General features: G+C 34.0%; 21 protein-coding genes, 1 long non-coding RNA gene and 2 pseudogenes across 34 annotated transcripts in view; 11 read left to right on the top strand and 13 right to left on the bottom strand.

Moving 5' to 3' along the window:
- The window catches only part of LOC125836507 (vesicle transport protein GOT1-like), a 3,401-nt gene extending 711 nt beyond the window's left edge, over positions 1-2,690 (top strand). For both annotated transcript variants that reach the window (XM_049515674.1, XM_049515675.1), the window contains exons 2-7: positions 69-137; positions 515-606; positions 731-811; positions 954-1,051; positions 1,130-1,211; positions 2,334-2,690. In XM_049515674.1, coding sequence (XP_049371631.1) covers positions 107-137; positions 515-606; positions 731-811; positions 954-1,051; positions 1,130-1,211; positions 2,334-2,372 — 423 coding nt within the window. In that variant the 5' untranslated portion in view covers positions 69-106 and the 3' untranslated portion in view covers positions 2,373-2,690. The remainder of the gene's footprint in view (positions 1-68; positions 138-514; positions 607-730; positions 812-953; positions 1,052-1,129; positions 1,212-2,333) is intronic.
- A 47-nt stretch (positions 2,691-2,737) lies between these two features.
- On the bottom strand, positions 2,738-5,449 carry LOC125836506 (probable ribose-5-phosphate isomerase 4, chloroplastic). Its single transcript, XM_049515673.1, has 9 exons — positions 5,260-5,449; positions 4,981-5,108; positions 4,448-4,517; positions 3,972-4,076; positions 3,694-3,789; positions 3,543-3,599; positions 3,321-3,438; positions 3,164-3,230; positions 2,738-3,047 (listed from the first exon to the last, which is right to left on the bottom strand). Exons 1-9 carry the CDS (start codon positions 5,425-5,427, stop codon positions 2,969-2,971), a joined length of 888 nt encoding a protein of 295 aa, XP_049371630.1. The 5' UTR covers positions 5,428-5,449; the 3' UTR covers positions 2,738-2,968.
- A 3,953-nt stretch (positions 5,450-9,402) lies between these two features.
- LOC125836289 (subtilisin-like protease SBT2.3) lies at positions 9,403-16,860 on the top strand. The gene is made up of 10 exons (XM_049515463.1): positions 9,403-9,990; positions 10,601-10,754; positions 10,915-11,312; positions 12,311-12,406; positions 13,276-13,348; positions 13,492-13,774; positions 14,481-14,800; positions 15,113-15,383; positions 15,516-15,797; positions 16,297-16,860. The coding sequence occupies exons 1-10, from the start codon at positions 9,725-9,727 to the stop codon at positions 16,716-16,718; spliced, it is 2,565 nt and encodes an 854-aa protein (XP_049371420.1). The 5' UTR covers positions 9,403-9,724; the 3' UTR covers positions 16,719-16,860.
- Positions 16,861-17,205: 345 nt separating this feature from the next.
- LOC125836287 (gamma-soluble NSF attachment protein) lies at positions 17,206-25,077 on the bottom strand. Its single transcript, XM_049515460.1, has 9 exons — positions 24,927-25,077; positions 24,065-24,132; positions 23,884-23,968; positions 23,632-23,790; positions 22,213-22,350; positions 21,355-21,433; positions 19,847-19,926; positions 18,282-18,411; positions 17,206-17,552 (listed from the first exon to the last, which is right to left on the bottom strand). The coding sequence occupies exons 1-9, from the start codon at positions 24,968-24,970 to the stop codon at positions 17,448-17,450; spliced, it is 888 nt and encodes a 295-aa protein (XP_049371417.1). The 5' UTR covers positions 24,971-25,077; the 3' UTR covers positions 17,206-17,447.
- Positions 25,078-25,913: 836 nt separating this feature from the next.
- On the bottom strand, positions 25,914-56,001 carry LOC125836142 (vacuolar protein sorting-associated protein 54, chloroplastic-like). The gene is made up of 20 exons (XM_049515228.1): positions 55,060-56,001; positions 51,042-51,104; positions 50,594-50,673; positions 49,751-49,868; positions 48,158-48,232; positions 47,105-47,261; positions 46,782-46,870; positions 41,301-41,557; positions 35,976-36,147; positions 35,791-35,874; positions 35,434-35,700; positions 35,280-35,365; positions 34,740-34,893; positions 33,914-33,995; positions 32,292-32,371; positions 30,773-30,934; positions 29,803-29,870; positions 27,577-27,657; positions 26,434-26,658; positions 25,914-25,995 (listed from the first exon to the last, which is right to left on the bottom strand). Exons 1-19 carry the CDS (start codon positions 55,846-55,848, stop codon positions 26,526-26,528), a joined length of 2,997 nt encoding a protein of 998 aa, XP_049371185.1. The 5' UTR covers positions 55,849-56,001; the 3' UTR covers positions 25,914-25,995; positions 26,434-26,525.
- A 6,358-nt stretch (positions 56,002-62,359) lies between these two features.
- Positions 62,360-66,159, bottom strand: LOC125836396 (alpha-glucosidase-like). The gene is made up of 4 exons (XM_049515570.1): positions 65,892-66,159; positions 64,333-64,563; positions 63,566-64,212; positions 62,360-63,238 (listed from the first exon to the last, which is right to left on the bottom strand). The coding sequence occupies exons 1-4, from the start codon at positions 66,007-66,009 to the stop codon at positions 62,360-62,362; spliced, it is 1,875 nt and encodes a 624-aa protein (XP_049371527.1). The 5' UTR covers positions 66,010-66,159.
- A 1,091-nt stretch (positions 66,160-67,250) lies between these two features.
- On the top strand, positions 67,251-71,996 carry LOC125836766 (vacuolar protein sorting-associated protein 2 homolog 2). The gene is made up of 11 exons (XM_049515967.1): positions 67,251-67,498; positions 67,592-67,636; positions 69,045-69,079; positions 69,262-69,312; positions 70,351-70,455; positions 70,545-70,616; positions 70,808-70,879; positions 71,046-71,126; positions 71,213-71,248; positions 71,347-71,408; positions 71,817-71,996. Exons 1-11 carry the CDS (start codon positions 67,453-67,455, stop codon positions 71,878-71,880), a joined length of 669 nt encoding a protein of 222 aa, XP_049371924.1. The 5' UTR covers positions 67,251-67,452; the 3' UTR covers positions 71,881-71,996.
- Positions 71,997-72,262: 266 nt separating this feature from the next.
- LOC125836765 (berberine bridge enzyme-like 15) lies at positions 72,263-74,058 on the bottom strand. Its single transcript, XM_049515966.1, has one exon. It carries the CDS (start codon positions 74,044-74,046, stop codon positions 72,403-72,405), a length of 1,644 nt encoding a protein of 547 aa, XP_049371923.1. The 5' UTR covers positions 74,047-74,058; the 3' UTR covers positions 72,263-72,402.
- A 9,559-nt stretch (positions 74,059-83,617) lies between these two features.
- LOC125836764 (cation/calcium exchanger 4-like) lies at positions 83,618-86,273 on the bottom strand. The gene has a single exon (XM_049515965.1). The coding sequence runs from the start codon at positions 85,874-85,876 to the stop codon at positions 83,936-83,938; it is 1,941 nt and encodes a 646-aa protein (XP_049371922.1). The 5' UTR covers positions 85,877-86,273; the 3' UTR covers positions 83,618-83,935.
- A 5,288-nt stretch (positions 86,274-91,561) lies between these two features.
- LOC125836767 (protein LSD1) lies at positions 91,562-96,662 on the top strand. Its single transcript, XM_049515968.1, has 8 exons — positions 91,562-91,786; positions 92,276-92,354; positions 92,527-92,640; positions 93,017-93,127; positions 94,526-94,638; positions 95,945-96,022; positions 96,116-96,187; positions 96,292-96,662. Exons 3-8 carry the CDS (start codon positions 92,529-92,531, stop codon positions 96,328-96,330), a joined length of 525 nt encoding a protein of 174 aa, XP_049371925.1. The 5' UTR covers positions 91,562-91,786; positions 92,276-92,354; positions 92,527-92,528; the 3' UTR covers positions 96,331-96,662.
- Positions 96,663-97,565: 903 nt separating this feature from the next.
- LOC125836317 (CASP-like protein 1B2) lies at positions 97,566-99,593 on the top strand. Its single transcript, XM_049515501.1, has 3 exons — positions 97,566-97,806; positions 98,996-99,119; positions 99,213-99,593. The coding sequence occupies exons 1-3, from the start codon at positions 97,583-97,585 to the stop codon at positions 99,462-99,464; spliced, it is 600 nt and encodes a 199-aa protein (XP_049371458.1). The 5' UTR covers positions 97,566-97,582; the 3' UTR covers positions 99,465-99,593.
- A 9,585-nt stretch (positions 99,594-109,178) lies between these two features.
- On the top strand, positions 109,179-111,852 carry LOC125836405 (uncharacterized). The gene is made up of 4 exons (XR_007443455.1): positions 109,179-109,446; positions 109,614-109,692; positions 110,930-111,073; positions 111,824-111,852. It is a non-coding gene; the product is annotated as an uncharacterized LOC125836405 (long non-coding RNA).
- Positions 111,853-111,905: 53 nt separating this feature from the next.
- LOC125836623 (lysine-specific demethylase JMJ18-like) lies at positions 111,906-120,384 on the top strand. The gene is made up of 11 exons (XM_049515816.1): positions 111,906-111,968; positions 114,404-114,475; positions 114,892-114,969; positions 115,055-115,534; positions 115,636-115,860; positions 116,196-116,357; positions 116,834-117,202; positions 117,920-118,625; positions 118,735-118,838; positions 119,334-119,534; positions 119,946-120,384. Exons 1-11 carry the CDS (start codon positions 111,963-111,965, stop codon positions 120,306-120,308), a joined length of 2,766 nt encoding a protein of 921 aa, XP_049371773.1. The 5' UTR covers positions 111,906-111,962; the 3' UTR covers positions 120,309-120,384.
- Positions 120,385-121,188: 804 nt separating this feature from the next.
- LOC125836251 (probable choline kinase 2) lies at positions 121,189-131,196 on the bottom strand. 10 transcript variants are annotated; one of them, XM_049515424.1, is made up of 10 exons: positions 130,949-131,113; positions 128,915-128,996; positions 126,251-126,626; positions 123,380-123,501; positions 123,080-123,275; positions 122,455-122,572; positions 122,282-122,329; positions 121,989-122,089; positions 121,630-121,738; positions 121,440-121,533 (listed from the first exon to the last, which is right to left on the bottom strand). In XM_049515424.1, the coding sequence occupies exons 1-9, from the start codon at positions 130,974-130,976 to the stop codon at positions 121,631-121,633; spliced, it is 1,179 nt and encodes a 392-aa protein (XP_049371381.1). In that variant the 5' UTR covers positions 130,977-131,113; the 3' UTR covers positions 121,440-121,533; position 121,630. The 10 variants fall into 10 exon arrangements, with proteins under 10 accessions (XP_049371380.1, XP_049371381.1, XP_049371379.1 ...); XM_049515423.1 differs by lacking the exon at positions 130,949-131,113 and having other exon boundaries at positions 121,189-121,533; positions 128,915-129,071; XM_049515422.1 differs by lacking the exon at positions 128,915-128,996 and having other exon boundaries at positions 130,949-131,178.
- A 32,265-nt stretch (positions 131,197-163,461) lies between these two features.
- LOC125836387 (protein unc-13 homolog) lies at positions 163,462-181,904 on the bottom strand (annotated as a pseudogene).
- An 11,517-nt stretch (positions 181,905-193,421) lies between these two features.
- LOC125836562 (U3 snoRNP-associated protein-like YAO) lies at positions 193,422-201,749 on the top strand. Its single transcript, XM_049515745.1, has 7 exons — positions 193,422-194,028; positions 194,848-195,184; positions 195,447-195,671; positions 197,757-197,979; positions 198,126-198,301; positions 200,451-200,516; positions 201,426-201,749. Exons 1-7 carry the CDS (start codon positions 193,577-193,579, stop codon positions 201,501-201,503), a joined length of 1,557 nt encoding a protein of 518 aa, XP_049371702.1. The 5' UTR covers positions 193,422-193,576; the 3' UTR covers positions 201,504-201,749.
- A 1,670-nt stretch (positions 201,750-203,419) lies between these two features.
- On the top strand, positions 203,420-230,200 carry LOC125836156 (uncharacterized). The gene is made up of 19 exons (XM_049515253.1): positions 203,420-203,713; positions 207,595-207,698; positions 210,966-211,052; positions 211,196-211,271; positions 211,376-211,450; positions 211,935-211,988; positions 212,410-212,469; positions 212,554-212,670; positions 213,041-213,135; positions 213,255-213,457; positions 214,624-214,721; positions 217,150-217,253; positions 217,367-217,532; positions 217,641-217,763; positions 219,570-219,652; positions 220,812-220,953; positions 226,985-227,014; positions 228,818-228,888; positions 228,978-230,200. The coding sequence occupies exons 1-19, from the start codon at positions 203,669-203,671 to the stop codon at positions 229,606-229,608; spliced, it is 2,364 nt and encodes a 787-aa protein (XP_049371210.1). The 5' UTR covers positions 203,420-203,668; the 3' UTR covers positions 229,609-230,200.
- A 2,122-nt stretch (positions 230,201-232,322) lies between these two features.
- On the top strand, positions 232,323-236,542 carry LOC125836359 (DNA-damage-repair/toleration protein DRT111, chloroplastic). The gene is made up of 2 exons (XM_049515535.1): positions 232,323-233,222; positions 236,001-236,542. The coding sequence occupies exons 1-2, from the start codon at positions 232,368-232,370 to the stop codon at positions 236,292-236,294; spliced, it is 1,149 nt and encodes a 382-aa protein (XP_049371492.1). The 5' UTR covers positions 232,323-232,367; the 3' UTR covers positions 236,295-236,542.
- A 2,090-nt stretch (positions 236,543-238,632) lies between these two features.
- Positions 238,633-239,906, bottom strand: LOC125836564 (probable carboxylesterase 15). Its single transcript, XM_049515748.1, has one exon. The coding sequence runs from the start codon at positions 239,859-239,861 to the stop codon at positions 238,854-238,856; it is 1,008 nt and encodes a 335-aa protein (XP_049371705.1). The 5' UTR covers positions 239,862-239,906; the 3' UTR covers positions 238,633-238,853.
- Positions 239,907-242,698: 2,792 nt separating this feature from the next.
- LOC125836682 (protein ANTI-SILENCING 1-like) lies at positions 242,699-253,513 on the bottom strand. Its single transcript, XM_049515892.1, has 15 exons — positions 253,374-253,513; positions 252,415-252,807; positions 252,156-252,324; positions 250,489-250,629; positions 250,300-250,407; positions 250,070-250,195; positions 249,909-249,985; positions 249,460-249,486; positions 249,179-249,271; positions 246,913-246,991; positions 246,722-246,812; positions 243,524-243,632; positions 243,316-243,432; positions 243,139-243,212; positions 242,699-242,789 (listed from the first exon to the last, which is right to left on the bottom strand). Exons 1-14 carry the CDS (start codon positions 253,440-253,442, stop codon positions 243,147-243,149), a joined length of 1,665 nt encoding a protein of 554 aa, XP_049371849.1. The 5' UTR covers positions 253,443-253,513; the 3' UTR covers positions 242,699-242,789; positions 243,139-243,146.
- Positions 253,514-262,052: 8,539 nt separating this feature from the next.
- LOC125836386 (zinc finger protein ZAT10-like) lies at positions 262,053-263,125 on the bottom strand (annotated as a pseudogene).
- A 4,556-nt stretch (positions 263,126-267,681) lies between these two features.
- Positions 267,682-272,005, bottom strand: LOC125836219 (uncharacterized). Its single transcript, XM_049515336.1, has 3 exons — positions 271,809-272,005; positions 268,651-268,803; positions 267,682-268,140 (listed from the first exon to the last, which is right to left on the bottom strand). Exons 1-3 carry the CDS (start codon positions 271,922-271,924, stop codon positions 268,038-268,040), a joined length of 372 nt encoding a protein of 123 aa, XP_049371293.1. The 5' UTR covers positions 271,925-272,005; the 3' UTR covers positions 267,682-268,037.
- Positions 272,006-272,944: 939 nt separating this feature from the next.
- LOC125836244 (homeobox-leucine zipper protein ATHB-14) lies at positions 272,945-280,769 on the bottom strand. 3 transcript variants are annotated; one of them, XM_049515408.1, is made up of 19 exons: positions 280,625-280,769; positions 280,022-280,204; positions 278,046-278,205; positions 277,603-277,721; positions 277,420-277,510; positions 277,233-277,328; positions 277,006-277,119; positions 276,822-276,905; positions 276,541-276,696; positions 276,385-276,459; positions 276,202-276,308; positions 275,708-275,897; positions 275,416-275,604; positions 275,227-275,307; positions 275,010-275,144; positions 274,412-274,737; positions 274,003-274,117; positions 273,734-273,883; positions 272,945-273,510 (listed from the first exon to the last, which is right to left on the bottom strand). In XM_049515408.1, exons 2-19 carry the CDS (start codon positions 280,192-280,194, stop codon positions 273,364-273,366), a joined length of 2,508 nt encoding a protein of 835 aa, XP_049371365.1. In that variant the 5' UTR covers positions 280,195-280,204; positions 280,625-280,769; the 3' UTR covers positions 272,945-273,363. The 3 variants fall into 3 exon arrangements, with proteins under 3 accessions (XP_049371365.1, XP_049371364.1, XP_049371366.1); XM_049515407.1 differs by lacking the exon at positions 280,625-280,769 and having other exon boundaries at positions 280,022-280,458; XM_049515409.1 differs by lacking the exon at positions 280,625-280,769 and having other exon boundaries at positions 277,603-277,718; positions 280,022-280,458.
- Positions 280,770-284,151: 3,382 nt separating this feature from the next.
- Positions 284,152-287,988, top strand: LOC125836237 (uncharacterized). Its single transcript, XM_049515398.1, has 2 exons — positions 284,152-284,425; positions 287,635-287,988. The coding sequence occupies exons 1-2, from the start codon at positions 284,240-284,242 to the stop codon at positions 287,824-287,826; spliced, it is 378 nt and encodes a 125-aa protein (XP_049371355.1). The 5' UTR covers positions 284,152-284,239; the 3' UTR covers positions 287,827-287,988.
- The last annotated feature ends 370 nt before the right edge of the window (positions 287,989-288,358 follow it).

Here is a 288,358-nt window from a genome sequence, read left to right as displayed (position 1 = left end):
GTGGTGTTGCTGGATTCTTTGGTTATGATTGAGAACTGATTGTATTTATGATGGATTTTGTGTTGTAGGTTTTGAATTGTGTTTGGGTTGAATAGAAGCTGCCAAAATGCTTTCCTTCGAAATGAATGATCGCAAAAGTAAGTCGATTGGACCTAAATTATTTACTTTGGCTTGTATATTTAGCACTGCTTTGGGAATGTAGAGTATGTCTGTTACTGCTTGCAGGAAGCATGCAAATTCATATTGTGCATCTAGTTTTACCTAATTGTCATAAACTGCTATAGAAATTGCATCTTAGGCTTGTAGCTTAGTGTTCCAAACAACTGGAGCAAAACAATCTCCTATTTTTGGGGTGCAAGAGTCTGCATTCTTTCATTTGTTTTACCAATATGATGTTTGCTCTCCTCAGTTAAGACTCAATACCTAGCTAGAGATGGTAAGATTAAAAAAAGAAGCATGCTGTACTGCTATTTGAAATGTTATGTCTGCTAAGCTTGGATGCTTGTTGTAACAGAGATAGGGCTAGGATTGACTGGATTTGGAGTGTTTTTCTCATTCTTGGGGATCATATTCTTCTTTGATAAGGGACTAATTGCCATGGGAAATGTAAGTAAAAAGTCTTGCCATTATCATCACATCTCATAAGTTTTCTCTGACCTGTCATTTACCACTTTCCTTTGTTTTCTGACTCCTGCCTGCCATTTGACGTAGTGTTATTTTACTGAATCAGATCCTCTTCTTCTCAGGGGTGGCACTGACCATTGGTCTCAAGTCATCACTGCAGTTCTTTAGTAAACGTAGTAATTTCAAGGTTTAGTTTGCTTTTGGGCCTTTTTTTCTTTCCCGTTCATCTCAACACTTCCTCTTGCTCTCTCTAGAATTGTTTGTTTAGTGTTACATCTTTTCTATTTCTGTTATTTATTATGTATATCTTTCTTTCTTTTTTTGCACAGGGAACAATATCATTTGGTGTTGGCTTTTTCTTGGTTATTATTGGTTGGCCTATACTGGGTATGATTCTTGAGGCATATGGATTTGTCGTACTTTTCAGGTAAATTAGTTATATGGTTCCTGACTGCCCTAATAATCTTTTAGTTGTTATTGGGTACTGATGTATAATTTTGCACAGTGGTTTCTGGCCAACATTGGCAGTTTTTCTTCAGAAGATACCTATTCTAGGTTGGATCTTCCAGCAGCCCTATATCAGATCGGTATGTTTGGTTGTATCATTCATACTTTTTTCTTGCATTTCTTTCAGTTTGGGGGAATCATTTAGTTTTTAAGAAAACGTTTTATTACTTCAATTGTGTTATGTGTATAGTCCTTTCGTTCTGACCTTAATAGATTGGTTGGACAATGATATGCTTGTGGTAGAAGGAACCAATGGCTGATATATGGTGTAGGAGATCATCCATAGATTTTACAGAGAAAAATCTGAAGTAGTCTTACGTGCCCTGTATTTTGCTTATATTATGACTAAGCTATACACTAATCACAAGGATCATAGAAGGAACAGAATCAAATTGCCAATTTTTCACCCCGTCACTAGAAATTGCTTTAAAATTAGTTGTTGCTTATTATTCTTTTATTTTCTTATCCTCTCATCACAAACCACCATATGATTATCCTAATGGCATTCCCTAAACATTTACAGAATATGACCAGTCTCTTTATATTTTGCCTGAATGATATTGGGAAGCTATAGGGGGGCTCTCTCTTCATTGAGTATGCTATTAAGTATCAAGTCATGTATTTGTGTTTAAATGCTGCATGTATGTATCACTCCATTGCTACCCTGATAAATGAACCAAAAAAATCTGTTTGGTTGTTAGATGTCTGATGATAATGTGATTTGAGTCTGGAAATGCCTTACTCTAGGAAGGGATCTTATAAATTATCGAGTATCAAGATGCCTAATCATGAAGTAATTGTCCGACATTCTGGTCCTCATGCATCTGTCTGTAGATGTTGAGATACTGCATTAAAGTCGGTCCCACAGAAAGGAAAATCCTTCTGTGATGCAATTTTACGAACTTCAATTTCCATCCAAACCCCTATTGCCATGGTTAGCAACCTTCCCGCCTCACTGTAATATCTCCACAAAGTATTTCAGAAGAAGATAAAAACTTCAACTTATAAAATTGAATCATAGTTTTTCTCATACAAACCGACAAGTATCTCTTCAGTGGCATTAGATACCAAACTGTTGAATTGTTCTTATATAATTCTTCTGTTGCACTAATATACTGTTACTCAATCGAACCTAACATTATGCATTCTTGTGGGTTCCTGTTTTGTTTCCTTGGTCTGAGATTATTTTTTTCTCTCTGCAGTTCTTTGACCGCTACCGTGGAAAACGTGTCCCTGTGTAGTATCATTTTCAAAGATACAAAGCAAGCGAGATTGATTAGCCCACATGCACGAATTTGTAAAGCACTGTATTTTGTAAGATTTTTATATCTAGAACAGTGATGATAGTAATAGTTTGTTCCTAGTTGGTTGTATCGGCCTTTCTGTGCTGCAATAATGCAGTTCTTTCTTTGGCCTTTCTATACTACAAGTGATCAGTCCAAAAAGCAAAAAATCAGATCATGTACCTAGTTACTAATATTATCCTTTTGTTTTCTAGATGAAAGTGGAGAAAAAAACTTGATCTCCAGATCTTTAATCAATGGTAGAAAGCAAGTGTTAACTCTATTTACATTCTTGCATATTGATGAAAGCAAGACATGGTATCAATTGAAAATTCTCCACACTTTTCTTCTCTTCCTACTTTGAGATCAAATTGTTAAAACATATTATTGTTTCAACAAGTATCCCCTATAATAAGAACGTAAAATACAACTCAAAGATCTCAACCTTCCTCCGCTTTAAAAATGCTACAGAACACTTGAAATAGAAAAATAGTAGATAGTGATAAGACTCAGAAGTTACGGCATCCACAATTGCATAGCTAATCTTTTCTCCATTAGAGGTTGCTTGATTCTATCTGAAATGTATTATCAACAATTTGCAGCTCATTTTCTGAGGCAATGATTGCTGTGCACCTGAAATTAATCCAGTGAAAGTAGAAACAAATTTAACATTTCATGTGTCAAGCATAACGATAGCAAAAACATGAAAATAGATGAGACCACTAGACTTAAGTGATTGCAGAACTAACGGTTTCCTGAAGATAACACCATGTTCCACAACACCATCGATTTGATCAAGGATTTTAGCCACTTCAACTTTCATATGAGCAATGGGCGGTAAACAGTTAGCATCAAACAAGTTCAACAAGAGAGTGGCAAAGAAATAATTCAGAGATGGAGATATACCAAGGCTTTCCATTGGAGATGTAAATATGACATCAAGGATGTTGTGCCCTTCTTTAGTAACTAAAGGGAAATCACCTCCAAGAGGACCTGCATACCCTATTGCTGGCCTCCTCCAAACCTGCATAGAGAAAACAAAATTATCTGGTTATGAAATGTATCCTATCTTGGTCCTTTGCAAATATCGAAGTTTGGCAAGGAGAGACCACACTTTTATGGCCTCACCTCTGCATCCCCGAGGAAGAGGTCATCTATTTCTTCGGCTGTTTCAAGCCAGTTAACCTGAGAAGTGAGCAAGCTATATGAGAATAGTTCTCGTCTTATGAACTAACACTTATTCATCAGCATTCAGTAGAATATTTGGTATGGAGCTTACAGATTTGATTAGTACTGGAATTGAACCTTCTACACCGCCCTTGAATTGTTTTTCCTTAATAATAAATATTAGTTGATCAGCTGCTTCCAAAATAGTCTGCATCCACATTAGCCAATGCAACCACATAACAAGTCAGTGGTTAATATGGAAGATAACAAAAGATAAAGGAACTTCAAGCTGAAAACACAAAATGAAGCAATAATATGTTACAAAATCAAGATAAGAAATACAAAAGAGAGACAAATAGTGTTGAATACATCACATGATATATGACAGACCTTCTCTTTAATTATAGAATCATCTCCCTGCAGTTTTCGTCGACCAACAATTGCAGCAAGTGTTTCTTCTTCCATAATGTCAGCTTCATCAAATGCTAGATTAATCTATGTAAGAAACATAGACATGTTTGCACAAAACATTTCAGCTTCAATGAAATGATTCAGTAAGTGATAAAATAGAGCAAAATCGCAGGTTACTAGAACTTTTAAAGATTCACTACTTCAATTAGTAACAATGAAAGATCATGTGGAACTTTACTTCCATAGGCCTTTCTCTCTCTTTCACGAAGGTAATTCAATTTTACGCTCCTGACCAAAGATCTTCTATCTGCTAACTCCATTAATTGCATTATGGGTATGAGACTAAACCAAAGTAGCTACATTGGCTTTGAGTGCAATCTGAATGCATATGCAGGTCCAAGATGTGACTAAATGCAATTTTCTAAAGGAAGAATCTTAGTAGTAGCGGTGCGCACCTTAAAACTATCATCATACTGTTCCATAGGAATTCCTGCCTTTGCTGCTTCACTTGCACTGCTAACACATCTGCATCAGAGTGTTCCTGATTACTCCTAATGGAAAAACAAACAAACTCAATAACAAGGCTTCTCATCTGTCATCACACTAAAATCAGGAAACCTGTATAAAGATCTAATGGAGAAGAAACTAACAAGTAAAAATTATGAAAATACATTATCATCGTGCCCAATCTTCCACTTTGTACTGTTTCATGTGTCAACTATCTATCTAACGAACACTTGAAATGATCCAGAAATTGATATTCCAAGGTAAAATCATTTCTCAACACACACTCTAAAAGGGAAGTTGAAGTGGGAACAGGACGAGTAAAACAACATAACATGGAGTGTGTCTATTCAACACACAAGTTAATCAGCACTATGAACTACAACAACCAAAACACGCAACCAATACAAGCCAAAATCAGTTTCTACGATTGTATCATATTTTCCTTGTTTATGTATAACCAAGATCAATACATTCAACTTACGTAGGTATGGCAGTGACATCTTTTATAGTACCAGCTCGTAGTTTCTGACCTAGATACTGTATAGCCAATGTAGAAGCATGACCTGAACCCAATCCAACAACCATACCATTCTTCACATATGAATCCACCTACATTTCAACAATCCCACAAGATTCAACACCCAAACACAAACCAAAAGCTTTAAAGTTGTAATCTTTTAACAAAATCCTAAAAAGGGCAAACAAAGAAAGTGTCTAACCAAACAAAATCCCAAAAAGGGCAAAGAAGAAAGAGTCTTACAGTGTGTTTGGCGGCTTGGAAGAGATCATCAGAGAGAGTAGAACGAATAACAAAGCGATGGAGGGATTTTCTTGATGAGGTGAAATTATAAGCTTGTTTTTTAGTAGAAGAAGAAGAAGAAAGAAATGGTGATTTTGAAGAAGGCAAAGCCATAGCCATGTTCCTCATTTCTGTTTCACCTTAATCCCATCACTATCAACTGCTATTAACTGTTTTCTATCTGTTTTGAAAGAGATAAGAGGGCGACATGGCCATCCATACAATTTTTTTTTTTTTTCTTTTTACTCCATTTTTCTATTTTCCCTATCAATTCTCTATAAAATTATTTTTTACATATATATACTATTCTGAATAACTTTAGATACTCAGTACTGAGGTTCTACTTCAGTCATATGTGCATGAATTTCAGTAAAAAAAATAAAATTTGTAGTTTAGACAAAAATTGTTTGAAATCATGTTAAAATGACTGAATTTTTGCCAGATAAAACAAAAATAGCTACAATTTGATCATATAAAACTTCAAACGTGCCATGTTTAGAGGTGCTCCAAGGTGATAAATGTGCAAAAAAATATAATGTACTTTGGGGAATAACATTAATAAAACTGTGACACCAAAATTAGATATTTGTGCACTTTCCCCTCAATGGCGGAGCCAGAGTATTGACTAAGAGGTGTCAATATATAAAGACGTGAAATTGTGTAAAAGCCAAGAAGCGTTAATATGTGATATATATACATATAAAAAAATATTTTTATCTAGCTACACAATGTAATTTTCCGGCGAAGGGGATCTCAAGCGTATGTGGCTCCACCACTGCTTCCCCTTTATATTGCAGCCTATTTTTTTCAATGATCATAATATTTGAGTCCAACTTTTGTAAAATTCAATTAATTTTGTGAAATATCTATTATCTCCCTCACTCCCACCAACAATAGATAACAGGTAACTCACCGGAATATTGCACCCTATTGTGTTGGGTTCAGACCCGAAATTGGTTAATTTTCTCAAGTGATGGAATGGCCCATTTGTTTTGGGCCAGAATAGAAGCTGAAGAGTGTATAGGAAAGTTTAGTGATTGGACAAGATACCCAATTGACAAATCGAGCCACAAGGAAACAGATCGGATGATAACGCAAACAAACTCATCTTTACTTATTCAGTATCAACTTGACATAATATTTTAGTATAGTAAACAAATTTAAGTTGACGAAGAAATATTTACCATTGACTACTCAACTAATAATGATGAAAATCAACTTTGAAAAAGTGTTGATAATTAAAAATCAGACAGGAAAGAGATATTGTCATAATGATGGAATCGGGTTCCCTCTTTCAAACGAAATATTACAAAAACACAATGAATTAATTTTTACATGGTCCCTCCACTTTAAAATTAACATGAAACCCCAAACTCACTTTTCCAAAACAAAGTTTTTTTTTTCTTTAGAGTAACGGCCTTAAAATTTGCCAGAATCCTATGTCAAAATTAGAACTAATTGAGAACAAAAAAATAAAATAAAATAAGCATAGGCTACTTATAATCAATTAATTTAATTATTACAAGATGTTGTTAATTTATGTTTATTTCTATACAAAATTCTATTACAAATCCACTAAGGAAACAAACCTAACTATCCACTCTGTACTCTGTACAATGACTAATAATATTTGGTGCCCTTCACATGTACAATGCACCACCGCCCCCTAAATACCTTCCAATTCATTTATTCAAAGTGTTAAGATTTAATATATATATTTATTAAAAAAACAATTTTTGATATATATATGATATGATTTTTAACGATAGATGTTTAATTGACAAACTTTAAATACAATGTTACTCGTTGTATTGTATTGTTAGTTTAAATATAATATTTATTTTGATGGTTAGTTAACGACGAAAAGACTTATTTTATGTAACAACCGATTTGGTATGATCACATCATAACCTTAATATTTTTGTCTTATTTTGTCTTTGTTTATTATTTAATAATCATATTTAATCTTTTATCCTACATTTTCATAGTAGTTCCATCCCGTATCATACGTTTCTTGTATGTTTATTATTCAAATTGTGGATATGTGACATTATGTAACTACATAAAATGATACAATCTATCTATACGCTGTATTTATTAAAACAATACAGTACGATACAATACAACATAACATAACACAATACAATAACAAACCATTAGATATACCTACGCTACTGTGTGTATTTGGTTAGTAAAACTTTTGCTCTGGGGTCGATTAATGTGGGAGTGGGATTTTTTTCCCCTCCTTTTGTGTTTCAGTGTGCAATGACGCCATCAATTTACACAATTAGAATACTTATAAAATGTTTTAAAGATAATTTATTTTATAAATATTAGCTATCGTTAATATAACAAAAATGATTACCAATTAAGTAGTCATTAATACTAATATAATAAGTATTGTATTATCAAGTCGGTTATCACTTATCAGTATAACTCAAATACATATTCACTCATTTCATTTTACTTGACTTATATTAATTTGACAGTACATTGTATTTATTTATTAGAGGTTTGTTTTATAAACTAACCTTACTAATTATAAAACATAATTTCTCTTAATTTTTTAAATTGAACATCTAATTTTAATATGATGCGGTCAAATAAAAATAGAAGAATAGAATGTACTATCCTTCTAATGTTAAAATGTCAACTTGCAATTTTGAGTATTTATGTACGAGCGCACGCACAATTATTTGTGCATCGAACTTACATGTATATACACACACTAAGTACACAATAATTATGCATAATAAACATTTGCTAATTTAATCATCCCAATTCATCATTAAAAAAAGGGATTCGCAAATAATATATGTGACAATAAATGCGATACAATTATCATGCTCCAATTTTATAAAAACTTGCACTTTTATAATACTTTTCCGTATATCTTTTGAATATAGAAATTTTATTTATTAAGTGTTGAGTTAACCCCATTCAATTTAACTTGAAAATTAGTTAAATTAACTTTTGAAAAACAAAAAAATGACAACTAATTGAAAACTAAGCAAGTAATATCTCTTTGAGTAAATACATATCCTAACTTTAAGTAAATCTTTTTATCTATTTATAAATTTCGAAGATTATTGAACAGTATTATGCATTAATGATGTAAAAGATTAAAAGTATGTTTCTTTATAAATAGATGTAATCATTTATACTAGTGACTGTGTTAGTAGAATGAGCACGAGCAAAAAGAAGAATTAATCTTTTACTCATAACTATCTCTTTTTGAATAAAATAAAATAAAAAAGTAACAAATTTTAACGTTCTACCACTAAAAGAAAAGAAAAAAAAAGAAGGCAGAGCCATCATCTTCTAATTTTGGCCCACCAAATCATGTTTACCAACTTTTTCCTTTGAAGAATGATTTAGTCTATAATTATGCCAACTTTTATAAGTCTGTAGTTTTTTTTTTCTTTTATCTACTTAATAATTATAGTTAAGTTTTATATTATTCCATGTATAAATCCACTATTTGAAATCGAGAAAAATTTAGATATTTTGAAAGGTTTTCGTTAAAAAAAGCTAGGTGAAATAAATTGAAATTCAAAACATAAGGGCCTAAATCATCATAAAATGTTTACTAGACATGTGATTTATAGTAAATCAATAATGATTTAATTGAATCTCAGTCGGTCAATCCAGATATTAGATGAGAAAAAAAAAGGACTTATTGAGACTAATGAAATAAATATCACTTTGAAAATAAGAAAATACTAAAGAGCAATGAAAACACTTGCAATAACTCACAAATTACAATTATAGAAATAAAGTATCTTAATAAGCTTCGTGTCACGAGCTGAACCCACAAGCTAACCCCTAGGAAGAAAACACAAAAGATTCTTAAAATACCGTTTAATACCAATAGGAATTTATGATGTAATCACATGATACCAAAGTCCAAAACTAAGAACTGATTCAGAAGACTATTGATAAAAATGCCCGTTAAAGAAAGAAGACAATATGCATAAATTCAGACACCACAAAAGAACAAAAGCAAAACAAGAAAATGTTTCAATTTTTGTTTCATCAGTATAAGAACAAAAAAAGCAAAAAGATAAAATAGAAATTCCATTACTATAGATTTTTTTTTTATAATTATGAATAAATAAAACCTTCACATGCACAGCATCCAAGAAAGTTTCACAGATTCTCCTCTGCTTATTATTTAATGCAGGTGTATTCATTCTCCTTCTAATTCTTGGTGGTGGCAATAGCAAGAGGGTTCCCATTAATGTAAAGCACAAATAAAGTTTCTATCAGTGCCCACATACTGCAAAAAGGGTTGCTTTATTTGTGAACTTCACTTCTAGTGGTACTTGGAAAAAGAAAGAGTTTTTAAGCTTGGAAATTGCCAATGGAACAAATGGGTAGTTTTTTTTTGGTGAAAAAAGAGTAGCTTTGTTGTGATTTTGCTATAATGGGAGCTTATAGGATGTGGGTTGAGCTCAAAATGGAAAAAGATTTCACCTTTAAGTTGTTGTTTGTAGTGCTATTGTTGGGGGTATTTGTGACTTGTGGGTTTTGTCTGGATGATGCAGATTCAGATGCTGTTGTGTATATTGTTACTCTGAAACAAGCTCCTGTTTCTCATTTATATGGTGAGGAGTTTAGAGTGAAGGGTCACCATCACCACAATTCCAAGAATCATGGTTCAGGAAATGTTAGTAGGCTGGATAAACCAAGGTATTGTTTGTTAACTAGCTGTCTTATTTCCATGCTTCTTGAAAAGAACTGTCTCTTTCTTGTTAGTTTGTTTTGTTCAATGAAATGATGGAGGGTTTTTGCTGTGACTTGGGAATCTATAAATGCAAGTCTTTTACTGCCTTGAAATTAGCTTTTATAATGCCCAAAGTTTCTGAAGTTTTCGATTGTGTATGCTAAAAGAGGGAATTCTTGTAATTGACGAGTTACACGGTGCAATGAATTGTTAGGTTAAGATTTTCAGATAGCTAAATTGTTTGAACTGTCCAGTTGTAATGGAGAAGTTTTAATCTTTAGCAGTTCTTCTCTCATAGCTAAATTGTGTGAGCTGTCCAGTTGTAATGGAGAAGTTTTAATCTTTAACACTTCCTCTCTCATAGCTAAATTGTTTAAGTTGTTCAGTTGTAATGGAGAAGTTTTAATCTTACTCAATTATCACATTGTGGTCTTGTCCTTAGCTGACAATTTTGTATTTCTTGCATTAATGGACTAGTGTGTTTGCTCATCATCTGTCTTCTTATTTTATATATCTGTGAAAGTGAGAAGCTTTACTATTTTCTAGCATATCATTGATCAGCTTTATTTGAATCAGCCATATTTCACACAAACATGCCCACAATGCTTCCTCCACATCAAGGATGCACAATTCTTTATTGAGGAAGGTATTGAGAGGAGAAAAGTATTTGAAACTTTACAGCTACCACTACTTGATCAATGGATTTGCTGTGCTTGTTACTCCCCAGCAGGTATGTTATCATTGAGTGGTATTGAAATTTTGTTTCATTAACAGCTGTCATTGCCTTTTTTGTTGCTAGGTTTTCATGACACTCTAGATAGTTAAGCAATTATGTGGTCTTGTGTTTTTTGATTCTTATATCAACTCATGCATATGTTTATATTTTCAAGGCTTTCAAGCTTGCAAATAGGAGAGAAGTGGAGAATGTGGCTTTGGATTTCTCAGTCAGAACTGCAACCACACATACACCACAGTTCCTAGGTCTTCCTCTTGGGGCATGGGCTCAAGAGGGTGGATATGAAACTGCTGGGGAAGGCATTGTGATTGGTTTCATCGACACTGGAATTGATCCAACGCACCCCAGCTTCTCTGATAATACACCTGAGAGGCATTATCCTGTTCCACAGCATTTTTCAGGCATTTGTGAGGTCACTCGGGATTTCCCATCTGGATCCTGCAACAGGAAGCTTGTTGGTGCCCGCCATTTTGCAGCCTCTGCTATAACCAGGGGGATATTTAACACTTCTCAGGACTATGCTTCTCCTTTTGACGGTGACGGTCATGGGACGTAAGTCTTATCTTCCTTATTGGACCATTTCTCTGTAGGTTTTTGTCCTTAAGCACTCTTTGCAGAGCACAGCAATTTCTAGAGAACTAAGTCCTATCAATTAGTGCCAACAAAGTGGCTGGGGTCTAACTAGTATTTCATTCCAATCTCGATTTTTGTTGGAATTGGTCTCGAAGAAGCAATTGCCCTTGGTTGACATGCTTATTTTATAATCTACACGCCTGGTTTTAATTTATTTGTTTGCTATCTCTTATAAAAGTGGAAGTTCTTTCGATAGAAGTAAATCTTTGGAAGTTCTTTCGATAGAAGTAAGTCTTTCTCCACTCGGTTGACTTGAGCACAAGTAACCATTGGGAATTCGGAATAACCAAATACATTCATACCAAATATATTCATTCTTCATTAAATGATAGGCACATGAAACCTTCTAAGCCTACCACAAATATCATGTTTTTTCTGAAAATTCATTTATGCTTCCTGTTTTGAGATATCTAATGATCCATTTTTGTTTCTTATGATAGAACTTTTTCATGTAACCTGCAAAACATGCAATTTCATAAATTCAAAATCTGGTACAGAGTAGGATAACTTACCAAACCTGCAGTATAGACTGATATGGGAAAGAAGCAAAAGTAAGTTGATTCGAATTTTCTAATAGACCATCTTCCCTCTGTATAGCTGAAAAGATTGTTTTATCTTATGGGGGTTACTTTATTTAGACTTTGGTGATATTAAAGTACTTCCGTTGGACTACAATTAGTATGCTTACAGCCATGGACGTACCCTTGAGGATCCCAAAGAGTTAAACCCACACAATATATAGACAACACACACACATAGTTACACTCACGAAAGAAAGGAAATGGATGATGGTTTAGACCTTCTTGATATAATTGGCATGCTTTCTCCAAGTAGGTAGTTGCTTATTTCATTGAATTTTTAGTTTACTAAAAGTAATATCTACTACAAGTGGCTTGAATTTTCTTAACCACGTGCAGACATACAGCTTCAGTTGCAGCAGGGAACCATGGGATCTCTGTTGTTGTAGCTGGACATCACTTTGGAGATGCTAGTGGAATGGCTCCTCGTGCACAGTAAGGACCCTCAAAAGTTGAATCTTTTCCCTTTTTGATTTACGAATAACTATGGTGATTGTGATGCTCAACATGTAGTTATAGTCTGTTATTTGGAAACAACCTTGCTACTGTGAGGTAGGGTTAAGGTCTGCATACACTGTATACTCCCAAGACCCCACTAGTCATGGGGTATGTTGTTGTTTATTTGGAAGAGATCCTGAAAAAGATGCCGATGATGTTGCCTGTGCTTTGTATTGATGTGTATGCCTACTCTAGATTACAAACAACTTACATGCTTATTCTCTCTTCCACAACTTCTCTCTCTTTGTGATGTTTGTTAGTGGTCTGTATGGGCATGCTATTCTTTTGAAATATGTGATGCAGTGACTGCTAAAGCAGCACCTTTTTTACAGCTATAGCTCCTGATTATAAGTTTAGCCTAAGTACTTTTTTTATACAAAAATAACTGAAGTTAAAGTGTCTTTAACAGTTTAGAACACTTCAAATGGCTTTTGAAAAGCCAGTTATTACTAGATTAGAGCTCAGCCTATAGGACTACTACTGCAGGAATTCGTCTTTACTGATATTTCTTCCTGGTGTTTATGAATCACTTAAGAACTCCTAAAATTATGGATGTGTTGTTTCCAATGGGAGTTAGATCCTGGAGAAGTTAGCAACTGCTTGAGTTGTGAGCCCTTTGTGAAACAAACAAAAAATCTACTACTTCTAATCTGCTCTGTCAACTTCCCATAGTGTGCATGTCTCAATCATTTGAGTTTTCCTGTATACTAGTCTTACATTTGGAATTATTTTCTAAGGTACAATATTTCTCTGGCTTCAAATCCTATAAATAGAATGAGATACTGATCACAGGTTCATATTTGCAGCGTTGCAGTTTATAAGGCATTATACAAGAGCTTTGGTGGCTTTGCTGCAGATGTTGTTGCTGCTATAGATCAGGTATCTTTTTATTTTTAGAGAGTAGAGAGGAAAGGGTTAAAGAAAGGAGTGTATTTTTGTTGTTTGGACTTCACAGAAACGAGAGAAGAAAGTAAAAGATCTTGATCCCTTAGCATTTTGATACTTATCTGTTTCATTTATAGGCAGCTCAGGATGGTGTGGACATTATCAATTTATCAATCACTCCAAACAGGCGTCCTCCTGGTGTTGCGACTTTCTTTAATCCTATAGACATGGCCTTGCTATCAGCAGTTAAGGCTGGCATCTTTGTAGTACAAGCAGCAGGCAATACTGGACCTTCACCTAAAAGTGTTTCTTCCTTCAGTCCTTGGATCTTCACTGTTGGTGCTTCAACCCATGACAGGGTGTATAGTAACTCTATAGTGCTGGGAAATAATATCACAATACCTGGAGTTGGACTTGCACGTAAGTCATCTTGTAGATTGATTCAGTAATTATTCTTTATAATTTTTTGTCAAAAAAAAGCTCCAGAAGTTTGTCTTAATTAAAAATCGTGGAGAATGAAAGATGACTTTTGTGGGGTTGTTTTCGTGTTTGATCAAGCAATAATCACCTAGAAATGTTAAAGAATGTGGACAAACAGCCTATATATTTTTCCATTAAGGGATATTTTTCTTGTCAATTTTGAACCAAATATGTTCTCCTATCTCAATTAGTCAAAAAAGTACTCCAGGTTAAGTAATATTTCTGGAAAAGATGAATGACACTATAAAAATCACTTGATATAAAAATCCCCATGTTATTTTTTGGTCTATTCACATTTACCAAGCACGAGTGTTTCTAGTTCTCTCTTCTCTGATACATCCATCATCAACATATAATCATGATCTCAGTAAACTTACCATTTGCATGTTCCAAGACATTTTGGCTTGTAGAGGCTGCTTTTCTTTCCTAAGCCTAAATTGGTTAGTTTGCTTCTGGATACAACAATGAAATGAGGTAACCATCATTCTTTGGACGCAAAAGAAGTTGTTTGATTTTAGCTTGCACACCACTTCAGCAATTACTACAATTTAATGGCGGCTAGCCCGTTGCCTATTAAGGTTCTATGAAACTTTTAAAGAAGTTCCTGTCGCATGGTTGGCTTCAAAAGTTCTGTATTTTGCTGCAGCTGGAACAGATAGCATGTACACGCTAGTTATGGCAAGTCATGCTTTGAATGACACAGCTGCTAGTGATATGTATGTGGGTGAATGCCAAGATGCCAGTAGTTTCAATCAGACTCTTGTTCAAGGGAATCTGTTAGTTTGCAGCTACTCTGTCCGCTTTGTGCTTGGACTTTCTACCATCAAACAGGCCCTGGAAACTGCGAAGAACCTTAGTGCAGCTGGTGTTGTGTTCTGCATGGATCCCTTTGTCATTGGTTTTCAAATCAATCCGACTCCAATGAGATTGCCTGGCATCATAATTCCATCTGCAAATGATTCTAAGGTATGCCTAGAAATATGCTACTCCCTCCATTTGATTTATATGACTCTGTTTGATTGAACACGAATGTTAAGAAAGAAATAAAGACTTTTGCTTCATAGAGAATGCATTCTTGGAACTTATGGGTGGGACAGATGGGTCTGGGTCCATTTTACCACCCCTAGTTAAAACTTGAAATTTCATAGAAGTGTGATGAAATTCTTAAAGAAATGCATACATTTTCATCAGCCTGCTTCAAGTTAATTCAAAGCTTTGTTTCCATGCACCCAAGTATTTATTTGCAATTTGCATTTACTGATTCAAGTAATTTGGCAGATCTTACTTCAGTACTACAATTCTTCACTGGACCAAGACGAAGTTACTAAGAAAATCACAAGGTTTGGGGCAGTTGCAAGCATTTCAGGGGGTCTTAAAGCAAATTTCAGCTTATCTGCTCCGAATGTTATGTTTTATTCTGCTCGGGGACCAGATCCAGAAGATAGTTTTCTTGATGATGCAGACATACTGAAACCGAACCTAGTTGCCCCAGGAAATCTTATATGGGCAGCTTGGAGTTCTGGTGGCATGGACTCGGTTGAGTTTGAAGGTAGTTTAACTAAATAAAGCTTGTAGGTTCTGTAAAGCTACTTATCAAAAGAGGAAAAAGGGCTCTACTTGTACATCAATGAAAATAACATTATATATTTGCTTACCTATGTTTACTTGATCCAATATTTAGGTGAAGATTTTGCAATGATGTCTGGAACCAGCATGGCTGCCCCTCATGTTGCTGGTCTGGCAGCACTGATTAAGCAGAAATTTCCTAATCTTAGTACTGCTGCTATTGGATCTGCACTTTCTACCACGGCTTCTCTATCTGACAAATACGGTGGTCCCATATTGGCTCAGCGTTCATATGCTAATCCAGACTCAAACCAGTCTCCTGCGACACCTTTTGACATGGGAAGTGGATTTGTGAATGCTACTGCAGCACTGGATCCGGGTCTTATTTTTGATACAGGTACGCTACTCTTCTTTGCGGTCGAAGTTGAGGAGACTATTGGTTATAATATTAATTAACTAGTTATCAGATGCTATTAAAATATGAATGACAGATGCTGTGGTATATCACACTTGTGATTGTACTGGTGGTAGTGTTGGATAAATTAGTACATCTTAAACTAGTTTAAGCACGATGTCGTGGAAGTCTAGAACTTGGTTTACTTGAAAGGTCTATGTTGTTGACTTGTGCTGATAGAGCTCACTGCAGACCACTCAAAACTTCATGGAGAAAATGAATGCTACCAAGTCTTTAGTCAATTATTTTTAAGCTATTACAATGTATTTTATGTAAGATATTATTTATTTACTTTAGACATATACATTTCCGTGACTCGTGTACAAGTTTGAGTAATCACTAGTACTTTTTGGACAAGGAGAGGGGTTAGAATTGGTAGTTATTGTTGCATCACTTCATTTCTGCCAGTCTCTGATATGGCATTTGAAAAATTTCAATGTAGGCTATAGCGACTACATGTCATTCCTCTGTGGCATAAATGGTTCAGCACCTATGGTACGGAATTACACTGGTGAGAGCTGTGGAGAATCTACAATGAGTGGAACTGATCTGAACTTACCTTCAATCACGATATCGAAACTGAATCAATCCAGAACAGTTCAAAGAACATTGATAAACATTGCTGCCAATGAAACATATGTTGTTGGTTGGAGTGCGCCTTATGGTGCTTCTATAAAGGTCACACCAGCACGCTTTTTTATTGCGTGTGGGCAGCAACAGGTCTTGAATGTTGACTTTAATGCTACTATGAACAACTCTTCACCAAGCTTTGGAAGAATTGGACTATTTGGAAACCAGGGTCATGTTATAAATATTCCTTTGTCAGTCGTAGTAAAAATTTCATACAACACAACTAATAGCTGATTCGGCTGATAACACTTTTCTTTTTTCTTGTAATATTGTTGAGTGTCCAATTTTTTGATTTGTTAGGCTCTGTAAATGTGTTTTAAATGTAGATAACTTATTTGTTGATGATAAATAAGTATGATATGATTTTGTTCACGAACTTATTATTGTTGTTCTCACCTTTGAGGAAAAATAAATTCTGTTTCCATAGTGGCTGGAATATTTTTTTTACACTTATATGACAAGGCCGCCAAAAAAAGATATTGCTAAGTATTACACTTGTGTGTTTATGCATAGGCTTGATCTATCAAACCAAAACTTAGCAATATCTTTTTTTGGACAAACATATGGTCAAGCAAGAAGCATCATTTGATAGATCAAGCCTATGCACTTTCAAGTATTAGATGGACAAACACATTTTACACCATCATTATGGTCAATGCTGGAGGAATAATAGGAGCAGATGAATCTCCAGAATAAGTTCTATTAATTCACATAAATACAGTACAGAACCACACTGCTAAGATTGCCCAATAATAAATTATATTCATGAAAAAGCTCCCAATCTGCAAAGCAATCAACGGAAGGAGGGTTTGTGAGATTCTTCTGTACAGGGTTTTCCTCAGACAATTTGTCATGATATAGTTGACAAATCTAGCAGGATAGATAGTAAAAGCAAGACTCGATGTTCCAGACATAAACTCAGCACACATGAAGCTTCGACTCATTCCATCAACTAGTGAAAGTTTAGGTCAGATCATCCTCATCCAAAGGATCTTCATCGTCTTTCATGGCTTCATTCTTGAGTGCGCTAACATCCCCTGTAGGCAATTTCCTTGCAATCTTGATGATCTGGATTTATTGCAATTATGTTAATACAGCAAGGGGAAAAGAGAAAGCACATAGACATCACACAAATGATGCTTCTTGCTTGCACATCTTAATTTCCTTATTGTCCGAGTGAAAATTAAATATTCATGCTCAGTGTTAAGTATTAAGCATTGAAAATGAAACAGCCATGCAGACCAAACAAGATAAAATGATCGGCTTAAAATTAAGTTGAGATGAATGACTCTTTCACTTCTGGGAAGCAGTTCTAAAGCAAGCAGGGAAAATAGTATTTGAGTAAACAGCCTTAGGAGAATAAATATCAGGGGAATATACAAGTTATATTGTGTCGGGACGATTGATTTAGCTAGAACACTATGATTAAGGAATCTCTAATCTAGTTTAAATAGAAGCCTGGTGACCATCTTTACCAAAAAGCTGAGAGCTAACCTATAACTGCCCACCTATTTTAAATAAAGAAAATGCTACAAGCCTAAGCGCCAAACCCAGCCAAATAGTTGAAATTTTACACACATTTTTTTATAACCAAGAAATCCGTCTGCGACCCACCCTTTGAACCAATCACAGCCTTCTAAACTTGGTGGATAATGGGCCCGTCCCTCTACCCTTCTCCACTTAAATACTGAGCTTTATTGTCAAAAAGAGCTGCTCTCAGCAATGCGAAATTAGTAAGCGTACAACAGTAATTAGCACTCATCATCTTGACTCAAACTCTGATACTGCATGACTAACCGTGTGATCAAGATTTGATACAGTGCTTGATTGTGACACCTGTTTAATATCCTCAACATCGCCATCAGCATATGCAGAAAGAAGTTTACCAGCACAGCGACCTTGATCACTATTCAGGAAAACTTCAACCCTACAAAGAAGAGCCACCACCCGTGTTTTTAGTAAAATCACTTAACCTGATAAAATCATGAGTAAACTAAAAATATGAGAGAAATTATCAATTCCAGAAGAAAATATGATCTTGAAATATAAATTGTCCATATAGATTCATCAGTCTGAGAAAGATAAACACGAAAAGCTGAATAGGAAGGGTGTGCACAGATACCTACCAGATAAAATAAAAATAAGAGGATATTTTAGACCAAAATAGAAGGATGTTAGACAAAGGCAAGTTTCTGGAGGTCCATATTTCTCTGTTTCAGCTATCATTGTCTTAGTAGATATTCTAACAATTAATTCTTCCCACTTACGCACATACTAATTGTGTGATTTTCTAAAGCCTTACAGCAAGAATAGAGGAGGGAACTTGTACAATTAGCTTAAAGGGCATAAATTTACTGCTCTATAATAAAGGGAAAGAATTTTGAACCAGGGAACAAAAATTTGCAGCAACCACATTTATTTAGGTACTGAAAGAAATTCTATATTAACTAGGAGTAAACTAACCTCTTGGTACTGACCTTTTCAATAAAACTTGTGCTATGACACAAGAAAACATCATTTACCTTAACCATGCATGTGGAAGATGGGGGGATGATTTTAAAGAATGAATGAATGTTAAGTCCAATAAGAAAAATACAAGCTAAAGAGTATCTAAGCAGACGGACTCTGAGATTCTAGGGAAATGATGAGTATATTACAATCCAGAGATGCCTAGTTATTGACTAATTTCTTTCCAATAAAAATCACCAAGTTGGACTAACCCAGGTGATTGCAGTATAGGATCTGGCACTCTGACTTCATGATAAGGAAGTGGATTCAAGTAACCAGGTTAAACAAGGTTGAAGAAGTTGCTCGTCAAAGGGCAGTAGAGGAAATGCATTGAGATGGTAAAAACATAAATCACATCATTGTACGCCTCATCCTTGGATCACTTTGTTGGAAAAGTCAAAGAACACTTTGGAACTGCACATTCTTTGGGTTTTCCACATACAATACATTTTTTCTTCCGACAAGGTAAAATGTTTTTACCATATAAGACATATTCCTAAACCCCCAAGCACCATAAAGAAAGATGTGCAAATGAAAACAAGGATGCTAAACAGTGAACTTCACAAGATAAAGATTGTATTGCACTAGAAACTGTAATAGATTTAACGGGACTGATAACACATCAGAGAAGTGGTTTAAAATGCATATGTATTGGTAAAAGGTAGACATTTAGGTGTAGCAAAACTGAAAATAAACTAAACCAAATTTTATGCATAACGTTTCTGAAATGGACTCCATTAGCTCTCGACTTCCAACTTTGGCGATGAAAAAGTAAAACACAACATTACATGGAGAATTAAACAAAAATTCTTGTAGCTTAGTTGCTAAAAGTCATGAATACGTAAGTAACTTACTGACAACAATCATTGTAGCACTTCTCAGCTTGCTTAAAGTCGTGGGCATATAGGTACACAATGATTGCACTAAGATAAGCCTGCAAGGAATTGATTACTTTAGCAATTGCTGAAGGTTGAAACCTTCAAAAGTGGTAAGGATTTTCAAGCATTTTAACATTATATTTATCTTTACTGATAAAATTATTTTAACACTAAATTAAAAATTTATGCCACATGTATCTCGAAGAGACGAGTCAAGAATGGTGACCCAGATATGAGATCGACAGATTGTGACACAAAATCGGGGAGATCCACTCCGGCACAACATTCATTGCATGTGTTTACCAAGGACTAGATATTCTCTAGGAAAAAGAAAACCGAGAAAAAACAAAGGAAGAATACAAACAGGATGAATACAATAGGGCCCATATGAACTGAAACCATAATCACATCCTCCTGAGAAACTTTCTCCTCAGTAGCTTGAAGAATTGCATGAAATGAGAAGATCATGGTGACAAAGCCAAGAAAACAAAGTGAGAATTATTCAGCAAAAGGAGGAGACAAGGAAAAAGAAATAGGCTAAAAGGACAGGACAAAAAGCATACACAAAAATCTTAGTCTTAGCACTATATATGTGCACATAAGTTCAATTTTTTTATTATACCCATTGAGAATATAATTAAATAATAAAAGTGTGTTCTCTCTAGCAGCTTAAGCTTTTAGATGAGATGGTCACACACTTCAACATGGTATTGCCACCAATATTAAAATGAATTTTCACGTGCTTGGTCCATTAAAAATGAATCAGGCCCACACATGAGGGGACGTGTTGAGAATATAATTAAATAAGAAAAGTGTGTTCTCTTTAACAGCTTAAGCTTTTAGATGAGATGGTCGCACACTTCAACAATACCCATTGTTAATTGGAAACTCAGAAACCAAACCAAAAAAAATCAAAATTTCCTAAATTCTAAACTAAAACTAATCCAGAAACTGATTAGATCAGTCCAAATAACCCAAGGACTGCTATCAGTATATTTTGTTAAAACTGAATAATGCACTCCACTACAGATCACTCGTTAATAATGTCTAAGAAAAGAACATTCAAATATAAGCAGTAGATGTGACGTTTAGGCATAAAAGAGACAAGAGTAGAAGAACTACAAGAGAGGACACGTCAATATGGTTTTCATTGGCTCCATATGTAATGCACGAACAAAAAGATGGTGTGTGTGAGAGAGAGATCCTGTGATGGTTTGACAGGAAGCAAATAACTCCTATTTATATAGCTTGAACACAATGCAAATAGTTGTAGCTAATGAACAATTGCAGTATTAATTTTTTGAGAAGGAAATTAATAATTCTTTTTGAAGTGCAGAAACCACAGACTGAAATTTCTTAGTGTCAAAGGCTATGACATAAACAAACTTGGATTTTGCTATAAATTATTTTCTTCCAGTAAACAAACAAGATAACGTCAAAGTAGTGTTCAGCAGATGGAAAATGTGACTAAAGGGCTTTCGAACCTTGCACTGGCTATGTGTTGCGCTGCACTTGTCAGCAGCTAATGCCAAACTTATTAGGATAGTTGCAGCATCTTCATACCTGCATGTGGTGAAATCAAAGTCATCATCACTTACTAAAGGGAGAAGTGTACTGTGTAAACCACTTCACTTAAGCACATAAGACTATTAGAAACGAGACTTTTTATTTATTTACTTTAGGTTTGCGATACAACTCTCATGTGTGTGTCTAATACTCTTTAATCTTACAAACACATGAAAATATTTTTGATATCATGTTTGTATCTGAGGCTCAAAACCAGGACCTCTAGTAGATATATTAATGAATGGTGCAGACCCGCTCCATCTAAAAGTTAAGCATTTGAAGATGTGACACTTCTATTTATTTGTTTTAGGTTTGCAACAGGGAGGCCTATAACTTAACAAAATTCTTATATATAAAAAGCCAAATCACTCAACTTGGTTGTGACCTTTTTAGCTCGATACGTTATACTCCCTCCGTTTCAAAAAGAATGACCTCCTTTCCTTTTTAGTCTGTTTAAAAAAGAATGACCTCTTTCTTTTTTTGGTAACATTTTAATTTCACCTTTCTACGTGGCATGTTTAAGACCACAAGATTAAAGGACAATTTTGTACATTTGACCTAACTTTAATTTAGGACAACAGGATCAAAAGTCTTCTTTATTTTCTTAAACTCTGTGCCAAGTCAAACTAGACCATTCTTTGTGAAACGGAGGGAGTAACTTTTTTTCATCAGAAGGAAACAAAGAAAAGAAAAGAAAGACGTTGAAATGTACTAAATTAATACATTTCAATACACTAACTTCTAAAAGTAACATCTGCCTTGAGTGTAATTCTTACTTTTCAAGCTTCAGATAAACCCTTGCAGCATCACGATATAGATCAAAGGCCATTTGTTCCTTCCCGTCCTCTTCAAGAATGGCACAGGCTTCAGTATACAACTGAACAGCTACATCAGGTGCTCCATCTTCTAAAGCACTATAACATCAACAACTTGTTAATCATATACGATACAATGTTTCAATCTCAAGCGAAAGGAGAAAGTGTCAGACACATAGAAGGAATCTATAGTTAGAACATATAGAAAACTGTTAGATCCATCAAAACAACTCCCCTCTCTAACCGAGTTTCCCATCGAACAGGTTTTGTAAGGGAAACAGAAAGGCGTAGGGAACGTTAGGCATGGAATTTAGACTTATGTCAGACACAAAGCTGGCAGCCTGGCACTGTAGGATTGTGCCAGTGATTACCCGCCTTTTCCATTTCCTTGTTTCACAAATATGTAGCGTTATATTAACTTTGATTTATATATTGTTAATTTGATTTTTAATGATAGTTTAGCTTATATTTAGATTCAATTTTTTCGATGAACTCATTTGACATTACATTAAGCTTGTGTTTGGACATGCGATATGAAGTCAAGTAATCAAATAAGCATTTGGATATGCTATTTGGGATCATGATTTCAAATCCCAAATCCTCCAAAAACATATGATTTGGGATAACAAAGCTTGATTTCAATTTATTTTTTTAAATGTAAAACTTCACCCATAAATTTATATTTTGTAAAAAAAAGATCCATAATTTTAAATTTTGCATACAAAGACTCATGCTCGGCTTAAAGAGATTGTCCATACCATGTGAAAATATTATATTAAAGATAACTAGTTACTACTATTATTGACTAGTGGATCTTCATAAAATTATGTATATTTGGAAGATTGTAATCGCAAACATTTATCTTTTATATAAAAAAAAAGAAACACGGAGATATGCAATTTATCAATGCAGTGACTTAGGATACTTCGATATCTTGTTTATGAACTATGGTTTGCTCATTTGGTAAATTTTTATAAGAATTTGGAAATTTTTTGATAGTTTTCACAACTTGTGGTGTTTTCATGTTTATGAGAAAAAAATACAACTTAAGAAATCTAAATCGCATGTCCAAACAACTCCGCATAAACTCTATCGTAAGTAATGATCCGGTTTAATGACTAATAATGTATAGTCAGATTCAACAAATCTAGACCTCAATCTCGTACTAGTTAGTGCTACTATATTAATCCCATATATGTTCTGCTCCATTTAGGCCCGTTTTCCAGAACTAAACAAGGGGTTCTCTAGAAGTAGGGATTCTCTAAAACTGTAATCAGATAAGACTTAGAAAATCAACGATATTAGAAATTATAATTTATATAGCATAAAATACTACCGCTGCAATTTTGACAAATGCAGCCAAATAAGTCAGCAACATACCGCGCGCCTTTTCCAAGTGCGTCAGATGCAGGTTGGGCCCTCCCACATTCATTGTACAACTCAGAGGCCCTTCTATAAAAGTCAGCAACTTCTTTCCAGTTGCCTAGTTCCTTTGCCATGGTAGCAGCAGACTCCATATGCTTAGCAGCATCCCAAGGCCTGATTTACTAGTGAAGGATCCCAAAAGCCAAAACTGACTCAATCGAAGAACAAGAAGGAAGATCCAAAGAAACCAATTGGGGAAAAGGATACGAGGAAAGCATCTCTTGTCCTTTTGAAGCTTTTTCAAATGCTTCTTTTGCCTTCTCAAAACTTTTAGAAAGCCTAAATCCATTAGCTGTAATGAATGAACATAGTATCTGTCACGTAATTAACATGCTAAAAGTTTCCATATTTATGTAATATTTGTTTTATTCACGAACATTGTACATACCTGCCTGCTCATACAAACCAGTAGCACTTTTCCAATCAATACTCCACCTGGTAAAACTTAGTTTTGTCCTATATAGATAGGGAAACACATAATAGTTACATAAAACTTAAAAGGCGGAATGCCCCCAAGGCCTAACTCAAGTGGCAAAAGGTAAAAAAACTTTAAAGGCGGAACAGCACAAGTATTAAATTAACAAAGGCTTCTTTTTGTCTTCACATTAAAGGAACAGAACATTCTTCCAGCATTCAAAATCTCGGAGATGGTATTTTGCATCACTGTAACTACAGCTAATCTCTCAGAAGTCAGATCAAGCACATTAATGGAAATTTTATCATTCAAGTCCCTAATCTAGATATTGATACAGAAAAAGGAAATGTTAACATTAATAGAGACCACAGATAGTAATCAAGATCCTCCAATCTTTGATCAAAACACTATTTTTACTGCTTGGTGTATATAACTACTAAAAAATCAAATCTCACCAAGAAAATGGAAATTATCTTAGTTCAATCATCACACAAGGGGAACAAAGCAGACACATTCCATTACCACTTCCATTCAACAATTTCAAAAACTATACCAAAATATGGTCTTTATAGACAGCTTAAAAAATTACATGTACATAGATTGTGTATATGTGTTGTAATATACCATCTTCACACCAGCAACTCAAAGAAAGAGGAACCCCTCTTACACAGACTTGATCATACAACCATAACAATCTTTATATAACAAAAATTGTATCTTTATATAAAAACAATTGTATCTGACAAAATTGAATACAGAGCAAAAATTGTATCTTTAATGCAGAGTTTATAGAGATGGGTATTGGGGTCGGGTGGGGGGGGGGGGTTGTTCTTACAGTTTATCGGCTTTGCTGATCAACTTTTCAGGATCGGAACCCATGGCTGATGTGCTGTGAGTTCCTTTCTTGCTTCTCCGGTCAATCTGAGAATCCGGTTTTGTTCCGCATTTGCAGGGACCCCTATGAGGAAAATGCAACTTTTGATTAATTCCGCAGTTAGCCCCTCATGTTTGGTGTCTTAACTTTTGACCCAAATCAATATGATATTTACAATACACTCCTTTAAGTTTCTAAATTTATACTTTTCATCAACTTATTTATTTATGTTGTTTCGAGTAATTTACAATTTGCATTCCTACTAGCATTACTAACAATAAAATGAAGAAAGATAGCAGCTTCTACATCATCTCTCGTCCGCTCTAGAAAATACAAGCTGTAAATGAAACCTATGTGAAATTTGGAAAAAAAAAATAGCTTTACTTTTCAAAGTTAATAATAATATTTGGAAATTGGAGTTCAGATTGAAATTATTTTTGACAATTTGTGAGTAATTTAAAGTAAGAATGCACCTTATTTTTTTTCAAATTCTTGAAATTACTCTGTTGCAACTCTTTTTTTTTTATTAGTCATTACAATATGTATGTTTCGTATCGAATAATTACTTAGTCCTACTGAAGAGGTGCTAGATAAGGAATTTATACAATATTCAATATAAGATTAGTTAAAGATTCCTTTATGTTTGTATAATTATAGTAGTTCTATAAGATATTACAAGACATGAGATAATGGAAACAAAGTTTCACTCTTTATTTTGGATTAAAATGTCCAAAGATACCTCTTAAGGAAGGCCTTGCTACATACAGTTTGCTTTCACAAGTATACAATATACACTACCCACTGGTCTCTACTACAGAAAATTGTTTTACCCTTTTCGGAATACGATAATATGTGCTTTTTTCCTCTAAAAACACAAAGAGGGAAAAAGAAATTCTATTTTCCTGGGATAAAGAATACAATCATAATGAAGTTCAAGCATGTCTGATCAATTGTTGTTATGGACTCCTCCCCTCAAAACTTCATTCCGCTGTGGTAATAAACACCAACATCCTGTAAGAAGACTGTACATCTGCAAAATTGCAAGAATTAAAGAGAGTAACCAACAAGATAAAATTCCAAAAAGATATTTGCCTTGAGAAATTCGAGCGTAAGATTATACTGCTCAGTAACTTATTACGGAGTACATAGGAAGGTAAAACAAGAAAACTAGGACTACGTCTGAACTGTGAAGATAAAAAACAAGAATAATCGGAGCATATTTTTAAGAGAAGTCTGATCAATGAACTTCTGTAATTTCTAGCTTACTCCTTGATTTCTACATTTTAACAACAAAGTTCCCTAGACTTGTCTACCGTCATGGTCAAAGTTAGTCTAGTTATTAATAGAGATGAAATACCTCCATTGTATCACACAATGGTCGCAAGTTCCAAACTTGCATTATGTTATATCACTTGTGCCTGCAGCTTCAGTGTGATGCATATAAATAGATTAGAAAATCCAGGCATACCTCAAGTCAGTTATACAATGTTGCTGCATAGTCTTCACGCATTGTCAGATTGACCTATTTGATCTTTATGAAATACAGGCTACTTTACAAGGCTATTGACCAACTTCCTCACCAAAATTTTTTGCCACAAATTCATCAAGCTGTCCCCAATTAGGAGGATTAGATTTGCTATCTGAAGGCAATGATCTGATACATGCAAGAATATGCTGAACATCGCAATACATTCTGTTGCAAAAGAAAATAAGTTAATAGTCATTTTTGATGAAGAGAAAACAAGTTAATAGTCATAACAATCAACAGAGGAAGAAGTGAATGACAAACACAGGCAATAAGAAAAAGAACAAAAAGAAAAAAGAAACTTGTCAGCCTTCAACTCTAGGATATATTTGTGTTACTAGATGCCATCAAGTTGTTGCTTAAAGTGACGAGAGTAATGCAAATTGAGAGATTATCATATCATGTGTTAAGCAATGCTGTTCCATTTAATGTGCGCTTTTAAATAATGAGGCACAAAGTAATCTAACCAGACGCAATTGATTTTTTTGTGTGTGTTTGTTAACCAGAAGCAATTGACGCTTTGAAGGAGGTATAGAACACAACAAAAGAAAAGGAAGGACAAAGTGATTACTAGGAGTCTTCCTCAACACGTCCATTTCCAAATTTTCATTTTCTTCTTTTTTCATGCATCTTGAGTTTGTGATGCCTCTTCTTCTTCTACTTATGTTTAAATGCTTTCTTCAAATAAAGACTCCCCAAAGATATCTATATCGACTTATTGATTTTTAATCTATTGCATGTACACGCACACACATACAGAGTCTCTCTGGCCATTATCAGGATTCTAGCATTTTGTTAAGTTGATGCTCTGGTGCTCTTTCTTTCCCTCTTGTATCCTAGATTCAAAAGCCTTAGTACATTATGTAGGCATTATAGGAACTTCAAATAGGTATGGTATAGCATGGACCATATTTTTTATACTAGCATGGAACTATTGTTTTGACAAGAAAAGTAAGCACTCTAGGAAGTTGAAATGATGAATAAATTAGCTCTTGGGAAAAGAAAATAATAATTCATCCGACTACACAGCATTACATTGATGTATCTGAACAAAAAATCATTTTACACACTAAAATGAAGCCATACCTTTGTTTAGCATGTGGACTGCTGATATCCAAGTGCGAAAACGCTTCTGAAATTTGAGAATGGAAGATAATAACCACTTGCCTGCAAGTATGACATTCTTTTTAAGCAAGAATTGATATACTAAATGTCAATTAAAGCAACGGATATAGATGCAAAATTACTTCATGCCAGCACTGAATATATGAAAACAAGGAAAACCTTATGAAAAGAATGAACATATAATAATGAATAAACAACCACCAACAACAACAATGATAAGTGCTTCTAATGAAAAAATAGAATAGCTTTAGAGAGAGAGTCCTTGAAGGGGAGCCTTGGCGTAACTGGTAAACGGGTTCGAGCAGTGGAAACAACATCTTGCAGACATGCAGGGTAAGGTTGCGTACAATAGACCCTTGTGGTCCAAAGAGAGAGAGAGAGAGAGAGAGTGTGTGTTCTTCTCCCTAGAAGCAAGAAAATTCAACCTTACAAGGATGTTTTGACTTCGCCAATACTGATCCTAGATGGTGAATGAAGGAAGAAATGAGTACTTAGTGAAGATCTTGGTCGGGAGGGTCAAGAAGAAGGTCTAACCCCCAAAGCTGATTGTATGTTCGTCCATAAGTGTTAAAAATTTATCTTAGAAAATATTAACAAGATATGTCAAGATACCCCAGTACGGAGGTGTGAGAGGCTGGCTATGGATAGTTTCAGCAAAAGTAGAGGTATACCGAAGAAGTATTGGGGAGAGGTTATTAGACTGAACATAACACAGCTTCAGCTTACCAAGCACATGAACATAGATAGAAGGCCATGGAGGACACAAATTAGGGTAGGGGGCTAGTAGGTAGCAATGCATGTCTTGTCATCCGCCCTTACTAGTAGTTGTAGTATTGCATCTGTAGCATTTCAGAACATAGTTACTTTGTACTCTAATGATGGAAAAGGCTATAGCTTAGTAAACTGGGAAACTGCTCTACTTAGCAAAGACAGAGGGGGGCTGGGAATTAAGAACTTGAAACTACAGAATGAGAGCCTACTGAAGAAGTGGTTGTGGAGGTACACTGAAGAGAGAAATGCCCTCTGGTAAGAGGTGATCATAGCTAAATATGGTGAGTTAAACCCTTGGTGTACAGAGATCACAACAGAACCTTATGGTGTGGGTGCATGGAGATCAATTAGAAACTTGTGGTCACAAATGGAGACAAATTTATATATCAAGGTGGGAAGTGGCACTAAAACAAAATTTTGGAAGGATGTTTGGATAGATCAATCCCCTCTTAGGGATCTCTTTCCAGATCTTTTTCAAATTTGTGGAAATCCTGATGCCAATGTTGGTGATTGCTGGACTGAACAGGGCTGGGATCTAGTTTTTAGAAGACTTCTCAATGATTGGGAGGTGGAAAGGGTGTCTGAGATATTAGGGATGATGCTAGGCGGAGTGATCATCAACGCAAATGCTACAGACAGGATGTTGTGGAAGCACAGCAAAGATGGCCTTTTCTCAGTCAACAGTGCTTACAGAAGAGGTCTCCAGGTGATGGCAGGGAGACCAAAACACCTCTGGAACTATTTTTGGAAGGGGGATATTCCTACAAAAGTGAAATGCTTCACTTGGCTAGTGATAAAGAGAGTTTGTTTAACACAAGAAGTACTTCAGAAGAAGGGTAGACAGCTGGTCCCTAGGTGTTTTTTATGCAATTTGACAAGTGAAACTAACAGCCACCTCTTCTTGCACTGTAATTACACTGCTCAAATCTGGAATTTGTTCCTTAGCATCTCAAATCTGAATTGGACAATGCCAGAACGTACATCAAACGTGTTGAAGAGCTGGGTAAGGAGAGGAGGCACCAAGAGCTAGAAGAGATGGTGGAGGTTAATACCATCATGTATATGGTGGTCAGTTTGGAAGGAAAGGAATAGTAGATGTTTCGACAATAGATCCAATTCCATACACAAGGTCAAATGGAATTGTATAGTATCTCTACTTTTTTGGTGTAAACAGTTGTGTATAGTAGATACAGAACAGATTGTAGATTTGTTAAGAAGTTTGTAATTGACACTTTTTGGTGGTGGCCAGCATGCCCTCCTTAATGCTGAAGAATACAACCTTACCAGTTTCAGGAAAAAAAAAAAAAAGAACAATGCTGTGACAGCTGCCAATAAAAGATTATTCTGAGTCCCCCCAAAAGACTAAGGTTCTTTTGCTCTGCCCAGGACAAATTCAGGAAAAGTTTAAAAGTTCACCTGAAAATAGCTTGAACATCTAACTCATGCAGGGTTCTAGATAAGACACGTTGAAGAAGGCCAACTTCCTTCAAACAGATTAAGAAAACAAATCAGTTAGATACAAGTTCCTGTAGTAGTAACGTTTCACAAAATTTTAGAAGAAGAACATCATAAGAAGCAACATTAGAAAGTAACTTGCATGCAACAACTATACAGAGAATCAAAGTAAAACTGTAACCTCCAGGCTAAGATAAGAAACATCAAGGGTAGCAATTGAAAACGAGAGCAGACTTGCATAGTTTTACATTGCATCAAATATCAGAGAAATGTCATATTTGAAATTAGTTCACTAACTCAGCAATAGCCAATTGCCTGTAAATTTCAAACAGGGTTCGAACTTTTAGCCATTAATATTTCAGGTCAATTAGCTGTCACTTGACAAACCCAAATCCATTACAATTAAGAAGGGTTGGAGTAAAACATGGCAAGTTGCAATCCATTGTGTGTCTATGCCTTTTTCCTTCTTCTTTTTTAACAAGGTAAATAATTTTATTGAGAATAGGAAGAACTCCTGTATACAAGTGTTTCTCATATGGTTTATACATATGGAAGGAAAGAAAAAAGATAGCACTTAAAGAGAGAGCATGATACATAAGTTGGAAGAATTTGATAACTATTTTGGTCTTAGAGAAGTTATTGGTGCACACTGTTTTTGGTGTAGACAGTCTCACTCGGCAGAAACTGTTGAAATTCTAGATGTATTAAGCTCCCTATAGAAGACTAGAATAGCTCCAGTTTCTTAAGAGTCTTTTGATGTAAATATGGTGCAAGTACAACCAATGTACTGAATGATCTTAATCATAGATAGAAATACACAAAGTTACCAATTTAAAAAAAGTGGCTGCAAATTCACAAGGACACAAACATAAGGAAGGGGTGGAACAAAAATGGGGAGCAAGAATTGGGCTTACTACAGTATAACTTGTACCTTAGTGATAGAACGAGCAAACTGACTTGGCTGTGTATCAGTATTTTCTGGCCTATTCCAACTCTCAACAATCTGTGGCAGCCCACGGAGGTGGACCAGCAACCTTTCCCTCATTATTTGCACCAACTTTGAGTGTATCTCATCTCGGTGCACCTTATAGTCCTGAATTTCATGCAAAGATCTAGAGTTAAAATAATATTTCCCTACCAAAACCTTGGATTATGAGTCTGATAATCTCAGCAGTCAGCACAGAAAACTTTTTGATTGGGGCCCACGGCATAGTAGTGATTGATTTATACACAGAACTAGCAAACATATTCCTCTATGTTTATACAGTAGAAATGGAAACGGACAAAATGCAATTGTCATGTGAGAGATAAAAGAAATAAATTTCACAAAATAGGAGAAACTGGAAAATGCATGGTTGGGGATAAGCAGAACCCCGTGGTTATTAGAGGAAGAGTATTACAACATGAATTACTAACCTATTACAGAAGCAGGCTACCCCAAGAAGGTCGACGCTGAATTGTTTTACGCACTCTTTTTTTATCTTCCTTTTAGTTTGGCAATATATTGCAATATAAGGAAACATCTCGAGCCAAAAGATACTCCAAGCCTAAATTTTAATGGTAGAAAGGTCACATGAACTTTCATTTTATTCCAAAGTTTTTGCATTTATAAATAATTATAAGTCACTACAGCTAATAAGATGCATTCATGTGATAGATACAAAAGGAAGAAACTAATCACAGCCATCTCTCTCCACTTGGCGTACAAGTGCCAACGTACTGAAAATAGTCCAAGAGATCCTGAGATTCTGTTTTTGGCTCCCACTGAACCTTATAAACAGCTTTAACTCTCCATATGGTCAATTTATATTTTATTTTTTGAGAATAGTAACATTTCTATCCATCAGTACAAGATTGTACTGGCATCTGAAATCCAGAGAATATATTGTACTGGCATCTGAAATATCGAAGCATGGACTTCCTCATTTCCAGATAATCAGACCAAGCTTCTGAAGAAGAAATGTTTTCAGTAATATTGTACAATTTGTCTCCAGAGGTGAAGTAAATCTTGTTCTCCATGTTTTTGAACAATCACAGCGCGTGATTAGAGAAAAACACAGAACCTGTTGTTGCTGTAGTGCGGGAATCTCGGAGGAAGAGTCTCAGGGCCTTACCTGAAAATCGTGTCTGGGAGCACTTGCATATTTCTGGTGATATCGTCAATTAGGAGACATCAAAAAGTGATTTTCAAAAGATACGCCCCCCCCACACACACAATTGAATACATTTTCTCTTTTCTTCACAACACGTTTTGTGAGTACTGGCATAGAAAAATATTTATAGCATAAATATAGATGCACAGACAGGAAAGGAAAAACCCCTATTTCAAAAAGGAGAATGTTTCGCGGAATTTTTTATTGTATGAAATAGACCAAGAACAGAAATATATATTAAGTTAGAAGTGGATTTAAGCAAAATGCACCAACAATAACATATAAAGATTTCAATACCTGTGCTACACGATCAACCTCCAGAATCAGCAGTCCCTTGCGTGTCTCAGGCACTTTAAGTAACAGAATCCTCTTGAGTTCTTTGACAAATACAAAACTTGTCAGGAAAAAAAATTGAGTTCTTAAATCACAAGGTACTTAAATTAAGGTATTTCTGGCACATTTTCATTTATGAGTATGCTGAGACTTCTATGTAAAGCTGCTTATAGATCCATATTATGCCATGTATCGACCAACATTGCCTAAGGTAACTACTAAGTGAAGGTTTCTTATGCCAACGCTATATCAACAAATTGAGTTTATTAGTTAAACTGTTAAACATTCTTGGTCTTTACTTTCAGATAAAGAAAATTTATTGAGTGGTGGTAGTAGTAGTGATTTTAGTCCTATCAAAGATTTACATGTCATAGAAAATATAGAGACTTCTAATGCTTATTATAGTAATAGTACATAGTAACAACAACAACAACAACAACAACAACAATAATAATAATAATAAATATTAGAAGTTCTCTATATTTTCTACTGGCATATAAATCTCAGATAGAAACTAAAGACTCCTAGAAAACGTAAGACCTAAAGTAAGCATGGTAATGTGACTAATTCCAACTAATAGGTATTTGCCCATTATAGATCATTTTCATTTTATTGTGCCTTAATTTTGCTAGGACTAGGTGGACTGAACTCCAAGAGATTGTGTGTCCTTCAATATAACTTCTTTCCATGTGATTTTATGTCTGCCTCAGCTTTTTTTAAAACCTCCACTCACCATAATTTCATTTTCGCACCTACAGACCGGTGCATCTAGAGGTAACACAGGACATAACCAAACCATCTCAACCTATGTTCTCTCATTTTATCCTCGATATGTGCTACTTGTACCTCCTATTGAATGTGATCATTTCTAATCTTGTACGCATGCACTCAATCGTAGCATGCGCATCTCAGCAACATTCATCTTGTGGATCTGTTGCACACTTGCACTTCAGGCGGTCTAACATCCACTCCTATATAACATTGCATGTCTTATAAATGATCCATAGAACTTGCCTTTTCACTTCAGTAGATATTCTTTATATGTTGTAACATCTTTATATCATACTATTCTTTTTGATAATGAAAAAAAATGGATGTGTAATATCATACTATTCTCCTGAGACATCGAACCTAGATATCTAAATTATTTACATCTAGGCATAGCATTCCCATCGACCCCCGCCTTAATTTCACTCTATCTTTTGTTGACTAAACATGCAGTGCATCTATGCAGTCTTACTTCTACTCATCTTTTTTTTCTTATGAAGTAAGAAATCTTACTTCTACTTTTCTTAAAACCTGTACTCTCAGGAGTGCCTCTCATAACTCCAATTTTTGGTCAACGTCCTTGCTTGTTTCATCAATAAGCACAATACCGTTGAATCCTAACACCAGAACAGTAGATCGAAAACTACACAAAATAGTAACCTTAGCATGGTTTTACTTAAGAAAGAATGTCCAAGCATGAATTTTTGTCTCTTCAGACACCTACAGGATAAATGCACCTGTAGACTAGGAATTGGACAAAAGGTGGAACCAAATAATCAAGACACTTTGTAACTGACAACCTTATCATCATTACATACCGGGAATTATGGTGTATGTGAAACTGATGACTTGACTTGCCAAGGCCAAGTGTTTAGAAGTAATAGACTTCAAACCTGAAACCTGTAAAACTTATCCCAGTTAAGGCACAATGATATTGCATTCATATCAACTAGGGAAAAAATGTTGGGGGTAAATAGTCAGTAAGAAATGCACCCATAAAGTCAAGTAAAAATCAGTAGTGAACTACAATTACAGTTGCCTTCCAATCTTTGTCAATGTTCCAGGAATAAATCTTTTGATGCCCAAACATCTGCCACCATACATTTTCTGCCAATTTATAACCTTTTAAAAATCTTTTATTCCAACAATTCTAGTCCAAAGATGTGGAAATAAGAAACCCAATCCTCTTCAATAATTTTTATCACCTCCTTTCTCACCCCATTCTCCAGGGTAATTGGATGATGGCTAGTAAAAGGAGGGTCAGAATATATCAAGGGCAGGAGCGGCACCACTTTAGCTACGGGTTAGGCATAATCCAATAGCTTTGACTCAACCCCCATATTTGTTTTTTTGAGAAAAAATCAACCCCCATATTTGTGTTAAAAAATTCATTTGATATGTACAAATAATTTTTCCAGAATCCACAAGTTAAAAATTCTGGCACCGCCTCTAATTAAGGGATAAAGACAGTTAAACTTCTATATTGTGTCTAGTTCATGAGATAAAAGTGGGATTGAAATCAAGAACATATTTGGTGGCTTGAGTACCTTTGGCCTACTAGTTTTTTTTTTTTAAAAAAAATTACTGTCCACAAAAAAATCAACAATTAGCTAGAGAATATATAATCAAGAAACCAAAACAGACCTGCATTGCTCCAGCACCAAGGACAAGCTGACAAGTCCTTGTATTGAACAATTTCAGGATTTCGACAACACGGTGAACGACTTCTGAAGATAGGCCCGGCAAGCTATTATTCATCTCAATACACTCTGACAACATCTTTACCAAAATCAAGCCACTGAAACACAACAGGAGAATTGTCATCTTTGAAGGGTGAATTTATCGTACGAAAAAAAGAAAACTGTGAAGGGCGATCCAGCACTCTTGAATCGAAGTCCCAGTAAAAATCCCCAAAAAGGATTAAGAAGGCATGTTATCAGATAAGTTCTCTTTTCTGTTTCACACAGAAAAGAAAATGCAACATGCAGAGACAGACAAGAAAAAGTCACACAAGAAATAGCTCTAAACCAATAGTCTTAACTCTTAAGAACTTAGTGACCAAGACACCAAGGGCAGAGAAGAGAAGACATTGAGAGGGAAAAAAATGAAAAATGAAAAATCTGAGAGTACCAGCTCCACCAAAAAAGAACAGACGATTTCATCAAATCGAAAGGAATTACTAACCAGTTAACCATATGATACCCAACACCTCTGAAGAAAAGAAGTCTAGTAGAAGATTTTCCACGCTCTCTTGTGTTAGTTTCATTGCTCTGAGAAGAATTAGTTTCAAATCAGCATTAGTGCTTTCAGTTTGCCAGCTGCATCATGAAGTACTAACCTGTGCTGTACTCTCTACACGTGGAATAGAATCAGTGTGCTCTGCATTTTGTGATATCTTTTGAAGTCTAGCTTCTGCCGTAGGGGAACCATCACTGCCCAGGACCATCTTAGGGCTGCTTGGTTCAATATCAGCTGAAACCTCATCAGCAAGTTCACGGGTCTCAGATTCTGAGCAAAACAGTGATGTGATAATTGCCTGGAACTCATCAGGGACATCAATCTCAGCCCAATTTTCCTGGTCAAGAATGGCCCTCATCTTTGCCATCTGAATCAACCAACAACAGATTTAGTCTATAAACGCAAGAAGCAATGAGTCAATGACACAGATAAAGCTCAACTGAAGAAACAAACTAACCCTGGATTCGTGTTGGAAATCAATAAAGGCCTTGGCCTGTGACTGCAATGTTCCCCGAATACTATAACTCAATCTTCCACCAATCTGTATATATTGGCAAAACAGGCATCAATACAACTGAAATACATATATAGAACCAGTAAAGTATGTATTTTACAAAACAAAATAAAAATAGAGAATCTCACCTTCTCAGTAGCCGTTATAAATTCTTGAGTGATGTTATATATATTTAGAAACTCCTGTAACCTCAGTCTAGGGTGGATAGGAGAACGCACTCCAAGGATCTTTGCCCATCTGCCATGAGCAGCATCACAAGCTGCAAAAACGGCTTCTGCATTCTCTCTCAATACATCAGCTCTGTCAAAGAAAAAAGTCGTGGGATAAACATTTGGAAATTCTTTACATACAACTTATGCAGATGCTAAAAATAGAAGCCAACAACTGAAACACATGACGGGGCATTTTGCTATTACTGATTAGAATGTGAAACCTTTAGCCACTTTCAGTGAAGTTCTAATATGCCTAGAGTAACCTCTGATCATAGTCCTATCATTTTGGAGTGTGGTGACTGGGAACAACGGCACTCCTATTTTAAATTCGAGAATTGGTGGCTAAAAGTGGAGGGATTTAATGAGATGGTCCAGGAATGGTGGAATGGCTTCATAGTTGAAGGGTGTCCAGACTATAAACTGTGCACCAAATTGATTTTGCTGAAACAAAAATTGAAAGAGTGGAGTAGGAAGACCTTCTCTGAAATGGCTAACAGGAAAAACAGTCTTCTTGAGGAACTGGCTGTTTTGGACAGAACCCAGGAAGACAAAGAACTATCACAAGAAGAAATGATGGTTAGGGCAACAATACTTGTGGAACTTGAAGTACTGGCCAAATATGAAGAAGAATTTGTGGCTTAGGTCGCAGGTTCAAGCCCCACACCATGCAAAGCAAAGCCTGGTATTTAAGTGGAGAAGGGTAGAGGGGCGGGCCCATTATCCACCGAGTTTAGAAGGTTGTGATTGGTCCAAAGGGCGGGTCACAGACGGATTTCTCGGTTATCAAAAAAAAAATGGAGGCAAAAATCTAGAACACTATGGTTGAAACAAGGGGATAAGAACACCAGATTCTTCCAAAGATTGGCAACATCACATAGAAGTTACAACACAATAGATAGATTGGTGATAAGGGGCGAGGAAGTACAAGAACCAGAAGAAATAAAAAAAGCTATGATAGATTTCTACTCCAATTTATACACCGAGCCTGAGCCATGGAGACCTACTTTTGTTCTGACAGGATGACAGGATGTCCTATAGTTTCCATAGAGGAGAATGATTGGCTTCAGAAACCTTTCACAGAATCAGAAGTGATGCAAATTATCAAACAATGTGATGGAGACAAAGCCCTTGGTGATGGTTTCACTATGAGCTTTTTCAAGGTATGTTGGGATACATTGAAGGAAGATCTGATGCAGACTACTCATAATTTTCACCAAAGGGGAATCTTTGAAAAAAAATTCAATGCGACCCTTATAGCATTGATCCCAAAGAAACCTGGAGCTGTGGAACTAAAGGACTTCATACCTATTAGCTTGATTTGGGGGGTTTACAAAATTATCTCTAAACAACTGAAAGACTTAAAATAGTTATTGGGAAACTAGTAGATGGACACCAAATGGCATTCTTGAGAGGGAGACAAATTCTTTATGCATCCCTGTTGGCCAATGAACTGGTTGACTCAAGGGTTAAACAGAGGAAACCAGGGATCATATGCAAATTAGATGTTGAAAAGGCCTATGACCATGTCAATTGGAATTTTCTCCTCAAAATTTTGAAAGACATGGGTTTTGGTAGTAGGTGGATCAAATGGATCAGCTTTTGTATCTCTAGTGTGAAGTTTTCCCTTATAATAAATGGCAACACAGAAGGTTTCTTTCAATCTCACAGGGGTCTTAGGCAAGGGGACCCCATGTCACCTTTCCTATTCTTGCTAGCTATGGAAGGTCTAAATCACATGTTCAGGATTGCAAATGCAAATAGATGGGTGAAAGGTTTTAGTGCTGAGAGGGGAAGATCTGGAAGTATCGCACCTGTTATATGCAGATGATGCCTTAATTTTCTGTGAAGCAGAGTCAAGTCAGATCAGGCATCTTAGAGCCATCCTAACTATTTTTTAAGGAATCTTGGGTCTTCATGTAAACTGGTTGAAAAGCCACATCTTCCCTATCAACCAGGTTGGGAATTTGAAAGAGTTGGTTGCTATTTTGGGTTGTCAAGTGGACTCCTTACCAACTAAATATTTGGGGTTGCCATTAGGGGCTAAAAATAAAGAAATGGAAGTGTGGAGTGGGGTGATGGAAAGATGTGAGAAAAAATTGTCCAGGTGGAAAAGTCAATATCTATCATTAGGGGGCAGATTGACTCTCATCAAATCAGTACTGGATGGCCTCTCAACAATACATGATGGGCCTTTTCCCTATATCAAAGAGCATTGAGCAAAGATTTAACAGGGTGAGGAGGTCCTTTCTATGGCAAGGAAACAAGGAGAAGAGAGGTTACAATCTGGTGAAATGGGATGTTTTGACCCTTAACAGTCAGCAAGGGGGGCTTAGTTTGAAGAACCTCAGAAAACAGAACACTTCTCTTTTGCAAAAATGGCTTTGGAGGTTCTGGCTTCTGCTCAGAAGAGACTGAACAAGCCATCTGGAGAAGATTTATAGCAGGGAAATATGGTTTACTTAATGGACAACTGAGCACCATTGGGTGTAGTGTCTGGAAAACCATAAGAAGACTGTGGCCCCAGTTCAACAATAACATCTCAATAACTGTGGGTAATGGATTAAAAACTGACTTTTGGAATGAGGTGTGGATTGGAGAAGATAGTCTTAGAAATTCTTTTCCACACCTATATACCTCAAGTCTTCAGAGGAATGCCAAGGTAGCCCAAGTTTGGAGCCAACATGGTTGGGATCTCTTATTTAGAAGAGCATTTAATGACTGGGAAATTGGAGAAGTTGCCAATTTATTGGAAGGTCTAAACCCACATCCAGCTCTATCTGTGAGACATGACAAACCTAGATGGAAACTACACAGCAAGGGGTGTTTACAGTGAAATCATGTTATTGCAATCTTAACACACTACAGACAAACCTAGACAGATGGCCTTGGAAGCTAGTTTGGAAGACCAAATGCCCTCCAAAGGTGGCTTGTTTTACTTGGTTGGTATGTAGAAAGGCATGCCTAACTCATGAGGCTTTACAGAAAAGGGCTGGCAGATTTGCTCAAGATGTGTCATGTGTGAGCAGGAAGAAGAAACCAATGATCATCTATTCCTTCACTGTAAGGCAGCTTTGAGCCTATGGAACATGTTTTTTTGTTTGTTAGGAGTTAAGTGGGTGATGCCTAACACGACAATGGAACTCCTAAGCAGTTAGAAAGGTATTGGCAACAGAGGAAGAAAAGAATTCTGGTGGAGAACTATCCCAGCATGCATATGGTGGACTCTTTGGAAAGAAAGGAACTCAAGGTGCTTTGATGGACAAAAATTAACTTACAGAAAATTAGAATGAATTGTATAAGCCTTTTGTTTTTTTGGAGTAAACAAAATCTGATAGGGGAGATAATAGAATTAGTTGATTTTATAGGAAACTTGTAAAGAATACCCTATGTGGGATGTAAGTTTCCAATTCATCATTTTTTGGATGATGAATCTTTTGGTGTGAATACAAGGTTACCCTTTTCTCAAAAGATTCAAATATTATTAACAAAGAGCATTAACTAGCCCGTATACCAAAATGTAGAAAACCTTACAAAAATACATGATTTTCTACGACAGCCACCCATCATCATACAAAAAGCAACTTCATGGGTGCACAAAAAAGAAATAAAGGAAAAGAGGCTATTTCTCAAGTGTGAAATTTTTCTCTATTCCATCAAAAGCTTTCTTGTTCCTCTTTCTCCATATGGTTCACATCAGGGCTAAAGGTGCAACTTCACATGCTCTGCATCTCCTCCTCCATCATCTACGAGCCCAGCTAAACATCGTTTCTTTCATAGTTTTCGACTTTACCCACTCAAAACCAAGCCATCTCATCAGCTCCCTCTCCCCCATAACGAAGATGCTACCTGGCAATGTAAGAGTACGTGATCTATGTCTTCCCCTGATTCTTGTACATGAAGCACCAACTATCAGACGTAGTCTTTCTCTTCCTCAATCTCTCCGCAGTCAAGATCCCCCTCCCCCCTCATGGTTAATCGTGTGAAGAAGCACACTTTTCTCGGTACTCTCGGGATTCACATCAAGGTATGTGGGAAAACAATCTACTCTCTCACCAAAAGCTTCACATAATAGGACTTAACGAAAAAGACTCCATTTCCCCCTGTTCCCCATTTCCAAACATCCTGACAATCCATAGTAATTTTTTGTTGGTGGAGCAAGCCAGCAAAGTTTTCAAATTCTCCAAACTTCCCAGTCTTGTAAGTTTCTGCTAAACCTCAAATCCCAAAACACTTCACCCCCTTGTAAATTCCACAATTGTATAATCGACATCCTATTTTGGCAAGAAATCCTCTACATGTTAGGGGAAGTGAGACTCAAAATAGTGTTTCCACGCCACCAATGACCCCAAAAACTCACCCTACTCCCTTTACCCATTCGAAAAGAAGTACTCTCATTGAACTCTTCCCAGCCCTTTGAAATATTGCTCCATAGCCAACAACCGTAGGGGAGCGTTGAATTTTTAGTCCTCCAACCCCCCCCCCCCCTCCAAAAAGCATTTACCTCTACCCCAAATCTCCATAACTACTTTCCTAAAAGTGCCTAATTAAAGACCCTTAGATCTTTAAATCCAAGGCCACCTCAATATTTTGGTGTGGTAACAGACTTCCAATTCACCAAATGAAACTTCTTTTCCCCTCACGAGTCATTCCATAGAAAATCTCTCTGCCCTTTTTCCAACTTCTCTGTAACACTAGCAGAAGCTTGTGCTTCTTTAAGCCAACCACTTTAAAGAACTCAACCAACACAAAAAAGCTCCCAGTTCAGACAGTCTCTCATCAATCACCTAATTTGCTTTTCAGAATAGTCCTGACGTTTTACCAACATAGGCTTCTAAAATGTAACACTCAGTGAATTCGGGTCAAGTTTGAAATCATTTTATGTTTGTGGTTAGACCTGGACTATTGAATCTGTGAGATTTGGGGTAAATTACCTGTCCTATTTAAAGATAGTCATGTCTAGATTCCAACGTTACCCGTTCGTCAATCTGAGCACCATACAAAAAGTTATGTATGTTATACTAGAGTCGGGCATAGAAATCTAAGTGTTCGGGTGGGAATGGGAGGTGCGACACACTGGCCATCGCACTCAACCTCAAGGCGATGCCCATCGCACCCAAGTTGGCGCCGTGACCAAAGCGGTTGAGGAGGAAAAATTGTTGCAAGTGTTGGACACAAGATTTCTGGTAAATAAAGAGAAATCAAAAAGACAATATAAAAGAAGGGATTAGGAATGTGAATAACCTGAAATTTCTCGATAAAGTCGATGGCGTTATACCATCATTTCCATTCCCGTGAGCAGAAGAGACCTTGGCAGAGTTCCTTTGCACAGAAAGTTGCAGCAAGGAATTTACCTGATCGGCAGTTTCATGAGCTGTTTCTGAAGCCGCTGCTCCAAGTGCAATTGCAGCAGCAACTGAGTCAGCGGCATAATGGCCATCAAGATGGCACAAAATCCACTCAATGGCTCTTTTAACTTCAGATGCCTGTGCTAAGTGTGCCTGCATTCACTAAAAGAAAAATATCAAGTTATATCATACCAAATCAGATGGAACAAAAACAGGAATCGGTAAGACAATTGCACAAAGCACTTTTCCAGACAGCTGCATATGGGTAACCAATTATTCAAGACAAACCAGGAATCCAGATCAAAACTATCTCCATTTGGTTGTGTATGCAACATTTCTCAAGGAAAATATTTACCATGTGAAATTCTATGATCATTTCTCGTGCTTGGGAAAAACTATAATTTTGTGGCTTTGAAGCTAGTGGAAAGTTTTGGATTGTCATTATAGTGTTGGATGAGAACAGCAAGTACTGACACGTAGATATTCATAGAAGGAATCAGACATAAACAAAATGACTGGTGCCATTATGGCACGGACATTTGGCTTCTCATTTTTAGTTTAACACGTTTTATTTTATCTCAACTATTGAAGACCAACTAAACAGCTATAAATAGTGAACTATTAGTGCGCCACCAACAACAACAACATACCCAGTGAAATCCCACTAGGTGGGGTCTGGGGAGGGTAGAGTGTACGCAGACCTTGCCACTACCTCGTAGAGGTAGAGAGGCTGTTTCAGAGAGACCCTCAGCTCAAGTACATCAAATCCAAGTAAATGGCGAGGAAAACAGTGTATAAAACATAACATCCAATAAGAAAGTATATAATCAACAAAGGAGACAGTAACATCCATAAAACAATGCGATAAGTGAAACGCAGTAAACAACAAAAGGCTATAGGTATCACAGCCAGGAACTGCACGTGCAAGGCTAGGACTACTACAAACGCTAACAACCCATACCCTCGCAAGGGAGGACAACACACTAGCCCTACTAACCTTCAACTTTAATACGCGACCTCCACTCCTTCCTATCTAGAGTCATGTCTTCGGTAATGCGAAGCTGAGCCAAGTCCTGTCTAATCACCTCTCCCCAATACTTCTTAGGCCTACCTCTACCCCTCCGCGTACCATCTACAACCAGCTCCTCACACCTCCTCAATGGGGCGTCTGCGCACCGTCTCTTCACATGTCCAAACCATCTCAATCTCGCTTCCCTCAGCTTGTCCACCACAGAGGCCACTCCCACCTTCTCCCGGATAACTTCATTTCTAATCTTATCACTCCTAGTGTGCCCACACATCCATCTCAACATCCTCATCGCCGCAACATGCACTTTCTGGACATGTGAGTTCTTGATTGGCCAACACTCCGCTCCATACAACAAGGCCGGTCTAACTACCACTCTATAAAACTTACCTTTAAGTCTAGGTGGAATTTTCTTATCACACAAGCCTCCATTTCATCCAAGCAACCCCAATGCGATGTGTGACATCATCATCAATATCGCCACTCCCTTGGATTACAGACCCAAGATACTTAAAACTTTCTTTCTTAGGAATGATCTGTGTGGCAAGTCTCACATCCACATCTGCCTCATCCAACGCATCACTGAATTTGCACCCCAAATATTCTGTTTTGGTCCTACTCAACCTGAACCCTTTGGACTCCAGCGTTTGTCTCCACACCTCTAACCTCACATTAACTCTGTCCCGCGTCTCATCAATCAGTACTATGTCATCCGCAAATAACATACACCATGGGACCCTCTCCTGAATAGACCGCGTCAACTCGTCCATCACCAAAGCAAATAGAAAAGGGCTAAGGACTGATCCTTGGTGCAGCCCCATCTCAACTGGGAAATGTTCCGAGTCACCTCCAACCGTTCTAACCCAAGTCTTGGCTCATCCGTACATGTCCTTTATCGCCCTAATATAAATCATCGGGACACCTTTAGCCTCCAAGCACCTCCAGAGGACATTCCTCGGTACTTTGTCATAGGCCTTTTCCAGGTCAATGAACACCATATGTAGGTCTCTATTCCTTTCTCTATATTTTTCTACCAGTCTTCGCATAAGATGAATGGCTTCGGTAGTCGACCGTCCCGGCATGAATCCAAACTGATTCTCAGAAATGGACACCCCTCTTCTCACCCTCATCTCCACCACTCTCTCCCAAATCTTCATAGTATGGCTTAGCAATTTGATACCCCTGTAGTTGTTACAGTTCTGGATATCACCCTTGTTTTTATACAACGGAACCATTGTACTCCACCCCCATTCATCAGGCATCTTTGTTGTCTTAAAAATAACATTAAACAGCCCAGTCAACCACTCTATACCTGCCTTGTCCGTGCTCTTCCAAAAATCCACCGGAATCTCATCGGGTCCGGTCGCTCTTCCCCTACTCATCCTACTAATAGCACGTATAACCTCCTCGATCCTAAAACACCTGCAGTACCCAAAGTCCCGAAGACTTTCAGAGTGCGGCAAATCACCCAACACAATGTCTCCGCCCCTTTTTTCATTTAAAAGTTTGTGAAAGTATCTTCGCCATCTTTGCTTGATGGAGGTCTCATCCACCAATACTTTGCCTTCCTCATCCTTGATACACTTCACCTGGTCCAAGTCGCGAGCCTTCCTCTCTTTTGCTTTTGCGAGCCTATACAATTTCTTCTCCCCACCTTTGTCCCCCAGCTCGACATACAAGCGTTCGAAAGTTGCCGTCTTAGCCTTCGTAACTGCTAACTTAGCTTCTGTCTTTGTCGTCTTATAAACTTTCTTAAGCGACCGCTTCTCTTCCTCGTCTACGCACTCCACCAACTTTGTGTATGCAGCCTTCTTCGCTTCCACTTTGCCTTGGACTTCCCCATTCCACCACCTATCTCCTTTATGGCCTCCAAATTTACCCCTTGCTACCCCCAACACCTTTGAAGCAACTTCTCTAATGCAACTAGCTGCTTTATTCCACATGGTGTCCGCATCCCCACTACCACTCCAAGCCCCCATCCCACTCAACTTCTCACCCATCTCCCGAGAAAGGTCAGGGGTCAAGCCACCCCACTTAATCCTCGGTTGATCAAATACAATCTTCTTCCTCCTATCCCTCTTAATTACCAGGTCCATCACCAAAAGCTTGTGTTGGGTAGTAAGATTTTCACTTGGGATAACCTTGCAGTCCTTAAAGAGGCCTCTATCACCCTTCCTAAGGAGTAAGTAATCTATCTGGGTCTTAGCTACCGAGCTACGAAAGGTAACCATGTGGTTCTCCTTCTTCGGAAAGCATGAGTTAGCAATCACCAACTCAAATGCCTTAGCAAAATCCAGAAGCGAAGTTCCACCCCCATTTCTCTCCCCAAAACCAAAGCCTCCATGAACATCATCAAAGCCATTAGAAGTTGCCCCGATATGGCCATTAAAATATCCACCAATGACAATTTTCTCGGTGATTGGTATACCTCTAACTACCTCATCCAAACCCTCATAAAAGAGCCTTTTGGCCTCCTCGCCCAAGCCCACTTGAGGTGCATAAGCACTAATAACACTCAAAGTACATCCTCCAACGACTAGCTTAATCAACATCAACCTATCATTGATCCTCCTAACCTCCACCACTTGCTCCCTCAAATCCCCGTCTACTAAAATACCCACTCCATTTCTATCCCTAGATCCTCCTGAGTACCACAACTTAAACCCGTCGACATCCCGAGCTTTGTGAGCAAAAAGCAGAGACAATCAACCATCTGTTTTTACACTGTAAAGTGGTTAGCCAACTATGGAACCCGTTTACTAATTTCATAGGCATAAACTGTAGTTGATGTGCTAGATTGTTTATAGGCAGCAGTTTAGAAACTTTAGATTAAGACTGTCTTTCTCTGTAAATTGTTACACTTTTAAAGGGGAGCTACACTTTTGTTGTAGTATACCTGTGGATAATAGACTAAAGCTACCAGTTTCAAAAAAAATAATATGGCACTAAAATATGAAACGAGAAGCCATATACACTACAATGACCTACAGTGACTAGTAATATTTCGTCACTAAGATTATGAACCTTGTTCAATAAGTATGATAATCTCGTGGAATAATTACATGCAGAACCAACAGTAACAACTATTTAATTCATCTGGTAGACAACCCTATACCAGAAATAGTATTGCAGAACTTCAGCTTTTAATGGAAAGGAAAAAGATCTCGGAAAGCAGGTTATCAGCAGTTAGAGTAGCAGCACCCACAGAACGAAAACCTATCTGCCATGCAAATCAATTTATTGAAATTCAATAAAAAAAAAAAGGGGATTCAGGAAGCAACTGGGACCAAGATCTAAGCAATTTATACTCTATCGGAGCTTAAGGCTCATATCGAATGAGTCCCATCAAACAGCGCAGGTACATGATAAGGCTAAATCAGTTGACAAATATTAAGGCTCAACTAATTTGACATTAAAAGAGATATTTGTTTTCTACCAAAAAAAGAACAGAATATTCAATGAAGCAGAGTTGAGGCCTGTCTGGAATTTGAGATGGGAAAAAAAAATTAGATGAAGAATGGTCTGCAAAGATCATTTAATTAGAAAGAGGTTTTATTCATCACAAAAATAGTACATGTAAAAAAACCATTGACCAAAAATGATCACTTAACTTATAGCAAGACCTCACAGTTACCTACCTTTGAACATTTCTTCAAAGAGGAGAAGTATGAAAAGATCTTAAATGCCGCAACTTTGGCTCCATAGAAAAGGGGGTATGGGACTAAGAGATTTTAAACATCAACCTCTTTTTGGTTTGGGTAGGGGACCAAGAAAAGGTGTGTTTTATAAACTCTTTAAGACTTATCCAAAAAGGAGTAAATTTATTTTCAAATGAGCCTGAAGATATTTGGCTCAAACATTAAAAGCTCGTGAGCTTGGATCTCTTAATATATATTAACCTACGCCATATTGTCCTGTTGGGTGCTTAAGTTATCTAAACGAAGAGCATCTTAAGTGGTAGCGCAGACTCAAATGATTAGGTTTAATTGGGTTCTTGAATATGAACAATGAATCTGAAAGTGCATGAGCTTGGCCAGCTTATTTGATCATAACTTACTCCTTGCATACTGTGTGGCATCAATCAACCAATCAAATAGGCCTCAATCCCCTACAAGTTGAATCAACCATATGAATCCTCTATATCCTTTCCGCTCTATTCATGTCCATTTTATCCAATTTAATTAGGCATATTAGAGGTCATTCAAAAAGAAATCCCCTAGATCTTCCACTAATCCCTACATCGATATACAAATCCTTTTTTTAATTCTTCAAAGGAAAAAAGGGAAGTAACATATCATTATTGCAGCATAATCCCGATTGAACAAAAAGATACAGTGAGGTACACATTACCTGCACTATCAGGAAAACAGCCTTCAAAAGATGAACAAAACATTCAGGCGACAAGCTTCTCAATCTACTGGCAAGGGATGAGCTTCCACCTGAGTAAGCATATACATGATATCAGGAACTATAGCATGAAATCTACCAGCACACTCCTTTGCATGAATGATGAAGTTGCATCACTAATCCTTAGCCACATCTTTTACAGCACTCCATTTTCAAATTACAAGAAAAGGAAGAAGAAGAGAACCAATCTTTTGCACACCAAATTCATTTGCATCTGAAGCTCTTTCTTATAAAAATGAGATGTGAACCTAATAATATACACTCACCATCAGCATCAACTGCTCGTTCTCCTGCAACAAAATCTGAATCCATAGGTTGGGCACCAAGCACCCGTAGCAGTTCTTCAACTGCCATCTTAATGGCAGTTTTCATATCAGCCGTAAGAGTGTCACGGTATATTCTCAATACAGCAGGGAGTTTTGCCTGGATATTACAACAGTCAAACATAACCAAATATTTTTACCAAAAACATCATATAAATTCCAAACACTCTAAAAATGCTGACAGAAAACATATACGTAGACTTTACAACTACAAAACAACCCAGAATAAAATTTGTTTCATTTGGCATAAATTGCAGACGGATTGGAACCGATGCTTAGTCAAGTTGATAAGTTGATGACCAATAATTAGTCAATCACAAGGACACAGAAAATGGTACATAAGAGGGGTAAAGGGATTGTAGTCCTCTCTATTCACTAATCACTATTTCCTAGAATCTTCAGCTATGCTCCTCCTCCATTATTCTCTTCTAAACTGAAGTACATAAATAATAAACTAAGACAATCTTCACCAACACTTGTTACTTCCAGATAATACATATACTCCATTTAGTGTCGTATCACTGTTGCAAGTGATTAAACCATAGCCAGCCCATTACATCAGATCTTATACACACAAAAGTGAAGAATTTGGAATAAAATCAATGTCAAGAGGGAAAAAAAATTGAGAATATGATAAAATCAATGCCAAGCCAAATTTTCTCAACAAGATACTGCTCTATTTGGATAATGACACCTCTAACCTCGATTCAGCTCTGAAAATTATTCATTTCTTTATTTACACTTAAGGAGTATAATCCCATCCAAAGCTACACATATTTTGGCTCGAATAGTACCATTCACCTAACACTGAGAAAGAGTGATTCTGCATCTTTTCGAGGGTGTTTTGTTTTCTATACTTGACAGATAGCATGATTGTGATCATGTCATGGCATTCAACAATCACCATTTACCACCCAAAGAAAATCAATACGCCACCAACACTTTACAAAACAAGTTAATACCAATATTACTCAGTGAAAAAATAGAGATACTCACGGTTCTAAGCAACCCAATAACAAAAGGAAGTAGCCGGTCTCGCAAATTATAAGTGTCTTCTTCATCTAATTTAACCTGCAATACATAACGTCAACGTTCAGATGACTGGTCGTCAAGTAGCATGATGACTGGGTTCATAGATCCAGTTAAACTAAAGGATGATTAACAAGGAACAAGAAAGAAATTCCCTCAACAATTAGAACATTGAGCAACAGAAAAAACATAAATTACATTTAGAATCAAGCATGGAACGTATTAAATATATACTCCAAGGTCAACCAGAAAAAGATACAACTTGAAAGAGTCAGACACTTAAAATATCGTCTGTTATCTTCCTAGCCCCTCAAAACCTAGTTTCATGAACCAAATAGGACAGATACCACTAAGGCGCTAACAGGAGAACTTCCACACCAGATAAGTGCCACAACAGATCTATGCAAAGAAGATAGCACAGATTAATTTGTTACTTTAACATTTTTCATTAGACAATATGGTGGTAGAACTCAGAGCATTACTTAAGTGCATTAAAACACAAGCCTTTGATGGTAAGCAGGTTATCATGCATCAAAGCTGCTTTCTTAATTTTAGCTTTAGAGACATCATCCTTAGTTACTGATGACCTATCCACCTTCCTCCAAGTATATGGAAATGGGCTACTTAAAAGTAGTACAAGCCTCTTATCCCCTTCCTTCCTACTTCATAGCTCTCTTTTTTTCTTTTGTTTCAGGAGGGGAACTGAGGTTGAAAATAAGCATTAGTTTGAAGGATCCCGAAGATGAAGGAAACTAAACTCATCCAAAAGAAAGGAAATTTGCAGTAAAAGAGAATGCCTGAAGTTGGGTGCAACGTGGCAATAGTTAATGATACAGAAGCCGTGATTGAATTCTTGAGTTCATTACACAACTTGCAATGAGGCTTTCATCTATAAATAATTGCCAGCAGTTTTGCTGCTCTTTAGCACAATACCCTTTACCCATCCAAAAAAAGAGAATGACTGGAGTTGGGGTTGGCAAAGACAAATAGGGAACTATTACATTTGCAAATAATTATTTTGTAGTGTTGTAAGGTTATAATAGGTTTTCGCTTCTTACAGTGGACAAGGGCTTATAGAAGACATCTTGAAATATAGTTTAGGCAAGAACAGTAGCGTTTAGGCAAGAACAGTAGCGTGCAGGATAATTTAAACAAAACCACCAGCTATCTAAACGAAACAACGCCTACATCCCTTGACATTCTTTGTTTCATTTTTTTTTTCTGACAATCACATGCATCCCTTCACATTTCAAGAGCTTGCAAAGGTGCTTGCTACTTGGTAAATTAAAGCAGACATTTTCATTAAAAACGCCCTACTGCTAATAGAAAGAGAGTACAAGTACCAAGTACCCAGAAAAAAATTTCTTAAATGTTAAACTCAATATTGTGTTCAAATCATCTTTTCAACTGGTGATATACAGAGAGTAAAGCTGTTTTTCATCTAAACTGTCTAGTAACACTGTTTTCTCCAAAAGTGTAGCATTTTTTTCAATTTGATTTGTGCACTGAAAATATCTAAACCAAGTACATCAGTATACAAGTACATAAAAACATGCTTACTTCATGGCCTTCTCCATTCATGGAAATTGTCGTCTGCACTTTAAATTTTGATGTACTTAGAGCATCCACATTGCCAGCTCCGTGTATAGATATACGCATAAATTCGGCTGAAAGAATGCTACAAGACTGGATCCGGTAAGTTACAACATTGTACTAAAGATTACTTTGAAAATAGTGTGGTGTTATAGATTCTAAGTTCAAAAGATGTATTAAAGGAAATATAAAATAGTGGAGCACAGTAGAATGGTAACGTTTTGCTGCCAAAATGTGGAAATACAACTCGTAATCAATACACTGGAAGGAACTAGCAACAAACTAGTGCACTGGATGGTCATGCCCTAAGCATTGGTATTTTAGCTAATTAGATAAATCTAACATGTTAGTTGTTAGAAATTTTATCTAACTAACCCAAGAATGAAAACAGAAACATAAAATGAATTACTTCTTTATTTTGTATCAGAAAACGGTTTGTAACCCCCTATAAAACTTACAACATAATCATCCAAGAAACCCAAACAATATCTATGCAAACTGGACAATTTGGTTAATCCTTTGAGCGAAGAAAACAAAAAAAACAACTACTTTGGTCACTACATAATACACATGAGATAATAGTTTGTTATGGATGTTATCATTAATCAAACAGAATCAGAAACGGGTATTACTATCACAACTGCCTCAATAAAGATATTAGCAGACATTAGCCACCAAATTTTGCTACAGCAAATTGAAACAGTGTTTAAGCTTTATTCATTTAGCATTATCAAGAACTCAAACACCTTAAAAGGTATCTTCCAATAATGTGAGTGAACCTACACAAAAATCCAATCCGAATAGTCTAACCTGTTAATGGAATCAATTGAAGCGGCTAACTGGTCACGAACATGGCGGAAACAATGTAGACCAGCTAATTCATCTCCATCCTGCTAAACATAAATGAACATTGACACTGCAGTAAGTACAAAGGTTATAACAACTTCATCTTCTATAATAGCTTTTGCAACAGACAATCCACATAGTTGTGCCAAATATTTTGCATTGAAGCAAATAACAAAGCGTGAAGCCTATTAACCAAATAAATCTATCTATCCACAAGAAAAAATATTAACCAACTGGATCACAAAATAGTTCGCTATATTCCAACTTCAAGTTACAGAAAGGCATAGCAACCAATTTGGCCTCAATGAACACAGAGGTTGATCAAGGTAAAAACTAGTTAGGTAGTGTTCAACACCTAGAAGAAACTAAGAATTAAAAATGAGCAGAGAAACAAAAAGACTTCTGTACATACCAATAAATGTTGTAAATCATCTATAACATCTAAAGCTCCGGCACAATCTGCAGATGCAACAAGCTGCATAAAATATGTGAATATGTGTCAGATTATAACCATTCAATAGACCCGTATCTTTTAAATAAGAGATATTATTTTAATATAATAAAAACAAACACCAGAAGGTCTGGAAAATCAGTAACTTGTCAATATGGAGAATAAAACTGAAACATCAAATTTTTTGAGACAAAAAATGAGGAGGTGGGAACTTACAACCCACAGGGAGCAGAGAGCATCATCAATAACATCTACAAACTTGACATTTTTCCTGTATAGTCGACTAAAACTTCTACTTCCCCACCATATCTTGTTTACACTAATAATAAGAAAGGCTGAGGCAATTCATCTTAACTTTCTGGATGTTGCTGCTTTTACCTTCAAAACATTTTGCATTTCTTTCCTTCCATATTGACCACCATGTGCATTTTAGAATTTCAAAGGTATTCTTGGGCATTACCCAACTCACACCTAGTATACACAAGAACATATTCCACAAATTTACAATTGTTTTGCAGTGCAATAACAAATGGCCATTGATCTCTGCTTATTGGCCACATAGAGAACACCTTGAGCAAAAGGTGTAAACCTCTTCTTTGTAACACTTCATGAGTTAAACGGGCACTTCTAATCATCAACCATGTAAAACAAGAGACTTGTTGGCATTGAGGAAGTAGAATGGCCTTGGAAGATGATATGGAAAACCAAGATACCCTATAAAGTAAATTGTTTTACTTGGCTGTTAGCTAAGGAGACAGTTTTGACACATGAGAACCTGAACAAAAGAGGCATTCACCTGTGTTCCAGGTGCTTTTTGTGTGAAGAGCAAGGAGAGACAGTCAACCATCTCTTCTTACACTGCAAGTGGACAACCCAGCTGTGGCAAATGTTCACCAATATGAGAGAGATTAAATGGGTGAAACCAGGAAGGATCAACAAGGTTTTGAAGTGCTGGAATAGAGATGGAAATGCAGGAAGAAAGGAGGAGAGATGGAAGATGGTCCCATCATGTATATGGTGGACAGTATGGCTAGAGAGGAACCAGAGATGTCATGAAGGAAAGCAGAGCAACATACAAAGATTTAAGCTTAACTGTTTAGCTCTGTATTATTTTTGGTGTAAACAAGTAGTCTTAGATAGCTCAGAAGTAATCAGCACAACTATAGACTGGCTGTAACTTGGTAGGTATAGGAGCCTATGTAACTACAACACTTTTGGAGGGGAACTACACTTTTGAGGTAGTATACCTGTGGATAAATATAGACTAACTGTTACTTTTATCAAAAAAAAAAAAAAGACTTTACTATGAAGACTCCCTTGCAATGCAGATTCCAAATTGGTTTGTCTGGACCAATGGAAGTGCCTGAGAAAGTGTTCAGTACCGGAGCATACTTGCTACTCCATCAACTTCCCAATTATTTAGAGCCCTTTGGAAGATTAGGCCCCATCCTTGAGGGCTTCACATCTGAGAGACAGTGGCATCTTTTGTAGGGTTATGATGTGTAGGTCTTCTGAGAAAAAAGCTTTTAGATTGCCTTCTCCTATCCAGTGTTCATTCCAAAAATCTGTTTTCATACCATCTCCCACTTTGATGGACATGTTGGTATTGAAGTTGGGCCACATCCTTCTGATGGTTTTCAACACACTACAACCAAAAGTTCCCAAAACTTCCTCAGTGGTCCAAAGATTCAATAGTCCATATTTATGTGTAATGAATTTTCTTAAAGCCATATATTAATTGCAAAATCTCCAGAACCACTTCTTAAATAGACTAGCACTGTGTAGACCAAGGTTCTTTATGCCCAAACCTCCTTGATTTTTTCTAAGTGTTAAGACATCCCACTTCACCAGATTGTATCCTCTCTTCTCCTTGCCAGATGAAACCCTCCAGTCCTCAGTTTATTGATCTTCCATTCAATGCTCTTGGGTATAGGGAACAAGCTGATTATATATGTGGGGAGGGCATCCATCACTAATTTACAAGTGTTTACCTCCCAGAGATAGGTATTGACTCTTCCATTTCACTAGCTTCTTATCACATCTCTCCAGCACTTCACTCCAAATTTCTAGCTAATTGTTTTTTGCTCCCAATGGTATTCCAAGGTATTTTATAGGTAAGGAAGCTACTTGGCAGCCTAGGTTCTCAGCTAAGATCTGCATATCATCAACTTGATTGACTGGCAAGAGGAAACTCTGTGTCAGTTAACATGTAACCCAGAGATGCCTTCAAATATGGTTAGGATTGTCCTTAAATGTCAGATTTGTACCACTTCTGCGTCATAAAAACTAGAGAATCATCTGCATAGAAGAGGTGTGTAAATTCCATATCATTGCCCTGAATCCTGATTGTCTGGGCAGAGCAACCTTTCATCCACTCATATGCATTTGCTTTCCAGATCATGTAATTAAGGCCCTCCATGGCTAATATAAATGGAAAGGGTGACATAGGCTCACCCTATCTCGGTATGTCCATTTATGATTATAGGGAGAATTTCACACTGGATATGCAGAAGTTTATCCAGGTAGATCCATTTGCTGCCAAAACCCATGTCTCTTAGTATTTCAAGTAAGAAGGCCCAGTTGACATGGCCATAGGCCTTCTCAATGTCAAGTTTAATTCTTGGTGTTTTTTGCTTCACCTTAGACTTAGTGTCCCACCAATTCATTAGCCAATAAAGCTGCATCCCTGATTTGCCTGCATAGTCATTTGGTGGCATTGGTGCTCATCCACCAGTTTTCCCATAACAGTCTTTAGCCTTTCATTGATAAGTTTGGAGATGATTTTGTACACTCCTCCTATCAAACTTATTGGTCTGAAGTCTTTTAACTCCTTTGCTCCATACTTCTTTGGGATTAATGTAATAAAAGTATCATTTAAGGACTTCTCAAAAAATTCATTATGATGAGCACCTATAACTTTTCACAAACCAAAGAATACATTTTTAAGATCCTTTTACTTTATGTGTGCTCTTCCATCTATGAATTGCCTTTGCTCTCTAACCTTCTAATTGTTATGGACTGATCAAACATTTCTTTATAATCATAGAAGGGATGACCACCCATTTGATGCTTAATCAGTGTAACATTCTACCTCACTACTCAAATGAATTGTACTGAATGAGTTACGAAATAGGGCAGTATTCCTTTTGGTCTTAAAATAAGAGAGCAAAGGTTCTGTATAGTATATGCAATTTCCTTTAGAGAATTATATAGTATTATATGCCAATTGTGGACAGGATATCAAAATGAACTAAATGTGTCTGCCTAAATACTCTAATAGGCCATGGGTCAAAGTTATGAGATTGTATGTAAAAACGGATCTTTTGGATCTGCTCTCTTCCACATAAAACTTGATACACTTTCTCGAACCAAGGATGTCTAATTCAAATCTAGACTGAAGTATCACCATCATAAGAATTCAAGTTGCCACAAGAATAGTTAACTTTTCTACCAGGTGGTTACAGAAAAAATAAGACCTAATATCTTGCTTGCTGTAATTCCACTTCATCATCTCGGCTATATTTATAAAAACTGTGAATCCTATAATAGATTTACTTCCTTTCATGGATCCCAGTGTTTTTAACAACAAAGAAAAATAACAATTCTCTTCAATACCTATTTCTATCAGCCTTGTACAAGCAGCTACTTTTTTTTTTTTGAAAAAGGTAACTTGTATTATGAACAAAAGGAATACTCAGAAGTAGTCCACTAATACTTACAGCAAAATTACAGAGGGAGAGGTGACCCTACTAATGCTTCATAAATAGTCTAAAATGACGAGCAGCTGCTTTTATGACAAAGCATGAGTTGCAACAACTTCACTCTATATCAGCAGATAAAGGGTCTATTTGCATTCCTTAATTCATAGAAATCCCAACAATTGTTCCCAAGTTCTTATATCATTTTGTTCACAGAACTTAGACAAGAAACCAACATAAGATATACATAACGAAAAAATATTAAAGAAATCAGTACATACCAACTTGAGAGTTGAAAGAGCTTGATTAACATAAAGTATAAGGTTCAACTTGTCCTGGTGCGAAATCAATTCACTCCTCTGAACATTCAACTCTTGTACCTTTCTAGCAGACCCCACCAAATTGTCATCCAAGAGCTTTATAGTCTCCTTTAATTCCCTTATCCTATCACACCCCACAACAATCTTCGAATTTAAATCCTCTAACTGACCTTGTGCCTCAAAAAAGGAATTTGATCTCAAGGAAATCTCCCTAACCAAGTGCAATTCCACTACATCCAAATACTGTGATAGCTTCTCCTGTGTAACCAAATTTTCCGCAGTGGTCCTAAATGGGCAGGCAGCTTTAAAAGTAGCACCATCCTCTAACTCAAAATCCTCTTTGAAGTATAGCGCAGGGACTTCCTTCAAGCAAGCAACGAGGGCATTTTGGTCGTCTTGATCTTCCAGTGACTCAAACCTCGCGTGCTGTTGAATGTCGTGGAAACGAGCATATGGGTCGGAGATGGAAGAGAGATAGGATTGGAAATCAGGGACCCGGGTTTCGGATCCGGGTTTGGGTAGAGTTGATAGAGGTAGGAAGTCAGGTGTCGGGATAGATGATGAAGTGGACCACCACCAGAACCCATCGGATTTTCCCGCATGTGGGTTGTTGAGAATGGAGGCTAAGCTTTGGCTATGGGGGCTGCTGCTACTGGCATCGGAAATTGATTTGGTCAAGAATGGAGTATTGTTGATAGTAGAAGGACTACTTTCGAACCTTCCCGAAGAACGGGAAGGCTGAGAATCCATTTTTGTTACTCTCAAGAAGATCTCAGGACCATATATGTATGTAATTATAGTGTAAAAGTGTATGTGATCTCAAATGAAACTCAATTAGATAGAGAAAAAAAGGGATTCTTGGGTGTTTGAGTAGAAACTTCGAGACAAGATGGATCTGCGCTCTCTGCAATGGAGAGAGGAGTTAACGGAGGAAAGTGCCACCAAAAGGCAACAGCAAGGAGGGAACGGGTTGGGGGGAGAAGTGAGAATTACGAGAAGTTAGGGGGGCAAAAGGAGGCCAGAAAATGATAATGGTCCATAGGGGCCGTTTTGTTCACGGATAAAGTTATTTCGAGATTAATAAATTAGATAGAATAATATGTGATATTTAGGATTAAGATTGTGATTAAATTTATATTTTGTTTATTTACATAAATTTAGCGAGTGTTTAGCCATGCATATATTGGAGTTGTTTTTTACTACTTGTTGTTTTTTAAGTAATTTTAAATGAAAAAAGGTAAAAACACTTTTTTGTTGCTTTTCAAAATTTTGAAAACTTTAGAATTTAACTTTAAGATGAATTTCAAAATTTTATGGTCAAACATATTTTTCAGAGTTCAACTTCAGAAAAAACTAAAAAAAAAATCATGGTCATGTCTAATTTTAATCTCAAATATAATTTTAAATATCTCACTTTATTTCGCATGTTGACCAAACGACCCCTTAATCTTCTTCGTTTTAAACATAAATATAGTGAGATTTATCATACTGTAGCATCATTTTTTATTTATCATAATGTAGCATCATTTTCCTTTTAAAAATAGCAAAATATACTCAGTGCACGCATATAAAATCTCATTAATTGAAATCGTGTGATAGTTGAGTATTTGATTGTAAGTGTATGTATGACTAATTGCATATGTATATACTAGATGGTAAGGACCCGTGCTCATCACGGGACCGACATACTAACTTTCAATGAATCAATGTAATATATTTTTATAGTCGTTTTCATTATATTACGCATAACAACATATATAAAAGGTATTCTCTGAGAATCATGTGTCCGCTGTTCAATGTAATATATCTTTATCTGTGATATGAATCATTATCATTATATTATGCATTGTAATATAAAAGATATTTCTTTGTAGTTGTAATTAACTAAGGAGGAGTTTAGAATTAATATATCTTTTGACGATGAAAGTGCATATATAATTTGCAAAATTGAGACGATGGAAGTGCAAATTTAATTTGCAAAGACGATTTCAAATAACAAAAGGACTTAATTAGTTCCATCATCATATATGTTGGAGTTAAGATAACAAGAGTTTCAAGTCCTCATTGTTATCAGCTTTTCATCATCCTACTAACTGAAATGATATCAATTCCAATATAATTTGTCAAGTATGAAGTACAATAAGTTTCAAAGAAGATCGTCTGTTTGTTTAGAAAAAAGTTTGTCTCAACATATATTCTGATTGAAACAATTGCATATCATATTTTTTACTATTTCTCACATTTACAAAACAATTTCATTCATAACATAGTAATGCTATAGTAATGCTTGATGGCAAATTTAGTTGAATATCACCTCATTATCATTACCAACAGTTTCTAATAGTTCTTTTGTTGAAAGGACATTAACTAACTCTCAAATTTTCAGATAAATGGAAAACTATGGACTGCAACTTTCCTACAATGACACTTTCTTTGATCTACATTCTATGATTAAAAAAAAATTGCACTATTTCATTTTCGAAAACTTTTTAGGTTAAGGTATTTAATCATACACATCACAAGCACCACATATTTTTCCTATGCGGAGTTACTAGTGGATCAAATTCGTCAACTATTAAAGCTAAGATTGTGAAGTGTATATATATTTGATGAAAGTTGACAATAAGTACAAAAGACCTCATACCTTAAGGGCTCGTTTGGTGTGAGAGATAAACATAAATAGTTCTAGAATAAAATTTAGATATCTTGTTTGGTTGACATGGTTGGGATAACTTATCTCACTATTTATAGCATAGTGATGGAATAAGTTATCTCATATACATGGTGGAATAAGTTATCCCAAGATAGTTAATCCTGAGATAACTAGTTCTCAACCAAATGACCCCTAAAACTGCAAGTTAAGCACACAATCTAATATTCCCTCGGTTCCTATAAACATATCGTCCTTACTAAAAATAGATGTTCCTTAATACTTATCATTTCACAAAATCAATGCATAAATGACACTATTCTTCCTAATTTACCCTTATGAGTTATTAGCCTTGAAAGTATGAATTTGTCTGACATAGAAAAACTAAGTAATTTTTTCATGTTCATTGGTCCAATAAATTAATTCATATTCATTTAATTAAAATTTGATTCCAAGAGAACATTAAATAATGATACAATGGGTGAGTTTATGTAATTTGTTAAGAGGTGTAAAGCCTAAAATGAAGACAACTAAATAGGAACGGGGGAGTATTATGAGCATGGGCCAACACTGGTCAAAAACCTCACCCCACTCATTATAAGCTTTTCATTATGGAGTGAAACTCACCAATCTAAAACAAATAATTCATATTTCGCAATCTTAAAAACAAACACAAACGAGGCATTGTGTAAACTCGATTTAATATAACTAATATTTGTGTGCAGTCATTTAGAGTATTACATATGGTAGACCCTCTCCATAAATCTAGAATCTTCCCATGACTAGAACATGTATGCTTTCATATGGACAATTTTATGCCTAAGTACTATGACAAAGTGACAGTTCATGACACTCTCCCCACCCGATGTTGCGACGAGCGCGGCACATTGATGTTGCATGAACTCTTGCATTTTGTCTTTAAATTGCCACAAGTCTTCGTATTGTTCACTATCCTTTCCAATAGATGAGAAACATGGTGGTGGTTTGTTGCCCTTGTGCAACTCTGCAAACATCATATCTTTGTTCTCTTCTAGAACTTTTGCTATACATGATGGCAAAGTCCTTTTAGTACTATTATCTTTAATCACATGCATTGTCAATAGTGACTATGAACGTCGGCTCCCCCTTCTTAAGGCCTCTCACAAGTTGCATGGTCAATAGTTGAGTTTGTCCTTTTGTCTTTGGTACCTTAGCCAGAGGCACTATAAATAATCCTTTTTTGTTTCATAACCAAGAGTCATTACAGGTAGGGATCGATCATCGTGTGACATGTTTGAAAGAACTCTTATGCGAGAATTATGTCAAAGATGTCTAAAAGAGCAACAATAAAGTTGATTTTACCTTTCCACTTGCCTAGTACGATACTTACTATATGGGTGACTCCACACACGGGAGTCGGTGGTGCATTGACCGTCTTAAGGCAGGCGTTACTTGGATTGTAACTCAGCACCAATTTCGTTGTTGTTGTCTTGATCGTGATGTTGGCTTCTACACCGGAGTCTACCATAGCACTAACTAATATTTTATTGATGGAGATGTCAACATAATGCGTGTTATCTTCTTTTTGCTTCCACAACTTCTTGGCAATAGCTCTGCATAGTCCAACCATGCCTAACTATGTTGTACTCAAATCTTGTCCTTGTCCTTAATCTTGTTCCGTCTATGAAAGCCGAACGAAACAAAGTGAAAGAAAATCGCATATATAATATCTTGACCAAGATACTTGTACGCATGAGTGAAGAGCTGAAAATAAGATATCATTATTGGTGTGATCTAATCAATGAACCATACTTTATACATTCTCAGTCGAGCAGAACGAAATTACTCTGATGGTTCACCTTTAAGTCGAAAAACAAAAGTAGCAAACCTATCTTCTATAAGATAAGTTCCATCAATTTTGGGCTAGTAGTCCATAGTTCTTCGCCAAAAATTTTATTGCCCAAACTTGAGCTATTAGCTATCCATAGTAATTGTTGAGTTTATTGTCCGCCAAAAGCATCAACCCTAATGTTGTGGAATCCTTCCCTTAATACACATAAGTTCATTTCCATTTTATGTTTCCCATGAACTAACCCCAACCTCAACTCCATTATGAGTTCGTTGGGTTTAACCTATAATTAAAAGGAATTTATAGTGATAAATATCAATTTTACAGAGGATTATAAAGAAATTTACTATCTATTTTTAAAAAATCAAGAAACTTTTGATGCCAAATGGGTCCATCTGCAGTCTTTCATGAACTTACTTGTCAAAAAGAGTTGCAAATGTGACCTAATATTCAGAAATGAATCTTATTAGCACGCACAGGAATACAAGGGCCCAACAAAGTGAACCATGAAATTCTAGTTAATCTTGGTGATACGCTTGGTATTCTAAGTTGCGGTTGGATTTAAATTCGATTTACTGAATCGAAAGATAGATTGTTAAAGAGTGTAAAAGGCTATAGACTATTATGCCCTATCATCAAATCGACAGATTGATTAGATTTTCTTATAAAAGATACATGGGTAGTGGTTATTCAAGTATCGGGACATTGTAGCTGAGTATCCAAACTAAGGTTTGAGTTAAATTCATTATTTTTCCTTTTTCAATTTATGTAGCACACTTAAAGTTTCAAGATTCAATTTTTTAAACTTAGACTGTGAATGCAAAAATAATAGCTTTTGAAACAAAATTTATATATTTAAAAATTATATAAAAATAATATAACGCACAATAATTATCAATGTCATATAAATTGAAATGGAGAAAATAAATATAAAATAAATAATATGTAATGCCTCCTAAATAAGAAAGTTGAACTGCCAACCTCAACATTTCTTTTGAACGCCCTTTCCACTGCGCCAAAACATCTATTAATATTAAAAAGTTGTGCAAAATGAATTATATATTTGTATTTAATAAATTTTGACTTACGTACACAGTGTGATTTTCCGACAAAGGTTGTTCACGTGCACATCCTTATCAGGCTGTAGCTCCACCCCTACAGGTGGGGAGAGTGTCATGACCCGTTACTTTGCCATACTCCCCTCTGTCCCTAATTACGTGTCCACTTATGTGGCTTACTTATTAAGAAAACAATAATTGATATAGTGAGTTTACCATTTTACCCCTATTAATTATGAAGTGGAGGAACTAAAAACTTTAGATTTTCAAGAAGTTCTACATTTTTCAAAGTAATAAATTGAGGGTATAATAGAGAGAGAGAAATTGTCCTTTCGTCAAAATGAACAAGTAATTAGAGACAACTAAAAAAAGAAAACTGGACAAGTAATTAGGAACAGAGGGAGTACCAATTAGGCATAAAATTGTCCATGTGAAAGCATAAGTGTGCTAGTCTTAGTGGGAACATTTTAGATTTATGGAGAAGTTTTGAGAAGACTCTAAAATATCCTAGAAGAGTTCTTGGAACACCTTAAAATACTTTAGTCGTGTTGAGAATTCTAGAAGAATAGTCTATTTGTAAATATGTAGAGACTTGTGTAATAATTTGTATTTACATATTAGCCCTAAATGTGTAGTATATATAGATGGACATTCATTTGTAATGCAACCAAGCAAAATCAAACAATCTTCAAAGCAATATAAAAAGTTTTCTTAGAAATTCTACCACCCATCTTTGGATTCGGTAAACCCCATTTAAATCCTAACCACAACTAACTTAACCAAAAAATCATGGCTCACATTGTTGGACCCTTGTACTGTGCGGACTCGTAAGTATTCCTCTGATAAATCAAGTACTTCTTCATAAATGGGATGAAATGGGTGGGTTTACGACAACCAAAAGGGAGAATCAACATGCGTTTATTAGATGGATTCCACAAAATTAGGGTTATTTCTGCTTTATGGTACAAAATACACTAAAAGTATGATGATAGCTAATACTTCAACTTTCGTCTTGGGCAACGAAAATTCAGGCGGAAAGTTTAAGGAGTAATGGCCCAAATTTTCAGGCGGAAAGTTAGGAAGTAATGGCCCAAATTTGGGAGATGTTACTTTGAGAACATAGATTTTTCAGTTTTGTTTTTCGTCTGAACCACCCAATTTATGTTCTTTTCCGCCGATAATCCCTAAAATATGGTTCACTCATTATATAATTTCAATAACAAATATTTTAAATTGTTAACAAATTCAAAATTACTCACTTGTTATATAATTTGTTACTTAGCTTGTTATATGATTTGTTAAATTTGCATTATCAAATACCAAATGCATTCAAAAATTCAGTGTAAATGTGTCGGCCACTTCTACGACTTGATTTGTTTTTGTTAAAGCAAGTGTTGTTGCCGCCTCAAGCTCACTTTCAATAGAATTTTGTGCCATAAATGACGAGGAATATTGAATAAAGCCATTTAAGTATGTGAATAGCATCACACCAAATTTAGTCTGACACTATTCATCAACACCAAATCACTTTTGTTGCTTTTACCTTCAAAACATCTTGCATTTCGGATCATCCATATAATATACAAAAAGAAACAAGGTAATCACATGAATAAACGTTAATTGGTAAGTTGGTAAAAATAGGAAGAACATAATATCATAAATTAAACTGCATTGATAAATGAAAGAAAGTTTCATACAACAAGCGTATATAACTTAATTCATTTGTTAAGTAATGATGTATAGCTCCAATTTGAACTCTTTCCCTATCAATATTGACATCCCTGAGATTTCCATAGTAACAAACTGTCCACTCTGCTTAAGACTTTCCTTCATTGTTGTGTTCCCTTGCTGGTGTGATCCAACAAGCTCATAGCTCTTCAATCCTCTCACATTTTCCAATCCCAATAATGTCACCTTTTCAAGGACCAATCCTTGATCCAGCGCATATCGTCCATTCACAACCTCTGATTTAACCACAATTTTGTTGCCAATGATATTGCTGTTAAACTTAACTAACGTCCACCTCCCTCCCTCTCTTCCCATCTGCACCTCATCGTCATCGTCCACAAATAGTTCTCCTGTACTGTTTTCGCTGCTGCTCAGCACGACAAGGAGTTTGAATGCAGTCCTCTGAGCAGCTTGTGTTGTCATTGCTTCCCCTTGCATGACCAATATGTTCCCTTCACGAACATGTACATTTATATGATCTGGTGGTGCGTCAAGTGTCATATACGTTCCTTGATTCAAACTCAAGGAGCGAGAGTAATTGAAGAGGTCAAACCAGTTTCCAGCAGGGAAATATGCATCAACAGAGGTTGCTCCTTGCTTAAGTACAGGTGAGATCATGACACCTTTACCGAGAAGGAACTGTGTGCTGATATCAAATGTCTTGGCATCTTGAGGGAAAGAGAAGAAGAGGGGTCGTGCAATTGGAGTCCCTTTTGTATGTGCCTTGTTCATAAGCATATAAAAGTATGGAAGTAACTGATATCGGAGCCCAAGGACTTTCTTGGCTGCTGCAGCAACTGAATCCCAACTATAGAGCTCTTGGGGGGTTGTGTCCTTAGCAGAGTGGTCTCTTGCAAATGGATAGAATGCTCCAAGCTGCATAAAGCCAATCTCTCACATTACTAAGAAGTCAAGGCGAAGAGAGCTCCTAATATTATGATAAAATTCTGCTTCTACAGCATCAAACTAACGATTTGGTCACACTGAGAGATAGACACATGCTTTAACTTTTCTTAAACACAATTTTAAAGCATACTATTTAAGACAACAAATAACTTTGGTTCATTAAACTTTATCATGCAACAGTGTTCCTTGAAAAACTACATATTTCCTGGCTTTTAACATTGGTGAAAAGTTATAGCTTTAGGGGGAGAAAGAGAGATAGAGGCGGCATTGTTGACAAAACTCCAAGCATGAATTTACCTGGATCCAGCGGCAGCAAAGCTCTTCAGTAGTATTACTTGAAAAACCACATATATCAGCTCCAACCATTGGAATTCCAAACAATCCGAAGTTCAAGATAGTAGGAATGGAGTATGCCAAATCGTTCCAGGTAGCAGCATTGTCTCCAGTCCAATGTGACGTGTATCTGCCAGAGCCAAGAAAAGTTGATCTTGCAAGAATGAATGGCCTTTTACCAGTGACATTAACCAACACACTATAAGTGGCTCTAGATTCAAGTAATCCATAAAGGTTATGGACATTATACTCCATTGTATTACCAAAATGTGTAGAAGTGGCTGGAACTGTTCTATAATTGATGGGCAAGTGATCGCCAGAGTTGTTTATCTTGTAGGGAGGGTCATCAAAGGAAGATGATGGTGTAGGAGGGGAAGTTATGAAGTTCGACAATTCATTCATGTCAAGCCACAGGCCATCAAAAGGTACGAGATCCTGGAACTTCTCAATTTCATTTCTCCAAAAATTTTCAGTAGCTGGGTTTAGAAAATCAGGATAATAAACATTCCCTGGCCAAACAACCCCTTGGTAGGGCATATTATCGCGTTTTATGAAGACATCTGCTTCCATGCCTCTCCTATAGGTGTCATATGTATTGTTGATACTAATTCCTGCAGTAAAAAGAAAGACAAACAAAATAACACTTGTCACATGATGATGAGTCGTACTCGTATCTAATTTATCTTATGTAAATGGGAAATTGTTAAAACTTGATGACGGAGACAAGTTACCTGGATCTACTATTAGTACATATTTCTGATCACTCTGGTGAAGCTTCCTGAGAAACGATTTCACCCGTTCCAATGGGAAGTTAACTGGATCGAGTGTGAAGTCCTTAAAACCATCCATGTAATCAATATCAGTCCACATAACCTCCAGCGGTATCCTAGCCTTTGCATAACTATCCACTACCAGTTCAACATCATCAATATTCTTGTAACCCCACCGGCATTGGTGAAATCCTGCACCATATCAATACCATTACTTTGAAATGTGAGTATTTTCATGTGTAATAGTTGTTTCCTAAATAATGAAGGTAGAAGCTGAGAACCAAACAGAACAATTTCAACTTTGATCAGTATAGGAATGACAGGAGTGGAGGAATTTAGCATTCCTAAATTTCTTCTTGGCACACTTTCCACGTGTGAAGTTCAGCACAATGTTCAAAGCAACATCGTCTTTGAGAATGAGGCAACGTATAGTGAGCAATATGCCTTTATCTAAATGTATAATTTTACTTCATATTTAACAAATGATCCGACAAAACACTAGGTGATTTCTTCTTATATGTCCAAGTCTTGGTGGACAAAGTTACCCGGTATCTACCTTGGTGTGAGGTAGTACGGACTCTATGGAATTAGTCTAGGTATACACAAGCTGACCTAGCCGTAAAGATTAGCTCTGGTAGTTGGTAGTGCCGAGGAGATCTGGATGTATTGATCTTTGAATATGAGTTGGTTCTCCGGCGAAGTATCGAAAAGAGTATCCCTGGTGGAGCGCCGGCGGACGGTGAAGCTGAATGGGGTGGTGTTGTGAAGGGTGAACTCTAGGTCTGAGTTTGGGTTAGAGAGGGTAATTGGGGATTGGTTTTCTGATGGGGAGTTGGAGGTTGACGGTGGCGATGGCGGTGGTGGACGGTGGAGAATTTCTTCCGGCACTTCCCATCGTTGGTGGTTTGCGTCGGTTATTCGTATTCGGAGACGGTCGTTTGTTTCCAAACTGTAACGAGGGAGAAAGAAAACAAATTAAATAATTTTTTTAATAAAGTTAATTTATTTACATTAACTAAGCAAAATTATTGTTTAGATAATATTACTTGCATTTCCCCGACTAAAAAAATTGAGTTTATATATAGAGTTAATGATAAAAAAATTACGATTTTCATAACTATATAGTATATTATTTACTTACTTGAATTTTTATTTTATTTTTAAGTTTTATAATGTAATTCTTATTTTCTTTATATTAAAATACGCTCAATATTAAATTGATCTACACATATTTATTATCGATTTGAAAATATATAATAATATTTAATTAACTCAATATTGAATTGATATTTATATCTATCATTCTATCTTGTGACGGTATTCACAATAACAAGACTTTACCTTCTAATTTTTTGGCTAACAATTTTATCTTATGTTTCTGAAAGAGATTGCCTACATAGTATTAACCCGATGTTTTGATCATATAGTAATAACTTTATAATCTATATCAATTCTTTTTCAAAATGTAATAACAATTTTATCAGCTATGTCAGATTTATTTCCAAAATAAATAAAAAGACCTGGCAATGAGGATAAGATTGTGAATATCAGTCCCAAAAACAGAAGAATTGTTGATGAGTTGAAGATTAGCAAAAAGTGAATTTCCAGTGGTAGCCACAGATTTGATTGAGTAACCATAGCCAATTACTTGCTGCTGAGCTTCTTTCTGTTTAATGGATATGGCAGAATAGGGTGAAAATATTGATAAATGGATCAAAAAGAAGATTAAAAAGGTGTTTCTGTGTAAAGATGGAAATTGTGTTGCTTTCATTTTTCTTGATCTATGGAGGAACACAAATTAAAGTGGTCATTTTATGTTTGGTTTTTGTGGAAAACGTCACTTTCCTTTTTGTTTGTCTTCACTCCTATATGATTTTTATGCCTTTTAACTTTTTCTAAATATTTTAAATGGTTGAATATCGTGCCTTAAAATATTTTTTATATAGTTTTAAAATATGTAAATGTTTTTAAAAATAAAAATAAAAAATTTATGTTTGAATTCACGTTGAATAAAAGAATTAAAGATTTTATGGTCAAATTCATGTGGAGTATTAGATAGTTTGATTGAACAATGAGCACCCATAAAATAAATTATATATATTTTCTATAGAAATGAAGAGGAATAGTATAAAAATGAACAATGAGCAATCAATTGTTTGATTGGCACGGTTAAAATTTTTAAAACCAACTCTTCTCTCCTTTACTCCTTGTGACATGATATATGTTGATTGTTATTATATTCTCTTTCACTTGTCGTTTTGAAACTTTTCCTAAAATAAGTTAATACAAAATATATTTTTCCATTTTTCTTTATTCAAAATAATAATGTTCAAATATGATTGTTTTTTTTATGACAGTGTTAAATTTATGCATTTATATTTTTTAATTGGTAGCTAAATGAAATCGGAGTTTGGTAGACAACGAAAAAATTATATATATATATATATATATATATATGTGTGTGTGTGTGCGGGTTCAACCCCCTTTAACCTTTTCGTGTGTTTACATTTTATATATTGGAGTTTCATAGTAAAAATTTTGTCGCCATCCCCATAGTTAATAGAGCATGCACGATCTTAAAAATTTGAATTCGCCATTGACAAATAACATAAATAAACTTTTTCTAAAAATTCGATGGCGTATTTGAGTTGAAAAAAGTTTGATAAAACAAGACAATATAGTGCGGATATTTAAGTATTAGAGACCCAAAGTATTATACGTATTTTCCTCGTACCTTAAGCAACAAAACAAGGGCAATATTGTCTTTTGATCTTTGCGATATCAAACCTGAGAGGGGTAGCTTAGTCATTTCCTTTGTTCACAACGGCTACTTATTTGCTGTCCGTTAGATATAATCATCGTGGGAAATAAGAGAGTCCAGTTCACTGCACGCTCCCCTAGAAGTACAAGTCGGCCGCTAAAAAATTGCCACACACTGCTCAACTTTCTCACACAATTCCAAAAAACAAAGGTAAAAAACCCCATTTTCATGATTCAGGTTTTCTTCAAAAGCCATTAGGGTTTTTTCCCCTCTTCCATTTCAAGAAAATTCTAGGGTTCAAGAATCATTAACAAAAGAAGATGGAGAAGTTGAACAGCATTTTCAAGAAGAAGACTTCACCTAAAGGTAAGATTTTTGTCCCTTTTATTGTTTTTTTTTTCTTTTCATTTTGTGTTTTGAGTTATGATCTATGGCGAAATTTTTGTAATTGATTAACAGAAGCATTGAGGACCAGCAAAAGGGAAATGGCTGTTGCTACCAGAGGTACTGTTTACTGTCTTGGGGTTCTTTTGAAATGACTCACTAGCTGAGAATTTGATTTAGTTTTGTTTGATTAAAGAGTAGCTTTTTTTATTATTTGGATTATTAAAGGGATGTAACAAATTTAGAAATAATACACTCTAAGCTCATTTGGGATCTCAAATGCATAGGCATTAGGCTTGTCCTTGGGCATTTTGCCGTAACTCCCATTTTCCTTGTTATGCAGAAACGTCTTTCTTTTGGGATGCTATAATAGTGGTTGTATTCTTTTAGTTTGATTTTAAATGTACATCGAACGTTATGCTCTATTCCTTGTTAAGCAAGAGATGCTTAATTTGTTTGGACGTCTAGAAATATATGCACCAGCAAAGAGGAAAAAACAATCGCACTAGGCGGAAATTTCTGTCTTTGATATTTGGATTTAGCAATACTTAAGCTTATCAAAGGTAGAGACTAAACTCAAGCAATAGACTATTAGGTATATTAACTAAAGGAAACCCCTCGGAAATATTAGGTTAAGGTTGTGTTGTGCCTTTGTTCTTGGTAGTTTCTACTTTGCAATTAGAATAACAAAGTTGAGTGATTGTGAAAAGGTTCCATTTTTATGTGAAAGAGGTTATTGAGATATACTGGTTGAAGGTTCATTAGTAATTAGACAACAAAGTCATGTAATATCTGTAAAGGATTAGGTAAAAATAGGTGGATGGCTCGGCTCTATTACCTTCTGTTTCAATTCTCTATGGCACTGGTGCTTCATAACAGGATATGATATTAGGAAAAATGGTATAATTAGTTTTTGGGACTAAAAGGTAGTTCAGGTGCATTGCAAAACAATATAACCTGCTTTGCCTGGACAATTCACAGAGTTGGAAGAAGTGCTATGTTGGCTAAAAACTAGAAGTACTTGTTTCCTTTGCAAGTGACTAGCTGTCTGAACTCAAGTACTTAAAGGTTTTATTGACTCTTTTATTTACTTTCCGTGTCATGTTGAGTGTCATTCTTAATTTTGATAAAGCTATCATGGGGTCAGCTGTTTTGCTAAATGAGGAAACAAATTACATATTCCAGGTTTTATATTTTGAACTATCATCATTGTTACGCCATTCTAGTATATTTCACATCATTGTCATTTGCACAAGCAAGGAGTTGGAGAATGCAAAAAGCATTAAACAATTTTTGGAAAAAAAAAAAATCATTGTCCAGAATGTATCATAGTTGGATGTCATTCTTAATTTTTATTTAGATCATTATCATTTTGGTAAACAAGAAGACAAATTTTTATTCCAAGTTATCTTTTGTGTTGTTATATAATGGGTTGGAATATGATAACTTGCATTGTCTTCCTCGTTTCTTACTTGGTGTTTTTACGTTTCATTAATTCTTCTCTTTTTTTGTTCATGTATAACTTTAGGCATTGAACGGGAGATCTCATCCTTACAAATGGAGGTAAGTTATTAGGAAAATGTTCATAGACATGAGGCAAGTGTGTTTGTTCAGTAAGTTAAGAGTATTCTTGCGAAATTTAAGTCACGAAAAAAGTTCAGAGTATTCTTACAATAATCATCTTTTCATCTGTGTAAATCTACTTATTTGTGAAGTTATATAATTCTTATTTCACTATCTCGTAGGAGAAAAAGTTAGTTGCAGAGATCAAGCAAACAGCCAAAACAGGAAACGAGGCAAGTGTTTGCTCATTAATTCTTTTTTTCCTGACTACTTCACTTGGAATTGTGATCATTCTAATAGATAATGCCTTCTAGTGGGTGCTTATTTGCATTGGAAACTGCATACTTTTTGCATCCTGCTGTTTCTTTTGTTTATCAGAATTTGAAATACATACTCTTGAGAGATGAGCCATTCTCCGATTGCATAAATCATTGTCCTTCTGAAGAATTCATGCATAGTCACAACCTTAGAGAAAGAATATTTGATGGTAGTATCAGAATTTGAAAGACATTGATTTGCCTTTGTGATTTGTTCATTTTTCTTTAGAAAAAATGACCTGTGTTTGGGTAAGGTCTCCAATTTAATTGAATCGAGCCAAGTACCCACAGATATTGGCGTGATTCGAATATACTTGCCAAATGTGCGAAAGAATTAGAGCCCAACATAGCTTAACTAATTTCAAATTCTTAATGTTCATTCTCTCACCAACAAACAATTCACAAAATTTGTATATGTATTGGTTTATGTATTTACATAAATGCTTGTATGAGGGAGGGTGATCCATGTTAGCTGGAAGTGTTTCAAAATAGAAAGAGAGGCTGAAACGAAGCACTTAACTGAGTTGTTGAAAAAGAAAGGCAGTGCCCGAGGCACTTGCTAACGAGCAGGTAGGACTGACTTGAAAAAGAGGCTCTACTTGAAAGGAATGTAGTAACTCGATTTATGCTCGCTAAGACTCAAGTTTGAATCTAGGCTAATTAAAGGCTTACAAATTCATTGAAGACTCGATTCAGTTGGTCTTTAAAACACTGATTTTACTCTGTTTAATAAGACTCAAGTTTGAATCAAGGCTAATTAAAGGCTTGGATATTCATTGAAAACTTGATTCAGTTGAAGCTTTGGTGGTAAACATAGATAATTATCCTTGTGATCCAGGTGAGAAATGAATGGCTTTTTTAAAAAAAGGGTGAGGAAAGAACTCATCTCATCCGCTATAAGAAATTTCTTTTTCCTCAAAAAGTAAATCTTGCTCACACACTTTGACTTGTCAGGCCGCCACCAAAATTCTAGCTCGTCAACTTGTGAGATTGCGGCAACAAATTGTCAATTTGCAAGGTAGTCGTGCTCAAATTAGGGGTGTAGCAACTCATACACAGGTCAATCTTTTCTCCCGATTATTATTGTGTATGAAAAGTAATTGAAAATTTTAGTGGATCTTATATGTGACTTCCTTTCTCTTCTGTAGGCACTATATGCTAGCACCTCTATGTCTACTGGAATGAAAGGTGCAACTAAAGCTATGTCTGCCATGAACAAGGTACTGATTATTTGTTGGTTGTGAGTTTTTTTCCTCTTTTCCTTTTAATCCTCAGAACTTTTGAAAGTGAAATATTTGTTTCCTACAGCCTAGCCTTTAGCTCATCCATTTTGTTTGCGTTTGTGCTACCATTTAATTATTAAGGTGTAAATCCCTCCAATTGGTTTATTCTTTGTGTTTTTACTTCTCAGCAAATGGCACCTGCAAAACAAGTTAAAGTGATCAGAGAATTCCAGAAGCAGTCATCACAATTGGACATGACAGTAAGCACTTTCATCCTTCTAAGCGATGCTTCACATTATTGACTTACTTCATGCTATAAGTTCTCTGTACTTATGGACAAATGCAATGTCTTGAAGGCAACTAAACATTTCTGTTTGATGTGAAGTTCAGACTAAGCATACTAATGAAACTATCTGATTTTTCCAGATTGAGATGATGTCTGAATCCATTGATGAGACTTTGGATAAAGATGAAGCTGAAGAAGAAACTGAGGAGCTTACAAACCAGGTTCAATTATTATTCATCATGCAGTTGGTCTGTTTCCTAATTGTATTTTTCTGGTCATCTATTCTAATTTGTGTTTTCATGTTTAGGTGCTGGATGAGATTGGTGTGGACATTGCATCACAGGTAGGTTTTGGATTAAGGATAGTTGAGCGTATGATCAGTTGCTTTCCTCATCTTTAGTTTTCGAGTTGTTTATTTATTATTGATTTTTATTTTGGCAGTTATCTTCAGCTCCAAAAGGTCGGATTGCATCGAAGAAAGTCGAAAATGTTGCCCCCCCTAGGTATGTGGAACTGTTTTAAATCACACGTCATATATGGATTTTCTTATGTAGTTAAGTTGGATTTTTGTGCGTTTAGACGTGTTGAGCTACGTTTCTTCTGCATTTCCATATCAAACTGTCAGAGTCAATTCTCAACAATACTTCCTTTCTGCTCTCTGGTTATACTCTCCTTACTTTTCTGTTCATGACGGTTGTTTTACACTCCTTTTACCTAATGCTGACTATGAAATTTCATTGATTAATGTACTGAGCCCAATCTAGAATTCCTCTACATTCGTTTTTGGCGTGGTCAGAACAATCAGAAAATAGTATTTATGGTTAATATGAAATGGCTCCTAGTTCTTCTAGGGAACATTAAGTTTGCTACTATGTTAGTCTACCTAACAATTCTTCCCTATGTGAATGCAGTTCTGATACTGCTGCGGATGTCGAGGAACTTGAGAAGAGGTTGGCCTCTCTTCGAAGAATTTGATGAACGTGCATATTTGTGGACAATTTTTATATGTGATCCTTGTATAAATTTCGCTTTTAGAATTAAAAATATAGTATGTACCATGGTACCAATTTGTATTTCTCAACTATTTTGCTTTTAGAATTAAAAATATAGTATGTACCATGGTACCAATTTGTATTTCTCAACTATTTTGCTATAGCACCAAACATCAACATTTATGCTGTAAGAATGAAGTGGATCCTATTTGGGTTTTATGATCCTTCTCCATGTAATTTTTTGTATGTAGTTCCTTGAATTCATTGATATACCTTCACAAGGTAGAGGGAAGGTCGTCTACGTACACCCACCCTCTTCATGCCCCACTTGTGGAACTATACCGGGTTTGTTGTTGTTCCTCAAATTTGTTTCACATTTCATATCAATACAAACTTCTGCTACAATACGTTACAGGTTATGAAACCAAATGAAAAGCAGAACTTAAACTTATTTTTACTTTTTTCCTTAAATATTACAATATACCATCAAGCCAAAAGCAGTTCTTCAGTGAATCAAACTTTTCCCATCTTGACCAACTTTGAATGGAAGGATTGGTAGACTCTGTTCATGCCAGAAGAAGTTATCAGGATCAACCTCAGTCTTGACAAGCACAAGCCTGTCATAATTGTTCTTGTAGTACTTTTTCCCCCAGACACTAGCTTCCAAGAAATTTGAGTTGGCATTTCTGTTCATGCCCAAATCAAGATCTCTATAATTCACATAAGCTTCTCTAGGGAACTTGGAAACAAAAGTGCCCATGTACTCATAAAGTCCTCTGATCCAGTTGATATGTTTATCTGCAGTTTTCTTATCTCCATCTGTCCAGGCTGTTAAGTACTGTATCTTGCAGATAACCCCTTTTCTGTGTGGGAATGGGATTGAAGATTCTGATATCTTTCCCATCATTCCTCCATAGGGATTCCATATCATCATAGGTGAATCATCTTGTAAAAACTTCTCCCACATCCCTTGAAGTCCAGTTACTGGAACTGGTACACGGAGAAAATCCGATTTAGCCTTGAAGTTTACTGTTGGGAATAATGACTTCCCTTGAAGTAGGAACTCAGGTTTAATGTTACTTGGATAACCAGCAATGTAAATGACTGATTGAATCCAGCTCATTTCGATACAATCTTTTTGTGTCAATCCCAATTCAGGGAAGCTATGATTCATCACATCAAGAAGCCTATCAGTTTTTCCAAGAAACAAGGCTTGGTAAGCTGTTTGCACTGTTTTCTTCCCCTTTGTTGAATTGACTGTAGTTATGAGGATTCTGATGAAGAGATCTTCATCAATCTTGTGTGCAACATGTTGCCATTTGTTTAAGACTTTTGTTGCACCAGTTTCCAGTGTCTTTGGAACTGTGAAAACTGTGACAGTTGATGGAACAGGAACAAGTTTAACTTTCCAAGCCAAAATTATGCCAAAACTGCCTCCTCCACCCCCTCTGATTGCCCAAAACAAATCCTCTCCCATTAAGGCCCTGTCAAGAACTCTGCCACTGGCATCAACAATCCGAGCATCGACAACATTGTCTGCTCCAAGACCATATTTCCTCATCATAGGACCATAAGCTCCTCCAGTGATATGACCACCAATTCCTAAGCTGGTGCATAGGCCAGCAGGGTAACCATGTGTCTTGCTTTTTTCTGCAATCCTATAGTACACTTCACCAATCGTCGCACCAGCTTGAACCCATGCACTGTTGTCCTCAATGTCCACTTTAATCGCACGAAGTTTAGCTAAGTCAAGCAAGATAAAGGACACTGATCTTTTCATCTCTGATGTGTAAGATATGCCTTCATAATCATGACCTCCACTCCTAACTCTGAGCTGAACTTTTAGCTCTTTCGCGCAAATGACTGCTGCTTGGATATGGGATTCAATCAAAGCTGTGAAAATAAGCAGAGGTTTTTGTTGAGAAGGTGTCAAACACCTTAGATTTTGGGCAGTGGATTTAAGGACAGAGTTGAATGAAGTAGCATTGGAAGTAGGAGTGAAGAAAGCTGTGGAGAAAGGGATCGAACGATCCGAATGGAGTGTAATACATTGGTAGAATTGATCTTGAATTGTATATGAAACAACACATGAAGCTGAAAATAGTAATATGAATGAAAATAGAATATTCATAGAGATTGAAGAAGCCATGAGCCTCTCTTGTTTTCTTGCTTGTTCTGTTTTCAACAAGTGTAAATCAGAGGCCTTATATTCAAAATTTTCAAGACCTTTATCCCATGTTTGGAGGATGGGAAAGAGAATAAAAAATTTGGAGAGGAAATGGGGCAAGGAGAAAAATATCCCTTTTGTTTGGGTTGGAAGAGAATGGGGAGGAAATTATGACTCGACATAATTAACTTTCAATTAATGTGGCCTAGTGGTCAATCAAGTGATTGAGAGTCATGAGGTCTCACGTTCAGATTCTAGTGGAGAAAAAAAAAAGATTAGGTGATTTTTTTCATTTGTTTTAGCCTTGGTGGATAGAGTAACATGGTACCCGTTGTTGATAGCAGATGACATGTATCCCATGGAATTAGTCGAGGTAAGCAAAAGTTGACTCGGACACCATGATCATAAAAAAATGTGAGTTTGGTCCTTTTATTGAATAAATATGATATAGTTGAACTTTTTTTAGAATTATATTATCGTCAAATATGGAGTAACAATACAAGTTTAACATAACATGTGAGTAATTAAGTGGTGAAATGGTTAATAAGTATTGGTAAACTTGTGAATATGCACAAGCAAAGAAATCAAAAATGAACATTTCAATTAATTGAAAGTTAAATATATCAGATATCATAGAAACAATAGAATTTATCAATAACAAAAGCACCAAGAGTGTTTTTTTTTTAATTTCTCCCCTATTAACCTTTTCTTTTTTTCTTACTTTTGCTTTTTCCATTTTGCATTATTATATCAAATAAAAGAAGGAAAAGCTTCAAAATATTATCTTTTCCATTTCTTTCCTTTCTCTCCTTCCCAAAAAAAAAACAAGTTTTTGGTAGGTAACTTAATGAACAATCTCTTTTTAACAAAGGAAAAATTGGAGATTTGTGGAAATAAGTAGTGGCTAGTGGGGTTCATGGGAAACTAAAATTTAAAGACTTAAAAAAGAAAAGAAAAAAAAAGTCAACATCATATTATATGCTTTGTTTTTTGCCTAAATTTTAGGATGCATGAGAAGGCTTCTATTATAAGGGACTTGAAAGTTTATGAAAGAAAAATGGTAGTTTACTTGCCTTCTAATTGGGTTGAAAGACAAATTTGTCAGAAATCTTGCCTTAAAGAATTGCTAAGTAAGCATTTTCACTAATAAATATCTACTTGATATAGTTTTTTCAAAATCTAAGTAATAGTCTTCGTTTATTTTTACTTATCCATTATATTAGAAACAAATGTCTATTTTTACTTGTTCAGTTTGGAAAATCAAGAGATGATTTATCATTTTATCTTTATTATTAAGGACTATTTCATTTTCCAATATATTTTCCAAAATATTGAATTTATTATTTTCAGAAGATGATATAATAAACTTGTCGTGTTATTTATTGTTTCTTAAAAAAATGTGCCAAGTCAATATTGATCAAGTTAAAAAATGGACGGAGCAAGTATATAATAAAATGTTTTTAAAAATTAAATTTTCAAAAGAATTTTTTTTAGAAAAAATTAGAATGCATGAAATATCCAAAATAAACCCAAAAAAAACAATGGACCAACACATTTTTTTTTAATGAGAAACAACAAATTTTAATGAACTAGTAAAGAAAGCAACACTATCACCTTTTTAAAAAAAAGTGAAAGTGGTTTAGTTGTAAATGATGTCAATCAAATCTGAAATCTCTATTTTTGTTTCACATTGTATTTTTTATTTTATTTTTTGGTCTTCTATGAGATAGGAATTCTTTTCTCCTAAAATGATATGGAGCTATTTTATATTTCTTTATTTATTTAAAAAAATACACTTGAGAAGTCTCTAAGATTAAAACTAAAAGAAACTTGTAAAGCCAAGTCATATTGATGAAATAATTGAGTCAATGGTAGGTCTAACAACCATATAAACTTAAATTTTCCTTCTTAGTGTTTTTGCATTGGTGTTTTAACACACAATTCCTGTTTAATTGTTTTGTTATAACTATTTGTGTATATCAAATTTATTGATCCGATTAATAAGATTTGTTATAACTATTTCATATTTAAATCTTGAATTCGAGATCTTTAATTAAAAAAAGAATTCTCAAGTGTTCTTTTGGAGATATAAATCAAGTTTCTCTAACTTTTTATTTTGTTTTTTCAAAGATTTTGAAAGGAACAAGTTGCATTTTTATTTGGTGTTCTAATTATTTACATGTTCCAATCGACGTGCTATTTTTAAAATTAATTCCCTCTGTTCCTGTGCTTTATTATTCTTTCCTAAAATTATTTTATGGTTAAAACTTTTGAAAATAGTTAGCAGGTCTTAGTCCCATGAGGCTAGACAATCATACATCAACAGTTTAAGGATCCGTTTGGCCTAAAAAATATTTGAAAAAAAATTGAGAAAAACTTGAAAGTGGTGTTTGGTCATATAATTTGACAAATATATTTGTCAAGTATCCCAAGTTCCAAATACTAGAAAAAACTAGTATTTGGGCCAAGTTCTAATATTTGGAAATTTGAAAAAATTCAAAAATTACCCCAAACTTTATATTTTATAAAAAATACTCATTATTTATTAATTTCAACTAATATTTGTTACTACCTCCTCCGGAAAAGTTTGAGTTCTAATTTGAGTGATAAAATTGAGAAAACGGAACAATTTGTGTTTAATGAGTTATAATTGTAACTGAATCAGTGACAAGTTTGAGTATGCGATTAATATATTGTCTTGTTTATAATGTTATTTTGTTATTGTTGATTGTTATCAATTATATTATAAGATTATTTTTTAACGGAACATATTCAATACAAAATGATAATATAAATTTATGAATATTTTTAATAATTTTTAGAACTTATAGATATAAATCATATTTTTTGAAATAGTCAAATATTTTTGGGAAAATTTGGGGCCAAACACATGGTGAAACCCAAATATAGTTTGGCGAGAATATTTGAAAACTTGGAGCCAAACGCTAGCTAAATATGATATATTTTATAAAAATAAGGAGGAGATAATTATTCAGAAAGGCAGTCAATTTTTGGTGTGTGTGTGGGGTGAGGGAGGCCTCACGTACGATATTTATTTTGAAGTTCGATTAATTTAAATCAAAATTTTTTATTTATAGATAACATGCTTCCCATCTAGGTGTAACATGTATCCTTAATCCTTATATATATTCATAATTAAAAATAAAATAAAAATAGGATCATACGGAGGGGAGGGGGGTGGGGGTGATTTGGGGATTGGAGAAAGAAGAGGTTATGGCTAGGGAAGGGCTCTAATGAAAGTCAAATGGTTGAAATTTTTTGGTTTTCATTCGATGTTCAGTACTCACATTGGACTCCAATTATTTTGAAGTCATATTGTGTAGGTCCCCATTTGAGGGGAAACATGCCCTATCAAATTTTTTTTAATATTCAGATCGAATTCGAGACCTGTGAATAATGAAGGAACAACATCATTTGTTGCACGATATTCGGTGATGATAAATGGTTGACATTAATCGTATTAAAAGTTGTTTTTTGCCCTAAGAATGTGCAATTCTGGCCAAAAGATAACATTGATAAGTTAATTTTGTGGGAATTTATAAATGTGCAAATTGCATTAATAGAATGTGACTTATGCAACTAACGTAAATGGATACTCCAGGATAACGGTAATATATATCGAAAGAAAAAATAATTATATCTTTTAGTTTATTAAATGACTAATTAAAAGTAGAAAATATATTTTAAAATATGTTGAACAAGTAAAAGAAAAAAGGAGAAAATTTCTTGTATAGTTTTTTTTTTTTTCAAAAAAAAAAGAATAACAATTTTCGAAAGAGAGACTCCTTTAAACTTGAAAATATTAAAGGTCAAGACAAACCAACCAACAGCTTTCTAGAACACTTGACCACCAAACAAAATTATTAAAGAAAAACTTCGAATAAACCTAACTCATGTTTTTTTTTTTTAAAAAAGTCCCTTCTAACTTTCAAAAATTAATTTATTCCATGCCCTATACGTGACTGCTTAAGGATTATATTATATATACTTTACTATTATAAATAAATAAATAAATAAAGGAAAAATCACCTCATATATCTATTTAAGGCTTAATATTACAGCCTTTAGATGTACTTTTTTTATATTACTACTTATAACAGTTTAATTACAAATATTAACAAATTAGTTTTAATTTATAATTTAATTTATTTTATTTAATTAATTAGTTATTATTTTATAATTACATTATAATTAATAAGTAAGAGAAATAACATTAATATTAGAGAATCAATTGTCATTATCTCTTCCACCATTTTAGGGATAACATTAATATTAGAGACTCAATTGTCATTATCTCTTCCACTATTTTAGGGATTTTTTTCCAGATTTCACACAGCAACCCCCACATTCCTCTTTTACCCACACGTAAATCCCACACCCCCACCCCCACGTTTCTCTTTTACAGAGAACTAGCTTTTTCTCTCTCACCATCTTCAACTTTCGTCTTCTTCATTCAAAAAGAAAATTAGTAGAACTCCCACATTTATATGATTTAATGGTGGGATGAGAACTACACACGAAGAATGTTGGAAGGATCAAAAGAAGAAAAAAAACGAAGCAAAGAAAATGGTGAGTCCGGCAAATCAAAAGGGAAAGAAGATGGAGGGGAAAATTGTAGAAACCCCTTTTGATTCGAATTCTGATTTTGTTAGTGAAATAAAAAAGAAAAAAAGCAACAAATGTAGAAATTGCTCAATCTTCAAAACCATCAACAAGAAGAACAACAAAAAAGAAGGAATCAGAAATTCGAATATCCAAAAAAGGCAAAAAAAGTTGTTACGGTAAGTATTATATTTAATTTATTTTCACATTATTCAAATTAGTGATTTTTTTGCTAAAAATATCACATTATGCTTATTGTTGTTTCGAAACTTTTGTTTGGGTGAAACTTGTACGAAATGTGAATAATATTTATATGAATCTCACTTTAATATATGATTTTGGGATATTATATGAAATGTGATATAATATTGGTATGCAAATGGTATGAATTGTTAAATTACTCTGTTTTGTATGAATTATGACTAATATTGATATGAAATTGAGATTTTTTCTAATAGGAAGGTTTCTTTTCAATTTCTTCATCAATGTATTTAAATTTTTAACTTTGCTATGAAAATGGTATAAAATGATTTTTCTTTCAAATTTTTTTCAGTGATTATGGTTTGTACACGTGTCTATTTGCTGAATACATCAGTAATGGAGTTTTTGATATGCGTTCTGTTGATATCGATGCAAAGTACCATCGTCAAAGGTATGCCACAATCATATGGCATTATGGAAAAACAATGAATGATGATGGCGCGACCAGTGAGAGTGAAGTAACTGGCACTGTTGCTAGCAAATTTGATGGACCCCGCATAGCAAAAGAGCATGCTCCGAATACCATCAATTATCCCACACCAAGACCACTGAGATCAAATTTGAAATAGTTGATTGCACCTTAGACTTTTTAGAATTACAAGTTTTTTTTTTTTACATTTGGACGATATTTTTGTGTTTGTTACAACTTTAAGTATTTGATATATATAATATCCACTGTTTTATTTCAAAAAGATACCAATTACATATGAATTATTGACTATTGTAATCGCAGGATACTAGTTATATACAGACTGCATTCCAAATGGATACACCATTCTAAAGATAAATTACACATTGACTATAATAATGTCGGGATAACAGTTATATACACAATGCATACAAATTGGATTCAACATTTAGAGTTTATGATTTTACAATGTCTTATTAACTAGAAAGAAATCATACTACTAATTTAGAGTTCATGAACTAACTCTGACTTATAATTGGTATCCAAAATGTACACCTTTGGTATCCAAATTCATATTCTAAAAATAAAAAATAAATGAAGTTGGTATCCAACATGTATAAATACCTTGTATAAACGATTATGCCAATGTAAAATAGTGATAATTGTATTTTGTAACAACCTCAATTACATTTTTGTTTTACATTTTTTTCATCCTGGACAATTTACAACCTAATTGTAAATTATATTGTCTTAACAAGCATGGATTAAGTATTTTTAAAGATGTATGAAGTTGTATACAATCTGTATAAATACTGGAATAAACGAATCTTACAATTTAAAACAAAGATCATTAAATGTTGCACCAACATCAATTACATCTGGGTTTTTTTTTGTTTTTTTTTTTTGAAAATGGATAAAATAAGACTTTTTAATTAATTTTAACAGATTAGAGTGAATTAAGGAAAACAAATATTCCTAATTAGTTTGAATCTCCTAAATTTATGTTAATTAAAAATTATCATCAATCAATTCAAATTTAATTAATACATCTATTTCCATTTTTTCAGTTTTTTTCTTTATTATTTCTAATTCCGTTTTTTTTTTAAATTTTTGTTTATCTTTTTTAAAAAAAAAGTTTTTTCCAATTAATAAAAATATTTCTTTTTTTTTTAAATTTGTTATAACCTGAAATTTTTAATGCTATAGTTTGAAAGTCTAAATCTACTGTTATAGCTTGAAAATAGTACTATAATATATGTCATATATGAAATTTATAAATAAATAGTAAACCACTAGCCTTAGAAAACTACTACAAGAGATGAAGAGATATGGTTTTTGTTTTTATTTTAATTCAAATTATTATTAATGTTTATACTTCTAACTCTCATTATACCATTTTTTTCCCATTAAGCAGGGTAAGTTGAAAAAACAAATGGGATAGGAGGATCGATCCGTTCAAATAATTCGTAAGAAAGACTGTTGGCAGCACATAGGGAGATTAGAAAAGAGGTACAAGCACGATACATGTTGCTGTAACAGTCTGCCTTATAGTTTTGATTCATCGGAACCAAGTCCAGTATTTAAGTGGAGAAGGGTAAAAGAGCCGACCCATTATCCACAAATTTTGAAGCTGGAAACAGTAGATCTATCGATCATCATAAACTATATATGCCTAAAACTCATACTAGTGGAAAAAAATATATTCTATACCCTATGTTAGATACAAGGGCCAAGGCCAGTATATACTGCTCCAACAGTATCTGCAAAAAAAAAGACTAAAGCCACCATGCATAACGAACAACGACAAATCGAGTAGACTAACAACTCAACATAGAACCAGTAACTAAGGTGTCAAATATCGAATACTGTAACAACTCAACATAGAACTAGTAACTAAGGTGTCACTATTAGAACGGACCATCTCACACAGACAAATTATTTCGCAGAGGATTGAGAAAGTAAAAAAGATTTTACCTGATGTACTCGAGATGAAAAGAGTAGATACCACTTGTCCAGCATTTGCAATCTAAAGGCAATAACATAAATCACAATGTACTATAATTTACTTGGATGCAAAGTTTTGGTCAATCTCCCAGAAATGACTCTAGTTTTTTTGCTCTTTTCCAGATCATATTTTATCCAAGTAAGCATACTACCAACCAAAGTTTAAGAAACTCAGAAACATGCAGGAGCTTTTCCTTTTATAATTGATCGATTGTCCATAAATGGAGACCAACTACTTCTACATGGACTTGGAACAGTCTTCACGCATCGTATCTAAAATGGCACTCTCTTTTCTCATCTATCTTGATGGTTTATCGAACAAACTAAAATAACATAACATGTGAAGCCTACATAAAACAGATGAGAGATGCTACACAGATAATGCATGCATGCTCCAAGACATGTACTGGTGTTATCAAAGGCAAAAGGCATAAAAAGGAGCCAAAATCTTCTGGAAATTGAGTGCAAAGCACAATTAAATCGTGAGCTTTAATGAAGAAATATGCATATGAAAAATAAGAAAAAAAACATAATTGTAATGTAAGAGAAAGCAACTATAGACACAAACAACAGTTACATGAAGTAAGTTGCGGAATATTTTTTACAACTGCTACTTGTAAGAGCACATAGAGGGTAGGCAAGCCAACTACGGCAGCATGGCAGATCATACCATACCTATGCCTGTTCTGCACACATGGCATCTAAGGAACAGAATATCATTTCTAGGAGTGTTCAAGTATGTAGGAATGTATCCAAATGTCTCATTTTCATGTGGTGGTTGAACAGGGCAGTATTGAAAATCATACCTTTGTGCTTTTTTTAGAATACATAGACTGAAATGATATTTCATAGTGGTTCAATAATTTTTGCTGTATCAAAATGTCCTTACTTTCATGTATCTTTTCGGTGTAATAAAGCAATCGCGTGTATATAGGCGATTGGGACAATTTATAGTAATGGTATTTAAGCCTCCACATAGTTGTACATATTTTTGACATTAACTTCGAGTAGTATCAAGCAAATGATCTCAACTTATCAAGAAAAAAATCAGTATTATGCTGCCAAATTGTGGTGGCTAGACCAGTTGGCAGAACAATTCTGGTCAATAAAGACAACGTCATAAATGAGACGAAAAAGAGACTGAACCAGAAAGTTGCCATCTACTTCAACATATTGCAACACTCCACTTGGAATAATTAATTAATAGCACAGAACATAGAGGTATTGCATGATTCAAAGTGGTATAAAATCTCCTTCACTGTGACATTAGGTTATAGTTTTTGTATAATCAGGAAGAACTGACATGCTATACAGAAGACACGTTGGAGCATGAAATCACTGGAGAGCAGAGACAGCCATGAAATTCCTCAAGAAACTACTAACGACATTTCACTGAAAGCACTCAAGACACAACATATTGTACTTTGCAAGCAACAATAGCACCAATGGGAAACCAAAGAACTCGAAACCAAACTTCACACTTCTTCAACTTATACATCCTGCAGTCACTAAGTGAACACCACGTTTACCACATGAGCCTGAAATAGAGCCATGCTCCCTTGATATGACAAGAAGAAGAGGGCCTCGTACAGCAATAGGATCCCACTGACACAACTACTGCACCAGCTTCATTGCCACTGGTAAAACCAATATGTACCACAGGACACCAAAAACCAGGATGGTACCACATAACTTTGGCTAGAAACCAAACCATTTTGGTTTGTTAATAAAACATGTTTTCCTAAAACAAAACTACAAGCCTTAATCCACATTTGTTTTGTAGTTCTGAAATGGGTGGATTCACTTGACCCCGACAATGTGACAATTTAGTCACTATTTGCTTGGACTCAGTTTCACTTTAGCCAGCTTTTTTCTATATCTTTAACTGAATTTAATTTTCTCACAAAACCCATTTCTTTGAAAATATGTTTAGCATCAAATAAATATTAAATGCTCATATAAAAATGTTCTAAAATGTTGAGTTTTAGTGGTATTATTTTCCAATAAAAGAAATCAAACAATAATTCTCCCAAAAGCAAACCCAAAGCTTATTAAACACTAAATCCAAACAGTCACATTAGTTCTACAGAAAACAAAACCAGTACCAATTCTCCCAAAACAAAATCATTTTCTAGTCCAACAGCGCTTATAATGTCTCCATAGGAAATGGTGATCAGCTTGTTCATTGTACAGCTTGTTTTGCCATCTTTTCAGTGAAACAGGCATCTAGCTGCTCATTGACCAAAACAGATACCATCAACTAATTAGTTTCAGATTTCATTGCACCGGGAGAAATTTTTGATTCTATGAAAAGAAATTTTATTACAGAAATACAAACAGTATGAAGATCATGCAACACAGAGAGAAGAAGGCTCAAGAAAGGAGTCGAAGAGCACCTACTTAATGAGTATTTGTACAGCAGAATACATCATTGATGGGAATAACAAGTTCCTCATATTGGAACTTTGTCCCATGCTGAAGATACAGATCAAGCTCACTAGTCAAGTCAAGTGGGACAAGCTGAATCTCAAGTCCCAGATGATTTCAATGCTAACCTTTCTGAACATGCAACAATTAGTCACTAAGCCCAAACAATGAAACAATTCCCATCGCACTACTCAGTCTAACAGACAGAAATACCAAATAGATGATGATAAGGCCTACACCAAGCATCTTGTTAGGGCGCATGTCGTTCTTGGGAAGAACAACGAGGGCCCATAGAAGACCAAACAAGAGGAAACATATGGTGTAAAACAAACTTCTGTCCCGTGGAAGTATGAATGAAGAAGGTTTCTCTGACCAGGCACCGAGGAATAATGAGACTCCTAACCCAATAAGTGTATTGAACATGGGACCTGCATAGCATCCAGATAAAGCAATCTGCACACCATCTCCCCCATTCATCGCCAAAGCAACATTTGAGACCAGATCACCCATTGAATTGCCCCAAGCCAAAACAGTGAGACCAAGAATCGAGGGATTAACCCCCAGTACAACACCCAATCCAACCAGCAGCGCCACCAATTCATTCGCAATCATATAAAACCAAACGATACTCATAATAAAACCCCCTAAAACCCATGGAAGCAAAAACATCTGTGGTGGACGGTCAGCTCTTGTATGCTTGTATGCAAGTATACCCAATGTGCAACCAACAGAAATGCCAAGAACTATAGCAACACTTCTTCCTAGGTAACTCACATTATCCTGAGTATTCCATAAAGCTGCAAGAAGAACAGGAGCTAAAGTAGCACTGCCTACAGCGTATGGTTTTGACCAAGTTTCTTCCTCAACTAATGGAATGGTTAATCGTCTTGGCACAGTCAATGGCAACTCTAGAAGTGAGCAGAGCTGAGAGCAGGAAAATGATGGGCTCTTGACTTCTACACCCTCGTCAATCCAACCCCACAAAGGCCTTTCCCCATCATGCACCCTCAATGACTGATTAGAATATATTGCCACATTGGATGCCCACATCCACTGAGGCAAGGAACCATGTGACTGTATGCTATTGTCCTCTGTCTCAACGTCAAGCAAAGAGCTATAAACAGAATCCTCCTCCTGAGTCCCTTCAGAAAATATACTTCCTCTTACAGGAAGCAAAGGGGTAACAACATCCAATCTCAATCTTCGCGCATGCTTCCTCAAAATCTCATTAGCAGCAACAACAAAGGCATAAACAACATATATCAATACAAATGCGATAGTTGCTATCACACTAACTTCACCAACAATCAAGATCAATAATAGTGACATCAGCGTTACAATGAAAAAGACAATATCCCTAACAAAGCATTTTTTGTCAACCTGAACATCCTGATCAGCTACACACAGAGAAACAGCACCCACAACAATGCAAGTAACAAACACAGCCCCACCTAAAACACTGTTAAGCCCAACATCACCAGCACCACTTCCTACAAACGCAGCAATACTCGCGAATACATCCGGAGCACCATTACCAAGCGGGAGCAAAACAACTCCAGCAACTGTAGGAGATAGCTTCAACAAGCTAGCCAGTTTCTCCAACGAACCACAAAAGTAATCAGCTGCAGTGTTACCCAAAAGATAGAACAATGCAGCAAGCCAGACACCAAATACTACAAACGCCCACGCACTTCCATTACAACCACAGTAATAGAACTTAAGGTAATCAAAGAACCCTCCAGACGAGCAATCCGGGTGAACTTTCAAGAAGTCACAACTACTTTTAAACCCCACATGATCAAACAATCCTGCACATAACTGAGACTCTTTTACCACCAAATCATCAGCATCCGACCCGTTTACTTCTAACATCCCTCGACGAACCACTCGTGTATGGGAAGAATAACCATCAAATCTACTACTTGGGTGCCACTGACTAGAAACTAAAGATGACTTCTTTAAAATTAAATTGCTCACAATATCTTCACGGTTGTAGAACATAAACATAAGGACTACGGAACACACAAGATTGAACACCCCACGAAGTCGTGGACTTTTTCTAATGAGAAACCCATCAGATTTCTCCATTTGTCAACAAATATTTCAAATTACCCAAGAACCATAATCCCTCAGTTTCAATTAAAAACTACTGAAACTCAGCAAAACGCATCGAAAACCCAAGAACCATAATCCTCAGTTTTCAATTAAAAACTACTGAAACTCAGCAAAACACATCGAAAAGTCTTGGAATTTCGTACAAGACAAGAACAAAAATAGCTCAAAAGCAGAAATGGGTACTTACCAGATTGATGGGGTTTGAAATTCGAAGCTGTTAGAGGTTTGAGGAAGTTATGGGGTTCATGAAAATCTTTGATCTTTCTGCGAAGCTTCCCGCAAAGGATCCTTTCACAAAAATCTCAATGTTACCTTTGGATGGTATTGGTAAACGTACAATTTCAAGATTATTTTTTTTCTCTAGAAACTAATTTGTATAGTTGGTAGTAATAATTTATTATGAAGATTGAATTTTAAAAAAAGGGATGCCTTCTGTTTTTTCAAATAATAACAAATTGTATGACTAAATAATATTTGTCAAAGTTTTTTCTAAAATCTATGATTCAAATCTAATGTATATCCTTATACTATTTTAGTGAGCAGAAAACATCCTTATACTATTCAAAAAATACAAGAATCATCCTTCAGTCTATTTTTGTTAAGAAACTGATTGAACCAATTTTTTTGATCATGTTTTAGTCACGACGAAAAGATCAAAGTTACCTAAAAAGAATAAGGATATGGATAGGAAATGAATCTTTCATTCTCATAATTTAAATTATGTGTGTTGTTAGCTTATATGTTTTTTGCATCATCAAGTAAATTGACCTGCAACAATACACAAGTCTTAAAATATTTATGCAGTAGGTTCCGATGGTTAGAAAAATTATGTAAAAAAATTCATTCTAAAAATATTACTCCCAACTATTTAGAGATTTTCTTTAAAAAAATATTTAGTACGTATATACGTTATATACAATGCAATTCACATTTTATAAAATGTACAGAAATGCTGGAAATTTAGTGAAATTTCGTAGGTGTTTAGTTATGAAGATAAAAAAATAAATACTTTATTTGAAATTTTTGAAGTTAGAGTTGTATTTGGCCATACTTATTACAAAGAATATTTAGAATTTTAATATATTTTGTCTAAATATGATTTAAACCCTCAATTTCTAAAATTTAGAAAAATCACCCAATTTGACTAACTTAACCATGTGTACATATATTTATTCGACTTGACACATTTTTTTGTTGGTGGTGTGACTTTCTTAGAAAAATAGTAAGGATGAATCTTGCAACTTTTTGGATAATGCAAGGATGTTTTTTGTTCACTTATATAACACAATGATGTATTTTAGGTTTAAGTCATATTTCAGGGATGATTTTAACCAAAAAATCTATTGAGAAAAGATAATTATCTTTTTATTTTATACTCAACATTAATTGAGGTGAGAAAGAAAGGCATAAAACGATTTCACGAATGTGATTTATGTGTAAGTTTCAGTCTCTTTCCATTTATTGTTGAAATTACGTTATTACTCCTTCCGTTTAATTTTATTAGTCTACTATTTTTAAAATATATTTATTTCTTTTATTTATTACTTTTATCATATCGAGAAAAGATTTTAAAAAAAACATTTTATACTCAACATTAATTGAGCTGAGAAAGAAAGACATAAAACGGTTTCAACGAATGCGATTTATGTGTAAATTTCAGTCTCTTCCTATTTATTGTTGAAATTACGTTATTACCCATTCCGTTTAATTTTATTTCTTTACTATTTTTTTAAATATATTTATTTCTTTTATTTATTACTTTTATCTTATCTAGAAAAGATAAAACAAAAAAATAATTTTATTGTCAACATTAATTGAGTTGAGAAAAAAGCATAAAACGCATTCAACAAATGCGATTTATGTGTAAGTTTCAGTCTCTTTCCATTTATTGTTGAAATTACATTTTTACCCCTTCCGTTTAATTTTATTTGTCCAATATTTTTAAAATATATTTATTACTTTTATCATATGAAAGATAAATTTTTTTTTCATTTTATACTCAACATTAATTGAACCGAGAAAGAAAGACATAAAAAGCACTCAACGAATGCGATTTATGTGTAAGTTTCGGTCTCTTACCATTTATTGTTGAAATTACGTTATTACCTCTTCTTTTTAATTTTATTTGTTTAATATTTTTAAATATATTTATTTCTTTTATCATATCGAGAAAATATAATTGTTTTTTCATTTTATACTCAACATTAATTGAGCTGAAAAAGAAAGGCATAAAACGCGTTCAACGAATGCGATTTATGTGTAAGTTTCAGACTCATCCCATTTATTGTTGAAATTACATTATTACCCCTTCCATTTAATTTTATTTGTTTACTATTTTCTATATATATTCATTACTTTTATTTATTACTTTATCATGTCGAGAAAAGATAATTATTTTTTTCATTTTATACTCAATATTAATTGAACTGATAAAAAATTACATAAAATGCATCAACGAATGCGATTTATGTGTAAGTTTCGATCTCTTTCCATTTATTGTTGAAATTACGTATTTACTCCTTTTGTATAATTTTATTAGTCCAATATTTTTATTTTTATTTTTATTTTTATTTTATTTATTTTATTTATTATTTTTATCATATCGAGAAAAAAAATCATTTTATTCTCAACATTAATTGAGCTGAGAAAGAAAGGCATCAAACGCATTCAACAAATGCGATTTATGTGTAAGTTTCGATGTCTTCCCATTTATTGTTGAAATTACATTATTATCCCTTCCGTTTGATTTTATTTGTCCAATATTTTTAAAATATATTTATTTCTTTTATTTATTACTTTTATCATATCGAGAAAATATAATTATTTTTTTAGTTTTATACTCAACACTAATTGACCTGAGAAAGAAGGACATAAAACGCATTCAACGAATACGATTTATGCATAGGTTTCGGTCTCTTCCTATTTATTGTTGAAATTACGTTATTACCCCTTCCGTTTACTTTTATTTTTTTACTATTTTCTAAATATATTTATTTCGTTTATTTATTACTTTTTTCATATCAAGAAAATATAATTATTTTTTATTATTTTATACTTAACATTAATTGAGCTGAGAAAGAAAGGCATAAAACGCATTCAATGAATGCGATTTATGTGTAAGTTTTAGTCTCCACCCATTTATCTTTGAAATTACGTTATTACCTCTTCCGTTTAATTTTATTTGTTTACTATTTTCTAATTATATTTATTTCTTTAATTTATTACTTTTATCATATCAATAAAAGATAATTATTTTTTTCATTTTATCCTCAAGATTAATTGAGCTAAGAATGAAAGGCATAAAACGCATTCAACGAATGCGATTTATGTGTAAATTTTGGTCTCTTCCCATTTAATTTTATTAGTCCAATATTTTTTAAATATATTTATTACTTTTATTATATCGAGAAAAAATAATTATTTTTTTATTTTATACTCAACATTAATTGAGCTGAGAAAGAAAGGCATAAAACGCATTCAACGAATGCGATTTGTGTGTAAGTTTCAGTCTCTTCCCATTTATTGTTAAAATTACGTTGTTACCCCTTTCGTTTAATTATATTTGTCTACTTTTTTGAAATATATTTATATCTTTTATTTATTACTTTTAGCATATCGAGAAAAAAATAATTATTCTTTTATTTTATACTCAACATTAATTGAGCTGAGAAAGAAAGGCATAAAACACATTCAATGATGCGATTTATGTGTAAGTTTCAGTCTCTTCCCATTTATTGTTGAAATTACTTTATTACCCCTTCCGTTTAATTTTATTAGTCTACTATTTTAAACATATTTATTTCTTTTATTTATTACTTTTATCATATCGAGAAAATATAATTATTTTTTCGTTATGCGATTTATGTGTAAATTTCAATCTCTTCCCATTTATTGTTGAAATTACGTTACTACCCCTTCCATTTAATCCTATTTGTCTATTATTTTTTAAATACATTTATTTCTTTTATCATATTGAGAAAATATAATTATTTTTTCATTTTATACTCAACATTAGTTGAGCTGAGAAAGAAAGACATAAAACGTATTCAACGAATGCAATTTATGTGTAGGTTTCAGTCTCTTCCTATTTATTGTTGAAATTATGTTAATACCCCTTCCGTTTAATTATGTTAGTCTACAATTTTTTAAATATATTTATTTCTTTAATTTATTACTTTTATCATATCGATAAAAGATAATTATTTTTTCATTTAATACTCAACATTAATTGAGCTGAGAAAGAAAGGTATAAAACGCATTCAATGAACGCGATTTATGTGTAAGTTTAAGTCTCTTTCCATTTATTGTTGAAATTGCGTTATTACCCCTTTTGTTTAACTTTATTGGTCTGTTATTTTTTAAATATATTTATTTCTTTTATTTATTACTTTAATCATATCGAGAAAAAATAATTATTTTTTCATTTTATACTCAACATTAATTGAGTTGACAAAGAAAGCCATAAAATGCTTTCAATGAATGCGATTTATGTGTAAGTTTCGGTCTCTTTTCGTTTATTGTTGAAATTACGTTATTACTCTTTCCGTTTAATTTTATTTGTTTACTATTTTAAAAAAAGGTAGAATTTGACATATATATATATATATATAACATAATTTTTCGACAAAGAGTATTTAATATGACTGTAGTTACGCCAGTGTGCACATATTTAGATGATAAATGAAATCTAGAATCAACTATTAAGAACTCTGATGGGATAACTAGAATACATATGATTAATGTTTAATAAAAAATTTGAATTTAAGTTTTAAAAATGAAAATCATTTTTTTATTTTGTAGAAATTAAAGATCTATCATTGTCATTTTTTTTTTATTAAATTAGTTTATCTTATTTATTTATTTTATATTAAAAAGATTTTGAATTTAAATTTTGCGTGAACAAGACCCGATGACATATCTTGTGATTAAACTAATCTATCGCCATTATTTTTCTCTGTGTTGACAAAATCTCCTCACTCGGTTCTATCTCTCTTTAATTTTTTAATTTTTATTTTTACGTAGAAATTTTTGGTGACAACAAAAGGAAACATTATTAGAAAATAAAAGTTAACGCGTTGAATTAAATTTATTGACAAATAAGTTTCAAAATTTAGAGCAATACTCTGTCTGTTCCTTTTTCAAAAGCCTTTTTCTTATTTTTATTTTAATAATAACTGTATTTTTAATTAATACTTATATCCTTTCGTTTCAATTTATTTGTTCTATTTTACTTTAACACAATTTAAAAAAAAAATAGTACTATCCTTTTTGAATTTTTTAATATAAAAACTAAAGATATACAAAATAATACTAAAATGTTTTCAATCTTACGTAGCAGTAGCAAAGTAAAGAATTTGACTAGCGATGAGCAAATTTTCTTCTAAGTTGTGTTAAGAGGGTACAAAATTAAATATATATATATATTTTTAATAGATTACACATCTAACATCTATACACCATATAAATTTCGGCAAAGCATATGTACGCATTATCCTTTGCCTAAAATAGTTTCACTCGTGATCTTGTAATTTTAAATATATCATATGAAAAATTATAACTAATTTTTTTTATATATATATAAAGTAAAAGAAATAAATTGAACGGGATGATTTGTTTTATTTTATTTCATTTGAAGACAGGTCAAAAGGCATTTATTCCCAAAATTTAACAAGAAGAATAAGGGGATGTAAGAAAAATATCCAAAAACCAATCTTTGGAAATCTTGAATTACCCAATTTCTGTCGGAATTTTCGCTCAGATTTCCATTTGAATTCCAACCCATTTTCAGACAATCTCAAGTACCCTTTACTGTATTATTTTTTTTCGTGTGTGGGGATATATATAATAGAGGGGTACCCTATCTTCCAGATTGTTCATTGACTGGTAAGAAAATTGTTTTTTTCTTTATCCGATTTCTTGGGGGTTTTCCCTTTTCATCTGGCAGTGTAAACATGACATATTTACTTTTATAATCCTGATTGTTTATGAATGTTTGTGATGGGTGTAATTGATTGTGGATAAATTTTGGTTTGTGGGTAGGAAGAATTTGGGGCAAGGGTGATTATTTTCCCTCTTTTTGGTTAGCTTAGGCTCAACTATCAAGAAATCACCTAGTTTTTTCTGCCTTTGCTGAGATTTGGACTTGGTTGATGAGCCACACTTATGGTTATGGGTGTTTGATTAAACAATTTTTTGTATGATTTGTGTTTGACCCGTCTTAGCACGAAAAACTCGATATAGGAATTTTTCTTGTGCATATAATCTGTGAATCCTGAGAAAAAAGATTGTAGCTTTAACCATTGGATGAATAATTACTGAAAGGAACTTTCTTGAAGAAAAGTATTTATTGTTCTCTTTCATTTTGTCAAGCAGGAAGAATAAATTTACCTCACGGATCGGCAGAAATTAGCTCTTCTAACTCAGTTGATTCGACATTCAAACAGATTGAAAGGTGAAACCTTTTTGTCTCAACACAGCTACCTTAATTGTTAAGACAAAGTTCATTGTTTCAGGATGGATCTTTTAGATTTATTACAATCTTGAGAACTGTAACTCAAAGATCAGTTTGCAATTTAGTTTGTGAGCTTGACATGGCTATTTGGTTAGTGTTTTTTGTTCTGCAGATATGCAGAGTCAGTTGATGTGCAGTGGGTGCAGGACAATGCTTCTTTATCCCAGAGGAGCTTCTAATGTCTGCTGTGCAGTGTGCAATGCACTCACCCCTGTCCCACCACCTGGTATCTGTGCTTTTCTTGATTCTGATATTGTTATAAGAACATTTTTTTTTCAAATTTGTGTGGCTGTTGTTTGGATTAAGGCCCCCTTCCATGTTGATGATAAGTGTTGTTGACTTGTTGCTAGAAGATTGTTGTTAGGAAAGAAAATTAGTGTACTTAAACATTTTAAGTATATCTAATAGTAATACTATGCTTGATGGTGACATGGTAAATAAAGCCATACGGAGGGCTAGGTTTTGGGGAGGCTTAGTGTATAGATCTGTTGGGATTGAGATGTAGTTATTGTTGTTGTTATTTTGCCTTGACTTGGATTGAAGCGTAGTTGTTGTTGTGTTCTGCTACTCGAAGGTGTTGCTTAAATTGTAACCTTTCTCAGGAATGGAAATGGCTCAATTGATATGTGGAGGCTGTCGTACATTACTTATGCATCCACGTGGAGCGAACAGTGTGAGATGCTCCTGCTGTCATACGGTGAACCTTGTCCCAGGTACAGTTTATAACTTCCCTTTCCTTGATTTTAGAGACTAATGTTTGTCTGGTTATGAAAATCTAGTGTCTCTTTGCTGGAATGCAATGCTTCCTTCATTTGAGCATAATATGAATCTATCTTTTGATGCTATCCACTTAAGCTTGAGCTTCGGTTGTTTCATTTATCATATGAGATCTTTTTCCTACATACTCTTCAAAAGTTTATCATATGAGATCTCAAATTGAGATATCGGCATTTTTATTCTTGTATTACATGAAAAAAATCTGTTGGAAGAGTTACATTACTTTGATGATCTAACTATGTAATACATAAGTGAACATTTCTGTATGGTTGTGTTTTTTGTTGAACTAAGTTATGACTTATGAGTTTAGAGTGTGGTGCCAGCTGAAATTCACAACTTTCGAGTTCTTCAAGCTTTTGCATGGGGGAAGGGAGCTGTATAAATTTATGTCTTTGTCAGACTTAGTGGCATATGATTATGGGATCACCAAAAAACTTCATTATTATATGTTTGTGTAATGTTTTTTCCTATTGAGGCTCAATTTAATCAGAAGTTTTGCCTGACAGATGGGTGTAACTCCAATTGATTTCTCGAGTTTGGTAGTTCCTCAAAAATAATGACCTATCTGGTGCTCTTTGTAAACTAGTAGCCAGTTCACATAAGATATATCTGATCTGCTGTTATATCTTCTCATCAGCTTTACTTTTTGGTCATATCTGCTTCATTTTGCAGCACACTTGTAATTTGCAAAGAGAACTTAGTTTATGACTGGTAATTGGTGGATTTAACTTGGTGTATGCATTTTTCTCCAAGCACACGTTCTTATATGTCACTGACTAGTCTGTTTATATGTGTCTATTTTGGTTTTAAGAAGATATTATTGGAATCTATACATGAGTAACCAGAGTGGGTGTATAGTGAATTGTGCTCTTTCCTTTCCAAACTCAAAAAGTTTTCTTCCCCCCTAGGTCTTCTATCTTGTTTATAGTGCTGGGAATATATTTTTTCATTTTTCCCTTGGTCAAAAGCTACGTGATTTGAAGTTGGATGGTAGTCCTGAAGGCAACAACATTTGTAGGTTGACCATGCCATTGCGTACTAATGTTATGTGCAAAATCAGGTGCCTTTTTACTAGAGCTAACCTGTAAAGAAAGATGTTTAGGATGAGAGAGTATTATCTAACTCATTGAATTTTAAGGGGATTATACCTAAATCGTTTGCCTTTGCCTGTCCTATCTTTCACTAGAATTTTTCAAGGTAAAGAGCTAGATGAGTTGTTTGTGTTTGAGGATTTGTACCTTAGAGCTTAGGTTTCTTGTTACCCTTTTTTTCTTCTGCCATTTTTGTTTTGAAGAACTCCATGGATGACATATAATTGTGCTGTCGATCTTCAGGTCCTAACCAGTTTGCTCATGTCTACTGCGGGAACTGCCGTATGATGCTGATGTATCCATGTGGAGCTCCATCGGTTAAATGTGCAGTATGCCATTACATTACCAATGTTAATGTGAGTATTATGATTCATTTTTCTTTTTGATCTTTGGTGAAAATTTTAGCTGATGCTTGGTCCATATAGTTAAAGAAGTAAAATAACAAAGAGGAATGATTGTGCTTTTGGTAATGAGAATTCTATTTGGTGAGTAGTATAATATTTACTTACCTTGTTAGGATCAGAGAATAACCAACTACCATATTGACTTAGTTTAATCACAATTTAAAGTGAGAATATATATTACTTGACTGTAAATAAGTGATAAAATATGTGTATGAAAGACTTGTCTTGCATGCATTGGTTGGTGTAAACACTAGTGTGGGTAAGTTTTTTTTATTTTGTTGTTTAGGGTGATGCAAATCAATTAAAATCATAATGTTAAGCCTTTTATGTAAATAGTAAGATTTATTGAGATTAGGATGATCGGAATTGAAGGAGATAAGGGAATAAATAACACAGTAAACATGTAATTGTTGATGCTTCAAAATAGCCAATTCTTGAGTCATTGAAACTCAGGGAGATTTGTTGGGTTCATCTCTGTTTAAGCTGCTCTTCTCTGGTTCTTCCTTCTCCACTTATAGTCTGAACCTATAGGAATCAGTAGATTATAGTGATTAACCTTACTTCATATCATGGATTGTAAAGCAAGTAGATTACATTGAAAATCTTCGGCACATTTTGAGGGCTTTCACATAAAGCAAAGTGTCCTTGTGGAAGTTTAATGTAGAAGTTTATGTTGGAAGGTAAGTTGATCTTGAGCTTGTGATATCAGCATCATCAGCCCACATAAATGCGAACTTATTTTGAACTTTTAGTTGCAAATTTTAGAAGTTATTGATATCACAGATTGTGGCAAAAAAAAGGGTAAGTGGGTGAGCAAGGAAGCAAAATCAGGTCTTTTTGGTTACTAGTCGATTGCTTAGGCTATTTGCATACATTCCTGATTACAACAAGAATATGCCCAGTGTAATCCCATAAGTGGGATCTGGGAAGGTTGGTGTATACGCAGCCTTACCCCTACATCTGCAGGTAGAGAGGTTGTTTTCGATAGACCTTGACTCAAGTAAAGCATATAAAAATCAGTAAGAAAAGGAAATGCAGTAGTGAAGAAGCCATGTAGAAAATAATGGAGAAAAGAACAGTAGCAACAACAAATAATATGATAACTAAAACAAAGGAAACTACAGGTACTAATAGAATCGAAGAATAAGATAGTAGGAGAGCAATAATAATAATATTGATTAGAGAGACTAGACAACATGCGTACATGAATATGATAAGGAATTTCAGTTTTCATGTGTTTATATGCATCTTTTTGCAGGCAGGAGATGGAAGAGCCCATGCACCTTTGAACCCTCCTAACGGCATTGCTACACCTGCTTCAGGATCCTCTTCAACTGTAAGTTGACAAGTCTGCCGCATGCTCCTTTCTTACTTACTAGTTTCTAATTTGACTAAAATTGATTTCTAAATGTGTTCATATCTGCTTTAGGCCAAGGCTCGTTCACAAAATCAAACTGTTGTCGTCCAAAACCCAATGTCTGTCGATGAGAGTGGCAAGTTGGTAAGTTTTTCGTAATGATTAACCTCCCTTCTATTTATATTTATTGGCTTCTTCAGTCTCAAGTCATCCACCTTATCATTAACGATACCATTTTACATTTCTAGGTGAGCAATGTAGTTGTTGGTGTAACGACAACATCATAGCTTGTCAGCTAAATTTGCTGTTCGTGGACAACAATTGAGAGTTTTGCTCGCAACAATTGGAAAGATGAGTATAAAGACAGCCGCTGCATATAAATATGGTAGTGTTTAGTGTTAATACTACAACCATACCCCTGTTTTTTTGTAACATTTTGAATTATGATTGTGGGGTGATTGAAGCTACAGCAAGTGTGGTGACTATTTGGAGTCTGTAATTGATAACTACGCGTTAGATTTGTGGCGTGAATATGCCCATAGTCATAAGTGAAGAATGTTATTATGTACCTTATATGCCATATTATTGTATATGACCATATACCATGAACCTTACTGCCATAATGCGTTGCTTTAAGAGGCGTATTCAGGATCTAGAGACTAGAGTTAGTGGGCTTTGAATGAGTGTGGTTTTATTAGATGTATGCATCTTTTCCCTTGTGCATGTGTGTAATAGCACCTGCAGACTTGTCTTGGATTTGTCTCCAATTAATATGAATATGATATGGTTTTCTTTGGGAGAAATTTCACTTTTTAAAAATCATAATCGTAAGAGGGCAAGAAATCTCATTTCCTTATTTCCCTCTGCCCTCTTGAAAGTAGTCTAAAACAAAAATAGTTAAAATATGAGAACGAAAAGGAGGGGGTAGGGGGGAGTGGTAATCTTTCTTTTTTAAAATTCCCCCCTCCTCCCCCCTATACCTGTCTTCCTTTTAGTCCCAACTACTCTGCCCTTTGGTATCTTCTTCAAGTTGAAAACTTGTGTAAGTTACTCAAAAAATATATATAATAGTATAATTTTGTTGAACAACAAAAGTAATAGGGTAATTAAAATATTTCTCACAAGTTCAAGTGTAACTTGATTTTGATATCAATTATCCTTTCATACTCACCTAACATATATACTTGGTGGGTGAGTTAGACTTTTTATCAAGCGGATTCAATACGAAAAAGTAAACACACGAAGTAGGAGTTTAACATTTACTTAATATACACAAAATAATAATAATTTAATCAATTATAAACAGTGTAATTTTATAAACAATGTAATTTTGGACGAACCCCTTATTCCTATCAGGCTCTGCCACTGCATAGATCTACTTGAAGATTATGTCTAAACTTGTTGCATACTTCATACAAAAGCCTCCTATTTTCCCACCAACTGATTAACCTAATTTGATGACAAAAAAAGGTCTAATTGCTCTTTCTATATAAACTAATAAGCTGTCAGTAGGATGATAAACAAAACATATAATACAAAATGGCTCAAGAAGGAAATGGACAAAAAACAGATGTGGCTAAGCCTAAGGATTACTGTAATTGGGTGATGCCATTGTTGAGGTTTTTGGCATTTGGTGCAACAATTTCAGCAACATTAGTTATGGCACTTAACAACCAAAAGAAAACTTTTGTTGTTGCCACTATTGGTACCACTCCTATTCAAGCTACTCTCAATGCTAAGTTCCAGCACACTCCAGCTTTTGTGTAAGCCCTTTCTACTAATTATCTTCTTTTTTATATATATAATTGTGGTGTCCAAGTAAGTTTACACGTATCTTGATTAATCTTATGAGGTACTTTGCTTTTTTTCACTAGCATAAGTATCGAGCAACTTTGTCCATTTAAGATTTGGACAGATGATAAGAAATGATCACCTAGTGTATACCAGGTCACCATATTACTAGAAACAAAGGTTTTTTTCCGCCACGAATTCAGTGAATAGATTGTGTTGTAGAACCTTATTTTCCTATTGATTTCTCATTGAACCAGCTCGTTGAAAAATGCATGATGGAAAACAGATTCTCGCTGAAATAGTGGGAAATTTCCTAATTTTTCCATATGAAAACATTACTTACTCCGTCTCATATTAGTTGATCATTTTACTAAATATAGTTGTCCTGTATTAGTTGTCATCTTACTAAATCTAGAAAGCATTACTCAATTTTTTCCTATATTACCCTTGCAATTACTTCTTTTTGAAAGTGTTCACATTTGTTTGTAAAATTCCCAAGAGGTTTTTGTAAGGGGTGAATTAGTAAAATTGTCTTCTTATTTATGATTTCTTAATATACTTGTAAAAAGGAAAATGATCAACTAATATGAGATGGAAGGAACAATGGCAAATTTAGAGGCAAAAAATAGGGCACCGGCACCCGTGGTCTCTTCGTAAAATTAGATATTTTATGTATATATTTTCTAAAATTTGTATAATATTATATTCTGGCACCCATACTACAAGAAGTCTAAATGGTCCACGTGGTTAACTGTTGAGCTTTTGACCTTGAGGATTAAGGATCAATTTCCACTTCAATACATTTTACTTGGTGCATCCATGTTAAAAAAATCCTAGATTCGCCTCTGAGAGGGAATACTATTTTTTCTTTCTCATCGATTCAGTCAATTATCTATGAAAATAGCCATTGTAGTAGTGCCAAGATTTAATCAGATGTACTGAAGTAATTATGTCCACTAGGACACATCATTGGGTGCGTGCAAAGAGAGAGGGCTATCTGTAATTCTCTAATCATATAAAATACGGAAAATGGGTAATACATGCCTTTACGTTTGTTATTTGTCTTATATATGTGCTTCGTTAATCTATCGATTAAAAAAAACGTTTAACGTTATCTTTTTTCTCAAATATACCCTTAAAACAATTTTGTTGTGGATGCAGGTTTTTTGTTATAGCAAACGGACTATGCAGTCTCCATAACCTCCTCATGCTAGCATTTTGTTTTATTGGAAGCAAATATGATTACAAGGGACTACGATTATATGTAATTGGAATCCTAGACATGGTAATTAATTAATCAATTATTTAATTACTCATTCTAATATATTTTTTAATTCTTCAATTAATGGATTAATATTATTAATCTCTTGTATGATAGATAAATGTGGCACTAATCTCTGGTGGAGCAACCTCAGCAGCTTTTATGGGACAACTTGGTAGAGATGGAAATTCTCATGCAAGATGGGATAAAATTTGCGATAAATTTTATACATTTTGTAGCCATGGTGAAGGAGCAATTATTGCTTCTTTTATTGGTTTGCTCTTAATGATAATTACTACTGCCATTAATATAATTAAGCTTAAAAACGTCAAGAATTATGGCAATAATTGTGCCATTAATATTCCTTAATCAAGAATATCCTAATTGTCATTTCATTTAAAAAAAAAAACAAAAAAACTTGTATGGTTTTCGAGTGTTGTATTGTAATGTTCTCTTAATGTAATGTTCATTTTAATGAAATTTTCGTATTGGCTTTAATGCATTAATTTACCCCCCACCCCGCCCATGCATACAAGTTTAATTTATATTATCGATATGTTAAAGAAATTCTTACGTTATCATGTTTCTTAAAAATGTTATATCTCTAATAAAAAGGAAAATTTAGAGAAAACGAATTTTTGATATTATTCATCGATCATCATACAATTTGTTATCTCGTCCTTTCTCCAAAATTACACATCGTCAAAATAAATTATACAAAACATAAAATGTCCTGGAGTAGTTAGAGGTTTGGGCTAACTATTTTTTCGAGTAATTTACATGAACTATCCATCAGAAATAATATTTTTTAGAAAAATAATAAATTACTAACTTATTTATTAAAATTTAAATTAATGAAAAATATTTTTTAATACTTTTTTTCTCATTTGCAAATGAGAAAAAATACATATCTAAAATATAACTCTATTGTTTATTGTAACAGTTTTTAGAAAAATTGACTCGCTAATAATGATATAAAAATTAAAATATCAAAATTAAGCTTAAATTTTATTTATTGTACATAGTATTTTTCTTCTTCAATTGGAATGAACTTCTTCTTTAGAATATAATGTCAGTGTATTAAATACATCATATAAGTATTAGAAAGAACTTAATTTTTAAAAAAGGAGTTAATCAATCCTTTGTGATATATACCATGAGGGTATCATATCTTTTAAGAAATGTATTAGTCTCTATGATACTCTTCGAATATATAAATATATGTCATGTGGGTACGTATCATAAGCGGCTGAGTTCTTTTTTTTTTGAAGAATGAATCAGTCCTTTATGATATCTTCTTGTTAGTATATAATATATCAAATGAGGCAATCATTTTTGATACTTTGTTGGTATACGATGTATACCTTATAGGTGTCATAAAGAATTGATATCTTAATTTACTAAGTAAATCTTGAAATGGGTGTATTTCTAAATTTCTAAAATAATTTCCATCATTTTTCAATTGTTTACGGTAACTATTTTGATTCACCATAGTTGGATGTTTAAGTTTCAGAAATGGTGGCTCAAATGAGAAAGAAGAAAAAAATATTAATTAAAAAGTCAACTAAATAGGTTTTTCACGCGCGGTCAACGAGTGTATTACACTCACTAAGCCATGTAAGCAAAAAGTGTCAAAATGACACAACGATTCCCTACATGAGGTGTCTAATATGAACACTGCCTAATTAAGATATCTAAGTGAAACTTTGTGCCAACTTCAAGGGGCTACCGATGGGTTAGGCCTATACTAGGTATAAGAATATGATACGTCATAAAGGAATGAGTAGTATATCCTAAACAAATGAACAAATCGCCTATGATAGTTTGTTAGTATACGTTAATATATACTTCATAGGTATCATATTATATTATTCTACCAACAATATACCAGAATTGCTATTGATTTGATATGCCATTTGCTAAAATCAACTAGTTTTTTGATAGTTGATATAGAAAAAAAAATGGTACTTTATAAGTTATTGTTGTTAATATAGAATAAAATAGATTAGTTAAAAGGTGTGTATAATTAAATTATGAAAAAATAAAAAAAATAAAAAATGAAAGAAGAAAACAAGAGAAAAATTCGGTAATGATACTGACATCATGTTGACGTCACGTTGATGTAATATGAACGTCATGTCGCGCTAAAAAATATTAGAGATGGGCAGTTAGACAATTACTTTGGATGAACATCAAAGTAAATGAATCGACAAAAATAATTATTTTGCATTGAAAAAACAGTTATGAACAGAACCTCTTTATCTTTTAGTCAAATGTTCGAGCTAATTGTTTACACTTTTAAGTGTCTTTTACGAGGTAGAGTTATTATTTTTTTCACTTTTTAATTATAGAAAAAAAAAATTAGAGTTATTATTTTTTCACTTTTTAATTATAGAAAAAAAAAATTTAGTCGAAAAAAGACAGTTTCATGAAAAATATTGCACAAAGGTGTAACCGTTCTCATTCAACATGTCAATGCGTATTATTTCTCAAGTCTTAAATATTACATAGTTGTTTGATAGCTGGTTAGAAGCTATAATATTCATGTAGTAAATCATGCATAAGTAAAAAATATGTTTAGTTGAAGTCAACAAATTTAATATAGTGTTTGGTTTGCAATTCAGAAATCACTCATAATTAATAAATATATTAGTTATGAGGAAATTTATACATTATTTTGTGCAAGCTAAAATATAAAACATCGAATATATAAATAATTAAATTATATATAACTAATTTTTGCATAAAATATTTTTCTTATAACTAATTTTTGTATTACTAACTAATTAATACTTATATAATTCTGATAACCTATCAAATGGATTAAAATTGGCTCTATTTTTATTATAATAAATAAATATTGGCAACTTTTGTGATGTCAAATTAACACCATGGTACTCACTTTTTAATTTTTTGACTGACAACATTGTGCTTAAAATAGCTTCATTTTAAACTTGAATGTTAAGAAGGTTTTACTTGTATAGATATTTTACAATAATTTAGAAGTAAAAAATAATGCTTCAACTTTTAACATTGACAGATACCTTCTATGTCCAAAATTGAATGTTTTAGTTTTTTTTTTAAATATTGGATATTAATTTGGGTCATGAATTGTTTATGTGGACTGACTGAATTTGTTTAAGAGATAATATAAAAAATAAAAAAAAAGTTACCCAGGAATTCTAAAGAAAGCTACTATACAAAAGTAACAAAGTGGAAACACGTGTAAAGTTTTCCGATCACTAACTTTTTTAATTAACTCCGATCTTATATATATATATATATATGATTGTTCATGTAAACTGATTGAATTCCTTTGAAGAGATAATATCACAAAAAAGTTAACAAGAAATTCTAAAGAAAGTTACTATACAAAAATAAAAATAAAAATGAAAACACGTGCAAAGTTTTTCTATCAGTAACTTTTCTAATTAACTCTGCTCTTATATATATATATATATATATATTATATTAGAAGAGTAAAAGAAAGTGAAGAAAACAATTTCTCTTTTACTAAAATAGAAACACACAACAACAATACAACATCTAGTTCGTGAAATTAGAGTTTGTTTCAAAGAGATTCAAAGTGGATTTGGGTTGATTCATTTGATAGCAAGATCAATGATTTTGTTGTAATTTTAAGGTACACAATTCATTATTTTTATTCTTTGTCCATTCTTACAATTATAAAAAAAAATTAAAAAGAAAACCTAATAAGAGATTTGAATATCAAAATAATTTCTAAAAAGCACTATCGTGCAAAGATACAAAAGTGAACACGTGTTTTTTTTTTATCAGAAGTTTTTCTAACTAAATCTGCTCTTATATATGTCTTCTCTGTTAGAAGAGCAAAGAGATTTCTTCTTTTGCATCTCTTTGCTTAACAAAAACACACAATAACACTAGACCATCTAGTTTGTGAAATTAGAGCTTTGTTTCTAAGAGAATCAAAGCAAATTTGGGTCGATTCTTTTGATAGTAAGATCAACAATTTTGTTACGACTTTAAGGTACACATTCATCATTTTTATTCATTGTTTATTCTTACACCTATTGAAAATAATTTAAAACATAATATGAAATTTGACTATCAAAATAATTCCTAAAGAAAACTATTACACAAAAATAAAAAAGGAAAAAGGGGAAATGTTTTTCAATTGATAGTTTTTTTAGTTAAGTTCGCTCTTATATATATACCTCCATCAGAAGAGAAAAACAGGATAAAGGAGATAGTTTCTTTGTTTGCGAAATAGAAACACACAGTAACACAATTCTCATATTTCTCCTTTTGTTTTCAAGAGATTCAACAGATTTGTGGCGATTCTTTTGCTAGAAAGATCAACGATTTTCAATACGACTCTAAGGTACACAATTCGTTATCCTTGTTCCTTTGTTTGTCCTTACACTTATTAAAAAAATTATCGCACAAAGAAAGAAGTGAAAACGTGCAAAAAAAAATTGATCGATAGTTTTTCTAGTTAAGTCCGCTCGTAAGTCTTATCTTTTTCATTAGAAGAGAACAGGAGGGTGAAAAAGAAAAATTCTTCTTTTGCTTAACATAAACACATAATAACATCAAGATATCTAGTTTATTGAATTAAAGCTTTATTTTCAAGAGATTCAAACAAATTCAAAGCAATCATTTTGATAGCAAAATCAACATATGATATCTGTGTCGATTTTAAGATATACAATTCATTATTCTTACTCCTTATTTATTTTTATACTTATATATATTTTTTAAAAAAACTAATACTAAATTTCCTAAAATCAACTAGTTTTTTGATAGTTAATAAAGAAAAAAAAATGGTACTATAAGTTATTTTTTGTTAATATAGAATATAAAAGAATAAAACATATTAGTTAAAAGGTGTGTATAATGAAAAAAGATCAGAAAAGGAGGCAAAAATGAAAGAAGAAAATAAGAGGAAAATTTCTACAACAATAATGGCATCATGTTGACGTCACATCATATTAACGTCACGTTGATGTCATGTGAACACCATACAAATGTCACGCTAAAAAACATTTACAAAAATGAATCGACAAAGATAATTATTTTGCATTGCAAAACATTTACAAAAAGAACCTCTTTTTCTTTTGGTCAAATATTCGCTTTTTAATTTTACGAAAAAATAACTTTTAGTCAAAGAAAGAAAATTTCACAAAATATATTGCACAGAAATGTAACCGTTCCCATTCAACATGTGAATGCGTATTATTTCTCAAATCTTAAATATTACATAATCGTTTCATAGCTGGTTAGAAGCTATATTATTTGTGTAGTAAATCATGCATAAGTAAAAATATATTTAAGTTGAAGTCAACAAATTTAATATAGTGTTTAATTTGCAATTCAGAAATCTTGCATAATTAATAAATATATTAGTTATAAAGAAATTTATACATTATTTTGTGCAAGATAAAATATAGAACATCTAATATATGAATAATTAAATTATATTTAACTAATTTCTCTATAAAATAATATCTAAATTTTCTTATAACTATTTTTTATATTACTAATATTTACATAATTCTGACTATCTATCAAATGGTTTAAAATTGGCTCTATTTTTTTTTTTTATAATAAATAAATATTGAAATAAATATTGGCAAGTTTCTGTGATGTCAAATTAACACCATGGTACGCACTTTTTTATTTTTCGACAGACTAACATAGTACCTAAATTTAATTCTAGAAAAGAAAATAAAACAAAGCAGAAATAGAAAAAGTACTAGCCCTAGCACTTTAAATGGATTATAGAAGTGCCACGTCATCAGAATCAAGTTCCAAAAAGTGGGCCCCACTGGGAATAGTACTTTATTGGGCCCTACCTGATACTGACCCATTGGTTAATTCTTGTCACAAACCGTGTGCGTACGTGGGTTCACTTCCAATACTTAATTTATGGTTGGAAGTTTCTATTGATTTGGCTTTGTATCTATATAATTAATTAGAAAAATGTTATTTATAATGATCTTTTTTTGCTTAAAATGGCTTCATTTAAAACTTAAATGTTAAGGTGTTACTTCGTATATATATTTTACAATAATTTAGAAGTAAAAAATAATGCTTCAACTTTTAACATTAAAATATACCTTCTATGTCCAAAATTTAATGTTTTTTTTTATTTTTTATATTGGATATTAATTTGGGTCATGAATTGTTCATGTAGATTGATTGAATTCGTTTGAAGAGATAATATCAAAAAAAAGTTACCTAGGAATTCTAAAAAAAAAGTTATTGTACAAAAATAAAAAAGTGAAAACACGTGCAAAGTTTTTCGATGGGTAACTTTCTAATTAACTCCGCTCTTATATATATAATTGTTCAAGTGGACTGATTGAATTCGTTTGAAGAGATAATATCAAAAAAGTTACCTAGGAATTCTAAAAAAAGCTATTGTACAAAAAGAAAATGAAAACACGTGCAAAGTTTTTCGATCAATAACTTTTCTAATTAACTCCGCTCTTTTTTTTTTTATATATATATATATAGGGTAATGCTAATGGCTAGAAAATTGGGCCAGAAATTTAAAAAGTCTATAATATCCTTTTTATTTAAAAATAAACTGATCTGTTTTTCATTTTTTAATTAAAATGTATTAAAGTTAAAAAGGTAAAAATGTTCAAAAGGTAAATAACATATTTATTTTACCATTCTGGCCAAATTCTCTTTTACTAAAATAGAAACACACAATAACAATACAACATTTAGTTTGTAAACTCAGAGTTTGTTTCTAAGAGATTCAAAGTGGATTTGGGTTGATTCATTTGATAGCAAGATCAATGATTTTAACTGTAATTTTAAGGTATACAATTCATTATTTTTATTCTTTGTTTATTCTTATAATTATATATATTTTTTAAAAGAAAACCTAATAAGAGATTTGAAGATCAAAATAGTTTCTAAAAAAAACTACCGTGCAAAGATTCAAAAGTGAAAATGTGTTCTTTAATCGATAGTTTTTCTAATTAAGTCCGCTCTTATATATATCTTGTCTATTCGAAGAGCAAAAGAGGGTGAAGAAGAAATTTTTCTTCTTTTGCTAAACATAAACACACAATTACACTAGAACATCTAGTTTGTGAAATCAGAGCTTTTTTTCTAAGATAATCAAAGCAAATTTGGGGCGATTCTTTTAAGAGTAAGATCAACAATTTTGTTACGATTTTAAGATACACAATTCATCATTTTTATTCCTTTTTTATTCTTACACCTGTTAAAATAATTAAAAAATAATATGATATTTGACTATCAAAATAATTCCTAAAGAAAACTACCGCACAAAGATAAAAAAGGAAAAATGTGAAATATTTCTTGATTGATAGTTTTTCTAGTTAAGTGGCTCTTATATATATATATATCTCCGTTAGAAGAGACAAACAGGGTAAAGGAGAAACGTGCGATGTTTCTCTTGATAATTTTTCTAGTTAAGTCCGCTCTTATATATATATCTCCATTAAAGAGAAAAACAGGGTGAAGGAGAAAATTTCTACTTTTGCGAAACTGAAACACACCGTAACACAATTCTCATATCTCTCCTTTTGTTTTCAACAGATTCAATAGATTTGTGGCGATCCTTTTGCTAGAAAGATTAGTGATTTCCGGTGCGACTAGATCTAAGGTACACAATTCGTCATCCTTGTTTGCCCTTACACTTATGAAAAAAACTAACATAAAACTAATTCCTAAAAAAAATTATCGCACAAAAGATTAAAAAAAAAACGAAAACGTGCAAAAACAAGAATTGATCGATAGTTTTTCTAGTTAAGTCCGTTCTTAAGTCTTATCTTTTTCATTAGAAGAGAAAAGGAGGGTGAAGAAGAAAAATTCTTCTTTTACTAAACATAAACACATAATAACATCAAGACGTCTAGATTATGAAATTAAAACTTAATTTCTAAGAGATTCAAATAAATTTGAGGAGATTTTTTTTATAGCAAAATCAACTATTTGAATTTCGATCTTAAGATATATAATCCATTATTCTTACTCCTTATTTATTTTTATACTTATAAAAATAATTTTTAAAAATATTAATTTGAGATTTGACTATTAAAATAATTCATTATAATCATTTTGACAACTTTTATCAAGCTTGACTGAAAAGGTAATGAAATCTATTCAAAGAAAATTGTCACGGTCAAATGCTACTTGTCTTTTGGCTCTTTGCAGCAAAAAGATGTTCATCTAATAGGAATATTTTGTTCTAACTTTTCAAAAATACTATTTAAAATATTTATTGAAGAGTTAAATTATTTAAAATAAAGTTATTGTTAATTCTAATTTGATGAATACATCTTTTAATAGTTATTTCAATGTATAAGACTACTCTGGATATGTTCTTATTGTTATTGTACATTTTTTATAAAGTTAATCTTACCTTAAAAAAAGGATCAAATTCTCTTTTATATATACATTTAGAGAAGTTAGTTTTTTGAGCCTTTACTTCAAAGTTGAACAACTTTTATTTTTATTGTAATTACTTTTTTCACATTAAAAACGACAATAATAGACCTAATGTAGTTTATAAAGTGAAGTTTGAGAGGATATAATGCACAGTGTGTGCATGCACGCCTTACCTTACTGTAAAGGTAGAATTGTTATTTTTGATAAACCATTGATTCAAGAAAAACAATCCAAAACAGTTTAGAAAAAGAACAAACAGAAGCAAAAGTAATATATATATATATATATATATATATATATAGAGAGAGAGAGAGAGAGAGAGAGAGAGAGAGAGAGAGAGAGAGAAGTTAGTTTTTTGAGCTTTTACTTCAAAGCTGAACAACTTTTGTTTTTTTCGTAAATACTTTTTTCACATTAAAAACGACGATAATAGACTTAATGTAGTTTCATAAAGTGAAGATTGAGGAGGATATAAAGCACGGGGTACGCACGCACACCTTACTTTTACTGTAGAGGTAGAATTGTTATTTTTGAAAGACCATCGATTCAAGAAAAACAATCTAGAAAAAGGATAAACATAAGCAAAAGCAATTGAATAGTTTTTTGAGCTTTTACTTCAAAGCTGAACAATTTTGTCTTTTTCGTAAATAGCTTTGTCACATTAAAAACGACAATAATAGACTTAATGTAGGTTTATAAAAGTGAAGTTTGAGGAGGATATAATGCACAGTATACACACACACACCTTACCTTTACTTTAGAGGTATAATTGTCTTTTTTTTTATAGACAATTGATTCAAGAAAAACAATCCAAAACAGTCTAGAAAAAGGATAAAGAGAAGCAAAATAACATAAATAAACAAAATAAGAGTAGCAACAGTACTGCGACTACTAGTACAAATAAAAATTAAGACAACACACTATTACCAACTAACCTCCTATCCTATTCTCCACTCTTCACAATCTCTTATTTAAGATCATCTCTTCGATAAGTTAAAACTAACGCCACATATTTTTTAATACGAAGTTTGACCAACTCAACGCACAATTTCTCTTTCTCTGACTCACAAAAACAGAAACACGTTTTTAATAGTCTCTCTCTTTCAAGATCCAAATTACTCGTTTCTTTTTGTATATATTTTCTCATTCAAATATTATAATTTTTTTATTAAATTACTTTATTTAAATAAAATAATCTCAGATACTTTCTTGAACTGATAATATAGTATATATTCTATCATTATTTTTATTTAAGTAACAATATATTTCCTTTTCCAAACAAAACAAGAAATATAGTTGTTTCTTACTGTAAAATAATATTTTCCCAATTAAAGTATAAGTAGGATAGACATTTACTAATTACTATATATACTATAAACTATAAAAACTTGTGGTTTTAAAGTTAAATATGAAAAAAAAGAAGTCAAATACTCAATATTTTATTAACTCTATTAGAGGAATTAAGGAACTGTTATTTTTGAGGTAATTTTATTTATAATTTTTTGTTATTCTTTTCTTCAGTCTGGGGCTTTCTTGTTATGTAATGTACATCACGTAGTATGTGTTTAGTAGAAAAAACCATGAAGATATATATATATAAAAAAAAAATTGGTGTCTTTTTGGGGATTTCTTGATTCTATTGTAAATCTTTTTTTTTTGTTTAATTTAATTGAATTTGTTGAGTCTTTCCTATTCATATTATTTTTTTGGGTAATTTTGTAACTATTCCTTAAATTTACCCAGTTTTCCAAGATTTGATTTTTATCTATTGATTTTATCTCCTTATTAGATTTAAGTAAAAAAGATTTGATTTTTTTCTTTTTTTTTTGTTTGGAATTTAATTGGTGAAATTTGAGGTCTGAATAATTTGTTCTTGATTCTGTGAGTACAAGAATTTGCTTACGTGAATCATTGATTACAGAGAAGGTTTAATTTGGTATATAATTGCTTCTCTGTTTTTTTTTTTTTTTTTAAATTTTGGGGTTTTCTGTTTATATATTTATTCTCTGTTTATAGGTTTTTTTGCAGTTTGAATGATTAATGCATATTTATATTCAAGAATTCTGTCATAATGAATTTTGACTGAAATTGTTGTCTTTGCAGGTTTGGTTAATTTAGGGTTGAATTGGATTAAATCAGTGGTTAGAGTTTCAGTTAGCTGAATTTCTTTATGATCTTGGAGGTATAAAGCTTCAATCTTTTGTATTTAATCTGTGTTATTGCATTGTCTAATTGTCTCCATTTTGTTAATGCATTGTAATATTTGTGATTTAATTTGGTTCTTATCCCTTTTCCTGAAGTTTCCACAGAAAAGTTCTGTTTTTTTGTGGTGGGAGTGGGGGCGGGGTCAGGGGCGGAGTTCGGTAGGGCCGAGGGGGTTCGGCGGAAAATTTCACAGTTTATTCATGGTTAATTTTATTTTTTATGTATGATAAAAATTTTGTTTTTTATGTAGATGTTTGAACCCTCTTTTGGCTTCTTCGTATATGAGTTCTTCCATAGTGAAGCAAATGATCTAGTCAATCATTCTGCTACCGATTATCCAAGTTTAGTATTTTGTGAGTTCCTAGGTTGTATCGAATGACTCCATTGAGAGTAAAGATATGTTCGATATGTAAGTGGTATAGTCACCACCTATAAGGCATGCACCATTGATACCTTACTACTTTCTAAGCTTTCTCTCGTCTGGCCAATCTAGTATTGCCATATAAGAAAACTGCCTGTATGGGTAGAATATCTTTGCTTCTTTTGCAAACTGTATTTTGATGCATTTTGTGTCCTCTGAAGAATTTACTCGAGTTTATGGATTCTACCCTCAACAATCCCGATTAGGTCCACTTAGAATTAATGGTTTTGATGCAACGGTGTTGCCTGTCTATTCTAACTCCCTTCCCTAGGAACTCGAGGGCGGTGAGAGATTGCGAGTAGCTTAGTCAGAATTAGTTCATTAATCTTATTCGGCGCAGGAGGTGTAATCACTTATTAATGTAGCTAAACTGCACAAAGGTCTAAAGATTTGTATGATTGATTTGGAGGATTCAGAATTCAGTCTAAATGCATTGAGAGCATAGAATTTCCATTCTATAAGTCCGTGTTTCCATTGACTATTAAATCACCATTAAATTTTGAAAATACCTGGTCAATACATTGATATAAAGAGAACGGATAGGGTGGCGCACGGCTAAGGCACGCTACCTGCACGGCCAAGCATATTCCCTAAAAATGCAATATGAGAAATTTTCAGTATCTTGAATTAAGGGAAATGTAAACAATAGTTCATGCATTGAATAAAGTTGTTTTCTGTTCCACTACCTGTTTATTTAAGTCGGTGGTAATCCTTGGAAGTTTCTCATAAAATGGTCATTTATATCAATTTGCCTTCCGTTTTTTCTTACCTTGTCGTTTTACTGTGTTGGCAGTTGAAAATTGTTATCTGTATCATCAATACAAATTTCTGAAATCCAGAAACTGTGGATTTGTCATCTTCAGAGCTAGGCCTTCATAACTGAAGAGAGAGCGCACCAGTTCAATAAGCATCGATCATTTCTAAGATACCTGACAAGGTAAAGGTTATATTTTGTCCTTCAGGCATAAAATTAGGGGTATTCGTGCTCCAGGAGCATGAATGTTTGAAGCTTGACTTTTGATTTATAACTTGTTTATGTGTTTTTGATTGATTTTGAATAGTTACTTTCTTTCCCATATCTATCTTGTTTATACATTATGTAGCTTTAGTGTCTTTAATTTTTGAAACTATCTCGAGATATCGTTTTAAAAACAATTCCTGCCTTGAAATGTTGATAGATTTATAAAGGCCTTTATTGGCTATTACATTATTACAAAATTTTAATATAATTGGGTGCTAGGCATATTTAGGAAGATCACTATTAAATTTCGAAAATACTTGGTCGACACATTGATATAAAGAGCATGCACAGGGTAGACCCACACGGCCAATGCACCAACCCTGCACGGCTAGGCGTATTACCCCCGTGGCGCACGACCAATGCACCGACCCTGCACGGAATATTCCCGGAAAACCATATTGCATTTTGAGAATTTTTCGGGATCTTGAATTACTAAAGGGAAATGTAAATAATGGTTCATTCTTTGAATAAAGTTGTTTTCTGTTCCACTAACCACATATTTAAGTCAATTGTAATCCTTGGAAATTTCTCGTCAAATGGTCATTTATATCAATTTGCCTTCCATTCTTAAATAACTTGTTGTTTTCTTCATTGGCCGTTGAAAATTGTTATCTATCATCAATACAAATTTCTGAAATCCAGAAACTGTGGGTTTGTCATCTTCAGGGCGAGGCCTTTATAACTGAAGAGAACACAGTTCAATAAGCATCACTCAATTCAAAGATACCTGACAAAGTGAAGGTTATACTATCCTTCAGGCATAAAATTAGGTTTTGTGCTTCGGGGTGCAATCTGAAAAAGGAGCATGAAGGTTTGAAACTCGACTTTTGATTTTCAATTTGTTTATGTATTTTGATTGATTTTGAAAAACGTTAATTTCTTTCCTGTATCTATCTTCTTCTTGGATATATCATGTCGCCTTTACCCTATATGTGTAGTTTAGATATGTACTTGTTTAGATCTCGGATTATGTGATTGAGTGATTTGTAAAGAAATGCAAAAGGAAAAAAAAGAATTGGATATCTCGAGGACTAATTAAACTGCACGTAAGTAAAAAAAAAACATTTTGGGATGTAAGATGGCCCTAAACGCTTCGTCAGGATTGGCTCTTGAACTAGTGATGGTGTTGAAGATTCCTACATCGGATATAAAAGGGATTAGTGGTCTTTTTATATGATTTGGGTTGAGTTAGGGCCAAGATCCATTTTCATGGTGTCAGAGCAGGACCAATCTCAATTCATTACTTTAAAAAAAGGTAAAAGTCGACGGACTCCGTCTATTTTTCAATAAAAAAAATTAATTTTAATTTTTTAAATAAAACCAACAGATGTCCGTTCGTTTATTTTTCGCCCAAAACCGACGGAGTGCCTTGACTTTTATAAATAAAATTTACAAAAATTGAGGGATTGTCGATTTTTAAGTGCAAAATTGCAGTTGAGGAGTATAAATTATAAACAATAGAAGTATGTCATCAAAGAGCATGTGTGGTGTAGTGGTAAAATTGTTCTAATATATATATATATATATATATATATATATATATATATATATATATTTCCGATCAGTCATTTAAAAAAAAAAATTATATTGATTTTTAATTTAAGAAACCAATGGATGTCCTCGATTAAAAATCAAGTTGAGAAATTGTAGGAGTCAAGTCCGTCAGTTTTTGACCTATTTTTTGTAGTGATTCTTGCTTCTCGATGTTAGGCCCCCATATTAAATTGTCCACACTCCAGATGTGCAAGTCCTGGGCGTGGGGGGTGTTGAAGAGTCCAACATAGGATGAAAAAGGCATGGGTGGTCTCTTAAACCGACCCACCATTTCCCGACATAGTCAAGTCAGTCAGTTTTTGACCTGTTTTTTGTAGTGATTCCTGTTTCTCGATGTTAGGCCCCATATTAAATTGTCCACACTCCAGATGTGCAAGTCCTGTGCGTGAGGGGTGTTAAAGAGTCCAACATAGGATGAAAAAGGGATGGGTCGTCTCTTTACATAGCTTAGGTAGTCCTCACCTCTTGAGCTAACTTTTGAGGTTGAGTTGGACCCAAAATCCATTTCTTTAACATGGTATCAGAGCGGTATCAGAGCATGACCCGTCTCAATTCTTGTTTTCCGATGTTGGGCCCCCATATTAAATTACCCACGTTTCAGATTCCCAGTTTTGGCTGTGACGGGGTGTTGAAAAGTCCCACATCTGATGAACAAGGGATGGGTGATCTCTTTATATGGCTTGGGAAATCCTCACCTCTTGAGCTAGTTTTTGGGTTGAGTTAGGCCCAAGATCCATTTCGTTAATAAACTGTATTTCTCCTAAAAATTTTCAGTGCTTTGTCATATCTTGCAATGCTCAAATGCATAGCTGGTTGTCTGTTGCTTGTAGTAGTTCGTAGCTATATTTTATTAAGATTTTCTAGCAAGATTCAAATTTTGATGTTCATCAGTCTGCTGAATTTTCTTTTATCGATAAAAGGGAAAGTGACAATTCCTTTGTACTAACTGCCGGCTGTTCATTCCAACAGATCCTTATATCTGAAAGAGTTAGATCTGTTGAGCAATTCCTTGTCTGATTAGAAAATCATCCTGAGTGAAGATAATGCCCGCTGTTCATGTTTTCTTGTTCTTTTGATCCCTCAACTTGGGTGGAACTTATGGTAAGAACAGAAACCATGTGATTAGTCCCTTCAGAAGATTGGGGGGGGGGGGTTTCCGTACTTAGTTACTGGTGCAGATTAGGGAAAATCTTTGAAAAGGTCTCCCCTCCCAGCAAGCATAACCGGTATTAACTGATAAGAGGTTGTGTGATCAAATGATATCCCAGAAAGTGATGAATTGAGTGAACGTCATCGCAGCAAAAAGAAATTAAGGATACATACCCATACGTTACAAAAGGTTCCACCTTTTGCAGAATTTCCATTATTCTTTTGTTTGCCTTTACAAGACCCCATCATCGTTATCTCATGAATATTTTAGGCTGGGTGTCTGACTGATAACATGTACACTGGTATATCCATTATTATTCTTTTGCTCTCGTCCTACACAGTTTTATGCTGTATTCCGTACTGGCAAGATCTTACATGCTTCAAGGCATAGCTAAAGAAATTTTAAACAATTTATTTTTTAATGCTTTTTGACTAAAAGAAAATTTCTCTAGTAGAAATCACATTTGATTCTGCAGAAGAATTCATTTCAAGACTGAATTCATTCATCTGATTCAAATTTAATTCTTTTGCCTTCTCTTGCAGGGACATCCTTCTAGACAGGCTCCAAAAGGTGAAAATCACATTGAGAGTTCAGGAAGCCCTCGTAGGCGGAAGGTAGAAATGACACATCCATAAGTCCTTTTCAATTTGGTGTTCATCATTGCGTAGCTTGCAGAAATATGATTAGTAATGTACTGTGTGTAAAAACGTTCCCATTCTCCACATTTGATGTTGTAGGCAGCATAGTTGTGTATATGTTCTCATTTCTTGACATCTGCTGGATGTTGATAATTCACTTGGATAATTAACTCATCAAATTTTAGTTGAATTTCTAACCTCTATTTTAAGCATGATTCCGTTGCTGTCTAATGCATTTTTCCCTGAGAAGGGCGGGGTTGGGGATTGGGGATTGGGGAGTGGGTGGGTAAGTGTTAAGTTTTCAATAGCCTATTTCACCCTTATCCCTGGCAGTCATATGATCTCTCTCTCTCTCTTTCTCTCATAAATAGTTCTTTCTTGTTCTGGAACAGGAATCAGCAATATGGAGTCCTGGTGAAGCGCGTAGGCCCATCTTACAGGAAGCTCCTGTGTACTATCCAAATGATGAGGTAATCGTCACATTAAAAGAGTTATTATATTCCCTTTTGATCGCATAAATCCAGTGGTTAAGCTCATCCTGTGGTTAAATTATAGGAGTTCAAAGATCCACTTGGTTATATTGCAAGCATTCGCCACAACGCACAGCAATATGGCATATGCAGGATTGTACCACCTGCATCTTGGAGTCCACTCTGTCCACTTAGAGAGAAGAATGTGTGGGAATGTGCAAAGTTCTCGACTCGAATCCAGCAAGTTGATTTACTTCAGAATAGGGAGCCCATGAAAAAGAAAAAAACCAGGAAGAGGAAAAAACGATCGCACTCAAAGACGGGATCAACAAGGAGACAACCCAGATCTCTAGGTTCTGAATCAAATACTAATTCAGACAGTAGTGATGACAAGTTTGGGTTTCAGTCAGGGTCTGACTTCACATTTGCGGAATTTCAGACATTTGCCAAAGATTTTAAAGAGTTATATTTTAGGATGAAGGATACTGAGGTTTGGAAACCCTCCATTGAAGAAATTGAAGGTGAGTATTGGCGCATCGTTGAGAATCCAACAGATGAAGTTGAGGTAAGGGAATCTAGTTTGATATTTACTTTGTCTTTTGAGATATCTATTACATGCTCACTAGTTGGATAAGACTAAAATTTTGGCCTTCATCTGATGAATAGGTGTTATATGGAGCTGATCTGGAAACTGGAGTATTTGGCAGTGGATTCCCTCTAGAATCTTCATCTCCAAAAGCTAGTACTTTAGATCAGTATGCGACTTCTGGTTGGAACTTAAACAACTTATCACGCCTGCCATGTTCTGTATTGTGCTTTGAGGAAAGCAATATCTCAGGAGTTCTGGTCCCATGGCTGTATATTGGAATGTGCTTCTCATCATTTTGTTGGGTATGTCATGAAAACTTTTTTGTTTAAGCATTCAGCTTAATCTTAATATATAGTTGACCAATTGAACTTATCGAAGATAGCAAACTCTGTGCATTTATGAGTTCTTCCTTTGTTGCATCCTATACATATAAACCTGAATAGTATTGATCCTTTGTCTCCAAGTATTTACTGTTACTGACGACTGTTTTTTGAGGGAACATCTTGTGTCATAGGTCTATCTTTCTTTTCCCCCCTTTCTTTCTCTTTCTTTTCTTGGTTTCTTTCATTATTATTAGATCAAGTTATTTGCTTTATATTCGCTATATACTTATTTCCTTTTATCTGATTTCTTAAAGCATGTTGAGGACCACCATCTTTATTCTCTGAATTATATGCATTGGGGTGAGCCAAAGATTTGGTATGGAGTGCCAGGAAGTCATGCTGCAGCCCTGGAGGATGCAATGAGAAAGCATTTGCCAGATCTGTTTGAGGAACAACCAGATTTGCTTCACGAACTAGTAAGTATACAAGTTAAATCTTGATCAAGCACTAGTCATCCTTATTGTATTTGAGAAATAATCACATCTACATATAGTGTTTTATAGGTTCTAGTCAACTAAATCGGGCAATGATGAGCTGTGCAAGCTCCTTTTTCTGTTCATCAACCTCATCTAGTTACGAGTTACTGTTTTCAACTTACAAGTCCCTTTTCTTTATCAATAAACTTCACCTAATTTCCAAGTCTGCTCATCAACTTACAGATGTGAATATTGTAACATAATGTTTGGTTCATCACATGTGAAACACCTGACATTCTATTCTGACAATTTTTAACTGTAAATCGTACCAATTGCCATCAAGATTCTTTTCTTGTGTTAATCCTTCTTCCCTTCAGTTCTCTAATCTATTTCCAGTGCATTGGCACATTTCTTGATTGTTTGAGTGGTATAATTTGGGCCCGTGCTCCTGACTAACTTATTATTCTCTCTTTCAGGTGACTCAGTTGTCTCCTTCAGTTTTGAAGTCAGAGGGTGTACCAGTGTACCGCGCTGTTCAGAGCGCAGGGGAGTTTGTGCTCACATTCCCAAGAGCATATCATTCTGGATTTAACTGTGGGTTCAACTGCGCAGAGGCTGTTAATCTAGGCCCTGTTGATTGGTTAGAGCATGGACTAACTGCTGTGGAGCTCTACAGTAAACAATGTCGTAAAACCTCGCTTTCACATGATAAGTTGCTTATAGGAGCAGCTAGTGAAGCTATCCGAGCACTGTGGGAGCTCTCAGCTGTTAAGAATATTAACAGTATAAACTTGAGATGGAGAAGTTTCTGTGGGAAGGACGGCATGCTTACTAGAGCTATTAAGGTAAATTTCTGAGTATGTCTGTCAAAACATATGGTTGTGGATTTAAATTCATCTGTCATTGTGGTTTGACTCCGTAGATTAGGTATCTTCACACTTGAGGGATAATTTTACTTAGGTGTTGTAAGGTTCTGGCCTCCTGGTCCAAGTATGTACGGCATAAACTCCCTTATTAGATGTACGGCAAAAATTCCCTTAGATGTACTTTTAGTTTTCATTTGAAATTTTCTGTTGTCCTCCGAGCAAAAAAAATTATACTTTCCATTGTCAGGTACATGTAAACTTGTATTTGAGTTCTTTATCAAAATGAAATTCTGTTTGGGTTGAAGTATAGAATTCACCTCCGCTTTTGTGACTTACCAACAATAACATAGGATAAGAAAGGAGAGGTAGAAGTGTAGAACTGTGGTAACTGTTTTGTTTATTTTACAAGTAGAATAGTAACTTCAATCACTTCAATGAGATTTTTGGTAATTGTGGGCACATCCCTTAAAAAAACAACACATGTTAGGATATGACTATGTACCCTCGACTTTAAGAGTGCCATCCTCAAGGAATAAGAACTGACCAGTCAGCAAGGTGTCTGTTACATATTGATTTCTTTTCATAGAATTAAATTCTTAAGGATGTATGCAGATGCAATATAACAAAAATTCATATACTTAGAAGTGAAAAAGAAGCACATATTTTTTTAGTAATTTGTTTTTTTCTTACTTACAGGGAAGAATTGAAATAGAGGAGGAAAGACTGGAGCGTCTTTTACCTCTTGTACAACTTCAGACAATGGACAAAGATTTTGGCTTGAAAGATGAGCAGGAATGCTTTTCTTGCTTTTACGACTTGCATCTCTCTGCAGTTAAATGCCAATGTACCCCGGGACAGTTTTCATGCCTTAAACATTCTAACCTAATGTGTTCCTGTGAACCAGAGAACAAAACTGTTCTCGTCCGTTACAACAGAGATGAACTGAACACACTGGTACAAGCATTGGAGGGGAAATTGGTTGCTATTGAACAATGGACTTCCAAGGATCCTGATAATTTTTCTTTAAATAGGAGGCAGCATAACTCTGTGAAGCAGGATTCAGAGAGGGATGGATTGGAAATGGATCCCTCGATGAAAAATGATAGCTTATCAGGTTTGTTGAGAGAACAAAATCATAATCCAAAGAAGCAGTGCAGCTCATGCTCTGATGATGCGACCACCTCGTATGCTTCGAGTCACAGTAGTGGGAAGAAATTATTTGGGGTTGATCTTTCCAGAGGTTCTCCTGCTGTTCTACAAAACGGAACATTTGACTCAGAAAAAGATCTCCTGAGCACCAAGGTTTCTGAACAAACGCTTTTGTACCATGTTGACCCTCTAAGTTTAGGGTCAATTGCCTCAGGAAAGCTTTGGTGCAGTAAGCAGGCAATATTCCCCATAGGTTTGTTGAATATACTTTTCATACTAAGAAGACATTTTCATTTGATGCAACATTTTATTCAAATTTCAATGGCCTCACTATATATTTCAATATTGATGCTCTTTAACAGGATTTAGAAGTCGTGTTAAGTTCTTCGATGCCAGCAGTCCCGAGATAACTAGTAGCTATATATGCGAGATCCTGAATGGTGGGCTCATTGGACCTCTATTCAAGGTAAGATGCTATTCATAACTTTGCCCGATAAAATATGTGAGTTGAGAAAAAAATTGGATAATGAGGATTACTGTTATTTTATTCTAGTACTTGGAAGGAAATATGTGAGTTATTTCTCATTATTTTTGCATAGTGGTGTGTGTAAGGAAAAATTCATACTATTTTGTGTGCAGAGGAGGTACATTTACTTTATTTGTCGCAGCTAAGAATCTAGCACTTGATCTCCAAAACTTAGTCCACTACTCACCCTTTCTAAGTCTTCTCGTTAATAATTTTTCATGTTTATGAGCTCATAACAAAAGAACCTTTAGGCCTTTTATGCATGAGCTATTTGCAGTTGTGCTGCTTTTAAATTTTATTATTGCGGCTGTCGCCTTGCCTTCTGCCTTTTAATTTTTGTTATTGGCCTTGCAAAGGAAGATTGTCTACTTGAATTCTAGTTTTTATGAATTTGCTGGATGCTAATTATTGTCTACTTGGAGTTTCTGATTTCAGGTTAGCTTAGAAGAGTGTCCAGATACGAAGTTTGGGAGTTCATCAGCGCAGAAATGCTGGGAAATGGTCTCGCATAGAGTCTTTGAAGAACTAGCAACGAAGTTAAATCCAGGAAGGCAAGATTTGCCACCATTGCAACCTGACACAGAAAGCATCAACGGTCTCGGAATGTTTGGGTTACTCTCCCCACAGATAGTTCAGGTATACCTATATTATGTTGCTGTGTGCATGATTTTGCTCTTTCAAGTTTGTGATTAACTGGCTTTAGTTTGATCAACGAATAATCTGACATGCGATTTTGGATTAAACAAGGAAAGAATTCATAGTTGGATTTGTACAGTAGAAATGAGCAGGATTAATGCTACATTCCCAGACAAAACGGATCCCACTAAGGACAATAGGCTTCTATCTTGTGATCTTGTAATTGGTTTATTAGCGGAATCACCTTATTGTTATCAACTTTAAATTTAGATTCTTATGCACACTTCTCGTTTGAACCTAGGATCAGTTCTTCGATGTTGAGAGGAATCTCTTATTTCTGACTCTTTCAATAAGTAAAACTTCCTTCCAAAGTGAATTATTCCTACATTGTGCTAACTCTGGTGTATACAGTCCATTGAAGCTCTTGATACAAACCGTCAATGTCTGGAGTACTGGAACAACAAGCTAAAACTCAAGGACGAGTGTGTAACTGTCAAAGGGCCTTCAGGTTCATCGGAGAGTACTGTTGACATGGCAAGATCTGCTGTGATGGAAAGAGGTCAGTGTTCAGGAACCAAGGTGGCTACAGAGGAGGAGCATGCTAATTATAGTTCATCTAACACCGAGTTACAGTTAGTACTTAGGAGGCTTCTGAATAAAGCAGATCCAGAAGAACTGAGAATAATGCACAAGATCTTGTGCAGTGGATCAACAAGCCCTGAGTGGAGAATAGCATTTGCAACATTGAGTCAAGAGATCCAGAGGAAAGTGTAAATTTTGGGATCTCTCATTCTTTCGTCTTAGTTAGGCTGTCTTCATCAGCTTAATTCTTTTGAAATATTAACATAAGGAGGAGAAGGGGTCTCGGGTTGAGCCGCGTAGGAGATGTTAGTTGCGGTTGCTCATGGTATAGTTTTTGCTTTTGAATAGGCTGCAAAGAACAAATGCATTTTACTTTCCTTTGATATAACTAGAAAAAAAACGTTTAAAGTTAGAGTTTAGAGAGAAAAAAAAAAGTTCTAAGAAAAAATCTCAATATCCTGAAATAAGTTGTTATGTTGTTAGAAATGTTTCCTTTTCTTTTTCTGCTATAGTTTCGTACTAAAAAAGACCCAATGTTGGTACTCCCAGTGTCATGATAACTGATTTCATCTTATTTGAGACTGAGACGTATTTATTATTTTTGGTTTAATCGTCATTCAATACATAAACATTACTCCATGCCCAAGGCCTAGCTCGAGTGACAAAAGGTGGAGGATTTGTGACTTAGGTTGCAAGTTTAGACCCCACATCATGCAAAGCAAAGTCCGGTATTTAAGTGGAGAAGAGTAGAGGGGCTGATCCATTATTCATCGAGTTTACAAGGCTGTGATTGGACCAAAGGGCGGCGGGTCACAGGCGAGTTTCTCGGTTATAAAAAAAATGAAACTCGACTTACCCCAAACTGAGATCAATCTCGGTCTTTCTGACCCTACCCAGTCAAATACTCAGAGTTTCAAGGATCTATATAGTTAATTTTGATCACAATTTGCTGATGTAAAATATAATATTTCCAGAAAAGATAAAAAAGGGAATATAATGTTTGAATTGACTAAAAGTTACTGTGCAACGTTAAGTCTCCAATTAGTTACTATCTGTAACAAATTTCATCCAAGAAACAACCATTAGATCTTTATTTACTTCACTGTATAATCTTTCAAATAAACAAATAGACTTGCATATGCATTATTTCAGGAAAAAACAAAACCAAAATAAACCCAGCACCTCTGTAGAGATTTACACAAGAAAAGGAAGCAAAATTGACAGAAATGCTAATGCACTTGATGATCTAATCCTAGACTTAGCTGAAAAACTTCATCACCAGAAAAATTCCATCAAGACTCGATTTTCGGAAGCTAAAAAAAAAAAAGTATTTCTTCAAGCAAAACCCCAAGGGATAACAACTACTACTCTCTGTAAATCAACAAATGGATCAAGAAGTCATTGCTTTCATATTAACCTGCAAGACCAAAGTACTCAATTTAAGAAACCTCAAATTCAAAACTTCAAATAGACTCGTTTAAGGAAAAGGAATTGAACAAAATAATTGAAGTACCTTACTTGGAATCTGATGATCCCAATAGCTCAGATTTCTTTGACCAATATGGCTGGAACCTCTGCCTAGCATACCCCAAGTAATCGAAGTCTATCTTATTGACATGATGCTGAAAAACAGGAGGACATGAAGGATGTTAAGAAAAGCCTATGCAGCCGAATAACAACATTGTTGTCGAAGGCAAATAGGTAGAAAAGAGCCAAATCTGTTATGCCTTGGGCACAAACTGCGGCAAACCATATAATCTATTAATTGTTGACAGACTTCCAATATAAAGTTTTCTCTATTGACTGTTCTTTTGTGTACACAACTCATAACTACTTTTATCCTGACAGAATAGATAAGGTCAGGAGAAGTACCGATATTATTCCCCATAGACCCCAAAAAAGATGACTGGCAAGAGTATATTTCTCCACTTCTTGAACTAATTTCTCCAGTTCCTGTTCACTGGGAGAGCGACCTGTTTACCAGATTAACACATCTGAGATTCGTAATGAATAAAAGATAAATACTGATCGAAATCTTGAGATTAACTAAATGTATATAGTTGTTACTACTCTTGGTATACAGATATGAGCTTAAGAAAGCACCATCATGAAATATGAATGGTTCCACATATGATAAATGATAGAAGATGCAAGTTTTCATCTACCTGAACTAAAAAGATATGTACTCAAAAATCTTTTGCGCTCCTCCAGATCTGCCACATGTTGTAAGGGGTTTAATTAGATGTAACATAAATATCCAGAAAGTACTTGCTCGTGCCATTTCAGGGAATCAGATCAACAAAACAGATTTGCTTAAGATGATTTACCAGTGACTCACCAGGATATTTTCTGAAGTCCATAATATGAGGTGTTTCTGTATGGTAGTCAGCAACCATTTCACAAAAATGATTTGCTATATCAAATGCAACATGGTTGTAACCAGCATATTCATAGTCCTGTTAATAGGAAAGATTAAAGAAAATACCAGAAATTAAGTCCAAATAATAACTGTATGAACAGCACGAATTATTTGCAGAAATTAGACAATGTCCAACCCAGCAAGAAACAGAACTTTATCATTGAAAAGACAAGGCCTTCAATTTTTCTTGAAATGTTTAGGTTTTTCAAATATTTATCGTATCCTTTTGTTCCTTACCAAGTGGATGATCAATAACTGAAACAAAATACAAAGGAGAGAAACAAAAGTGCAGCTCCTAAATAAGTAAGAGCTTGAAGAAGTTTTTGAACCAGGACCCACCTACATCCTGCAGCAAACATGTCAGGATAAAGCACTGCCTAGTTATTGATCATGGAAGCCCAAATTAGATTTAGATGTAATCATCATACATGCAAACACTGCTATAGCTAAAATCTAGTGAGATATGCATCTCATTTAGTAAATTGTATTTGTCCTCTTAACTTTTCATCTGAACAGATCTATGAATAAAAAACTTAGTACTTACAATAAAGGTTATTGATCTCGTCTCTTCATCCATCATTATGTTCCCATACTGCAAGTCGTTGTGGCAGCATCCCGTGCTTAGATGATTGCCAGCAAGATTCCTTTCCAACAATACAATCTCGTCTTTTAGAAGGTCCAACCGAAAGTCCTTAGCTTCTTCAGTAGAAGCCAGACCTTTGGCCACATTAAGCCAATTTCTAGAGCATTACGAGAGCAAAAGGTTATTTAGACGTTTTGGTATAAGATAAACATAATTTAGCAGTTTTTATTCATCATATATACAGTAAAAAGAAGAGCATACTGCAGTCTATCCCAAAGGATGACAGTCTTAGGACCAGGCATATCAAGCACATGAAACTCTCTCATTTTGGCAGCTATCAAGGAAGATATCTCTGGATCGCGCAGATCAGGAGCTGATAATGTCTGAAATACCAATCATGGATATTGCATTACATTTAATGAATGTCCCCATTCTCCTGAAGTATCAGTAATTACAAGAGCATCACAGATAATAATAGATCACAGGTAAGTTAAGAATAGTGTCAATAAAGCATGAGATAAACCTAGGGAAATTAGGCAATCCTAGAGGAATCAGGCAAACTTTGAAGACCCCAGGAGCACTTACAAAGAAACTGCAATATGACAATAAGCTCTGAAGAACCTGAATCTGCTTGGCTTCATAATAATTAGGTTTAACAAAGGGAGGCCAGATGCTTTTGTCAAAGTATCACTATGAACTAACATGAAACATAAGTCTTTAAGCATCTAAGCCAGCCAGTCACATCAAGATTATCCAGAGGTGGCAAATCAAAACTTCAACAATAAACAAACCCAAATAGTGGGTTAACTTGAATGCATTATATAAGAAACCACTAGGATAGGGCTCAAAACCCTAAATTATTTGTTTTTTCTAAGGAGAGGTGGATAAGCTAACAGAAAACTTGGAGTTCTTAGTTTAATAAGCACTAACCTAATCATGATAGTAACATATAAGTGGATATTAGGCATTTAAGTGTTAATCTGGATCGCTTCTCATATCATTCAGCATTTACTCAACCCCTCTTCTGGTATCCTCAAACCCTGTAGCTCTTTCCCCAGGCAGCATAAGGTCACTTGGTTGTGACCTGAAAAGGCTGCCCTTGGCCCACTTCACATATACATCCTTCATCTCAACAGAAATACTTTTTATGTGTCCCAAATTGTTCATCTGTTTCGAATTTCTTCCTTCGAAATTCTTACCTGTCTTTCAGTTCATCACAGCAGTAATATTTCACCTTTAATTTCTTCTTTATCCTATGCTAATAAGCTTATTGATGGACATGAAACATGGAGACAGCAGTAACCAGTAGTGGGGGAGATACATTAGGAAACCCCTCTGCCGGTTTTTTAGGATAATGGGCAAGAAAGTCGAGATTATTATGTTTGATTAGACCTATTAGTTCAGCTTATACCAAACAAGAATTATATGAATAACAATGGCTAATTATGCATTGGCAGCTATTACTTGATCTAAATTTTTACCAACCCAATCATTCTTTCGAAATATTATGCAGAAACAGCAAACGGGTATACATTCCTTTCAGTAAAGGGAAAGGAAATTTGTGTAGTCTTTGTGAAGAGGTGGTATTGAAATAAAATCACCTGTGAAGACCCAGAAAACTTATCATTTAAGAAACTTGCTTCAAATTCGGATCAAGGTAAGCATACTGCAGAAATTTATGAAATTAACCAGTTGATTACGCTGACCATCTAGGAAACTATTCTTCTGGATCCTAGATGAGACTATCAGGATCTAGCAAAGCATCTTCCTAGAGAAAGATACTTTCAGATCAATGAAAACTATCAGAATCTTGTCAAAATTTTGAAATTCTAAATACCAAGAGAGAAATTCTATTAAATTTTCTATTGCACAAATGTTTATGTACGCAGATGTATATAAACAACAGGAAAAAATTACACAGCACTAGAAGGGAAGGATAAATATAGAGTACCAGTGAAACTTAACCTAAATTCTCCCTCATTTACATGTGAATTGTTAGCATTTAACATTACGAATTAGAGGAATGGAGAAGAAAATGATGGCCGAATTAGATACTTCTAAATTTTTTAGATACAGGGAGTATTAAACTCTAACTAAAACCTAAAAATCTTGTGCCTCAAATAACTATGATTGCAATTGAGTAACAAAGTTAACAACTAAACATCACACTGATAGGCCAAACCGCCAAAGGTAATACGCTGCCCCTCCGTCTCATAGAGTCATCAAGCAAGAACATATGTCAAACATAATCAAATCATACTAAGGTCTATTTTTGGGCATTAGACCTTACATTTACATCCAAAATGGGTTCTTTGTTTTTAACCGGAAAGTGGAGTAACAGCATGAAAACAAAAGCACATATACAACATTGAGGATTATACCGTATACCATATTATCAAATTGTACCCACCATTGCATGCCAGAAAAATCACTACTTAATCACAAAGTATCAGCTTAAAAGCACCATACGCCATTCTTGTAGCAGTCATAACAATAACAGAAACAATAGCAACAGCAGGCAGTAAAAAAAGAAAAAAATATTCACAAGGATGATGATGATCACCATCACATACTCCATCCATCCTAAAATTATCCATGTTAGAACCCAAGGGTGTGGGGCCTATTGGTCAATGCAGTGATTTGAGGACCATGAGGTCTCAGGTTCGAATTCCAACAGAGATGAAAACACTAGTGATCTCTTCTTATCTGTCCTAGACTTGGTGGATAGAGTTACCTAGAACCATCTGTAGTTGGGACTTGGGAGGTAGCATGTACCTCGTGGAATTAGTCAAATGTGCCAAAACCACTAATGATTTCTTCGTATCTATCCTATACTTGGTGATCAGAGTTACCTAGAATCACCTGTAGTTGGGAGGTGGCATGTACCCGTGGAATTAGTCAGATGTGCCAAAAACACTAGTGATTTCTTCCTATGTGTCCTAGACTTGGTGGATAGAATTACCTAGAACCGTTTGTAGTTGGGAGGTTAAACTAATGAAAATCAAACGAGAACTTCAGCTAAAATGCATATTTACACATCCATGCAGATAACGAAAATTGTATAAAGTCCATTTATAAACTTCAGCTCCAAAAAAAAAAAATGATTTACGGAAAGAAAAAGCAAAAACTGACCCGAGCTCGAATGAATTCCTCAATACGACCACTCTGAAATCGACCAAGTAAGCGAGGTCCTTGGCCTTGCTTAGACATAAACTCGAAAATCTTAATTTCATTCTGCCGATCAAAGAACACATCCACGCCTTTCCCATAGATCCTCACCAACACCTTCCTAGATCGCTGTTGTTCCGGGTTCCTACTGGGCCATTTGATTTGATACACCTCGTTCGTCATCGCGCCCTTCAATCTGAACACATCTAATGCATTCGGATCCACTATATCGTCCCATTCTGATGCCAATTTCTTCAATTTCACCTTCGCTTCTTCAGGGATCACGTCCTCCTTGTTCACTGATTTTGAATTTTCCATGGTATCACATTCAATCAAATGCCTGCGAAATGTTTGAAGTTATGTTTGTTTCCAAATGAGAGGTGCTAGGAATGTGCTGGTCTTATTTATTGCGTGGCACCTATAAGGAGTGTTTCGTAAAAGTTACCCCACAATATTTTTCATTTTTTATTCGAGACTTGACTCTAGCCCCAATCTAATTCGGAATCTAATGCCCAACTCGAGACCCGGACCCGATCCTAAATTATGACCCAACTCTCGACTCGACTTTGAATCAACATAGAACCAAATTCTCGACTAAAAACTTGACTAAATTACGGATTGGTGTCAGATTAAGGTCGTGTGATGTTAGTAAATATTTTTAAAATAATATTTTCTTTCTTACTAATTGAACATGAAAAAATAAGTTAAAAAATCATTTTTTTTTTCTGTGAAGAATTTAAATATAGATTTATACCTTCCTTGTTGATGATGAATCCTTCTCTCAATGAACAATGTATTATTATAACACGACTCACATACATGTGCAATGCTTGTGCACACAAACTGATGTAGAAGTTGTTGCTTGTGAAATGAACTTCAAAAAAAGGAAAATTGATATATATCACCAAATTACTAAGATGTAAATATTTTGTTACACAAAAAGATAAGATACGACCACTTCTTACATCATCATACTATCTCTTGAATAACAAATTCAACAATGCTCAACAACAAAATTATTCAAAATAACTGAATCCTGGTTCTATGGGCAACACCTAATTAATCAAATATTTCCATGATCAAACTTTACTAACCCTGTACTAACATCACCATTAGTCCTTTACTATCTCAGACTTGCCATTTTCCTTAGCACCATCACTCTCTGGTTTTTCCTTGACACTAGTAGTCTCCATCGACGCCCCATTTTCGTTCACATCATCAGCACTTTTCGCTTCTTCAGCAGCAGCAGCATCTTTCTTTTTCTTTTCGTTCTCGTTCTCTTCCTTCTCCTTCTCCTTCTCGGCCTTGGCCTTTTCTTCCTCAGCCTTCAATTTTGCTTCCACTTTTGCAGTTTCAATAGCTTTAATTAACCTCTCCAAGCAAGTGCTTGCATTTTCCTTAGAAGACTTGGGCATCAAACTCTCAGCAACGTCAGCAGGAGTTATATTAGTTTCCCCTAATAAACGACGAATCTCAGGAAAGTAATCATCATGAGACGTAACGTCTAGATAATTATTTGCAAGCACCTTGAAGGACTCAAAACAACAGTATGATAGCTCAATGTGTTTGTCCATTCTCCCCCTTCGAATTAAAGCAGGATCAAGCTTTTCGACAAAATTGGTTGTGAAAACAATAAGCCTTTCGCCACCAATAGCTGACCACAAACCATCAATAAAGTTCAAAAGCCCAGATAAAGTTACCTCACTTTGCTTTTTCTCCTCTCCTGCTTTTTTCAACTCCTCCTTGATGGGGTCTTTCTCAACTTTCTCGTCCTTCTCCTTCTCCTTCTTCGGCTTCCTTTGGCCAGTAAGATCGAGGGAGCAGTCAATGTCTTCAATCACAATGATAGACTTACTAGTAGTATCTATCAATAACTTTCTCAGCTCCGTGTTGTCCTTAACGGCTGTCAATTCAAGATCATAGACATCATATTGCAAAAAGTTAGCCATAGCAGCAATCATGCTAGACTTACCTGTTCCTGGAGGACCATAAAGAAGATAACCACGCTTCCACGCCTTACCAATCTTAGCATAGTAGTCTTTTGACTTAGAAAATGTTTCGAGATCATCCTTAATCTCTTGTTTCTTGTTTGGCTCCATAGCTAAAGTATCAAATGTTGACGGATGTTCAAACACTACTTGACTCCACATTCTCCTGTTATAACCACCAAATCCACCATCCGATCCCTTATTATTCGTGTACAATTTCCTCTGCCTTTCTCTAACAGAAATCGCCTTCCCTTCATCCAACACATATTTTAAGTATGAAATGGTTATGAGATCACGATTTTTCCTATGAAACTTAAGCTTGAAATACCTATTCTCATCCTCCTTCGCGTACAAAGCAATTGTCGGTCTATTAGCTTCTTTTAGGCTAGATATCCACCAAACCTTCGCCCCTTCATAATCATCTGTTACCTCCTCATGATCATCCATCGATAGCACAAGAGATTGACCATCTTTCACTACACTGGCTTTTAGACGCTTAGCTTGTATACTGGAGTTCTTACTTAAATACCTTTCGATAGCTACGTAAGCTTTACTACGCTCAAACCAACCATCAGTTTCATATTCATGAAATGTAATATGTATATAAGGATAGATATAGCTCACAAGTTTATCGGTATACCTTCGAAGATGGCCACGAAGTTCATGAGGGAAATAGTTCTGGTACATGGTCCAGGCAAACATGATTGTTGCAATGGCTGGACCTAACTGATTCCAAACATCTTGCATCATCATCATAATTCTTTCACTTTGGGATATAAATTAGAACTATAGTATATGTGATTGTTCACTAAATAATAGCCTTATATAGAAAAAAAACAGTATTATCTAAGTTTAATTTTTTCAAAGAAACTACAGAGTGGCTGCCTATGTTGCTTTTCCACCGGCCATATTATTAGAAAACAATTTTTTCAATATTAATTGTCTTTTTCCAAAGCATATCGTCATCTTTAGTCATTATAATTACGTAATATGTTGGTTAATCTCCATTATTGCCATTGTTTAAGTACATAAGAGTAGGAGCAGACTGAGGTAGGGCTGATTAGGCGAAAGATTACACCATTTATACATGATTAAAATTATTATATATATATGTGTGTGTTGTATAACCTAATGTATAATTTATACATACCTATTAGAAAAAAGTAAACGATAAATCTACTCGGCTATTCATGTTAAAGTATGAAACTAAATGTGAATGGTATAAATATAATTTACGGAAAAGGGTCAAAATTGCCCTCGAACTATATGAAATAGACCATTTATACCCTTCGTTACATTTTGGGATAAAAAATGCCCCTGCTGTTATCCTAAGAGACCACAAATACCCTCAAGAGTTAACACCCAAAATTTTTGTTGACGTGGCAAGCCACGTGGGACTAATCCTTCCACCTAAGCGTTGTCAACTAGGATTCACTACAAAAGAACTAGACCTTTAGCGACAACAACAGTCACCACAAAAGCCCAGAAAATCGTCACTAAAAGTTTTTAACATTAAATTCTAATTTTGTGTTTTTTTCTCCATTGTTTTTAAAAAACCAAATATGATATCGATTAAGTAGGAGTTTGAAGACACTATATGTTTTATTTTTATGTCATATGTAAATGTATAAAATGTACAATGATGCATTATATATATATATATATATATATATATATATATATAGTAGGAGATTTGAATCGAGAAGTAATTTTGATTATTTTTCGTAATAATATTGGATGTTTTTAATATGGATATTGCAAGTTATTTATTTTAGAAAATTAGGTCGCAATCGAAAATTAATTATCATATTTTTTTGTTGAAAAAATAGGTTTTACTAGCGAATGGTTGTTGGAGCCTTAGTCGCCACTAAAAATCACTCATAACCTTTAGTGGCAATATTTTGGGATTTTGTGGCGACTTTGTCGCCACTAAAAGTCAAGTTCTTTTGTAGTGAATCTTAGTTGGCAATGCTTAGGTGGAGGGATTAGTCCCATGTGGCTTGCCACGTCACTAAAAAATTTGAGTGTTAACTCTTAAGGGTATTTGTGGTCTCTTGGGATAACTGCGGGGGTATTTTTGATCCCAAAATGTAATGGAGGGTATAAGTGGTCTATTTCGCATAGTTCAGGGATAATTTTGACCCTTTTCCGTATAATTTATTGACTTACTATTGAGTGGTTAACCCGTTAAAAAAAAAACCTCAAATCGTTTAGAGCAAATAATCCAATATAAAAAATAAAATTATTACCGAAATCGCTAAATTAATAAGTTTTATTTAGTTCGGGGTTATTAATTTATTTTCGATTTTGAACAATCCTATCCGTACGAGTCAAAATTTTAGTTTTAGACCGCACAAGTTATGCCTTAAAAGATATTATTTTTTTCCTTTCAATACTTTAAGTAAAAAAATAGATGGTCAAAATGTCTCTCACACTTAAAATAACAAATAACTTTCGCTCACTCCACATAAATTTATATTTTCGTATCACAATATAACACGACTAACGTCGTAACTTGCCTAACTTAATTTCTATAGAAAATATATCACTAAAAGTAAAAAATTTAATTTTTGAGCTCATAAATTATATAAACTTTATGTTAAGTGAATTAATCATAAATAAAGGTTCTTCAATACAAGCACCTAATGCAATGAAAGTTGTACATTTGCTGTACCTGTTAAGAGCAGAAATGGCGACGACATCACCGGGCGAAAGGCCCAACTGAATTAGCCCATGGGCCAGGCCCAAATCTCCCCCGACAAATTTCATGCCGGTCTTCCTCCTCTCTCCGATTATCATCAACGTTGAGCTCCGGCGAGCCGTCGACAGCCAGCTCAAGCACTGGCAAATATGAGACTTGGAGTAATTAGCCATTCTTCTGGAGGATAAATTCGGAATTTCCTAATTTTCCTTCGTCGATAGTTCGTCTGAGCAAACAAAATAGCCAATTATTTTAGCTCTGTATTTCAGAGCAAACTATCGTTTGGTTGTAATTTAAGTAAAGTACTTGAATAACTATTTGTTTGAACAGGAAGACATTTTTGTCCAGAAATATTGGTCGATCCTTCGTTTATATCCCGTTATGTTAGGATAAGTTATGTGATTAGTTATAATGAGATTATTTTTTTATTGATTGTTGATTTGTCATGTACAAATAATATGCGTGACATAATTTTTGAGAAGGAGTTGTTTGCTTATAAAAATTCTTTTCATTTTATTTAGTTTTTTTATACTTTCTTTACAAACTTTAGTTATTTACTTTTAAAATTAAAAATTTCATCTTATTTAGCTTAAATATATTTGTGTGTACATTCTCGTAATTATACTGTGTGTTTTTTAATATAAAACATCCATCTTATTTAGCTTTAAGAAAAAAAAAATCATCTTGAGTTTGTTGAAGTAAAAAATATTTTATTGTTGGTGTCACTTTATTTAAGCGCATATATTTTATACAATTTTTCAAGTGATTAAAAGACTTTTTAATTACAAAATTGTAACGGAGTGAACAATTAAGAGAAATAAATATATAAATAACATAAGAATTAGTCAAATAAATTCAATGTATAATATATACATAAATAAAAACTATATTTATATCATGTAATTTTTTAGTAAAAAAATATGTAATCATAAAAATAACGAGTAGTGAAAATTGTGAATATTATTATAAATGTATTAAAATTTATTTTCATATAATATTATTGAATTCCCGCGCTAATTTTACTAGTAATCATATATATATATAAAAGAGAACCTTAGGTCCGCCTACGTGGCGCCATCACAAACCAGGATTCCCTTTTAATTTATTTATTTCCAAATATATATAAAAGAGAACCTTAGGCCAGCCTACGTGGCGCCACCACAAATCAGAATTCCCTTTTAATTTATTTATTTTCAAAACTAGCCTTCCCCTTTTATGAAGAGTTGCGACTTTTATGAAAAATTGTGACTTTTATGAAAAGTTACGACTTTAATGAAGAGTTGCGACTTTTATGAAGAGTTGAGACTTTTATGAAGAGTTGCGACTTTTATGAAAGGTTGTGACCTTTCCGAATGGTTGCAACTTTTCCAAATAGTTGTAACATTTCCGATAAGGCACAATAAACATTTGTTCATACTACCCTTTGTTGTCTATAAATAGAGGAATTTCCTCTTATTTTAACACAACGAAAATTCTGAACCTCCTCTTCTTTTTCACAATTAAATATTTGTGTATTTGCTCTTGTTGAGTGGCTAACTGACACCATTGCTTATGTTACAGATGCCGGTATGTATTTTAATAACCATTAATTTATGCTTATATTATTAACGATAAATGATAAGATGTAATATTTTTCATTTTCCTTTACATTATTAATATTTGTTACTACGTAATCTTGTATGTAAGACAATATAATGTTTTAGTTTTAATGAATGATAGATTTTAAGTATTATTTTATAAATTTTATGATATTAAATTCCCGTGCGAAGCGTGAATAATTTTACTAGTATATCATATATAAGAATTGCATATTGTGAATTGCCGAGGATTGCCACGTGGCACAATTGAAGGCGGCAACAGATAAAGAATTGATGCGGCACAGTTCAAGCAAAAATTGGATTCCTTTTTATTTTGAACTAGTGAATTTGTCCGCGTTTTGCGCGGCTATAAAAGACGATAAGATATCAAATATACGATAATAAAATATTCATATAAAATATAAAATAAAAATAAATCATCAAGAGAACGTACGAAATAAATAAATAATACTACATCATTCTTATGACCTTAATCATTAAAAAACAAACAAAAAAAATATGAAATTAATACATAATTATTCGATTTAATTTCGACGTGACGACGTACCCCCACAAGTTGTTCACCATACAAATAGCCTTCCTTTTGTACTTCAAATCAGCCAAAAACATGAATATAATAAGCACCAGAAACATAACTTAAAAAGGCAATAATGTGATATTTTTACTATGTCTTAGGTTATCTCAATTTATAACACTATAATATCAAATATCAAATTTTGTCATGAATATGACTGTTAATTATTTTAGGGATTATGAGGATAAAAAGTTATGGGAGTGATAAATATAAAGACCATTAAATTTTACATTAAATAATATGAATGAATGGTTAATTGGCATATTTATTTATTATATAATATACAAAATAAAGAGAAATCATAGAGAGAACATATGAAAAAATAAAATAATGTAATATTATTCCTATGGTCTTATTCATTAAAAAATAAAAGAAAAAATACACTCTCACAAGCCGATCACCATTCAATAGTTTTCATATTATACTTCAAATCAAATTAAAAACATGAATATAATAAACATAAAAAAACATAACAACTTAAAAAATTAATGTAATCATTTTTACAAAATTTTATAATATCTTCATCTTTAACTCTACAATATAAAATACCTAATAATATTTTTAAATATGGAGGAATACATTCAACACTACATAAATTAGATAGACATAACTATATTATTTCTTTAATCATCCTTTCTAAGTATACCATAACTGAATAAAACTCATAACAATAGATGAATAAATTATACAAAGAAAAAAAAACAGAAGATGGTTTTAATTTTCACAATTCTTTTAATTTTCTAAAGAAAGTTCATCAAATACGAAAAAATAATAGATAATTTAATTTAATTAGCTGCCAAATGAGTGACTATTCTACTAAAACTAAATAATTAAAAATAAATAAAATAACATATTTACACAACCTTCTACCATACATATATACTGATAGCAAACAAAAAGTTAGTGGAATACAAATTTTCAAGCATAATATGAAACTACAAAACTAAAAAGTCATAAACATAATTATGATTGCATCAAATTGGCAGAAGCATTGGCAGCTGAGTTTGGTGGAAAATGGTGTAGCCAACAAGGCTTAACTAATTTCACTCTTGAGCTAGATTCCATGATCATTGTAAATATGGTGAACAACAAGAGCAATAACAATCTCAAACTCAGGCAAATCATCGATAATATCGTTGAGATTGTGGATCAATTGAATGCCCAAGTGACTCACTGTTTTAGAGAAAGCAATCAACTTGCAGACTTTTTAGCGAAAAGGGCTGCTAGACTGAACCAAATGATGATTCTAACATCTTTCAGGCCACTTACCGAAATGGCTAAAGGTGCATACTTTTTGGATAAGTGTCAAATGCCTTGTATTAGAACAAAATTTGATAAGGCTATTTTTTTGTTAGTTGATTTGTATATATTTGAATCTGTCAGAAGATTTATATCCTCCTATGAGATTATGATCTTCTAGCTCCTGAGGTGACTAGCTCACTGTGGTGTTGTCATGGAGGTAAGGCTTCAGCCCCCCTCTTTTTTTTTGTATCTCATAAATACAACAGAACCCAGCTATACTGGGTAATTTTATTTTTTTAAAAAAGATTGCATCAAATTGAGAAAAAGTAAGAAGAATTACAATTTCGAAAAGAAATTAGGGAAAAAAAAGTAAAGATTTGGCCCCTGAATGTACTTTCATGTATAATTTTTGAGGAAATAAACACAGATTACTTTCTTTTCTTTTAGTTTTTACCGTGTTATCTTCAAAGTCTCCATATTGTCTCATGAACTACTCATATCAAGATATCTACTCAAGAAGAACAATTAATTCTTTGATTTATAGATGCAATAGATTAAACATACGTTAAATAGTGAAAAACTTAAAGACTGTTATGCAATCGAAAGGGCATATTGCAACTTAATGACCCATTATTTCAATTTAATTTTAACCACTTTAATGACCCATTATAATTTATAATGTAATAAATATAAATAATAATGAAAGAAATAATTCATTTTTTTAAAGGTTTGAAGAAAGAAAATAAGAAAAAAAATTCAAAATTATGAGAAAATAAATAAATAGTAATAGAGGCCAATGAGGCATGCCACATCAGCGGATTCATTTTCAGCTTTATTAATATATATAGATTTCTAATTTGTTTTGGACTTGGTTATTTTATTTAGGTTTTTCTAATAGTCCATAGAAATAAATATTTTGGAGGATATCAATCATAGGGCATCAAATTATAAAGTTGTCAATACTTTTTAGGGTTCGTTTTTTCTTCTTTCTTTTCTTAGAGATTAGTGGTTAAACGCCCTTGTTGTGTACGGATTGATTGTTGAATATTGAAGGTTTTGAATTAATTCTTGGTTATCATTATAAGTTACTTTTATATTCTTGTTTTAGTATTTCATGCTTTATCACCATAAAAATAAATCTATTGTCTATTCTTAAAATCGAGAGAGGAGAGGGTAGATAAACCAAAGAATATAGAAAGCTCAATCATCCATTGAGTTGATGTGTGTTCAGGAGTGACGCTCGGACGAACAACTTGCTTGGTTACAAAATAGAATGAAATATAAATGCTCGCTAGTAGGCATGTCTATGCCCGCTCAACGATATAGTAGGAACAACTAATTGGAGTGGGCGACTAGAGGTCGAGAGACCCAACTCATACAACCCTGTATATCAGTAACTTCATAACTGAAATTAGTTCATTGCCTGAGATACGATACATGAAGTCCAATGCATGTTGCAGCCCTAGAATTTTCCAACCATTGTAAGTAATCTTATTATTTTATTCATGCATTCTTTATTTTTGACACTCTTAAATAAATAATTAGACCAGTATAATTTAGTAAAAATAGTTAATTGACAAGTCCTAGGTTCGATAATCTGATTCTTTTAAGAGCCACTATATTACTTGCGCAACCGCGTACACTTGCATGTTGAGAGATATAAGAGATGAGAGGTATAATGAGAAATGAGAGAAATTAAGAGGGTGAGAGGTGAGAGGTGAGATGTGAGAGATGAACCTGGAGTTACTGGAAAAGGTGTACCTTATAGCATTTCCATTTGATTTTTAAGGTCCAAATTGATACTCCCTCAGTCCATAACAAGTGTCCTTATATTTAAGTAGTGTCGACTTTTTTAAGTTGTTGAACGTTATTAACGAAATTTCTTAGCTCTGCGTATTCAAGGTCTTAAAGCTAAGAATCAATCTCTTCTAGCATATAAAATTACATATCGCACAATTATTGGCATATATTTACACTTCCCTTTGAACTTCATACCACTATAATCTCTCCTAATATGATAAATTGGTATATGAAAAGAAGAATCTTTAACTTACTCTTTTACCTGGTTCTAGAAAGAGCCCGACTACCTCATTTTGTCTGATACCTTATTATAGACAAACATGTCACAAAAAATATCGTTTTTTTACTCCTTAACAACCCTCCACACGATTTTCCCTTTTCTATTTACCAAAAAAAGAAAAAGATAATTATCCAGGAATAGGACCACCACACAACTTGACAGAAACATTACAATAGTGCCAGCTCTGAGGACAATCAAGAATGTGTGATTTGCTTATAACTTTATATCTTAGGAATAGGACAGTCACTTTGCTAATGTATTCAGGTTAGACTGGAAATCTACTCTGAACACAGCGCCTTACATAGTGCGCCAGCTCCAGCCAATTTTCCACGAGAATTGACCTGCTGATGGAAGACGGTGCAGGGAGTCCATACCACTGATTCATTAAGATAGTTTTCTATCTTCTGGAACTGATAGGTGAGTGTGAGACTGCTGTTCTTGTCTTCTTCCAGAGTAGAAAGGAAGAAACACGGTGTTGTATTCCTCAAAGTTTATTAGTGATGGAACGGAGGATATCCCGGATGGCGTATAGATATTGACCAATTCAAGTAGTTTGATCACAATATGAGAAATTGATTGAATGATCTGAGGATTCAAATTCTGTCCAATTTCTGTTTCATCAGTCAAATATACCATAGGAGATAGTTAACTAATAATTAGACTGAATTTATTTCTACATATTTGGTTGAGTCACAAAGGAAGAAAACTTGTGATTTTATTCACTGTAATTCCACTGGTGGGGTCTGCCCGTCTTGGAGGATAGTATGTACGCAGAACTTACCCCGTACCTTGAAGGTAGAGATGTTGTTTCTGATAGATTCTCGGCTCAAAGAAAGATGTGAAATAAGGCAGTAGCAACAAGCAGAAAATACAACAAGATAATACAGTAATCGAGGCTAATGAAACAACATGTAGTAATAAAAATCTAAGATGAAAATAAATCTTGTATTTGGAGAGAAAAAGTTTGCTTTTCAAGGCCAAATATTTGTATCCTGGAGATTAATAAACATTAATCAGAAACAAATTTACTCCCCACACTCCTATATGCTTGTTGTTTATCTTTGTATTGTATATATATAAGTAGTAATATCCTTTAAACCAAAAAAATAAGTGCAAAGTTTAGTAAGTTTAAGGCAAAAAAAAAAAAAAAACATTTTTATGACTTTACTGTTATAGTGGATAAAGTTCAATCACTCTTGAAATAAATCCTATTTGTATAAATATATTGTTTTCAAATGCATTGATTTTAAATGAAGAAACCTGAGGAGGCACTACTAAGATGCTTCCCTTCACAAATTCAAGCAACAAAAGTAATGACAATTTTTGGATGTCTTATGAAACCATTCACCAGATGAAGAATATATTGGTGAAAAGATTGAGCCTTATTGGGCTAAGGACCCCGTAATTAACGCGGCATTCAAGGTGTTTTCGGGGAAATTGAAGGAGCTTGAAGGGATTATTGATGCTAGAAATAATGATAGTAAGTTGAATAATAGAAATGGAGCTGGAGTTATGCCTTATGAATTACAACAACAACAACATACCTAGTGAAATCCCACTAGGTGGGGTCTGGGGAGGGTAGAGTGTACGCAGACCTTGCCACTACCTCGTGGAGGTAGAGAGGCTGTTTCCGAAAGACCCTCAGCTCAAGTACATCAAATCCAAGTTAAAGGCGAGGAAAACAGTGTATAAAACATACCATCAATAAGAAAGATAGTGAATAATCAACAGAGGAGACATAACCTCAATAGAACAATGAGAAAAGTGAAACGTAATAAACAACATAAGGCTATAGGTATCACAGACAAGAACTGCAAGTGCAAGGCTAAGACTACTACACACGCTAACAACCCATACCCTCGCAAGAAAGGACAACACGCTAGCCCTACTAACCTTCAACCTTAATACGCGACCTCCACTCCTTCCTATCTAGAGTCATGTCTTCGGTAATGTGAAGCTGAGCCAAGTCCTGTCTAATCACCTCTCCCCCAATACTTCTTAGGCCTACCTCTACCCCTCCGGTACCCTCTACAACCAGCCCCTCACACCTCCTCACTGGGGCGTCTTCGCACCGTCTCTTCACATGTCCAAACCATCTCAGTCTCGCTTTCCTCAGCTTGTCCACCACAGAGGCCACTCCCACCTTCTCCCGGATAACTTCATTCCTAATCTTATCACTCCTAGTGTGCCACAATCCATCTCAACATCCTCATCTCCGCAACCTGCATTTTCTGAAATGTGAGTTATGCCTTATGAATTGTTGAAACCATATTCTAAACCTGGAGTTACTAGAAAAGGTTGTACCTTGTAAGCATTTCCATTTGATTTTATTTTTTGTGTGTGTAAAAGACATGAATTTTGTAATAAAGTTTCATGTGTAATAAAAATGACGCAATCTATCATATGTGCTAGCTCATTTTGCTTTTGCAAATGCCCGTTGATACAAATGATACAAATTGGTCACGTTTTGATGTTAACCTGAACCCAAGTACATTGAACTAGCAGAGTTATTCAAAAAACAGGATGTGTTGCATAAAAGAAGAAATGGATAGAACCGGCTGCTCGCTTTGCCCATCTGCTATCTGTGAAAACTGCAGCTTCTATGATCTATAGAATGCCTTTTTAAAAAAAATAATAAAACATTTGAGATTTATTAAGAAATAGGAATGCACAGAGAGCAGAGGCGACTAGATCAATATGTCTACAGATCAAAGTTGAGAAAAAAAGGTATATCTTTGATTCTTTTCACATTTAAACGTTTGAAATTCGACAAGTGTGATTTTCGACTAACAAAGGAGTGGTGACTTTTTTGGATTATATCTTAAGAGGCAAGTACATGTGCATGGTAAAGAATGAGGAGTTGAGTGTCTTCATGACGACTGCATTGTTTGCGCCTTTGCGTTTTATGGAAAGATAGGTTGTTTGGATATATGCTTCAAAGATGTTGAATGCAATGGTTAGCGAGATGGTTGGTTGTGGTTGATCTCTTTAGGGAGAGCTGGGCTACTACAGGAAGTGTACGACTTCAATAAGGAATGCCTTTTGAAGTTGATGCCACTGTCTGATGGGTGCTTGTAGACTTCATGGAGCTATTGAATTGGGAAAGTGAAGTAGCACAACTATTGGCTTGAGTCGTAACCGAATCATTTGTGCTGGCTTCAGAGAGGTGGGATTATGCTGATAACTGCTAAGTCATAGCTTGACAGATACATTTTTGTCTATCTTATTTTGGGCTTTGAACATTATTGCAGCTCTTTATGCAAGTTATTGTTTGGGGATGAGGTGTTGTTTGTTGTTGTATAACAGTGATGTCCAGGTCAACTTGTGTTCTATTGATTAATTTCAAGCAAGGTACCGGTCTACCTTCACCAATAGAGATATCGGGTAACTCTGTCATCTGAGACTTAGATGGGAAGAGTTGAAGGCTCTTTCTCCAACTCTTCACAAGAATGTAGATTCCAGTTGAAAAACATGATGTTGTCTATGTGAGGCTCAGGCAGTAGAGAATAATGCAATTTTTTTTCCCTAATGTTTCTTTTGATCTTTTGATGAAGGACCATCATGAGTCTGAAAAAAAAATATTTTCGAAACTCTGTAACTACATATTTTTATTTTTTTATGTTTTTGAACTTAAAGTCGAGTGTTCTATGTTTGTGTTATGATGTCATGGTGAAACAGTTGAGTGAAATACAATGTCTTTAGTGATGACACATATGGTCTGACTGATCAAAAGATTCAGCTTTGTCTGAACAGGAAGACATTTTTTGTCCAGAAATATTGGTCGATCCTTCGTTTATATCCCGTTATGTTAGGATAAGTTATGTGATTAGTTATAATGAGATTATTTTTTTATTGATTGTTGATTTGTCATGTTGAAATAATATGGGTGATATAATTTTTGAAAAGGAGTTGTTTGCTTATAAAAGTTCTTTTCATTTTATTTAGTTTTTTTATACTTTCTTTACAAACTTTAGTTATTTACTCTTAAAATTAAATATTTCATCTTATTTAGCTTAAATATATTTGTGTGTACATTCTCGTAATTATACCATGTGTTTTTTAATATAAAACATCCATCTTATTTAGCTTTAAGAAAAAAAAATCATTTTGAGTTTGTTGAAGTAAAAAATATTTTATTGTTGGTGTCACTTTATTTAAGCGCATATATTTTATACAATTTTTCAAGTGATTAAAAGACTTTTTTAATTACAAAATTGTAACGATGTGAACATTTAAGAGAAATAAATATATAAATAACATAAGAATTAGTCAATAAATTCAATGTATAATATATACATAAATAAAAACTATATTTATATCATGTAATTTTTTAGTAAAAAAATATGTAATCATAAAAATAAACGAGTAGTGAAAATTGTGAATATTATTATAAATGTATTAAAATTTATTTTCATATAATATTATTGAATTCCCGCGCTAATTTTACTAGTAATCATATATATATATAAAAGAGAACCTTAGGTCCGCCTACGTGGCCCATCACAAACCAGGATTCCCTTTTAATTTATTTATTTCCAAATATATATAAAAGAGAACCTTAGGCCAGCCTACGTGGCGCCACCACAAATCAGAAATTCCCTTTTAATTTATTTATTTTCAAAAACTAGCCTTCCCCTTTTTATGAAGAGTTTGCGACTTTTATGAAAAATTGTGACTTTTATGAAAAGTTACGACTTTAATGAAGAGTTGCGACTTTTATGAAGAGTTGAAAACTTTTATGAAGAGTTGCGACTTTTATGAAAGGTTTGTGACCTTTCCGAAATGGTTGCAACTTTTCCAAATAGTTGTAACATTTCCGATAAGGCACAATAAACATTTGTTCATACTACCCTTTGTTGTCTATAAATAGAGGAATTTCCTCTCATTTTAACACAACGAAAATTCTGAACCTCCTTTTCTTTTTCACAATTAAATATTTGTGTATTTTGCTTCTGTTGAGTGGCTAACTGACACCATTGCTTATGTTACAGATGCCGGTATGTATTTTAATAACCATTAATTTATGCTTATATTATTAACGATAAATGATAAGATGTAATATTTTTCATTTTCCTTTACATTATTAATATTTGTTACTACGTAATCTTGTATGTAAGACAATATAATGTTTTAGTTTTAATGAATGATAGATTTTAAGTATTATTTTATAAATTTTATGATATTAAATTCCCGTGCGAAGCGTGAATAATTTTACTAGTATATCATATATAAGAATTGCATATTGTGAATTGCCGAGGATTGCCACGTGGCACAATTGAAGGCGGCAACAGATAAAGAATTGATGCGGCACAGTTCAAGCAAAAATTGGATTCCTTTTTATTTTGAACTAGTGAATTTGTCCGCGTTTTGCGCGGCTATAAAAGACGATAAGATATCAAATATACGATAATAAAATATTCATATAAAATATAAAATAAAGATAAATCATCAAGAGAACGTACGAAATAAATAAATAATGCTACATCATTCTTATGACCTTAATCATTAAAAAACAACAAAAAAATATGAAATTAATACATAATTATTCGATTTCATTTCGACGTGACGACGTACCCCCACAAGTTGTTCACCATACAAATAGCCTTCCTTTTGTTCTTCAAATCAGCCAAAAACATGAATATAATAAGCACCAGAAACATAACTTAAAAAGGCAATAATGTGATATTTTTACTATGTCTTAGGTTATCTCAATTTATAACACTATAATATGAAATATCAAATTTGTCATGAATATGACTATTAATTATTTTAGGGATTATGAGGATAAAAAGTTATGGGAGTGATAAATATAAAGACCATTAAATTTTACATTAAATAATATGAATGAATGGTTAATTGCATATTTATTTATTATATAATATACAAAATAAAGAGAAATCATAGAGAGAACATATGAAAAAATAAAATAATGTAATATTATTCCTATGATCTTATTCATTAAAAAATAAAAGAAAAAATACACTCCACAAGCCGATCACCATTCAATAGTTTTCATATTATACTTCAAATCAAATTAAAACATGAAAAAAAAAACATAAAAAACATAACAATTAAAAAATTAATGTAATCATTTTTACAAAATTTTTTAATAATATCTTCATCTTTAACTCTACGAATATAAAATACCTAATAATATTTTTAAATATGGAGGAATACATTCAACACTACATAAATTAGATAGACATAACTATATTATTTCTTTAATCATCCTTTCTAAGTATACCATAACTGAATAAAACTCATAACAATAGATGAATAAATTATACAAAGAAAAAAAAACAGAAGATGGTTTTAATTTTCACAATTCTTTTAATTTTCTAAAGAAAGTTCATCAAATACGAAAAAATAATAGATAATTTAATTTAATTAGCTGCCAAATGAGTGACTATTCTACTAAAACTAAATAATTAAAAATAAATAAAATAACATATTTACACAACCTTCTACCATACATATATACTGATAGCAAACAAAAAGTTAGTGGAATACAAATTTTCAAGCATAATATGAAACTACAAAACTAAAAAGTCATAAACATAATTATGATTGCATCAAATTGGCAGAAGCATTGGCAGCTGAGTTTGGTGGAAAATGGTGTAGCCAACAAGGCTTAACTAATTTCACTCTTGAGCTAGATTCCATGATCATTGTAAATATGGTGAACAACAAGAGCAATAACAATCTCAAACTCAGGCAAATCATCGATAATATCGTTGAGATTGTGGATCAATTGAATGCCCAAGTGACTCACTGTTTTAGAGAAAGCAATCAACTTGCAGACTTTTTAGCGAAAAGGGCTGCTAGACTGAACCAAATGATGATTCTAACATCTTTCAGGCCACTTACCGAAATGGCTAAAGGTGCATACTTTTTGGATAAGTGTCAAATGCCTTGTATTAGAACAAAATTTGATAAGGCTATTTTTTTGTTAGTTGATTTGTATATATTTGAATCTGTCAGAAGATTTATATCCTCCTATGAGATTATGATCTTCTAGCTCCTGAGGTGACTAGCTCACTGTGGTGTTGTCATGGAGGTAAGGCTTCAGCCCCCCTCTTTTTTTTGTATCTCATAAATACAACAGAACCCAGCTATACTGGGTAATTTTATTTTTTTTAAAAAAGATTGCATCAAATTGAGAAAAAGTAAGAAGAATTACAATTTCGAAAAGAAATTAGGGAAAAAAAAGTAAAGATTTGGCCCCTGAATGTACTTTCATGTATAATTTTTGAGGAAATAAACACAGATTACTTTCTTTTCTTTTAGTTTTTACCGTGTTATCTTCAAAGTCTCCATATTGTCTCATGAACTACTCATATCAAGATATCTACTCAAGAAGAACAATTAATTCTTTGATTTATAGATGCAATAGATTAAACATACGTTAAATAGTGAAAAACTTAAAGACTGTTATGCAATCGAAAGGGCATATTGCAACTTAATGACCCATTATTTCAATTTAATTTTAACCACTTTAATGACCCATTATAATTTATAATGTAATAAATATAAATAATAATGAAAGAAATAATTCATTTTTTTAAAGGTTTGAAGAAAGAAAATAAGAAAAAAAATTCAAAATTATGAGAAAATAAATAAATAGTAATAGAGGCCAATGAGGCATGCCACATCAGCGGATTCATTTTCAGCTTTATTAATATATATAGATTTCTAATTTGTTTTGGACTTGGTTATTTTATTTAGGTTTTTCTAATAGTCCATAGAAATAAATATTTTGGAGGATATCAATCATAGGGCATCAAATTATAAAGTTGTCAATACTTTTTAGGGTTCGTTTTTTTCTTCTTTCTTTTCTTAGAGATTAGTGGTTAAACGCCCTTGTTGTGTACGGATTGATTGTTGAATATTGAAGGTTTTGAATTAATTCTTGGTTATCATTATAAGTTACTTTTATATTCTTGTTTTAGTATTTCATGCTTTATCACCATAAAAATAAATCTATTGTCTATTCTTAAAATCGAGAGAGGAGAGGGTAGATAAACCAAAGAATATAGAAAGCTCAATCATCCATTGAGTTGATGTGTGTTCAGGAGTGACGCTCGGACGAACAACTTGCTTGGTTACAAAATAGAATGAAATATAAATGCTCGCTAGTAGGCATGTCTATGCCCGCTCAACGATATAGTAGGAACAACTAATTGGAGTGGGCGACTAGAGGTCGAGAGACCCAACTCATACAACCCTGTATATCAGTAACTTCATAACTGAAATTAGTTCATTGCCTGAGATACGATACATGAAGTCCAATGCATGTTGCAGCCCTAGAATTTTCCAACCATTGTAAGTAATCTTATTATTTTATTCATGCATTCTTTATTTTTGACACTCTTAAATAAATAATTAGACCAGTATAATTTAGTAAAAATAGTTAATTGACAAGTCCTAGGTTCGATAATCTGATTCTTTTAAGAGCCACTATATTACTTGCGCAACCGCGTACACTTGCATGTTGAGAGATATAAGAGATGAGAGGTATAATGAGAAATGAGAGAAATTAAGAGGGTGAGAGGTGAGAGGTGAGATGTGAGAGATGAACCTGGAGTTACTGGAAAAGGTGTACCTTATAGCATTTCCATTTGATTTTTAAGGTCCAAATTGATACTCCCTCAGTCCATAACAAGTGTCCTTATATTTAAGTAGTGTCGACTTTTTTAAGTTGTTGAACGTTATTAACGAAATTTCTTAGCTCTGCGTATTCAAGGTCTTAAAGCTAAGAATCAATCTCTTCTAGCATATAAAATTACATATCGCACAATTATTGGCATATATTTACACTTCCCTTTGAACTTCATACCACTATAATCTCTCCTAATATGATAAATTGGTATATGAAAAGAAGAATCTTTAACTTACTCTTTTACCTGGTTCTAGAAAGAGCCCGACTACCTCATTTTGTCTGATACCTTATTATAGACAAACATGTCACAAAAAATATCGTTTTTTTACTCCTTAACAACCCTCCACACGATTTTCCCTTTTCTATTTACCAAAAAAAGAAAAAGATAATTATCCAGGAATAGGACCACCACACAACTTGACAGAAACATTACAATAGTGCCAGCTCTGAGGACAATCAAGAATGTGTGATTTGCTTATAACTTTATATCTTAGGAATAGGACAGTCACTTTGCTAATGTATTCAGGTTAGACTGGAAATCTACTCTGAACACAGCGCCTTACATAGTGCGCCAGCTCCAGCCAATTTTCCACGAGAATTGACCTGCTGATGGAAGACGGTGCAGGGAGTCCATACCACTGATTCATTAAGATAGTTTCTATCTTCTGGAACTGATAGGTGAGTGTGAGACTGCTGTTCTTGTCTTCTTCCAGAGTAGAAAGGAAGAAACACGGTGTTGTATTCCTCAAAGTTTATTAGTGATGGAACGGAGGATATCCCGGATGGCGTATAGATATTGACCAATTCAAGTAGTTTGATCACAATATGAGAAATTGATTGAATGATCTGAGGATTCAAATTCTGTCCAATTTCTGTTTCATCAGTCAAATATACCATAGGAGATAGTTAACTAATAATTAGACTGAATTTATTTCTACATATTTGGTTGAGTCACAAAGGAAGAAAACTTGTGATTTTATTCACTGTAATTCCACTGGTGGGGTCTGCCCGTCTTGGAGGATAGTATGTACGCAGAACTTACCCGTACCTTGAAGGTAGAGATGTTGTTTCTGATAGATTCTCGGCTCAAAGAAAGATGTGAAATAAGGCAGTAGCAACAAGCAGAAAATACAACAAGATAATACAGTAATCGAGGCTAATGAAACAACATGTAGTAATAAAAATCTAAGATGAAAATAAATCTTGTATTTGGAGAGAAAAAGTTTGCTTTTCAAGGCCAAATATTTGTATCCTGGAGATTAATAAACATTAATCAGAAACAAATTTACTCCCCACACTCCTATATGCTTGTTGTTTATCTTTGTATTGTATATATATAAGTAGTAATATCCTTTAAACCAAAAAAATAAGTGCAAAGTTTAGTAAGTTTAAGGCAAAAAAAAAAAAAAAACATTTTTATGACTTTACTGTTATAGTGGATAAAGTTCAATCACTCTTGAAATAAATCCTATTTGTATAAATATATTGTTTTCAAATGCATTGATTTTAAATGAAGAAACCTGAGGAGGCACTACTAAGATGCTTCCCTTCACAAATTCAAGCAACAAAAGTAATGACAATTTTGGATGTCTTATGAAACCATTCACCAGATGAAGAATATATTGGTGAAAAGATTGAGCCTTATTGGGCTAAGGACCCCGTAATTAACGCGGCATTCAAGGTGTTTTCGGGGAAATTGAAGGAGCTTGAAGGGATTATTGATGCTAGAAATAATGATAGTAAGTTGAATAATAGAAATGGAGCTGGAGTTATGCCTTATGAATTACAACAACAACAACATACCTAGTGAAATCCCACTAGGTGGGGTCTGGGGAGGGTAGAGTGTACGCAGACCTTGCCACTACCTCGTGGAGGTAGAGAGGCTGTTTCCGAAAGACCCTCAGCTCAAGTACATCAAATCCAAGTTAAAGGCGAGGAAAACAGTGTATAAAACATACCATCCAATAAGAAAGATAGTGAATAATCAACAGAGGAGACATAACCTCAATAGAACAATGAGAAAAGTGAAACGTAATAAACAACATAAGGCTATAGGTATCACAGACAAGAACTGCAAGTGCAAGGCTAAGACTACTACACACGCTAACAACCCATACCCTCGCAAGAAAGGACAACACGCTAGCCCTACTAACCTTCAACCTTAATACGCGACCTCCACTCCTTCCTATCTAGAGTCATGTCTTCGGTAATGTGAAGCTGAGCCAAGTCCTGTCTAATCACCTCTCCCCAATACTTCTTAGGCCTACCTCTACCCCTCCGCGTACCCTCTACAACCAGCCCCTCACACCTCCTCACTGGGGCGTCTTCGCACCGTCTCTTCACATGTCCAAACCATCTCAGTCTCGCTTCCCTCAGCTTGTCCACCACAGAGGCCACTCCCACCTTCTCCCGGATAACTTCATTCCTAATCTTATCACTCCTAGTGTGCCCACACATCCATCTCAACATCCTCATCTCCGCAACCTGCATTTTCTGAACATGTGAGTTATGCCTTATGAATTGTTGAAACCATATTCTAAACCTGGAGTTACTAGAAAAGGTGTACCTTGTAGCATTTCCATTTGATTTTATTTTTTGTGTGTGTAAAAGACATGAATTTTGTAATAAAGTTTCATGTGTAATAAAAATGACGCAATCTATCATATGTGCTAGCTCATTTTGCTTTTGCAAATGCCCGTTGATACAAATGATACAAATTGGTCACGTTTGATGTTAACCTGAACCCAAGTACATTGAACTAGCAGAGTTATTCAAAAAACAGGATGTGTTGCATAAAAGAAGAAATGGATAGAACCGGCTGCTCGCTTTGCCCATCTGCTATCTGTGAAAACTGCAGCTTCTATGATCTATAGAATGCCTTTTTAAAAAAATAATAAAACATTTGAGATTTATTAAGAAATAGGAATGCACAGAGAGCAGAGGCGACTAGATCAATATGTCTACAGATCAAAGTTGAGAAAAAAAAGGTATATCTTTGATTCTTTTCACATTTAAACGTTTGAAATTCGACAAGTGTGATTTTCGACTAACAAGGAGTGGTGACTTTTTTGGATTATATCTTAAGAGGCAAGTACATGTGCATGGTAAAGAATGAGGAGTTGAGTGTCTTCATGACGACTGCATTGTTTGCGCCTTTGCGTTTTATGGAAAGATAGGTTGTTTGATATATGCTTCAAAGATGTTTGATGCAATGGTTAGCGAGATGGTTGTGTGGTTGATCTCTTTAGGGAGAGCTGGGCTACTACAGGAAGTGTACGACTTCATAAGGAAGATGCCTTTTGAAGTTGATGCCACTGTCTGATGGGTGCTTGTAGACTTCATGGAGCTATTGAATTGGAAAGTGAAGTAGCACAACTATTGCTTGAGTCGTAACCGAATCATTTGTGCTGGCTCAGAGAGGTGGGATTATGCTGATAACTGCTAAGTCATAGCTTGACAGATACATTTTTGTCTATCTTATTTTGGGCTTTGAACATTATTGCAGCTCTTTATGCAAGTTATTGTTTGGGGATGAGGTGTTGTTTGTTGTTGTATAACAGTGATGTCCAGGTCAACTTGTGTTCTATTCGATTAATTCAAGCGGTACCGTCTACCTTCCACCAATAGAGATATCGGGTAACTCTGTCATCTGAGACTTAGATGGGAAGAGTTGAAGGCTCTTTCTCCAACTCTTCAAAGAATGTAGATTCCAGTTGAAAAACACATGATGTTGTCTATGTGAGGCTCAGGCAGTAGAGAATAATGCAATTTTTTTTCCTAATGTTTCTTTGATCTTTTGATGAAGGACCATCATGAGTCTGAAAAAAAATATTTTCGAACTCTGTAACTACATATTTTTATTTTTTTATGTTTTTGAACTTAAAGTCGAGTGTTCTATGTTTGTGTTATGATGTCATGTGAAACAGTTGAGTGAAATACAATGTCTTTAGTGATGACACATATGGTCTGACTGATCAAAAGATTCAGCTTTGTCTGAACAGGAAGACATTTTTGTCCAGAAATATTGGTCGATCCTTCGTTTATATCCCGTTATGTTAGGATAAGTTATGTGATTAGTTATAATGAGATTATTTTTTTATTGATTGTTGATTTGTCATGTTGAAATAATATGGGTGATATAATTTTTGAAAAGGAGTTGTTTGCTTATAAAAGTTCTTTTCATTTTATTTAGTTTTTTTATACTTTCTTTACAAACTTTAGTTATTTACTCTTAAAATTAAAATTTCATCTTATTTAGCTTAAATATATTTGTGTGTACATTCTCGTAATTATACCATGTGTTTTTTAATATAAAACATCCATCTTATTTAGCTTTAAGAAAAAAAAAATCATCTTGAGTTTGTTGAAGTAAAAAATATTTTATTGTTGGTGTCACTTTATTTAAGCGCATATATTTTATACAATTTTTCAAGTGATTAAAAGACTTTTTAATTACAAAATTGTAACGGAGTGAACATTTAAGAGAAATAAATATATAAATAACATAAGAATTAGTCAAATAAATTCAATGTATAATATATACATAAATAAAAACTATATTTATATCATGTAATTTTTTAGTAAAAAAATATGTAATCATAAAAATAACGAGTAGTGAAAATTGTGAATATTATTATAAATGTATTAAAATTTATTTTCATATAATATTATTGAATTCCCGCGCTAATTTTACTAGTAATCATATATATATATAAAAGAGAACCTTAGGTCCGCCTACGTGGCGCCATCACAAACCAGGATTCCCTTTTAATTTATTTATTTCCAAATATATATAAAAGAGAACCTTAGGCCAGCCTACGTGGCGCCACCACAAATCAGAATTCCCTTTTAATTTATTTATTTTCAAAACTAGCCTTCCCCTTTTATGAAGAGTTGCGACTTTTATGAAAAATTGTGACTTTTATGAAAAGTTACGACTTTAATGAAGAGTTGCGACTTTTATGAAGAGTTGAAACTTTTATGAAGAGTTGCGACTTTTATGAAAGGTTGTGACCTTTCCGAATGGTTGCAACTTTTCCAAATAGTTGTAACATTTCCGATAAGGCACAATAAACATTTGTTCATACTACCCTTTGTTGTCTATAAATAGAGGAATTTCCTCTCATTTTAACACAACGAAAATTCTGAACCTCCTTTTCTTTTTCACAATTAAATATTTGTGTATTTGCTTCTGTTGAGTGGCTAACTGACACCATTGCTTATGTTACAGATGCCGGTATGTATTTTAATAACCATTAATTTATGCTTATATTATTAACGATAAATGATAAGATGTAATATTTTTCATTTTCCTTTACATTATTAATATTTGTTACTACGTAATCTTGTATGTAAGACAATATAATGTTTTAGTTTTAATGAATGATAGATTTTAAGTATTATTTTATAAATTTTATGATATTAAATTCCCGTGCGAAGCGTGAATAATTTTACTAGTATATCATATATAAGAATTGCATATTGTGAATTGCCGAGGATTGCCACGTGGCACAATTGAAGGCGGCAACAGATAAAGAATTGATGCGGCACAGTTCAAGCAAAAATTGGATTCCTTTTTATTTTGAACTAGTGAATTTGTCCGCGTTTTGCGCGGCTATAAAAGACGATAAGATATCAAATATACGATAATAAAATATTCATATAAAATATAAAATAAAATAAATCATAAAGAGAACGTACGAAATAAATAAATAATGCTACATCATTCTTATGACCTTAATCATTAAAAACAAACAAAAAAAATATGAAATTAATACATAATTATTCGATTTATTTCGACGTGACGACGTACCCCCACAAGTTGTTCACCATACAAATAGCCTTCCTTTTGTTCTTCAAATCAGCCAAAAACATGAATATAATAAGCACCAGAAACATAACTTAAAAAGGCAATAATGTGATATTTTTACTATGTCTTAGGTTATCTCAATTTATAACACTATAATATGAAATATCAAATTGTCATGAATATGACTATTAATTATTTTAGGGATTATGAGGATAAAAAGTTATGGGAGTGATAAATATAAAGACCATTAAATTTTACATTAAATAATATGAATGAATGGTTAATTGACATATTTATTTATTATATAATATACAAAATAAAGAGAAATCATAGAGAGAACATATGAAAAAATAAAATAATGTAATATTATTCCTATGATCTTATTCATTAAAAAATAAAAGAAAAAATACACTCCACAAGCCGATCACCATTCAATAGTTTTCATATTATACTTCAAATCAAATTAAAACATGAATATAATAAACATAAAAAACATAACAACTTAAAAAGTTAATGTAATCATTTTTACAAAGTTTTAATATCTTCATTTTTAACTCTACAATATAAAATACCAATAATATTTTTAAATATGGAGGAATACATTCAACACTACATAAATTAGATAGACATAACTATATTATTTCTTTAATCATCCTTTCTAAGTATACCATAACTGAATAAAACTCATAACAATAGATGAATAAATTATACAAAGAAAAAAAAACAGAAGATGGTTTTAATTTTCACAATTCTTTTAATTTTCTAAAGAAAGTTCATCAAATACGAAAAAATAATAGATAATTTAATTTAATTAGCTGCCAAATGAGTGACTATTCTACTAAAACTAAATAATTAAAAATAAATAAAATAACATATTTACACAACCTTCTACCATACATATATACTGATAGCAAACAAAAAGTTAGTGGAATACAAATTTTCAAGCATAATATGAAACTACAAAACTAAAAAGTCATAAACATAATTATGATTGCATCAAATTGGCAGAAGCATTGGCAGCTGAGTTTGGTGGAAAATGGTGTAGCCAACAAGGCTTAACTAATTTCACTCTTGAGCTAGATTCCATGATCATTGTAAATATGGTGAACAACAAGAGCAATAACAATCTCAAACTCAGGCAAATCATCGATAATATCGTTGAGATTGTGGATCAATTGAATGCCCAAGTGACTCACTGTTTTAGAGAAAGCAATCAACTTGCAGACTTTTTAGCGAAAAGGGCTGCTAGACTGAACCAAATGATGATTCTAACATCTTTCAGGCCACTTACCGAAATGGCTAAAGGTGCATACTTTTTGGATAAGTGTCAAATGCCTTGTATTAGAACAAAATTTGATAAGGCTATTTTTTTGTTAGTTGATTTGTATATATTTGAATCTGTCAGAAGATTTATATCCTCCTATGAGATTATGATCTTCTAGCTCCTGAGGTGACTAGCTCACTGTGGTGTTGTCATGGAGGTAAGGCTTCAGCCCCCCTCTTTTTTTTGTATCTCATAAATACAACAGAACCCAGCTATACTGGGTAATTTTATTTTTTTTAAAAAAGATTGCATCAAATTGAGAAAAAGTAAGAAGAATTACAATTTCGAAAAGAAATTAGGGAAAAAAAAGTAAAGATTTGGCCCCTGAATGTACTTTCATGTATAATTTTTGAGGAAATAAACACAGATTACTTTCTTTTCTTTTAGTTTTTACCGTGTTATCTTCAAAGTCTCCATATTGTCTCATGAACTACTCATATCAAGATATCTACTCAAGAAGAACAATTAATTCTTTGATTTATAGATGCAATAGATTAAACATACGTTAAATAGTGAAAAACTTAAAGACTGTTATGCAATCGAAAGGGCATATTGCAACTTAATGACCCATTATTTCAATTTAATTTTAACCACTTTAATGACCCATTATAATTTATAATGTAATAAATATAAATAATAATGAAAGAAATAATTCATTTTTTTAAAGGTTTGAAGAAAGAAAATAAGAAAAAAAATTCAAAATTATGAGAAAATAAATAAATAGTAATAGAGGCCAATGAGGCATGCCACATCAGCGGATTCATTTTCAGCTTTATTAATATATATAGATTTCTAATTTGTTTTGGACTTGGTTATTTTATTTAGGTTTTTCTAATAGTCCATAGAAATAAATATTTTGGAGGATATCAATCATAGGGCATCAAATTATAAAGTTGTCAATACTTTTTAGGGTTCGTTTTTTCTTCTTTCTTTTCTTAGAGATTAGTGGTTAAACGCCCTTGTTGTGTACGGATTGATTGTTGAATATTGAAGGTTTTGAATTAATTCTTGGTTATCATTATAAGTTACTTTTATATTCTTGTTTTAGTATTTCATGCTTTATCACCATAAAAATAAATCTATTGTCTATTCTTAAAATCGAGAGAGGAGAGGGTAGATAAACCAAAGAATATAGAAAGCTCAATCATCCATTGAGTTGATGTGTGTTCAGGAGTGACGCTCGGACGAACAACTTGCTTGGTTACAAAATAGAATGAAATATAAATGCTCGCTAGTAGGCATGTCTATGCCCGCTCAACGATATAGTAGGAACAACTAATTGGAGTGGGCGACTAGAGGTCGAGAGACCCAACTCATACAACCCTGTATATCAGTAACTTCATAACTGAAATTAGTTCATTGCCTGAGATACGATACATGAAGTCCAATGCATGTTGCAGCCCTAGAATTTTCCAACCATTGTAAGTAATCTTATTATTTTATTCATGCATTCTTTATTTTTGACACTCTTAAATAAATAATTAGACCAGTATAATTTAGTAAAAATAGTTAATTGACAAGTCCTAGGTTCGATAATCTGATTCTTTTAAGAGCCACTATATTACTTGCGCAACCGCGTACACTTGCATGTTGAGAGATATAAGAGATGAGAGGTATAATGAGAAATGAGAGAAATTAAGAGGGTGAGAGGTGAGAGGTGAGATGTGAGAGATGAACCTGGAGTTACTGGAAAAGGTGTACCTTATAGCATTTCCATTTGATTTTTAAGGTCCAAATTGATACTCCCTCAGTCCATAACAAGTGTCCTTATATTTAAGTAGTGTCGACTTTTTTAAGTTGTTGAACGTTATTAACGAAATTTCTTAGCTCTGCGTATTCAAGGTCTTAAAGCTAAGAATCAATCTCTTCTAGCATATAAAATTACATATCGCACAATTATTGGCATATATTTACACTTCCCTTTGAACTTCATACCACTATAATCTCTCCTAATATGATAAATTGGTATATGAAAAGAAGAATCTTTAACTTACTCTTTTACCTGGTTCTAGAAAGAGCCCGACTACCTCATTTTGTCTGATACCTTATTATAGACAAACATGTCACAAAAAATATCGTTTTTTTACTCCTTAACAACCCTCCACACGATTTTCCCTTTTCTATTTACCAAAAAAAGAAAAAGATAATTATCCAGGAATAGGACCACCACACAACTTGACAGAAACATTACAATAGTGCCAGCTCTGAGGACAATCAAGAATGTGTGATTTGCTTATAACTTTATATCTTAGGAATAGGACAGTCACTTTGCTAATGTATTCAGGTTAGACTGGAAATCTACTCTGAACACAGCGCCTTACATAGTGCGCCAGCTCCAGCCAATTTTCCACGAGAATTGACCTGCTGATGGAAGACGGTGCAGGGAGTCCATACCACTGATTCATTAAGATAGTTTCTATCTTCTGGAACTGATAGGTGAGTGTGAGACTGCTGTTCTTGTCTTCTTCCAGAGTAGAAAGGAAGAAACACGGTGTTGTATTCCTCAAAGTTTATTAGTGATGGAACGGAGGATATCCCGGATGGCGTATAGATATTGACCAATTCAAGTAGTTTGATCACAATATGAGAAATTGATTGAATGATCTGAGGATTCAAATTCTGTCCAATTTCTGTTTCATCAGTCAAATATACCATAGGAGATAGTTAACTAATAATTAGACTGAATTTATTTCTACATATTTGGTTGAGTCACAAAGGAAGAAAACTTGTGATTTTATTCACTGTAATTCCACTGGTGGGGTCTGCCCGTCTTGGAGGATAGTATGTACGCAGAACTTACCCGTACCTTGAAGGTAGAGATGTTGTTTCTGATAGATTCTCGGCTCAAAGAAAGATGTGAAATAAGGCAGTAGCAACAAGCAGAAAATACAACAAGATAATACAGTAATCGAGGCTAATGAAACAACATGTAGTAATAAAAATCTAAGATGAAAATAAATCTTGTATTTGGAGAGAAAAAGTTTGCTTTTCAAGGCCAAATATTTGTATCCTGGAGATTAATAAACATTAATCAGAAACAAATTTACTCCCCACACTCCTATATGCTTGTTGTTTATCTTTGTATTGTATATATATAAGTAGTAATATCCTTTAAACCAAAAAAATAAGTGCAAAGTTTAGTAAGTTTAAGGCAAAAAAAAAAAAAAAAACATTTTTATGACTTTACTGTTATAGTGGATAAAGTTCAATCACTCTTGAAATAAATCCTATTTGTATAAATATATTGTTTTCAAATGCATTGATTTTAAATGAAGAAACCTGAGGAGGCACTACTAAGATGCTTCCCTTCACAAATTCAAGCAACAAAAGTAATGACAATTTTGGATGTCTTATGAAACCATTCACCAGATGAAGAATATATTGGTGAAAAGATTGAGCCTTATTGGGCTAAGGACCCCGTAATTAACGCGGCATTCAAGGTGTTTTCGGGGAAATTGAAGGAGCTTGAAGGGATTATTGATGCTAGAAATAATGATAGTAAGTTGAATAATAGAAATGGAGCTGGAGTTATGCCTTATGAATTACAACAACAACAACATACCTAGTGAAATCCCACTAGGTGGGGTCTGGGGAGGGTAGAGTGTACGCAGACCTTGCCACTACCTCGTGGAGGTAGAGAGGCTGTTTCCGAAAGACCCTCAGCTCAAGTACATCAAATCCAAGTTAAAGGCGAGGAAAACAGTGTATAAAACATACCATCCAATAAGAAAGATAGTGAATAATCAACAGAGGAGACATAACCTCAATAGAACAATGAGAAAAGTGAAACGTAATAAACAACATAAGGCTATAGGTATCACAGACAAGAACTGCAAGTGCAAGGCTAAGACTACTACACACGCTAACAACCCATACCCTCGCAAGAAAGGACAACACGCTAGCCCTACTAACCTTCAACCTTAATACGCGACCTCCACTCCTTCCTATCTAGAGTCATGTCTTCGGTAATGTGAAGCTGAGCCAAGTCCTGTCTAATCACCTCTCCCCAATACTTCTTAGGCCTACCTCTACCCCTCCGCGTACCCTCTACAACCAGCCCCTCACACCTCCTCACTGGGGCGTCTTCGCACCGTCTCTTCACATGTCCAAACCATCTCAGTCTCGCTTCCCTCAGCTTGTCCACCACAGAGGCCACTCCCACCTTCTCCCGGATAACTTCATTCCTAATCTTATCACTCCTAGTGTGCCCACACATCCATCTCAACATCCTCATCTCCGCAACCTGCATTTTCTGAACATGTGAGTTATGCCTTATGAATTGTTGAAACCATATTCTAAACCTGGAGTTACTAGAAAAGGTGTACCTTGTAGCATTTCCATTTGATTTTATTTTTTGTGTGTGTAAAAAGACATGAATTTTGTAATAAAGTTTCATGTGTAATAAAAATGACGCAATCTATCATATGTGCTAGCTCATTTTGCTTTTGCAAATGCCCGTTGATACAAATGATACAAATTGGTCACGTTTGATGTTAACCTGAACCCAAGTACATTGAACTAGCAGAGTTATTCAAAAAACAGGATGTGTTGCATAAAAGAAGAAATGGATAGAACCGGCTGCTCGCTTTGCCCATCTGCTATCTGTGAAAACTGCAGCTTCTATGATCTATAGAATGCCTTTTTAAAAAAATAATAAAACATTTGAGATTTATTAAGAAATAGGAATGCACAGAGAGCAGAGGCGACTAGATCAATATGTCTACAGATCAAAGTTGAGAAAAAAAGGTATATCTTTGATTCTTTTCACATTTAAACGTTTGAAATTCGACAAGTGTGATTTTCGACTAACAAGGAGTGGTGACTTTTTTGGATTATATCTTAAGAGGCAAGTACATGTGCATGGTAAAGAATGAGGAGTTGAGTGTCTTCATGACGACTGCATTGTTTGCGCCTTTGCGTTTTATGGAAAGATAGGTTGTTTGATATATGCTTCAAAGATGTTTGATGCAATGGTTAGCGAGATGGTTGTGTGGTTGATCTCTTTAGGGAGAGCTGGGCTACTACAGGAAGTGTACGACTTCATAAGGAAGATGCCTTTTGAAGTTGATGCCACTGTCTGATGGGTGCTTGTAGACTTCATGGAGCTATTGAATTGGAAAGTGAAGTAGCACAACTATTGCTTGAGTCGTAACCGAATCATTTGTGCTGGCTCAGAGAGGTGGGATTATGCTGATAACTGCTAAGTCATAGGCTTTGACAATACATTTTTTGTCTATCTTATTTTGGGCTTTGAACATTATTGCAGCTCTTTATGCAAGTTATTGTTTGGGGATGAGGTGTTGTTTGTTGTTGTATAACAGTGATGTCCAGGTCAACTTGTGTTCTATTCGATTAATTCAAGCGGTACCGTCTACCTTCCACCAATAGAGATATCGGGTAACTCTGTCATCTGAGACTTAGATGGGAAGAGTTGAAGGCTCTTTCTCCAACTCTTCAAAGAATGTAGATTCCAGTTGAAAACACATGATGTTGTCTATGTGAGGCTCAGGCAGTAGAGAATAATGCAATTTTTTTTCCTAATGTTTCTTTGATCTTTTGATGAAGGACCATCATGAGTCTGAAAAAAAATATTTTTCGAACTCTGTAACTACATATTTTTATTTTTTTATGTTTTTGAACTTAAAGTCGAGTGTTCTATGTTTGTGTTATGATGTCATGTGAAACAGTTGAGTGAAATACAATGTCTTTAGTGATGACACATATGGTCTGACTGATCAAAAGATTCAGCTTTGTCTGAACAGGAAGACATTTTTGTCCAGAAATATTGGTCGATCCTTCGTTTTATATCCCGTTATGTTAGGATAAGTTATGTGATTAGTTATAATGAGATTATTTTTTTATTGATTGTTGATTTGTCATGTTGAAATAATATGGGTGATATAATTTTTGAAAAGGAGTTGTTTGCTTATAAAAGTTCTTTTCATTTTATTTAGTTTTTTTATACTTCTTTACAAACTTTAGTTATTTACTCTTAAAATTAAATATTTCATCTTATTTAGCTTAAATATATTTGTGTGTACATTCTCGTAATTATACCATGTGTTTTTTAATATAAAACATCCATCTTATTTAGCTTTAAGAAAAAAAAAATCATCTTGAGTTTGTTGAAGTAAAAAATATTTTATTGTTGGTGTCACTTTATTTAAGCGCATATTTTTATACAATTTTTCAAGTGATTAAAAGACTTTTTAATTACAAAATTGTAACGGAGTGAACATTTAAGAGAAATAAATATATAAATAACATAAGAATTAGTCAAATAAATTCAATGTATAATATATACATAAATAAAAACTATATTTATATCATGTAATTTTTAGTAAAAAAATATGTAATCATAAAAATAACGAGTAGTGAAAATTGTGAATATTATTATAAATGTATTAAAATTTATTTTCATATAATATTATTGAATTCCCGCGCTAATTTTACTAGTAATCATATATATATATAAAAGAGAACCTTAGGTCCGCCTACGTGGCGCCATCACAAACCAGGATTCCCTTTTAATTTATTTATTTCCAAATATATATAAAAGAGAACCTTAGGCCAGCCTACGTGGCGCCACCACAAATCAGAATCCCCTTTTAATTTATTTATTTTCAAAACTAGCCTTCCCCTTTTATGAGAGTTGCGACTTTTATGAAAAATTGTGACTTTTATGAAAAGTTACGACTTTAATGAAGAGTTGCGACTTTTATGAAGAGTTGAAACTTTTATGAAGAGTTGCGACTTTTATGAAAGGTTGTGACCTTTCCGAATGGTTTGCAACTTTTCCAATAGTTGTAACATTTCCGATAAGGCACAATAAACATTTGTTCATACTACCCCTTTGTTGTCTATAAATAGAGGAATTTCCTCTCATTTTACACAACGAAAATTCTGAACCTCCTTTTCTTTTTCACAATTAAATATTTGTGTATTTGCTTCTGTTGAGTGGCTAACTGACACCATTGCTTATGTTACAGATGCCGGTATGTATTTTAATAACCATTAATTTATGCTTATATTATTAACGATAAATGATAAGATGTAATATTTTTCATTTTCCTTTACATTATTAATATTTGTTACTACGTAATCTTGTATGTAAGACAATATAATGTTTTAGTTTTAATGAATGATAGATTTTAAGTATTATTTTATAAATTTTATGATATTAAATTCCCGTGCGAAGCGTGAATAATTTTACTAGTATATCATATATAAGAATTGCATATTGTGAATTGCCGAGGATTGCCACGTGGCACAATTGAAGGCGGCAACAGATAAAGAATTGATGCGGCACAGTTCAAGCAAAAATTGGATTCCTTTTTATTTTGAACTAGTGAATTTGTCCGCGTTTTGCGCGGCTATAAAAGACGATAAGATATCAAATATACGATAATAAAATATTCATATAAAATATAAAATAAAAATAAATCATCAAGAGAACGTACGAAATAAATAAATAATACTACATCATTCTTATGACCTTAATCATTAAAAAACAAACAAAAAAAATATGAAATTAATACATAATTATTCGATTTAATTTCGACGTGACGACGTACCCCCACAAGTTGTTCACCATACAAATAGCCTTCCTTTTGTACTTCAAATCAGCCAAAAACATGAATATAATAAGCACCAGAAACATAACTTAAAAAGGCAATAATGTGATATTTTTACTATGTCTTAGGTTATCTCAATTTATAACACTATAATATCAAATATCAAATTTTGTCATGAATATGACTGTTAATTATTTTAGGGATTATGAGGATAAAAAGTTATGGGAGTGATAAATATAAAGACCATTAAATTTTACATTAAATAATATGAATGAATGGTTAATTGGCATATTTATTTATTATATAATATACAAAATAAAGAGAAATCATAGAGAGAACATATGAAAAAATAAAATAATGTAATATTATTCCTATGGTCTTATTCATTAAAAAATAAAAGAAAAAATACACTCTCACAAGCCGATCACCATTCAATAGTTTTCATATTATACTTCAAATCAAATTAAAACATGAATATAATAAACATAAAAAAACATAACAACTTAAAAAATTAATGTAATCATTTTTACAAAATTTTATAATATCTTCATCTTTAACTCTACAATATAAAATACCTAATAATATTTTTAAATATGGAGGAATACATTCAACACTACATAAATTAGATAGACATAACTATATTATTTCTTTAATCATCCTTTCTAAGTATACCATAACTGAATAAAACTCATAACAATAGATGAATAAATTATACAAAGAAAAAAAAACAGAAGATGGTTTTAATTTTCACAATTCTTTTAATTTTCTAAAGAAAGTTCATCAAATACGAAAAAATAATAGATAATTTAATTTAATTAGCTGCCAAATGAGTGACTATTCTACTAAAACTAAATAATTAAAAATAAATAAAATAACATATTTACACAACCTTCTACCATACATATATACTGATAGCAAACAAAAAGTTAGTGGAATACAAATTTTCAAGCATAATATGAAACTACAAAACTAAAAAGTCATAAACATAATTATGATTGCATCAAATTGGCAGAAGCATTGGCAGCTGAGTTTGGTGGAAAATGGTGTAGCCAACAAGGCTTAACTAATTTCACTCTTGAGCTAGATTCCATGATCATTGTAAATATGGTGAACAACAAGAGCAATAACAATCTCAAACTCAGGCAAATCATCGATAATATCGTTGAGATTGTGGATCAATTGAATGCCCAAGTGACTCACTGTTTTAGAGAAAGCAATCAACTTGCAGACTTTTTAGCGAAAAGGGCTGCTAGACTGAACCAAATGATGATTCTAACATCTTTCAGGCCACTTACCGAAATGGCTAAAGGTGCATACTTTTTGGATAAGTGTCAAATGCCTTGTATTAGAACAAAATTTGATAAGGCTATTTTTTTGTTAGTTGATTTGTATATATTTGAATCTGTCAGAAGATTTATATCCTCCTATGAGATTATGATCTTCTAGCTCCTGAGGTGACTAGCTCACTGTGGTGTTGTCATGGAGGTAAGGCTTCAGCCCCCCTCTTTTTTTTGTATCTCATAAATACAACAGAACCCAGCTATACTGGGTAATTTTATTTTTTTTAAAAAAGATTGCATCAAATTGAGAAAAAGTAAGAAGAATTACAATTTCGAAAAGAAATTAGGGAAAAAAAAGTAAAGATTTGGCCCCTGAATGTACTTTCATGTATAATTTTTGAGGAAATAAACACAGATTACTTTCTTTTCTTTTAGTTTTTACCGTGTTATCTTCAAAGTCTCCATATTGTCTCATGAACTACTCATATCAAGATATCTACTCAAGAAGAACAATTAATTCTTTGATTTATAGATGCAATAGATTAAACATACGTTAAATAGTGAAAAACTTAAAGACTGTTATGCAATCGAAAGGGCATATTGCAACTTAATGACCCATTATTTCAATTTAATTTTAACCACTTTAATGACCCATTATAATTTATAATGTAATAAATATAAATAATAATGAAAGAAATAATTCATTTTTTTAAAGGTTTGAAGAAAGAAAATAAGAAAAAAAATTCAAAATTATGAGAAAATAAATAAATAGTAATAGAGGCCAATGAGGCATGCCACATCAGCGGATTCATTTTCAGCTTTATTAATATATATAGATTTCTAATTTGTTTTGGACTTGGTTATTTTATTTAGGTTTTTCTAATAGTCCATAGAAATAAATATTTTGGAGGATATCAATCATAGGGCATCAAATTATAAAGTTGTCAATACTTTTTAGGGTTCGTTTTTTCTTCTTTCTTTTCTTAGAGATTAGTGGTTAAACGCCCTTGTTGTGTACGGATTGATTGTTGAATATTGAAGGTTTTGAATTAATTCTTGGTTATCATTATAAGTTACTTTTATATTCTTGTTTTAGTATTTCATGCTTTATCACCATAAAAATAAATCTATTGTCTATTCTTAAAATCGAGAGAGGAGAGGGTAGATAAACCAAAGAATATAGAAAGCTCAATCATCCATTGAGTTGATGTGTGTTCAGGAGTGACGCTCGGACGAACAACTTGCTTGGTTACAAAATAGAATGAAATATAAATGCTCGCTAGTAGGCATGTCTATGCCCGCTCAACGATATAGTAGGAACAACTAATTGGAGTGGGCGACTAGAGGTCGAGAGACCCAACTCATACAACCCTGTATATCAGTAACTTCATAACTGAAATTAGTTCATTGCCTGAGATACGATACATGAAGTCCAATGCATGTTGCAGCCCTAGAATTTTCCAACCATTGTAAGTAATCTTATTATTTTATTCATGCATTCTTTATTTTTGACACTCTTAAATAAATAATTAGACCAGTATAATTTAGTAAAAATAGTTAATTGACAAGTCCTAGGTTCGATAATCTGATTCTTTTAAGAGCCACTATATTACTTGCGCAACCGCGTACACTTGCATGTTGAGAGATATAAGAGATGAGAGGTATAATGAGAAATGAGAGAAATTAAGAGGGTGAGAGGTGAGAGGTGAGATGTGAGAGATGAACCTGGAGTTACTGGAAAAGGTGTACCTTATAGCATTTCCATTTGATTTTTAAGGTCCAAATTGATACTCCCTCAGTCCATAACAAGTGTCCTTATATTTAAGTAGTGTCGACTTTTTTAAGTTGTTGAACGTTATTAACGAAATTTCTTAGCTCTGCGTATTCAAGGTCTTAAAGCTAAGAATCAATCTCTTCTAGCATATAAAATTACATATCGCACAATTATTGGCATATATTTACACTTCCCTTTGAACTTCATACCACTATAATCTCTCCTAATATGATAAATTGGTATATGAAAAGAAGAATCTTTAACTTACTCTTTTACCTGGTTCTAGAAAGAGCCCGACTACCTCATTTTGTCTGATACCTTATTATAGACAAACATGTCACAAAAAATATCGTTTTTTTACTCCTTAACAACCCTCCACACGATTTTCCCTTTTCTATTTACCAAAAAAAGAAAAAGATAATTATCCAGGAATAGGACCACCACACAACTTGACAGAAACATTACAATAGTGCCAGCTCTGAGGACAATCAAGAATGTGTGATTTGCTTATAACTTTATATCTTAGGAATAGGACAGTCACTTTGCTAATGTATTCAGGTTAGACTGGAAATCTACTCTGAACACAGCGCCTTACATAGTGCGCCAGCTCCAGCCAATTTTCCACGAGAATTGACCTGCTGATGGAAGACGGTGCAGGGAGTCCATACCACTGATTCATTAAGATAGTTTCTATCTTCTGGAACTGATAGGTGAGTGTGAGACTGCTGTTCTTGTCTTCTTCCAGAGTAGAAAGGAAGAAACACGGTGTTGTATTCCTCAAAGTTTATTAGTGATGGAACGGAGGATATCCCGGATGGCGTATAGATATTGACCAATTCAAGTAGTTTGATCACAATATGAGAAATTGATTGAATGATCTGAGGATTCAAATTCTGTCCAATTTCTGTTTCATCAGTCAAATATACCATAGGAGATAGTTAACTAATAATTAGACTGAATTTATTTCTACATATTTGGTTGAGTCACAAAGGAAGAAAACTTGTGATTTTATTCACTGTAATTCCACTGGTGGGGTCTGCCCGTCTTGGAGGATAGTATGTACGCAGAACTTACCCGTACCTTGAAGGTAGAGATGTTGTTTCTGATAGATTCTCGGCTCAAAGAAAGATGTGAAATAAGGCAGTAGCAACAAGCAGAAAATACAACAAGATAATACAGTAATCGAGGCTAATGAAACAACATGTAGTAATAAAAATCTAAGATGAAAATAAATCTTGTATTTGGAGAGAAAAAGTTTGCTTTTCAAGGCCAAATATTTGTATCCTGGAGATTAATAAACATTAATCAGAAACAAATTTACTCCCCACACTCCTATATGCTTGTTGTTTATCTTTGTATTGTATATATATAAGTAGTAATATCCTTTAAACCAAAAAAATAAGTGCAAAGTTTAGTAAGTTTAAGGCAAAAAAAAAAAAAAACATTTTTATGACTTTACTGTTATAGTGGATAAAGTTCAATCACTCTTGAAATAAATCCTATTTGTATAAATATATTGTTTTCAAATGCATTGATTTTAAATGAAGAAACCTGAGGAGGCACTACTAAGATGCTTCCCTTCACAAATTCAAGCAACAAAAGTAATGACAATTTTGGATGTCTTATGAAACCATTCACCAGATGAAGAATATATTGGTGAAAAGATTGAGCCTTATTGGGCTAAGGACCCCGTAATTAACGCGGCATTCAAGGTGTTTTCGGGGAAATTGAAGGAGCTTGAAGGGATTATTGATGCTAGAAATAATGATAGTAAGTTGAATAATAGAAATGGAGCTGGAGTTATGCCTTATGAATTACAACAACAACAACATACCTAGTGAAATCCCACTAGGTGGGGTCTGGGGAGGGTAGAGTGTACGCAGACCTTGCCACTACCTCGTGGAGGTAGAGAGGCTGTTTCCGAAAGACCCTCAGCTCAAGTACATCAAATCCAAGTTAAAGGCGAGGAAAACAGTGTATAAAACATACCATCCAATAAGAAAGATAGTGAATAATCAACAGAGGAGACATAACCTCAATAGAACAATGAGAAAAGTGAAACGTAATAAACAACATAAGGCTATAGGTATCACAGACAAGAACTGCAAGTGCAAGGCTAAGACTACTACACACGCTAACAACCCATACCCTCGCAAGAAAGGACAACACGCTAGCCCTACTAACCTTCAACCTTAATACGCGACCTCCACTCCTTCCTATCTAGAGTCATGTCTTCGGTAATGTGAAGCTGAGCCAAGTCCTGTCTAATCACCTCTCCCCAATACTTCTTAGGCCTACCTCTACCCCTCCGCGTACCCTCTACAACCAGCCCCTCACACCTCCTCACTGGGGCGTCTTCGCACCGTCTCTTCACATGTCCAAACCATCTCAGTCTCGCTTCCCTCAGCTTGTCCACCACAGAGGCCACTCCCACCTTCTCCCGGATAACTTCATTCCTAATCTTATCACTCCTAGTGTGCCCACACATCCATCTCAACATCCTCATCTCCGCAACCTGCATTTTCTGAACATGTGAGTTATGCCTTATGAATTGTTGAAACCATATTCTAAACCTGGAGTTACTAGAAAAGGTGTACCTTGTAGCATTTCCATTTGATTTTATTTTTTGTGTGTGTAAAAGACATGAATTTTGTAATAAAGTTTCATGTGTAATAAAAATGACGCAATCTATCATATGTGCTAGCTCATTTTGCTTTTGCAAATGCCCGTTGATACAAATGATACAAATTGGTCACGTTTGATGTTAACCTGAACCCAAGTACATTGAACTAGCAGAGTTATTCAAAAAACAGGATGTGTTGCATAAAAGAAGAAATGGATAGAACCGGCTGCTCGCTTTGCCCATCTGCTATCTGTGAAAACTGCAGCTTCTATGATCTATAGAATGCCTTTTTAAAAAAATAATAAAACATTTGAGATTTATTAAGAAATAGGAATGCACAGAGAGCAGAGGCGACTAGATCAATATGTCTACAGATCAAAGTTGAGAAAAAAAGGTATATCTTTGATTCTTTTCACATTTAAACGTTTGAAATTCGACAAGTGTGATTTTCGACTAACAAGGAGTGGTGACTTTTTTGGATTATATCTTAAGAGGCAAGTACATGTGCATGGTAAAGAATGAGGAGTTGAGTGTCTTCATGACGACTGCATTGTTTGCGCCTTTGCGTTTTATGGAAAGATAGGTTGTTTGATATATGCTTCAAAGATGTTTGATGCAATGGTTAGCGAGATGGTTGTGTGGTTGATCTCTTTAGGGAGAGCTGGGCTACTACAGGAAGTGTACGACTTCATAAGGAAGATGCCTTTTGAAGTTGATGCCACTGTCTGATGGGTGCTTGTAGACTTCATGGAGCTATTGAATTGGAAAGTGAAGTAGCACAACTATTGCTTGAGTCGTAACCGAATCATTTGTGCTGGCTCAGAGAGGTGGGATTATGCTGATAACTGCTAAGTCATAGCTTGACAGATACATTTTTGTCTATCTTATTTTGGGCTTTGAACATTATTGCAGCTCTTTATGCAAGTTATTGTTTGGGGATGAGGTGTTGTTTGTTGTTGTATAACAGTGATGTCCAGGTCAACTTGTGTTCTATTCGATTAATTCAAGCGGTACCGTCTACCTTCCACCAATAGAGATATCGGGTAACTCTGTCATCTGAGACTTAGATGGGAAGAGTTGAAGGCTCTTTCTCCAACTCTTCAAAGAATGTAGATTCCAGTTGAAAACACATGATGTTGTCTATGTGAGGCTCAGGCAGTAGAGAATAATGCAATTTTTTTTCCTAATGTTTCTTTGATCTTTTGATGAAGGACCATCATGAGTCTGAAAAAAAATATTTTCGAACTCTGTAACTACATATTTTTATTTTTTTATGTTTTTGAACTTAAAGTCGAGTGTTCTATGTTTGTGTTATGATGTCATGTGAAACAGTTGAGTGAAATACAATGTCTTTAGTGATGACACATATGGTCTGACTGATCAAAAGATTCAGCTTTGTCTGAACAGGAAGACATTTTTGTCCAGAAATATTGGTCGATCCTTCGTTTATATCCCGTTATGTTAGGATAAGTTATGTGATTAGTTATAATGAGATTATTTTTTTATTGATTGTTGATTTGTCATGTTGAAATAATATGGGTGATATAATTTTTGAAAAGGAGTTGTTTGCTTATAAAAGTTCTTTTCATTTTATTTAGTTTTTTTATACTTTCTTTACAAACTTTAGTTATTTACTCTTAAAATTAAATATTTCATCTTATTTAGCTTAAATATATTTGTGTGTACATTCTCGTAATTATACCATGTGTTTTTTAATATAAAACATCCATCTTATTTAGCTTTAAGAAAAAAAAAATCATCTTGAGTTTGTTGAAGTAAAAAATATTTTATTGTTGGTGTCACTTTATTTAAGCGCATATATTTTATACAATTTTTCAAGTGATTAAAAGACTTTTTAATTACAAAATTGTAACGGAGTGAACATTTAAGAGAAATAAATATATAAATAACATAAGAATTAGTCAAATAAATTCAATGTATAATATATACATAAATAAAAACTATATTTATATCATGTAATTTTTTAGTAAAAAAATATGTAATCATAAAAATAACGAGTAGTGAAAATTGTGAATATTATTATAAATGTATTAAAATTTATTTTCATATAATATTATTGAATTCCCGCGCTAATTTTACTAGTAATCATATATATATATAAAAGAGAACCTTAGGTCCGCCTACGTGGCGCCATCACAAACCAGGATTCCCTTTTAATTTATTTATTTCCAAATATATATAAAAGAGAACCTTAGGCCAGCCTACGTGGCGCCACCACAAATCAGAATTCCCTTTTAATTTATTTATTTTCAAAACTAGCCTTCCCCTTTTATGAAGAGTTGCGACTTTTATGAAAAATTGTGACTTTTATGAAAAGTTACGACTTTAATGAAGAGTTGCGACTTTTATGAAGAGTTGAAACTTTTATGAAGAGTTGCGACTTTTATGAAAGGTTGTGACCTTTCCGAATGGTTGCAACTTTTCCAAATAGTTGTAACATTTCCGATAAGGCACAATAAACATTTGTTCATACTACCCTTTGTTGTCTATAAATAGAGGAATTTCCTCTCATTTTAACACAACGAAAATTCTGAACCTCCTTTTCTTTTTCACAATTAAATATTTGTGTATTTTGCTTCTGTTGAGTGGCTAACTGACACCATTGCTTATGTTACAGATGCCGGTATGTATTTTAATAACCATTAATTTATGCTTATATTATTAACGATAAATGATAAGATGTAATATTTTTCATTTTCCTTTACATTATTAATATTTGTTACTACGTAATCTTGTATGTAAGACAATATAATGTTTTAGTTTTAATGAATGATAGATTTTAAGTATTATTTTATAAATTTTATGATATTAAATTCCCGTGCGAAGCGTGAATAATTTTACTAGTATATCATATATAAGAATTGCATATTGTGAATTGCCGAGGATTGCCACGTGGCACAATTGAAGGCGGCAACAGATAAAGAATTGATGCGGCACAGTTCAAGCAAAAATTGGATTCCTTTTTATTTTGAACTAGTGAATTTGTCCGCGTTTTGCGCGGCTATAAAAGACGATAAGATATCAAATATACGATAATAAAATATTCATATAAAATATAAAATAAAAATAAATCATCAAGAGAACGTACGAAATAAATAAATAATACTACATCATTCTTATGACCTTAATCATTAAAAAACAAACAAAAAAAATATGAAATTAATACATAATTATTCGATTTAATTTCGACGTGACGACGTACCCCCACAAGTTGTTCACCATACAAATAGCCTTCCTTTTGTACTTCAAATCAGCCAAAAACATGAATATAATAAGCACCAGAAACATAACTTAAAAAGGCAATAATGTGATATTTTTACTATGTCTTAGGTTATCTCAATTTATAACACTATAATATCAAATATCAAATTTTGTCATGAATATGACTGTTAATTATTTTAGGGATTATGAGGATAAAAAGTTATGGGAGTGATAAATATAAAGACCATTAAATTTTACATTAAATAATATGAATGAATGGTTAATTGGCATATTTATTTATTATATAATATACAAAATAAAGAGAAATCATAGAGAGAACATATGAAAAAATAAAATAATGTAATATTATTCCTATGGTCTTATTCATTAAAAAATAAAAGAAAAAATACACTCTCACAAGCCGATCACCATTCAATAGTTTTCATATTATACTTCAAATCAAATTAAAACATGAATATAATAAACATAAAAAAACATAACAACTTAAAAAATTAATGTAATCATTTTTACAAAATTTTATAATATCTTCATCTTTAACTCTACAATATAAAATACCTAATAATATTTTTAAATATGGAGGAATACATTCAACACTACATAAATTAGATAGACATAACTATATTATTTCTTTAATCATCCTTTCTAAGTATACCATAACTGAATAAAACTCATAACAATAGATGAATAAATTATACAAAGAAAAAAAAACAGAAGATGGTTTTAATTTTCACAATTCTTTTAATTTTCTAAAGAAAGTTCATCAAATACGAAAAAATAATAGATAATTTAATTTAATTAGCTGCCAGATGAGTGACTATTCTACTAAAACTAAATAATTAAAAATAAATAAAATAACATATTTACACAACCTTCTACCATACATATATACTGATAGCAAACAAAAAGTTAGTGGAATACAAATTTTCAAGCATAATATGAAACTACAAAACTAAAAAGTCATAAACATAATTATGATTGCATCAAATTGGCAGAAGCATTGGCAGCTGAGTTTGGTGGAAAATGGTGTAGCCAACAAGGCTTAACTAATTTCACTCTTGAGCTAGATTCCATGATCATTGTAAATATGGTGAACAACAAGAGCAATAACAATCTCAAACTCAGGCACATCATCGATAATATCGTTGAGATAGTGGATCAATTGAATGCCCAAGTGACTCACTGTTTTAGAGAAAGCAATCAACTTGCAGACTTTTTAGCGAAAAGGGCTGCTAGACTGAACCAAATGATGATTCTAACATCTTTCAGGCCACTTACCGAAATGGCTAAAGGTGCATACTTTTTGGATAAGTGTCAAATGCCTTGTATTAGAACAAAATTTGATAAGGCTATTTTTTTGTTAGTTGATTTGTATATATTTGAATCTGTCAGAAGATTTATATCCTCCTATGAGATTATGATCTTCTAGCTCCTGAGGTGACTAGCTCACCGTGGTGTTGTCATGGAGGTAAGGCTTCAGCCCCCCTCTTTTTTTTGTATCTCATAAATACAACAGAACCCAGCTATACTGGGTAATTTTATTTTTTTTAAAAAGATTGCATCAAATTGAGAAAAAGTAAGAAGAATTACAATTTCGAAAAGAAATTAGGGAAAAAAAAGTAAAGATTTGGCCCCTGAATGTACTTTCATGTATAATTTTTGAGGAAATAAACACAAATTACTTTCTTTTCTTTTAGTTTTTACCGTGTTATCTTCAAAGTCTCCATATTGTCTCATGAACTACTCATATCAAGATATCTACTCAAGAAGAACAATTAATTCTTTGATTTATAGATGCAATAGATTAAACATACGTTAAATAGTGAAAAACTTAAAGACTGTTATGCAATCGAAAGGGCATATTGCAACTTAATGACCCATTATTTCAATATAATTCTAACCACTTTAATGACCCATTATAATTTATAATGTAATAAATATAAATAATAATGAAAGAAATAATTCATTTTTTTAAAGGTTTGAAGAAAGAAAATAAGAAAAAAAATTCAAAATTATGAGAAAATAAATAAATAGTAATAGAGGCCAATGAGGCATGCCATATCAGCGGATTCATTTTCAGCTTTATTAATATATATATAGATTTCTAATTTGTTTTGGACTTGGTTATTTTATTTAGGTTTTTCTAATAGTCCATAGAAATAAATATTTTGGAGGATATCAATCATAGGGCATCAAATTATAAAGTTGTCAATACTTTTTAGGGTTCGTTGTTTCTTCTTTCTTTTCTTAGAGATTAGTGGTTAAACGCCCTTGTTTTGTACGGATTGATTGTTGAATATTGAAGGTTTTGAATTAATTCTTGGTTATCATTATTAATTACTTTTATATTCTTGTTTTAGTATTTCATGCTTTATCACCATAAAAATAAATCTATTGTCTATTCTTAAAATCGAGAGAGGAGAGGGTAGATAAACCAAAGAATATAGAAAGCTCAATCATCCATTGAGTTGATGTGTGTTCAGGAGTGACGCTCGGACGAACAAGTTGTTTGGTTACAAAATAGAATGAAATATAAATGCTCGCTAGTTAGGCCTGTCTATCCCCGCTCAACGATATAGTAGGAACAACTAATTGGAGTGGGCAACTAGAGGTCGAGAGACCCAACTCATACAACCCTATATATCAGTAACTTCATAACTAAAATTAGTCCATTGCCTGAGATACGATACATCAATCCAATGCATGTTGCAGCCCTAGAATTTTCCAACCATTGTAAGTAATCTTATTATTTTATTCATGCATTCTTTATTTTTGACACTCTTAAATAAATAATTAGACCAGTATAATTTAGTAAAAATAGTTAATTGACAAGTCCTAGGTTCGATAATCTGATTCTTTTAAGAGCCACTATATTACTTGCGTAACCGCGTACACTTGCGTGTTGAGAGATATAAGAGATGAGAGGTATGATGAGAAATGAGATAAAGTAAGAGGGTGAGAGGTGAGATGTGAGAGATGAAAAATGAGAGATATGATGATTACGAGAGAGATGAGATATGAGATGAGAGATGAATGAGAGAGATGAGATTAGAGATAGGAGATATGACAGAAGAGAAGAGAGAGATGGGAGATATGAGAGTTCAGAGATGAAGATAAGAAAGATGAGAGATGAGAGTTCAGAGAGTAGAGAGAGATGAAGAGATATACGAGTTGAGAGATGGGAGAAGAGGGAGGAATGGGGGATAGGAGAGGAAAGAGGAGTGAGAGATAGGAGAGGAGAGATGCGAAAGAGATGTGAGATGATAGATGAGAGATATGTGAGATATGAAAGATGAGAGATACGAGAGAGATATATGAGGGATGAAGGTTGAGAGAGACAAGAGATGAGAGAGAAATTAAAGAGATATGAGTGTTGAGACATATAAGATGAGAGATTTGAGAGTTGAGATATGAGATGAGAGAGAAAGCTGAAAGATGAGACTTGAGAGATAAGATAAATGAGAGATATGAGATAAGAGAGAGAGAGATGAGAGAGATGATTAGACGAGATAGGAGTTGGGAAAGAAGAGATGAGATATGGGAGATGGGAGAAGAAAGATGAGAGATATATGAGAGATGAGAGATATGATGAGATGAGATAGGAGATGGGAGAAGAAAGAGGAGAGATATATGAGAGATGAGAGATATGATGAGATGAGATAGGAGATGGGAAAGAAGAGAGGAGATATGAGAGATGGGAAAAGAGGAAAGAGATATGAGAGATGGGAAAAAAGGAAGGAGAGAGATATGGGAGAAGAGAGATGTGAGAGAAGAGAGAGAGGAGAAAGATGTGAGATAAGAGAGATGAAAGATATGATCATGAGAGATGAGATATGAAATAAGAGTAAAGACAAAAGAGAGAGATGAGGAGATATGCGAGTTGAGATATAAGAGAGATAAGATGGGGAGATGGGAGATGGGAGATAGGAGAGGAGATAAAAGAGAGATGTGAAAGATGGGAGATAAAAGAGAGATGTGAAAGATGGGAGATATAAGAGAGATGTGAGAGATGAGAGATGAGAGATGAGAGGAGAGTTGAGAGATGTTAAATGAGAGAGATTAGAGTTAAAAGATATGAGATGAAAGAGATGAGAGTTGAGATATAATATGAGATGAAAGAGATGAGAGAAATAAGAGAGATAAGATACGAGCTTTTGAGAGGTGTGAGAGGAGAGATAAGAAAGAGAAGATATAAGATGAGAAAGAGAAGATATGAGACATGAGATGTGAGATGAGAAAGAGAAGATATGAGATATGAGATGAGAGATTGAGATGAGAAAAAGAAGATATGAGACATGAGATGTGAGATGAGAAATAGAAGATATGAAATACGAGAAAAAGAAGACATAAGATATGAGATGAGATATGAGATGTGATATGAGATGTGAGATAAGATATGAGATAAGATATGAGATGTGATATGAGATGAAATATGAGATATGGGATGTGAGATAAGATATGAGATATGAGATATAGGATGTGAGATGAGATATGAGATATGGGATGTGATATGTGAGATGAGATGAGATATGAGATGAGATGTGAGATGAGAAAGAGAAGATATGAGATGAGATATGAGATGTAGGATGAGATATGATATGTGAGATGAGATATGAAATGTGATATGAGATGAGAAAGAGATATGAGATGAGATATGAGATATGAGATGTGAGATGTGATATGAGATGAGATGTGAGATGTGAGATGAGATATGAGATGTGAGATGAGAAAGTGATGAGATACGAGAAATATGAGAATGAGATATGAGATGAGAGATGAGATGAGATATGAGATGAGCGATGAGATGAGATGAGATGAGATATGATATGAGAGATGAGATATATGATATGAGAGATGAGATATATGAGATAACGATGAGATAAGAGATATGAGAAGAAGATTCATTTTTAGAGAGTAAATAGAGCATTACCAACCTTATACTCTATTTTACTCTTTAAACATAGAGTTTTCTATTAGACAATCAACTCCAACCTAATTCTCTATTTTACTTTCTAAAAAAGAATTTTCTCATCTCTCACCAATATAATATTATTATTTCTATTTCATTCTTATTTTCTTATTTCATAGTAATATAAATCATTTTGCTTCTTTTTTCAAATAATCATTTATATAATATTCATGTGATATAATATTTTATTTTTTTCAAATTCTTTATTTAATATAAAATTATATTTTATTTCAAATTTTTAAGTAACATAAATTGCAAGCAAATATTATATAATATACAAATTAATGGACAATTCAAATAAAAGTGAAATCATTAATGATATACAATTACATAAATACTCAACTTTCAAGATTATTATGTTGCTCCTTTAAATGCTTTATTAATGCATTACGGAGTTAAAAATGATCATTTTTTATGTCTAGCTAAAAATTGTTCAAACCAGAGATTTCAAATTATGTTAGTGACAATTTTTTTTAAAGAAATTAACATATTGTTAATTCAGAACAAAAATAATTAATATTAAATAATCTATTTTTTAGAATATTATATTACATTTAAAAAGAATGACGAATATTAAATATTTAATTAATGGGATTATATGTAAAATAATATGTTCATTGCAACTAATACCAAAAGAATTAATACTAAAAAATTAATACTCATATCTCGCAATAGCAATAACATATTAGCAAATATTTCAATTCAAAAACTAGAAATAGATAATACTTACTTAGAACTTGAATGAGAAAAAAAAAGAACAAAAGTCAAAACAGTGAGAAAAAAACAGAGGTAGAAGACTCTGAAGTCTGAAGTAGAAGAAGGAAAAGGAATCAAAGGAAGAAGAAAATGAGGAAGATTAAAGAAATACGTATTGGTTGGACTTTGGAGTCGCCGGAAAAGTCTAGCTAGTAGCCTTAGGAGTCTAGCCGAAAATCCTAAAATTACCTTTCAACTTTTAAAACCCTAAATTGGTCGCCTTTTTTAAAGAAGATACAAAAGGCGACACCTTTCTCGCCTCTCACCTTTGTCTCCATGGCATCGTCTTTTGAAGATCGCCTCGCCACAAAGCTAAAAGGCAATGAAGGGTCGCCTCGCCTCTCGCCATTGGCGATGAGGCAATCGCCTTTCAGAACACTGGAAGAACCTAATTTAACTAGTCTTTGAACAAGCAATGTCCCAACATATAGAAAGATTTCAACAACAGTAATTATATTTTGCAACCAATTTAAGTTTCCTTTTCCAACAAGTAACAATTCTTTACCCTTGTAAATGCATTTTTGATTGAAGATGTCATGTAGAACTCTATCTGCTCTTTATCTGATATTGTTGCAGACTCCATTGCCTGCATAAACATCAAAGTCATATAATACAATAATATTATTTGTAAGTGTCCATGTATGTGAATCCTATGGTTTATAGTGAATGCACAAACAACACACATAACATATGATTTTTTTTCCTGTACTATTTTAAGTGAACAAACTTAAAATAGTTCACCAGAAAAGGTAGGTAGAAGAAGCCTTCGAACAAGCATAGCAACTGCCACAGTGTTTTCCATCATCACCAACCCCTAATCCAAAAACATCAACTAGTTTTTAGACACAACTTTCCTGTACTATTAACTTAAACTAAATAATATCCTAGATGGAATTAATGTCAACAGAAAAGGCAGAAAATTTGAAATATATTTTTGAAACAGAGAAAATTAGAACATTTGTAATATTGGCAACCATTATTCATGGGAAAGAGTAAATTTGGAAGTTAGTTTCTTAGTTTTAAATTGCTAAACAGAGTTCATAGTACAAGCTCTGAGTTGATCAGTGTCTGTATTACCACAAACAAAATTTTGAAACAGGAAAACACATGTAAATGTAAGTTTTATGACCTATCACGTGCACAAAATTTGCAATCGCCTAATCAAAGTAAAACAGAATTGTGCACAAACTATGAAGTAGAGCATCTAAAGTCCAGCTTCAAGCTAATGAAACTAGCCAGAGGCCAGAGCCATGATTTTCCAATCAAACCAGTGCAGAGAAATACACCCTTTAGATTCAATAATAAAGAGGAACATGAAACATACGAGAGCAAATGATTAACAGCTTGAGATCTTATCATACATAAAAAGAGGGAAAGTAGAAGTTAACTAACATGAAGGCTATTCAACTGCACACAAGGCGTTGATATTGCCGCTACGTCAATTTCAACAGACTTCAAGACATCTGTATCCTTGTATCCTTCAAGGCTATTCAACTGCACACAAAGTGTCTCGTCAAAATAGGCACAGGTGGAACAATATCTTCCTTATTAGCTGCATGCAAATGATAGCAAGTTCACCATGAAATATATAGGTTCAATTTAGCAGCAAACAGTTATGCAGAAACAAATGCAAGATATGCAAATGCAAAAAGATGAGCAGAGAAGTAGAAGAATACAAATAATTTACACGGTACAACTTTTCATAGCCATAAAAAGAGAGCCACTAAATAAAAACTTCAAAGCTATTTGAAAATTCAACATGCTAAATTCTGTCAATGGGAAACTGGGATGGCGATGAAGGGTCGTCAAATGGGTACATGGGCAATTCATCCATATCATTTGCAAGAAAAGAGTGAAATAATAAAACTAGGATATCCAATTATTGGTCACTCGGACAGAATATTTACAGTTCCAGTGGGAAGGATAACTTTGAAATTATGCTGTAAAGAGGTACCCTGCCCTTCCTACTGTGAAAGGGTTTTGTATACTGCAGAAAACAAATTCTAATCTAATAGTTTCTCCATCCATTACATTGATGTCATTCATCAAACCATAGTGCAAGACACAAAATGAACCAGGAGACGATTAAGCTAATAAATTGCAACAACAGGCATGTAAAATTTCAGTATGAAGGATTCTTCACTGTGAGGAAAAAAAAAGGAAATCTTTAAGATTGTGCAGAAAGAAACTATATACCAATCTTATCTAAAACGGTCTTTGCATATACTTGAAATGCATTATCAATGCCGCAAAAGAGGCTACCCAGTTCTCCTGGCCTCATTGGAACTTCCAAAGCAAAGAACTGATCGACCGTCTGCAGTGAGAAAATTGTTCAACTCATCACAAAATGTGGTATCGTATAAAAGCATTTGTAAATCACTGTCGGCATATCAGAATCAACAATGATAAAAGCAGAATGTTCAAAATCTGAGCCATAATTTAAAGTTCACTTCGTCTTTCTATTTTATTTCCCACCCACCCCACACCCCATGGGTAGGGAACTGAAGCTTTAGAAGCTTGTGAATCTTCAAGTGTATATGTTCCAAAAGCTAAGTATTTTTTCACTTAAGTTTCATGCACCAAAAGTAAAAGAAGCCAGGCTGCTATAGATAACATGGGCAGGAAGGACACACAAACTTAGCTCTCAAGCACAAAAGCTAGAATTTAGATTTGGCTTTTTTTTTTAGTGTAGCATTATGATTTCATAGGTTACTAATTTAAAGTCCAGTTCTCCCTCTGTACATAAAACAAATCAATAAAGAATAACTTTCCTTGTTGCTAACAAATTATCGCAACTCTTCTTCCATATTACTGTAATTCCATTACGAAACACAATAAACTTATGCCGCGGAAACTGAATAAACTGATTCTAGAAAACAGAGAAAATTGAGAAAAATAACTATGCAAAAGAACAGAGTATGATTTGTGAACCTCTTCCACAATCCTGTAGACTTCAACAATTGAACTTCTATGCGTTTGTTGAGGTGAAACCGGTACCCACCGCTGGAAAACCATAAAAAGGTAATTAACTTCATATGCTAAAAGACTGGTCTTTGGTTAGAAGGAGGATTTCAATTTACTCTCATTATCATAACCGTGAATATTGAAACCAGGAGATGCCTCAATTAACTTTATTTATATATATAAAAAAGGAGAGATAAGACATGAGATAGAAAATTTAAAATGATTAATGACAAATGGCATAGGGAATAGAAGTATAATGACAAAGGAACAACTAATTGATATAATTGTTAAATGAACTGCAATCAATGGATTTAGAAACTCCCTAAGTTAATACCTCCTGCTGAATAGGCCGGTCAACCCAATTCAAAATCCTTGCAAGTTGTGAATTCACCCATCATAGTACCAATATCCCAGACACAGTCTCAATCTATACTTAAAACAAGAAAAGGCTAAGAAAAACACCAGATTCACTACGTAAAAAATTGAGCATGACACATGGAAACTTTATTAGCAAAACCATCCCGCCTTTTACCCACTTTTCCAACCATCGCATTAAGGAGACCAAGTCTTGTCCTGACGTCCATGGCCTCATAAATCTGTACATATTAATCAAGTAAGAACCCAGTAAGCATGAAACTGTAAATTCCTAAATAACAGAGTCGGATCTTCAATATCTCTCTTCCCTCTTTATCTTCTAACATTTCCCTTTGGGAAATTTATCCCTTTTTGTTAGCTATCACTTCTATGATTTAATAATGAATGTTTAACTCAATTAATTCTCAAAAACATTGAATCTATAACTCCCTTTCTCTTGTCCAGCACTAGGAACACTATTTACATTATATACACACTACCAACTGGCTACTAGTGTTGACTAGCACCTCTGTACTTTGATAATATTTGAACACCTCTTGGCATAACATCTCAACCTTAACTAACAAACTGTAGCCTCCATCAGCCTTATGCCCTTTCATTAAGGAGAAAAAAATACTGCTTATTAAGTTATTTCATTTCCTAAATGATTTGCAATGAAACAACAGGCAACGACTTGTTGAGTTAAGGGCAAGAAACTAATAAGTTATTTCATTTCCTAATAGTCAAGAAAAAAATACTGCTTATTACGTTATTTCATTTCCCATGCCATTACTGGTGTGAATCGAACAACAGAAGCTAGAAGCAATCTGACATCTGACGAGGTAACAAGGTCATTCATTTTCCTACTCCATCTGGACACGCGTTATCTCCAACAAACTGACCAGTCCAGATAAATGTTGTGACTGGGTCATTACATTTTCACTCTTACTACGGCCCAGCTTCTTCATCAATCTAGATTTCTTCTCCTTCTTTTTGTCCTTTGATGGTACAATGAGGCCCCTGTGCATACAGAATGCATATTGAATGCATTAAATTAATCGGATGGGAGATGTTGCAAGCCAAGAAACAGAAAAGGCGGAAATACCCTGAAGCTCCAGCAGCAGCTAGAAGAATCTCATATGCTGTTTGACAGAGATCATCATCGCCAATAGCTAGGAAGAAATACAGCCTGAAGTATAAGTATCTCCCATCCATCCACGTAAAAACAAGAGAAGAATACATTTTGAAAGAAGATAGTGAAATCTACAAGTGAAGTAGTGTAACCGACCAGGAAATACTGGAAAAGAATATTATATTAAACTGTTTGCTCATCAAGTACTTGCTCCAGTACATGCCAACACATGTATTCAAGGCTTCAAACACTGTATAAAACCAAAGAATTCAAACATCAAAATGCAAAAAGAAGTATAGATTTAATATGAAGCTCCAAAACAAACTCTTGCACCCCACCAAAGGTTGTTTACGAAGTAGAGGCAAAATAAACTAGTTAACTGGATATGATGACCTCACTTCATTCAAGTTCACATTTAACATTTATCGAGATATTCCCCAAACAGACTTCAAACCAAGGAGGTGCCAGAAATAAGTGAGGATCAAATGACATCAACGTAGCACTGGTTTTCGTGCACAAGCACAAAACTTAACCTATCATTTGATTAGGGTTTATGAAAGATGGAATAAGCTTCAAAACAAACTGAATACTATTGCTACTAAGTACGAGAGAAGTTATCAGAGAAGATTAAGATATACTTGAATGTTCGTTGAAGAAAACATTAGTGGGAACTCTTTATGCTTAAAAAGCTCCAAATGAAAAAATTAGGGCCATTAAAGATCAAGAATAAAAGTTATATAACTATCTAAGTTTTTCTTTTATAAACATAAGCAAGTGAAAAGCTTATATAACTATCTAAGTTTTAATCAAGTGAATAGTGATTAGAGGAGAAAATAACAAAGAGCTATAACAAAATAAAATAAAAATTTAAGCACTAAAGAGAGTTGCATCAGAATATCTGAGAATTAATAATCTGACAACTAGTTTTGTTTATGATAGTCAAAGGTCAGAAAAACATTAAACAGGCATCAAGACAGTGCTAACTCTTTCTAATCTACAAAAAGTAAAAAAAACATATAGGATTACAGTTTTAAAAAATTAAATAATGCCTATCAGCTGGAAGAAATTAGAAATTCAAAAGAATCACACAAGTATGCTGGAGATTAAGGTGGATTCTTATGCTCCTAATAAAAAGGGGACGGATATTCTCCCAATACCAAGCTACTATAGAAGTATGTTATGTTCACGGCCTTGGTACATTGCTCGAACAGCAATTAACAAGGATGAGAATTGAAATCTATGTATCATTAGTATACAACGCTTGATAGTATAGTGGTTAAATTTCCTTATTAAAAAAATCCATTTATCATTGAGTGAAAATTGCCCAGAAACTAGAGCAGTTATACGATACATCTGCATCAATGTTGTTAATAGTTTCCTAGTCATGTGTCAGCATCCTAAGCACAAAGTAACCAGTAGTACAAATATAGAACCAGAGAAAAATCTCGAAGTACTCTTACTCTCTCGGTCTTTTTCTTTTTTTTTGAAATGGACTACTTTCCCCCCATCTTTTACTTTTCTGGTATAACCAGTACTATAGATATAGCACCTTAGAGCTAAAAAGCAAGCAAATTACAACCTAATACTGCCAAAATGAAATGGTCACACTTATGATAGCAGAAGTTACAGGTCCACCATACACACATATAATAAGCATGCTTACCAGTAGCAAATGACGGCAATCCAAGCACAAGATCAGCAGCAGCATTGTTAACTCTTGTTGTTGTGTGGAACTGAGAGACTAAGATTTGGATAAACTGGACAGCTCTTCAAAATGGTTCAGTATCAATTGATTCTGACGTTGAGAGTGTTGGCAAAATTGGTGATGGTGTGGAAATAGGGACAGGCGGGGGTAATATTCTTGGAGGCAAACCCGATAGTTCAGGATTTGTAGCTAGAAAGAAATCATCATTTGAACCTGCATTATTCTTACTACCAAAAGGAAACCGTTGAAGAATGAAAATAAACATTGATGTGCATAGAACATACTAAATAATGTTTTGGGATAGGAAAAAGTGCTACACAACAACCCCATATGGAAATAATTCTAAGCTGCAATAGATAAGCCTCGGTAAATGGAACATTCAAAAAATAGTAAATATTGAATAGAAATTGATGTATGTGCAATCCCGAACAAGAACATTCATAAATAATGACCATTGAACAGATAATAATGAATGTGCAAGTCCGAATTTACCATATGAAGGAACAGAGTGCTGTCAGATAGTTCAAGGAGTCCGCCTACCCCCCCAAAAAAAAGTCAATCCTGATTTGATGATTGCAATCCATTTTAAAGCAATTATGTAGATGCTATATTTTGTACTGGACATTCCCTACCTTTTCTTGCACAATTAAGGACAAAATCAACAAGTTGATCAAGATCCACATCATCCAAGGAAACAGCTCCGGGAGGCATTACCACTTTCTTGATTAAGCTTCCTGAAAGTATGAAATTCAACAGTATCCGCCTGTCTCTCCGAGATCTTTGTAGAAGCTCTAAAGAGTTCTCCCTGCAAACACAGACAGCACATTCAATTGGCGCCACCCACCCACCCACATTGTGTTCCCGTAAATTCTCTACCATCAAATTTCCTAAACATATCAAGAATCTTTCACCTTAACTACTTAAGAACATCAAGATTTACTTCAAACCAACTTCAAGATCTATTAGTCTTGTAAACTTAATCAAAACAAGGAAAGAACCCACTGGATTTTAAAGATTACTTACTCTTCCATTGCAACTTCAACGTAAACCCATTTGCTTAGCAAATCACACTTGCATTCACCAACTGAAAAAGAAAAGAAAAAAACAAGATTCTCGAGGTATATACCAAAATTGAATGAAATTTGAACAAGTCAAGAGGGAATAATTCTTAGAAGTAAATACCAAAATTGAATGAGTCAAGAATGAGTGATTCTTAGAAGTAAATACCAAAATGGGTTAATAAGAAGATCAAAGGGTGTTGAAAACTGAAAAGATCTCTCGGTAATTCAAGAAACTGAGGACAAAATCAACGCTAACTTGATCAAGATCCACATCATCCAAGGAAACAGCTCCGGGGGCATTACCACCTTCTTGATTAAGCTTCCTGAAAGTATGAAATTCAACAGTATCCGCCTCCATAAAAATATCTTTTCATGAAGAACTATCTCTCCGAAATCTTTGTAGAAGCTCCATAAAGTTCTCCCTGCAAACACAGACAACACATTCAATTGGAGCCACCCACCCACCCACATTGTGTTCCCGTAAATTCTCTACCATCAAATTTCCTTAACATATCAAGAATCTTTCACCTTAACTACTTAAGAACTTCAAGATTTACTTCAAACAAACTTCAAGATCCATCAGTCTTGTAAACTTAATCAAAACAAGGAAAGAACCCATTATGTTTTAAAGATTACTTACTCTTCCGTGGCAACTTCACCGTAAACCCCAGTTACTTAGCAACTCGCACTTGCATTCACCAACTGAAAAAAAAAAACAAGATTCTTGAAGTAAATACCAAAATTGAATGAGTCAAGAAGGAGTGATTCTTAGAAGTAAATACCAAAATTGAATGAGTCAAGAAAGAGTGATTCTTAGAAGTAAATACCAAAATGGGTAAATAAGAAGATCAAAGATCTCTCGGCAATTCAAGTAACTGAACTGAATCTTTCAATTAAGATGTGAATGTGAACTCTGAACTGACTGAAGAAGGAGAGTTGCTGATTTCAAATTTGTATAAAAAAAACTGGACACGAGAGAGATTTTTTTTTTTTTTATCTATGGTAAAGCATAGATAGTTTTTTTTTTTTTGGAAACATGGATAATAACTTTACTTAATATAAATAAAATTTAGATAAATGAAGTTAAATTGTCTAATATTTAGAGTTGATTAGAGAAAAATAGTATTAGATTGGTGCTAAGTTCTAATAAATTATTATTAAAAAAATTGCAAGTTGTAATAAGTAAATTTCAAATAAAAAAATTTGGAGGATGAGAGACAATTTTGAGATATGACCGTTTGAATTTGGTTATATTTATAGGTCAAATTATGCAGGGGTGTATGTAGAGGTGGGTGTCATGGGTTCACGTGAACTCATGTTCCTCTCTCTAGATCATATATAGTAGTGTTATATGTTAAAAATAATAATTAGATATAGATATGTGAACTCACGTTCAAAGTATCATATAATAATATGATGATGATATGAATTTAAATTTTATATCTATCTTTTGTTTTTGAGTAACACATCTCCAAGTGGTTATCGGTTACACTTTTGGCATTTCAACTAATTTTTCTTTTGCTTTTTTCTTAAATCTTTCAAAATTTTCCAGTGTGTTACATTGAAAATTCTTTAAAAAAAATTAGCACTATAAATTTTTTTATATAATTAAATCAAATGTGTATATTAAAATTTAAAACTAGTAGTATTATATATTTTGGACCTATAATTTTTAAAATTTAATAGTTCATATTAAGAACCTAAAAGTCAAACTGATCAAATTTATATTTAAGAAGCATTTTTTCGTAATTGTGCACCCATCTTACCGAAATTCTGGATACGCCTCTGAGATTATGCCGTGTAAATTTTACGCAACTTTCTTATTTTCAGCCGATGCGTGTAAATTTACGCAACTATATATATAGCTAATAACTTTACTTACCAATATCAGTGTTGGCTCTTGCTTGATAAATTTAAGGCACATGCCTTAGTTGGGGGCCTCAAATTTTCATCAAGAAAAAATTATGTGTTAATTTTTTTAATTAAAAAATAATTATTTTTACTTAAAAAGTATAATTTTAAACAAATATATATTATTTTATTATTTTTAACGCCAATCAAATAGAAGAAATTAAGAAAACATTATTTTGTATGTTTACATTCTCTTCGCTAACACTCGTATTATTTATCTTTTTAAAATTATTTTACACTTTCTTTTTAAATTTTTTTGATAAGTTAGAGTAATACACTGTCAAAAATATAAATTAATAGTCGAAAAAATTCAACAAAGTGACTTATAATTTTTCTTTTGTTTGTTTCTTCTTAAATATTCAAGTATTACATAAACATATTAAAGTAGGGTTATAACTTATACCAAGTTATCAATTTCTTGTATCAGATTTTATGGTTCTAATTCTTATCTTTATGTAAAGCTTGTCAACTTATTACTTATAGTATTATGTTAACAATTTATATAATGATTGCCTCAGCAAAAGAATATTTTTCAATGTTGAATTGATAAAATATTACTTAAAATTAATAATTAAAAACGATATTCGAAAAAAAATATTTTAAGAAAAGATATCAAGTAATAATTTGCACTTAAAAAGTTTTAAAAAAATAAAATACTATATTTGATATTTATATAGATTTTAGGCCTCAATTAAAATTTCGTTTAGGCCTCAAATTACGTTGAACCGCCCTTGACCAATATATATAAAATTTAGATAAATCAAAATAAATTACTATCTAATATTTAGATTAGAGAAAATTTGTATTAGATTGGTTCCAACAAATAGTTATTTTAAAAAAAAAAAAAAATGCAAGTTCTATACACAAGTAAATTTCAAAATAAAAGTTGTTAAAAGGTCTAAACATACTTTTTATTCATTTATTTTTTTCTAAAAAATATCTCTCTAGCTATATTTATTGCTTTTTTATATCTTTGACTAATGGTTAACACTAAATAAAACAAGAGATGATTTAAAAGTTCATGTGGCATTCTATTACTTGTTTAATTTTAAACTTTTACCTAAATTAAATGAATTCATTCACTCGAATTTTTCACTTATAAGTTTCAAGCTTTTACAAAACTTTTTTTTAATTATATTCTTCAAAATCATTTATCGTGAAAAAATATACCTTTAAAGGTTAATTTATGTAAACAAAAAAAATCAACTTTCGAAGTTCAATTTTATCAAAACATTAAATGATGTATTTATCTGATACAATAACCTCCAAACAAACTAAAAAATGCACCCATTTTTTTTTTATTATTATTATTTGACAAAATCGGCCTTCAAAGGTTGATTTTAATTTTTTTTTATAATTTAATTTATTAGTCAGAGTTTAACTTGAATCAATAACAAAATGCCACATGGATTAACTATTATTTTTTTAGAAAAATAGTATTGACCGTTAGTCAAAGGGCCTAAATGAGCCAAAAATATAACTAGAATAGTATCTTTAGCAAAATAAATAAACGAATAGTATATAACTATAAATAAACCTTTTGTAACAGTCCATGAACATTTTTTTTTTTTTACCATTTTCCGTATCTTTTATCATAAATGCAACAAATAAAAAATACATGTAGTAGGTACAATTTTAATACATAAATAAGTGGTGTAATAATATTTGTTATAATTACTAAAAATCACCCTCTTCATTCGTTGGTATTTCTCTTTTTAGGATTATTTTGAGTTATAAAATACATTTAGGTGAGAAAAAAATGCATACTTTCTTTGATTTCCACTTTCATAATCAAGAACTGAATACATAGCTTCATGAATACCAATGAATCATCTCTCTGTGCGGAACCAACTACAACCATCCATAGAAAGGATGTTATGAACCCAAAAAGCATGAAATTGAGTCCCAAAAACGTACTCGTAATGTCATAAATTGGTTAGTGTACCGTGTATCTATGACAAATATTATTCTAGAGCTAAAGCCACCTTGAGTCATACAGAAGCACTGAATTGCACTTCTTTGAGGTAAGGGGGGCTCTAGATCAACCACATGACCCTTATATTAACCAAGAAGAGAGTCATCGCAATTCCAAATGAAGAACTTTGTCAAAACAAAAGGCTATAATGATTGGTCCAGACACATCTCCAATAGCACATCCTGAAAACTGTAATTATTGTAAAGATGATGTTCGCCAGATATCAATGCCAACTTGCACAAACCATGATGCCAAAACTCCCAGAAAATGACCTGATTAGATAGTGAGGGTGAAGAATCAGAAATTTGAGGCTAGTCTAGGTAAACCACAAGAGAGGAAAAGTAATGAACAGATAATGTTAAACCTCTGCATGTTGTTTTTGTAACACTGCAAAAGTAGATCACACTAGACATTCCCCTTTGAGCCTTGCGTGCAGCTGACTTGGGAACATCTGCAGAAATTGATAAACGCTAGGTTTCTTCAATGTCAATCAACAAGGACTATAGATTTGCGCTGAAACAAACAAAAAATAACCTTTTAGAAGCTTTCATGCCATGCGTTGTGAGACATATTAGACCGCTAATCTTTCCAGGACGCGTCTCATAGTTACAACAATAGTCTGATCAGAAGATACATAACATTAATTGCACACAAGATCTTCCAGTATACAATTTCAAAGCTGGTATAACATGCAAGTGCATGATTGAAGCATATATTGGAAACATATATTCCAAAAGTAACAGAAATAAACTGTCATGTCATTTTTAGTTACTACTCCTTCTGTTCACTTTTACTTGTCAACTATTTACATTTACACTTTCAACCACTATGCATTATTGCTACACTGTTCATCTAGAACATGTGATCACCAAATGAAGACAAGTTACAATAGAGGTAGAGGTGAATATCTAGGCTCAAATGAAATAAATCAAGACTTAACAATTCAATTGATTCTTCAAGAGTCAAACTTGCTTAAGCATTATAAATTTGAAATTAATTGATTCTTCAAAAGTCAAACTTGCTTAAGCATTATAAATTTGAAATTTCCATCAATTTACTGCTCAGTTGTTCTAACAAGCAATCTTTTATATTTGAGGTAAGATACAAGTAGAACAAGATCACACGGTCTTTTTGGCATGTAAATGGCTCTAAGCTCAATAAAATTAATTAGTACTATAAACTATTTAAGCAGTTGAGGGTGGCTATTGTTAAGTGTGAAAAAAAGAAAAGAAAAAAAAAAGGGTGTGTAGAAAACAAGGGCTCAAGTGAAAGAGAGGGCAAGGTTTTAACTACAATTGGGAAAACGGAAAAGGACCTAAAATACCCTTCAAGTATAGGGAATGAAATAAAAATATCCTCCTACCACCTTTGGGTTCCAAAATACCCTTTCATCCACCTATATGGACCTATATATTACCCTTTCACTTAACAAATCTTTTAAAAGTAACAATTTATAATTTCATTATTGACGTGGCGACTTTTAATTGGCTAAAATTTTAATTAACCAAAACTACTCTCCACTATTAAAGTCATACTCTCCAAGCCCAGCTTCTTCTCCATGGATAAAAGCTCAAAAATCCCTGCCCTGCATACAGTTTACCTTTCCATCAAATTACAAACCTAATTAAATAAAATAGGAAAATAGTCTACTAATTCAAGATTCAACTAAAATGAAAATGTCTAAGAGTGCTTCAGTAAAGTTCCATTCATCGGAAAAACATGTAGCACTGGGACAAACCTCACTGTTGTCCTTCTTAGCTTGCAAAGTAGCAACTATATCCAAGCATTTCTCTATGTCAGAAATCTTTGCCTGCGTAGAGTGAAAGAGTAGTAGTCAATTGTCCACTTGTTAACAATATAAAAACATCAAGCAGTTAAAAGAGAAACTCTCAAAATGACTTAAATCGAACACTTGATCGATGCAATTTGTTGTCTTCTGTTTTCTACCCAATTTCTGAAATTTACAAATGGAGTTTCGCTAATTTATTTTTGTGTCATGGATGTATAGTTGAAAAGCTTATTTGAATTCCTAAAGATGATATTTTTGTTAATATTTTCACACAGTGTTTTTCTATAATAAAGTATAGTGCTTTTTTAACTAGTTGAATTTAAGGATTAATGTTAGGGAACCCAATTTGTTTAGTATGGCAGCTAGGTGGGTATTGAAGATTCTTTGTAAGAGACTTAAAGATTGCCTATTGTGTATCTCCTTTGTAATTATTTTGATCCTCTGTTTTCCCTTAATTCTGAAATTTACAAATGGGTTTCGCTAATTTGTTACTGCCCATGGATGAATATGAATTACTAAAGATGGTATATTAATTTAAATTTCAGCCAATTAATGGTTGTCAGCCCATTAATGAAAGGATTAATTATTACTTTTAAAGAATCTGTTAAGTGAAAGGGTAATATAGGTCCATATAGGTGGATGAAAGGGTATTTTGGAGCTCAAAGGTGGAAGGAGGGTATTTTTGTTCCATTTTCTATACTTGAAGGGTATTTTAGGCCCTTCTCCGTTTTCCCAATTGTACTTAAAACGATGTAGTTAGAACAACTAATTGAAGTAGGCGATTAGAGGTCGAGAGACCCGAATCATACAATTAACCTTGTAAACCAGTAACTTGATAACCGAAATTAGTTCATTGCCTGAGATACGATACATGAAGTCCAATGCATGCTGGAGCCTTGGAATTTTCCAACCATTGTAAGTAATCTTATTGTTTTATTCCTACATTCTATTCTTTTGGCACTTTTAAATAAATAATTAGACCAGTATAATTTAGTAAAAATAGTTAATTGACAAGTCCTTTGGGTTTGATAATTTGGTTCTTTCAAGAGTCGCTATATTACTTGCGCGATCGCGTACACTTGCGTGTGCAATTGAGAGCAACATTGTAAATATAGAAAAAATTACCTATCTACACACCTTTATTTACCATAATTCTCTCCCTATTTTCACTCCCACAATCTTATCAGTTAATTTCTTTCTTACAATTTGAAATTCAAAATTGTTATCTCTCCAATCAAATCAATTTTCCTTGTTTCTCTCCGTTCATTCTTATTTTTTTTTATTTTTTTTCATCATCAATTTACTGATACTTATGGATGCTTCTTCTTCTTTTAGTATTAGGATTACCCAATTAGTTTCAACTACTCAAGATACTGTACATCGTGTGTTTGAAAGATTTTGTTGAAAATAGATCTAAACAAAGAAACGATCTATTATTCATGAAGAATCTTGAGTTGGAGAAAGCAAAATCGAAGAAGGATGCATCTTCACGCCCATCTTTACCAAAGTTACAAATTCTTAATGTATCTTGTTTATTTTGTTTCTTAAATTAGCCTTTGTTAGTGGTATGAAATTTTTGATACATCAATGCTACAATAGATTATGTTTTATGCAATGTATCATGTATACATTTATTACATTAATACATAACCCTAATATTATTGAATACTCGACTAGTGAGTTTCACGTTCAATACTTATGTACTTGATACATAAGTAATGCCTAATGTATCATTTACAATATATCAAGTTCTATAATGTATCTTCAATATTTTTTAATTTTAAAAGAATATAGATAGCAGGGGCGGATCTATAGTGTGTCCAGGGGGGTCATCCGACCCCCCTCGGAAAAAAAATTACACTATATATATAAGATCAATTTTTTTGTGTACGTGTATATATTTAAAATTGAAACCCCCTGAGCATATGTCAAAGGAGTAGCTCAGTGGTTTATGGGGGTCAGGATTCAGCCTATGTGAGCTTTGGGTCACGGGTTCGATTCCAGGCAACAACATTTTTTTTTGAACCCCTTTGATAGAATTTCTGCCTCCGCCACTGATAGATAGTAATAAATTAGTTTTTTTGTTGTGTATCGAGATTACCCAATAATAATCTTGGTACATAAATCATAATGTACTATAACTAATACATATTAATAACTAATGTGTATCACACGTATCAGATACACATTAATGGCCATGATACATTTATACAAATTACTGCTAAATATCTGTTTTCTGGCAATGATACATTCATACAAACTAACATTACATGTATCTGATACTTAATATGTATCACACAGTAATGTTTTGATATAAAATCAAACACTTTACAAGCAATCTTTACTTATCTAATGTATCTGTAGATTGCAGTACTTAACAATTTACTAAATATTTTAGGAACAATAATGTATCATTAGCAATATATTCATCTCGGAAAAATAAAAAATAAAAACTTTGGTCATGATACACTCATACAAATTAACACTACATGTATGTAATAACTATCACACGTTAATGTATCGATCCAAAACCAAACACCTTATAGGCAACCTTTACTACTTTAATGTATTAGGTAGAATTACAGTACTTAACAAGTACTAGATATTTTAAAAATAACAATGTATCATGAGTAATATATTCATCTGGAGATCACAAATCAAAAAATCGACTACACAACACCTCTCTGGCCTTTTTGTGTGTTGTATCAATGCATAGTATTGCAAATTCCGGCTTATGTTTCTTCTCCTCCAAGTACAGACTAAGGAAGATATTCATGATGTATCTTCTCAAATATTTTGACATTTTTGAATAAAAAATAAAAGGATCTTCAATAAATTGGGACAAGAATTTTGAATCTCAATTTTTTTTGAAAATTTTGAATAAAAATTGAGAGGATCTTCGATGAACTGGAGAAGAATTCTAATTATTTTTCTGACAATTTTGAATAAAAATTGAGAGGATCTTCAAACAATTATATAGGGATAAAGAATGCTCGTCTCTGTAAAGTATCAGATCTCCAAATTTTCCTCAACTCATCGATCTCCAAATTGCAATGGCTGATTCAACATTCACAAAGGAAATATTTTATCCAGCAACTATTCCGTCACTTATATATCATTCATAACTCACCTCAGTTTCTCAGATTCTTGAATGTCTCAACAAAATAGAGATATTCATAATGTATTCAGTGCTTTTGAATCGAAATTGAAAAGATTTTTGACAATTTTGGAGAAGAAATTTGAATTTTTTTGAAGCTGTTATGCTTTGGGGGTGATTGATTAGCAGTGACAACAACGTAATTGCATGGTTTATGAATTTGATATTTAATTTTACGTTTCTTTTCCTTTTTAAGCGCAACATAAAAGACTTTGTTCCCCTTTTTAGCGCAACAGGAGGATTCTTCTTGTATCAAAACTAATATATCCGGATGGTGACTTAAGTATCCGAAAGGTACAAATTTTAAGGGATTATTGTAATTAGAAAAAGAGTAGGGATAGTCCGATATTTATTATCGGACTATCGATTTAACCGTCAAGAGAAAACCTCAAATAATTAAGGGTGTGTTTGGTATGAAGGAAAATGTTTTCTTGGAAAACAAGTAGATTTTTGACTACTTATTTTCTCATGTTTGGTTGGTGAGTAGAACATATTTTTCGAAAAAGATTTTTTAGTGTTTGATTTATGAATGAAAAATATTTTTGAGAAAATATCTTTTATTTTTACTAGAGAGTAGAAAATAAGTTTTGAAATTGAAAATATTTTTTAAAGACAAACTTAATTTTTTTTTGGGGGGAGGGTGGGGTAGTGGGGGGGTGAAAAAATAAAAATTTCAAATTGGAAATATTTTTTCAAAATAAACTTTAAATTTTATTTTTTGGGGTGGGTAAAAATTTGAAATTGGAAATATTTTTTAAAAACAAACTTTAATTTTTTTTTTTTTTAGGGGGGGTAGGAGCCGGTGGGGTGAGGGGGTAAAAAAATAAAAAAAATGAAGTTGAAAATATTTTCAGAAGCTTTAAATTTACTTTTTTTTGGGGGAGGGGGGATTAAGGTATGTGTGAGTTGAAGGAAACTAAAATTGAAATTTAATTTTTTTTTAAAAACTAACTTTTTAAATTTTCTTGTAGGGGGGAGGGGGGAAGTCAGGGGTTGGGTGGGGTTAAAAAAATTGAAAATTTTAAAATTTGAACTATTTTTTAAAGATAAAATTTTAAGTTGTGATTTTTCTTTTTGGGTTGGGGGAGGGGCTAGTTTGGGGACAGGGACAAAATAAATTGATTTTTTCAACAAAAAAAAAATTGTAATTTAAAGTTGAAAGAGAGTTTTGAAAAGTGTGTTCCTTCCTACCAAAACACACCCTAAGAATTGATAGCCCCATAATAATCAAAACTGTTATCAAAAGGGGAATTTTCACAAATAGCTACTATATGAAACTTAATTAGGCTCCCTAGCTATAGTTTGCCTAATTACGTTCCATAGCTACTGAAACTATAGCTATGGAACGTAATTAGGCAAACTATAGCTAGGGAGCCTAATTAAGTTTCATATAGTAGCTATTTGTGAAAATTCGTAGCTATGGATATTTTCCTTTGTATATTTCACATGATTTTAATAGTATATACAATTCATTTTTCAAGAATTTAATGAATTTAGACGGTAATTTCGGTTGAGAAAAAGGAAAATAATCTCATAAATTATGGAATTGTATCTCATTAGAGTTTCATACCAAATATGACTCCCTCCATACTAACAAATATTTATTATCAATTGATTTGTATTTATATTTGTATATATTGACTTATATGAGTTAGATATTGCGTTTACTGGAAATGTATACATTGCACATTTATTTTGTATAAGTATAATTTTGATGATATAATTTTTGTATAGTTGTCTAAAAACTATAATGAATTTGTATATGTATCGGAATATAATTTATATACAATTTGTATAATTGTATGAAGTGACTACTAGATTCATTATTATATTTGTATTATTATACATTTAATTGACTGCTAGGGTTATACAATTAGAAATTTTTCACAACTTATACAAATCAAATGTTGTCAACAAATTATATATACAAAAAAGATAATTGATAAATACAAATGAATTTATTGTATATGTACCACTATTGGACAAAAAAATATACAATTAAATGTATATATTTGTATAAAATCTGAAAAATAATGTTTGAAAATCTGAAAAATCCGTAACATTATGCAAAAATAACAAAAATGAATTCATTAAAATATACAAATTAAGTTATACAAAAGACCGCAATTCCTTCCCCATCTTGTTGGTCCATTGACTCAGATTAGACTTCTTCTTGGATTCTTCTTCTTCTTCTTCGTCGATTTCTTCTTCTTCTTCGATTAATTGCTTGTAGATGCAATTTATTTTGCCTTACAAAAAGATAAAAAAATGGCCCAATTTTTGTGAATGCATTTGAATACCTCGAGTGATTCTCTTATGGCTGATATCGAGATTATGACTGAAAAAATATTAAACTATGGGAGAAATTAAAACAAATACAAAAAAATAAAAATTGATGGAAGGGTTTTTTCAAAATCTAAAATTGATTCGGTTGAGAGATTTATGGGGGATTGAGAGACTTATGGAGAAAATTAAGTGAGAGTGGAAGAGAGAGGTAGTGGGAAGATTTGTATAAACGGGGAATTGGGTTACTACACGTTCTATACAAAAAAGTGGGGCCCAATTTAACAATTTTCTTAAACAATAACCATTTTCTATAATTAATTAAAACTATAGTCATGTAGCATAATTAAGTACTAAATGTTATCTTAGCTATATAATCTTCTCTTATCAAAATACCTAAATCAATAACCCATATCAATAAATCAATATTTTTTTTCGATTCAATTTATTTATTTCGGTTTAGTTTCAAACAACTCCATTAAAGAGCACCAAAAATAAATTAGATCCGTTGCAAAACTTCCGCCCATTATACCTTAGTGTGAGGCCCAAACCCGCACGGCCCATTTACCCGTTTCTAACATCTCCCTCTTTCCGTTTCTTCTACTACCCTTAAACCCTAAACTCTATGTGCTGCCATTGTTCACTGGTCCTAAAACCCTAGTCACTACATTGCTGTTCCTTTGCTTTTATTTCAATTTCAATCCAAATTTGCAACTGATTGTAACATATTTCTGCAAAATTTGTGAACTTTAAGCTCACAAGTGAATCATGAAGAACCTGAAAAAGAAGAAAGCTTCAGCTCAAAACACCCAGAAGGGTAGTAAGAAGAGATTTTCAGTTGAAAGTGACCCATTTTTCAATGAAGACAACGACTTGAAAAGGCGAAAGAGATTTGGAGATGATGAAGATATAGAGAGCAGTGACGATTCAGAGGGCATTTATGGGTCTGATGATGAAGGAGTGGATAGGAATGAGCGGAAGGATGGAGAAGAGGAGGAGGAGGAGGAGGAGGAGACGGCAGCTGAGAAGAGAAAGAGGCTGGCGGAGTCGTTTTTGCATAGTATGAGGGAGTCGAAGAGAAAGGAAGAGGAAGAAAGAGAGAGTGGAGAGGAATATGATAGAGAGGAGAGGGAAGCAATGAGAGACTCATGGATGGTAGACATGTTGCAGAAGGAGCAGATGGAGGGCAGTGGTCGTTCCAGAAAAGCTATTGCTTCCAGGTGTGTGATAAGTATGGATTGTTATTCCATTTTACCTGAATTTACTCTGTTCTGGCATGGATAGCTCGATGGGTTTTAGTAATTCATGTAATTGCTGGATTCCCAAGGGGATGGTGGTGTGGTTAGGTATATAAGTAACAACTTACAGGTCCTTTGGGTTAGAGATGAGCTATGTAGGGATCATATGCGGAGAGATTAATAATGCAATGATTGCAATGCAGGGAGTGTATAATGTAAAGATTATGCCTTTTTGAATGTTTAGTTTCATATATTACATTTTACTAGTATACAATGTATAATTAAAATATTTGTTGTACTTTTTTAACAAAATAAACATTTTCTTGTTATAATGTTGATTTCTAGGTGGAGATTCATCTCCTTAAATCCCAACCAAACATTGTAAAATTTATACTAATTTTAGTGAGATTGTATGTCCTACAATCTAAAGTAAATGGCCCATGTTCGAATCCCATGCACAAGCTGACCTAGACTCCATCATCACTAGCAGATGAATTGAATATGATGGTTATTTTCAGAGGTCAACCAAATCGAGTAGAAGCACCATGAATAGACCATCTTTGTTTCTGTTTTAATGCTAGAACGTGTTGTGCTTGCATATAGATAGCTGAGGATTTTTTGAGTTGAAAGCTGCTATTTCATTATCTCCTATTTAGAGAATCAAATAATTGCTACGTAAGCTGTTGTGTTCCAGTATTACCACGAATCATGATAAGAGATATTCAATTTTTGCAAGTAGTTAAATAAAAAAGGACATTGGTTTTAGATAGTTATTGAGTTGTACCATTATTCATTCTCCAGGATTCAAAGGCCTACCGAGGGATTTCACCTTTTAGTGAAACATCGACAGTCCGTAACTGCTGTGACTTTATCTGATGATGACTTAAAGGGATTTTCATCTTCTAAAGATGGTACTATTGTTAGCTGGGACGTGGACAGTGGAAAGACAGAAAAGTATGCATGGCCTACTGATGAAGCTTTGAAGTCACATGGTGCAAAGGAGCCACAAGGTCGAGCAACAAAACATAGTAAGCATGTTTTAGCTTTGGCTGTCAGCTCTGATGGACGCTATTTGGCAAGTGGAGGCTTGGACCGTCACATTCATTTGTGGGATGTCCGAACACGGCAGCATATTAAGGTATTGTGATCAACTTTAGATTCTGACTCTCTCTCTCTCATATCTCAAATTAACTCTGTAGAGCTAGATGATAGCTTGGAACTCGTGTTGGTCAGACTTCTCCTTGCAAGTGCACTAGCACTAAAGTGACTTCGTTGGCATTTCCATTGCAAGTTCAATTTTTTGGAGCTAATTGCGCTCTTCAAATCTGAAAGAGGCTAATTCACTGATTCTTTATTTAACTCTTCATTGCTACTCTAATATGGAGATGATTCTTTTACAGGCATTCCCTGGTCATAAGGGACCTGTTTCATGTTTGACATTCAGACAAGGATCTTCTGAACTGTTTTCAGGGTCGTTTGATCGATCCATCAAGATATGGAATGTGGAAGATAGAGCTTATGTAAATACTTTATTTGGTCATCAAAGTGAAGTTCTAACCATTGATTCTTTGAGGAAAGAAAGGGTTTTGACAGTTGGACGAGACCGAACCATGCACTTATGGAAGGTAATTCATGGCCTTTCATCTGTTTTCAGGAATTCTTTTTCCTAGCTATGTATCTGTGTGGTGAAAGAAACTCTGGTTGTTTCTTAAGTATTCAATGATTTTTTTTTTCTATGAGGAATTTAAACGAAGATCTGCGTCTTGTTGATGAAGAAGTCCTTCTCATGACAGATGTATTTTTTCCAGTAAAAGGCATAATTTAGTTGAGTTGTCATCCAGCATGTCTTTCCTTAGTGCCTGAGGTCTGAGCTTTTTAGGATCTAAGAGTTTTTGTTGTTCAAAACTCCTAATAAGATTCCTTGAAGGTTGCTGTAGTTCTGTTACTGAGTCTCTGATGTCAGATAACTTCAATAAAAAAAAATGAATAGTAAAAATATTAGATTGATGTCTTTTAAAAAGAACATTATATTCTTGAATATTGAGTTTGAGGATGTCCAACTAAAAAGGAACTAAGGCATGTAAATTGGTTTAACCCTAGTTTTAAGGATTTGCAATTTGTCAAATTTAAGTTGGTGAATCCTTATTTTATAAGGTTGTAAGAATAGCAGACAAAACATTCTTGCTTCCTTACTCCTAGATTCAATGGGATGTTAGAAAATCTTTATGAAGATTATATGTTGGTTATAGGGTGTGGAGTGTGGAGGAATATCATGAAGGGATGGGTAGATTTTTATGAAATATATGCTGTGGAGATTTGTTGTTAAAAAATGAGATTCCGAGTATGTATACAGTATCTTGTCAAAGGGAGGCGGTAGTCCAGTAAACTAGGTGGACACAAGTGGCAGAGATGGTTTGGGATTTGAGATTCAGGAGGGATTTCCAGAATAGGGAGGTGAATAAATTTGTTGCTAACTTTACTACATCAACATTGTGAGCGAATTGAAAGACTTGATACAATGAGATGGAAGTTGGGGAACAAATGTGTGTTTTCTGTCAAGTCCTTGAGAAGCTTTTGGTGAGGACGAAGGAGGCATTTCCTGTCAAGTCAATTCGAATTCCTAAGGTGTTGAGGTAGGTGTGCTTTTTTATCATGGTTAGCTGCTGGAGGGGTGGTTTTGATGGCGGAAATCTTTAAGAGAAGGAAGGTTGTGTGTATCAGCTGTGTTACTTGTGCAAGGAGGCGGGTGAAGTTGTAGATCATCTTTTACTATACTGCTGCCTAGCAACGAGGATGGGATATGTTTAGTTGGTTTGGTATACCTTAGGTGATGCCAATGTATGTGAAGACTGAAGAAACTGTTGTTTTGCTGGAAAGCTGGAAAAAGCCGGAGAAAGAGCAGGGCATGGAATGTTGTACCTCTGGCTTTGATGTGGATCATTTGGAGAGAGAAAAATAGGAGGGCTTTTGAAGGGGTAGAATCGAGTTTTGGGCAGTTGAAGTGTAGTCTCTGATTCCTTATTTATTTTTTGGTGAACTGATGTAGTTCCGGCTTGTATAGTCGATTGGGTGTCCTTTGCAGGGAACCATATCTTTATGTAGGTTCTTTACCTTTTGGTATGCTTCTTGTATACCGACTTTGGCCTTTTGATTTAGGAAACGAACTTTTTTACCTGATAAAAAAAAGTGTTGCTGATCCATTCCTGCTGAGAGGATCCCTTGTGCAGTTGTGCTACTAAGGTTGTAAGAATAGCGAAAGAAGCATTCTTGCTTGCTTACTCCCAGATTCAATGGGATGTTACAAAAAATTTAAGAAGATTATATGTTCAGGTTATGGGTGTTGCTGATCTAATCTTCTGAGAGTTGTCTCGTGCTACTATGAAGTTGCCTTGGGGATCTAATTTTTCTGTTTTAAACACGATAACTTAATTTCTTTTTAGTGTATTATGGTTCACCACAGTGGTCATCATAGATATATCCTTGAAGTTCCATAAGTGAAAGTTAAGTTGAGAGGGTTCTATGACTAGGTTCCACTCGTGGTACCACTGAATGCGCAAGGTTCTTTCTTGAATTAATAAGAACAAATTTTGAAGTGTCCTTGTTAACAAGTTAAATTCTTTTTACAACTAAACTTTGCTAATGCATCCACAGATAGTTCTGACTCTTGATAATTTTCGTTACCACTTTGCCTCCCTCTTTCCTGCCAATAGGTTCCAGAGGAATCTCAATTGATATTTCGTGCTCCAGCAACTTCCCTTGAATGCTGTTGTTTCATCAATAATGATGAGTTTCTATCTGGTTCTGATGATGGAAGTGTTGAGCACTGGAACGTAACAAGGAAGAAGCCTGTCCACATTGTAAAAAATGCACATGCTTCATTGCAATCAGTGGGAATTGAACAGAGCAATGGGGCCCTATCAAATGGCCACATGGGTAAGCTTTAATGTTTGTATTTTTCTGTTATCTCTCTCTTATGCTAGAATTCTTTTAGTTGTATGTTTTAATATCGATATTTAACTTCAATATGAATTCTTTCACTAAAAGGTAGTTGAAAAACTAAAACGTGTTCAATCTTGCAGAAAATGGCACCCTTAATCCTCAGTGTCATTCCTCATCAGCACTCTCTTGGGTTAGTGCGCTGACAGTCTGCAGAAATAGTGATCTTGCAGCATCAGGAGCTGGCAACGGATTCGTTCGACTGTGGACAATTGAAAATGAATCAAAAGGCATCCTGCCATTGTTTGAGCTCCCAGTGGTAAGGAATCAATCAGTGTGTCTCCATCTGATTCTTTGGAACTTCTTTGGATTTAGTTTGGTAATACTAGGAGTCTGTGACTTAATTATACCCAGGAGTAGAGGGGATACTGTGTGTGAGTGGTACTGGATTTTGTGGCTCACTTAACATCTGCTAGTATTACAAAGGCGGAAAATATTGTGTTAGAAAGGCATGATGGGCTACCAACCCTATACAGGTCTAGTGACAAATGTTAACCCTACAACATTATGGTTTCGTCTCAATAGAAAAATGATAACTCTGCAGGGCTTTTAAGTTGCCATAAAAATGCAGAATTGGTAGGAGTTTAGACTGTTTAGAATTCTATTCAAATCTATGGCTGTTCATCCAGGCATGCTGAAATGGGCAAATCGAAATGTGCTGCCAACTCTTGTTCTTCTTCTCCTATTTCCAAGCAAGTGCCAACTTAAGCAAATTCTGCCATTACCAACATAGTTCATTTGATATCAGATTAGTTTTGTCAGTCCAATCACACTGAAGCTTATTCTGAAACAATAAAGAGCAATTAACAAGATTGTTTTTGAAAAGGTAACAGTTTATTGCTAATGCTCAATTAGCACTAAGAAATTGCAGATCTGTACTGGTATACAAGGCAAAGAGCATAGTTAGTCATTTACCATTTCTTTTTCTTTTTTTACACCAAAAGAGAAAAACGTGTATGCAAATTTAACTCGATCTTCTGGATAGGATTGACTCTGCCTTCAGTATACCTTGCATCCCTTTCTTTCTGCTATACATGTAGGGATTCCATTCCACCATTTGTTCTGCCTCCTTGAATTCCTTTGCTGCTCCAGCATCTAAGAATGTCTATTGGTATTCCTAGGTATCATCCATTTTAGACCCACCATATTTAAGAAAAAGGATTTTTTCAAAAAAAAGATGCCAAGGTTGGTCTGTTATTGGACAATGAAGGAATAAATGGCTAACTGTTTCTGGGTTCTTTTGACAGAAAAAGTCACCTAGAACACAGCTGAAAACCCCTTTTCTGCCGATTTTCTTGTGTCAAGCATGATTCTTTTGCCACCAATCAGGAGGAGCATGCAAATTTCATTTGTATATCCTCCCAGATCTGTTTCCATGGCCAACATAGTGACTGCTGCACACACCTTTAGTGAGAGAAGTGTATTATGATTTTACTGGGGATATTGATTTGACATAGTTTCCTTTCCCTGCCAAAAAATGAGACAGTATAGCAATTCTATCCATAATCTCACTAATTCTCCCTAACTATCACAAAGGGATTGACCTAGATATTAAAGATCTGGAGTGAAAAAAGAAGAAGAGATAACTGTTTCAAAAAAAAAAGAGCTGGAGTAACAGCCTTAGGAACAAGGTTAAAATCTCAGCAGAGGTCACATTGGGTGAATCATCCCACTCTATAAGTCTTGGTTGGATTAGTCGAGGTGCAAGCACAAGGTTGTTTGGAGACGAACATTTTCTTAAAAAAAGGTCTCTTACTATCATCCCCTTTGGTAATACAGTCCGGCCTTTTTTTTTATCAGCAAACAAGACAAACCCGTGAGGGTTCAAGTAAATTGTTCAACACTTATATTTTTGAACCCATTGGCATTAGCACTGGTTTAAACTAAAGTTCCCTCTGGGATATGTAGAACAAATAGAGCTTTTAAAAGTTAACTGACTTAAGCAGCTGTCCAAAATGTTGTTTATAGATTGCCTTTTCTAGTTAGTTTTGCATTATCTATGTTCAAGTTGAGTTCTTCGACATCTTAAATCAAAGTTAATCTTCCAGTTAGTTGTTTGGTGTGAATATAAAGTTACTCTTTTCTCAAAAAAGTCAAATCTTCCAGTTAGAAGTCTTACAATGAATTTCTTAAGCAGTTCACCATATATGAACTCTGCTAAACGTTGCACTTAATGGTTAACATACATTGTTCTGTTTACTTGAAGAAGCCGCATACTTATATAGCGTTTTTGTATCCTTGCTCACTGTTCTTGATGCTCAATGAAATTGGCAAATGAGATTTAGTGTGCTCAATTCATTGGACTTAACTTATAAGCAATAGTTCCGGGGCTGTTTGTATGCTGCTTGTAGACTGATGTTGCTTCTTTAGAACAATGTAATGCTGATATGATCATTGTTTTAATGCAGGCTGGATTTATAAATTCCTTAGTTTTTTCAAAATCAGGACAGTTCTTGGTTGCTGCAGTAGGGCAGGTGAATGGTTCTATCTCCATTTTTATGTTTCAGTGTTTTCCAACTTAGCCGAACAGATCAAAAAGATTTAATTTCTTCCATATTTGTTTGTTTTGATGATCCAACTTCTTGATACAATAGTACAATACATCACTCAACAATTTTTTGCTTGGCCAATTCTTTTCGACTGTGATCAGTGTCCTCTTAGGACTATAGGTATTTGAGATGACAAGTTAATTCTTTTATAGAGAGATTAGATTTTTTATTTTTTTTTGGGATGATTAGTTATAGTTTCTTAGTATGATTTCCTGTCTTTGCCGTTACTTGTTTGGACATTTTCAGGAAAAGTCTTAATTCTTCTTCTGTCCTTCAAAGAACCAAATCTTTTTCCTTGTTAGTTTTTCATGAAGTTATCATTTCTTCTGCTGTGTTTAATCCTTGAGTAAGTTCAAAACGGTTTGCTAACAAAGATATGTGCCTACCTGAAACCTGAAATTTGATTGTGATGATGGTAGCAAGATTCCCTCCTTTGTTTGCACGAAGGCAAATGGCCTACCTGAACAAGTATTCTTAGGGTATGGGGAGCAGAGTGTGGAAATGATAAGAACTTTTTGAGTTGGTTGCAGAAAACTAACATAGATGACACATTTTTGGAGTTGAAAGTGACTACTTTTTCTCCTTGTGGATGAAAGAACATTTGGTTCGATATCCAAAAAGCTTCTTAGATATAGGGGTAACTATGTTTTGAGTCAGACTTGGGTTATTGATCTGAGTACCTTATTTTGTAATGAGCGTAGTTTTCTGATGATGTGCAAAATATCATCCAATATTCTCTAGCTCAGGGACGCATTGAATTCACACCTGAAGCATCGTTGATAGTCTGTATATTGCTATTTTATCTCATGTACCATCATCTGCTCTGATATGCAGGAACCTCGCCTAGGAAGGTGGGGACGTATTGCTGATGTTCGAAATGGAGTTTTTGTGCATCCTTTGAAGCATTCGTGATATTGAGCTTGTTGCTCATTGTCCATTTTGGCTCATGCTAAAAGGAGGAATAGCCTTCTCTGTACTTTCTTGTGAGGTCAATGTTTATTTTATGTTGGCAAAATTTTTGATCTATCAATTTTGATATATTTTTATCCTCTCTTTTCACCTTTGTTCATAATTCAGCTACGTAATAGAGAAATACAGAACAATTTTAGTGTATTAGTTGAAATTCAAATGACTTCAGTGAGTTTGAAGGTTTTACTTGATACTTCTCAAGAAACAACAATACACCCGGTGTAGTCTCACAAAGTGAGGTTTGGGGAGTGTAGAATCAACAATACACCCAATGTAGTCTCACAAAGTGAGCTTTGGGGAGTGTAGAATGTACGTAGATTTTACTCTACCTCAGTTCTTGCAAATGTAAAGGACAGAATCTTTAAGACCTCTTTCCTCAATAGAGAGGTTTTCTTTGTTGTCACATATTCATTTGGAAAAAGTGCAAAGTGAAATAAGTTGTCTTCATTTGCAATGCATAGGTGAATATCATCAATTACAATATTAGGGGAATCGTGGAAATGTTGTCAAGATGACTTTTGGTACTCACTGGTCCCTGCTGGAATGGCCAAAAAAAATAATGCATGATGCCCTTACCTGGTTGGTCATAAGAAATAATATTCACTATGCACTCGTGTGTTTCAGTGGCCAATGAAGTTGTATTCACTTGTTGATGGTGAGAAATAGTATTCACATCTGTCTTGGTGGGCAGCGTTATCTTGTACTTGTTGATGGCGAGATGTGGTAGGTATTCTGTGGAATTAATTGAGGTGCTCAAAAATTGATTAAAAACAAAAAATATTCACCTTTTCTCAAACAATTTTTCTTTTATTTGAGAATTAATATTTTAATCACGATAATAAAATGAAAAATATTTGAAATCTCAAACGCACTTGACCACTATTTGAGTGACAGTGGGTGCACTTTTAATTTATTTCCTATTAATAACAACAGTAACATCATATCAAGCCAACAAAAGACAAGAAGTTTAAGCCATTGGAGCCCACAAAAAAAAACATTGGAAAATTTTCACACCTATTTGCAGGAAACTTTAATTTGAAATATTTTTAAAAATTTGGTCTCGTGAGATTTTTGTGGCTATATAGAAATAGACTAGCTCAATTTATATGACAACTTATCATCAATTGTATCAATGTAACTATGTAAGTGTAATTGTTATTCAAAGATAATAAATTGTATTAATCTTTTCTTTTTGATAGTTATCATATTCAGTTGATATATCTCGATTAATTTTACAAGATACCTAACTCCTATCAATACAAGTATGCATCAAGGCTTTGCACGTATGAGAAAAAAACACTTTTCTCATACAATTTTTCTTTTCTACCGACTATCATACATTTTTAACAAAATACACCAACCATGCATAACCATAATTCTACTTAACAATCACAAATTCCTTCTAACAAGTTATGAACATATACAGTTTTCATCAATTGAATCAAATCTTAATCAAAATAAATACAATTTACTTTCTTTATGATACAAATAAACATTTCAAATTACCCAAAAGAATTATATCTTAAAAATATATATATACAAGCAAGTTATCCTTTCTAAAATAAAAAATATTTGTTTTTGACATTTTCTCCCTCTCGAGTATACTATTATTATTTTTTTTTAAAAAAAAATTCACCGACTAACTAATTTAAATTCCGACCTTTTCAAGAAAAAAAGAAGTATTAACTTAATATATCTATATTTTTTAATAATAGGTTTAATAAAATTTATTTCGTGGCTTATTTTGACATTTTCTCCCTCTCGAAAATACTATAATTTTTTTTAAAAATTCACCGATCCAACTAATTTAAATTCCATCCGGAAATTTTTGATAATAGGTTTAATAAAATTTATTTTGTGGCTTCTTTTTCTTCTCAAAGGTCCCCAAAAATACAGCAAGGAAAAAAATGCCTCACAATTGGTGCTGAGTATAATTCTTTTATGAGCATGATAACAATTGAACCGAATCCAATCTTATCAAACACTCTGCTCCCCACCTTTTTCTAGGGCTTCCTGGGTTCAAGATCATTGTTGGGGTTGCTTTCTTTTTGTTCCTAGATCCAAATTGTTGAAAATTCTCTTCTGGGTCGGTTCTTGATTCTGAAAAAATGGCCATGTTTTGGCGTATGGCTGGCCTCTCCACTGCTTCTCCAGTAACCCCTTTAATTCCCTGTCTCATTTTTCTTTTTACTTTTTGTGAAATGTTTGTGTACGATTTGAATGTTTGGGTTGCTATATCTAGTGTTTATTGATTGGGATTGTATAGGGTGGTTTATTTTTTAAGGAAATGGGTTTTGGTTTTTGTTGAATTTCTTGTTATGTATGTTATGTTGTGTTGTGTTGTAGCAGTCTGAATTTTGAATTCAGAGTTGTGTAATGGAAGATTGGTAATGTGATTGTTCTGGACTTTTAGAGTGGGGAGTACTTTTTTGGACTGAATTTATAGTGGAAGTTAATGTTTTGGGGGTCTGGTGTTTACTTGTTGTATTCTGATTGTTTTAATTATGCAACTCGCAGAGACTGAGTGTTAAATTCCTTATTGAAAGAGGGAAAAAGGAAGAGAGTGAGTGTTGGATGGACTTGGATGATGGTGGCATTTTTTAAGATATTTTTTGAGTTAAATCATAGAGCAATGGAACAGTGGCAAAGGAGAAGTTTATGATGGACTAGTGGGCCGTATGATTGGATCTAATTTCTTGAACAAATAGCGGTGGTTTGATGAATCATACATCTATACTTGCTAATTGAAGAAAATAGTACTGATGAAGTTCCTGTCTATCAGGTCCTCAATGTTGAACTGCAATTCTACCTTTGTGCAGCATTGTGGAATTTTTCGAGGAATGCACTTTTCGTTACTTGCTTTTTATCTGAACTAAGTGCTAGATTATGTTGCAAATTTTAAGCTATTTTGCTTTCTAGATTGACATCAACAAAGTAAATGATATCTCTTGGTAAAATTATGTTCTTTCCAATTCCTATTTCACTTCAATTCTTATGCCACATACTTGCGCAATGCACCTTTTGCCCATACTAGACACCTAGGCATGCCCAGGTAGCCTTTCATTTGGAATTTGGTTGTTTTTATGTAATTTAGAGGAGCTGATCCTGGAACGGAAGTCCATTTCTTTTTTGAGAATTAGTACTGATGTATTCTTCAGCATTAGGACTGCTGGCTACCACCAAAAACATGTTACAGGGGAATGAGATTCAAATCTAAACTTTACAAAGTACCTAGGAAATCAACCAACTCCTCTACTTCCTCTATACAGTTCTGTTTACACCAAAAAAATAGGGTTTCCAGGCACTTCCATTTCACATCATGAATGGACCTGATCTTGTCTTCAAAGCACCTTCCATTTCTCTCTTTCCAAATTGTCCACCATATGCATGAGGGTATTATCCTCCACCATTTTTTCTGACTCTTGCTTCCGCCTCTTCTAATCCAACAGCTCATCAGATCAGCTGTATGCTCTGGCATTGTCCATGTTGTCTTTGTGAGACGGAAAAACAGATTCCACACTTGAGTAGTGAACTTACAGTGTAGGAACAGGTGATTATTTGTCTCTCTTGTTTCATTGCACAAAAAACACCTAGGTCCATTTCTTTGTACCACATACATAGGCCATTTCAAGTCTTATGCCATATACTTGGGCAATTTACCCTTTTCCCATACTAGACACCTTTTCTAAGCATCTCCAGATAGCCTTTCATTAAGAAGTTGGTTGTTTTTATGGAAGTTAGAGGAGCTGATCCCAGGAATGGAAGTCCATTTGATCGTGCTCTGAAACACATAGAATTGTAATAAATAGGTACGATATTTCTTTTCCTTTACTTTTTTGATACCCAAGAATTCCCTGAGGGTCAGTGGCACACAGTTTGAAACCTGGTGGATAATGGACCCGCCCCCTTCTTTTCTATACTTAATACCAGACTTTTGTCTCTAGAGGGTTCAAACCTGTTACGCGTGCCTAAACCACACATAAAATATAGCTTATTTCTTAAAACATGGATGGCAATAGTATAAAATATGTGACACCTATTTTTTGACTCAGTTGTTTGCTAGATTATTTAATGGGCTAAAGGCTTTAACTAATTGAATAATGATGTGACACAATGGCTATGGTGGTTCGGGTTGGAGACACAAATTTTGTCGGGGGAGGGGGGGGGGGGATAAAGGATTAATATGGAATTTGGGAAGGAGGTGGAGAACTAGAGACATCACTTCGCCTTTCAGGTGTGGTTAAATTTTGGGGAAATAGATGGTGCGGGGATGACACTTTGAAAGATGATTTCCAGAGTCTCTATAGAATGTCTTGCCAGTGTGAGATGATAGTTCAACAAATTAGGGGGACACTAGGTGGAGAGACTTTTTGGACTTGAGCTTTAGAAGGATGTTAAATGATCGGGAAGTATCAATTGTAATTTTAATTGTCAAAAACAATAAAATGATTGGGAAGTATGTGAGCTCCAAAGATTGTTAGTCTTATTACATAGGCAAGGCAACCCAATTGATAAGCCTGATGCATGGTGGTGGAGATTTAAGGGAAAATGGCGTGTTAATTGTGAAGACTTTCTATGAGAATCTGTTGCTTAGGGAGGAGCAAGTGTATCCATGTAATGCAATATGGATCCAAAGGCGCCAAGGAAGGTGTGCTTTTCACTTGGTTAGCCACAAGAGGGGCGATTTGACAATAAAGAACTTGAAAAAGTAGAAGATTGTATGCATCGGCTGGTGTTACATGTGCAAGGAGGTGGGTGAGGATGTGGATCATCTTCTCCTACATTGCAGTTTGACATATGGTGGGATATGTTTAGGTGGTTTGGCACTCCATGGTGATACCAAAAACGGTGAAAGAATTGATGTTCAGTTGGAAGAGTGGGAGGAGAAGAAGAAGACAAAGGGCATGGAATATGGTGCAACTTGCATTAATGTGGGTTGTCTGGAGAGAGAGGAATAGAAGAGCTTTTGAAGGTGTAGAGTCGAGTTCCCCTCAAAGTAGCCTTCGTTCCCTTATTTTATTTTGGTGCACTCAGAAAGTCCCCTATTGTATAGACGATTGGGTGGAGTTTGTAGAGATTCAGTTGATTGTGTAGATTCTTTACCTTTTGGTATACCACTTGTATATGGTCATTTTATGGCCTTGTTTATGATATGAAATATGTTTTACTTGATCAATAAAATGATGTGACACAAAGGGATGGTTTCATGATGATAATGTAGAGTGAACATGTCAGTTAACTGGACAAATGTAGATTGTTGACAAGAAAAACTCAAATGTAAATTGTTGACTTAACTGAACATAGAGTGCTGATTTTACATGTTAGCACTGATGGATCTGTTTCTAGACAATGTGGATGTGTAGTCACTTTGTATTACACTGGAAGGATACAGGGTTTCACCACAGCAATCAGTGTCATCTAGATGGTTAAAAGAGACATGAATAGTTGAATTCTTATAAAAGAAGAAAAAACTTTCACTGTGCTGATAACTTATGGCAAGTCTACAAGGATTGAGAGTTTCTGATATGAAGGATAAGAAAGAGACAAAAAAGAGAACTTTTCATAGACTTTGGTAACAACATAGGGGCTCCATGTATAGTAGTTTGTCCTTTGGAAAACACAAGGTTCTTTACCTAAGTTGGACCTTGCTAATGCTATCTAAACAGTAGGTAGGCAGTGAATGTATGACAACTATCTCTCAAGCACATCTTTAGTTCTGATCTCAATAATTAAATTGAATATTCTTCATCATATATTATGGAATCTGAATATATTCTGCAACTTTTGCTTTGGAATATTTCAGAAATATTCTTCTACATAAATTTAATGGATGCAAGTGCAATTTAATATTTGAGTTCATTACTTCTCAGTTTTCAACATTGCTTACTCCAAAGCATTGTATCAGTGTTCAACTAATGATGTTTATGATAAAAATAAATAATGTGTGTGGATATTTTATGATAAAAATAATGTGTGGATATTTTATGATAAAAATAATGTGCATAGATTTATAGGATACACTGACTATTTTCAGGTGGAGACAATTTTGGATAAGGAAAATTTTGCACTGGATGAGCTCTTGGACGAGGATGAAATAATTCAAGAATGTAAAGCTCTTAATGGACGCCTTATTAATTTGTAAGCACCTTATTCACTCTTGGTTCTTCAGGGGGGTTGTTGGTATGCTAGATATAAGTTGTAATTACATCAAGTTCTATTAATTTTGTATGTGATGTACAAACTACAAAATATCTCCCAACCATTGATGTTTCATGGAAAATCCATTTAAAGTAAATATCTTTTATTGTGAAAAGATAAGTCTGGATTTGCTGCTGTATGGTGAGGTTTAGCTGAGGGAGTCTAGTGATGCATCCCGTGCATTTGAGGCTTTTTTAAAATTGGCTAGTCTGGATTTAGTAAGAACAAGTGGTTAACTTTTGTAATTCTGGTTTGTTAATTAGGACTACAAAAAGTTTAGTGTGCACTAAATAAACATGCCAAGTGCAAGGCTAGTTAGATATCCTTCTTAAACTCAATTTTTTGGGGTTTTTTTTTGGGTGGGGTGAGGTGGGAGGGTTGGTGGGCTGAGGCAGTGCTTGTTTTTTAACAAAACTTAATTTTGTTTTCACTATAGACTGTAAAGATCAGTGTTATTACAAGTTATCACTTAAATGATGAAGCAATGGGCTTCATAAAAGTGTGCACTTGAAACAATGACAATTAATGTGATCCCAATGCGAAGTGGTCTCGGTTATTTGAATCTCAACTTTGAATAGTCGGATTAATATCAGCGTTATTGTTTATTGGATTGTGAAATCAGTTATTTTAATTGCATTCTGATCATTATTGTACTAAATTCATGTAATTTTGGTGATCTTTTTAATGTTGTGAATTGTAAGTTTGACTTCAAAGAAGCATATGCTTCACTTCCGGTATTTCGCTTCAAGCATCATGGACCTTGTCGCTATTTTTTTTCCCGCTTTTGCTTTTAAAAACACGGGTAAGATATTTTTGATGTTTTAGACAATATGGAAGAAGTATCATGTGACGACAGGCTTCTATTTTGTAACTGTCTAACTTTGGGGGACTATACAGTTTGGTATAGTATACCTGTTAATATATAGAATGTTACCATTATTTTTTTTTTGAGAAAGGTAACATTACTTCTATATATCCACAAGTATACTACATCAAAGTGTAGTCCCCCTCCAAAAAGTTTTACTTACATCATTCCTAGGATCTTCTAGTTACAACCAGTCAATAATATCTGTTTTCCTTCAAAGCATCTTTGATTCCTTTCCTTCCAAATTGTCCACCAAATGCAAGCTGGGACAATCCTCCATCTCTTCTCATTTTTTCCTGCATTTCCATCCCTGTTCCAGCATTGTAGGACTTCTATAATATCCCCAGGCTTTGTCCACTTAATCTTCCTCTTTTGGATAAACATCTGCCACAATTGATCAGTCCATTTACAGTGTAAAAAGAGATGGTTGACTGTCTCCACCTGTTCTTCACATAGATAGCAACTAGAGCGTAGATTGGGTTTCCTCCTGTTTAAGTTCTCATGTGTCAAGATTGCCTGCTTTGCCAAGAGCCATGTGAAGTAATTCACCTTGTAGGGAATTTCTGTTCTCCAGATCATCCTCCAGGGCCATCCTGCATGCTGCTCCTCCGTAGACCTGAGTTCTTTGTATGCTGATTTTACAGTGAACTCTCCCCCTCTCTCCCCCTTCCATACTAGTCTATCTTCCTCTCCTGTCAGATTGGTAGCCATTTGCATTGTATCATGAAATCTTGCTATGGTTGTCATCTCCCAATCATTTATGTCCCCTTCTTAGAAACAGGTTCCACCCTTGTCCTGTCCATAACTCTGCCACTGTTGCTTCTTGTCCTTGGCTCAGACTATGTAGTACAGGGAAGGCATGTTTGAATGCTTCCTGTCCACACCAAATGTCATTCCAAAAAGCTATTTTTTCTCCATTGCCCACCTTGCAGCTTGTTCTCTCTTTGACCAGCTGCCATAGGTTCCTGATAGACCTCCATACACTACAATTGTAAGGGTTGGTGACCACCTCTGTCATCCATTTATCCTCCATGCCATATTTTTCTATTATTACTTCCTTCCATAGAGATACTTTTGGTGAGACAAATTTCCACAACCATTTCATCATCAAACTCTTGTTTTGGGTTTTCAGCTCTCTGATATTGAGTCCACCCCCTCTCTTACTTACCAGCAGTTCCTCCCATTTGACCAAATGGTACTTTCTCTTATCTTCGCTTCCCTGCCATAAGAAGTTCCTCCTAATCGCATCCAACCTCTTGGTTACCTTGGCTGGTATAGGGAATAATGACATCATGTACGAGGGAAGGGCATCCAGGACACTGTTAACTAGAGTTAGTCTGCCACCTGACGACAAATATTGACACTTCCAGTTTGCAAGCTTCCTTTCACATTTCTCAATTACTCCACTCCATATTTCTTTTGACTTGCTCTTAGACCCCAAAGGCATTCCCAAGTAGGTTGTTGGTAATTCACCCACTTTCCCTCCTAGTGTATTGGCTAGGTCTTCAATATTTATCACTGTGTTGACTGGATAGATGAAACTCTTGCTCCAGTTTATGTGCAGACCTGAAACAGCCTCAAAAATATTGAAGATGACCCTCAAAATCAACATCTGCTCCTCTACTGCATCACAAAAAACTAGAGTGTCATCTGCATAATGTAGATGAGTAATCTCTAGATTATTTCTTGTATTATTTCCCACTTGGAAACCTCTGATCCAGCCCTTTACTTTTGCTGTCTGAAATAGGTTGTTTAGTCCTTCCATGGCCAAGATAAAGAGAAAAGGGGATAAGGGGTCCCCTTGTCTCAGACCTCTGTATGACGAGAAGAAGCCACATGGGCTTCTATTGATCAGAATAGAGAATTTCACTGAGCTTATGCACTGTCTAATCCATTTTAGCCATTTTGTTCCAAATCCCATCCTTTGTAACAGATTCGTCAAAAAGTTCCAATTCAAATGATCATATGCCTTCTGGATATCCAGTTTACATAGGATCCCTGGTTTCTTGTCTCTCTCTCTGGAGTCTACACTTTCATTGGCTATTAATACTGCATCCATGATCTGCCTATTCTTGATGAAAGCCATTTGTTGTCTATCCACTAGCTTATGTATCACTTTTTTCAGTCTTTCGGCCAAAAGTTTTGCAATTATCTTGTACACTCCTCCTACTAGACTTATTGGTCTGAAGTCATTTAGTTTAATATTATGAAACTTTTGGTGCCATCTCTGCACAATTTGTTTCTTCTTGTAGGATTTAAAGGTCATTTCTTGGAAGAACCTGTCAAAAAAGGAAGTCATTCCGTGGAAGAAACTGATCATCTTATGCTTTTCTTTCTGACAGTCTGCGAGAAAGAGCTCAAGTTGAACAACTTGTCAGGTACATAGTGGAAGAGGCTCCAGAAGATGCTGAGAAGAAACGAACTTTTAAGTGAGTGTCTGACTGGCACTGGAAAGTTATTTACATTGCATATGTTATAGGCTCTGAATATTTCTTTGGATGAGAATATGAGTTCTCTTTTTCCTTGACCCGAGTGCATGTATTAAAAAAATTCTTGGTTGACTGTGCCATAGGTTTCCTTTTATTGCTTGTGAAATTTTTACATGCGAGGTGGACATAATTCTTAAAGCTTTGGTTGAGAATGAGGAGGTATTCACTCTTTTTTTTATCATGTATTTTTATTCTGCCTTTGTTCTATATGCTTAGTTCCTTGAATATTGTTTATAAATTGGCTTTCTCATTTTGGATGTCAGCTAATGAACCTGCTATTCTCATTTTTGGAACCTGAGCACGCACATAGTACTCTGTTGGCTGGTTACTTCAGCAAGGTATTCGTCATTGACCACTAGCCACATTAGTGTGAATTATGCTTCACTTAGCTATGTATTCCTTTGTTTATATCTCTATATATATTTAACTGGAAGGGGAGTGGTTAATAAGTTTGACAAGGTTGATTCCTTTACTTATCAGGGAAAAAGTTTGCAAGGTTGACCACTTCTCTGTTGGCGGTGCCGTGTTTTAATTTCCAAAAAAAATTTTCGTTGAAAAACTATGTTTATTTTTCAATTTTATCCTATCTAGTTTCTATTGTCTTGCTCCCGTTTCGACCAAAAGCAAGGTGATAGTTGCATGCTAGATACTACTGTAAGACTGAATGAAGGACTTTACTTGCTGGATTTTGGATGAAAACAATGCTGCATTTAATATTTTCTGGAAGTACTTCCATTTTTTAAGGTTTATTTCTTCTGTGATCTGTTATTATCAGATTTTCAGTTTCTACACTGTACTTGATGCCCAAGTTTCTTATTTTAGGTTGTCATATGCTTGTTGCTGCGGAAGACATCAGCATTTATGAACTATGTACAAGTAAGTTTGCTGCTTCTTATTAGCTATCATGATTGATTTGCATTACAAAAACACACATATAGGAAATGATTGGATGTTATATCAGTCGAGGTAAAGCTGGTCTATGGATGTACCAATGAAACCTTACTCCCTTTTAGTCTCCAATACATTTCTTTTACGTTCTTTAAGATGGTGGAGGGTGTTCGCCTGTTGTGACTTGTTTATATCTTCTTTAGTTTGAGATGCCAGTTCTTGTGTGACTAACTGGTATGTTCTACCAATAAATTCTTTATGTATTTAATGTATCAATCATCTGGCTAGTTTTTTAAAAATTTATTGTCCCTTGTAAAATGGTGAAACATTGATTTCTACCGCCTCTTAATGCTTTCAATAAAAAGTCAAGCACAGTCAAGCTAAATGATTATGGTTTATTCTCCTGTAGGCTCATCAGGATATTATCAAGAAGTTGGTTGATCTCATTGGAATTACATCCATCATGGAGGTTTGTAGTTTTTGAAATAGTTTAAGGCATGTTTTGGTTGTTTAGCATGACTAAATCCAGAAGTTTTAATGCTTTTGATTTTAGGTGTTAATCCGCCTAATTGGCACCGATGAAAATTTGTATAGCAACTTCTCGGATTCGATGCAGTGGTTGGAAGATACTGATGTGCTGGAGATGATCGTTGATAAGTTTAGCTCATCAGTATGTCAATTTCCTGAATTTATTTAATAACACTCTAATTTGCCAAGTCATTAGTCATTACATGATTTATGTGTTTCGATATCAAACCTGGCTTGGGGAACTAAGATTGTACTGCATTCCTGCTTTATGCTACCATTCTTAATAAAGGAATTACTGCATGCCTGATGATATTTGCTAGGCGACCAAGGTGCTGGGGCTGATAAGAAGGTTATAATTCATCGATTTATATGTTTAACATAATGTGCTCAGTAGGGATGGATCAAATACTGATGGTCTAGTATTCATCTATTTAGTTAGTGACTGGGTACCCTGCAAATCTTGTAATTGCTGGTGTAGGTTACTATGGTAATGGAGTTCTCTGTAATTGCAGGATTGCCCTGAAGTGCATGCTAATGCAGCAGAAACTTTGTGTGCCAGTACTCGATATGCTCCTCCTGGGATAGCTGCCAAAATCTCCAGCCCTAGGTGTTCTATTATTCTGAACCTTCATTAATTTTGGATTCTGATTGAAGCCTTAGTCCTGTGATACTATTGTATTTTCTCGAATCTCACAAACATAAATTTGGTTATATGATGTTTCACAGTTTCATTGAGAGGTTATTTCGTCATGCTCTGGAGGATTCACGACCTAAATCCGTGTTGGTTAACTCGTTATCTGTGTGCATATCGTTATTAGACCCTAAGAGGCTAGCATCAGGAACATATTACATGTACGGTCGCCAGTCAATGCAGTGCTCTGGAGCAAGTGCAAATCCTGAGACTGTGGAAGGGATGTTGGGAAGCTTAGGTATGGATTTACTGGTTGTCTTTGAACAGTATCTATTGGTGGACAAATATTTTTGTGCATCCTCTTGAACTTCCACCTTCCCCCTTAAATAGAAAGGATTTTTGACATTCTTATCTTGCACAATAGTGATTTTAGGCTCTGTTATAGTGCTTAATACATTTGACTTTTGATATACATGATACAAGCTTTTCCAAGTCATACCATTCGTACATTTAAACCTGCAGACATCATTCTCTCCTCTTCTGTTGGTGACTAGTACACTTTAAAAAAAAAATGTGGTGCCTTCTTTCCTCTTAAGGTTCCCGGAAGTCTCCATTTGGTAGCAAATTTTAGTCTGAGTGTTGTAGGGAATGGGAAACCTTCTAGGACTCTTATGCTCGGCGAGGGGTTACCCGTGTGTTTAAGAGAGCCTGCAACAGTTTGGTCAAATTGAAGGGTGTCGATTGGCATCAAATTTCAGTAGGTGTTGTGACTTCACTTGTAAAACAAATATGTTGCTTTATTTTAGTGATGATTGAAGGATAGAGATGCGGAGTGTGCTTACCATGGTGAAGTGTTAATTCAGCAAAGTTGGATTCTTGGAGGAAAAACACACAAAGGAAGTTTAAGATATGCATGGTTCAATAAAAAACCTAATTATTTAACCTTCTCTTTTTTACGTGAAGTTTGGATTCTAGGTTCCCTTTATGAGTCGTGTATTATGATCTTCGAGATATTTGTATATATGTGACACTTATCATTGTAAAAATGACCCACATATATACAAATATGATGCAATGAACCCAACTATATACAAATGACACACATGTACACATATATATACATGCTATTGTGAGTTCTGTGACACTTCTTATTGAAAAAAGTAAGTGGTATACTGGTTCATTGCATCATACCTCAACTGTAACATTTTACGTCCTAATTAATTGGAGATCCTTTCGATGTTATTGTTGTTTCTCTCTGCTGCCCGTTGTATTTTGTTTTGGTCCGCTGGATAAGTCTTTGACTCTTTTTTTTTTGGAAATACTGAATTTGAGATAATTCATTGTGCTGTACCAGTTATCTAGGTTTCGGTATGTTTTCCATATGAATTAGATTTATAGGCTTTGATTTGAACTTGTATGTTGTGATTCAAGTGGAATAACTTTTATTATTGTTTGTTTATACAGGTAATTTACTGAAGCTTCTGGATATTTCATCAGAGGATAATGTCTTGCCAACAACATATGGGAGCTTACATCCACCGCTTGGGAAGCATCGTCTGAAGGTAGTTATTGAACATCTTCTTGTAGGAAAATAAGGGTCCTTTGGTTTACACACTAGGTATGCAGAGATTGTAAATGCAAAGGTTGTTTATGCGGAGATTAATAATGAGGAGATCTGTATACATGAATTACTTTAACAGAGTATTTTGTCTTTAAATAGTTTATTCCCCGCATTGCTAATACGCGTATTTTCGTTTCACATTCTGTCTTTAGATTCTGCATGACTTAATGTATGTGTTGTTTAGTACTTCCAACCAAACGTTGCAGTTATGTTGTGATTATTTCTTTCTTATGGGGCTAACCAAATACTATACCATCTTAGGCGGAGTTTTATGGTGTGAGTAATTATGTCAAATCATCAAGCAAATGCTCTCCAAGCTTCTGTCTTGGAATTAGAAATGGATATAATTTAATAATACTTTTGATCTAACTTAGAGAGGTCAGCGTTGTCAAAGACAAAAAGTACTTAACAATGTCAGGGTTAGATGAGGCTTTAAGCGCAACACAATTCTTGAATACATTGTGCTGGTTTTTATTTTTGCAGGAAATGAAAATTGTGTTCAAATTTTCACTTCTTTCATTAATTGAGAGTTTTAATCGGGGTTTTTTTGGGAATAAAACATAAGTACACCCCACCCCCCTTACTAAACTCGGTTTACCAAGTACACACTTATACTTTGGCGGACTATTTTGAAGTGGAATTATTGTTCCCTCTTTTGCTGACATAGCATGGATTGATTTACTCTCTTAAAACGCATGAGAAACATTAGGAAACACTCTCTTGGCTTGGGAACTCGACTTTTGATCGGCCAAGCTGTACCACTCAACTTCTACTTCACTCTATCTATCATTACTCTTTTATCTCACTGACCGCCAACCCAACTCTTTTATCACACTAAGAGCTCCTTATTTTAGCCGTAGCAAACAAACAATTAACATGTGCAGGAAATTACCCCATAACAGAATCCACTCACTTCACCATTTGTAGAAACAACCCAACACATTGACCTTGCAGACTTCACTCCAAAACCACTCCTAGATCCATCTAAAGGGACCTTCTATATGGTGCTTTCTGAAGAGATGCTTATAGCTCTAATTTAAAGCTTGTTAGACTTAGTGCTAGGATTTTCATTTACTTTTTCAGTGAATGATCAGTTCTTTTATGCGTGTGTTTTGTTGATTCGAGTGGTGAAAGTTGAGGTTTTTGTGTATAGAAAGGGAAGATGAGAGTGAAGCTAAAATAGGGGAAAAAAAGAGAAATGGGTAATGGCATGGTGGCACGTGTATATAAACTCATTTTCTCATTTGGGTAAATAAATACTTCTTAGGGGGCTAGTTTTTTATTTTTGAAACAAACAAATGAGGGGGCTAGTTTAGGGCGTATTATCCCTTACTCTTTTTCTTTTGATCAAACAAGTCCTTATATCTATCTATGTCGTGCAATGCTATCTAATCATTTAAGGTCCACTTGGTCTCAATAAAATTTTAAATATTATCCTTCATTGTTTTATTTTCAGAAATCAGCATTCAATTTTCATTGATATTTTCTTTTTGAAATTGGTAACAGTATATATAGAAAAAAACATTAAGCTAGTGCTAAACAATAGTTACAGCAAAAGAATAGATCAAAATTGATCTATTATACATACAGACTACCTAACGTATACAGAGAATCAGTACTCTCTCTAAGGCTTTCGGTACACCAAAAATTAAACAAAAGGATACAATTCATCTCAACTTTCTGCAGTGAATTGTATATATCTTAAAAAATTCTTGAATTCCTCTCTTTCCATAATGTCAATTTTCATGGATATAACAGTTTGCAGATCAATATTTAACTTTAGTGTTAAAGTAGCGGCAAGTTTGTGTGTTTGTTGTACTTCGTTGAGTCCGTCAGTATTATATTTTTTGTAAACAAATTAATAAAGGCTTTGGAAATTTTTTTAGACTTGTAAACAAAGATTTTTGAGTTTGTGAATAAGAGGACTATACTCTAACATCAGCCTTCCTTTATCAGTGATTTTTCATACTACTTTGGGTTTTCCCCTAGGCCCCTTTCCACTATCCCTCCAAAAAAATAAACAAAGAATCATGTGATGCCCTCTGCTGCTTCAAATCAGAGTACTATAAATATTTTTGTTCTCTCTCCTGGCATCTCTTTTCTGCTATTGCTTACATATATGACATCGACTGAACACCAAGAGTCTTGCTTTAATCTATGTAACTAACAAGAAGAAACAAACTGCCCTCCACCTCCAACTGTTTTTGCTTCTACTTTTGTAACTAATTTGCATATGCCTTCAATGAAACATTTACTTCATCAAAAAAATAAAAACTCCCGTCCACCTGCACCGTGTTTTAATGTTATGCTGGGTGGTAAATAGGACTTTGATTCCTCAAATTTTGACTTCGATCAACTGGGAATTTCAGATAATAGAGTTTGTTTCAGTCTTGGTGAGTGTTAGCAGTGAAGCTGCTGAAAAGGAGTTGATTCGGCTTGGTGCTGTTAAACGCATCTTAGAATTGTTTTTTGAGTAAGTGCTCTTTATAATTACTATGTTACTATATTATCAAATAACCTTCTGATTTCTGTTACTTGGTATAGTGTCTAGGTATCTGATGTCGTTTTCTTTGTTATTGAATCCAGGTATCCATACAACAACTTTTTGCATCATCATGTTGAGACTATAATAATTTCGTGCCTGGAGAGTAAGAATATTCAATTTGTTGAACATCTTCTTAGTGACTGTAATCTTCTCGTGAAAATTCTGGAGGCGGAGAAAAACTCAACGCTTGCTGCTGATCCATCCAAGGTATTAATCAAAATTTAGGTGTTTTGACTCACTATTCTTAATTTTACTTGTATATTGGGCTGTAGATGTTGAAACCTTTGGTCATTAAGTTTTTTAATGATGATGCAGCCAACGGCCTCTGTTGAGGGAAGATCCCCACCCAGGATTGGAAACATTGGGCACATGACGCGAATAGCTAACAAACTTGTTCAACTAGGGAACAACAATAATAGCATACAGTCGCGTCTGCAGGTGTTTGAGATATATGGTTTCATGTGTTATCATTTTTTTCTGTTTGTTCATGTAGTTCTTCCAGTTTGAATCCTTCCTGTTTTACTGTGCTATTCAGCTACACAAGGCACAAGGATGTTTGCACTTCGAGTAGCTGATTTTGCATTTGATAAATAGAGATTTCTCAAGGTCCTTTTGGGCAGTTGCTAATACTAATGTGTTGCATTTTCATCAAGTGGGGGTAATCAGGGGAAGTAATGAGAAGCATGACACTAATGAATAGGGATAGAGGGAGTGGGAGAGTTTTCACAAGACACAAGTGACTTCTCTAACTTTGTTGGGTCTCTTTATGTGTATTTCATTTGTCATCTGAGAAGTTGCTCTACTCATACTACCTGGTAGTGTAATAGATGTTCAATCAACTACTCCTCAATCCCTAACTAGTTGGGATTAATTATATGAATCCTCAATGTTCATTCTGCTTTATTCGAGCCCATTTCATTCCAATACTTAGTAATGGCTTTTAAAAAAGAGTCACTAAATCCCACATGCACATTGTCATCTAAGTCTATATGCAGACTATAATTAGTCTTATGACAAATACCAAACCTAATTTAAGTGTATCAACAATTAAGCTTTATTTCCGACTAGTTGGTATTGCATATATGGATCCTTTATATGAGAGATTCTAACTCTGTGTGTATGATTGTAGGTCTACCTCCTCATTTAGCACCTTTACTCATTATAGTATTGCACCTAGATTGCTGTACGTATGGAGGTTCACATACGACATAATGCAAACCATCTTAGACAACTTTCTCTGTTTTTATCCTCTGCATGGTATATGCACCTTGTGGTAATTTTTTTTGTCTTTTCAATCTTGTATTGCCGCACATCCATCTTAGGATTAATATTTATATGACATCCATCTTGTGAGACCCAACATTTGATTACATATATACAACCACTCTGTGTAACTTTCTATTGCATAACACTGGCGTTGCGTTCCTATATTTCAACCATCCTGTTTTCGTGGATGTGTCACATCTTGATTGTCACACCTTTTCCTAGAAGACTGAGCGTTGATTTACAAATCTGTTGCATTAGGCGCTACATTCTCCTGGTAGTTTACTTATGCTGCTAGAAGAAGCTTGACTGACTAAAAGCGGTGTGTTTGGGAATTTGATGTTGAGGTGATTCTTTTTCTTGTTTCTCTTAGGTTACCTACAAAGTTGCTCTAATACCTAATCATATTTCTTAACATAGCTTCATTTTGGCTAAATTTCATGGGTGGTACATGGACTAATGATTTTGGCTAAATTTCATGGGTGGTACGTGGACTAATGATTTTGGCTAAGTTTCATGGGTGGTACGTGGACTAATGATTTATTGGACTATAGTACCTAAAGTAAGTAGGTAGTAGTGTGTTGTCTTGCTATCCATCCATGCAATAGCTCTACGTTTAAATAACAGAAAGTACCAGCCCACATTTTTCTCATGTAGAAGAACAATTTCCAGTACACAATGTATACACAAATTATCAAAAAGATCCAACTCACCTATTACCTACTTCTTAAAACCTATTTACCCGTTACCTAAACTATACCCACATTATTATAACTTGTATAATGTATTACCTATACTTATTTAGTCTATACGTACTGAGAAATTACATTGACCTCTGATGGAGTGATTTTAAATCGACCATTTGGAAAAAAATCTCTATAATCTTTTAGGGATAATCATCTTGGGTACCTTGAGGTTAATTTCAGAAAATGCCTTTTATTATGTAAATTCCTTATCCTAAATGCAAGTACTTTTTGGCAGGAGAATAGTGAATGGATTGATTGGCAGACAAATATTCTTCAAAAACGGAATGCTGTGGAAAATGTTTTCCAGTGGGCTTGTGGGTGAGTGCCTTATTTGCCTGCTATCACTTTGTGCTTGTAAGTATTTCTTAGGGTAGGGGGATGGGGGATTGCTTCCAAGTAAATAAACCACCTGCAGAGAAGAAGGTATGCACAAGGGATAGTGATGAAAATATGAAGATATTAGGTAGATTCATGTAGTATCATACCATGACTGCATTACGAGGATTATGAAATACTTGAGAACTGGAATTGAGCAGTCTTTGTTATGGGATGCGTTGTGCATCTCCTTTTGTTCGTTAATACAAGAGATGTATCAATCACCCACTACTGCCCCCCCCCCCCTCCCCTTGCTACCTTCTTGTTGGAAAGGCATAACTTGATCTCTGTGAATAACACAAATAGGTTCTTCCATGTGTGACTACAAGGAAAATAACAACAGACACCCCTCATCTCATTGATTAAGGGTAGAATGGAAAGTATAAAATTCAATTGTTACTCCCTTTGTCCCGATTTATGTGGCAAACTTTCCTTTTTAGCCAGTCCCAAAAAGAATGATACATTTCTATATTTAGTACAATTTAACTTTTTAAAATGTCTATGTTACCCCTTAGTGAGATGATTTATAGCCACACAAACATCTATGGCTTGTTTGAGACCACAAGTTTCAAAAGTCTTTCTTTCTTTCTTTCTTAAACTCCATGCCAAGTTAAACAACATCACATAAATTGGGATGGAGAAAGTACTAAATATAGAAATATGTCATTCTTTTTGGGACTGACTAAAAATGAAGGAGTGCCACATAGTTTAGGAAAAAGGGAGTACCATGTTTCATGTTATATAACAAATTGTGGGTCTTGAATGTGTCTTATTAATGCTACATTTATTCTGTACAAAAGCATTTTGAGTTTCCCTAGTTGAGTACCTTTAATGATATTTACCTTACCTTATAAAAAAATTCTTGCTGCGATGGAAGGAGAGAATCATGCCCAGATTTGAGTGTTCCTCACTTGATCGTTTGTGTGAATTTTATGAACATCATGCCATTTTTTCTTTTGAGTGGGACACAACATTTTTGAAGAAAATATACTCATTACATCATTGATATATTTTCATCTTTTCATTGGATTGATCATGGTTGTAGTTTGTTACTCTTTGTACCAGCATAATATTGACTTTTATTTCATGTAACCTCTCTCAGGAGACCCACATCACTGCATGACCGAATGAGGGACAGTGATGATGATGATTATCAAGATAGAGACTATGATGTTGCAGCTCTGGCAAATAATTTAAGTCAGGCCTTCCGCTATGGAATCTATAACAATGATGAACTTGATGAGGTGTTCTTCATATCTTAACAAAAGACAACATGATTGTGCATTTCTTGATCTCTCTCTATCTTTTAGCATGTAATAGTGCTCGCTAGGTTCCTGTGTTTATATCTGGAGAAGGTAACCACAAAAGATTTGGAACATTGATAGGTAGTTAGAGAATTTATCTTTCTTATATTTAGAGTAGTCCTTTCCTAGAGCTGCCTGCCATGTAGAATCTTTAGAGATGAAGCAAAATGAGCACAGCAAATGTGCTTTTTGATTCATATAAGTGCCCACACCTTTTGGCATAACTAATTATTTATAACTAGTAAATTATCCGCGCTTCGCGCGGGAATTTAATATCATGGAATTTATAAAATAATACTTAAAACCTATCGGTCATTAAAACTAAAAGACTATATTATCTTACATACAAGATTACGTAGTAACAAACATTAATAATGTAAAGGAAAATGAAAATTATTACATCTTATCATTTATCCTTAATAACATAAGCATAAATTAATGACTGTAAAAATGCATACGAGGATCTGTAACATAAGCAATGGTGTCAGTGAGCAACTTAACAGGAGCAAAGTACACAAATATTTAATTGTGAAGAAGAAGAAGAAGAAGCAGTTCAGAATTTTCGTTATTTTAAAATGAGAGGAAATCCCTTTATTTATAAACAACAAAGGGTAGTGTGAACAAATGTTTATTGTGCCTTATCGGAAAGGTTACAATTATTTGGAAAAATTGCAACCCTTCGGAAAGGTCACAACCTTTCATAAAAGTCGCAACTCTTCATTAAAGTCGCAACTTTCATAAAAGTCACAACTTTTCATAAAAGTCACAACTTTGCATAGAAGTCGTAACTCTTCATTAAAGTCGCAACTCTTCATTTCTCCTGCTCGGGAGTTTCTAGACCCGATTACCTTTGAACTACAAGCCTTAGAACGACATCGAGTGGTGTTCGATAATGAGGACTTTGACTGCCATAGCAACTGTGAAGCGGATGATGAAGGAGAGGAGGGGAGTACTTATTCTTTATCTTTGCACGACTTTCAAGATCAATCTCTTGAAATTCCAAAGCAAATAACATGTCTAATTGATGCTGCTACTGACTCAGATCAGTCATCCATCTCCCGTAATAATGATCATCTTCTTTTTCCTTGGCATGGTGAAGGTATCCCTGGTCAGCAGGTTATACATACTCCTTCAGTCATCTCTACTTCTAAATGGACAAAGTTAGTCATGGTTAAGGCTTGCAAAGCTTTCGGCATTAATGCTATCGGATTTGAGCATGAATTACTGGGCATGATTCTCAGAATGGATCAACGAAGACAAGATCAGGCTAAACAGAGGGTTTCATCATCAAAAGGTGACTCGAAGATGAAGAAGAAAAAAGGGGCAACTGAATTAAAAAGGTTATCTTCGGGTTTAATTCAAGATGTTGAACCAATCAAGGCGAGGGGTAGGAGTCACAAAGCATAATCCAGATTATTCTCAGTTGGAATGTCAGGGGTCTGAATGACAGTAGGAAGCGGAGTACCATAAGTCTCTATTAATGAAGTGGAAGGCTGACATAGTTTGTCTTCAAGAAACTAAAATTGAGGATTGGTCACAACAACTAGTCAATTCTCTTTGGGGGAATAGATGGGCCAGCTGGGCAGAATTACAAGCAAACGGTACCAGGGGGGAATCATAATTTTGTGGGATAAAAGGTTCTGGAAAAGTGTCAACATTGAACCAGGAACCTACTCAGTCTCTATAATTTTAGAGAGTATCCACGAACAATTCAGATGGTGCTATACAAGAGTGTATGGACCACATACAAACAGCGAAAGGGAGGATCTTTGGTATGAACTAGCCTCGATTAGGGACACTTGGGATGGTCAATGGGTGTTGGGAGGAGATTTCAATGTGTGCAGATTTGACTACGAAAAATTCAACTGTCATAGAAGGACTAGAGCTATGGAGAACTTCTCAGAAACCATACTAGATTTAGGACTCATGGATTTACCTCTGCGAGGAGCGCAATATACATGGTCAAGAGGAACTGAGCTTTTGCAGGCATCGAGAATTGATAGATTCTTGATCTCATCAGAGTGGAATGACAGTTTTAAGACAATAAAGCAAGTGGCCCTCCTTAGAGTAATATCTGTCCACAAACCTTTGATGCTTGAATGTGGGGAATGGGACTCTAGCTCATCCTACTTCAAGTTTGAAAACATGTGGTTACAGGCTGAGGGGTTCCTTGATTCAGTTAAAAACTGGTGGAGTAGCTATGAAGTAGAGGGCAATCCTGATTTCGTTCTAGTACAAAAGTTGAAATATCTAAAAAAGGATATCTCTACATGGAATAAGGAGGTATTTGGGAAGTTGGAAGAACAAAGAAGCCATGCTTTGAATGACCTCACTAATCTAGAACAATCTTCTGAAGGCAGAATCCTTTCCGAGGCTGAAAATGCTCAAATGATTAACTTGCAGACACATTTAGAACAATTAGCAAAGATTGAGGAGGTTTCATGGAGACAAAAGTCAAGATGTTTATGGCTTAAGGATGGGGACAGGAACACTAAGTACTTTCAGAGCCTGGCTAATGCTAATAGAAGGTACAATTGTATTGATAAGCTAAAAATAGCAGAGCATGTAATTGAGGATAAAAGAGAGATCAAGGAGGAAATTTTGAGCTACTATCAGCATCTGTATACAGAAAATGAACCATGGAGACCATCGGCTAGATTTGAGAATTTAGCTAGAATCTCTGAAGCAGAAAGTACTTGGTTGGAAAGGGAGTTTGAAGAGGAAGAGATCTTCTCAGTTATTAAAAGTTGTGCTCTTGATAAGGCTCCGGGGCCGGATGGTTTTACCATGGCATTTTTCCAACATGCCTGGGAGATTATCAAGTACGAGATCATCAAAGCTTTGAGACACTACCACCAACACTGCCACATGGTCAAATCTGTAAATGCCACTTTCATATCCTTGATTCCTAAAAAGAAAGGGGCAATTGAGCTCAGAGATTATAGACCAATCAGCCTTATTAGCAGCATTTACAAGATAGCATTCAAAGCTTCTGGCAAACAGGCTCAAAACAGTGATTGGAAAATTGGTTTCTGGAAGCCAAAATGCATTTGTTCGAGGAAGGCAAATATCAGATGCAGCCCTCATTGCTAATGAAGCTCTAGATTGGAAAATAAAGAGTGGAGAACCAGGGTTGCTAGTGAAGCTAGACATTGAGAAAGCTTTTGACAAAGTAAGCTGGTCATACTTACTTACTATCCTGAGGCAAATGGGGTTTGGTGAAAGATGGATAAGATGGATGAAATTCAGTATCACAACAGTCAAGTATTCTATCTTGGTGAATAGATCACCTGTGGGTTTCTTCCCTCCCCAAAGAGGGATTAGACAGGGTGATCCTATTTCACCATTCTTATTCATCTTGGCAATGGAAGGCCTCAGCAAAATGATTCAGAAAGCAAGTTCTTTGCATTGGATTGAGCCATTCAAGATAGGAAGAGATCCGACATCCCAAGCTAATGTATCGCATCTGCTCTATGTAGATGATACATTGATTTTCTGTGGTGCTGAAAGATCACAAGTGATGCAGCTTAATCTAACTTTGTTTATTTTTGAAGCTATTTCAGGTTTACACATAAATATGCAAAAGAGCACTATCTACCCAGTTAATGAAGTTTTAAATCTAGAGGAGCTGGCTGATATCTTGGGCTGCAATATTGGCTCATTTCCTTCCACTTATTTGGGTATTCCTTTGGGTGCTCAGCATAAATCCACTGAAATTTGGACAGGGGTTATTGAAAAGTTTGAGAAGAGGTTGGCAACATGGCAAATGCAATATCTCTCCTTTGGTGGTTGAGTAACACTTATCAATAGTGTTCTAGACAGTTTACCTACTTATTACATGGCCTTGCTTCCAATGCCAAGTGAGGTTATAGAACAGATTGACAAGATAAGAAGGGACTTCCTCTGGAAGGCAACAGGGAGAAACACAAATTTCATCTCATCAAATGGGAGAAGGTCACACAACCAAAATGCCAAGGAGGTCTTGGCATTAAGAACCTTGCAGCCCACAACAAAAGTATGATGATGACGTGGCTTTGGAGATACAACTTGGAAGACGCAGGGCTCTGGAAAGAGGTCATCATAGCTAAGCATGGAAGGCTAAATCAATGGTGCTCAAATATTACTACACTTCCTTACGGAGTGGGACTGTGGAAGAGTATTAGGATGTTGTGGGATACATTTGATCAGAACGCTTACTTTGAGTTGGGCAATGGTTTACTCCTAAAATTTTGGACAGACAAATGGCTTGGAAATACCACTCTTCAGGAGGATTTCCCAGATCTGTTTAGAATTGCTTAAGATCCCAATTCTGTTATTGCTGCTAATAGAGAAGGGATCAATTGGGATCTGAGATTTTGAAGGAATATGCACGATTAGGAAGTGAATGATCTAGTAGACCTTTTTGCTAGACTACAACATTGTCACATTAATCTCCAGGCAGCTGATAAGCTCAAATGGGGACACCAGAAAGGAGTTTATACAGTCAAGGAAGGGTATCAACAGTTGTGCTCTAGAAACTCCGTGATAGCTAACTGGCCCTGGAAACTCATTTGGAGGACCAAGCTACCACCTAAGGTAGTTTTTTTTACTTGGATAGCTCTATATGAGGCATGTCTCACCCAAGACAACATAAAGAAAAGAAAAATCTAATTCCCAAACAGATGCTATATGTGCAAAAAAGAGGCTGAAACCCCAGACACCTTCTTCTTCATTGTGAGGTGGCCTCAGAATTATGGAGCATGTTTTTTTGTCTCTCTGGCATCAATTGGACCACACCCCTCACTGTTAAGGATGCATATGAGAGTTGGAGTCTATGGAAAGTTGACAAAGTCATCAAGAAGATCTGGATTATGATACAATGCTTGTATTTTTTGGTGTATTTGGTTAGAGAGGAACAAGAGATGTTTTGATGGAGAGTCAACTGCTTTAGGCATTTTGAAGACTAGGTGCACTGAAAATCTGTTTAGTTGGACCAACTTGTATCCTGTTGTTAATGCAGAACAACTTCAGGATTTTACTAACTCATTAGCTCTGGCTTAGATAGTTTGTATAGTTAGCCAGAGATTTTTTTGTAAGCTCAAATGCCATATCTTGTAAATTTTGCATCATCCTGATGCTGTGATTAATACCACTTGTCTTATCAAAAAATAAAAAATAAAAAAAATCGCAGCTTTTCCTAAAAGTCACAACTTTTCATAAATTTCACAACTTTTCATGAAAGGGGAAGGCTAGTTTTGTAAATAAATAAATTAAAAGGGAATTCTGGTTTGTGGTGGCACCACGTAGGCGGGCCTAAGGTTCTCTTTTATATATATATATATATGATATGATATGATATGATATGATATGATTTAATTTGAAGTGTGGTTTTGGTTTTTATCTGCAAGTCCCGATCACAGGAATGTTGTTCAGAATCCGTGGTTGAATTTTCGACTGTAAAAAGCCTCTGCTGAAAATGGTATAAGATCCATAGTTCAATATAGATGTAGCAGGGTTAGACAGAGGGTCCAGGAATCTGTGGCAGCATTTTGCAACTGTTATATGGTCATGGCATAACAGCCTAGATGTAGTAGGTTAAGACAGAAACCAGTGAGAGCTAGAAAGAATTTTATCCTGTTAATAGCATAGAATAGACTTCCTAATTGTCATAATTAGGAATATTGGTATTTAGTAATCTTCCTTATTAAATGACTATTTCATTTTAAGTTTAAAGAAACCTTATCTCAAGTAGCCAAAACTATGGAGCACTCTGTATATTGTCTGCAACCAATTCAGTACAAGTTATATCTTAACAGTGCCAAAACAATGGATGTTTGATTTTGCTTCTTTTTCGTTTTTTGGTTTATCTTGTTTTAAACCTTTTTTTATTCAACTTCATCTTTAATCTTCACATATCAATTTTTTAAGCACATGGCCATTAAGTATATTATTATTAAATCATGTACTCAAGGAAGACTTTATCTGCGTGCAGGCTCGTGGTTCACTTGAGCGGGATGATGAGGTGACTGTCAAGGTTTTATTTAGTCCTTCAGTGATTGCTTAGTTAATGAGATATATACAAACTGTCTGCTACCATACTTCTATGTTGTTTGTGCATATGCTCTAGAGAGAGAGAGTACAGGGCGTACTTTCTCTCCTTCACATCCACTTCAGCATAGCTCTCAAAATTGTTATAGGGTCGTGAACTTCACTCTCATCTCTACATAGCAAAAGTATGATTTTTAGAAGCATATTTTTATTCATGGCCATGAAATGGGTCTTCATATAGCGGGAAGATATTCAGAGGAGGTCCAACTAATTTGTGATTGAGGCATAGTCAATTGATTGATTGATTGGTATCATTCTTCATAATGATGATCATTACATAAAGTTGAGTCGATTTGTAAGGCAGACCACCTCTGTTCCACCTCCAATACTGATCTTCCCTTTAATTCAATGTGGCTGACAGGAACTTCCCTTTGGTTATTAGCAATACTTTCAACTACTCCCTCCGTACGAATCTTGTCACATTTCCTTTTTTGAGGGTCACTTCTTCATAAACTTTATCCAACATTCTAAGATGTATTTTTTCACCATATTGATATTAGAAGAAATGCAACTTATAGTACTTTTCATATAGTTTATGAATCGATAAGTTTTAGTCTTAAAATATTAAATTAATCTAATTCAATTTAGCTCCAAAGATTAGTCAAAATGACTCTCGAATTGACAAGTACTTTGGGACAGAGGGAGTAGTTCTGAAGTCACCTATTAGCTTTTCAAAATACCCATATTGCCCTTAGCTTTCGATTGCTTTAAAGCCAGTTAGTTATCTGTGCTATTTAGTTTATTATTTTATTAATTAAATGAACATGTCATTTGTGATGGAAGAATGAAGCGATATAATATTGCATGTAGAAATATCTAATGAAATTTTCTTGCTACCTGGTATGTCCACCTTGTCACATCTTATAATATATATCTCAAAGAAGTAGGCCCTACAAATGACTTTAAAGTTTAAAGGGTATTCTTCATACAAACTGTTATACCCTTTAACCTTAAGTTTGGAGCATTTATAGATATCTTTTTAAAATTCTCATAGAGGGTATGTATAACAATTCTGAGATGATGGTCGATTTTATAACTCACTTGTGTGCTTTCTCCTTTTGAGAAATTTCGAAAGCATTTTTCCCACTTTATTCTTTCTTTTGGAAATCCTCCTATTTAATATTAATTATGTTGTAATGATCAATGTCGCTAAGGCTCACATGAAAAAGCCCTCTTAAGCCTAAAGCTTGGTGAAGCGCAGGTTGGGTGCTTTGGCTAGCTTAGATGACCTTTTAGTGCAGTCACCAAGGTGCTAGGGCCTATGCTTCATCACCATGGCTCTGGCTTTAGGAGGACCATACTAGACAGTAAATATAGTTCGTGAAGTAGTAGATTGATTGCTAATAGAACATTTTGAATGGAGTTTGAGTGATTACGACTACAAAATTAGTGAAATTTGGTATAAATACCTAGTCATTAAAACTTGGCACTGCATCTCTACATCTAAATCAGAACTTCAAATTTATGTTTGAACTCAGTGACATGATTTTTGCTTCATATATTTAATTTTAATCTTTCAATTCCTTAATCCAGATAATGGTTGTTTGTGTTAACATTTATTTTTTCTTCATTAGTGCTCTCTTCTCTGAACCTAATTATGCTTTGCGCTAAAGTCTCAGTAGTCTTTGACATTGTTTTATGCTTTTTGCCTGTGGCAATGCGCAACCTGTGCCTCTTCAGGTAACTCATTTACACAAACTCTTCTGATTTCCTGTAGGATGTCTATTTTGATGATGAGTCTGCTGAAGTTGTGATATCTTCACTACGTTTGGGGGACGATCAGGAAAGGTGGGTAAAAAACAGTGTTCAAAATGCTTTTTGTGTCTCTGTCCCAGTATCATTAGTAACAATGATGTTACTTATAATTGTTTTTGCAGTGGATCACTTTTTACAAATTCCAACTGGTTTGCTTTCGAGGATGACAAAGAGATTCGTGAACAGTACACTGCCTTGGTTGCTTCTCCCTCACCTGACACTGAAGAAACTAATGTTATTAGGCCCAGCACAAATGATGATGCAGCTGCTGATGAAGATGATGATTTGGCAGACACTGCCTCATCTGATCGACCTGAGCCAAAACAAAGTTCTGATCATCCTTCACCCTCTAGTTTGTCTGAGGACTTGCATCAGGCTACAAGTAATGAAACCATTAAGCCTCCTGAATGGGTTGAATGGCGAGAAAGCTCTAGTACAATTGGAACATCCAATCAAACCTCGGATTCAGCTGGTGTTGCTGATGTGGTCGGGCCTCCTTTACCTAATGGCGACGTCAAAAAGGAATCAGAAGCTCCAAAGGATACTATTCAGTCAAAAGAAGAAAATGCTCATATTCCACCCACTAATGGGTGCACCAGTAATGTGGAAAAAGAGTCTGAAGGATCATCAGGTGATACCTCACAGCCTCCAGAAACAGATGGGAGCCAAAGTTCTAGCAATCCTAGTTCTGGTAGTATGGAGAACCCCCCTGCTGGAACAGTGGGATTATCTAGTGGAGAAACCGAGAAGTGAAGTGTGGAACCACTGTGAATTCTCGAGGTGCAGTTGCGGGAGAAAAAACCTAGCACTTTTGCCATTGACCTGGTGCACTGATGAGAGTCTCAGCTCTTGCTGTCGGCTGGGACTAATATGTGGTTTTGGAGCCTGATGTATATTGCTGGGGCTTAAAAGTCGAGTTAGCCGCAGATGATTCTTTCCTCAACTTATAGGTAAAGAGTGCTCTCTCTTTATTCTCACTTATTAAAGGCCTTTTGTGCAGGTGATTCAGTAGATCATACTTTTATTAGTAACACAGAACTGCCTCTAGATGTTGTCCAAACTGCCAAAGGGAGTTGTATGCTGTACCGTTGAAAGGATCTTGTTTTATATCTCATATTTTTATCATTTTTCTACTTCTTGATCCACTCTCATCGCCAAATTCACTGGACCATGTTTGGTGAAGTATAGACCTAATTGACAACCAGGTTATGTTCGACACTTGCACACAGCATTCCAGTGCAGGTTCCCAGTTAATAAGATGTTGAGATTGATTCTGTAGCTCTCACCGTACTCTTCCCATCAAAATTTGATGTCAATATATTTAAGCTTTTTTGGTTTCTCTTCATGACTTGTGTTGTTTGTTATGTTGGAAATTCTCAATTTTCAAGTTGATTCTATGGTTCGTGATCTCATGCACATGCATATATAAGGTAGTCCAAAACAAAATGTAAGGTGTATTTTAAATAGTCGATATACCATTTGATAGTTTTCACAACTTAGCGATGTAAACGCATGCTCATCCTGAGACGCGCAAGGCCACAGGACAGTTTAAACAAACAAACTTTGGTGCACTTGAACAATTGGATGGGAAGCATTTTAAACAAATCCATAGCATTGATTATGTAATTTGACATATCCTAATCCTAGTTTGATTTTTTTTTTTTTTTTTTTAAGTTGCCCCTTGATTATCTAAGTTATAACTCTCTGTGTTAAAACACTCTACAAATGCATGTTGTCGAGTGAGCGATTTCTTTCCAAAAAAGATTATAAAAAAAACACTAGGTGATTTCTTTCATTATGTTTTTATCTTGGGTGACAAAGTTATATGATACTTATTGTTAGTGAGAGATGATAGATATCATTTAAACTAGTCGAGATGTGCGAAAGTTGGCACGGATATCACGATCATAAAAAAAAGGATGATAGATATCATTTAAATTAGTCGAGATGTGTGAAAGTTGACATGGATACCATGATCATAAAAGGGATAATTGTATAGAATGACAAACTTATAATCTAAAATAAATGGAGTAGCTACTGTTTGATTTAATTGCTCCCCGTAGCAAACGTTTGCCAATCGCCTCTCTCCCTCCAAATTCTCGCTCGCCACTCTCCCTTTCTCGCTCGCTCCCTCTGTGCTCGCCTCTCTCGCTTTATATAACAGAATTGTGTAAATTGTGTTTCTGTTTGTATAAAGCGAGAGAAAATTGTGTATACACATGCAAATGCATATATATTCGTCATATACACTTATAATTATACAATGTAAATATTTTCCTGCCCAGTTCTCGTTTGTCTTTCTCTCTTTCTCGTTTTATACAAACACAGATTATACAATATAATGTAAAATTTATGTTTGTATAAAGCGAAAGAGAGAGCGATTTTTTATATACAAATATTTTTGTCAACGATTTATACAAACGAGAGGCTAACAACAATTTATACAAATGGCCTGCCAACGAAATTATTCAATCTGAAGAGGAGCCAACGAATTATACAATTGCTTCTTTTTGTATATATGTATAGCGAAATAGACATAGCTTTCAATTGTATATGTATAGCGAATTATACATATATATGTTTGCTATGGAGCGCAATTATGCAAACTTTGCTATAACATACAAATATGATTTTTTTGTTTGCTATATGTGAAAGTTGCTCTTAAAAAAAGGATGATACATATCATTTAAATTAGTTGAGATGTGTGAAAGTTGGCACGGATACCACGATAATTAAAAACGGAAATAATATGTAGCTAACTCAGCATTGAGATGTCTTTTAATACAAAATAAGTGATAATTTAGGTTAGTGAAGGAAACAATGGCTAGTTACATATGAAACTTGAAAAAAAGTAATAATTTAAAGAGCAAAAAATATAAATTCCACTAGTTCAGGGTATAACTATGATTTATGTGTCTATCCTTTAGTTTTTGAAATTACTTTCCGTATCACATTTACTCAGATTCATGTATCTTAGATACATGCTGATCAAAGTAGACGTAATTTTTTATACACCGTATTTAAGTATGATACTCATGTATGTGAAATACATTGGCTCTCTCGCTCATCTCTCTCCCTATGTATATGTATTTCAGAATATATTTGTTTAGTATCAAAAGATAAATGTTGTCCCCCTCCCCTCTTCATATATTTGTATTTTAGAATGTATTTAGTATCTTTGATACATGTATTTGACTTGACAGCTGAATGAGTGATATATCTGACTTGAAAATTAGTATAAAATTATCAATCAATGAGATAATATGTAATTATTTAAACTATAGAGTGGATTAATATTTAGGATAGGAATATTTGTATATTCCTAATATTAATATGTTTTTTAGTGCAAACTAACTAAAGAAATAAAAAAACATTTAGGACCAAAGTAGTAAAATATATTGCAATAAGGAGTGAAAAGTATATCAAAATCCCAACCTCCGTCCAATTAAAACCCCATTTCCACCGAACTCTTCAATTCGTCAATTCAGAATCTCCGATCAGTTCCCGTCACAATGCTCGGCGGCTTATACGGCGATCTCCCACCGCCGTCGTCCTCTGGCGACGATGACAAGCCAACCAACGCCACCACAGCTAGTGTGTGGTCGAGCAGTGCTAAGATGGCTCCTTCAGCCCTTCGCAAACCCTTCGCCCCACCCCAAACACTTCTTCGACCTCAGCCGAAGCCCAAACCGCAGCCTTCAGCAGCTCCGAAACCTCATCCCTCGATTCCTCTTGACGAGAACACTAATCCAAATCCCACCTTCGCAACGACGTCGTTTCAACCAGCCCTGGTGGCTGTTACCAGCAGTGTATTAGAAGAATACGACCCGGCTCGGCCGAATGATTACGAAGATTATCGGAGGGAGAAGAAGAGGAAGCAAATGGAGGCTGAGGTGCGGAGAGAGTTGGAAGAAAGAGAGAGAAAGGAGAGGGAAAGAGAGAGGGAGGAGAAGGAGAAGAGGGAAAAAGAGAGAGAATTGAATATTTCAGGTGAGGAGGCGTGGCGGCGGAGGGCGGCAATGAGTGGAGGAGGCAGTGCTCCCCCACGGTCGCCTTCACCACCATCAGGAAATGAGTTTAGTATTGGGAGGTCAGAGAGTGGGGGTTTGGGATTGGGAGCTGAAGGAAAGATGACAGCTGCACAAAGGATGATGGCTAAGATGGGATGGAAGGAGGGTCAGGGACTTGGGAAGCTGGAACAAGGAATTACAACTCCATTGATGGCTAAGAAGACTGATAAGAGAGGTGGGGTTATAGTGGCTAGTGAAGCAAAGCAGCAGCAGCAACAACAACAGGCACCTGAAAAGAAGGTTAAGAGTGTCAATTTCAATATGCCTCCAACAAGGGTCGTGCTGCTTAGGAATATGGTATGGATTATTAAGATATTCTGTTAACTTATTTATTTGTTCTGCTTGTTTAGCTGCATAAATTATGATGGTTTCTTGCTAGAATAGTTTCTTTCATATAGTTAAGTCGCTTAGGAATATGGTATGGATTGTTAAGATGTTCTATTAACTTACTTATTTGCTCTGTTTGATTTGGGATTTTTATCGTATGAGCTTTTTTAGCTGCATAAATTATGATGGTTTTTTTTTTTTTTTTTGAGAAAGTTAACATTTTATAGACAACAATACACCAATGGTGTATTTCAGTAGTAATTACAACAGGAGTATACAGTAAGCAAAACCAGAACCAGAAGATCTATCATTTATGATGGTTTCTTGCTAGAATAGTTTCTTTCATATGAGTTAATTTGGTTTCAGTCGTTTGGACTTTGGCTTAGTCTTACACTTAGTGCAAGTAGTTTCCAGGGTCTCAGATGTGTTTTGAATCAGAGTTGTTTCCGCCGAGGAAATTGAAGTAGAAAAACTTTCGTCTTTTAGTGATTTCTGACCAACACACCCGTCAATTTTGCTTTTATTTTTGGCCTATAAAAGTGAAGTTCTCAGCCATGCCATTGAGAATAGTCTTTTAAATTTGGCTTCCACCTAATAAAAGTGTTCACCTCATTGAGAAAAAGAAGAATTTGGCTTCCACCTTAATCTATCTTAGTAGCTTAGTTGTTTGGCTACCTGAACTTTCAGCTTGTTGGTGAGGGTTGGATTCCCCACCTTGTAATCCCCTCCTTCATTTCCCCTTTCCCTACCCCATTTTTTTTAAAAAAAAATAAAAAATCTATCTTTCTAATATAGCAGAGAAGTTACCATTCTTTTTTTTTTTTGAGAATTAGCAGAGAAGTTACCATTCTGCCTTTGTTATCAGAAACAAGTTTCTGATTGGTTATCTAGATGAACTCATTTAAGGTCCAATATTTGGTAGTGAGTGTTTCTGATTGTTTATTTATTAGATATGGGTGTTAAGACTTAACATTTCATTGTTGAATTTGTGTTTCTAGAGGCAGTCATGTAGTTTAATCATGTGAAAAGGTATTATGTTTAATTGGCTATTGAATAATGTTCATTCTTCTGACATTTGTTAGGTCTTGAGAGCCAGTGTGCTACTCATATACTTTGACAAGTTATTTAATTGTGGTAGCTAATGTACTAAGATTCACTCACAGATCCTTTTTCTTTATAAGGTTCACTGACTGATCTTTATGATAGTGTACTGAACCTGTTCAACAGATTTATCTACGTGAACTTTTTAACCTTGTTTTATGCGATCTATAGGTTCTCTTTTAAAAAAGGGAAAAGGACCAATTAGTCTTATGTTTTATTTTGTTAATTTGTGCCTACCAAACTATTTTGGGGTCTAACAATAAGTATTGCTGGTTTCTAAGGAAAAAAGAGAACTATTGAGTACTAATATAATTTTTTATTGTTTTTTATCAATCTTTAATGATTGCCTGATAAGTGAAATACTAAAGTAGCTAATTAGAACATTATCCACTTCTGCCTATCATTTTCTGTTGGCATTGGCTACTTAAAACATCTCCTCAGAAATGTATCTGTGCATCTGCTGACTGATTTCACATTTACACCAAGGGGAATCAACTTTCTCTAGATATAGAACCTCTTTTCCCCTTTAAGGTCTCATGTGCTGGTAATTACCAATATCTTCATAAACGAAGGTACAACCCTTGATTAGCTTCTCTTCTTGTGATTCTAAGTATTTCTCCACTCACTCTAGGGTTTGAAATCTGATTAATGCTCTGCTCAGTGGGGAAGTCACTTTTAGTGAATGGACCAAGGGGTTAGCTTGACTCAAACTTCTCTAGCTTGTATGGGTTGTTTGGTCTGTGGACAGGATACACACACATAGATACCTTTGGATTATAGATGGTATTACAATGCGGAGGAAGTAGAGATTCATTTAGGAAGGATTGTAATGCTGGGTCATGGTGAATTTGGTTGCAATGAGAGAATTAAAGTGAACTGTATCTGAAGAATTGTGGATGGATTGGATATATGTATCCTTGGTTTGATTAATGAGGTTTAAGTTGTATAAAGCTATTAAATAAAACTTTAAAGTAATTCGACCAAATTTAGTTAAAAGAATTATTTGGAATGATGGGAAGATGGACTAGGGTGGAGCGCATGCTTTGTGGTGAACTGGCAATAAGGTGGAGGTTTGGAACTAAGAGCGCATTAGGTTACACATCATTTGGAATTGAATGTTTCGCTTATAAGAGGGTTAATGGCTGCTGCATTGCTTTGTGTGTATTATATTATTTTCTGGATCTTAGTTTTTACTGAAACATTTTGGATCAAAATCATAGTTTTACCATTAATGAAAAGTGGGGCTTGCATGAGGTTACACTTTTCCAAGAGCTTAATGTTGAACTCTTTCCTCTAGGTGGGTGCACAAAAAAAAGGGTAAGATATATATCTGTAGTGAATGGATGAGAGAGGGTGGGGGACTGACCAAGTTATAGATTAGACTCAAAAAGAAAATGAGATAAATGAAACTGATTCACTATCTACAACAACAGATGGTTTAAGATGTACGCAGACCTTACCCTACCTTTGTGGAGTAGAGATGTTGTTTCCGATAGACCCTCGGCCAAAAAGAGAAGTTATTCAGTGATGGAAACTGACGCACCATCTGTAGGGATATAATACACGAACAAATCTTTAACGCGCTTCATTTTCTTTTTTGATGATCGTCTGACCCATCTTTTGTTCCTTTTTTGACTTCTTTTGAAGGTTGGTCCTGGCGAGGTTGATGATGACCTAGAAGGTGAGGTGGCTGAAGAGTGCTCTAAATTTGGTACCGTAACTCGTGTCTTAATATTTGAGATAACAGAAACGAATTTCCCTCACGAAGAAGCTGTTCGGATCTTCATTCAATTTGAGAGAGCAGAACATGCAACTAAAGCCCTTATAGAACTTGAAGGTCGATTTTTTGGCGGTAGGATTGTTCATGCCTGTTTCTATGACGAGGAAAGGTTCGGCAATAATGAATTAGCTCCCATGCCAGGAGAAATTCCTGGCTTTTGACCAAACAGTTATGGTCCAAAACGTAAGTTCTCTTTATTTTTTCACTGGAACTGTAATTTTGCAAGCTTGCTTAGTGTCTTTAAAGTAAAATGCCTTACGTTATACGTCTCCTTGTCTCTATCGTCTCAAGTTTACACAAAGCTATGTATCGAAAAACTTGCCATTATTACTCTGAGGAACTTGGTTTGGGTCCTTAGTTTTCGTTGTAATGCAAGATATTAGGGAATTATCGTTTTACCGTTGGTTCATTATTGTCTATCTTTCACATATATTCTCAACTTGCCATCTAAATCATAAGGTTTATTCGATGCACACCACCTGAACTTTATACATTATTAAGAGTACATATATTATTGAAGTACTGTATGTTGCAACTTGCAAGTAATCGATTTTTATTTTACTTTTTTGGTGGCAGGAAAATCTGAGATTTTTTTTTGAAGTGATAAACTTGTGTGGTTTGTGATGACCATTCTTTTTAAAAAAAAGATAATCAATGTGTTGCTAAAAAGGGGAACACACTGCATATCTCCACCATACTAAAAATTTATCTGAAGTTTTTCTGTAATGTGGAAGTTGGTATATAGTCTTATCAATGATGAAATATTACTCCGTTCATTTTAAAATAAATTATATTGGAAATCCTAGAAGATATAAAGTAAATAGTAATTTATACGAGATAATATCTCATATGGTCAACCAACTTTCAATAGTTTACTTAAAAAGTCACTCAACTTTGAATAGTTTATTCAGAAAATCACTCAACTTTGTTTTATAACTCAAAAATCACTCAACTATTGTCATTTCACTTATAAAGTCACTCAACTATTGATATTTTACTTAAAAAGTCACACAACTAATTTAAATAATTTTTTCATTAAATTTTGTTAAATACAATTTTTGTTTTTAACTGTTATTTTTAACAGAAAGATGCTCATTTTAATTATTTTATTAAATTTTGTTGAATACAATTTTTTTTAAACTATTTTTGTTTAAATAATAAAAGATTGTTATATGCTACTGTACGTTTTTTTTTTAATTACTCCTTAATTACTTCCGTTCAATTCCAATCTTCTTCTTTTTTGGATATTTTTTAGCATATTTAATTCGTCTATGCTGAATTGCTGATGTACGTTTTTTTTTATAAAAAAAATAGTTAAATAATTGGAGTGAGTCATGAATAAGATAGTTGAAATAGACATTTTATTATTTGTTAAAAAAAATAGTTTAAAATAAAAATTAGATTTCAATAGTTTATTGAATAAACTATTTAAATTTGTTGGATGACTTTCTAAGTGAAATATCAATAGAGTGACTTTCTAAGTGAAATATCAATAATTGAGTGACTTTTGAGTTATAAAACAAAGTTGAGTGACTTTCTAAGTGAATTATTCAAAGTTGAGTGATCATCTGAGATATTATCTCTAATTTATACCTTCAATATGGAAATATATATTACACCAATTCAAATAAAGAGTCTTAAAACGGATTGAAATTGGAGATTATATTGGGCTTAATTAAAAAAAAAATCAAATGAATTGAGATTGATTCAATTTAAAATATCTTGAGCTCAATCCTTAAAATTTTGAACAACAAACTACCTACATTTAAGCTAAAGCTTATTTAAGACACAAGTTGCAAGTTTATTTGACTTGTTTGAAAGACTTTTGAACTTTTCTATTAAAAAGCACATAAAACACAGCGTTGAAATTGTAGTGAAATTTACTTAAGTCCTTGAGGAAACTTCTTTGACATTATTATACTCGTGAATAGAAAAATGTAAATAATATTTACGTGGTACTTACTTTGAAATTGTTAGCACTTTTACATCTTGATGTTAATACGTTTCTCACGTAAAATTGGCATTTCATGTAACATCTTGAGTAAGTTAATATATATGTGGCCAAAATCTCTTCTCTTTTTTTTTCTGTTAACGGAAAAGCAAAAGCTTTCGAAATATAGCAATATTTTTCTTTCAAAAGTACTACATATCGAGAGTGGAGTTGCTCTAATTATTGTTTATACATGATTGGATTGTTGACATATACCCTTTCAAATTTTAGTGGCTGAAATTTGATCTAGTTTATTCACTATTACATTGTGATAAAATAAAAAACACTTCTCAAAAGTTGTATATGAAGTGCATATTGTTTTAATGAATATAGATAGCTCATAGATTTATTATATAATGCTCAGACAAACAATTTGAACAATAAACCTTTAAAAAAATAGTATAGTATACGAGATAAACATAACCTGCTAAATAAAGGTACAGTAAAGAATGAAAATTGAATTATTAAATAATAAATAAATACAGAATGAGAAGAAAGATATTAAGGCATTGGTATAAACCAATCAAATTGATCATTACACAAAATGAGATTTTTTAACGTTTATGCATTCGGTTGATTTAAAGACAAGATACAATAGAAAATAGAAGCTAAAGTAACAATCAAAACAAATACGAATATTTAAACTAACAATCATCTCAGATCTTCTGCATGCAAAATTCTCCTAAAATGCCATGCTTATTTGCACCCATAAAGTTTGTTTCTTCTTTAATCAGAGCTTGTTGATGAATTCTGCAATGGCTTCAAAAAGCTTCTCAGTTGCAGAGCCAGTAACAGGGTCCATATCAACAGCAATTTTGTTCAGGTAAAAACTGTGTCCCACGCCGTTGTTTATCAACAGTTCAACATCTTTTTCCCCTTTTTTCAATGCTTCGTAAAATTCCATTTCAGTGTCTTTTATCAGATCCTTCTCCGCTACACAGTACAAATAAGGCGGCAATTTAAGCTCCTCCACCGCCGGTGCCGCATCACCCATCGGACAAGTAATCGGGTGATCCTTAGTGCTCCCAATCGGTAAAGCCAGTTCCATAAATTTATCCACCATATCTAAGGTTAGAAAGGGGGTTTGTTCCTGTTCTAGCTCCGATTTACTTCGCTGGGACCGCATGAAGCCTGGATGGATCGGAATTGCGCCAGCGAGCCTCATCGGAGATAAGTCTTCTTCTCCGGCTCTGGCGGCGACTTGATGGACGATGTTGCCGCCGGAGCTGTCTCCGATGAGGAATACGCGGTTGAAATCGGCGTATTCATTGAGCCAGGGCTCGTGATCTTGCTTCCGGGAAACGTCACGGAGCCAGAGAAGGCCGGCGAAGCTGGCATCACAGGCGGCAGGGAGGCGGTGCTCCGGCGCCAGAGGGAGGAAGACGGAGACAATAATAGCGTTTGCCACACGCGCTAAGCGAGTGCAGACAGCATAGTACATGTACCAATCAGCTTGGCTGATGCAAAAACCGCCGCCGTGGAAGTGAAGAATGACGGGAAGCTTATCAACCGAACTATCATTACGTTCAGGTAAGTAGACACGGAAACGACTACCGGAGTTCTCCCCGGCGACAACATCTTTGACGGCAACGCCGTCAATGAAGTCGTCATGCGGTGGAACTGGCTCAGCCATGAACTTGACTTCGGGTGGACCGGTCCATGTCCGGTCTACTGAACCGTCGTCAAAAACTGTAAGCCAACCGGAAACTACATCTTTAACTCGCTTATCATGAACCATTTTAGGAATTTTTAATAAGTGGAAAAGGAAGTTTTATTTTTTCTTGGGTATACTATTAATTTGCATGAATGAAAATGGGTGTATTTATAATAGTGAAAAAAAGGGTAGTTGTTGAAAGGAAGATACAAAGAGTTTTACAAAAAATTGGAGTTTAGATAGTGGGAAGAGTAATGGCATTGACTCATCATTTTCTACACAATTTCATAAATGGGTCATTCCACTTTTAGATTTTCGTCCACATTTACAAATTGGAATATAAGAAAGACTTGGTTGAGATCCAAACGAGAGTTTACTTGTTTACTGTATTAAAAATATACGTGTCAACTTTATGAAATTCATTGATAATTTTACACTTACTTTCTAATTTATTCTTATCATTAATTATAGATATTTTCCTATTACATTTTTCAAGATATTTTATTTATTATATTCAAAGAGTGATATAGTAAAATTATCCTTCTATTTATAGTTTCTTAAGGGGTATGTGATGTGTCAAGTCATAATGGATAAATTAGATAATAAAGAAAAATATTCTAAAACAATCATAAGATTTTTTATATGATTTTAATCAATTAACCTATATATGAAGATCATGTTGGGTTCTGAAGGGTGATTAGGGCGTCATGCGGAAGCTTACAATTGCAAATCATAAGACGATAAATTAGACGACACATAAAATTATACTAAAAGAAATATATTATTGTAGGATATGACCAATTGACCTACATAATTAAAAACTAATCAAAAAACATAGAAACTGTAGAGAGAAAATCTCCCCATAAACAAAACTCTTAAAGAACTACATTGTGGATGCTATTGTTTTTTGTGTTAGAAGAAACAAACTTATATTTATAGAGTCTTAAAACTTTTTCTTACTAGAAAAAGAGTCCTAAAATGAGAGAATAAGTCAAATATGAAAGAATATTATATTTTCCTTTCAAGAAAAGTAAAAATATTTATGGTTTTGTCTTTTCTTTAAGGAAAAATAAATCTTAAATTATGGTAAGAAAATCAGGGCAAAACCCTAACAGATCAATATAAATGAAAGTATAAAAGCTACTAAAAAAAAATGGAAAAATTTCTTTTCCGTCAAGAAAACATTTTTAAAGTAAGACAGAAATGTTAGTGCAAACCCTTACCAAACTTTGACCAGAGTCATTTTAAATGTATGTAAAAAGAATAAAGAATACGGGGAGTTTAAAGTTTTCTAAAAGTGCAAATATTCGATGGACCAACTATTTTGTAATACGTATGACATATAAAAAGGAACAGAGGGAGGGGAGTACCTACTAAAAAAAGATAATGATTGATATAATAAATTCACTATTTTATCCTATGAATTATGAAGTGGATGAATTAAAAATCTAAGACTTTCAAGAAGTTCTTCTACCTTTGTCAAAATTAATTAATTGAGAATATAATAGATAAAAAAAAATTGTTCTTTCGTGATTTGTCAAAATGAACCGTTAAAAAGGTATAATTAAAAAAAAAAATTGGACAGATAATTAGGGACTGAGAAAGTATTAGATGTCATTCACTTCAACTAATTTGATATTACTCCTAGTTTCTTTTATTTTAATTTGTTTATCTTAATTAATATTTGAACAATCAATGAATATTTTTTTATCATAATTTTTCAAAAGATTTAGAATTATTAAACTATTGTAAGTTATACGTAGTAAATTCTTTTATAATTATAAAATATATAAATTTTATTTCAGAAAATTAAAAAATTAACGTCAAACATCAATTGATTTGTCCTTCATAGGCTGAATCAAGTCAAATAAATTGGAACTGTCCACATATATGAGTTATGAATAACGTTGGATTTGAAAAAGGGGAAAAAACAATAAACTGGTTGTTATGATGTTGTGAACTGGGAAGAAAGTCTTTAGCTTCTTTTATTTTTTTGGTTATTTATTTAAAAGTTGATAACACATTGAAGGAGATAAAGGTAATTTCACCGACGGGTAGTCTGTTTGCACATCACATTTTGCAACATTTTCACATACACCCAAATGTCTATTACATATTCACATAAATTATGTCACCCTATTTAGTTGTACCCATGAGCATCAATTGAAACATACCTAGAATATTACAACTTATGGGGGCTAATGCATATAGTAAAATGAGGTGATATATTTTAAATAGTTAACCATCTACATAAGTAGACACTTGACAATATGTGCATAATAGGAACACTCTACATGTCCACATACTCTATCAGAATATGTTATAGTTCGAGTGTCTAAAAAAAGTTCACTATCAAGTTTAAGAAATTATTGATGTATTCATCCTATTAGTAGTGCAAAAACTGATAAATATATGATTTAATTATTCCAACTTCTACCTTTCACAAAATTATTTACAAATTGACTCATAATTTTAATGTAGAATTGTAAAATGATAACCGAACACCAAAGTTTATATCAAACAACTAAAGAGCTAAACATGATATAAGCTACGCTAACTTTTTTAATGTATGAATAACTTCCTTCCTAACAAGCAACAAAACAACCAATGAGAAATGATCAAAACTATCCCCCAAGTTTAAGGGTTTGTTTAACTTCGTCCCTGTAATATCACAATGAACATAAATAGCCCTTTTTAAGTTGGCAAAACAAGGACACTCTTGGTGCACCAAAAGGAAGTTTGTAAAATTTTACCTAATGGATTTAATGATGACCTTAAATCAAGGGTTGTTCATCAGAAGGGCTATTTGACTAATCCTATAGTTATCTGCCTACAGCTCTGGAAGTCACACCAACACAGTGAACTACACAAGATGCATTGTTTGTGCTGCACAAAAAGTTGCCTTCCATCATTAGACAAACAAAATCTCTGTACTAAGGCGCAACCCCATATCCAGAAAGGGTCCACACATCTGTATGCTTCTTGGACACGAGAAAACCAACAAAACGAGACCTGTGTAAAAGAAAATAATATCAATCTAGGTGAAACTTGACAATAATACAAGGACTAGAAAAAGGATAATACATAAACGTGTCTTTTAACTTGGTCTTAGCTGACATCTATGCTCTCCAACTTTGGGTGTACACAAGTAGGAAATTAAACTTGTATAAAGTGGAACAAGTAAACACGTGTGTCCTACATAGAATTCATGTCCTGCGTGTATTATTCCATGTAGGATGCGTGTGGTTATTTGTTCAACTCTATAAATTTAAGTATCTACTTGTGCACAATCAAAATTAGAGGGTCTAGATATCAACTGAGGCTTTAGTTAAAGAACACTAAAAAAGTGGATTAAACTTACGTTAGATCCTATACAGAGTTCTTAATAGGGTTCTTCAACTTGCTATTAAGCTGTTCAATTTCTGCTGCTTGTTCCTTGCAACAAGAAAATCATAGACTTAGAAAGGACAGGCGGAAAACAGCAACAATCTGGAGAGGGTAAAAAAGGAATGACGGGGAATAAACACTTCATAATCACCTGACGTAAAGCTTTCCACCACAGGCTTGATTGTTCCTGTAGTACACGCCATTCAACCGCCAACTCATGTTCTATTGTGTTACTCTGGGCATAGTGAGATGTTGATACTGCTTTTCTCTTTACAAGAAAGAAATTGGAATATGAAAATTGGATCATCAAATAGCAAATTAAGGGAGAGGAGGTTATTTGTGTGCCGTCAAATGCGTACCATTTCTTCTCCTAGCTTTTGAAATTTGAGTTTTCCAATGGACAGATGGCCAGGAAAGTCTTTACTTTTCACTTGGTCCTGTATAGTTCCCTTCCGAGCAACAACTGGCCTTAACAAGACATAAACAACAATATCATTATCTCTGTCATCTTAGTTATTTCTCATATTTCATTCATCTTATTCCAATAAAATAGTAGTATTCACAAAAGTTCATCCAAGATAATGTCAAATAGAGATCACCGATAAGAATCCCAAGCCACTATCATGACTGAGATTTACATCATTTTTCTTTCCAGTAAGAAGCACAGACCACTATCATGAATGAGATTTACATCATTTTTCTTTCTCCCTCTATAGTGAGCAGATTTGGAGGGTTATTGGAAGGAAATAGAGTAGTATAGAAGAGATTCATGGCGCATCAAGCTAACTCAACGAAAGCTTGTTTGAAAAGGTATTCACCCTAATCATTTCTCTTTATGAAAAAAATCCAGTGCCATGAGATGGTAGAGTATAAATAACATATATGACATCTACCATAATGACCATCAGGAGGAATTACATAGACAAAGCTGACAGTATTAATTATCAAAATTAACGGCTTCTCGAAAATTCTCTAAAACAGAAAAGGTAATATCACACCATCATAATCAGTGTTTTCAAAGGTACGATGGGATTTTGTAGAAGAAATGCTAAATGGATATGGATTACCTCCAAAGTTCATACAGTTGGTTATGGTCCATGTCACAACAACCAAATTTTCAGTCAAGGTTAGTGGGGACACTCATGATTATTTTGAAGGCAAGAGGGGGCTGAGACAAGGGGATCCTATCTCTCCCCTACTATTTGCGCTAGTAATGGAGTACCTGTCTAGAACCACGACTCAAATGTGTAAGCTAACTGATTTTAGATTCCATCCCATGTGTAAGGGGCAACAGTTGACTCTCCTCATATTTGCTAATGACTTGATGATTTTCCGTAAAGGAAATGTGGTATCTGTACAAAGTTTTGTGGAGGCCTTACAACATTTCTCTAATACAACTGGACTAGTGGCTTAACATAGATGAATCTAGTCTGTTTATGGCTGGTGTAGATGAGAATACTTAAGGGGAAATTCTCAACCTAACTGGTTTCACCTTGGGACCATTTCCAATAATGTACTTGGTCCTTCCTCTCTCCCAATAAGTGGAACAAATTGGAGTGTCACCAACTAAAGATGAAGATTACAGACAAGATCAGGGAGATCAGGGCTGTCTCCACAAGACACTTATCTTATGCTGGTAAGCTTCATGTTATTGATTCTATACTGTTCACCACATCACCTTACATAATTTTTCGGGGGGCTGTATTAATATTTCCCCAATCGCATTAAAGGAGGTAGACAAGAAGTGTAGGGAGTTTCTTTGGTGGGATACTGATGAAAAGAAAAAACTATCACTTGTGGCTTGGGATAAGCTATGTCAACCAAAGAAGTATGAAGGTCTGAATTGTCGGATGTGGAATATGGCTGCATTGGGAAAACTTATATGGATGGTGATGAAGAAAAAAGATCTATTATGGGTAAAATGGGTGAATGGTATATATATGAAAGGAGGAGATGATTTCTGCTACTGGAAAAAGCTTCATAAACTGAAGCTGAAGATGACAAGCTGGTATAGAGATGATCATTATTGTAACTGCTAACAGGAAATACTTTGTCTCTAAGGGGTACTGTGCTGCCACCTGCACCAAGAATGTATACTGCTGACTTAATATGGAGTAGAATTACAATGCACAAACATAGGTTTATATGTGATTAACTGGATCTTGGGAGGTTACGAACAAAGGATAGATAGCTAATGATGGGCATTCAGTGTGATAACCACATGTGTGTGATGTGTGAAGATATGTTAGAGAGAGGTTCGATATGCTTCAATACACAAAAAGAGGCAGGAAGTGTGCTTCTTGATTTAATACAGACAATTTGTAATTAGCTGGTTGATTTTGGAGGCCCACTGATTATTGGCAATCTTCCTAGAAGGGGGTCGAGATAATAGGTGCTCTTTAGGTGTAACTTTTTGATTGTTGGTATGGTAATATTTCACAGTTTACTACCAAAAATAAACTAAATCAGTATTTTCAAAGGCATTTTGTAGGCGATTCATGGGGCAAGCCATGGAGCTAGGAGGGCTATATCGCACAAGAACGGATTGGCAGAGGAAAACTATCGTGGGCCATAAGTTCTAACCTCCCGAGCATTAACTTAAGCATAGGTTTCAATCTTCCGGATGTTCATTTGGGTGGTAAGTTCAGAGAACTCCCCAAACTTAAAATCAAAATTGCAAGTTCTCTTTATTATTAAAACATTCAAAAGTTAGCTAATTGTAAATTCTCAAACTAAAAAGAAAAAACTCAAAAGTCAAAGTCTCCTCTTAATTGTTATCCCTAATTTCATATTTCTTTGTCATTTACAGAGCAACCAATCATTCTTTGGCTCTTCATCAGCAAAGTGCAAACTACAAAGCAAAAGCTTTGTCTTCAAATGCTTGTGAATTCCTTTTTTATGCTTCAATTCCTTTTTACTCTCTTTTATTCTTTTCAAGTTAGGTATTGATTTTGGAATTCATTTTGATATCACTCTAATTTAGATACTATTTTGGGAGGCTTTATTCTAAAACATGTTCTATTTGTGTTATAGTAGGTATTTGTGATTTGTTTTCTGGTTTCAGGTTTTCAAACAATAACTTTATACTATTGTCATTTTTATTTTTTTGAACTATTAGGAACCATCATTTTACAACTCCAAGTAGATAACCACCGGACTATAGCTGTGATGCATCTTTCATCTTTCACTCTTACATTCATACTTATACACTAATTTTATAATTTTCTACAATTTAATGTAATTTTACTTTTTGTTATTTATATACTTATTATATTAATTTATCAAAAACAAAAAATTAAATATTTATGGGGCTTACTCCTCACATCTCAAGGCTTACGTCTCGCCCCATGTTATACAAAACGCCTTGCCTCAAGCCCTGCCTTTTAAAACATTACCAACTAACTCATGTCATCAAGGACTTTGAAGATCATTACACCAAGCATAGTTTGTCAAAAAGGAATACTAACTAGCAAGGTGTATGTAAGAACAATACAAAAAACATCTAATCAACAAGACAAACAAAGGGTGAGACAAAACTTGCCAAGCCGATCTAGTACCTTCCATCACCTAACATTAGGCACCTCCTTTTCAACTCAAAAATGGCGGTCTCTGCAGCCTCACTTGATTTGAAGATAAGAAATGCTTTTCCTGGTAGTGTTCATTTGAGAGAAAAAAACATCGAGTTCACTGAGAAAAATGTCAATAAATTTTACTTCAGGATTTTAGAAGAAGATACGCGATGGCCTACCATTTAGGGGATTAGAGAAGGTGTTATGCTGCACCATTTTTGCACTAACCTTTTGCCTCAAGGCATGCTTAACAATATCCTAGAATATAGAGAATGAGAAACTCAGAAAGATTAATGAGATAAGCTCTTCGAGTATAAAACTAGGAGCAAAAACAACAAAGAATAATTCAAGAAGAAAACCCACCACAATATATATCAGAGGAAAAGTTTGTCTTGATATATCTATCTCTACCAAATAAAAGGACATAAGAATATATTTGAGGAGAGGCGTGAAAATTTTCTTGAATCAATCCGGATTCATGCCGGGATGCTCAACTATAGAAATCATTCATTTGGTAAGGAGGCTTGGTGGAGCAGTACATAGAGGACACACACATTGTGTTCATTAACCTAGAAAAGGCTTACGACAACGTTCCAAGGAAGGTTCTATAGAGATACTTGGAGGCTAGAGGTGTACCTGTTGTTGACCATATAATAAAATAATAAAAAGTATGCTCTCTCTAACAGCTTAAACTTTTAGATGAGATGGTCACATACTTCAACACATGTGGAGTATATTAGGGAGATATAGGACATGTACGATGGAGCTAAGACCTCAGAGCACCTCCCATTTTTTACGAGGTTGCACCAGTGCTAAGCCCGTTTATATTTGCATTGGTGATGGAGGCATTGACGCAACAAATTCAAGGTGAAGTGTCATGGTGTATGTTATTTGCAGCTAACATAGTTCTGATTGACGAGACTCACAACGAAACTAATGTTAAGCTGGAGATTTGGAGATAGACCCTAGAGTCAAAAGGGATCAGATTGAGCACGATCAAGACAAATTACTTGGAGTGCAAGTTCAATGATGTAATGTATGACACAGATATGGAAGTGAGGCTCGACACTCGGGTCATCCAAAAGAGAGAAAGTTTCAAGTGTCTAAGTCTATCATCCAAAAAATGAAGAGATCAACAAGAATGTCATTCACTGCATTAGTGCAGGGCGAATGAAATGGAGGCTTACAAACGGAGTTTGTGTGATAAAAAGGTGACACCAAAACTTAAAGACAAGTTCTACAGAGTCGTAATTAGACCAACTATATTGTATGGGGTGGAGTGTTGGCAGTCATAAACTCTCACGTTCAAAAGTTGAAAGTTGCAGAAATGTGGATGCTACAATGGATGTGTGGACAAACTAGGAGAGATAGGATTAAAAATGAGGATATCTGGGACAAGGTGGGAGTGGTTTCGGTGAAGGACAAAATACGGGAATCTAGATTGATATCGTTTGGACATGTGAAGAGGAGATGTCTAAATGCCCCAGTGCAAAGGTATGAGAGGTTGGCTATGGATGGTTTCAAGAGAGGTAGAGGTAGACCAGAGAAGTAGTGAGGAGAAGTGATTAGACAGGAAATTGAATGACGGGCTAGGATCATTTCGCATTTAATGATGCTCAAAGGCTGAGATGAAGCCAGTAGGGTAAAAGTAATAGAAACGGCAGAGGCATCCAAAATTCTGGAAAACTTGCAAAATTTTCTCCTCTCTTTCCTCGACTCTCTTCTCTCTCTTTCTCTTCCTCCCTCTCTGATTCTTCTTCTCACTATAATCCTTTCTTCAACTTCTTTCTGCAGATCTGAGCTATCTATGTTGTTCCAACTTTCCATTTCTATGTCATTATAGTTTAGCTTAGCTCTAATCTCAATTTCAGATATATATGACAGAATTATCCAAGAAACACTTGCAATTTATTGTTTGTTTTCCTTGTTTAATTCTGCTATTTAAGTTCATAACATACCATCACCACTAATAGACTCACTAAAGATAGTGGCTTGAAGATGAGAATTAACATGGGTTAAGTAAACAAATTTATAGAACAATTCTTAAACTAGATACAATAACCTTGGTTAACCTAAGTTTACGTAAGGTTATTCAAAAGTTTGCTTGTGAAATTTTCAAGATGTATAGCAATAATTCAAAAGAGAAGTTTGTGTAAAATACAAGAAATGTTATTCATGTAAAACTTTTATTTTCATCAAAACACGAAGAAGAAAAGAGAAAGAAAAAGGGAAAACAAGTTTTTACCACATACATTTGAACTTACAAGAGCTTTAGAAACAATATTACCCGAAATAGAAATGGAAACATACACATGTCTACAAAATGAATTAACACAAGTTTCGCCTAATGACACAGTAATATTTCATTTTTCATTACTCAAAATTCAAATGGACAAACTAAAGCACATATTAAACTGAAATAGACTAAAAATTCATTCTATGTACCTCCACTTCTGTTGATGCATATGAAGGATCAAGATTCTCAAGTAACATAAGTGTACCTCGCTCTTGAGCGTCTTGGAGTCTATCATTCCATGGCTGGGCAGAACAAAATAATATATGTAAATCACAAAATATAGAGTAAATAACTGCTTCGAGGCTACAGCACATCATGTACATCTTCTACTTTTGCCTAAATAGTTGAAGCTTACATCACTTTCCCAACCAACTTAACTTCAAAAGAAAACACTTTGGAATAAATATAACAATGGAGATAGGAGACTAACCAGTTCCTTAAACCATGTGCTAGCACCCTGCAAGTTAAAAGATATCATATCAGAACTAAATTCAAAACAGGTTAAGAGGTCCCTTACAATATCCAATCATTGATATCAGCTATCAACCTGAGGTTTAGTTATACAACAGATGGGGCCAGCAAACAGATACAAAAAAGAACAAATAATCAAGTTACAAGTTCAGTACACACAAAAAAAACCAGTGTACGTTCTCATCAAACAAGGATGCAATACATCAAAAATCCGGAACTAAAAAAGAAACAGTATGCCAGGTATGAGCACTCACAGATTTCAGATTATAGAGGGAAACCTCAATATTCAATTTTCATAGCACTGTTTACAAAACGAAAGGAGGAAAAAGTTTTCTATGTGAATCAAATCCTTCATAGGACCCTAATACTCCAAAAAAAAAAAAAGTAGGAAAAAGGAAAACGGAATACCTCCTTCACCCTTGTTGTTACTTCAATGACCTGACTTGTGGATTTCATGACCTTATGTTGGTCAAATGGTGTAGTATCTGCAAGATCATATCCCCAATCAGACAACATTCATAATGATTTGTTCACTGTCTCTAAGAGAAAGTTACAGGTAAGAAAGAAACCTGATAAGTCTTGAAGCTTTCTCTTCTTCAATGCATTAGTAGACGGGGTACAATATGAATGTTTTACTTCAGTTCTGGCAACAGTCTTGTCCGTCTCAGAAACATTGCCCTGTCTGCCTTGTCTGCCTAAACTAATTGGGACTTTATTCAGTTCTGGAAATGATCAGATTAACAGTTAAACTCAGATATGAATTTACAAGAATCAACCCATTATCTTTCCGAGTAATCACCTTTTTCTACCAGTTCCGTCACCTGACACTGTGAAATGGTAGTGCACTGGTCCGTTCTTGTGGAGGATTTAGTTTGCTTGACCAAAGTCACAGGTGGCAACGTCGACTCTGCAAGAGCCGAATTGAAAATAAACATGGGTTGTTGACATCACAACTAAGAATTTACCACACATGTCTACAAGTAGTTACGAGTGTTTCTTCCTGGTTGGTCATCTTTCAGCGTTGTTTTAATGGTTGCTCCTCCAAATGAATGTGGCATGTCAAGACTTCCTTTTCCTCCATAATGAATAGGCTGCTTCAGATCTGTCACCTTATTAAAGAAGTGCTCCACTGCAGCAGGAATGAGGTAATGCCTCAAATCATTGATTTTCAGTATTTAAATGCATCAGAGTAAGAATGTAAAAACTGAAGAAGCAGATTTTACTGCAAACATATACTCAGAGGCTAGCTTTTCAATATAAAGCTTCATGCATACAAGTAAGCTAAGCAAAAAGAAATAGACATTTTGGTTCATCCCAAAGAAATTTACATCATACGCCTCACGTGTCTGGCGATGTGTGATACAATAAAAAGAGCACATGCCCACTTCGGTTAACACCAGCATCCTCCCTATACTGACAACTCACAAGTCACAGCAAACACTTACATAGAATCATTGGAAGATGTTTCTTCTTTTCTTTAATAATAAGCAAGATTCTGAGGAGAATTTTACAAAACTTATTTTTGGATTAAAAGCTAAGCAAAATGCCAACATGAAACGTGAAATTATCATATACATGACTACATCTCTTTAGATATGTCCACCACTACAGTTCTTTGGTTAGTACTTTATCCAATGCATTCATTAAAACGGAGAGGTCAGCCATAATAAAGACTTCTAAGAAACTTATACCAATATATCCATCACTAGAGCTCCTTAAATTCAAGAACTGGGGCCATGACTTAAAAAGCAGTGAATGAAAGGTAAAAACTGAAAGAAACAAGACCTTGCTCTAAATTCCAAGAACGTTGAAGAAATACTGCACTAGAAGTCATAGAGCTTTGGAGAGTCCTACGAAACCCAACTCTCTAGATATGCATCAGATAAAAGGCAGCACTAATGGGTGAACAGGTGACAAAAAATACAGGCTGAAACCAAATGGCAATGAATGGGAATGCATGAATGAATGTGAAATTGTGAATAGCCATGAAAGTCCAACATCCATCTATTACTATTCTTCCGTTTCCCAGCCCTATAGAATAAGCAACCTGAATGCTAGCAATATTGTCTTCAAATACCCCAAGTTGACTAAAACACTCAAGTGAAATAGTATATTAAGATGTTCTGCTATATATTGCACAAATTATCTAGTTCTGTCAATTATTCTTTTGTCCTATCAAAATAAAGAAGACATCAAGTGATGGAAATAATCCTGAAACAAGAACGTGCATGGGCAAGAGCACAGAAAAACCAATAAGCGCCTAAGACAGTTAAATTAGAGCCCTACCCCTTTAAACAGCAATGTAGTGGGAAATTCTTTATGGTACATTTATAACTTTATCCTTTTACTAATTTGATTTCTTCATTTACAAAATGTCCTCGAATGTATTACATAATCCTAAGCAACTATAAAACTGAGGTTCCCAGAGAATGTATAAACTGTCTTCAAATAAGTTACACAAAAGTTTGAGAAGACAAAAATTCTGAAAGATAGTATCATATGTTAAAGCATTTCTAACGAAATAAACCAAATGTATGACACAGAAATCTGAGAAGCAGAAACCATTCAAGCATTTAACAAGCTGTTTCATCCAACCATAAAATGCATAACACTGTGGACTGAATGAAAATCAAGCAATAGAATTAGAGTCACTACCTTCAATTTGCGCTATTGAATTTGGAAATTTCTCAGATATCTCCTGAGTGCCGACATCAAAGGTGCGATAAAATAAAAACTCAGCTGTTTCCAAATCTCTGTCTTTTGGCTGAGGGTTCCTCCTATCAATTGATATGCAGACAACATTGCATTTACCGGTGATGGCTTCCTGTAATAAAATCTCAAAGAGGTCAGACCATTACATCTAAAAACAGATAGATTAAAATTATACCTTAAAAAGGATTAGTGAAAGAATTACCACTGGATTGCAATTTGATAGCCCTACACCTTCTCCTGAAGCCAACAGTAACTCATTGCCAAGCACCTTGATATTACCCAACCAATGAGTTAGCTCGGTGGGACGGAAAAACCATACCACCTTGACTATCCTTTTCCGTGTTTTCGTTTCCCACACCTTAACGATCTTACCAATGTCTGGCTCCTCTTCACCATGACGATACATGTAAACACAATCATATAAGTTGAATTCAACTCCAGCATAAGTGAATGACTTGTAAAATTGGACGTCCTTGTTATGGGCACCCTTTCCCTTCTTGGCACCCCAACTAAATTCGGGACTATCTTCTTCCGCTGCTTCTTGAAGGGGGAACATTTGATACTTATCACAATGTGATGTTAATCTTTCAAAGATCTGGAATGGAAATACATATGCCTGTCATTGACAACTAACAACCATCTAAAAAAGTAGATGTGCACATTACAACAATTACTAAAAGCATAATAATTATGCAAAAGCCCCAAAATTCATAGAGAATTTGAAGAAAGCAGAAACCCACTCATTGAGACCTCGCTTTAGAAGAAGGAAAACAAAGAAAGCAAGCAAAGGTAGACTCCAAAAAAACAAGTCATTCAAAAAAAAAAATGTTCTATGTTCCCTCTTAAGTATCATTTTCAGTTTGAAGTGGAGATTCAATAATTGAACATATAACAAGACTCAAAGAGTATCTTAGCACATTATATAGAACTTGGTTTTTCTTAGAAACGAAGATGGAGCATCGCGATGAATGGAGTATCTCATTCCAGAAAACATACCATAAGAGGATTACTAGATCTACATGGAAAGAGAGAAATGCAAGATGTTTTGAAGAGAAACTAGAAACTGTACAGTAAATTAAATACTCATGCTTATGGATTTTTGATGCAACCTACAAGATGTTAAAGATGATTAGAATAGCATGATTGAATTCATAAACTCACCGCAGGACTAGAATCGTGTATAGATTGAACCATTTCCTTCTGTTTTTCTTGCAGAAATGTTCCGATCATTGAAATTCTCTGGTACCAACTTAGTACAAGATTTGTTTTATTAATGTACACAATACTTTACCAGTCTCAAAAAAGGAGTTCCATGATTGTAGAATGATGACAAGTATCTGCTGTTTTCCAAAATAAATATTTAAACAAAAAAGACATATATGAATTATGCAATATATGCAAGCTCCTACACTGTAATTTACATGGGATTACAGTGTTGAAATCAGTGTTGTCAAAGGCACGTTTAAAGCACACGTAAGCCCTAAAGCGAGGCTCAAAACATGTTCGGCGCTTTGCCTCACTTATTGCGTGTTTGAATGTCGTCATCAAGGCTCTAACCATCTCCCGAAGTGACGACACTAATCAATTGATATCTTATTTTATCATTAAAAAAATCAAATGCATTGTCCATACATTTGTGATTCATGCTTATACGTATTAGTCTTGGACTAAACATATATAGTTGTATTTATTCTTCACTTGTGTTTTTTTCATTAAAACCCAGCTCACACTTTATTTGTGCTTTGCGCTTAGAGTGACCTTAGAATTTTTTTGCACTTTTGATAACACTGGCTTAAATGTGGACAATTTAGATATCTAGACTAATTCCAAAAGAACAGTATGATAGATGCAACAGATAGAATTAAAAATAGGAAGGTTGAAATGGAGGAGAGCTATGAAAATGCAATGCAAAGGAGAATACCCACCAAAATAAAAGACAAATTCAATAGTCCATCAATGCCATGAGAAAGTAAATTTTATGCCTCTTAAGTCCAACATATCCACGAGATGAACAAAAAATAAATCACACAAATTTCTAATCACTTACCGAAAAAACACTTCACAAGTTCACCCAAATACACAAAAGATCAACAAAATCACAGTATAAACTATAAAAACCAAGAACATATACAAAATTCAACCAGAAAAGAAAGAAAAAAAATAATGTACTTGCAATCCAACAAAAGGAAAAAGAGATAGACAAATGCAATCAAAGTAAGATGACCAAAACACAAAACCCAAAAAGTCCATGTACACCATTCGTCAATTTCGAAACATTAAAACCCATAGAGTACATAGTTTTTTTCCGTCTATTTGAAGTTGTAGAACGATTAACGATACATCCATACACAGTAATGATCAAAAACCAATGATCCAAACCCTATGAACCAACATATTCCATACATACCTGAAGAAAAAACAAGTTACCGAGAGAGAAGGGAAAGGGAAACAGAGCAAGTACTGTAAACTGTATAGTGTGCACTGAAAAGTACGCAGACAAATAAAAACTGTATGACTGAAAAAAATTATCAATAAACTCCATAAAAATCCTAAAACACTATAGAACATTTTTTTTAAGTCCAGCCCTTCCCTGAACCTTCTTAGCGAGAGCTTAGTATACCATACTAGTTTATAACATTTTCTCGAAAACATACTAGAAGCTTCTAGAATACAATCGCCCACAAAAACAACGTGAACAACGGAATGTAAACACAAAATAGGAGTGTTGATTCAGACCTTATCTGGATTTGTTTGTATGAATGGAGATACAAATACAACAAAAACAAAAAGCAGAGACGGTTACTGGAGTAGCGTATCGTCTTCTCTGCACAGTACTTTTTTTTGCAGAAAAAATGTGGCAACTCTGCTAATACGGTGAGCTGCAAGCTTTTTACTATAAATAATACTTTACTATAGTAGTAGTATTAACACTAATTTCTTCTCAATGTCTTGGAATTCGCATTAAAAATCATAGAGGATTAAAGCGGTAATTACGTGGAGGAGTTGTGATTAACATTTGGCACCACTCTCTCTATTTTCAATCCCATTAATAGATCATGCACACAACACCATGTGCTCCCTTAATTAAGTAGTGTACTCTTTCTAGTCAATTTTATTCTCATTATTAATTATTTTGAATAATTGCAATAAATAATTTAAATGTGATATCTTTTATTTAAAAATTAATAAATAACATATTATATTAATAAGATATTTTTTAAAAATTATATAATACTGCTAATAATAACGATTGTGGATATCGATTTGAGATGGAATTAACTAATGTCAGTTATAGATAGTATTTAATGATGAACTAACAATGATGGTTAATGATTATAGTTAATAATTATGATAGTGAATGATGATTTATAATGGTGATTGTTGTGTGGGCGGAAAGGGCAAGGGGGGGGGGGGGGGCAAATGGGTCGTTCAGATCGAAGTTGAACAGATTAAGATGGGTTGTATCAATAGATCGGTCAATGTCCGACCCCGTCAAAGCTTGTTTGGGCTAAGATGAGGTGGATACGACTTAAAATAATGAAAAAAATACATAAATACACAACTAAAGATATTATAATCTCTAAAATTCTCTTTAAAAAATTACAAAAATTCCTTCTCGGATACATTTTTATATCTTCTCGGATACTTTCCTCTCCCATTAAGTAATGTATCATTTGCAATGTATAGGACAAGTAATGTATCATTTACAATGTGTCGGACAACCAAGAAATGTATTTGAGAGTAATAAATTGGGATTTTTTTGTAATTGGAAAATTTTTGGGGATATGATGTAATTAATCTCCAAATGTATGGAATTGTTGTACTTTATACTAAAATAATTGTGTTTTATCACATAAGCTAAGGTTTAGGATAGGTTAATTTTCAAGAACACTAGATAAAATTAAATTCATCTGATAGAATCCCACAAAATTTTAATGCTTATAACATGTCAAAAAATAATATTTTCTTATATGATCTACCATTTTATTTTATTGTTAGAGTATAATCTTCTTTTTGACACAAGATGAGGTACTATTTGACAACAAATTCGATATGCAATTGCATTAGCATAAGCTATATATCATGATTATGTTTTTCTCTTAACTTAGCTAATTTTTATATTGAGATACATATAATGCTAATTCTCTTACTAGAACTCACTGTAAAATAATTATGTGAAAAGGATAAAACATATAGACAATCTTATGAAATCAAGTAATAGTACTACTCCCCCATTTATGTTTATATGTCGTCCTTATTAAAAATAGATAGTTCTTAATATTTGTCATTTCACAAGATCAATGTATAAATAACAATATTCTTCATATTTTATCCTTGAAGTTATTAAACTTGAAAATATGAATTTGACCGACATTGAAAACTAAATGATTAATTCATGCTCATTGGTCAACCTAATTAATCAAAATAAATTAATTTATGTTTATTTATTAAAAACTTGACTTCAAAAGAATACTAAAGTAAGATATAATGGTAAATTTAGATAGTTTCTTAAGGGACGTAAATTTTAAAATTGTAATATATAAATAACAACGGAGGGAGTAACTTTTCTGAATTTTATAATTCTCAAAAACTCATATAATTTACACCGTGCAATAGGCATATAATTTATCATTATCCTATTTTATGATTCTTAGCAATTTAATAGAAACTTTTTTAATTCTAATTCACTAACTAGAACTCGCTAAAAAAACAATTATACAGAAAAGATAAAATATATAAATGTATTTATACTTGCATTTTTTAACTAAATAATTGATCGCATGTTATAAGCTATAAGCCTATAACCTATCCCAATCAACATATAATCTATTATTTAATAAACTAATCGGAAGAAAAGGCTTTGATTCAATTAGTTCTCTTATTGGTCTATTGGGTTAATCATAAATTCAGTTGACCTAAATTTATAGACAGATTAATTGAATATTGCTTAAATTGATCTTATAATAATGATCTATTCAGTTTAATTTTGTAATAAAAAATCTACTTTAATTTCTCACACTCGAAAAAATATAACAAAAAACAACTAAAAAGGGACATTGTTGGTTTTACCTAATTTGATATACACATGCAATATACGTATCAAAAATATAATATTTTTTGTATGATCTTATCACTTCGTTATATTAATTGTTAGAATATAATCTTCTCCTTGATAAATCTATTTCAAATAATAAAGTACTGAAATAACATGAGGTAATATTTGACCACAAATTCAGTATGCAATTGCATTAGCATAAGTTATATACCATGATTATATTTTCTCTTAACTGATGTTAATTCTCTTACTGGAAGTCTAGAACTAACTGCAAAATAATTGTGTGAGAAGAATAAAATATATAGATGTATTAATTCAGGGGCGAACCTGGAGGTTGTCGAAACGGTTCACCTGAACCTTCTCAACAAAAATTACATCGTGTATATAAGATATTTTAGAGAATTTTTATGTTTATATATTAATTTTGAACCCCCAAAATGTAAAATTAGAGATCGACATAGTTCAGAATCTATTATGGTGGACAAAGACCAATTCTGGCCAATTTTCAGTCAAAAGTGCTTGGAATACTATAAAAAAGAGAGAGGAGGAAACTAAATTTTGTAAGAAGATATGGGTACAAGGCATCCCTTTTAAAATATCTTTTTTAGCTTGGAAGGTATGGAAAAACAAAAATCCAGTTGCTACTTTAATGGCACAATGAAATCCTAACATTTCTCATTTATGTGGTTGCTGTGAGGTTCCAGATTATGAGACCGTGGATCATTTATTTCTAAAAGGAGAAGTGGCAGATTCTGTGTGGAGATATTTTGTTGGTGCATCTGGTCTTTCGGGACCATGGGTTTAGGTGAAACAAATTTTGTTGAAATGGTGGGATGCTAAAGGTAACTCTAGACAAAAGATGACATTTAGGGGTCGTTTGGTAGGAAGTATTAGGAGAAACAATCTATGTATTATACATGGTGTTATTTAGTACCATATTTGGTAGCATTTTTGGGCCTAAGTATAACTAATCCATGGATTAGTCCCTACATGGTATTATATGATGTATTATTAATACCTTTCATTTGGTGGTATTAGTAATACATTGAATTTAATACCATGGGATTATCTATGTAAAGATACACATATCCCTCAAATTATTTTAATTATTTTATTTATTTTCTTGATTTTATGTTTTATATTTGTACTAGTAAATTTATTTAAATAAATTAGCTTACAAATTTTATTATTTAGAGAGAGTTGTTTGTTGATAAATAAATGCAATACATATCAATATAATATTTAAAATGTGAGTTATTTAACATTACTAATTAAAAAGATAAATATATCACCACGTGACGTTTGTGATCTTAATTGAATATGTTATTTGTTGATTTATATGTGGTTTCTAATTATTTGTATTTTGAACAATTTATAAATTGCATATATATTAAAACTACAAATTGTAATTTTTATGTGTAAATGTAGATGATATACTCGATTTCACTATTGTTTACCGTCTTTTCGGTTTTAAAGTAGATGGTCTATCTATTCTAAATTGAAAATTAACATTTTTATTAAGATGACAACTATTTACCCTCAAATAATTCAAGTGAGAAAATAGCAAACATTACAACAAAATTGTTCTTCTCCTAGCTAGTTTGACGTCCATAATATTATCCGGCAATTATCTACCTTGACTAGATTATATAAAATAGAAAATATCATAATAAATCAAAGGTATAATTGGAAAGAAGTTTTTTATAGAGTTTTAAGGCATACACAAGATGCAGTGGGAAACAATGAACTAAACACTTGATAAAAAGTACACTCTGCAGTACTAATCTCAACATTACTAATCCCTACATTATTAATCTCTGCGTTACTAATCCCTGCATTATTTATTTTTCTATCAAACGACCCCTTAATGCAATTCCTAATGTCATCTTATGGTTTCTTTGGAAAAGGAGAACTACCATTTTACATGGTGGTTCTTACTCTACTAATAGAGTTATTTGAGATATTTCCAACACTATAAAAAAAAATCATTAAGTTGAAATTTAAATATCCTAATATTCCAAATAATTGGCCTCACATGGTTGCTCTGCTGGATAGTTTCATGCCTATTTTTACATCTAGGGTGGTAAGGTGGAATCTACCTCCTTAGGGGTGGTGGAAATGTAACGCAAATGGGGTATCAAGAGATAATCCTGGCCCTAGCACTATTGTATTTTGTGTTAGGGCTTCTTCTAGTGATTTGATGGGAGCAAAGGGGTTAAGGATCCAAGACACAACAAACATATTGGCTAAGGCTATGGCTTTAAAGGAAGGACTTGAATGTTGTTTAAAGAATAGCTTTTCACAAGTTATACTGGAATCTGATTCTTTGTCATTGATTAATATGTTGAATGGAGACTGAATTGTTCTTTGGAGTGTGACTTTGGAGGTCAATTATATTAACAAAACAAGGATTTTGATAACAGTAAGAGTACAACACACCTCAAGGAAGGGAAATACTCTTGCGGATTATTTCACTAACCTAGCTTTTAATTTTGTAGGTACTTTTGAATTTAAATAGTTTCAAGATATACCAGTTGTAGGTAGAAGAATCATCAATACAGATAAACAGGGTATTCCCCATCTTAAGGTAAGACAATCTTGTTAAGTCTGTTTTAGCTCACTCTATACCTCTGAAGGTTCAATGGTTGTCAATAAATTCATATAGTAGCTGGTTATGTACTCTTCATCTCATCTGAATTAGATTCTATTGTTTGCGTATTATGCACCTGGTGAGAGCTTTGAGGTGTCTCTTATGATAAAAAAATTAAGACGAGTGAATTTGTATTAACTTTTGTTCTGCTAAATAGTTTATTGTCCAATTCACCTATGAATTTAGCTTGAGATTGTGACTCCCAATTGTGCAGATCACATATGAGTCTAGTGTTGGTGCTATACAGTTTTAGACTCAGACTCAATCTCATGTATTTAGTATCTTTTCTCATAGATTCAAATCTAGATGTTGGTATTAATCATTTGTAGGGTTCAATCCATCAGATATGAATTGAATGAGAGCAATTACTAATATTAGCTAGGTTGATCGAGCCTCATTTTTCTGATTATAAAAAGCAAGAATTGATAATTACTAGATAAGAAATCCTTAAAGAATTTATTTTCAGGTCTGATTTACTTACCTCTAGGAGTCAACATGCGTCAGTTCAATGACTCTTCATGGAGAGATTGTTGTGTTGTAGTATAAAGAATTAGGGTTAGACATAGATATAGTAGAAGAGGTTTATGCTTGAGCTTACCAGAATAGATCCACACCCCTAAGTTTGTCTTCAACGAGCTCTCGAACGACGCTTTCAAAAACGATGAAGAGGCTTAGATCGACCTGCTCCGACAATCATCAAGCCTCAGATTTTTGTCTAGACTTGATTTCTTCTTCGTTTCTATATTTAGGTTAGTTTGGTTTTGCTTTAGTGATTTGTTTGGCCGGATTTCAGTTGGGCCTGGTCATTGTAAATATTGTTGGCTCCTTTTATGTTAATAATAAATAGGAAAATTGTATAAAATAGAAAACTATCAAATCAAATTAAATGTTATAACCACAATTTGATTTAATTGTAACCCGTAGCAAACTGTTGTCATTTCGCCACTCTCCCTGATTTTCTTGCTCGCCAATTTCGTTTTTCGCTGGGCAGTCTCTCATCGCCTCTCTCACTTTATACAAACACAAATGTATAAAATGTGTTTGTGTTTGTATAAAGCGAGAGAAAATTGTATATATACATATCTTTTCGTTCCCCTCTCCCAGATCTTGCTCGCCACTCTCACTCGCCTCTCTCACTTTATACAAACACAAATGTATAAATTGAGTTTGTGTTTGTATAAAGCGAGAGAAAATTATATATACAAATACAAATACATATATTTTCATCATATACACTTATGATTATACAAATATAGATTTTTCCCTGCCCAGTTTTCTTTTTTCTTTCTCTCTTTCTCGCTTTATACAAACTTAGAATATACAATTGATTCTTTTGTATATGTATACCGAAATAGATTATACAATTGCTTCTTTTGTATATGTATAGCGAAATATACATATTAATAGTCATAGCACACATAAAGTTTGATATGGAGCACAATTATTTAAACTATAGTTATAACATACAAATATATTTTTTATGTTTGTTATATGTGAAAGTTGTTCTTTTATAGGCTCTTGCCCACCTTTAAACAAAACAAAAAAATCTTAAAATAATGATTTGTTCAGTTTAATTTGGGAAAAGGGCCAAAAATATCCCTAATCTATTGGGAATGCCTCAAATATACCCTTCTTCCACCTTTTGGTCTAAATATACCCTTCATCTTTGTTTTTGATTCAAAGATACTCCTCCTTCCATCTTGTGGTCTAAAAATACTCTTAAACCCCAATTTAATTAAATTGAATTCTTTACTAATTAGTTAATTCTTTATTTATCCCAAAATATTTAAAATAAGTCTAAAAAATAAAAAAAAATCAAAATTCTTATTCTTATTAGGGAAAAAATGAGAAATATATTACTAAACTATCGTAAATGGTATGCAGATACCGTCCGTCATACTTTTGTGAAATTGGTGCCCCTGTCGTCCAAAAAGTAGAACACACCCTCTACACTAATAGACATACACGTGTCATAATTTTATCCACCGACGCGATATTTATTGAATATCAAATCGACGGATAAGATTGTGCCTTGTGTCTTTGTTTAGTCTTCCATTAGAGTGAAGGGCATATATGCTCTAATTTTTGGACGGCGGGGACACCAATGTCCCAAAAGTAGGGAAAAAGGACGAATTTACCCCCGAACTTCACCATCACCATCTCTAATTTCTTCCGTTACTTCTTTTTCAATCTCCATTAATTCTACACCAAGTCTACTCATTTCTCTCTGTTAATTTTCAATTCAATCACTACAAAATAAAAAACACAAAAAAATTGAGAGTTGAAAAATGAGAATTGAGTGGAATAATTCAAATTTTGGAGGTAAAGATAGTCGAGATTTCTTCACCGGATGTGGACTCTCTACCTCATCCTCGCAGGAACCAAATCCAGGACAGAATTCCGACAACACCGAAATGTTCAAGTCAAAATTAGGTGGCTGATTGTAGACCCCACGTCCTCCTCCTCCGTAACTCTGACACTAGTACTAACGCTACTGTTAGCGTTATTGCCGTCGTAGTGACACCGTTTGTGTCCTCCCAAAGCTTGTCCAGTAGGAAAACACTTGTGGCAAATCAAACACTCGTGAGTCCTTCCACTGCCGTTACCGTTACTGGAGCACATCTACATCTTTTCCTATCTATAGTCAGGGGACTGCTGTTCATAACTACTAGTTATCCATCTAGCCCACGATAGCAAAGGCTCAAAAAAAGATTGAATGAGGTCATTAACATTGAATCATCATAAGGAGGTCAAGTAGTCCGTGACTGACTAGCCGCCGATACCATTAGTAGTAGTTGAGGTAGTCGACTGATCATCTCCCTCGCCGCCACCGGCGATGAGTTTCTGATGACTAGCTTTATGTCCTCCTAAAGCTTGATAAGATCCAATTCCCTTACCACAAACCGAACACGTATACAACATCTTCTCATCAATCTTCTCCGACGGCATGTGGATTTTCATCACTGACACCGGCGGTGGTAGAGATCGTACCTGACTAACAGAGTCATCACTCTGCGCAAGCATAATCAAACAAAGCGCCAAATATTCCACATTAGTCGGCTGGCGATCCATACTCCGTGACCTCTTAGATCTCTCCCCTTTAGTCCAATTCTCAAGGTACCGAAGCTGTTGCTGACCTTTGCTCTCAAATTGAAATGTCTGCAGATTTGAAGTACCAGTTGGAGAATTCAAAGCTTCAAGGGCCATCTCAATTTAGAGCGAATCGGGTGGGTATGGGTTTATAGGGCGGGTGGTTAGTTTATGGGTTAAAAATAATGGTCAAACGGGTAGTTAATTAGGATTACAACATGTGTAAAGGATGAAGGGGCCGTTAGTGAGAGGGGCATGTGTGTATCGATAATTGGACGGCAGGGGCTGAGATGGACCCAAAGTATAACGGAGGGCATAGACGTACCATTTATCAAAGTTCGGGGGTAAATTCGTCCTTTTTCCCCCCAAAAGTATGACGGAGGGTATTTGTATACCATTTACGATAATTTGAGAATATATTTATTCTTTTCCCCTTCTTATTATTAAAATAACACAATAATATTTTTGGAATTCATTTCTTCATTTTTACACAATAAATTCTTTATTTTATTTTATGTCTTATACACTATTTTTTATGTTTTACTTTGTGGAATCATTTTTTAATTTATTTGAAGTGATTTTGAAAATTATATTAATTTTTCATGTTAAAATTTAATTATATCAATATTGAGTATTTTCTTTGATTTACTTTTTAATAAATAACATAATAATAATAATAATAATAAGAAATCAGAAACTAGAATAAATGATGAAACAATTATAGAATAATTATTTGGCAAAATGGTCTGGTGGATACCTATACTTGTACCCGTTTGTATTGTGAACTCTTCTACTTAACTCTTTGTCATCTGAACCCTTATACTTAATAAACACAATATATCAAACCCCTCTGACTATTGACCATGCTTATGTGGCATTAATATGATTGAGTTGGCAAGAGAGTGAGATCACACGCCTATTAAGGCAAGTGAACATCATATTTAAATTTTAAAAACATTTAAATTAAAAGAGTAAAATAATAAACATAAAAAAAAAATTGAAACCCTTTTTCTTCACCATATGACCCACTGAGAAAAAGTTACTATGAAGAATACACCAAAAAGTTTCAAAATTATCCCCAAATCAAGCCAAGATGCGAGGAAGGACCGGCGATCGGCCCCTAAAATAAGTGGATCTCTGAAGAAAGGCGGTCATGGTGGAAAGTTAACTTGGGCCGGCGACGAAAGTTATTCCTCTAAGAAAGAAGAAGCTGATGTTGTTGTTGTTGATGCAAATGACCCTAATTTTGATGAACCGGAAGAGAATCCGATTGATGAATCTTAGATTTTGATTATGAATGATCTGAATTGTTAATGTAAATATTGAAGAATTTGGTAATGTTTGGTGATTTTATGCAGAAAAAAAAAACCTCTTTTTCAGCCATATCCATCCCCTGCCCAATCCCTTTTTCTTTCTTTTTCACAATCTATTTTCATCTATTTAGATGATTTTGGGCACCTCCTTGAGTCCACTAATCACTGACGGAGGGAGAGAGCGGCGCTGGTGGTGCTTGTCGGGCACCACTGATACGCAGTGTAGGGAGAGAGAGAGTGCGGCTGGTCAGTGGAGATGAGAACGAGGTGGGTGAGGGTGCGAGGATCTAATCATGGCGGCGAAAATGGTGATGGTGTGCGGCGGAGATGAAGGCGAAAATGGTGATGGTGTTCGGCTAGATCTGATGCGGTAGCTTAGGTTGTTGGTTTTGTGGATGTTGGAGGAGGAAAGGAAAATGGTGATGATGTGCGGCGGAGATGAAGGCGGAAGGAATATGAGTGGCTTCGCCAGCAAAAATGGCGACGACGGCGACAGCCTGGTTCACGTGAACCAGTGGGAATGGAAGAAAATGTAGTGGCTTTTACTTTAAAGAATATAATTAAATTTTTATTATTTTACCTTTAATTAAACAATTTTGATTAATAATTTTAAAAATAATTATGACATGGCATTAATATATATGATGTGGATATGACATGTCATTTATGTAAAGGAGAGTGAGCTACACACATGATTGGAGGGGTTTAAAATGCTTATTTTGATTGAGTTTAAGAGTTCAGTTGACAAATAATTAAGTAGAAGGGGTCACAATACAAACGCATACAAGTATAAGAGTCAACTAGATCATTTTGCCTAATTATTTCTCATTTAGCTTTATAATTCTAATCTTTCTTTTGATTTTAGATATTACCGTTCACCTCTCTTATTTTGATATTGTTAAATAACAAAACTAGTTTAAATGATGCCGATGGGGGTATTTGGGAAAGTTGGGTTGATCGGGTATCTTCATTCGAGCGACGGTACAGAAGAAGAACGAAATGAAGTGAGAGGCTAGGGGCAGGGAAAAGAAAACTTTCTACACCATTCCGAAAAACACGTTCTTGTGGCATTAATTATGAAGTAATTTAATTTGGTGTCCCAAACTATATTTTCTTTTATTTTCATTTTCTGCTTTGGATTAGCGTGGAAAAATTATACAGTAGTATTATGTTTCAAATCCAAAAACTATACAGTAAATAGCAATTATAATATCACAAACATAGTCACTCTAATTGTTATTATAATAAAGAATTTATTATGTAAAAATGAAGAATATGAATTTTGAAATTTTCCATTATATTATTTTAATATTTAATAAGAATAAGAATTTTGAGATTTTATTTTTTATTTTTACAGGATAGATTTTTTATTTTATTTCTTAGACTTAAATATTTTAATTTTTTTGGGATGAGTTAATATTAAGAATTTGAATTTAAATTTAAAAAATATTTTTAGAATAAATAAAGGAATTAACTAATTAGTAAAGAATTCAATTTAATTAAATTGAGGTTAAGAGTATTTTTAGACCAAAAGGTGGAAGGAGGGATATCTTTGAACCAAAAACAAAAGTGGGGGTATTTTTAGACCAAAAGGTGAAAGAGGGGTATTTTAAAACCATTTCAAATAAGTTAAGGGGTATTCTTGATCCTTTTCCCGTTTAATTTTGTAATAAAAAATCTACTTTAATTTCTCACACTAAAAATATATATAATAAATAACAACTAAAAGAGACACTGTTATTTTTACCTAATTTGATATACACATGCAATATACGTGTCAAAAATATAATATTTTTTGTATGATCTTATCACTTCGTTGTATTAATTGTTAGAATATAATCTCTCTTTGATAAATCTGTTTCAAATAATGAAGTACTGAAATAACATGAGGTAATAATTGACCACAAATTTAGTATGCAATTGCATTAGCATAAGTTTATATATCATGATTATATTTTCTCTTAACTGATTGTTAATTCTCTTACTATAACTCACTGCAAAATAATTGTGTGAAAAGAATAAAACATACGTAGATGTATTAATTGAGGGGAGGATCTAGAGGTAGTCGAGCGGGTTCACCCAAACCTTCTCGACAAAAATTACATCATATATATGTAAGGATTTTAGAGAATTTTTATGTTTATATATTGATTTTGAACCTCCTAAATATAAAATTAGAGGTCGGCATAGTTCAATTGTATAAACATTTAAACAATCTATTCTTTATCACTATAACTAAAATAATCGTGTGGAAATTATTTAGGAAATATAAATAACAGAAAGGCCTAACTTTTGTCACTGAGTTATGATATGTCACTCGCTATACCATTGTCATTTTGTAAATTCTATTTTTAAAAAATTATAATGAATAAATAACATTTTTTTCCATTTTACTATTATATGTAAAATTAGTGACAATATACGATTATATACACACACACTACTAAAGAAAATAAAAATCAATGACAAACAAAAATAGAAAGAAAGATTGTTATTTATGTTGCATGTTTTGATATACACGTGCAATATACGTCTCAAAATTTTATACTTTCCTATAATATGATCTTACCATTTCGCTATATTGTCAAATTTATAAAAGGAAAAATTACAGAAATCTCACCTTTTAGTTTATTTATTACCATTATCCCCTATAAGTTTTACAAATCTCCAAAATGCCTCTTTTTCGCGCATCAGATTAGTGTATCAACGCTTATATTATTGTATATCGCGCATCATATTAATGTATCAACGCTTATATTATTGTATCTCGCACAATAGATTAATGTATCAGCGCTTATGTTATTGTATCCGTTTGAGGGATTTCTGTAATTGTAAACTTTTAAGGGATAAATTAAAATTTTGCCTTAAAAGTATGTGTTTTTTGTAATTTGCCCTTATAATATGCCACTCATCACCTCAGTGTTTTGTCATTTGTAAATTCCACATTAGAAAATTATGGTAATCAAAATTAATTTTACAACTATTCACTATAAATTATATATATGTAAAGTTAATAAATTAGCAACGGACAAATTTTGTGATTAATAACAACATCTATCGCTAATCTAGTGGTTCCTGTTGATCTTCTTGCCATAGTTTTTTCAAATTGATGAGAAGACGGCAAGTCATATGAGTTCTTCGGGTGGAATATTAAGGAAGATCGCGAAAAGAATTGTTACTTTAAATACAATGATTGTTATAATATTTACTAAAAATTTCGACTAATCAAATATTCAAATGGAAATCTAGGAACTTTAATCTGATGATCTTGTCCTATGCTCTTTTGAAGCTCTATTAGCACTGGATTTAACATTGTCAACTAGTTTTCCCTCTATGTTCAGCAGTTGAAAAATGCCATAAAAGCATAAGAAAATTGTCATTTCATAATAACAAGGCATACATTTTCATTCCGAGAACGAAATATCTTCTCTTTCATGTCATCAATCAAAGTTTTAATCGGAAACTCAGAATCCTTACGATAAACAGATCAGTGCCTTGTCACCAAAAAGGTACATGCAAAGCACAAATCGAATTAGAACTACTTACTGTTCAGGAGAGACTGCAACTTATCATAACGCGTCTAGAAATATACCGCTGCAGAACTATCAGATAAAAACAGTTGAGCTCTATCCACCCTAAACCTACTTTTCCATATTTGCAATGGAAGAAATAGAAGAAGCCAAACATTTCCCCACCATTTACATTACCAGACTTACTTATTGTGGCATTTCAAGATCAGGCCTTTGATCAAGTGCCTGAATAGTTGTATTATCTGGAAGAGCATCTGGGTACGTTGATATGATTTTTGCCTTCATGTTCCTGAAAAGGGAAAACAAACATTTAAAAGTAATAGGAAATGATTAACCACTAAACAAAGAAGTTCCCCGATTTTGGGAGTAGAGCCAGTAGTCTAAGAATGCCCGGGTATCTCTATGTAACATTACAACATCATCCAAAATGCTCACCGGAGGACTATGAGGTTGGATGAAACTGCAGAAATGGTAGCACAAAGTATCACATGAAACAATTGAAGAAATGAAGATGGTGGCTCTGATAGCAAAAATGCATCTTTCGGAAGAAAATCCCAAGGAAGTAACATTTACTTTTGTGTTCCACAGAATTCCCGGATGAAAAGATTGAGTAGATTCTAGTGAAAAGTTCAAATAATGAACTGAGTAGTTTATATCTAGCAATTTAGTATAGATGATTTATTAGGTGCAGAAATACAGAATAGTCAAGCAAATCCTGCTACTTTCGGAATTTATTGAAAACTGATATTGATATTCAGAAAGAAGAGAATAACAAAAGGGAAGAAAAGAAATATCATACCTCAACTTCAGAAATATGTAATCAAGGTCTGACTTCATAGATTTTAAGAGACGTGTATTTCTAGAGAAATCTGCCGAGACCTCTGCGTAACAATGTTCTGAATACTCATTGAAGTGAGAAAGAACTGCATTGCTGTCCTGCAACCGTCCCAATCTGCAGTTTGAGCATACAAGACATAAGGTAATCATGAAAAAGGCACCAAGAATGACAATAACACAATGAACAAAAAGGACTGAACGAACCTACGAATCACATGGTAAAAAACCACTTCCAGAATTATGACAAAAAGTTAAGTTTAAAGGAGGTGGAAGCATCGAAGAGTTCAGGAACGGGCTACTATTCATGACCACATTCTAATCACAAACAGCATTAGTGCTCAGATGAAAAATCATGATTTCAAACGCTTTGAGCAAGTTTTGAATGTACCATATGGGTGACTTCATAGAAAAACAACCGAAACGCAACAAAAAGTCAGAGCCCCAAACAAGACATTAGGTACTTTATGATCTTCCAGGAAGCAACTTTATTAGGAGTTTCCTATGTGAACTTTACGCTAATAAGAATTCTCTCAAATTCGTTTTTTTTCTTCTTTTTCCCCCGATAAATGACTGAAATAAAGCTTCTTCAGGAAAATTTCTCCAATCAAATGAGAACACTATAAGAGATCACTAAGGAGGTGATCTTTTTTTTGACAAAGGTAACAGTTTTGTGTATTAATATTTGGCACTAAAGGCTGGGATCCCAAATTTACATCATGGAGCTACATAAAATTGCGTGTACTTAAAACAAAACTAAACTAGATCCTACTTCATCTTACAAAGGACCTAGGATATCTCTAACCGCTATAGGATCATCTACATACTCCGAACTACACCAATAGCAAAAAGTGATTATGCAGTTCATTTTAATCCTGTGTAAAGGACTACTACTACTCTCAAAGCATCTCATATTTCTCTCCTTCCATATGGTCCACCAAATCACTGTTGGGACAATCCTCCATCTGCTTTGGTCTGTACTGCCACTGCCTTCATTGTTCCAGCTTTCTATAGCCTGACTTGCCCTTTGTGGCATGGTCCAGTTTGTGCCCCTGAAGCTGGTAAATAAGTGCCACAGTTGTCTAACCACCTTGCAATGAAGAAACAGATGGTTGATTGTCTCTGCCTGTTGCTCAGAAAAAAAACATCTAGGACACATATGTATATGCTCACAAAAAAAACATCTAGGAAACATCTAGGACACATCTAGGACACATAGGTGATCTTTTGGTTCCCATATATTTTCTCATTCTTAATCACCAGGTTGCTAAATTCCAATACTGCTGTATGGAACTTTCTTTCTGATCCAAGGGGTAAAGACCCCAATCATATGATAGATATGAGCTTTTTGATGATTTATGTTGTTGTAATGGATAGATCACAACAAATTTTACATACTCAAAGAGGGGATTTTACAAGTTCAATATACAAAACCCAAAGCAGTCTCACATTGGTACTGAATGTTTCGAGACTTGGCAATTGTTGGCCAACATATCTCAAAAGACACTTTCATTATCCAAACTCTTGATGCACGAAGAGCTTTGACATATAAAAATACGGACCAGATGATCTTTAACCTAGATCAGATACAATAGACAATCTAAACTCTTAAGTGCATTCAAAGATTGGTATCATTAATTCACGATACAGCTCCCCAATCCTAATTTTAACAGCTTGGCTAATCATAGAAGGAGAGAGACTTGGCTATGCCTGGGTCTAATTGCTTACATATAAAACAATTGATTTACATCTAGACTCAACAACTATGAAAGATAGTCATTTTTGCAACAACAGAAACTTTGACTTTTGGAAATGCTACCCCACCCACTAAACATTCACCCATGTAGTGCCAAAGTAATTTGGAAACACAAACATGATTTTGTTTGGGATAGAAGTAAGATGTTGTATTGCTGGCATCAAGAAGATGAAAAGATTACAAAAGGAAAGCTGTTAGCTCCATTACAGCATACTCTAAACCTAAATTGCTCGGACTCTTCACTTTTGGTGCCGCATCCGTATCGACACAACATGGGTGTGGGTGTGGGATCCGTGTCCAATTTGGTCAACAGATTTTGGGTCAAAATCGATGGGGAAAGACTGGACAGTTCTAATGATTTCTTTAATCAATACAAAAACTAAGGTGAAATTGAAGAAGATGGAATACCTTTTATATAGGAATTTCTATTTCACTCCTTTTCCTTTAATCTCTTGGATTCTCCTCAAGTTCTCCATATAATATCTCATAATTTAGGTTTTATAGCTCTATTTTTAAATATTTTAATTATTTTTAGGCGAATCCCCGCACCCGTATCCATACATGGATCCATATCCCCGAATCTCAAAAATTAGATCATGAAGGATCCGACCTCTAGATCGGCACCCGAGTCCGAGCAACTTAGCTCTAAACAAAACAAAAGGGAGCTAAACATAAGCAAAAATATTAGCTATCAGGCCAGGCTCAGCGAGCCAATGAAATCTAAAAAAGGAAATGTCATCATTTAATCCTAACATGAATTAAGTTATGAAACTACTATTAGAGCTCATACATGCATTCACATTCTGGTTTCCAAAAAAGAGGACACACAAATCCATCAGTCCATCACATAACCAAGCAACATATCCTCTCATTTCCATCTTAAACTTAACACTTCTTATCTTAATTATCCAAACTGGTTTGACTCAGCACCAATAAAGGAACCCCACAATTTAAAATCAAGTAAAAAGAAAGCCATTTTGGAGTTCCTTCCCAACAACAGCTAGAACTCCTCTATGTGATCGAAGGCTGGTTTATCAATTTAACATTTTTTGAACAACCCAACTCATTCAGTATCCTAAATTACCATAATAAGCCAATCACTCTATCTAAATCAAGGAAAAACCCAATCTTGGGTCCACCCTAAACTGTATAACCTGATGAGGCAATGCCTAAAAACTGAACAGAATAAAAAGTTAATACAACTTCAGATACATCAAACACACCACAAAATAGCATTCAAGAAACCCAATTGACCCTTTAATTCACTGCACACTCGAGATCAGTATTATAGTAGAAATTACTCAGGAAAGTTTCTATCAACAAATGAAAACCAAGAAACGAGAAAAACAGGTAGCTAAGAGAATTACATGAGGTTTTGCAATTGCTTCAAAGAATCCAAATCCTTAGCATTGATTAGGGTTTTGAATTCACTGGAAATCTCTTCGGATGCAGATTTGATGGATTTGTTCTCTGTTTCCTCCATTTTTTTCTCAGTGGGGTTCACTACTTTAGACGATTACTATTTTTAGTTTTTATTTTTGTATAAACATGTTTTTTCTTCTTCCATAATTTACAAGTCTAGCCTCTCTAGTTTGCAAAACTACACTTACCCCCCAAAAAGCCTAAAATTTGCTTATTTCAAAAAATATTTTGTCTGAATTTTCAAAAAAAAAAACAAAAGAACTCCAAAAATAGTAACTTGTGTTTCAAAAATATTTTTTGTCTGAATTTCTATTGAAGGAGTATTGTTGAATGGATTGATTTCAATTTAGCAAGTAAATCGGATAATGTGACGATCGCTTTTATTAGTGTTCTTATAGAGGCATGCTATTGTGTTCAGTTCTGAAGGAGGAAGTCGGAAAGAAAAAAAAAGTTATATTTTTCTGTGAGCTTGCATTATTTTCTATTGGAATAGTTAATCTTTCAAAAGTATTTTTGACATTGCTAACCTTCTCAATTTTTTAGATTTTTTTAATAAAAAATGATGAATCAAGGATCATCTGAGTGATGTGAAATGTTGATTATAATAAAGAATTTGCACATATATTTTTTTGTGTGTGAATATAAGAATATGATCCTACAAAATTGTGTTATTTTCAAATATTTCATTTATAAAAAACAAACATAAATCTAAAAACTATTAAATCAATTGGCCTGTGGGATCCTTAATTACTAGTTAAAGTGGCATTAAAAGGAAAAAAAACACTTATATTCCTGCTTTCTGCATGATAAGACTCAACTGAATCCACTTGCAATAATTTTTCAAAAGATAATAGCATCTTGTAGACATTTCACAATTCTGATAGGGTCTGTTAAGAAAATCACATCAAACACAAACAAGTTGGCCAAACAACACTTTCATTGTTACTAAAAAATCACCAATTTTCCTACTTTAGTTTGACATTTTGATGAAACATCTTTTACAAAAGGTACTTGATGTTGGTAATAATGTTGCCTCCTCCAAGAAACCAATGAAAAACAGCAGAAACTTAACAACCAACAATAAGTATTAGTCTAGCAGCCCAATTAGTAATAGTTGGACCCCATATCTAGGCAAAACATAATCATTCATGGTTTGGTAACCCAACCAACTTTCCAAATACATCCAAGAAAACCAAATAAGGATTCAACTGAATTCCCTTTGTTGAAAAATTATACTGCGCAAATAAGATAAAGAGAACAAAGTTTTCATACATTATGTACATGTTTTTGAATCCTCTTGACAATGGGAAACTTTAAAAGCAGAGGTGACGACTGACGGGGGTTCAAAGGTTGCTTTGCTCTATGTCACAAGTTGGAATCCCCTTGTAAGGATTTCTGGCTCCGCCACTGGAAGAAGACATTGTTTAGTACAAAATGGCTAGTAATGAGTCGATAGCCAATGCCACACATCCTGCCTTACACAGATCATATGTTTTGAACTTAAATAAAAGACCAGTTTGTGAACATGAAAGCTAGGCAGTGACTGGAGTTGTCATCATTAAGGACCTTCCATGCAACAGCTTGTTCATACGACACCGGCCTCCCCATGCTCGATACACATAGCCCTGCCGGCAGATAGGCAAAGCCCTACAAGCACAAAGGGTATCAGAAATTACCAAATTGTTTGCTAATAATCTCAAAAACCTGGTCTTGTGAAACATGAGTGGTTAGGTACGCGTTGCACCATATGAATAAAACTCATCAAGTATTGAATAACATATTTCCAAGTGTTCATAAATCTCCGCATGATAATCCGACTTAATTAAATGTAGAATTCTAGAACATTCACATAGTAAGATGGTAGTCGAACCTGCTGCATAATCTTGGGAAACTCTGAAAGGAGGACCTTTCGACCAGCTTCATCTAGGATCTTATCGAGCATTATATCCTGAAGAGCTATTAGAGTGGTTTCAAGCATGTCAAGTCCTGCTTGGTTTGAAAATGAAAAAACTGCAGAATCCTGCATAAAGTAGATAAACCATTTAGCTATCATCAGATTTAACTTGAAAATGAATCGTGAAGAAACCTTTCTTATCAGAAAAGCATAACATCGAAACAACGGGAGGTGATGTTACTGACATTCATTTTGACGGAGCAGCACATTATTGAATCAGTGTGATGCCATAGTTGCTTCAGAACAGCATCACCGGCAGCTTGAGACTCCACCTGTAGCAATTCTCCACCAGTATGATTCCTGAAAACACATTGAATCAGTAAAACTAGGTAGAGAAACTGGGAACAAAGTTAAAGTGTTCCATGAGTACATCAGGTTGCAAATTAAGGGATGAGCCCTTCAACATTTGTTAATCCAAGGGTGCAAATGAATCAGAGTGGGCCTCAGTTTTGGATGTGTATGGAGAACCTTTCATTTATACTATGCTACACACACAACAACATTTATCTGCATACGTCGGGAATCGCTAATTGGTGGTGCAATACTCAGATAACTGTGAATTACTGCAAAGACCTTAGAAGTTAGAACCCATACTTATAGCTCCTGCAAATCCATCTCGCCAAAGTGACAGCTTCTGGTGAGCCAGGGAAGGATTTAGGTGTCAGCTGAGAGCAGAGTCGAGAGGGTGCAATAGCCATAGCAACTCTCTGAACAGAGCCTACAATGCTTCGTACATATTGGCGAGCCATAGCAGCTACATTTTCTCGATAGTGATTCTCAAAAGCAAACTGGAATGCAATTGTCAAGACTGAACGATGGTTGTAACTGCGTCCTTCAACTTCACCAGCTGGCCGTGTCCCACCAGTTCTAGCTTCAAGAGTTGAAGCTAAATCCAAAGTCCGAGCAGCACTAGGAGAATCCTGCATCATAAGCAGTAACAGTAATAAACTATAAGAATAAGGTAAGAAACTAATCCACATATCCATGACAGTTTTCGGATGCCAGGTGACTTCTCAAACACCAAATTGTGCCTTCAGATGCTAATAAACTTTTCAAAGCACCATAAATAATCTAAAATTCTCTAAAAGATGAAAGGCAGAAAAACCTCGTGACTAAAAAGCTTGAAGTTTCTCCTTCAGCAAAAATTCAGAACACATTGAAGTTGTAAGATACAAAATAGGCATCACTTAACTGATTTAGGCTCCAGTGGAATGACAGAGAAACCAGATGGAAGCAATGGAGCATCATCACCAAAAGATTCATCAATATGTGCAAAAACAAGCTGAGCACAGGCACCTGTGGCATTCTCTTCAACTCCACTGCATAGCTGCATTGTTATAGCAAGAGCATTAGAACCCAAAACTCTCAGAAAGAACAAAGTGAATCTCGAGCAAGGCAGAGCTATCAACCTGTAACAAATACATATCCCGCGATAAAGCTATATCCTCTGGAGAGAAAGCATGACCCTCTAGCCGAACAACCTCAAGAAACTAAGTACATAGTAAATTCAGATTAAACCACAGTTATATGATCAGTCAGAGACATTGACATCTTTTGCAACAGTCACAATCACAAAATATAGCATATGACCTACTTACCTCCTCATGTTCCACAGTTTGAGCAAGCGGTAAAATGACCTGGCTACTGGGGAAGACACCAGGTCTGGCGCAAGGGACAGCATAGGGACTGGCTTTAAGAGATGCAGAAGAGTAAGCATCAACTCCATAGTCAGCCCACTCTGAACGGTGCTCCCTAAGGAAACGGACAAGCAAAGCAGGGCAAACATCCTACAAATGGGAAGTGCAAAAGAGAATAACACCACATCAAGCAATTAGAATTATGTGATACTATTACAGCAATATGTCCTATAAGTATTTGAACCTAACATACCTGAAGAAGCATTGATGCTCGTGCACACAGTACTCCTCCAAAAGTAGGGAGAATTGACAAGGTGTTGTATTGTGCATCAAGGAATTTACTTGGTGATGAGTTTACAGCGATTGTTACATCATCCACACCATCACTACCCATAATTGTCCAACCATCATCAATAAATCCACTAACCGCATTATTGAATCCCCTGTAGTAAATATTGAGAATGAAAAATTCCAGATAGCAAATTAGTCGCAAGACTTGTTCGCAAGAACTAATATAAGAAAATCAAAGCCAAAAGCATTTGATTGTCTGATAGTGGGGATCCAGGATTTTTAATAATGAGTGCTCAACTATTTTTTTTATCTGAACATCTCTACTGAGATTGGTTGCCTAGTTAATATATTCATATAGATTTGCTGCCTATTTTTAATCATGAGTGCTCAAAAGCTTGATTCAGACTGTTAGCACAATGTACTACATTTATCTCTAACAACCATCTGAGTTTTTACCTGCATAATCTCTGACTAAATGCCCTCAAAACGGCAGGTTGCCGACCTCCAGCATATTGAATTTCTCCACTGGTTTCTTGAGCTATCTGCCTTATGTATCGGAAGGCCTGCACGGATATCTTAAAGTAAGATGACTTCACAAAATATCCAGTTGTCGAGACAGAAACATAAGAAATTTCTTACAGCCATTGTCATTTTCTGAGCAAGGATCTTGGACGATTCATAAAGTGGTCTGAGGACTTCGGGAACACTGCAAGCCTGTGCACCAAAATGTTTGCTCAGAAAGAAGAAATCAAGGTAAAAACGATGCTCAATAATTGACCAATTAAATTTACTCACGTCGAGATCAATATGGTCTACAATGTGGATGATTGATCCCCCGCCCTCACAAGGCCGTATGAGGAAACCACTCGGTAGCATTTTAGCCCTAACAGAACTAGTTGCAGGAGGCCCGACAGGGCCTCCGGTATTAGACGTCAAAGATCTTTCACATATCTGCAAATTAAAGCCCAGAAACATGAATGCAAGCAAATACTTGTTACATACATTGCTTGTATGGAGACAAGTACTTGGATTGGGAAAGTTCTAATACAAGTTTTTGGATTATGCCTAATACATACCACAAGACTTCCATCTTCTAAACTTGTAGTGTATCTCAATGTCCAAAAATCACGAGCCGGTGCCAATGTAGTTGGTGCATAAGTCTAGTGAAGTAACATAGCAACAAACCAATGCTGAATCAACTTAATTCTCAGATTCACATTGCCTCGAGTAACCAAACATTAAGCACAGAAACCCACAAACCTGCAGGTATATGAGCTCTATAGTCCCTCCATTTCCTGTTGGTATTACATTCAGTATATCAAGGCAACGGCAATCGCGATACCAAGAAGGACGATCTTTAAGGATCTCAGCAACCTGAAACAACACTTTCAACAACTCAAAGACCAGGCTAAAGCAAGACACACTAAAGAAGACATCAATTCTCTGTGAAAATTAATATCAATCAGAAAGGGAGTAACAGGAAGTACCTTCATGGGCTCTAGACTCACAAGGCCACAAGCTCGTGCTGCAACACCATTACAGTTGCGGGAAACAGCGACGATGCCAATAGATTCCGGACCAGGCTAAATCAGAGAGAGGGGGGGGGGGGTTAACACATATGAAATGAATCAATGATACAAAGGCTTGAAATGGACAATCAAAGAGAAGACTTACCTTCATCCCAATCATCTGCACCCAGTCGACAGCAGTTCCAGTAGCTTTACCAAGGAACTCTGTCAGGGTCTCTTCAGCTATTGCTAAAAGACTTCAAAAGAAGACATGAAAAAAAGAAATAAATTAGTTGTTCAACCATAAATAATAATAATTCAGATGGATAAAAGGATAAAGTCCAATTACCCAGCTGGGCTGTTAGCATCCCTTTGCGGATGATGCTGAGGCATTGGGTTTTGTTGCTGCTGCTGACCACTCACGACCACAGACTCACAGCAGGTATCCGTGGTCGTACTGTTTACCTGCTACAATGCATCTTGAGTTTCATTACACAAAAAAGAAGCATGCAATATAGGGCATGTACTGTAGTACACAATCTATGAAAGGATACAGGGACTGAATTGAATGCAGCTTGTACAAGTTTTAGCAGGTCAACTTTGTAGGTTACAGTTTCAACAAAAGATAAGCAGATTTAAACATAAGAATTTTGAAATATGGTATGACAGAAACCCCTACAGATCAAATTTGTTTATTTTAAAATGTTTAATCAATCCCTGTGAGAACCAATTTTCTCATAGCACTGGAATCTCGACCAAATGCTAAGGTTGTAAAACATGTGGAGAACTCACAGTATGCAACTGCTGCCGCATGAAGCCATTATCATACACAAGATGTGAAACGTGCTTCTGCAATCGGTCATTTTCTTCCATCAACAGTTTGTTCATAGCAGTCAGCTTTCTGTTAACAGTCTGGAGATGAGATGCCTCCTTTCTCTGTTTCTCACGGCATCTACAGAAGGTAAAGGAAATACTGATTTAAGCTATTTACCCTTCTGAGCTATACATGTGCTCCATCTGAAGCATGCCTTAAATAGAGTATTGACTTATGACTTATGAGAATGGTGAATAGAAAATGACATTTTGCCAAAAGAAATACTGAAAAGTAAAGTTCTAATATGACTTTGAATTTGAGGAAAACATAGCTGCATACACAAATCTACCACTCTCTTGAGTGAAAACAAGTTAGAAAGATTTGGTAATAAAAAAAAACAAAGACCCTACTCTAGCAACAAAGAGTATTTTAAGAACCAGTTATTCTTTTAGGATATCTACAAATGTATTTGCTTCACATTAAGTCATCTTTCGCATCATGGGCCATCTTAACCAGTCCAAAAAATGATTTCTCAGATATTGAAGATATGTAAGTCAATCCTGAAAAGATTTTTAGGAAAATAAGCCTATCAAATCAGATAAAATTTTCTGTCTTTAACTAGTAATTCAAAAATAAAAGAAGAGATTGCGCCTGATGTTACAAACTTACTCTTCTAACTGTATCAAAGAGAAATGAAACCAGAAGGAGAAGGATCCCCTTAGCTTCATAGCAACAAAATTAAATAGAGTGTGCATATTAACCTATTGTAAGTTGGGAGAGGAAACTGCTAAACATGTATATACTATAATTAGCAAATGCATATATATCAGGCAGAAGCTTGCAATTTATTATTTTTCATTTCACTTGAAAGAAACAAGCAAAGCTGAATGGGAATTCCTTGAAGTTTGAACTAATTTTAATTTCAACTTCACTAATACTAAGAATTACAAACTGCTGCCTTTATGTACTGATTAAGGCAATGTCTATTAGTGGAAGGATAACCCAAAAAAGTAAGTTCAAGATCCAGTCTTTACTCCCCGTTACACCTGAACCGATTCCAGAAACTTGGTAATCTAATATTCGGAATAAATAAAGATCATGGCTTCCCAAAACCTAAATATATGCGAGTACAGTATAAAGGGTCACCACTGAGAAGGTGCTCATTGACTGACACCAGGTTTTAAAAAGCAAATGATTCCACAAGAGTTACCCAAAAAAGGGCACTAAGACCAAAAGAGAGCAGCTTGATCAGGAGGAGAAAATCAAAGTTTCTTTCATCAAGTTAATTATTGTAACTTCATTAAAAGTATAAGCATATATATGGAAGGTCAAGAAAAGGAACACCATTTTCAGGAAGGAATCAAACCTGTCCACATCTATCTTCTCATTAAATTAGTAAACATTTGAAGTTACAGAAGCAGATGGTGACAAACAAACCAAATGCACTAAATTACTTAGCACTCCATAAATACAAATAGATATCAAAGGTGCAGATAGTCAAAAACAAAAATGCACAAAATTATTCAGTCCTACACTTCCTAAAATTGACAAAAAGTGAAAAACAAGGCCCTTTAACAAAGTAATATGCAATGACAAAAGTTCCCTTGTGATTCAGAGTCAGCAGTTCCACACTTTATCTTCCATCACAGAAAGACGAGAGAAAAAATGACCAAACAGACAGAACTCATTCAAAAGTCCCTTTTATCATCTGACCCCAATTTCAAAAAGGGGGGAAAAGCTTGAAAAGGAAAAGGTTTAACTCACATCCAGACATATTTGAAAAAAAGAACACTTTTTTCTTCAAGAAAACACTATCCCATTTAGGGCAAAAGGAAAATTTTCAAACTTCCTAGCAATCTCTCTACCAAAAATTAACAAAAACAGATTCTTGAAAATAGCTTCAGATAGATGCATACAAAACTCACTACTTCTAGAATAAAATGATGATTTATACCTTCTGTTCTGAAACCAGACTTTGATCTGTTTAGGGTCAATATTAGAAAGAATGGAGCACTCCCTAATGAGCTGATGCCTCTTCAAAGAAGTTGGCTTTGGACATTCTGCATAAACCCTCTCCAAAGCCTCCACTTGTTCTGGTGTATACCTCACATACTTGCTACTATCCATCTCTTTGCTACTACAAAAACCCCAATCACAAAATCAATTACACAAAAAAAAGAAAAACAAAAAAAACCCTTTTATCTTCTTTTTTTCTGATTCTATGTATCAACAAGAAATGATGGTACTGGTTCTTGAATCAACAGGTAGGCTCTCTACTCCAAGAGAGCCTCCTCTCAAACTCATCAAGATTGCTTTTTTTTAATAAACAAAAAAACCCTTCTCCTCCACTATCTCTAAATACCCTTTTCTTTGGTTCTTGCTCTCAGATATATATCACAAAGTGAAAAGAGTTGGTTTTTTGAAGTGAAAAAAAAAAAACCAGAAAACCCAGTAGAGAATTAAGTAATGAAAAGAAAGAACAGAGGTCCCCTTCTCTTGACGCCAATCTCGAGAATTTATGAGACAATGAAGTTGAGGAGAGAGAGAGAGAGAGTACCTTTATGCATAGAGCACACAGAAAAAACCAAAGCTACTGTAATAATAACCTACAAACATAAGAAACAAACTGGAAAACAGAAGCTAGAGTAGGGAGTCTTTAGAGATGTTTGACTAATCTTACAACATGGTCATAAATAGAGATTTTTGACATTAATTGAATGATATTGAAAAAATAAATTCTCTCATTCTCAATATTGATAATTTCTCCGTTCCAAATTATGTGATATAGTTTAACTGAATATAAAATTTAAAAAATATGAAAATATATTGTAATATTTTAAAATTATTTTTAAAAAGAGTACACTTTTGTGGTCATAAGATGTGATTTATTCGTTTGATAAAAGAGATAAGTATTGAAAATATTTTTAAATTTGACATAAATTATTAGTTTCTTTCTGAATTATTGACAGTTTTAAAAATATTTTTAACTTAACTAACTAAATTTAAATACACCCCTCATCTTGCAACATGAATGAAATACACCCCTAAATTCTCGTTAAGTTTATGGGTGTTTTCAACACTTCTCTCGATTTTTTATTAAGAGTCTCATGTTCCTACAAGAGTTTGTGACAACTTGTTTTGTCATGAGGTAGATTAGGGGTGTATCTAAATTTAATTAGTTAAGTAAATTAGTGTTTTTAAGGCAGTCAGTAGTTCGGGAATGAAACTAATAATTTGTATCAAGTTTAAGGGTGTTTTCAATTTTTATACCTTGATAAAATTAAAGAAATTTTGATAATTTTCATAACTTATTGATTTTCATGATTATAAAAAAAATACAATTTAAAAAATTTAAATGACATATTCAAACAAAACTTTAACTTTAAATTAATCTAATTTTCAAATCATGATTTCATATCTCTTATTCAAAGAACCCCTTAGCTTCTTATTTATTGGAGAATAAAAAAAAAGTTGTTGTAGGACATTTTAGAAAGTTGTTGGAAGGTTTTTTTCGAAAAATTATCATTTGCAAGTTGTCTATTTGAATGCAAGCTTGAGGAAGCAACTATAAGTTTTTTCAAGAGTTCGTTTGTAAGTTGACTACTTGAATTATTTGAAACTATTTGCTTGACGGCAAGCTTAAAATAATCTACTTACGTATCATTTGGTTAGGAACAAGTTATCTCATGATTAATTATTTAGGGATTAGTTTTTCTGAAATAACTTATTCAACTATGTATATGGGATAACTCATCTCATCATTGTCATACAAATGATGGAATAAGTTGTCCAAAACACGCCAACCAAATAAGATACCAAAATTATCCATATACTATTTTCTTTCTTTTATCCCAACACTATTGACATTATTGCATAGATATGTGTATATATAAATTGAGAAAGAACAACAAATATTACGAATGCATAAATATGCATACATTTAGAAAGAGTTAAAAAAAATAAAGGTCTTAGCATAAGAGAAGTTATAACAAAGATGTGTACAAAATTAAAAAAATAGCACAGAGAGGTTGGTGTATGTTAAGTATAACAACAAATATCTAAAAAGGTGAAAAAAGATTGAAGGTATAAAGCACCTTATGACTCATTTGGTAGGATGGTGTTAGAAAATATTACTATTAAATTGGCTCCATCTATATATAATAATGTAAATTAGGGATAGTTTGGTAGTAGGTTATAGTTATACGGGTATTAATTATGAGTAAATTTATACACTCATTATTTTAGGTAAGTATTTGAGCTCGCTTGGATGGCTTAAAAAGTAGTTTTTAAGTCAAAAAATAAAAAAACTAACTTGAATAATTTTTAAGTAAAAAAACAAAAAGTAGGGGAGACCTACTTTTGGTTTTTAACCTATTTAAGCAATTTTAAACTTATTTTCAAACTTGTCAAACATTTTCTAACTTATTTTAAGTCATTTTTTTGACTTATTTTATGTTATTTTTATATTTGTCAAACACTTTCAGAAATAAAAAATTGATTTAAAAGTAGTTTGACCAACTTTTAAGTCAATTCAAACACCCTCTTAGTTATGCATTGATTAGTTATACATGCATTAATTCATTATTCCACTTTCTATTATATATATAAAATAATACATAGATTCCCTTACAACGTATACATATATTAGTTACGTGGATTTCTAGATTGTCAACCAAACTCAATGTTAATTTAATACACAAATAACTTATTTTTTATATATCTATCAAGCATCGTATAAATTATATGAAAAATAATACATCGAAATATTTCTTGTGAAAAAATAACTGATGATTAGGATTATTAGTTCATTGCATCTTAATATGTTTCTAATATTATAGATAAAGAAAAATCATCCTTTTCGACCCAAATCATAACACAAGAAAAAACTAGTAAAATTTCTAGTTATTATTGTAGTGAAATATTGCAAATGAATCAGATGAGTTTTTTAATGATAAAATTTGATATTATATTGCTCAATAAAATTATAAATTCAATTATTCTATAACTTGATATATTGATCAACAAAGAAAGAATGCAAATTTTGAAGACGACAATTCAAATATAAATAAAGGTAAAACATAAATGAAAAAAAACTAGTCTTAAACTATGTGAAACAAAAAAGTTATTCTTAAATAAAATTTGATCTCGAATATATTGTTATCAAATGGTTTAAAATTGTCCTTATGAATTACCGAAACTCCTCTTCTATATTTTTAATTTGTAATATTGGTCCAAATTATATACCACATGTCCCAATTTAAATAAAGTGCACCGAATCTACCCTTACAATTATGCTTACGATCCGATTTTGCATACATATTACGTGTATGATTAAATTTTTAGAAAAACAATTACAAATTATTACATTTTAGAAATGTCACTCAAGCTAATGTCATCTTTTCACATCACTAGATAATACATATAAATCTTATTTCATATATGTGTATAGTATATTTTTGAACTTCTCACAAATAATTACATGTAAACAACATTATTTTTTTTAATAAATATTAAACTTAATGATACTACACTAAAAAACTATTCACATGATATTTTTCTATTATATAGAAAGGACAATTTCAACGTATATACATATTTGCATTCAAATGGTAAATAAGAGTATTTCTGTCATTCCAACCTCTCAAACTGATAAGTCAAATAAGGATATTGTTGTCATTCCAAACTGATAAGTCTGGATTGTATGTATACACATCTTTTTATTTGCAATTCACCAAACACTTATTCTTGTCTGATTCAACTATAATTTCTAAAGCTTTAATGATCACGTCCACTTCTTTGTTCTTTCAATTTCTTCTTGCTTTCCTGTATATAAAAATAAAAGTGTTGTATCGTATATAAAAAAAAAGTTATTGTAGAGGCTACCAAATAAAAATTGCACTAAAATCCAAATCACTGAAAAAACTACAAAATAAATACTTTAGGGACTATTTTAAACCTACCCAAACAGAAGGTACCTTTATTACAAAACCATCTTTTAAACAGAGCACAAAGTGCAAACAGCTAAAGTTGGGGGTGCAGAGTCACAAATATGTGAAATATGAGGGTGAAAAAAGCATTTATATAACTAGAGACACTCTCAAGAACCCCCAAAACCCCAAAGCCAAGAACTTTGAGAATCTGTAGTGAGAAGCAGAGAAGAAGGCGCTACAAGATGAACAAAAAGGAAGTGTTTAAGCTAGCTAAAGGGTTTCGAGGAAGAGCTAAAAACTGCATAAGAATAGCTAGAGAAAGAGTGGAGAAGGCGCTTCAGTACTCATATAGAGACCGCCGCAACAAGAAGAGGGATATGCGTTCTCTCTGGATTCAACGCATCAATGCCGGAACTCGCCAACATGGGGTATGCATAATCTCATTTTTTGCAGTTTTTGATTTGTGGGTTTTTCCCCCTTTTAAATATTTTGTCGAATTTGATTTTTTTGTGATTGTAATTGATTTTGTTTAGCATTTACTTACTTTATGATGTGTGCTTAGTCATGGTTGTTGCAGCATGCTGAACCATTATCATATTAGATGAGTAGTCTTGGAAAATGTAGCTGGCCCAATTAAATATTGCGAGAAGTTTGAGAAAGAGCTCGTAAAGGTTGGGGAATCCCAGGATTGCTCTAGTTTTTATCTTGATAAAGAAGGAGGTTATATTAAGTAGGCATCAAGGGGGTAGGCTTTTAAAGGATTTCAAGAAGTGTCTACATAGAAGGAGCAAATGAGGCAACATGTTATTGCAGTATATCTTTGTCGTATCATTCTATTGATTGATCAATCATTCAATACCAAAGTGGTCGATGAAGTTGTATAACCTATTCCATTCCAATACCAAATCACTAGAGGTTTTGTAAATCTCACACCTATCCTATGTTGATACACAAGTATTTAACCAACTACAAAGACTCCTTGACAAAAATAGACCTAATGAAGTGTAACAGCAGTATCTAAGCTTACTATCAACTATTTGCTATGTCTATGTGGATCCTTTGCTTCTATTGTGTGTTATGTTATTAGTTAAGCTCACGTTGATTTCTCAGAGATTTTGGGTTGAGACAACCTTTCTCCCTGTAAGTTTACCTCATTTCATTTGGCACCGTCAATTATCATAATAATGCTCCTAACAAACAATTGCATTTGAGGTTTACAAGGAAATAGAAAAGACATCTTAGATGACATTCTCTCTATATTCTTCTACATCCTCTGTTTGAAATAATTTATGATCTTGTCCAATATTGTATGCTTGTACGTCTATCTTAGCAAAAACATTTCTTTGACACTCATCTTGTAGATATGTTGGGTGCCAGATGCCTGACGTTCACTCTCATACAACTTTGTTGGCTTCACAATTATTCTATAGACTTGTCTTTTTTACTTTGTTAGGTATCTTCATATCTTTCCTGCAATGTTTCTTTAGCCTTCCTATTATTATTCTAGTTTTTCTCCTCTATTATCCTTTGGCTCTTTTAGGGTTATCTTTTGAGCCACTAGCCGTAGTTCTTGAACCTTCTGTGTGGAGAATCATACCTTTGTCTATTGGATCTTAAATAGCTCAACAGTAATGCTGCTGGATTCTAGAAATTTTGTGGTGCTTACTAGAATTTTCAGCATTGGGATAGGATACCAGCATGGCTGTAAAGTTCCATAATTAAATTAGGGAGCCTGGTATGGCAGTCAAAGAGCAAAATTGCAGGACCCTTAGTTTCGGCAGTGATAACAAAATATGCGTAAGAGTTAAGCTGAATTTTCAGTTTCCATTGTTGATACATCTAATCTCCAACAGACTAAGGATTCTTCATAGTGAATAGCTTAACAAAGTGCTATAACTACAAATTTCTAGTTATCTTGGACTGCAAAATCAGATAATAATAGATAGAAGCAATGGTTAAGGGAAACATACTTGGTTTACTTTATCCAAAAAAAAGGGGAACATACTTGGTTTGTGAAAGCTCGTTGCTCTAGAAATGGAGATATTATGAAGGGAGATGCCTCAGGATTCATCCGTATTAACTTTTATCATTTTTATGTGAAAGATGGAATGTTTAAAATTGGTGCCTTTTCTCTTTAGTGTGAAATGATAATCCAAAAAGCACAATTTTAACAATGTGAGATAATTCTTCTCGGAAGAAAGACATTACTATTAAACGACTGAATATGAACCAGGAAATGCATTTGGAATTCAGGAGTCTTTTACCAAGTAATTTGGGGTGGGGGGCTTTTTGGTAGGAAAACGAAGTTTCAGTTCTCAATGCTAAAATGGCTGCACAAGCACAAAGTGAAGTGTGTCATGGTAGACAAAAAGTTTCTGCTATTTTTCAGAGGCAACATAATATTTTGAATGGTTTGGTGACTTTCTTATGTTTTATGATCCTGGTAAACTTTCCACTATTTGCTTTTAGAGACTTGGACGTGGAGGATTTGGAAAAGCATACATTTTCTAAGTTCTACTTTGGGTCTAGGTAATCTTGAAAATAGGAACTTGTAAAATCTTGCAAAATCAAACTCTGTAAGCTACAAATTGCTTTCAAGGCCACCATCCTAGTACTAATTTTTATAGAACACTAGGATTTTTTATTTTTTTATGAGAAAGAGAACACTAGGATTTTGAAGTGCCTTAGTATCCTCCTCCTACACTTTAGCTTCCTCTTTTCAAATAAATGTGGTGTCAGGACAACTTGTGATTGTTCCACTGTGTACCTATTACGTCCCACCAAGGCAGCTTAGACAAATGGGACGAAATCTTCTGGTCTTTATCTTTTTCAGCATTGTGGAAGTCAATATTTGTTAGACACTTTGACTATCCAAATGACAGTGGGGGCAATGCCCTATAAAGCTCATAGGCTATAGCTGGAAGATATTGCAGTAGTTCCTTGATATGATGATGAAAAGAAGAGAACAAAATATTGTAGGTGCCTCAAAGGTATCCATAGGTAACATGAATGATTCTAGAACTGACCTCTAAACTGGCACAAATATTCTTTGGTCGTTTTTGCATGTGTCATACTTGGCGCCATACATGCTATCAGATATTAATTATGAAATTCAGTACTTATCAGGATCATGTTGTTGGCTCCATTTGGTTAATCTGTGTGTTATTGTTAACGAATAGCCACAATGCTTAGAGTTTTATGGTAGTACAGCGTCGCAAATAGAAGGATTTGTTAATCCCCTTCATTAGATTATTTGGCCTTATGATTTGTATCTTCTTTTCTTCATTCTTCCATTGCCTGTTGTACTCCGTTTTGTTTCCTCAACTTATCAGTGTCAAAGCCCAGAAGTATACGAAACTCTCTTTCTGCTTCCCTCTCTTTCGTGTGAGTTCAATCAGAAAAGAAACAGAAAACTAATTAGGATATTATTCAACAGGGTACTTTAGCTGAAATAAGCTGCTTTAGTATGCTTGTCAGTTGTCACCAAGTTTTGACATGAATTTGGCCATTGGCGTCGCTCTACCTGTTAACTAATCATATCTGATGTTCCTAAATGATATTTTTAGCACATCTTACTACAAGTTAACAAAAAATATCTCATCTATTAAACAATTTTCCGATTTTCCTCCAATTCCAGGTGAATTATGGCAATTTCATGCACGGGCTGATGAAGGAGAACGTACAGCTGAACAGGAAAGTCTTGTCAGAACTGTCGATGCACGAGCCATACAGCTTCAAGGCCCTTGTGGACGTCTCTCGCAGCGCTTTCCCTGGGAATAAGAAGTCCATAGTACCTCCAAAGAAGGAAGGGCTTGCGATTGTTCTTTGAATTAATTTCCTATGTTGTGCTTTGAGTACTCTTTTTCTTCTATGTTGGGCATAATTTTGTGCTAGCATTTCTGTTAGCAAATTTCTACCAATGGTATTGAAGTCTTCTGTTTACTACAAGTGCTTCAATGGAAATTTAATATGCTTTAATTTTATGTTACTACTCTCTCCGTCCACTTTTATTTTGTTCACTATACTAAAAATAAAATTTTATTTTTATTTGTCCAGTTTGAAAAATCAAAATATAATTTACTATTTTGTACATATTATACCCTCTCTTTTTTTTAAAGACAAGAAAAAGGGGGAATTGCAATACATATTTTACCCTTAGTTATTAAATACTGTAATTATTTTCAATTCATTTTGTAAACCTACTTTACTATTTATATGAATTGGACCTACTAAATTATGTCATTTTTTCATAATTAAGATATAAATCAAAATAAAATTTATTTAAAGAACACTTGTTTTGTAATTAGTGTTTAACATGCGTAGCGAGTAGGGTGTACAAAATCGAACTGAAAATCGAACCA

Source organism: Solanum verrucosum, unplaced genomic scaffold (genome assembly GCF_900185275.1).
Source record: "Solanum verrucosum unplaced genomic scaffold, falcon-dt-bn FXZP01000278.1, whole genome shotgun sequence".
NCBI classification, from domain to species: Eukaryota; Viridiplantae; Streptophyta; class Magnoliopsida; order Solanales; family Solanaceae; genus Solanum; species Solanum verrucosum.
The sequence above is the reverse complement of the archived record's forward strand: the minus strand, read 5'-3'. Positions and strand labels throughout refer to the sequence as shown.

Coding starts and splice junctions, on each gene's coding strand:
- LOC125836562 (XM_049515745.1), top strand. CDS start 193,577: ATGAAGAACCTGAAAAAGAAGAAAGCTTCAGCTCAAAACACCCAGAAG. Junction 194,029..194,847: donor AGAAAAGCTATTGCTTCCAG/GTGTGTGATAAG, acceptor TTCATTCTCCAG/GATTCAAAGGCCTACCGAGG. Junction 195,672..197,756: donor GAACCATGCACTTATGGAAG/GTAATTCATGGC, acceptor TCCTGCCAATAG/GTTCCAGAGGAATCTCAATT.
- LOC125836219 (XM_049515336.1), bottom strand. CDS start 271,924: ATGGAGGAAACAGAGAACAAATCCATCAAATCTGCATCCGAAGAGATT. Junction 268,804..271,808: donor AAGCAATTGCAAAACCTCAT/GTAATTCTCTTA, acceptor CTCAAACTGCAG/ATTGGGACGGTTGCAGGACA. Junction 268,141..268,650: donor TACATATTTCTGAAGTTGAG/GTATGATATTTC, acceptor TTCCCTTTTCAG/GAACATGAAGGCAAAAATCA.
- LOC125836142 (XM_049515228.1), bottom strand. CDS start 55,848: ATGGATTCTCAGCCTTCCCGTTCTTCGGGAAGGTTCGAAAGTAGTCCT. Junction 48,233..49,750: donor TGAATGGAGAAGGCCATGAA/GTAAGCATGTTT, acceptor TATGTATTGCAG/GTTAAATTAGATGAAGAAGA. Junction 34,894..35,279: donor GGGTATCATATGGTTAACTG/GTTAGTAATTCC, acceptor GTTGTGTTTCAG/TGGCTTGATTTTGGTAAAGA.
- LOC125836765 (XM_049515966.1), bottom strand. CDS start 74,046: ATGGCTTCTTCAATCTCTATGAATATTCTATTTTCATTCATATTACTA.
- LOC125836156 (XM_049515253.1), top strand. CDS start 203,669: ATGGCCATGTTTTGGCGTATGGCTGGCCTCTCCACTGCTTCTCCA. Junction 212,671..213,040: donor TTGATAAGTTTAGCTCATCA/GTATGTCAATTT, acceptor CTGTAATTGCAG/GATTGCCCTGAAGTGCATGC. Junction 213,458..214,623: donor AGGGATGTTGGGAAGCTTAG/GTATGGATTTAC, acceptor TTGTTTATACAG/GTAATTTACTGAAGCTTCTG.
- LOC125836506 (XM_049515673.1), bottom strand. CDS start 5,427: ATGAGGAACATGGCTATGGCTTTGCCTTCTTCAAAATCACCATTTCTT. Junction 3,790..3,971: donor ATTCTATAATTAAAGAGAAG/GTCTGTCATATA, acceptor ATGTGGATGCAG/ACTATTTTGGAAGCAGCTGA. Junction 3,439..3,542: donor TCTTCCTCGGGGATGCAGAG/GTGAGGCCATAA, acceptor TTCTCTATGCAG/GTTTGGAGGAGGCCAGCAAT.
- LOC125836396 (XM_049515570.1), bottom strand. CDS start 66,009: ATGGTTACTCAATCAAATCTGTGGCTACCACTGGAAATTCACTTTTTG. Junction 64,564..65,891: donor AATCTTATCCTCATTGCCAG/GTCTTTTTATTT, acceptor GATATGGTGCAG/GATTTCACCAATGCCGGTGG. Junction 63,239..63,565: donor TTTGCTGCCGCTGGATCCAG/GTAAATTCATGC, acceptor GGCTTTATGCAG/CTTGGAGCATTCTATCCATT.
- LOC125836564 (XM_049515748.1), bottom strand. CDS start 239,861: ATGGTTCATGATAAGCGAGTTAAAGATGTAGTTTCCGGTTGGCTTACA.
- LOC125836317 (XM_049515501.1), top strand. CDS start 97,583: ATGGCTCAAGAAGGAAATGGACAAAAAACAGATGTGGCTAAGCCTAAG. Junction 97,807..98,995: donor CAGCACACTCCAGCTTTTGT/GTAAGCCCTTTC, acceptor TTGTGGATGCAG/GTTTTTTGTTATAGCAAACG. Junction 99,120..99,212: donor TAATTGGAATCCTAGACATG/GTAATTAATTAA, acceptor CTTGTATGATAG/ATAAATGTGGCACTAATCTC.
- LOC125836623 (XM_049515816.1), top strand. Junction 117,203..117,919: donor TGCTTACTAGAGCTATTAAG/GTAAATTTCTGA, acceptor TCTTACTTACAG/GGAAGAATTGAAATAGAGGA. Junction 119,535..119,945: donor TCTCCCCACAGATAGTTCAG/GTATACCTATAT, acceptor TGGTGTATACAG/TCCATTGAAGCTCTTGATAC.
- LOC125836682 (XM_049515892.1), bottom strand. CDS start 253,442: ATGATCGGAACATTTCTGCAAGAAAAACAGAAGGAAATGGTTCAATCT. Junction 252,808..253,373: donor TACACGATTCTAGTCCTGCG/GTGAGTTTATGA, acceptor TTTCCATTCCAG/ATCTTTGAAAGATTAACATC. Junction 249,272..249,459: donor GCACATGGTTTAAGGAACTG/GTTAGTCTCCTA, acceptor TGTTCTGCCCAG/CCATGGAATGATAGACTCCA.
- LOC125836289 (XM_049515463.1), top strand. CDS start 9,725: ATGGGAGCTTATAGGATGTGGGTTGAGCTCAAAATGGAAAAAGATTTC. Junction 15,384..15,515: donor GGACTCGGTTGAGTTTGAAG/GTAGTTTAACTA, acceptor TCCAATATTTAG/GTGAAGATTTTGCAATGATG. Junction 15,798..16,296: donor GGGTCTTATTTTTGATACAG/GTACGCTACTCT, acceptor ATTTCAATGTAG/GCTATAGCGACTACATGTCA.
- LOC125836767 (XM_049515968.1), top strand. CDS start 92,529: ATGCAGAGTCAGTTGATGTGCAGTGGGTGCAGGACAATGCTTCTTTAT. Junction 96,023..96,115: donor CTTCAGGATCCTCTTCAACT/GTAAGTTGACAA, acceptor TATCTGCTTTAG/GCCAAGGCTCGTTCACAAAA. Junction 96,188..96,291: donor TCGATGAGAGTGGCAAGTTG/GTAAGTTTTTCG, acceptor TTACATTTCTAG/GTGAGCAATGTAGTTGTTGG.
- LOC125836764 (XM_049515965.1), bottom strand. CDS start 85,876: ATGGAGAAATCTGATGGGTTTCTCATTAGAAAAAGTCCACGACTTCGT.
- LOC125836244 (XM_049515408.1), bottom strand. CDS start 280,194: ATGGATAGTAGCAAGTATGTGAGGTATACACCAGAACAAGTGGAGGCT. Junction 277,511..277,602: donor GATGCTAACAGCCCAGCTGG/GTAATTGGACTT, acceptor CTTCTTTTGAAG/TCTTTTAGCAATAGCTGAAG. Junction 277,120..277,232: donor TGAGTCTAGAGCCCATGAAG/GTACTTCCTGTT, acceptor GTGTTGTTTCAG/GTTGCTGAGATCCTTAAAGA.
- LOC125836237 (XM_049515398.1), top strand. CDS start 284,240: ATGAACAAAAAGGAAGTGTTTAAGCTAGCTAAAGGGTTTCGAGGAAGA. Junction 284,426..287,634: donor CCGGAACTCGCCAACATGGG/GTATGCATAATC, acceptor CTCCAATTCCAG/GTGAATTATGGCAATTTCAT.
- LOC125836359 (XM_049515535.1), top strand. CDS start 232,368: ATGCTCGGCGGCTTATACGGCGATCTCCCACCGCCGTCGTCCTCTGGC. Junction 233,223..236,000: donor TCGTGCTGCTTAGGAATATG/GTATGGATTATT, acceptor CTTCTTTTGAAG/GTTGGTCCTGGCGAGGTTGA.
- LOC125836287 (XM_049515460.1), bottom strand. CDS start 24,970: ATGGGTTCCGATCCTGAAAAGTTGATCAGCAAAGCCGATAAACT. Junction 24,133..24,926: donor ATCAGCAAAGCCGATAAACT/GTAAGAACAACC, acceptor CTATCTATATAG/GACAAAACTAAGTTTTACCA. Junction 19,927..21,354: donor CAACACATAGCCAGTGCAAG/GTTCGAAAGCCC, acceptor AATTCCTTGCAG/GCTTATCTTAGTGCAATCAT.
- LOC125836766 (XM_049515967.1), top strand. CDS start 67,453: ATGGAGAAGTTGAACAGCATTTTCAAGAAGAAGACTTCACCTAAAG. Junction 69,080..69,261: donor TCTCATCCTTACAAATGGAG/GTAAGTTATTAG, acceptor ACTATCTCGTAG/GAGAAAAAGTTAGTTGCAGA. Junction 71,127..71,212: donor CTGAGGAGCTTACAAACCAG/GTTCAATTATTA, acceptor TTTCATGTTTAG/GTGCTGGATGAGATTGGTGT.
- LOC125836251 (XM_049515425.1), bottom strand. CDS start 131,148: ATGGCTAATTACTCCAAGTCTCATATTTGCCAGTGCTTGAGCTGGCTG. Junction 129,041..130,948: donor GCCATTTCTGCTCTTAACAG/GTACAGCAAATG, acceptor TATATCCCAAAG/TGAAAGAATTATGATGATGA.